The sequence below is a fragment of the Alligator mississippiensis genome, chromosome 12 (genome assembly GCF_030867095.1).
Source record: "Alligator mississippiensis isolate rAllMis1 chromosome 12, rAllMis1, whole genome shotgun sequence".
In the NCBI taxonomy this organism is placed as follows: Eukaryota; Metazoa; Chordata; order Crocodylia; family Alligatoridae; genus Alligator; species Alligator mississippiensis.
Window position 1 is genome coordinate 58528117 of NC_081835.1, and position 235497 is coordinate 58763613.

The 235497-nt window shown below is 48.9% G+C and overlaps 10 protein-coding genes across 24 annotated transcripts; 5 read left to right on the top strand and 5 right to left on the bottom strand.

The window, feature by feature from the left end:
• The first annotated feature begins 4042 nt into the window (after positions 1-4042).
• On the top strand, positions 4043-22338 carry NTMT1 (N-terminal Xaa-Pro-Lys N-methyltransferase 1). 10 transcript variants are annotated; one of them, XM_006272291.4, is made up of 5 exons: positions 4043-4124; positions 19566-19629; positions 20494-20710; positions 21379-21631; positions 21833-22338. In XM_006272291.4, the coding sequence occupies exons 3-5, from the start codon at positions 20549-20551 to the stop codon at positions 22087-22089; spliced, it is 672 nt and encodes a 223-aa protein (XP_006272353.1). In that variant the 5' UTR covers positions 4043-4124; positions 19566-19629; positions 20494-20548; the 3' UTR covers positions 22090-22338. The 10 variants fall into 10 exon arrangements, with proteins under 10 accessions (XP_006272353.1, XP_019331152.1, XP_006272352.1 ...); XM_019475607.2 differs by having other exon boundaries at positions 20500-20710; XM_006272290.4 differs by having other exon boundaries at positions 4044-4124; positions 20548-20710.
• A 1402-nt stretch (positions 22339-23740) lies between these two features.
• ASB6 (ankyrin repeat and SOCS box containing 6) lies at positions 23741-56519 on the bottom strand. 2 transcript variants are annotated; one of them, XM_019475606.2, is made up of 6 exons: positions 56420-56519; positions 30203-30384; positions 28866-28972; positions 28241-28349; positions 26985-27071; positions 23741-26141 (listed from the first exon to the last, which is right to left on the bottom strand). In XM_019475606.2, exons 1-6 carry the CDS (start codon positions 56500-56502, stop codon positions 25465-25467), a joined length of 1245 nt encoding a protein of 414 aa, XP_019331151.1. In that variant the 5' UTR covers positions 56503-56519; the 3' UTR covers positions 23741-25464. The 2 variants fall into 2 exon arrangements, with proteins under 2 accessions (XP_019331151.1, XP_006272351.1); XM_006272289.4 differs by lacking the exon at positions 56420-56519 and adding an exon at positions 31367-31512.
• On the top strand, positions 47156-106111 carry PRRX2 (paired related homeobox 2). Its single transcript, XM_006272305.4, has 4 exons — positions 47156-47785; positions 99544-99728; positions 100132-100310; positions 102038-106111. Exons 1-4 carry the CDS (start codon positions 47542-47544, stop codon positions 102171-102173), a joined length of 744 nt encoding a protein of 247 aa, XP_006272367.1. The 5' UTR covers positions 47156-47541; the 3' UTR covers positions 102174-106111.
• An 11887-nt stretch (positions 106112-117998) lies between these two features.
• Positions 117999-169137, bottom strand: PTGES (prostaglandin E synthase). Of its 2 annotated transcripts, none has more exons than XM_006272287.4 (3): positions 168541-169137; positions 127864-127946; positions 117999-121922 (listed from the first exon to the last, which is right to left on the bottom strand). In XM_006272287.4, the coding sequence occupies exons 1-3, from the start codon at positions 168586-168588 to the stop codon at positions 121673-121675; spliced, it is 381 nt and encodes a 126-aa protein (XP_006272349.1). In that variant the 5' UTR covers positions 168589-169137; the 3' UTR covers positions 117999-121672. The 2 variants fall into 2 exon arrangements, with proteins under 2 accessions (XP_006272349.1, XP_006272348.1); XM_006272286.4 differs by lacking the exon at positions 168541-169137 and adding an exon at positions 130610-131034.
• LOC102572497 (torsin-1A) lies at positions 160031-166651 on the top strand. Its single transcript, XM_006272288.4, has 5 exons — positions 160031-162169; positions 164184-164452; positions 165014-165189; positions 165771-165898; positions 166191-166651. Exons 1-5 carry the CDS (start codon positions 161980-161982, stop codon positions 166433-166435), a joined length of 1008 nt encoding a protein of 335 aa, XP_006272350.2. The 5' UTR covers positions 160031-161979; the 3' UTR covers positions 166436-166651.
• Positions 169138-169307: 170 nt separating the features above from the next.
• TOR1B (torsin family 1 member B) lies at positions 169308-174995 on the top strand. Its single transcript, XM_014610546.3, has 5 exons — positions 169308-169534; positions 169904-170169; positions 171181-171356; positions 171965-172092; positions 172826-174995. The coding sequence occupies exons 1-5, from the start codon at positions 169348-169350 to the stop codon at positions 173065-173067; spliced, it is 999 nt and encodes a 332-aa protein (XP_014466032.1). The 5' UTR covers positions 169308-169347; the 3' UTR covers positions 173068-174995.
• A 1294-nt stretch (positions 174996-176289) lies between these two features.
• On the bottom strand, positions 176290-181642 carry LOC102571893 (torsin-1A). The gene is made up of 5 exons (XM_019500954.2): positions 181413-181642; positions 180865-181130; positions 178722-178897; positions 178504-178631; positions 176290-178079 (listed from the first exon to the last, which is right to left on the bottom strand). Exons 1-5 carry the CDS (start codon positions 181618-181620, stop codon positions 177829-177831), a joined length of 1029 nt encoding a protein of 342 aa, XP_019356499.2. The 5' UTR covers positions 181621-181642; the 3' UTR covers positions 176290-177828.
• A 748-nt stretch (positions 181643-182390) lies between these two features.
• Positions 182391-193627, bottom strand: LOC106737507 (torsin-1A). The gene is made up of 5 exons (XM_014610594.3): positions 193257-193627; positions 190747-191012; positions 188312-188487; positions 188094-188221; positions 182391-184133 (listed from the first exon to the last, which is right to left on the bottom strand). The coding sequence occupies exons 1-5, from the start codon at positions 193450-193452 to the stop codon at positions 183895-183897; spliced, it is 1005 nt and encodes a 334-aa protein (XP_014466080.2). The 5' UTR covers positions 193453-193627; the 3' UTR covers positions 182391-183894.
• Positions 193628-195032: 1405 nt separating this feature from the next.
• C12H9orf78 (chromosome 12 C9orf78 homolog) lies at positions 195033-200746 on the bottom strand. Its single transcript, XM_006272284.4, has 9 exons — positions 200606-200746; positions 199531-199590; positions 198405-198456; positions 198068-198138; positions 197794-197871; positions 197121-197318; positions 196633-196769; positions 195927-196025; positions 195033-195369 (listed from the first exon to the last, which is right to left on the bottom strand). The coding sequence occupies exons 1-9, from the start codon at positions 200683-200685 to the stop codon at positions 195278-195280; spliced, it is 867 nt and encodes a 288-aa protein (XP_006272346.1). The 5' UTR covers positions 200686-200746; the 3' UTR covers positions 195033-195277.
• A 3337-nt stretch (positions 200747-204083) lies between these two features.
• USP20 (ubiquitin specific peptidase 20) lies at positions 204084-230770 on the top strand. 4 transcript variants are annotated; one of them, XM_014610591.3, is made up of 27 exons: positions 204084-204176; positions 205525-205647; positions 208480-208583; positions 209145-209241; positions 209540-209593; positions 212526-212588; positions 212775-212906; positions 213531-213627; positions 213843-213912; positions 214477-214590; positions 215368-215446; positions 216430-216865; positions 217651-217788; positions 219794-219906; positions 220537-220709; positions 221440-221534; positions 221847-221880; positions 222359-222404; positions 222690-222870; positions 223209-223335; positions 223444-223613; positions 224157-224238; positions 224777-224885; positions 225272-225374; positions 226984-227055; positions 228377-228561; positions 228964-230770. In XM_014610591.3, exons 4-26 carry the CDS (start codon positions 209161-209163, stop codon positions 228535-228537), a joined length of 2730 nt encoding a protein of 909 aa, XP_014466077.2. In that variant the 5' UTR covers positions 204084-204176; positions 205525-205647; positions 208480-208583; positions 209145-209160; the 3' UTR covers positions 228538-228561; positions 228964-230770. The 4 variants fall into 4 exon arrangements, with proteins under 4 accessions (XP_014466077.2, XP_014466079.2, XP_019356536.2 ...); XM_014610593.3 differs by having other exon boundaries at positions 229060-230770; XM_019500991.2 differs by having other exon boundaries at positions 204128-204176; positions 205528-205647.
• Positions 230771-235497: the final 4727 nt, after the last annotated feature.

A 235497-nucleotide genomic window follows, 5' to 3' on the forward strand; every position in this document is an offset into this window, starting at 1 on the left:
CAGGCCACCAGCATTTTGGACCAAATCAGTTTTATTCCCCTTAACAGTGATCTACAGTGCGTAGACCAAATCCCTGCCTTGAGAGCACTAGTGATGGACGTGCTTTTTCAGCATGCCGGGGGTTACTACCTCTTGGCACCGAGATCTTACAGGATCCCTTTGTCTGCACATGGAGCCAGGTTTTCAAGTGATCAGCATCCAAATGTGGGCCCAGATATTTCTAAAGAGCTCAGCAGCAATGCAGGCACCCAGCAATGGGCCAGATCCTCGGCAGAGCTCTGCATGCCGGATGCCTACTGAGCGATGAGCAGCTTAACAAACCTGCCTTTCCTGCGGGCACCACACAGGTCCTGTCTGCGCTTCCTGTTCTTTGTCTTTTAGGGCTCCACCAGTCCCTTAGGTCACTGTGTACCATACTAGTTTTGTACACATGACCACGGGAGAGCTGATGCCCTCGGGCCTGCTTACATATACAAGCCAAAGGGGTTCTTCTGTACATGTGGAAGAGGCCTGTGGATTGGGAGCTGACAGATGGGCGTTCTTGGCTTGGCTCTTCCTGGGTCTGTGGTTTCTTTAATACGATCAGTTCTCTGGACACGTGTGAAGGCGATCTCTTCTCCAGGGATCAGTGGCATGGCAGCCCTCCCTATTTCCTATGGCACTCAGTGAAGCTGCAGTCCCATCCTTGAGCCCGCACCACCACTCTCATTTTAAGCAAGGGGTTGGTTGAGGGCACCTCCAGTTCAGCTCCTCCTCTCTTCTAATGCTGTTTGTATCCCCCCACATGCATTTTCCCCACCCATTTTATTTCTTTCTGAAGCCCTTTCCAGCACCTAGTCCTGTGTCTCCCTCCCACACCTTTCTGAACTGGGTGGTGGGAGTGGCAGGGGGATGAAGAAGGCACCGCTGGGAATCAGAGACCAGCACAGGTGCTGCAAAACTGATCCCTAACTGATGTACCAAGCAAAACAAGACTGTCCCAGCTCTCTGGATCCAGCTGCTGAGAGGCGGGTGCAGGCCCTCAGAGTATGCTTATCCTTTAATGTTTGGCTCATTGTCTCTTTGGTTCCTTTGGAGTGGGGAAGAGCAGCCTTTCTCTCCTTTAACATCAAAGGGCTGGATGCCTTGAGTGAGATCCGGTTGCTGCAAGGGGGAGGTGATGTGAGCTGCGAGGGGAGACAAGTTGCAGCAGATTCCCTTTTATCCTGCGACTCTTTGACATGTCAAATACCTCTAGAGGCCCTGGCAAGTTCAAGCACATTGGCCACTAAGCTTAGAAGTAATAACCGTATGCTGCGTGCTCCAGCATGGCTTGCTAGCAGCTCCAAGCGTGTCCAGAAAAGTAGAGGTGGGAGACTGTGGAAGTGGTGCTCTAAGTACCCAGGTCCGTTCTGTGTAGTGCAGTGCTGGGCCCTCCTACTGGTCCCTCGCACTATCACTGAAATAGGTTGGACCTCGGTCCAAGTATTTATGGATGTGTGGGTGCTCAGATCTGAAACTAGCCTAGCTCTTTGTCCTGGTCCTGTTTCAGTCATAGGCTGGGCCAAACAGTCAGTACAAGGCCCATCTCTGCACAGGTCCGTTGCTCCTATGCATCAGCTGTGCCCTAGAGAGCCAGTGGCCAAGGCTGGGCTCCTGACTTACTGCGTCTCCCCAGGACTGCTGTGATGACCCCATAGTGAAAGCTACCAAAGAGCACAGGCACTCATGCCATCCAGGAGGGATGCTACAGAGGATACCCCAGTGCTGGAGCATGGCCCTCCCACCTCTCGGGGATGTTCCTGTGACCAAAAGTAAAGCACTAGTCTCCACTGCCCAGCATGGACTTTACATCAGCCATTGAATGATGAGGGCTAGAGAGCTCACATTGCCCAACTAGCAATGTCTGAAGGACCCCACAAAGAAAGATCACAATGGAGAGGGTTAAGCAGAACAGGACGGAGAAGGCTAGCACCAGATTTGGCTCTAGGCAGGGTTGCCTTCCCTTCCATTTCGAACGCATCAGATTCACTCTGCAACATGAGAGGAAGGTACCATGATATGTTTTTGCTTGTTCAGTTGAAAGTTTTGAATCTCCTGGTCCAACAAGAGCTGGCTGCTTCTTGGTGGAGCTGGGGTGATCCGGGAATTGGTATCAAGATGCAGGGTCTTCCACTCATTAAAATCCAGTTGTGGTCAGTAGCGGCCACATGTTCTTCACTTGCCCATGTGAATGAGCTGGCAGCCTTACTGCAGATCTTAGATGTCAGCTGGCCATTCAGAAAAACCTGCCATTGCCTTTGAGACCAATTAGCTCACTGTTAGACTGGGATAAGCTGGACCATAAGGAGTCACTTGGTCATTGATGCCCAGAGGAGGAGCCCCGCTCAGAGCATGTTGAGGGCCCAGGGCATAACACTTTATATTTTGCAATAAGCTGGACCTAAACTGCCAATCAAGGGCTCCTGGTGTCTCCAGCAAGCTGGGGATTCTGTGACAGCTTCAGGCCATCTTTTAAAGCCAAAGGTATCGCTCAATTAAATAAGTGAGTAAATAGGGCAGCCCTTGGGTTATTCATACTGGGTTATCTGTGTTGGGATCTCTGTCCCTGGACTGTTACTTTTCCACATGCTGTGGAGCTGCACTGTAGGGCTAGCAACAGAAATTACATATAAACCGGTGTAAGTTATTGGAAATTGGTTCAAATCTGTAGTACACCAGAAGTTCAATGCGCATACACCACTTTCAGAGAGGCCAAAACTGGTTTAAGATAAACCCAGATGGATGTAGTATCAGACTTAACTGATTTAGGTTAAATCGGTTTATTGAACTTTTATCCTAGATCCCCTCCATATTCAGGTTAACTCACAGTCCCCCAGATGCTTTGCAGGGTAGGCGGGCTAGCCTTGGCCCAAGCTGGCGGCTCCAGCTGAGCAGAGAGGTGTGCTCTAGCACCCCCCGGCTTCTGGCCTGACCCACTGCAGGCACGTGGCTGCATTTCCGGAATCAAAAGTGAACGTCTGTTCACTTGCTTATCAGTTCAATCTGTGCAGTTTAGACTAACTTGCAAAGATTTAATTGATTCAGCCTTGAGCTTTTTGACTGTCTATACTTAGCTTAGGAGCCTCCAGGGACAAGCTGGAGCACTGAGAGAGCAGCGTGTGAGCCAGATGTTTTTGTCAAAAATACCAGGAGCAAAGCAGTTAATTGGGCTGGCATTTACATGGTGGTGAGTACTCATCAGAGGCCACACCTCCAGCCGGTGAATGCAGCAGGTCAGACTGCTCCCACAGCTATTGCTTCAGGCTGTCTTCAAACTAAGGCAGGCATCATTGCCCAGGTATATGCTCTGTTCCCCTTGGGAAGGGTTTTTTTTTGTGTGACCGAGAACACATGATTATTTTTTTCATCAAAATTAAAATTTTGGAGTCAAAACACTGGATTCTGCAGTAGGTTTTGTAGTCACAGATGCACAGAACCCTGCCCACAGGTGAGGTACATTGGGGTTGGGGGAAGAGGGCACTCCCTGCTTGTGCTGCACCGGGCACTGGCCGTGTGTCCAGTTCACCTGACTCTACAATGGCTACCAACCCTGTCTTGTTTAGACATGTGCTGGAAAAGGCAGCTGACCTGCAAGTGCTGGGGCAGCACGTATCCTGATGGGAATCTGTATGTGTTTTTAAGGACAGACACAGCGAGTGAGGTGTCTCGATCCTAGCTAAGTCATGGACAACATGGGAAGTTTCAGAATATGAACTTTTTTTTTTTAGTTTTAAACCATGCTCTGTTGAGTTAATAATACGAGATGAAAAGGGAAATTTTGCACGTTAGATTTACCCTTGAGTCAATTAACATCACTGAAGTCTGCAATGAAGTAAGGTGGAGGGGCCTACTTAGAACCAAAGACCCAAAGAAAGGTGCCATCTCTGTAATGCTTCCCCTACCTTTTCTGGGGGGTCTGAGGATGCTCGAGCCGGTCAGGGTCCCATTGATCCAAACACAGCAGGACAAGGTACAGTTGGAGCTGTCTTCAGACACATCTAATGTCCTTTGTTTCTACAGGAAATCCATTGAAGAGCCTTCCACCAAGAGTAAGAAAATCCTCTGGACTGTCAAAGGCATGATCCTGCCCAGCTGCAGAGCAGGTAGGAGAAGCATCTACAGCAGAACGTGCTTTTCCCCATGCCCCCTGCAGCCCTGCTGAGGGTCTCGGACTTCTAAGAATTGATCTAACTCTGTTGCCATCAAAGTCAGCAGACCTGTTCCCATCAGGGCACATCAAAATATTTGTGTTGAGGCTTTTTTTTAATGAATTTTAGCAAAAATATTAGTGTTTGGGTTTCTGGAGCCTGGGGATGGTGTTCACAAAAAGTCTTTTTGAAAGCTCAGCAGGTTTTTATTTTTAGTTTTTTTACTGAAAAACAAAGAAGTAAATTATTTCTTGGGGAAATGTAGAGAAACAAAGAGAAAGAGAGAAGAAAATGTGTCGAACATACTTGCAAAACCTGATTGGCCGTTTCTAGCTGGCAATGATGTCAATGGGAAACAGGCCAAAGACTAATAAGCCCATCTGAAAATCCCACCATTACTCCAGGAACAGAGCGACATCCAGCAATGGGGGCATGAAGTGAACTGAGTGAGATCAGGATGCTCCATGCTGGCGCTGCCCCAATAATTCGTGCCCCACCCCGTGGCCCTGACAGCCTCCTCTGCAGCAGGAGCTATTCATGTGTAATGTGCCACCTCGGATGAAAGACGCATGGTGAAGCAATTACTAGGAGCCTCCCTTTTTCAACCTTCTCCTGGACAGTGGCTGTTTCAAGCCAATGGGTGCAACTTCGACCTGAGATCGAGGACCTCTACCAAGGAGAGATTGCATGCACGGAATAGTGAAGAAATTGCCCCACTCCTTCCTGGTGGGGATTTGCTTCCCCACCTGTAAGATAGGGGTAATGTTACTTACCCTTCACAAAGTGCTTTGAGAAGTAAGGAGGAAAAACCTGGAGGAGCTCAGTAGTGTTACTGGGCAGTTTTATCTGCTCCCCGTCATTGTTTCACAGCTAGTGACCTGATTACAGTACACTTAGGCACTTGACTGGGATGGTTTAGTCAGGGATGATCCTGCCTTGAGCAGGGCGCTAGGCTAGATGACCTCAGGAGGTCCCTTCCAGCCCTGCTTTCCTATGAGCCTATGATCCTACCCCATACCTCAGTTTCCTCCCCAGGTCCAGCAGGGCTGCTAACACTAAATTATGTCACAGGGATGTGCTAATGATTCCTTTGTGGCTGTGAAATGCTGCAAGGCAACAGAAAAAAAAAGTACTAGATAAATGCAACATTTTCTGTTTGTAGCAGTGAGAGTTTTGCTCAAATAAGGACTGGAGGGATTGAGCCCCATCGATCTTTTTCTTTGGATGTAGGTCTAACCCAGTCTGTAATATATACATAATTAGGAGAGCTGAGCCTGGGCTGAGAGGTTGGATCTGGCTTTGAGGGGGTGAAGTGACATGTGCTTCTTACCAGGTGTTCTGGGTTTGGTCCCTTTGCATCTCTGTGACTCAGCCTGTGATCTTTTTCAACTGCCTTTGAAACCAGAGAACGTTAGGGGAGATTTTCAAAGGCACAGTTGGGAGCTAAGTGGCCAGATCCCATTGTCTTTTGAGTCTTTGCGGATCTCCCCTGTAATTACACACAAAGCTTGGGTGCTTTGCCAAAGAGGAATATGGCCCCCTTCCCAACCACTCTGAATCCAGGGGCTCCAGTAACAGGTTAGGAGCTGCCCGCTGGAAGCCATTTGCAGTGCAGAGCAACAGCTACAACTTTATTGAACCAACCTGCCAGCAGATACCGCTATGTTTTCTTGTTGGGCAGTACGGGATAGCCAGTTTCTACCTGTCTCCATCCAGAGTTGTCTGACAAAGGGCTGTCATCATTACACCAAGATCACCACCATTTCCTTTCCTTTTGGTTCCTAACCAGCTAGATGAGCTTTCGGTGCCAGTCATTCATGAAGGGTTGCATGAGAAGTCATTCCTTCAGACTTCCCCAGCAGTGACTTTTGCTCTTGATAGCCCATCCCTGGCCGCTGCTGGAAGTGTGGGGGAGCTGAGATACGGTGGAAGAGAAGGGAATGAGTGCTGTATGTGGTTGATAGACGTTCAGGCATAGGAGGCAGGATTTGGGCATCATGGCAAGGGCCAGGAGGGAACGCGACATCCTTGGATATTCTCTTGCCCCTCTGCAGGAGCTGGTTGTATCACTGCAAGGAGCCTGGAAATCTCACCCCTTCATTTGGGACGGATCCAGGATTTCCCAAAGGGGAGTGCAGGAGCAACAACCTGCACTGCCAGGGAGGGGCAGGGGGCTGGAACTGCAGTGCCTGCTCCCAGCCTCCTCTGCTCCATCTGCGGGGGCAGACTTTTTAAAGTTTTACTTCCTAAAGCACGTGAAAATCCCCCTTCCTTCCCCGCGCTGCTCAGAGGCAGCTCCCCCCACACACTTCTCTTCTCCCCCCTACTCCCCTGCCTGACACTGCTGCTTTCTCCTCTGCTCTTGGGTGGGGAAGGTCCAGAGTCAGGCTGGGCTCACTGGGGAGGGGAGAGTGGTGACTGGGAGAGGAGCTCCCCCCACCCTGCCCAGGGCAGGAATGAGCAGTGGGCAGGAACGGCCTTGATGCTTCCTCACTCCTGGGACAGCAGGGGAAGTCAGGCAGGGGAGCGGGGGGAAAGGGGCAGAGAGGGGATGTGCTTTTGAACAGGAAGGGAAAGGGAGAGGGGATTTTCACATGCTTTAGGGACTTTAAAAAGTCCCTGGAGGTTCCCACAGTGCAGTGCAGTCCAAAAGGGGGGGGTGCATCCACACCAGTGCCCCCGCTCTGGAACCACCCCTGCCTTCATTCACCAAGGTCAGCAGGGAAGGGAGGCTGGCGGGGGGAGACAGGGTTAGACAACACGTTTTCCTACCAAATCCTGATCTTGTTTTTTAAATCTAAACCTGGGAGAAATGTGCTTTCTTTTCTGAAAGATTTCTCTGCAGCCAAACAGGCAGACGATTAAACGTGTTGGAAGGACATTTTTAAATTAAAAAAATCACTCTCTGGCTTAGAACCTGAATGCAAAATCGCAGCCAACGGCAATGGAGGCAGATGATTTATAAACCTCTTAGCCTGCAACTATTCTGCACTGGCACTCACATGATTGCTGATGTAATCCACTGGTTCAGGGCATGTTAGCTACCCAGCTACAGTGGTTGGTCTACATAAAAGGATAGGAGACGACAACTGCTACCAGCTACAGAAGTCACTCTTTTAGGTCAAGTGGTAGAGGCCTGGGCTTTGAGATTTCCAAAGCTGCCAGTGGGATTTTGGCAATTAATTGGAGTCAGTTGTCCAAGTCCATTGGGTCACATTGAGAACCTCTGCCTTGGTGTGTGCAGTCCATGGCTCAATCAACACTGCTGACCCATGGAAGTGGTGGATTGTTTCCAGGCCAAGAGTAGGATATTTCCCTACAGCTGATGCGGTTGAATGGAGAGGCAATGGCCAGGCCAGGGTGTGAGGCCTAGCTCTTGGGGTCCCCAGCTCCACTTGGTCAAAGGTAGACTTGCCCTGCTAGGCTTGGCTTGGAGTCTTGTGCTTGTTTTCAAGCGGGTTGAGCTCGCTGTGTGGTTGCATTCAGAATGTAATTGTCCACGGGGTGATTTGCTACCCATCCGCCTCCTTTGGGACAGCTGCTTTGGTGTGCAAGTCTGCTTACTGCTTCCTACGTTGGACGTGGAGCCAATCCTGTGTCCTGTGCATTTGAATGCCAGGCTGCAAAGCCACCCATTGCATTTTTTAATCCAGGGCCACATACCATGTATTTTTAATGGAAAATTTCACTTGTGACATGGCAGCTAAAAGGATCTCTGAGGCATTAGCAAATGTGCAGGGCCTGAACTGCTGCATAACTAGCAGGTGCCTTCTCATATGTGCCTGAAAGAGCAAGTGGGTTTGGGGTCCCACCATGGCACTGATTGCACAGTGGCTACCAGAGGGATGGGCAGTGAGGGGCAGGATCCCAGCTGGGCGAGCAGGGTGCTGACTCCATCGCCTGCCCTTAGATTGGCCACAGACAGAGCTCTTGCTCCAAATGTCCCCTGACGACTACATTGCGTCTAGTCTGTGCCTGTGCCAGAGGTCACAGGAGAGGGCATCCTGGTTTCTACGCCAGACCCCACTTGTCGGAGAGAGTCCCACCCCGTTCCATCCATTCCTCCTCCGTGAATCCAGATCTTCGTCTTGGGATGGGTCCTGTGTGGATGCCAAGCAGACCTTCCTTGTTCTCTGCTCAAAGCCACCGCCTTTGTCTTGGCTCAAAGCTCATATTGAGTCCCCAAGGCACTCCCTGCCTGACAGTCCAGGCCCTTCAAATTCTTGCTGCCCTGGAGGAGGGCGTCCTCACTGGCACTTAGCATATGAGGCAGCAAATACCCTGCAGGGGAAGCAGAACTTCAAAGGTCCAGGATATTATTGAGGCGGAGACCACTAAAATGCAGCCCCTGCTGAGGGGGGTGGCAGCAGGCAGACAGTGCACAGAGCTCTGGGTAACAGTGTTGGAAGGGTTGGATGGACTTTCTGTTATATCCAGGACAGAGCAGGTGCTCAGCTCTTAAGAGCATGCCCAGACCTCTTCTCCCAGGCACAAAATAAATTCCAGGGGGCTCATGCATGAAAGGGATGGATCAACTTCATGTGTTTGCAGCAAGCCTGGTCCCAGCCTGATGCTTATAGCACAGAGCCATCCCCTCCAGACATGGTAGCATAAGAGCTCAGGTGCGAGGGCAGGGCTCCTCCTTATCCCCCGTGACTAGAGCATCCCCCCCAGAGCTAGGGCAGCAGAGCAGAAGGGTGGAGGACGGCAGTGCTCAGAAGCTTGGCTTGACCTTCCTGCCTACACCCCTCCCAGGCAGGAAGGCACTGGCTGGAGCGGGCAGGGGATGCCCCGATGGGTTTCCGTATGCCCCAGAGCTCTGGCTGTCTGCAGCATTGCCTGCAAGCTGCTTGTAGCACATCCAAGCACAGCCAGCACTCACATCACATTTTCCCATGAAGCCCTCTGAAAGGAGCTTGGCTCCCATCCAGCCATTAGAAATGGAAATGTACCATCTCCCGGAAAGCGCCGACCAGCCTAGCCCGGCTTTTATGTTTCTCCCTCCCCCGCCGTCAGGGGACTCACTCCAGCATTCGACAGCAGGGCTTCCAGCGAGGCAGAAAACCAGCCTCGTGGACACCTCGCCCAGAGGTTCCCGGGGCCTGGAGTCCATGGTCGCATCCCCAGTGAGTTGGTTTGGATGCGGCCATGATCTCCAAGCTTCTGCTCAGCTTTCAGCCCCCAAAGCCTCTTGAAAAAGGAGGTCCGGATGACCAACCTCTGCCTCTTTTGCAGTCAGGAAGTCTGGTCTGTACGAGCACACGGAGGTGGTAGGGTGGGAAGGTGCGAGTGTGCAATGGTTGTACCCCATGGAGGACTCCTGCTCTTCACCTGTCTCATCCAACTGTAGCAAAGGCAAGGTGGATGTGATTAGAGATAGAGGGACTCAAGGTGTTGGGAGTCTCACGCTGTGAAATCCCACAGTCCCTGAGCTAGCGGTTCCTTTGGGGGGTGTTTGTACAGTGCCCAGTGCAGGAGGGCCCTGGTTTGTGTCTGGGGCCTCTAGCTGAGACCACAATACGGGTTATTGAAGATCCTGGTCACGCTAGCCAAGCCCTCCCAGCTTGGAGCGCTGAGTTTCCGTTCCCGTTGGGCCTGCCATTCGGATCAATCCCAGATCCCTCCAGAGCGGTGTGGACACTGGACCCTGTGCTCTGGGGTTGACCTCATCTCTCACTGCAGCCCTTTGCTTTTTGAGGGTGATTCCAGGTTTCCAAACCAAGGCGCTTTTCTGAGTCAAGGGCAAGCGTGGTCTGAGGAAGGACTGCAGATATCTTCCCTCAGGGCAAAGTGTGGCAAGCATTGCAGGGGGAGCGGGTTTCTGGTAGAGACAATTTCTCCTCCTTCCCTCCACAATCTCATATCTTCCCTGCCGCTCATGCCCTGGCATCCCCCCCACCACCCCGAGCTACTCCTTGCCTTCACTCCTCCTCTCTCTCCCCTTCCACACTCCCTTATTCACCTCTCCTCTCCGGAGCAAATGCATTCAGTGGTACGGGGATTTATCTCAAATTTGTGAGTCTGCAGCGTGTGAGGGGCTTGGAGACTGGGCAGAGCAAATCCCCCTCCTCAAGGTAACCAGAGCTTTCTGAGGGAGGTGGGGACCCTTGTAGCCCAAATAGAAAGGGCAGCTCTCAGGGAGGAAAAGCAGCACCCCCCAAACCTGCCCCACAGCAGGGCTCAGCAGCAAAGGCGAGGGCAAGGTCCTGGGAGCAGAGGATGGACAGAGGAGGTGAGACGGTCCTGGCCTATGCGGTGAGACAAGAAGAGGCTGCCAGCTTGATCCCAACTGCCCCGACCCCCGTGCGAGTGCTGGGCTGGCTGAGATGGAGCACAAGCTCTGTGCGGGGCTCAGGGGCAGTGCTGGGGCCCTGCAGTGTTTTTGCTTTGCTGCATGCACCAGAGCGGGGAGCAAAGTTTCCCTAGTCACCAAGACTGGGGAGGGAAGGAGCACATCTGACCCCCAGAAAGCCCCGGAGCCCAGCAGCTGCAGAGGATTCAGCCTCGCTGGCGCTCATTCCCCTTTCAGTGAACATGAGCCTAGGCCTGGGCGCCATTCTGGCCTCTGGGGCTGCAGCACCAGGGTAGCCTGCGGCTGCGTGGCCATGCTATGAGCGCGCCGGTTCTCAGCTGCTCCGCTCTAACGCAGCACAAGCCTGGCATGGCTCCCTGCCAGAGCTCTGGGAAGGTCCAGGAGCCAGCCAGCCACACCGAGACTGACTCACCTCTCACCGGAGGAAGAGACTGAGCTCACCTGGGACCAGCGGGCCTGGCTGCACCCTGCCTGACCTGAGGAAGAGAACGTGTGTGTGTGTACAAGCCTCCAGATCTGTCCCTTCAGCATCTAGGGCAGGTTCTCCCTCCTGCCGAGGGCTGGCCAGGCACCCAAACGTCCTGGTGATGGCAACCCGGGAAGTCAGGATTAGCCTCTGCTCAAGGAGTGTGCAGCCATCCTTTGGGCCAAGGCGCTGCAGCCTGCCAAAGGGGGCAGCTTGGAGGGTTAGAGACAGAGAAAGAAGGAGGTAGAAAGTGGGGAAGGCAAGAGGGACAGGGACATGGGGCTGCCTTGGCCCCTCCACACGGGTCCTGCAAAGTTCGTTCTTGCCCAGCGCTGCAGAAGGCCTGGCGGGATCCTGCATGTGCCTCTCCCCTTGCCACGGAGGGAACTTTTACACACCTGGGAAAGGAGGCAGGAACCGGGCGCAGGGGAGGCGCAGTGGCCAACTGGCGGGTGAAGGACCAGCTCCTGCTTGGCACTATCAGGAGGGAGAAAGGCAACGGGGTGGTGAGAAAGGAGTGCGAGGTTTGGGGATGGGGTGGGGGGAGTTTCCAATCCATTAGCAAGAAGGAGGGAAGTTTAGCTGAGCTGGAGGGAGGTGGGGGGAGAGAGAGACAATAATCACAGGCAAGCCAACAGTGCCCCCGTGTGCCAGTGCCGGGGTGGTACAGGAGTGAGCCCCTGCTCCAGCTCCGGGAAGCTGGGCATCCGGAGGAGAGAGGGCTGCGCTGGGGCCCGGTCGTCCCCTTCAGGGCAGCGTGGGAGGATGGCTGCTCCGGAGATGCAGCTGCTCAGGGCATTTCCTATGGGAATGAGGAAGGGAAAGGAGGAAAAGGAGTGAGAAGAAGGAAGGCAGTAGGTTAAAGGAAGGGGAAGTCATGCCTGGCACACTGGGCACTAGTGTGCCAGTCTTTCCCTTCAGGGACCCCTGCTCTCAGATCCTGCCTCCGGGCTCAGGCTTGGCACTGCAGCTTCCTCTCAGTTCCCATCTGTACATGTCCCTGAAGCCCCAAGCCATGCTCTCCTCCCAGGCCAAGCTCAGCTGCATTGGCAGCATTGATAGGACTCGGCCATGCCAGCCCCTCTGGTGATAATGCTCCAGTCGCATGGTGGGAAGATGTGGGGGGAGTCTGGGGCAAGCGCAGCCGTGGGGTGCAAGCTGCAGCGGAGGGCGAGTCCAGCTGGTGCTGCTGCCCTAGCCCATTCCTTTCCTGGGCAGTCTCCTCCTCTACCCGCTCTCACACCATGGCATCTAGGGTGCATGGTTCCTGTGGCATTTTCCGCAGGGAAGCAGGCATGGGGCTCAGCTCTTGGCAGACTGAAATGGGCACAAGCGTGCTGGCACAGGGGGAGTTGCCTTTTCCTGTCCATGGGGCCTTTGGCCATCTGTGTCCCCTCTGTACTCTGAAGCAGATGGTGAGAGCTGGGCACTCTCCGGACATTTTCCCTCCCCCTTCCTGCCAGCAGAGCCAGAAGGACAGCAAGCCAGGCCTCTCTGCCTCCCCAGCCTGTCACCCAGACCAGCAGGGACTGTTGCAGGGGCCACCTGGTGGGAATGCCAGGCTCCATGCCCTGCGTTCTGGCCGAGGGAGTGATGGCAAGGGAGGGGGAGCAGAGATGGCTTTGACCACCTGCACCAGGGCCAGTCCCAGTGCATACCAGCTCCTTCACCAACAGGCCTCGCTCACTGTACACTAGCACTCTGTCACCTGTCATCTCTGCTGCTGTCGCATGCCAACCCCGCTACCCCTATATAGAAGGCTGCAGTGCCCACCTGCCAGCACCCCCCTAATACCAAACACAGCACCTACCAGCTCCTTGCACAGCCACTGCAGCAGCAGTATGCCAGCCCCTTCCCCCCATGGTATATACTATCCCTGGAAGACAACACCAGCTCCTTTATGCCAGATGTGGCAGCTACCTGCCATCCCTGGGTATGGCACGGTGCTCTCTCCACGTGCCAGCCCCTCCCCACATATCAGCTGCAGTAGTTACAGGCCAGGCATCCACATCCTAACCAGGGGTTAAACAGCAGCACGGCAGGTGTGGCAGCTGTCTGTCACCCGCCTGTGTACCCAGCTGTAGTGACCCCATACTGGATGCACCAATGAGCCAGGAAAGAGGGCACCGCAAGGGTCCTCAGTCAGTCCAGGAATACAGTTGGACTTAGCTAAGATCACAAACACTAACGAAATGGCCACTGATGGTAGCATTTGTTTCTATAGCGCATCCGTCAGAAGCCTAGAGGGAACACACGGTTCATCCAGATGCACATACACACTCGCACAGTTCATCTGGAGGCACACACGCTCGCTGTCCGTCAAGATGCATGCATAGACACGCACACCATTCAGATAGGTGTACATATACACACACACCCCTTTCTCTCTCTTGCACACGCACCCTCCATCCATCCATCTGGACACATGCATGTGCATACACTCAGGGGTGCACAGTACATTCACACAAATCCGTGCCCAAATTTGGGGGGGAAGAGCAAGGTGCCCCATCCCCTGCTCAGAAACACACGCAGGTCAAGAGCAGCAGCAGAGTCTCAGAGCTGTTAACCCCTTTGGGAGGGCGTCCTCGATCAAGTGCACATCTTGCCCAGCCCACGCCGTCCTCGTGGCCGGAGCGGCTCTGAAGTGCACACGAGAGCTCCGCGCGGTGGAACTGCTCCAGCCGGCCCTTTGTTTCCAGAGATGAGTGTTGCGATGACTGTGATGCAGGGAGCGTGGCAGGTAGCTGACAGTCACACGGCGCTGTCCTGCAAGGCGCAGGGGCAGGGCTGGGGAGGGGGAGCTCTGCACAACTTTTCCCAGCTGTGCCCTTCACCCCGCTTGCACAGCTGTGCTCCGCTTGGGTTGCCTGGTAACCGGAGGCTGCCTCCGTAACTGTGGTTTGGGCGGCACAGGCACGTTGTATTTGAGCAGCTGTGCAGCGCTCGTGCTGCGGAGCCCGGAGGCACGGACCCCGGCCTCTCCCGTCTCGGCAGACAGGGGAAAGCTGAAGGGCAGCGGGGCTGCCCACCTTTGGGGCCAAACCCAGGCCCCAGCCATTTCCAGCTCTGGCGGATGCCAGGAGCGACTGTAGGGTTGTAGATGCCAGGAGCGACTGTAGGACTGTGCGCCCTTCTGGATCTCAGCACCACAGGCCTTCATCTCGTCCCACTGAAGCCAGCGGGTCGCCTGCTGTTGACTTCAGGGGGAGCCTCGGTTGGCCGATGTATCCCCTTCCCCCCCAGAGGAACCTGAAACGTCTGTCACTTAAACCCGAGGGCCTGATCTTGCTATCACAAAGCAGGAGTGGGCCCCCTCTTAAATCAGTGAGGAGAGACTCTGGCGGAGGTGGCTGAGCCCCACTGTCCCTATGTCCCATCGCACCGGCTGCTCCACCGTCCCACTCGCTCTGCCTTGACACGCGGTTCCTGGGAAGCTTGTCATGCTCTTCAGCCTCTTTAATTTCACCCTTGCATTTTTACATCCCCTCGCAGCACCTTAAGCAAGACCCTCCCCGCCCTTTCCCCCCTCCAGACAGCAGCCAGCATTGCTCAGGTCTTGCTGCAGCCAGCCCACGTCCAGCCCCGCGCCGCATGTCTCAGTCCTTTGATCTTTCCCTCGCCGATCTGCATTGCTGTTCTGCAAACTCCTTTTCAAGAGTGCGAGGGCCAGCCTTACCCAAGCTTAGCAAAGCGGGACGTGCCCTCGGTGCGCTACAAGCGGTCTCTCAGCCCACAACAGCAGCAGCTTGGCACATCCATGGCACACCTAGAGCTAGCACGTCCATGGCAGGAACACCTAGGAGCCCCCGGCCTGGACCAGGACTCTCCTTTGCTGGGAGTTGCAGAACCACTAGACAAAAAGCTGAACCCGACCGCAGGGACTGAGCGTCTTACAGCAAGACCTTGGGCGGATGGATGCAGGAGCTCTGGCATGGCAGCCAACGGTCTTGCCACACCAGCTGCCGGCCCTTTATGGAGGACCGCACTGCAGCAAAGGAGAGTCGGAGGGAGGGACTGGAAGGAGCACTGAGGTAGCTCTGCGGTATTTGTGGGGAACCTCTTCTCCCAGCGGTGCTTGTCCCAGCATGGAAGGAGTGGGAGGGGAAGGCTGGTATCACTGGCAGTGTGAGGGCAGGAGCTGATGATCAGTGGGGGAAGTGCATCCATCCACCCTTACAGCTTTCTCTCAAATGCCAGTCATTCCAAGATCTTTCCAACTGGTCTCCAACCTCTCGGGGACCCCTCTGCAGGATATCTGTCCTTCCCCGCTCCCCGTCCTTCTCCAGTTTGACCTCCTTTCCCAGTTCAGTGACTGCACTGTTGACCCTCGTTCTTCCAAAGCACCAACCAAAAGGTTGAATAAGACCAGCCCAACCAGGGCACCATTTCATGCCTCCCCACCCCCAATGTGTTGCCATTTATCATCCCCCCCCTTTTGTTTACAGCCTTTCAGGCCACTTTCAGTCCATGTGACAATATTTGTGTAAAAGCTCATTTGAATTAATTTTTTCCCAGTAAGATTTAGTGAGACACTGTGTCAAATTCCTTGCTCAAATCCAGATATATTATATCCACCGCTTTGCCTTCAGTTGCTAATTTTGTAATTCAATCAGTGAAAATGACCACGTTCCCTTGTGTGATTTGTTTGTTGCAAACCTGTGATTCATGCTGCAGCCAGCTCCATTTCATTAACTCTGGAGGGGCTGCTAGTTTAGGGGGGGTTTCTCTCACGTTTACTCCAGGAGGGTTTGAAATGCAACTTAACCGCTGGTAATTGCCAGGGCCATTTTTGGTTTTTGGGGCTGAAGCTCAGGATAACATGTGTTTCTCCAATGCCGTCCGGTGCCTCCTTCGTTCCCTCTGCCAGAACTCATTGAATCAGAGCAGAGGAAGTGTCGGGGATGAGACCCACTGTACATCCAGACCCCAGTCATGGCCTGGATCAGGTGCTTCACAAAGGCGAGGAACCCAAAGGTGGGAGTTCTGGATTAACTGTCCCTAAAGAGGCTTTGTTTTTAGAGGTTCATATTTGTATTGAAGCATGGGGGGTTGATGGGCCCAGTGAGCCTGGGGGAAGGCCGCAGCAATGTGGGAGTCTGTTGCTAGCTGTGCACGGCCCCGTGCCAGGCGTTCGTGGGACACCTGTGACCTTAAGAAGCAGAAACCACGCTTCTTTGGGGATCCCCTTCCTGTCCTTCACCTCTGCCTCCCTCGGCAGGGGAGAGCGCTCACAAACCGAGCACGGACACAGCAGCTCAGGCCCCCTGGCATCCTCCGCCCAGCCAGTCCTTCTCCACGTGTCACGTCCCCGGGTGTCGTTGCGAGGCACGCGGACCGTTTTCTCGGGTGGGATCTGGTGGCTGTCGCTTTGGACATACAGGCTGCTGGAGCCCGTCTGTTCTGCAAGGCCGACACTAGCAACCCGTTTTCCGGACGCAGGGAACACAACTCGGATACGCGTTCGGTAGCGAAAGCTCGGAAAGGTTTACTGGGCTGAACAGTCAGTCCAACTTAGCAAAGCTTGCCCTTGACAGGCAGAGACACTGTACGTTATTCATGCTTGCCTCGTCTCCGCGAGGGACAGGTCTCCAAGCCCCTGCATTATATTTGTGCCTGCCCCCCGCCTCGCGCCAACTCCTCTCTCTCTGTTGAGACGCTCATCTCGACTGGTTTGGTTTGCCAAGTTTATGCACCTGCTCTCGTGATCTCTGTCTCGCTGGTTCTAACTTTTACATCTGTCCTCGGGTTTTTCAGCTGCTGTTTCCCTGCCTCCCTTCAGTGTCTTTTTGAGCATTTGTGCATTTTGATTATTGTTGTTCTTTCTTACTGGGTCATCCAGCGGTCCGGAGGCACCTTTCTCCCATGCTGCTTTTCAGCACCGTAGCCCAGCACAACTACGGCCTAGCACGCCTGCAAGTCCTCCAGGAGGTAACGCGACAGGCGCAGCTTTGGCTCCCTGGGAAATCAGGGATCTCCTTACCCCTTTCATGGCTCTCCGGGAGGGCAGATGGAGAGGACGAGTCAGCCCTGGGAAGAAGGTGGATGGGCTGAATGGGGAGGACAGGACTTTACGGGGTCAAGCAACAGCAGTTCCCCGTGCCACACGCCGCCGTGGCTTCTGGCCTGCAGCCCAGCTCCTCGCACAGGAGCGTTTGCGCCGGGACACCCGGCTCGGGTCTGCGTGGCCTGTGGGAGCAACGGCAGCACGCGGCCTGTGTGCGGGAGTGTGAAGCTGCACGGGGCCTTGGCACAGGAGCGCGGAGATGTGCCCGGACACCTCCGCGCTGGGGTGGGGGGACGATTGTGCCTTGGGTGGGCGAGCAGTCGCCGCTCGGCTCCGGGATAGGAGAGCAGTCGTGGCTCTGCCTTGGGATGGGGGAAAGGTTGTGGCTCTGACCGGGACAGGGAGCGGTGGGGGCCGTGCTGCGGGAGGGGACGGGGCTGGGGAGCGGTGGCGGCCGTGCTGCGGGAGGGGACGGGGCCGGGGAGCGGTGGCGGCCGTGCTGCGGCCCGGGGCGGGTCAGGCCGGAGCAGGCTGGCGCTGCCGCCGCTTCCCCGCCCCGCGGAGGGGGCTGCCCGGCCCGGCCCGGCCCGGCCCGGCCCGGCGCGGCGCATCGCCCCGCAGGGAGGAGCCGCGGGCGCTGCCGCGGGCCGTGCTGCAGCCGAGTCCCCGCCCCGGGGCTTTCCCGGGGGCCGGGCCGGCCGGGTCACGCGGCGGCGGCGGGCGGAGGCGGAGGCGGCGGCGCGGCCCAGCAGGAGCGGGCGGCGGGCCCGGCCCGGCCGGTGAGTGCGGCCCCGGCCCGGCCCGGCCCGGCCCGGCCCCGCGCGCGGCACGTGGCTCGGGCTCGGGCTGGGGCTGGCGGGGAGCAGGCGCGGGCCGAGGCCGGTGGGAAGGCGGGGGTCGCCAGGCCTCGCATCGCCTGGGGCCGGCAGGTGGGAGCCGGGCGCGGAGCCTGCCGCAACGTGGGTCTGCCCCGGGCCGAGGGCGAGGAGGCTGGCGGGTGCCTGCCTGCCTGCCCTCGAGCTGGGCCCGGCGCGGTGCAGCCCGGGGGCCGGTTGCCCGTCTCTGATCGCGGCTCCTCGAAGGCCGCCCCGCGGCGGCAGATGTGCGGGGAGCAGCGGTCGCAGGGGCTGCTCGGCCCCGCCGTCCCTGGGCTCCGGGCTGCTGCCTCCAGGGGGTTTGGGGCGAAGAGCTGGGCCTCGCCGCCAGCGCAGCTACCGAACCAGAAGCTGGAGCTTCTTCCCCCGGCCGCTGCAGTCGCCTTGGCTTCATCGAGCTGGGCATCACGTTAGGATGGACCGGGATTGACAGGAGGGAAGATGCGGTGCCAGCTCCTGCGAGCTGGGCGGTGGCACCGCCAGGGCACGGGAGGCGCTCGGCGCTCTCCTGGGCGCACGCTGGTCCGGCTGGGGACGTGGAGCCGCGCCGGCACACGAGGTTGCAGATGTATATTTAGCTCCGACTCTGCCCCCTTCGCTCTCCCAAGCGCTCACGTGACCCAGGCGCCGGCTGCTCGGGCCGACGGCAGCACCAGCCGTTTTCTGCATTCTTTGGCGTGACAGCCGGAGAGAGGGGCCAGGCCGCGGGGCACGTCCCCTGGCTTCGAGCGGCCGGTTTCACATGACGGGACTGGACGAGGCCTTCGGAGGAGGCTGCGAGAGGCAGCAGTCGCTCGGTAGCACCGTGCACGCCCCACGGGAGGGATCGCGCGCCGCGTGCCACAGGTGCTGCACGAAGAGTGGGACTTGTCCCGGGAGAGGAGCTGCTGCTGCGTGAGGGGCAGGGCGGCAGTGCCTTGGCATTGTCCTTGTTCTCCTGGAAGCCAGCAGCCTGAGCCCCCAAGCCCTCTCCCCACCAGCCAGAGTCAAGGGGCTAGGGGAACATCCCCCAGATAGAGCATAAAATGTCCTGCAGCTTCTCAACGCCACACGTCTTGATTTGTGCTTCAAGTGCCCAACTTTGTACCCCTGACTTCAGAGTTGGAATTAGGCCCTAAGGCCCGGAGGGCAGAAGGCACTTGCTGTGCCACCTCTGTGACATTTGTCTGGGCTTAATGCATTCTCCTTGGGGACTTGGAGCTGTGACTGCTCTTCCCTTCCCCCCACCCTCTCCAGGCAGCTGGATGTACCCAGCTGGGTCGTACAGGAGGGTGGAAGTCGTGGCATTGAGACCAGGACTCCTTACTTTCCTCCCCCCCTTCCTACCGCAGCTAAGGAACAAGGGGATGTGGTGTGTTTTGGAGGTTTCATTATTGGACCTTGGTGTTGGTAAAAGGTGTGTGGCCAGCAGCGCCCCCACCCCTCCGCAGGCTCCTATATCTCCTGCGTCACCCAGGTGTGCAGCAAGTGCTGTGACCCGCACCTTCCCTGGTCACTGCCGCCCAGTGGGATCCCCGCAGTCAGGTTAGAACAGGCATTGCTGCCACAAACTTCTCCATCAAGATGCCTTATCATATGCCGGGGTCTCCCGAGGGGCATCCAGTCTCTGGTCATTCAGTAGCTGACTTCTCTGGTGATGTGGTAGCTAATCGTTACACTGACCATGTATGCATCTTAGGACTGACCATGTATGCAGTCGGGATGCTGGACTGAGCCCTGCCTCTCTCTTTCCACACAGGCCACAGAACAGGGAATTATCGATCGCTTTGACCCCAAGCTGGATTTGAACCTGGGATCTAAAGGTGAGTCACACCAGAGCTCCCTGCCCCTGAGCTATTTGAGTCTCATCTTTTCTTGTTCCCCTGCTGCAATTTAAAATCAAGCAAGGGCATTGAAACTGTTTAAGCTGTCTTAGAAAAGGCTTTATACTTAATAGAGTATTCCCTGGGAGAGTCAGTCCCCCAAAGACCATATATTTATTTGCAAAGGTGTTTGAGGTCCTTGAATTTACCCTATGGCCACCTTAAATCTAGTTTCTAATCCCCAGCGCAGTTAATCAAATCCTTGGCGGTTTGAATTACGAGCCGTCTCTGGGGGATTTATGGCTTGTATTGCTGATTATACCTTGACTTTATTATATTGCAAAATATCCAACTTATGGTCGCAGCTGAAATTTACAGTTGTCAGGTAGGTGCTTATAATAACTTGTAGCTACTCGGGATGTAATTGGAAGTAATTGATGGGGTTGTCAACATGGATAAACATGTAATCTATAAAATGGTAATACTCAAGGTGCTAAGGCAGGGCTAGGCAGAGAGCAAAGAGTGGAAGTGGAGGCTCTGTCTCAAAATCCTGGAGCAGGCCTAGGTTTGTCTGCACCTGAGGTATTGCGCCCAGCTTGGGGCATGAGGTGCAGTGGGTTAGATCTCAGCCCCACTCCTCGTTTTCTGCACAATAAAAGGCCGAGCGGTGGTAAAAAGGCCCTGCTTAGAACAGGTCTGGATGACTGGGGGTATGTTCTCCAAAAGAGCATAGCGTGGATGCAAGCGCTGCTCAGACGGGGCGGAGGGTGCACCACAGTGCTTGGTTTCTGGGAGAAGAATTGCTCCATGGGCAGAGTTGCTTTATGCTTGTGCCAGGCTTATCTATCTATTCTCCTCTTTGAGGAGCAGGCAAAGCTCCGATCCGGTTCCCAGCGCAGGTGTGTTTCTGCTTGGCAGCATGACCAGTGAGGTGGTGGAGGACGAGATGGAGTTTTATTCCAAGGCTCAGAAGTACTGGAAGGACATACCCCCTACCGTGGACGGCATGCTGGGCGGGTATGGCCACATCTCCAGCATTGACATCGATAGCTCCAAGAAGTTCCTGCTAAAGTTTCTTCGGGTAAGCAACTTGGATCTGATGGGAGAGGGTTATGCAGGGGGCGGGGGGGAAGTGTCAGACAGACCCCAGGTTCTCACAGCCTCCAGCTGCTGTGTGGCTTTCCCCTGCCACCGCCCTCCATAGCACTTCCTTTAGAGCCAGACCCTTTCTGCACAAGGAGGAATGAGGTTTGTTATTTCTTTCCTTCGATCCCTGGTATGCGTTGGCCAGCTTTGCCCCAAGTTCTATCCTCTATGAAGTCACCATCAAGGTTATTAGATGGCCACTTACCCCTTCTCCACAGCATGTGAATCATGCTGATGTCTGACATGTTGCTGCACCTGCAGCCAGCCCCCAGCCTCATCCGCTGGAAAGCCATCTCAGTGCAGTCCCTAACCAGGCAGAACAAGTCGCACAAGGAGGGTGGTAGCAGAGAAACCGAGGACTGTGTGTGACCGAACCACTCGCCTGTTCTTGGAGAGGGCTCTTCTTGTCGATGGCCCAGCAGGGCAACTTGAGGGAAGCTTGCAATGTTGCTGGCCCCCACTGGTCTACAGCTAAGCAGGGCTTTAGGTCCTGCCAGCATTGCCACAATCCAGGTCCCTTTACCACACCTTTACTGCAACTCATGGGTGTGGAGGTCACTCTCTGTGGCCTTCACGCTCTCCTGCCCATTTTTACTGTTTCAGGACGGCCCCAACAAGACAGGGGCCCACTGTGCCCTGGACTGTGGGGCTGGGATTGGCAGGATCACCAAGAGGCTGCTCCTGCCCCTTTTCAAAACTGTGGACATGGTGGACGTGACACAAGACTTCCTGACCAAGGCGAGGACCTACCTGGGGGAGGAGGGGAGGCGTGTGAGGAACTACTTCTGCTGCGGCCTGCAGGACTTCAGCCCCGAGCCTAACACCTACGATGTCATCTGGATTCAGTGGGTGATAGGTGAGCCTCCCTTCCCCTGCCAGCCTTCAAGGGTGCGGGGTACCTTGCACTGATGTCCATTAGCTAGTGTGCAAACTACCTGGGGCTCCACTTCCCTTCCACTCTCCTCCCTTCCTTCAGAAGGGATCCTCCCTGCCCTGTGTCCAGGGTTAGTTGTTCTGCTCAGTCCCAACTAACCCCTACTGCTCTGCCCCATGCCAGGACATCTGACCGACAACCACCTATCTGACTTCCTGAAGCGATGCAAGGCCGGCCTGCGTCCCAATGGCATCATCGTCATCAAGGACAACATGGCCCAGGAAGGAGTCATCATGGATGATGTGGACAGCAGCGTGTGCCGGGACCTGGACGTGGTCCGCAAGATCATCCGGCGTGCGGGGCTTAATCTCCTGGCCGAAGAACGACAGGAGAACTTCCCGGATGAAATCTACCACGTTTATACTCTTGCCATGCGATGAACCCCGGCTGGAGGAGGTGGTTTGCCAAGAGGTACCCTGTGCCAGCTTGGAGCATGGGACCAGCACAGAAGGTTCCTCCTGGGGGTAGGGGTGAAGTTGCCACCAGTAATAGGGTCTGGAAGCTTCACGTTGGGCACCTGGGGGTGTCCCGAGTACCCTGCTGGGGCTGGTTAAGAGGACGGGGCTCGTCTTCCACATGACTGCTGTTTGTGAAGAGATGTCTGCCAAATACACTCTTGCTTTATTGCACCTCTTGGCATGTAGACTGTGCTTGAAAACCCGGCATACTTGTAGCACAGAGGTCGCTTACAAGTGCGTAAGCAGGAGGGGTGTGGATATCACAGCTGGTGTGTGTGGGGGGAGAGGGCCAGGTGTGAGGGCCTGGCAGCTGCCTACCCCCAGAAAATACTGCATATGCCTCCCTAAGCTTACCTGCCTGCCAGGCAGCAGATGCAGACTAGAACCCTTAGCTGGCATGTGCTGCCTTCCCCTTCCCTCTGGCGGGTTTGGCATCTGGCTGCCTTTGAGAAACTTGAGCATAGGCAGGGAGCCGTGGAGATCCCGCGAGATGCAGTCTGTTGGAGCCCCCAGTTGAGGCTGAAATGCAGGCTCTGACAGGGTGAGGCCAAGAGCAAGGACTTCCCTCTAGGATCTTTGCTGTTTCCTCCTCATGGCCCATGCCTGTGTGCTGGAGCGTCTGAGACCCTGCTACGTAAAACAGTGGCCGAGCCTTAGCTGACTTCATGGCATTGTTGGCTTCTCTCTCTCTTGCCAGGCAAATACTCTTAAAAATCATAAACAACTGTGTTAATACTGCTGCAGTGATGCAGGTCTTGGTGTATCCTGCATGTGCTTTCTCTCAGTAACAAAGCTCTGAGAGACTTTAGCATGAAAGGCTCCAGGTAAAGAGAGAAGCCAACACCATTTAAGTGAACGTTAGGAAAGGAAAGAGCAACAGCTCTTAATTCAGAGATCAGTGTGGTTACACTGGCTGCGGGCAATGCTGTACCACTGGAGAAGATGTCTACAGAAGCTGACTGGGATGCTTCACAGCGTCTTACAGAACTGTAGCATTCTTCAGGCTGGGCCCACAAACCGTGAGCCTCACCGGAGCCCTTAGGCGGTAAGCTGCTAACATCACGTGGGCATGCGACTAGATGAGTGCCCATGACAGAGCCAGGGGTAAGCCTGGAGTCCTGTCTTCCTGGGCCCTGCCTTGGCAAGCAAGGTTTTACTTTTCGCCAAGGCTCTGGATAACTTGGAGGCTTTATGCTGTCCTCATTAAGCACAAAACCAGCCAAGCCAGATTCTTCCTTGGGAATTTGCTCTCAGCCTAGGGTAACCTGCTATAACTGCCACTGTGAAGCCAGAGGAGTTTCACTGTAGCCTGACGGGTTTTGCTAGACTTATGCTGGCTTAGAACACAGCAAGGAGCTAGTCTGCTGCACAGCCCGACACGAACCAGCGTAGTTGGCTGTTATTTCATTGGAAAGACGGCTGTTAAGGTGCCTGGTCCATCAGCAAGGCTTGGCTGACCAGACGTTCTCTGATCTTTTAAAGGGTGCCTTCTTCGAGGCCCCCATCTCACCAAAGGCCAGATCTAGCCCCAGCTGCTCAGTGCCCTGGGCCATCTGTGAGAGGAAACAGACACTTCTGTTACAAAAGGTCTCACTTTAATTGCTTGATCTGATTCAAGACACCAGTGTTGTTTAATTGTACATCAGTTCATCAATATGACCCTTACTTGCTTGCAGGGGAGGGGGAGAAGCCATGAGTGGACAGACGTGGGCAGCCTGGTAAGTTTTACACGTGTGTCCTGCAGCGCAAGGCAAATGTGAGGCAGCGACCCTGCTTTTGGATTCAGCCACTCCAGCCCTGGGTGACTGAAGTCTTTAAGTGCCCTGCTTGTATCTCACAGCCGATCAGAGCAGGTTTTCTAGCCAGATTCCCCAGTGGTAAGAAACAGTTTGGCAGCTGCTTGGCTTTGGCACTTGGGCACAGTAACATGATGCAGCTGTGCTGAGGCAGTGGTACTGTGACTCTGGTGATGTAGGTTTTAGAGCAAGTTAGCAGTAGCAAAACATGCTGCGGTACTAGAACACAGGAGGAAGAAAACCAGGGTCGTCCCTGTCTCGCTCACTGGGTCACAGGGCCTTGAGTTGCTTAAGTTTTGCGCAGTCTGGGCAAAGAAGCACCGTTGGGACCTCTGCAGGGATCTCTTCCGTGTGGGTGGAGGACGTCCTGTGGCCTTCAGAGCAAAGGGGAGGGTGGTAGACCCTGGGACGGAAGCCAGTTTAATGGAGATAAGGATCTGTTAGATTTGTCCATCACACCAAAGGCACAGTGCAACAGGGGCGGTACACAGGCAGGCTCCACCTCCCCATGTGACAGCACCAGATAAGAGCCACAGAGGCTGCAAGAGAATCTGCTGCCAGGCCACAGGAGCATCGTTGCTGTGTGTCATTCAAGTGCTGTGTGGTGTGCTGGCTTCTTAGCACTGTGCGTTACATCCCACTTCCTCTACAAACCACAGAGGCAGCCGACTCTTCCCCAAGGGCTGTCAAGCTGCACGGAGAAGATGAGCTGCTCTCTGGCCCTTCTCACAGGTTACAGAGAGGGTTAAGTATGTGGCTGGTGTCAGTTCTGTCCTTTGCAAAGTGGGCTGCTCTTCCAAAGGGTGTAGTATACAGGGGTCTGGAAACAGGCCATCAGCCCCCTCTGATAAGACCAGCTGTTCTTAGGCCTGGCCTGGGCGATACACCCCTTCCCACTGCCACACACTCTCTGCCCACCCCTGAGCAGTGCTGGACTGTGCTCCGACACCCTACCTAAGGCACTGCTCCCCCCAGGTCCCAACTCTGGGGAGCAGCAGGAACTACTTGTGGCCCATGGGATGAGAGGGGGCAAGGTTATCCTGCCTTATCTGAGCACTCCAGCATGTTTGGTTACTGCATTGTCAGGGTCCTGTGGTTCTCAATGCTGCCTTACTTGCTTCTGAGGCCATGCTCATAATCCCAAATCCAAGCAGGCCTTTCTTTTAAATCCACTGCACCAGACTAGCCTGGCCCTTCCTTCTTAAAGGCACAGAGTCCAGCTCACTACCAAAATCCAGCTCCCTTCCCACCCCAAACAGGCCAAAGTGGATTGAGGTAACATGGTGTCGGGCATTCCTTTCCGGAGAAGCAAGGCCAACACAGTGCATGTAGCAGCATACACATGCAAAGCTGACGGACTTGGTGAACAGTGGTATCTGAGCAGCATGATCAAACAAAGCGCTGGTTTGCAGTGGAGAAAGTCAGTCTAGGGCATGAGGAAGTATTTGCTCTTCGGGACAGGAAACAGACTCAAGAGTGGTTGTGGACAAAGCAGCCTGGCTCAGATGCCCTCACTACAGGCGTGGGTGTGATCTATGAGGAGATACCACTTCAGCCTGTCTGGAAGAGGTAGGGCCTTTACTTTCATATCTACTGGCCAAGGTTTAAGGTGCTGCCGGATGTAAACCCTGCAGAGGTGCTTCAGGGCCTGAGGCGAGCGCTCCAGCTGCTTTAGGGAATGGAAAAGGGCCTTGATCTTCTCCCCCTGGAACCTGCAGCTGCTAAAGTTGACCTCAAAGTTGCTGGGCAGCTTCACAGTCTGAGCACTGGCCACCATGAGCTCCAGCACAGTCTCTGCTTTCTGCAGCAAGTCTGCTGAGAAGCTGTCATCCTCAGAGCTGCTGAGGTGGGAGCACAGTCGCTCAAAGATGATGTGGAAGCCCGACCAGCAGGAGGGTCCATGGAGGGAGCAGTTGTAGGAAGCCCCCGATTCCAGCAGAAAGCGCAGGAGTGAGAAGTGGAGCTTGAAGCTCTTGAGGCAGATGTGGGTAAGGGACTCTTGGGCTGGACACTCGCTGGGGTCGGCTCCATGGGCCATAAGTAGTTGTGTGACTCGGAAGCAGAAGTGGTGGATCATCTGCACCTCCTCTGGATCTCCTCCCACTGTCTCCCCAAGTAGGAAGATGATGCAGGTGAAGACAGTGTCACCATCTTTTGTGGTGGCCTTCACATCTGCACCTGAAGCAAGGAACAATGAAGGAGGGAGGGAGCTGCTGTCAAACAGACTTGAAGACATGGACTTGCTGGAGCAGGGGTTGTAACAGCAAAAGCTGGGTGCCTGCACCTCTCTGTGCCCTTTCTTATATGGCAGGAGTGTAGGTTTTCTGCCTTTCTTATATGGGGCATTTTCCCTAAGCTGACACCAGTTTTTCCTAGAGACTGCTGAGACTACAGGAACTTTTCTATTTTCTTAGTGCCCCTATTTCAGCTAGATCCTCCTTTTTAAAAGAGGAATGAGCAGTTTTCCAGGCAAGGCAATGCCATGGATTTGTACAAGGGCTCTCTGAACCGACCCAGCTTTCTTACCCTACCTTATGCACTGCCAGCAGTGTTGGTCTTCTTGATCCCTGCTGCGCACAGCAGAATTTCTTCACCGCCCAGCCTGCCTGGCACAGAGTGCAAGAGGCTCTGGGCACAGAGGAACACCCACAAGCTGTCCTATATGGATGGCTGGCATCTTACTGACCCAGCTTCTGCCACCAGGTCAGAGAATCCCAGCAAAAGTTTAGCAGTACAAAGCTTTTACCTGCACAGAAAAACTAATGGTGGTGTTAAAGGGAGCAGTTGGGGGCTACTCGGCTTAGGAGCTGCTTTGAGTCAGTCAGCAGAGACGTAGCTCCAGTCTGGCCAACACAAGGGAGGAAGGGCTAGGACCAAGCATCACATGGTCAGCCTTCCTACTTGATGCATAGGAGCCACAGGCATGGGCCAGGGCCTCCCTGCTGGGCTGACACAGAAGATAGATGGTCCCTGTCCCAAAGAGCTTCCATTATTAACCCTGAGGAACAAAGCTGCCCCTACCTCCTTCTAGCAGGAGACGGATGTTCTCAGTGTTGTGGATCTGGACTCCATCACTGCTGGCCAAGGCATGCAGCAAGGCAGTCTTGCCTGGAGAGGGAAATGTGGAGCACAGTGAGCAACAGCCACACTAAGGCGATGATTGAAGAGGTAGTATTTTGTGCTCTCATGCTTTCTGGGCCCTTCTGGTGCACTGGAGAGCACTACAGGCTTCCAGCAGACCTACTTGTACAGGCAACAATGCAGCCTGTTCACACGCTGCTTCACCATGCAAAGAACAGGCAACCAGCATGCTGGTATGATCCCAGCACATCCCTTTACCGCACAGTACGTAGTGATGCAGACGCTGCTGGAAGTTAGAGCAGGAGTGCATGTAGCCTTGGGAACAGTGCTGGGTGATGCAATGCTGCTGCAGCATCACGAGAGGGAGCACTAAACACTAGCATGTGAGCACATGAAAATAAACTTTCACAGACCTCTGGCACATGTTTATTTAAAGGTGCCGTGACATCTATTCCCGATCCCAACAATCACACCTTCCCCATGCCATGTCTTGATCCCAGGCTGCCCCTTCACTGCCAAGTTGAAAGGCAGCTGCCTGCAGGGCTGTGACCAGGGCTGACAATCAATTCAGTGTAAGGTGCTGTATGAACCAGCCATAGATGTGCTCTGCATTATATGGAGAACACTTTTATGGCTGGTTTGCCATTTTATGGTGCCTTAAATTGGGTGCATATATAAGCACCCTTGTCATTTATGCTGCAATTTACATGTTAGTTGTGGCATAAATGTAACATGTAGAAGGGGATCATACAGTCTGCAAATGTTGCACCATGACTGCTGCTAGTATAGCCCTGACCGATGCAGCCAGAACACCCCAGGCAATGCTGCAGTGCTTAAAGCACAGCTGGGAACCAGGCCCCTTCTACAGTTCAGTCTTGCCTGCCTCATTTTTCCTAAAGCAAGCAGGAGCCCTAGTGCAAGCACTACTGACTGCAGGGAAGGGTTGCAGATCACAGCTGGCCAGATGAATTTTCAAATTGGTCCTAAAATGGTCTGACCACACAGGAGATTCAATTTCCAGACTCAGCTGCTTTGGCAAGAAGAACCGAAGTCCTTCTGTCCTGCTCTGACTAGACCACGCTACTTTTTGTCTTCTCCATGTGCTGCTGCTTATTTTCTACCTGGGAGTCAAGTGCCCCAGGCGGAGGGCAAGGAGGTCAGTTAACTCTGCATGTATGGGGCAAAGGGGCACAAACCATTTTTGTCGGCCGCGTTGACGTCTGCGCCGAGTTCGAGGAGACGCTGCAAACACGGCAGCCGTTCGGGCTCTTCACTAGCGAGATCCAGGGGGCTGCTCTCATGAATCTGTGCAGAAGGGAGGAGGGAAGGATGGTGAGTGACCCTCTCATCGCCATCTGCTAGAGAGGCCTCATGCTGACTGCTCAAGGCACCAAGAACATTCCACATTCACAAGGAGCCAGTGATACCAGGAGAAGGTACTATCACCTCTCCTTTGAAGTCCCCATGCTCTTTGCATCAGGAGCATTGCTACAGAGGCAGGGCCTGTAAGATCTGCTCGACCAGTGGGCTACAAAAGGTGCTTGGCACGTCAAAGGGCCACATGTAGTTTACCAAACAGAGTGATGGCTGCCCTTACCACAGACTTGCAGCCGGTGCAAGCTGCCCCCCCAGGAGGCAACGCTCCACTGGGCCCAACCAGCATGAGACCTTAGCAATAAGGGGATGCCCCCCCACATACACACACAATGAAACCACAGCAAGCCCCTGGCTCCTAGTAGGAGTTACCAGTCTCAGAGAGGTAGAGGAGACCAGAGGGCTGGACTGGGCTCATCCCTGTCCGGAAGTGGGTACGCTCCCTACCCGGTCCCTTCGGTTGATGTCTGCCCCACGCTGCACCAGGAGCTCCACCATGTCAGGTTGGTTTCGGAGAACAGCAATGTGCAGAGCAGTGTAATAGGTGACAGGATCTAAGGCAAGAGAAGCAGCAGGTCAGGGAGTCCAGGGGAGGCAAGGTATCTACTCGACCCCCCAGCTACAGATGGAGCCTGGTATCCAAGAGGCTGAAAGGGCCGAGTGGACTAAAACCCAGGCCCCTGAACTTAAAACAAGCAGACTGACAAGCTGAGTCTTCAGTCCAACCTGCAGGCCCTTGCCAGACAATAGGACATCCCAGGTACCTGGCCCCGGTCCACTGAAGACAGCCCCCAAAAGTGATGATGCAGCGCAGCCCTGGGGAGGTGGCACATCAGTAAAGCTACCAAGGGTGAAAGGACAGTGCATTCTTTGGTCCTCAGCCCTGCAGGCTGCTGGCCACAGGGGCAGCAGAAAACAAGGCCTGAGAGTCCTTGGGCATCCTTGGGACACAAAGGGAAAGAAGGCCTAGACCCCCAGCCCTGCCTGGGGCCAAAACCCCACTGGACAAGATGCCATCGCCAACCAGCATGGAGCAAATTTCCCTGGGGGAGCTCTGCCATGAGCAAGCTGGTTCCCAGCCACTAGCAGCACAGAAAGAGCTCAACCCAGAGCCCACATCACCCCTGCAGCTGACAGGCCCATGCTTTCCACCTCCGTGGAAACAAGATGGATGCAAGAGAGACTCACCATTGAATGCTGCTACGTCACAGTGGCAGGGGCAGCAAGGGATGCAGCTCATGGTCCGCTCCTCCCAGCTCCCCAGCCCCTACCAGTAGGTGGAGCCCCCCAGGCGGTGGGACCAGCCCTGTTTGGAAGCAGCCGTGCCACAGGAAGGCAGCCAGCGTTCCACGCGTGATGTCACAGAAACCCGGCGCCAACAGAGCAGAGCGGCTTGGGTTCCTGTGGCGCCCTGACCCACGCACCACCAGGGAGTGTCAGGCTGATGTAACACACCTTTGCCATCTCATGGGGACAAGGTGTTGCTCTGCACCACCCTGGTGACGGAAGGTTTCTAGGTACCTGCAGGATGGCACTGCCCCAGAGAAAGCAGTACCTCCCGCAGCTCCACTGGCGCCCTCCTCCCAGAGCCCTGCAAGGGAGTTCCCTACACCATGAGGAAGGGCAGGAGCTTGGCCCCACAAATGCAGGCCCAGAAAGCTGTGTTGCTGCTTGGGAATTCAGCATTGAAAGAGGCCTCGTAGGCCATCGTGTCCAGGACCCACCCACCAGCACTAGCCCTCCCCTCCTCCACCCATCCCCTGCGATACCACCCATGGATTTACCTTCAAAGATGAGGTCGGCCCCATACTGCAGGAGGATTTCGGCCACGCGCACCAGCCCAAGCTCAGCGACCTTCAGCAAGGAATAGCTCACTCCTTCCTGGTAGAAAGGGGACTGGGTCTCTCTCTCCAGAAGCTCGCTGAGGACCGGGAACCTGCTGCTATCTTCAGCCAGGCAGCTGGGGCTTGGGGCACAGGGAAGTCGCTGATTAGGCTTTAGAGCTACGCATGTTTCTGCTCCTAGACAGCCCGAGTCAAAGCCAGTAAAGCCAGTGGGAAGACCCTGGCTCATGCTGATGGGTTAGTAACACCTCGCTGCAGGAGCTCCGAGGACGCTGCTACAGCAGAAAAGTGCCCTGAACAAGGGAGGCAAGAACTGAAGCCTAGCAAACGCAGGTGGCACCCCTGGACCGCAGCTGGGACAATGCAGCCAGTCCCGTCCGCCAGCCCAGCCTTTCGCCCACTACGCTCCACTTCCTTCAGCCCCTTGCGCCAAGGCGCCCACATCGCCGGCTCTCTGCGCAAAGCGGGCACCCGGTTCCCTTCGGAGAGTCCCGGCCCAGCGCCCAGGTGCCCAACGTCAGCACATCAGCAGCGCGCGATGCCAGCCGGCGGCGGGTCCCGCGGCAGATGGCGGCCTGCCTTCGCTGCCCCGCACGGATGTCTGACCTGCTCTGATTCAAGCTTCAGCAGCCGGGCGAGAGGCCGCTGAGCTCTCATGACTCCCGACCCACGCGCGCCCACAGGGCCGGGCTCGCCAGGGGCCGAACAGCGGTTTCAAGGAGCAGGTGACGCTCTCCTCTCCGCTTACACGCGCTCGCCTGCCTCCCCAGAGCCGCCCCGCGGCGAGGGAGCCGGACGGGCGCTGCGCAGCACGCCTGCACCCCCAGGACGCTCCCCTTCGGGGCGTCTTCTCAGCAGGCGAGAGGGACCCTGCACGCGGTGCGGTGCGGCGCGGCTGAGAGAGGATGGAGCCGGGCTGTCCTCAGCGGGGGCAGGTGACAGCACACGGAGCAATGGGCTCAGGCTGCAGCAAGGAAAGTTGAGGCTGGATATTGGGGGAGGAGGGGGTGGGGGGCGCACGGGACCGGGTCGCCCAGGGGCGCTGCAGCGAGGTCTGGTCTCCGCGCTTGGAGGTGTTTTGAGAGCCCGGCCGCCGCCGCCTACCTCTCAGGGGTCTCCTGCCCCTCCGGGTCCGGGATCCCCAGCGCCCCCAGGATCTCGTCCACCAGCGGCTGGTACTCGAAGATGATCCGGCGGAAGCCGTGCAGGAAAGGCATCGCCCCGGCCCCGGCCCCGGCCCCGGCCCCGGCCCGCAACACGCCCGGCCCCGGCCCCGGCGCCCGCCCAGGAAGCGGAAGCGCGAGCGTGGCGGGGCCGGGCAGGGTAGGGCAGGGCACGCCGCCCCGCCCCGCCCCGCCCGGCCCGGCCCTCGGCAGGGGGCAGCAGCCGCCCGGGGAAGCGGCGCTGGCCGCGGCCCGTGGAGGGCGGCGCGAGTCTCTCCAGGGGGCCCTTGTGTCTCTCCAGGGGGCCTGAGTCTCTCCAGGGCACCCTTGTGTCCCTCCAGGAGGGTCCTGGGTCTCTCCAAGGGGACCTTGAGTTTCTCGTGGGGGTCCTGGGTGTCTCTAGCGGGTCCTGAGTCCCTCCAGGGCACCCTTGTGTCTCTCCAGTGGGGTGTCTCTCTCTCCAGGGCACCTTCTATCTCTCCAGGGGGTCCTGAGCTCTCCAAGGGGCCCTTGAGTCTATCTAGGGGGGCTGTGTGTCTCTTCATGGGGTCCTGAGTCTCTCCAGAGCGCCCTTGTGTCTTTCCAGGGGGGTCCTGGGTCTAGGGGGTCCTGAGTCTCTCCAGGGCACCCTTGTGTCCCTCCAGGAGGGTCCTGGATCTCTCCAGGGGGTCCCAAGTCTCTCCAAGGGGACCTTGAGTCTATCCAGGGGGTCCTGAGTCTCTCCAGTGGGGTGCGAGTCTATCCAGGGCACCTTCTATCTCTCCAGGGGGTCCTGAGCTCTCCAAGGGGCCCTTGTATCTCTTCATGGCGTCCCGAGTCCAGGACACCCTTGTGTCTCTAGGGAGTCCTGGGTCTATCCAGGGGTGTCTTGAATCTCTCCAGGGTGCCCTTATGTCTATCCAGGGGGTCCTGAGTCCATCCAGGAGTGTCTTGAATCTATCCAGGGGAGTTTCACATCTATCTAGGGGTGCCTCCAGTCTATCCAGGGAAGCCATAAGTCTACCCAGGTGGAGCCTTGGGTCTGTAAAGGTTGAGAACTGCTGCTCCAGAGAACATGCACTGGGACATGGTTCAAAAGGCAGTGCCACATGCAGTGTCTTCAGAAAGTAACCAGTGCTCTTGGCGCTCTTCGCTCCAGGTGACTAGAACAAGCAACCGCTGCCACTAACAGAGCGAAGCTGGAGTCAGCACCTTTTTATTTTATTTTTTTTAAGGGTCAGACTTTATCTGGTGCTTGATGTCTCCTTGTATGTCCATGTAGGGTGCAATCCGTCCAGGCATTTGGCACCAGCAGGCACACGCGGGCTCAGATACTGCAGGATGCACGCATCGCTTTGTACGAGCTGTGTTCGCTCCGGTATTCCTGATAATAACATCACGGCTGTCTGGATTTGCAAAATCCCACTGGAAACCAGTCTGTCACAAGCAGTTTTTCAGCGGGCATCCCCAGCCCCACGTGCAACACCCCTGTGAAAAGAGGTTTTGCAAAGGCCCTTCATTTCTACAGTGAGGCCAAGCGGGACTCCCTGGTGTTAATGGGAGCTTCGCCACTGACTTCAGTGGAGCTGGGGTGTTCTTCCCCCAGTCCAACCCCTTGTCCTTGGTCATCCTGCCACCCTCTGCCTGGTGTCAGGGCTATAAGCAGCACTGTACAGATGGTACAGGACTTGCCATGCCAGGGACAAAAGCAAGCAAAGGTGCTAAGGGCTTACCAGGGCTGTGCTCAGCACCAGAGTCACACACTGGTGGAGCAAAGCATGGTCTAACTAGAAAGGACAAAGCCTGCTCCTTGAGGCCAAGAGACGTATGGTCTCTGCCTAAGGCCTGCCCCACTGGCAAAACTGCCCAAGGCAGTAGGCCTTCACCTTTAATAACCACTGATCAAACGTGCTCCATACCCACTGGGGGTAGGGTTTCAGGATCCTATCTTTAGAAATTAATCTGCCCTTTGACATTTCCTGTAATAAATAAAAGGCCTCGTTTACTATCCAGCTCCATCTGTCTCTAATTAATGCTCCATCTCACCGAACCCCGGCTTGCTTAGCTAATATGCATCTCTCCCCGCCCACCGCACATTTTCCTTTCCCTGGGCATGGCTTCCCCGTGCTCTGCTCTTGATACACGTGGCTGTCTGCTTTGGAAGCTGTGTTTCCCTGGGCTGTGGGAGCAATTGGGAACCTGTATAAGAGGCATGGAGGAGCTGCAGTCTTATTTATGACCCTGGGAAGATGGTGAGGGGAAGGGGAGCTTTGTGTTTTCCGCTAGGCCTACAGTGCCTCGGGGCCATGAATCTAACCTGCAATTGGCCCATGCATGCCTGGCTCCCAGATTTCAATCCAGCCTGCACAACTCTGCAAAGCACAGGGTGGGGTGGCCATGCCCTGATAGAAGGGGAAGGACCCAGGTTGTGGGACAGAGCAGAGCAGGCCCTAGGGAGTGTCAGAGGCAGGCTGGCACAGGGCAGCAGGTCTGGCAGGAGGAAGAGTGAGGGGGAACAAGGTTGCAGGGAGGGTCTTTAAGTGGGGCTTTCAGAAAGGCACAGCCACTCTTCTGAGATACGACAAGGACAGCTCCTCAAGCTACCTGCCTCTAGGTCTGCTGGTACCCTGCTGTCACAGGCCTATGAGCTGCTTGGAGGGGAGAGGCCTGGGGATCCCCAACGTGAAGACACTGAGCCACCACCTGGCTCCTAGATACTCCGCTAAGTAAATCAGGAGTAACTCCAGAGCAAGCAGAGAAGTTAGACCAACTTGAAACATGTACCAGGGACCGTGGAACAATGCTCCAGGGTCAGCTGCCATGCAGAGGATGCCCCTGCTCTGTCCGCACACCTGTCCACTGCCTGGGACTCGGGGTTTGCCAGCACTCCCCGCAGCTGCTTACTTCAGGGGGAACAGTGCTGGGCGGCTCCAGCACTGCACAAAACCCAAGGCAAATAGGAGCCCTGCAAGGCGCTGAGCCCAAGCTCTGCCCAGCCTGCCTGCCCCATCCCTGAGAGCCCAATGGGGGTTAAAAAGGTTACTCAAGCCTGGGTGAGGACATCACAGCAGGGTATTGGCCCCACCACTGCCAGGACCTGGGGTGAGAAATGCCGCACCTAGCTGGGTCAGGCGGCTGCAGCCGGAAGGCCATGCCGGCAAGCCAGCAATTCACAGGCTGCCTGCCTCTTTCACCAATTAATCATCAGTTTGTAATTTGGGAAAGGGGCATGATCCCCTGCCACCCTCCCTGCCCTGGAATGGGTGTGAAAAGCACTAAATCTTTCAGCAGCGTTCGCCTGGGAAAGCGCTCCAGGCTCCGAGACAGACGGACCTGTCAGACCTGAGAACAAGCACCTGGTGCCTGGAGCCGTGAGCAAGGGGAAGCGTCAGCCAGACGGGTCAGGGACAGCTCAGTTGCCAAATGAGCCCTTCACACACACGCACACATGCACACACATCCACACACCCCCTTCCACCTCCCCAATTCCTCCCCACCCCACACTGCTGGACTGAGGCAGCTTCAGGCTGTTTCCCCTCTCCCCCTGCTTTCTTTAGCATGCAGCGGGACATGACTGCTCTAAGTCCTCCTTATACCAAAGTCGTCCAAGGACAGCTTTGTTCCAAGCCAACTTGCATTCACTTGCCTTCCCCCTGTGGCCCTAAGGCTGATCACTGTCTGACAGGTTCAAACCAAGGAAGCCAAATCCAGCTTGGAGACACTGGAATGCCCAACACCTGAGGGTGCTCAGAAAAGCCTCTTAGCAAATCTCCATGTCACCAACAGCCTGGGCTCTCCGCATCCATCCCCTTGGCATGGCTGCACATGGCTGTGGAAGATGCAGGACACCAGGGACTGTGCTGCAGCCTGTAGAAAGCTTTCATCATGCTGGAGTGCAAAGGTGCTACTCTCCTGCCCGCATGCCCGCTTCAGCATGAAGCCAAGCTGGCGCCCTTGCCAGACCCAGATGAACAGCACTTGCAGTCGGAAGAGCTCAGCCGTGTGCACCTATAATGAGCCTTCTCCATCTGCAGCAGAGCCTGGTCTGCCCCCTCCAGCACTGCAGTCCCTGGAGGTGCCTGAGCCCAAGCTCTCCAGCAAAGGAATCTAGCGAAGCCCAGGGTCTTAAAGCAGGACTGCAAGGGTGGGCGGAGAAAAGCTTATCCCAGGATTTTTTATTATTAGCCTTTTATTGGAATTTCCAGACATTGGGATGCTTGGAAAGGGAACAATGAGCAGAGCCGGCCTGTGCTGGGGTTTTTTTAATGGACGGAATCCAAATTTCGACACAGAGCCGCACCCAGGGGGTGGAATTTGGGCGCACGGGCCGACCATTTGGCATTTTTCTGACATGCAGTCACAAAATGCTCCCTCCACCTCCCACCCCTTCCTCTCTGTTGGCGGCCGAGCAGTGGGGTGGCGGGCACAGGCCTGGCCTTCTTGTGGTAAAAAGGGGGCCCAACAGCTTGAGCTCATCTCTTTTTCCCTAGACCACGGCATGTGACAAACAGCCTCCTGCCCGAGCGACATGAAGCTTGCAAACTAAAACATGGGCCTCTACCCTTGGAGCTGAAGAAGCTGCTCCCTCCCTGGTATGAGTTAGAAGCCTCTTATCCATTACCCAAGACCCCCCATCCCCAACTTCTTTAGTGTGCCTTGGCTTTAAACTACCCACTCGCATGGGGAAAAGGGCACTGTTTCCATGTTTTATTTAATGCTTGGCTTCCCTGATAATGCCACATAGAGAGGGCAGATTCTGCTGGCCGTGGCAACAGTGACTGTAAAGCAGACATCCCGCCTGCAAGCCAACACTGATGCTCTGAACCTCCCTTCCTGCAGGTTTTGAGATGGTGATGGCCTCTCAACACTGCTGACCTGGATCTGGGGACCTACAGGCAAGTGGCAAATAGCCCCTGGGACCCGTCCAGGCAGCCCAGTACCCTGGAGCAGGGGCACAGCTCTAGAGATAGGCTTTGACCGTCAATGCTGCAGAAGGACGAAGGACGAAGGTCCCCATGGAAGCACCCGCAGCACTGACACCATGTTCTAATAACCAGCTACAAGTCTTGCCCATGCTACGGCACGGGGGCAGCTCTCACCTGGGGTGTCTCTGAGCATCTGGACAGTGAGCACAAGCCTGTGATGAGGAAAGAAAACTGGGTGGAGAATTAAATCTCCAGCATGCCTCTTCCTAAGCCCCACTGCCACCAGTACATAGCTTTCCAGTCTGCAATCCAGTTGCCCCAGCTCCCTCATCCAGAGAGAAAGTGTTCCCCTGTCCTTTGGTAGCACACTTGGACCTTTTGGGGCTGATTCTAGCAAAAGAAATTGTGCGCGAACAAAGGGTTTGATGGTAAAACGACCATAGACTGCAGTGGGCTTTGCAATAGGCCTCAGAAACCCTAGAAATCACAGACAAGTGGGTCATCCAGTCCAACCCCCTGCAGGATCATCCCTTTCCAACCATCCTATACAAAGCCATAATCTAAGCTCTTAGTAAAACTATCGTCAACCTTGACACAACACAAGACATCACACCTGAACCTGCTACAGGTAAAGCTGGGGGATCTCAGCACCACCACCCCACTTCTGTAAAAGGTTGTTAATATATGCTCAGGAGATCCAGGAAGAGGCTACACCCTGTGCTACAGAGGAAGGCAGAAACCCCCACAGTCCAGACCTGGGGGAAAATTCCTTCCTGACCCCAAATAAAGCTACTGGTGTACCCCTGAGCAGAAGGACAAGACCCTCTAGCCAGGAACCTCCAGATTTAAGTCCCAGCAGCAACACTGGCACACCCCAATCAAAATCCCCAGCTTTGGCTGCAGCATATAGCCTGCCCTTCGTGCCTGAGCCGCTCAGAGAGGGGATGCCATGCCAGACTGGAACTATTCAGCTGTCTTGGGAGCGGGGAGCAGGCTGTCAGGGGTTCCATCTGCTGGAGCAGGCCCCACCGGCCTGCGGTGCCAGCGGGGCTTGGTTTTGCGGCTGCACATAGACAAACAACAGCAGCGTTTCACCCCTCAGTAGCTCTTTCCACGTCTGGGTCTCAAGGCACTTTGCAAATGCGGGTGAGTTGAGCAGGCCGCTGCCTGCTGTACGTTATCGCCGCGTTCTGTTTTCTTGCAAACTCCTCTGGAGGAGGGAGAGGAACTCACTTTACGTGTCTTCTAGCCCCCCGTGCAAAGAAAACTGAAAAATCTCCCCTCCCCGCCCCTTGCAGAGATGTTCAGTGCTTGGGTGGAATTTTCCTCTTTGCCAAAGACATTTCATTCACATACAAGCCGCCTTTAGAGGATCACAGCGTGAACATATGGGTGTGTGAGAATAACATACAGCATGTGAGTATCACTGGTCCCTTCTATGCCAGAGCTCCTGCCTCCCTGACTGCCGGCCCCGGTCAGACCCCACTGCCATGAAAGAGTCCAGCTGGGCGAGGGGGCACTGATTCTGCACCATTGAAACCAATGGAAGTTTTACCACTGACCTGAGTGGCAGCAAGTCCAGGCCCTTGATGCCTCTGGCTACAGCAGTGTGGGCTCGAATTCAGGACTCTGGGTCCCGTAACAAGGTTTGTTGCTAAATTCACTGGGTGTGTCAACACCATGCCCCTGGCATGTCCAGGGTGGGGAAGAGCCAAGCACACTCCCCACCCAGGACCCAGCGTGGTGAAGCTGTTCTGCAGTGGGCTTGTGGCTGCTCTCAAGCACGCGGAGATCTCAAGAGGGCCTGTGGGTGGACGCCCCAGAAGTGGCTTGGCCTGTGTGCGCTCAGGAGCAAGCTGTAACCAAACCCACTGTGTCTTCATTTAACTCACTGTCCCCCCGCTTATGTGGCTGCTTCCTCATCGGAACAACATGAATGTTCACTCAGCTGAAAGGGGCTGTTTCAGTACAAGGGGGGGCTCTACCCCACCATCAGCCGGACCTGGCTCTACAAGCTCCTCTGTCACCCTTTCATTAGGCTGCACAGTGACCTGGGCAACTGTACCCACAGACCTATCAGCCCAGGAACGTTTCTCATTAGCCATGTTTCAGAGGTGCAACCTTTGCCCCCTCACAGCCATTTATACCCCTGAAGCCTACAATATAGCAGCACATTTCTGCTTGGGCAGGCACCTCCATTAGAATAAGCCCTGCAGGGTAGGAAGGAGGCTTAAGGGGTCCATCCTGCAATCCCAGTTTGAAACCCAGCCCTGGAATGGATAAAACCTACAGGGACCAAAGCGGTCAAGCTCTTCCCTCCTCATGAATATTCAGGACCCCCTAGCAGTGGGTGAGAGCCACCCTCACATCTCTCTTACTAAAAAGAAGCCCTTCCTTGCATTTGAAGCCTGAGCTCCTGTCCACATAGTTCCCTCTCCAGGTATCCCTCTTTGAGCCCTGCACACTGAGCCCTGGGAGGGGTAAGGGGCAGCAGGGGCTCCAGATTCCAAAGCTGGAAGAAGTGCATTTTTGTGTGAAACGATCAGCAATTGCCTTTTGAATAAAAATGATGCTGGCATTGTCAGCCACAAGCATTCAGTGCCCTGCTAGAATAACAGAGGAGGGAGCTGCCCCCTTTTTCCAGATCTCTTTGGCCAGGCTGATTGCAGGAAGAATGCAGTTGGCTATCCATCAGGGAGACAGAGCAGGGGAGAGCGAGCGAGAGAGGGGGCATTTTAGGAGGAGAGCCAGGGAAATTTGATCATTAAGAAACCCTCCTGGCTGTCTGGGGGAATTTAATTAAATTGCTGGAGAGAGCTGTATACAAGCGAGCACATCTGGATCCAATATGTGCAGCTTTGATTTTTTTCTTTCTTTCTTTCTTTCTTTCTTTCTTTCTTTTTTTTTTTCAGTTCACTCTTTTCCCATCTCGCTGTTGAAGGAGGGAGGAGGGGGGGAAAGGGAAATAGCAGAGCCACGGAGTATTGGTTCATCTGGGACCAGAATTCCTGGCAGAGAAAGAAAGAGAGAGAGTGAGAGAAAGACAGAGAGAAAAAGAAAGAAAGAAAGAAATAGAGGGAACAAGAAATCTGGGAGTAAAGCTTTAACAAGAGCCTGGAGTAGGGCACTTGGTAAGAATGCGGCCTATTAAGACAACTAGTTAAGTCAAACTAATAAGGTGTGGGTGTTTGTTGGAGGAGATATTCTAAGAGATATAAGGAGAGAGCTGAAATTGGGAATGAGCTGCACCTTCTGCAAGTGAAAAGAGAGACAGAAATGAGCCAGGGCATAAAGAAACCCTATCCCTAACTAGGGAGAGACCCTGGTGAGAAAGGACAAAAACCCTGTAGATTCCTAACAGCAATCACGTATGAGTATGTAAGCGAGGTAGATAAGGAGCCACCTCCTCCGCTAACCTTCACGTCCTTCCTCCCCATGACAGCTTTCCCCAAATCCCTGCCGTGCTGCCGCCAACCCCACTGCCAAGCCCCCCACACCCTCCTCCAGCGTGGAGCATCGCCCAGCTGGATTTCTGCTAAGCCTCCCATGCCCAACAGTGTTCCCTCGTACAGGCCAGGAGGGCAGCACAGCAACACAGGCGCACACACACTCCTGTTTTACACTACATGAGAGGAGGAGCAAGCAGAGCCTTTCAAACCAGGTTGGGGGGGTGGGGGTGGGAAGCCACTTGCCAAAACTCAGCACTTGCCTTTGATGTCCAGCTACCGCAAGCTTGCTGGGCTCCAACATGCTGTGTCAGCAGAATCCAGCTGCCACAGGCAAGACATGGGAAAGAGAGCACTTCTTGTGCAGGGAGGAAGCGATCACCTCTGCTGCGTGCAGGGTGTGCTGCTGGGGAACCTCTCGCCTGCTTGGTCCCTTGTTGGAAGGCGGCTGCTACTGTTCAGCCTTAGACTCCAATCAAAATGCCCAGTGGGCAGCACAGCCTGGGGCCTAAGCTCCTCTCAGCACCCCAAGCCCAACACTGGAAGTTGTGGGCAGCCAGGTGGACTTCCCTGGTGTGCAAAGCAAGTCCCAAACAGATCCACAGTGGCCAGAAGGGCTAGAGACAGTGCCTGGTCTGAAGCCGGTATGACCAGGAAGATGGGACCTCCTCATTTAATGGTTTGCCTCTTCATTTCCTGTGCCACAACCAGAGCCCTGACCAGTGGATTTGGAAAGGGCGGCCCTGACAGGGACAGGGTATAATAATTACCCCACATGCAGGTGCACATATTATGTCCATGGGCACATCATTCCCATGCAGGGGCCCAGAGTTCTGTATAAGCCCAGGAAGCAAACCACATCTCCTTTGTGAAGCAGCCTGACCCTCTGGCCAGTGCCCTTGAAGCAAACCCTGAAACAGCTCCTGCTTCTTCCTTTTAACACCCTGCTTTGTCCTCCCAGCACTTTGCAAGCTGGGGTTCTGCCCATTCAAGAACCCAGACTGGCCATCAGGCTTCTGTGGCCGATTGACGCTGGTCATTCATTTCTAACATTTCTGTCAGCTGCAAGGACCCAGAGTATTGAAAGCTGCACAGCCCATATACAGCCTGCAGGCTGACCATCACCTCCACCTTGCTGCCCCATGGGAAACGCTCCTTTCCTGCTAGGTCAGCCTGGAGGTGGCAAATTCCAGTCAAAAGCTGGTGAGGTGTAGCTGTTGCACATGGCTGATCTCCAGGTTTTCTTGCCAGGAAAGCCCCTTGTTTACTTTGGGAGCACACCTGAGTACAAGCTTCCTAAGCAAAGCCAAGGACGGGGCAGAGGTGGTGTTTAGCAAATGCAGTTTTCTGGCAGTTCCTCCCACTCCATTTCCTTCTTCTGGTGGAAACGCATGGAATCTGATTTCCTCCCAACTGCTGTGATCTGAAAAGAAACCTTTCAGTGCTGCAGGGCTGGCTTTAGCTTCCAGGGTCCCATGGAAAGGTTCAGCTCCAGCTCCATTATGCTTCCTGTTCTGATGCCGTTTGCACTGCCCATATGCCTGGCTTTGGTGCTGGAAAGATTCACCCGTCCAAGAATACAAACATTCTGCACCATCCGGGAGCGCGTAGAGCAGGAATACAACATGGCCCACAGAATAATCACACCAAGCTCAAGACTTGTTGATCACACCCCATCAGCAGCTCTTCTGCTTTGCATGATGTGCTTCACATGCACAGCTGGACCTTGCTGGTCCTTCATACTGTGGCAATGAGGATTTTGCTTGGTGATCACATACTATGACTATGAGCTTGACATGAAGGCTTAGGCAGAGACTCTGAATCCTGGAATTTGCCAGCCTTACTTGGGCCAGAAGACTTTGCTCACAGACAGTGGGAGCTGTGTCAGAACAGAGGCTACAAAGAAGGCAAGAACATCAGCTCTAATCCAGAAGAGAATTTAAGTACCATGGACTTCAACTGGGGTCTCTGAATCAATTCATCTCGTGCTATCCTGCCCTGCCATCTGCCTGGTTTCCCCTGCCATCTGCCTGGTTTCAGACTAACCCAGCTATCTACCTCTCTAGACTTCAAGTGAAGGACATGCCCAAGTACTGTGCCAAGCAACACACTCATAGAGTATATCTGTATTCTGTAAGAGGTGAAACTAGATAAAATCCTCATTGTGATTCCCTCTCAGGAGCTGTGAGTTTGGTGCCTGCTGTTTTGAAAGCAGTTGCGAGTCAGGAGACACACGTGTTGTAAACGGCTTCCTATCACATAGGGTAAATAAGGAGAATTTATTGGTTTGACCTTTTGGGTAGTCTCCTGTACAAGTGTACAGAGAGAGCCCAGCAAATGGAATAGAAAGGTCAAAAGTGTACGTGTCTGAGAATTATCACGGCATGAAGACAACTGCAAAGTCAGGCTCCGGGGCCTGGGGGGAAAAAGCCAGGACTTGCAAGAAACCTATGAAGGAAGTACAGGAAGCTTTCGAGAAAGATGCCGAGGCAAATGGCGGAGAAACTCTACTGGGATATTGTAGATATTGGTCTTCAGTTCAAGATGGAAGCAGCACTAGGAACCAGAACAGTAAAAACCTGCCACTCCCACTGGACACCGAATGCAGGCTGCTGTATTGCAGCTCACTGCTCTAATATTTCCCTGCAGGTTCAATGGGAAAATATGGGCCATGTCCTCCAGTGCTGGAAATTTGCCTGTTCCATTGAAAGCAAAAGCAATAATAATTCGCTCTCAGTGGGGATCTGGCCTTACAGTCTCTTCATATCTACTGAGATGCCTAATGTCCAGTTTATCTCTGCAGTATCTGAAAGCCAGACCTTCCAAAGGGAGCTAGATGCTAATTTCTATGGAAATCAATGAGATGTAGGCAGCCAAACACCTTTAAGGACTCAGCCCTGAATGCCTTTGAAAAGCACCCAACAAGCATGGTCTGGCATGAGCTAACTGGAAGTGCTCGGTAGTGTTGACTCGCGGCTGTAAGACACAGACAGGTGTCACGTTCTACCCCAGAACAGGCTGCATCTTGTGATGGAGAAGAGAATTTGTGTTTCTCAAGCATACTGGGACCCTCATCATAGCAGTGTGGGATAAACTTATGGAAGATAGCCCAAGGGGGCACAACAAGAGATTAACACAAAAAAGTATGTCTTTAAAAAAGTGAAGCAAACAAGACAGAGCAATGGAAAGACCATCCTGAGGATTTCAAACAGCACCTCTAGCGAACCCGACCTTGCACTCAGGGGCAAATCCCTAGCTGCCATGGCCTGATGTTGCTTTATTGAAATCACTGGGGTTGCATTTACAATAGGCTATCCATTCTGCAACACATTTAAGCACATACTTAAATCCAACCCTATACAGCAAAGCACATATGCTTATCCTTAAGAGTGTGCGACAGCCCCATCAAACGTGGGCTTACGGGCTTTGCTGAAGAGATGGGGAATGGCTGGCTAACCCAGGGTCTGGTCAAGGTCCGATTTTGATAATTTAAAACAAATGAATGTTAAAAATAAAATGAAGGTCCTGCCTGAAGGAGCTAGCAAAGTGAGGAGCTAGGGGTATTAAATACATGGATCTAGCTTGAGATGTGTTGTCTGGCTGGAAGGGTAAGAAAAAAAATGTTTTAAAAAAAAATCAAATGCTACAGCTAAAAAGGAAATTGCATTAATACAGATTGTTTTATTTAAAAAAAGCAAACCCTGACCTCTACTTCAAAAAAGTCATTAGACATTCCCCTTCTGAAAGGCCGACAGGGGATATTATTGAAAGGCCAGTTAATTTCTCAATGACTTACTGTTCTTGCTCTGCTCATGGAAATGTGTTAAGAGTTGGAGGGTAATTTAAGGCACCCCGCAGAAAGGTGTGTAAATCTTTGCATGTCTAAAGAAACTTTACCAGACCGCTAGGATTGGGAAAAAGAAAACTCTTGGCCTTTTTTTCTTTCCGTTGGAACTCTGATCCCCTTTGATCATAAAAAGGTCATATTTCACCCAAAAAAAATCAGCAATCACAAGGGCTGAGGAAGTGCGAGCCCAAGGGGGCTTCACTGACGATTATACCCTCCGTTTAATTATTTAACACCCTGAATGGAGCAAAAGTCTCCTCTGAAAAAACCCCAGACTGGTTGGGGTGCAAGAAGAGGTCCTAATAAGCCTCAGAGATGAGGCTGGTGATGATTATAGCTATCGACTGAGCAAGGCGAGAGCGGGGCAAGGCCAAAGCATTCGGCTGGCCTCCCTCCCCCATGGACTGAAAATGAATAGCCTTCCAGATCACCAGTGCCCCACAAAATAATCACAGCAAGATGTTCCCCAGCGAAGAGAAGGCCTCTGGGCTTGAACAATTAAAAAGCTTGTGGGAAGGGCAGAGGCCGACCACTAGCCTTCAGGCCCTACCCTCTAGCTACCCTCAGCCCCTAACCAATGGATGCCAAGCCTTAGCTGCCAGCACTTGAACCCTTGTACCTGGTGTCAAGCAAGTTTGCCAACCCCTAAACCCCCTGTTGCAAGAGATGCCCGGCAGGCGGCTTATCCCTCATTTCAGGTGGCTTGGTGGGGCACAGAACTGCACCCACCAAAGAAGATGTACAGAGACGGACGACTCCATTAGTCTTCCCTTGTTCATGACTTGGTATGAGACTCGCAGAACTCCACTGTAAATTACTGTACCCATGGAGCAGAACTGAATCATATCTGTCTGACAGAGTTTATGGCCTCCCTAGCGTCCAATAATGGACAGAGATAGCAGATTCCTGGGTAAACCTAATCTTCTTTTAAAGATACGTTTCTATCCACAGCTGCCAAAATATTTGCCATGCTGTTCCCTGATCTACTTTTAAGAGGAAAACAGAGTCTGATGCCTGTCAGTTTTAATCCCAATAATTTCATGCCTGATCGCTCCAAAGGAAGAGTTTACCCAAAGCCAGGAATGGAAGAGGTGGAGCAGAGTGGGGCAAAGCTCTGGTAACAAAACCTAAAGCAAGCAATCCTAGGGTTGCCAAATATCAGGTTAGCCAACAGGCAGCATCCCTTAACATGCAGAACTTGGGGCTATGAGCCAAAGGCCTGCATTTCTATCCTGGCTGCTCCATAGCAGGATGGGTCACTTCTGATGGCCCTTGGCATTCACTCCTTCATATACTGAAGACAACGGGAGGACAGTACCTCAGTTTGCCCAGCTGTAAAATAGAGCTCATGATATTCCTCTCTCTCCCCGCTCAGGAGATGTCAGGATCAGAGCTGGTTGAAGTTCTGATCACTTTTTTCTACTTTGAAACTATAAAAAAAAAATTCCCTGGGGAAAATTCTGATGTTTCTTTTTTTTGCAATTTTTCCCCTCCGTTTTCATCTGGTGTTAGACTGGGTCAACATATACTACATTTTAAACTGCTGGATTTCACAAAAAAAGAATAAAAATCAGAAAAAAATGGAAAAAAGATTCCACTTGTTCTTTTTTTCCTTTTTAAGCCTGCCTTCTTGGTGATAGTGGGCCCATCAATGCTGTAGAGCGCTTTGAACATGTAAATGGGTGCCTCGGTAGTTAACATACCTGAAAGGTTTGCTGATGAGACAGCCTGGGCTTGGTTCCTGGGACCTATTTGTGTTCTGCCTGGTTTCCACCTGGCATCTTAACAGGAAAAGACAGGAGCTGGTCAGTCCTGAAGTAACTTTCTCCTCTATGGGGCTGACACCAAGCCCTTCTCTGCACAATCCACCCCAGCACAGGTGCAAGGTCAAAACCCCTGAGGATGTCTTAATCCAAATGCAACCTGGATGCTTTCATGGGGATAGGGAAGCCAAAGGCTGACTCCTCCAGCAAGCCTCTGAGAAAACATTTGGGACAGAGGAATCATTTTCTTCCGAGCTGGGATGGTCTAGTACAGAGGACTGCATATGTTCGTGTGTTAAGTTGTAAGCTCCCATGGAGGGAGGAGACCGGTTTGGCGCAAGGGCTCGGAGCATGAAAGTGCCGGACTCTCACCAGCCGTTCCCCAGAGCCTTTATGAGCCCCGGGACTGGAACAGAGGCCTCTCTTCAGTTTGGTGTGGAACGGGGACCCAAGCCAGGAGATGAGACTCTGACCTGTCATGAAAGGGAGGTCTGATTCAAGGCAGTCATCTCTCCTCCAGCTTCCCCTCTCAATCTCCATTCACTCTTTAGTACCATGCAGACATTTATGTGACAGCAAGACCCTTACTCCTCCAGACTTCATCCGCTCTTGCTCATTACCTAGCTGTGGACGCAACCTGCCCTTCGTGACAGGCACACTGCAGCAAGGATGATCAGATCACAGCGAATGTCAAATGAGCTAAACGTTTTGGGAAAGTCAAAAAGAGCGGGCTATGGAGACCAAGCTCACCTCTTTCTCCAGACAAATGAACCCTCCGAATTAACCCAAGGGCTCAATGATGTGGCACCATGACTGGAAATGTACCCTGCTTCTTCTGCCTGTCGTTCAACTGTTCTTTAGATCAAAACTCCAGGACCGACAGCCCATTCGCAAATTCACACCAAATAATATTTTGGAAAATATGGGAAAAGAAAATAAAGGGTTTGGAGTGGCTTGTTTAATAACCCAGATTGCCTTGCAAGGACCCAAATGCTGATTTCAATGACACCCATCTAAACCTGGCATAGCCACATGCAAGTAGGTGGAGCTCCTCTGGGTTTATGTGCCAGGGTTAGGGGGGCCGAGAGGCTGAAAGATTCAATTTGAAACCCAGGCACTTGCGCTCTATTTGCAAAATAGTCATGTTTGAGAGAAAACAAAAGGAAAGGGGGGGAAAAAACCACCAAAAAAACCCAAGAAACAAAACGAAACAAAGAAAAAAGCCCCTCTTTATATATTCAAAAACAATCCTGCAAGTGGGCTAGAGAGACGTGCTAGGCCGTGCTTAAGTTGAGAAGTGGATTTCTCCGAGCTGGGAGTTTGAACGGGACGCAACCAGACTGGAAGATTTGAGTCACATCGCTGTGTACACACAAACAGAGGCATATGCAGACACACGCAGAGCCAGGGAGGGAGCCTCTCACTAGGTATTACAGTTAAGTCGAAAGGAAGAAATAACAGTTCGTCTCTTCAGGTCTTATTGCCCCGAGTTCAGCTCCTGGCCGGACACCGACAAGCCCAATCCTCAGTTTTCAAAGCTCCTGTTATGTCTTTACGTTTAAAGAGGAAAAACTCTTCCCCCCTGCCCCGCTCTCTGGGGCTGCTTTGCATTAGGGAGGCTCCTGGGTGATCCCGGGGGAACCAGCCTAGGAGTTTGCAAACTGTGGTGCTGGGGCATAATGATCTCATTAAGGAAGGAGAGCAGGGCTTTTCCCAAGAAAAGTGACCTCCGTCCCAGGCTGGAGGAGGCAGAGGGAGGGGGCACAGGCGCATGGATGCCAGCGCACAGCGCCGGTGAGGACCCCTTGGGTCCCCCCTGTCTCCAGATGGGAAAGGAGCCCTTTTCCCCTCCCAAATCTCTGAGCGCAGCCCCTGACACTTGTTGACAGAAGCACTTAACTTCCTCGGGAAGGGCAGGGGGACAGAGGAGCTCTCCCTCTCCCTCCCTCGGTGGTTTTCTGGCGACTCCCCGCCCTTCTCCCCCCGGGCATTTGGGAAGAGGGGAAGGAGGGGAGCTGGCGGCGGCAGGTCGGAGGGAGGAAAGCTCGGTGTCCCCCCGACGTCAGCGCGAGGCGGACCCGAGCCGGGCAGGGCGCTCGCTGCGAGCCGGGCTGGGGGGGCAGCGTGGCGGCAGCGCAGGGGCAGCCGGCGGAGCCATGGACGGGGCGGCAGCCTTCGGCATGGACAAGCCCTTCGGGCCCGGCCCCGCGCGGGTGCTGGAGCTGCCGGACACCCCGCAGGGCAGGAAGAACTTCAGTGTCAGCCGCCTGCTGGACCTGGAGGAGGTGGCGGCCGGCATGAACGGGGCCAAGGAGCCCGGCGCCGAGCCGCGGGACGGCGCCAAGGGCGCGCAGGACCCGTCCGGGGGCAGCAGCGGCAGCGAGGCGGCGCCGCAGGACAGTGAGTACCGCCGCGCCGCGCCGCCCTCCAGCCAGGCGCGCGGGCATCCCCGCAGCCGCCGCCGGCCCTAATCCGGCCGGGCACAGTGGGGGGGGGTTGCTTTGTGCAAGCCCGGAGCCCCTGCCCCGACAGGGAGAGCCAGCTTGCATGCCGGCGGGGTTTTCCAGGGGGTTTCCGGGGGGTCAACGGGGTGCTGCACTTGGCGGCAGCCCGGGCCCAAGCCAAGGTCAAAGCGGCAGAGGCTGCTTCGAATGGCAGAAACCCGCAGTGTGGCAGGGGGGTCTCCGGCTGGGGCAGGGGGAGTCCGAGAGGGTCAGGGATTTGATCGCTGGCTTTGGAAAATTCACAATACGCCGCTGAGTTTCTAGACTAACGGTAATATCGCCAGGGATAGCGGCAGCAAGTCTTGTCCTTCTCTGAGAACAAAATCGCTTGGCTCGGGTTTTCGCATTCGACGCCCAGCGGCCCCGGTTTCCTCTCTGCGAAGGCGAGCGGAGCGGAGACCCCGCATCCCCACTCCTTGTGAACTCGTAAAGAAAATGAAAAAGAGCCCCCTTGAAGAAGTGGAGCAGAGCACTTGTAAACACCCCTAAGGAACACGCTCCAAAGAGCTGCTGCGCGCTAACTCTGGCAGAACGGTCCTCTCTCCGGTCGTTAGTCGGGGAGAGGTGCCTTGTCCAGTGACTAACACCCGTCTGGATGCAGCAAGAAGCCGCTAAGCCCATTCCCTATCATTAGTGTCTGCGTGCACAGTCTCTAGTTCACAGCATCATTCTTGCCAGGAAATTAGGGGAACTCTTCCAGCTGTAAAAGGACGGAAACTTTTGCCAGTCGACGCAAAAGACACCCCATGGTCTCCCTCTCGCTCCGCCAGTCTAGAAAGATTCTTGGGGTTTTGCAAGGTATCGATTTTCCCCTCATAGAAAAGAAATAGTAGCTAAGACTGTAAAGCTTTTTCCTCCTGATTCGTAGCAGATATCTTAGAATCTGGAAAGCAAATCGGCTACTTTTCCGCGCTGATCTTTCTGAAATCAGACAGATTGCCGACGAGCTTTGCCTGTTCTCTTTCCCGCTACGTTATGTGTGTGCATTTTATTCGTTCAGGTCAATGAATCAGAGATGAGAAAATCTCTCGGCCTCCTGCACACCTCATCTACAATAGTGACATAAAAACAATGCCACCGCCTTAATTCACAAGCCACGGCACGCTTTAGTTACAGATTTTGATGCTCATTTGGTAGCGTGCTTGAGAGATCAAGGTGATCCATGCCTTAGATGCAGAAGGAAGGGATGTCGAAGGAAAGGAAATATAATGGATAGATGGACCAAAAGAAAGGAAAGGGACTAGTAAAAAGCAAACCACAGACCTTTCTTTGCTTTGAAACACATAAAGCAAAACTTTTCCATAGCACGTTTCTCCTCATGGGCAGAGATTAAAATTCTGTGAGTGCTCCTTATAGTAAAACTTTATCTGCTTTTTAGTAAAATGGTGACAATCGCAATGTTTGTAAAGTGATATAGCGCACAGATTGCCTTCTGGTTACAGTGAACCTTTGTCAAAAAAAATACTATCAGATGATCTCCCACAAGCTTACATTGCAGGAAAAAAATCATGATTAGATCACAATTCCGTTTCTCCCCTTCCCAAATGACTTGTCAATGCCATTCTACTGTTTCACTGTAAAATAATTTGTTACACAAGAAAAACAGATGCAGGAAAAATTAATACAATTTAAAAAAGGGAAGAGTGGTAAGCTATAAGCAGCTCCCACGTGTGGGTTCTGTATATACCCTACCGCAGGTAAAATAGTAGTCTTTTACACTGATCCTGTCCAAACTCAGCAACAGGCAAGAGACGGAAGCGTAACATTTGAGCTAGATCCCGAAAATTGCTACGTGACTAACCATTACTTATGTAAATATACCCAGTGCACTCCAATAGGACAGGTCTTTGAATAACGGTTTGTAGGAGGGAGTCCTTTACTATTATAATTTTAAATGTTAATTGCTTGACAAGAAGGTAAAATGCTCTCCGTGAATTACAGAACAAAAAGGAAAGAGCCATAGAGGAGGGGGGAGTCTATAAACAAACTTTGCAACAGATCTGAAGGCAACTTCTGCGAGATGGATGGTTTTGCTCACTGTACGAGGGTCTCACAGGGTGCTAAGGCATGTATTCTAGGATTCAGCATATACCCGGGGTGCACGTATGTACTGTGACAGACACACATCCCTGAATATGTATTTGAGTGGCAGTTCAGGGAAATGTCAGCTTTGCAAGAATTAATTGCTGTTTAGGCTCTCCAGCCAGACAGGGTATTTTAGATAAGACTTTGTTTTTGTCCAGTGGGACTGAGGGCAACGTTTTCAAAAGCACCCACTGGATTTTCATTCAGTCGGCGATTTTACAATTGAGGGCCAATGCTCCGAAGTCACTAACTCTCTTTTACCGGGAAAGATCAAGCTGCCTTGCTGCATATGTTGTGACTGGGAAGCACAGGCAGTTTTATCAGTCATGTTTCTGGCCTTGTAATTGCGTTATCTAAAGCGTGCTAATTAAACCTTTCCACCCTGGCGCACTGATCTCAGCAGAAGGAGAGTCGGATCTAAGCACTGTACAGGTTTTTATGTTTTCAAAAAAACTATTATTACTTCCTCTTACTTTTTTTGATCGGGTTTTTTGATTTATAAACATGTTCACAGCGACTATATTGCTGTCAGCACATTTCTCTGGAGGGTCCTATAGTCAGTAATGCATCGGCAACCATCAGGTCTCACGGCTGATGTAACGGATTGCTGGAAAAAACAGAGGGCCCTTAAAATTTTTAAAGTCACTGCACATAGGGAGGAGCATTACTGCAAAGTGTTGGCCTCAAAGGAGCACTGCTACATTAGAGTAAATGTAGTTAGAGCTGCCACAAGATTGAGCTGTCCCATGCACTAGATGGGGAGACCCAGTACCTCCACTTTCACTCTAGCCTGTAGTTGTCTCCATCAGTGCCACACTGGTTTAAATCAATAGCCTCTCTACAGAGCAGTGTACCTGGAAAGTAAGATACTGCCTATGTGCCACCAGCCCACCCCCAAACATGTCTGTTAATTGGGACTCATTAAAGAGCACACTGCTCATTTGATCTCTGTCCCCAGAAGTTCCTCCTTGTCCATTCCTCCTCCAACGCAGGAATGCAGCTTTCCAAAAAACCAGGGCCCGATCCTGCAGCCCGTTCTCTGCCCAGTCACAAGTCAATTCTTCCACCATTGTACACTTCCATTTGGGGAAGGGAAGCAGGGGCAAACCTTTTGTGGGCAGGAACACTTGTATACATGTTACAGACATTATTAATGCCTCTCATTGCCAGCGTCCTCCTCAGCTGGTTTCTGCCTGGCATGTCGCTCATTTTGGGTCTGCCCCCACGTTAGAGACCTTGGGAAGCCAAGAGCGATAGCCTCAGAAGTGGCCTGATTCTTGGCACCACTTTACAGGTCCTCAGGTCCAGAGACTTTCAAAGTGCAACCCTCCTCCTCGGACACCTGGATACCTTTGCTAGAACCACTGCAGCAATACTCTAGAGCTTGCCATAAGCAAGGTGGACCCACATAGCCCTGCATCCCACATCAGGAAAAATAAAGAGCAGCAGATGGGAACAGTGGGAAAGGAGAGGTGACAAGGAGCAAGCTGAAGCTTCCTAGAATTGCACCAAGCCGTCTTTTCTTAGCTGCCATAAATCCAGGTAACTCCACTGAGGTCAGCCGAGTAATGTTAATTTACACCACAGTAGAATTTGTCCCAGATGCACCATTTATGGACAAGGGGCTATTTCCTGGGGTCCTTATTTGGTTTTTACTCTGTCCTTATGTTGGTAAACTGAAGTCAATAGGAGCTGGAGTCTGCTTGAGTAAGGAGCCAGGAAGCTGGCCCTTTGCAACATTATTTCATGCTATTTATTACAAGTACATTAATTAGCAATTCGTTTCTAATATTTCTTATTAAAAAATTATTTGCAGACACACAAAGGTTGTGCCGTGGCCAGCACTACGTTTCCCCAAAGTCACAACTCGCTGAGTTAGAGGTCCAAAGCTATAACACGCATATACAGAAATGAAACAGCTTGGACCAGATACTTAGCTGGTGAAACTCAGTCTTAGTGGAGGTAGACTGATTTATACCAGCTAAGGACCCTTCACTATTAATCCACAGTGAATTACAGAAAAACAGTCATATGAATGCTGCTATTTTCCTGTGCTTGGGTAAGGAGGGAGCTGACAGATGAAAGGAACCACCACAGGAAAGAAAAGAGTTAAGCTTCCAGCTATGAAGAATTACTTTATCCCTTCCAAGATAATGTTTTCTGCATGCTCCAAACAGAAAAGAAAAAAGAAAAGTCCCAAATCCAAATTTTGCTTCTTAAACGAGCATAAGACAAATTCAAATAAATAAATAAATAAATAAATAAAATAAATTAATTTCCCCCTTGAACACAGAACATGTAATTCTTCTCTTGATGTGATTAAAAGAAACGGACAGGGAGGGATTGATTTCAGCAGCTATAAATCAGACTCAGGCTCTTGTAGATTGAGCACACCACAGAAGGTTTTATTCGGATCCTGTCAGTGGCTGCTGATTAGTTCCCAGCCCAACTCCAGCCCCGTCATCCCACGCGCCTGGTGTACGATCTGTGTGAGGGGCGTGGGGGGAGATAATGGGAAATCGCAAAGGGAAATATAGAAATAAACCAGGATTTTTCAAGGGGCTCAGCAGGGATCAGGGCAACACGGGGCTATCCCTGCTCAAAAGAAAGCCCCGTTGCTCCTGGGCAGAAGGGCATCTGTGATCAATTAGTGCCATGGGGGAGCGAGCTGGATTTTCAGGATTAATTTGACCCGTTTCTGTTACTTGCTTGGACATTCTGCTGATAGGGAGGCTGTGTAACGTTACATTTCCTGCGTGCTCATGTCAGAGGGCTAAAGAGGGAGAGCAAGAGACAGACAGAACAGCTCTTTTATCAACTGGCCTGTGCCCGACAAAAAACAAAAGTAATTTTTCCAGCGTTAAGACAAATGCTGCAGTTTCTTGCGACTACAACCTCCCCGTTCAGTCTGCCAGGACTCTGACCTGCTCAAGTTTAAGTAAAATTTAAGCTAGGGAAAACTCTTCCCCACCCATGACTGGGTAAGCCTACAGGGCACCATAGGATGTTCATTTAGTCCTGATCAGTGACTGTACATGATCAAGAGACTTGTCAGCAGAAGGGCATAAAGCGTTAGTTGTTAAATTTTATTTTACGAGTCCCTAACCCTCCCCGTCCCTTTTCAGCGAGGAGCTGCGAGTGACACAGCAAAGCTGCAGAGACTTAGATTTGCAAAGGAGAAGTCTTGAAAAACCAGGGCGAGGCGCAACTCACTGCCAACTGCGAGGGTCTACTCGGCTCCAGGCAGGAAGGGTTTGCCGACAACATAGAATGAGGCAGTGAAAATGCAATGGGAAGGAAGGGAGGCAAGAGGGAGAGGCAGGCTTCTTTGAAAATGTCAGGCACGCTCTTAGTCGGGGAGCGCCTCGGCGGGTTAATGCAAGCCTGGTGGAGACGTGCATCTGGCTCTCTGCTGGGCTAGGAGCAAAAGAGCTTCCCTGCCGCACTTATTAAACAGAGGGCTGGTTTCTGTTGTTGTTTTTAATGGGTCACAGCTCACAAGCGGGATCTGGTGTTGAGCAAGGCCATGTTCCCTGCTCTCCTACCTCATGTAACCATGGACAAGGAGGGCAATGGCTCAGCCATGACTCAAACCCAGGGCAACCCTGACGTCCAACCCTTTGCTTTCAGCACTAAGCCATGCAGCTTTCTGTCCTCACCATGGGCTAACTCCTAACACCACAAGCCGCTCGGTAGGGTTTTGCTGGCAGCCTGCATCTGGTAGCAGCGGCTGGTTCTGCAGGGTTTGGTTGCAGTCTGCTTGCCAGAAACAGGATGGGCCTCTTGTTGGGAAGTTTCTCCAACCACTGCTGGTTGGCCCAAAAGGGATATTTCTGAGAAGGGGGAATAGGGATGTTCTAAGGGAAGCGTCCCCTAAGGTCCTGGGGGAAAGCAGGAGACAGCAGACTCCTGACAGGACTCTTTGGCACATGGCACTGCCTTCCAAAGGAAAAGCAGAAATGCAGGTGCGTGGGACTTACCAGACCATGTCAACCCAGTGGCCCATCTACCCTAGCATCCTGCCTCCACCGGTGGTCATTACTAGGTACTTAGGGGTTGCAAGAGACCCTGAAGAAAGCAATTACATTTCTTCCTAATCCCACTAGCCATCAACTACTGATTGGCTCCTGCCCCTCAGGTCCCTAGGACTCTTCCAGTGTCCAGATACACGCAAGCCCTTTTTTTCAGATTTCCAAGCTCTCACTATCTCACGACGATGCGTTCCACGGGCTAATTGCCTAAAAATGTATTTGTATTTCTTCATATTGGGTTTCCGTGTGCTGCCAGACACTGTCCCGGCCTGTTTCCTGGCTCTTGTAGGATAAAGCAGATGAACAGGAGCTCCTGGTTTAGTTTCTCAAGCAGCATTCATGGCTCTGAGCACCACCTGCACATCCCCTCTAAGCAGCCTCACCCCCTGGCTGTCCTTTCCAGGCCTCCAAACATTTTCTTCATCCTTGTCTGAGCTCCCTTGATTTCTTCTTGAGCTCAGGTGACCAGAACTGAACACACCTCCCAGATGGAGCTTCCTTATCGATTTATGCAAAGGTGTCACAGTGCCGTCAGCATTCATTCCCATCCTGTTCCTGACGGGACTTCACACTCTGTTTGCTTTTTGCACAGTGAGCAGAGGCATCCACAACATAGCTTATAGGTCTGTCTTTCGAAGCCCCAGTCCTTCCTCTCCTCCTAAGGCATTGCATTACCAACATCAGCAGCAGATATCCAGGCTGTTACAAAACAGGTGGCCAAAAAAACCCCATTGACCTCAGCAGAGGTTGGATATCAATGGGACTGTTCACTGGAGTAAAAGACATGGGATCACAGGGCCCAATTCTGCACTCCTTGTACACATAAAGCTTCCATTGGATTCAATAACCCACAATTTTATCACAGGCAAAACTACTGTTTTAAATGGCTGACCTTTCATCATTGAGGTTAAAAAGATTCTTGCCACTGATTTCCTCAAGAGCAAGGTTGGGGTCTTTAATTCCTTAAATGATCTCAGTATGTAAATTCCTGTCACACATTTCATATGTACTTCCCTGTTATTTCCATTCACATGCCTGTCTTACCTTAAGACTTGTTGACTTAAGTTAGACTAACCCACATGTTTGAAGTGAAGCATCTGCTTAAGCACCTTGGTCATTCAGGGCTATGAAGAGGCAGCTAGCCCCAACTGGGAACTAGTGATCAGTGGACCACGTGCAGGAGGATGGATGCAAATAGCCAGCTCACTCGCCAAGCCCATCCACGAGCATGCATCTCAGTCTTTGGAAATGAGCCTGTGTCAGACAGGAGCTGCAAAGCAGGGATTTCTCTCTTTCCAGCCCTTGGGAAGGACAGCCACATGGGTCTGATCAGTCAGAGGGACTGATTCGGATCCCAGTGACACGGGTGTGAATCTGGAGTGACATTGTTGACTGCAGTGGGGTGACCTTGGCTTTGTTCCTGTTTCATTGACAGCAGTATTAGGGCCTTAATCCCCTGACCTGATATTACTGTCATGTAGGGAGTTCTCAAGAGAATTTCTATGCCAGTTGCTTTATTAACACCAATCAAACTAAGGGACTGATCCTACAAAGACTATAAAGCCTGTTACTACACAGTGAGTCCTACTGAAGTCTAGGAGGCTCCATGAAGGAGTCAGCATTGTGACCTCATAGTACCTGGGAACAGGATCAGGCCTTTGTATTTTCTAGTGATCCAACCACAGGCCAAGCGATCAAATCTGCTGGTATCTATTCCTGCTTCTCCTCCTGATTCACTGTGGGGCCTTCATCTCCTCATTCCTCAGTCTCCTCATTTATAAAATGGGGATACTTCTATTCATTTACCTTGATATGGGGAGGGGGATATGTGAGAACCATCATCTGAGAACCTCCAATGAATGGCACCATGGAAGTGCAGGTTTTTCTAATTCCTATCAACCCCACCCAAGTGCCTAGATAATCAGATGGAAGAATCTGGAGCTAAAAATGACTGAGAGCAAGAGCTGCATAAGAAGGGAGGGAAAAAAACCACAAGAACAACCATGTACCAATCCAGATCTGTCTTCCCCCAACACAATAAGCCATGTGGTCTCTAGCCTAGGCACTGTCTTCTTTGGCCATGTCTGAACTCTAGAGGGACAGAACCAAAGTACAATGCAGGCAAACCTGTTGTGTCCCCACTCTGGAAACAGCCTGGCCCTGGCTGCACATCTGGGATACTTTCTTCTTGGCAGAGGACACAAAGTGATGACAGGAGAGGGCCCACATGGAACTTTTATGGATAGTGTTACCTTTTATTGTCATCCTAAAGCGAAACAGGCACTCAACATTTTATTCTTTTTTTTTTTTTATGGCCATCACTTCTACTCCCAGCTGCAGTTTTGATGTCTGAGCCTCACAGTCTGTGGCAATGAGCTTATTATTCACATTAAAAGGAAAATAAATCCAGTTACCTGAGCACTTTCAGAAAAGGTCTGGCTCTCAGCGTCCCATACCATAGCTGCCCTTGTGGGTTGGAATCTCCCTGGAACAGCATCGTTCCTCTGGCCCCATGGATGGAAACACCATTATCTTGATATTTCCTATAATAAATCAGAGCAAGGACATATTAGATTAGAAGAACAGCACTGTATATTCGTATGAAGTCTGTATTACACCCTGTTGAATGTACAGAGATGTCCTAGCCAGGGGGAATCTAGGAAGCCTGACACCCCAAGGAGATGACAGCTTCCAGGATTCTGCTTTCTGGACCCTGGCAATATCTAATGAGCTTCATTTAAGAAGTCAGCAGGGTCTGAACCCTAGAGCACTTGCATTAAAGACCTGGGTATCACATTCCTGAATTACAGCAATAAACTACCAGTGATGATCTCTCTCTCCGGTTCTTTCTTCCTACCCATTTTCTCCTTCTACCTTTCTTTTTCTCTCTTCTCCTCTCCTCCCCACCCCCATCCCCGTGGCTCTCCCAGTTGCAAGGTTGTATACCACAAGACAGATATCTGTTGGTATCACTGCTAAGCCTCCACAGACTCCAGCCCCCAACTGAAGGTAGGTTTCTTAGCCTTGTAGCACAGAAAAGAAAAGGGATAAAAAGAGGAAGTGCAAGGGCACTTACTAGAAAATGGCAGGAATGCAACAAAGAGCAGTAATGCGAAGGGGTTTTATTAAAGAAAGAGTAATAGTTCCTTTAACTATCTGGTTCCCAAATCCCAGCCTCAAGTCAGAAGGGAGACAGGCAGGCTGAGGACAGGGGAAAAGGAATTGACTCAAATCCGTAAGAGGTAGCACTGCCACAGGTACTCCTAGTTACTCCTCTTCCATTCACAAACCTCAACATTATTCTTTGCACATTATCCTCTGTTCCCCCCATTAGGTCCCATTTCGAAGCCAGCTGACATTAAATCTCTACTTAAGCCACTGGGAGCCTGGCATGTAGAGCGCAAGCTAAAGCATCTAATGTTTAGCTATGAGGACAGAACCCGGGCTTGCCTTGGGGCTGAGCGCTCCACTTTGCTGATGGGAAGTAGGTTATGGCACAAGAGAGGAGAGCAGGGTGAGATCTGCCTTCAACAGGGTCAGCATTTGACCCCCATGGTCCATTCCTGGTTTCTGCTACTGCTTTCTCTCTGACCTTGGGCAAGTCACTTCATCTCTGCTGAGGAGGCAAAAGCAAGGTCTACAAAGTGAAGGTAGAAGCAATTCCTTACTATAGGACAGCTGCTGTGCAAGTTAGTTCTTTAGCACTTGGAAAGCACTTTGAGATCCTCAGATAGAAGCAAGGTGGATTATTCCACCAGAAAACCCAACACGTGGGTTGCCTTTTTCTTTTGTTCTTGAAATAGTGGGATTTTATATTCCCTGGCCAGCGTGCCTGTGGACACTCAAGCAGATTAATGGAGCAAACTCACCTTTACCCGTGAATATACAAATGCCCTCTGTTCTCCACCAGTGGCATCGAAAAGCCAAAAGCACAGCCATCTGGTGAGATTGTCACATCGAGGTGACTACTGGCAAAAAAACAAGCAGCACCTTCTTTCCCTCCTCATTTGTACAGTCACCCCCTGATCTCCACTTCACATTCAGCATTTGCCACAGGAGCGCCCTCTTTTTTTCCTTGCTGGAACACAGGTACACTTGGCCTGTTTGAAGCCTCCAACTGCTACCAAAGCATCCTTCTATTTGGTGACGTTCTGCTGTGCTGTGCACTTGAACATCCATTGCACGGTACTTATTAAATGTGACATTTAACTTGATGAAAAATTACTATGCAAAATGATTGCAAACAACAAAATCAAAGAAAGGAATGCCAAGTGCAGTTGGCAAGGAGCTCTTTTTCTACCAGAGCAATGCAATAACCTCACATATAAAACCTTCTGCAGAACTTTTGAGGTCTTGAAAGCTTGTTCACCTCCTTTCATTACACTAACAAATAATGTCTAACACAAAACATCTGTTAACAACAGCCCTTAATGTTCTCAAGATGATAAAGCAGAAGAGTAATTTTAGCCAGCAGGTCTTGACTGATGCCTTTTCAAACAATGCAGTTAGGGTTGGTGTTTCCTGGGGATGGGAGGGAAGTTATGAACCTCTCTGTTGTCTCGGTTGGTTTCTTCATAGTGGGCTGAAAACACAAACCTCTAGGAGCTACCTGTTTTGTTAAGGCTGCTTGGTACCGCTCTGTAACTTGAGTCCTGCCACAGAGTCTTCAGAAGAGCCCATCTCCCAGACGGTAGAAAAAAGGAGAACTTCCTTAGAGCATGGCTGAAGAAGGCCTTTTCAGATAGGATCAGACCATGGGTGACACCAAGCCCATGACAGATTAACGGTGCACTGAGAATAGATCCCCTGCACAGTCCTGGACACCGGAAGGAGAGGCTGGCAGGCTCCCATGGCAGTTGCATTCAGGGATCGGGTTATTGTTGGGTTTTTTTGTCAAATCCTTCTGGGGCTGCCATTTCCCACAGATTTTCAGGGCTTATCCCAGAAAATTACATCATACATTTTTGTCCTTGTGCCCTTTATTGAGTCTTGGCAGCAGTCTGGCAGCACTGAACACTGCCACTGAAGTGGCTGTCACGTGCTTTGGCAAGTCATCTGTTCACGAGATAGCACAGGATCCAGGCATGCTTGATGTCCTGAGCACCGTTGCTTGGAAAACTGCTTGACATGAGGACAGGGAGTGTGGCACAGCAGCGAGTGAGTGGTTTTGATGACACAAATCAGACAGTTCTGCTGCTCACGCATCTTCGGATGCCGGTGAAAATGCTGGTCTTGCTTGGAGCGTTCTTGATTGTTGGCTCCCGAGGTGGTGGAACAATGTGTCTCTGTTTCCGGGGACATTTATGGTCCTTGAGGCTACGCATTATCACTAAACTGGACGATCCAGTTGCCTGATGTACGCTGAGGGGAAGACAGAAGGTGCATTTTTTATTTAGCGCTCTTAAAAGTCTTCATAGGTCTGCCTTGGTTAGTGTAACCTGAGTTTTCAGTGGTGAGTTATGGATTTTGTTAAAGGGATTGACTTCATCTTTGATCACAGATGCAGACGTGTTGATGGCATGTAAAACAAGCCAGCTGGGAGGAGCAATGAGAGAGCTTAGCACCCAAAATCGCTTCTGACTCCTCAACAGCCAAGACGCTGTTATTTTACAGTGACAAAAATCAGAGTCATCAGAACCTCTATTGCTCCCCCAGAAACAGACAGGGGAGAAATACTATCCCAAGCCCGAGCAAGAGCTCAGCAGCCACATCTGGGACTGAATTTGCATAAGAATTTAGCTCCTGCTTAGACAGCCACGTTAGCACTGGATTTTTGAAGAAGGCCAGCACCCACCTGAGTGGGACTTTGGAAAATCTGCTCTTTAAGCTGTAGACTTTGTAGAGCCCAGCTACCAAGACAAACACCACTCAAGCTTTTCCTAGCAACATCCAACCTCCCTCCTTCCCCCAAAGTCCAGATCCTATGTTATTTGCCCCAGCACTTCTGATAGTGGCTCTAGTGGAGTAAGAACAGAGGGCTGGATCCGTGGTTATACAATCAAGAGCCAGCGAAGCTCTGGTTCTCTATTGCACAAAGTGCCGCACACTACAACTTCCCTCGGCAATCCCCGCTGCAATCTCGGTGAACTCTGTAGAAACAACAAACAAGCCATTTAGTGGAAGGCTATTACATCTGATGTGTGCATCATCACTAGCTATTAAAACCCTCCTTTCCAAATGGTACTAAAGCTTGTAGAGTTTTCACTGTCCTGGCAAAGTGCCTGGATTCTGGGTTTTCCAGTTTCACCAGAAGCCCTGCATATGTTTTCATCAGCTGGTGTTAGCCAAAGTGCATTTCGGAAGAGGGTTTCAGGAGACATAACGTTGTCATTCCAAGCCACAGAGATGCAGAAAGCGTCTATCCCTCAGTCCATCCATCTGTGTATGTCTAGCATCTACCTCATCTTCAGTAAACGCGTTAACTGGGAAATCACCATCTTTAAACAATGCAGAAGGGCAAGGAGTGAATCTGGCCCACAGCGCTCAGCTCCTGAAAGGGAAGAGAAGCCAAGCTGTGCGCAGTGGAGGAAGCTGAGGAACTGGAGAGGACACCTTTAAAACCTGACTACAGGTATTCATAGGACATTTGTCGGGTGCTGAGAAGCTGTCTCAGTGACCGAAGGCTGGTAAATTTGATTCCTTCATTCCCTGCCCCTTCACACCCTGCCTTGGAGGTTAGAAGGAAAAGAGCATGGCCCTAGGTCAGACTGATCCTTTGTATTTGTCTTTCTCAGGATCACTTCTGGTCCCCAGCAATCTCTCGCTCTCTTTCTCTGCTATCAGCCCCTTCTCTTGGTAGCTGCTTCACTCAGTGCAAGGCAGAGTGGATGGTGCTGGTTTCATTTGCTGTCCTCAGCTCCGTTTCCAGGCTCCGGCTCTCTCTCCCAGGCTTGTACAAGTACCATGACACCAGCAGTTGCACCCAGCAGGAGATTATTATGCTGAGGAAGGGCTATACTGTGCACAGCTTTGAACGGCCTCATCTGAATCTTAGTCCACAGTCAACTCATAGCTGGAGCCAAGATGGGAGAGACAGGACAACTGGGCTCTGTTCCCAGCTCAACGATGGATTATTCATGATGGGTTTCCTCTAAAGCTCAACAGAAAGGTGCCCACAGCATGCTCTGGTTCTGACCCCATGACACTGTGCAAGTGGCGTTCCCTGTAGGTGCAGCTCTGCTTCCCTATCCGCAAGGTGAGAGTAAGCATGTTGAGGGCTTTTGTCTCGGGGAGTGATATGAACCTTAATACCTGTAAAGCACTTGGAGCTTCTCAGGTGCACGATATTCTAGAAAGGCAAGATTGCAATCCTGCGTCCCCTTATCTGCTTGTTTCAGTCAGTCACATCAGCACAGCCCGGACAATGTCCCTTTGGGCTCTTTACCAGACGCCCGCCCTTGAAACCACAATTCAGTTCAAGTCTCTTTCAGCGATCCTTTCATGTTCGGCAGTGTGCGCTGCATCCTGGTAGCTACCATGCAATTACGTGTCAAACGCAGGCTAAAGGGAATGGAGCATTTTTATAGCTTTGGGGGGTTACTATATTTGACGTTAACAAGGAGACCACTTCATTGCTGTGCCACTTGCAGTGCTCGGGTCCCAGGGGGGAAGGTGCCGTGTTTAGAGGAACAGAGTAATTAGAGGTTTACCCTGGTGCTAGCCCAGGCAGGGGTTATAAGACAAAGCTCAGTGATGCAGCTGCTTGTGGTCCCTTGACTCTAGTGATACCAGCTAGGTGCTAAGCTAATCACTTACATGCTGCCATGTAGACACTGCCAAGATCGTCTATTTGGTCCTTGCAAGCCAAAGGCTAGGACCTGCCCTAGAGCAGACAACCGTTTTGTAGCCATAAGCAGAATCTGTTCTGTAACATGGTATAGAAGAGAGGGATGACAGTTACAAAAGCAAAGGGAAATGGGCTCTAGGTGGAGAATCTGGCAGAAACAAGGCAGTGCTTAATGATGTGCCTGGACGCTGGATGCTACAGGCTCAGGAGTTAGACACAGTTACAGCTTCTGCCCTCAGTGCATGGGGCAAACACACTCCAGTTCAAAAGGAAAAGACTCCAACCCAATAATGAGCAGTGACTGCAGTGGACAGCACTTGTGTTGCACTATTCACAAGCACGGGAGGGACTTTCCCAATACCTGTGTTAAAGAGAAAAAACAAAAAGGATGGCAGGTGACAAGGTGAAGAGGCCCTCGGGGCTCAAGAGACCCAAACCAAGTATGGCAAGCAGTCTAGGCTGGGACACGGGTGCCCCAATTGTGCTACAGACACCACTGTGGGACTCTTGCAAATACTTTGAGTCCCTTAAGAAATGCCTCTGTACCCCTGTCTGTCCTTGGACAGCCCCAATCTCTGTGCCTGCAGCACTCCCAGAGGGAGGGAGGAAAGTGAAGGTGGACCAGTGGATCATAGAGCAGACTGACTGGTTTGCTGATGGCTGCAGCTGAGGCAGGATTCAGTTCAGGACTCGATTCTCAGTCCTGCACTATGTCCATCAGGCCAGGCTTTCAACCTCAGTCCCCTGCCTGTAAAGTGGGCATAATACTACATCCATTCTCTCACCAGCTATTTCTCCTGGACTCAAAATCCAGTGGTTCTCAAACTAGGGATTGTAGCCCACAATGAGACAGGTATGAGCCCCCCAGAAATTCAGTCATAGTAATATCCTCATCCCAGAAGTGGGGTCACCGTGGAAGAAGACTGCTCTAATCTCTCTAGGCAAGGGACTGTGTTTTATAGGCTCACACAACACGCAGCACAGTAGGGCTGTTAGGCACTACTGTACCATGCATCATTGAGAAGCTGTGCTCAAAGGCTGTCAGGCACAGTGCTACGCTCATCTGTTATCTCAGGGGAAGGCTATGTTATAGACAGGCCTAGTTCAGCTGCAGGACTTGCGGTCTGGGAGGAAATGCCCAGCAGTGGCCAGGCTGGACTGTGACCACTCAAACTCCAGCCCCAGGGGGTGAGAGTAAATGCATGGATCCGTGTAGTACAGACAGCCTCCCTGCCTTGGACCAGAGGGCCGATGGAGCTGGGACGTCTGCACAAGCTTGCGTCTGCTGCCTGGCCACCATGCAAGACTTCCCAACCCTGACAGCCGTCAGAGCAAGGCCAGGAATCTGCTCCCAACCTGGCTGGCTGGGTCTGCCAGCAGGGACCCTGGAGACTCAAAATCCTCATCTAGTGACAACACTTCCAAGTCATTAGCCTGTTATTACAACCTTCCGTGTTGATACTGAGAGGAGACAAGTAACCAGGCACATGCCACCATCTAGCCCTGTGGCAGAGATGCTGTGTAAGCAGCTGACAGATGGCTGCAGCTAGCAGGGCAGGCAGGATCCTGGGGAGCCAGCAGCTGTAGAGGGCCCTATTGCAGCTGTGAGACAGTACATGGCAATGCATGCAGCTGGCTGCTGCTGACATGGGACCCAAAGTAAAAGAGATGTGCCTAGAGTGCCTCTTAATGCAACTCTCATCTGTGGCATGTGCTACCCAGTGTGTACGTGTGTGTGTGTGCCCCCGCTCTGTAACCCCATCCATCTCAGCCCCTCCACAGGCCCTGGGCTCTCTAGCTCCTTCTCTGCCCTGCTCTGGCCTTACTGCCAGGCCTGTCTGTCCTTCCTCTGCCCTGCTCCTGGGCTCTAGCCCTATTCCCAGGCCTCTGGCTCTGCTCTTGGGCCTGTTGGGACCTTCACCTCCCCTTAGCCTGCCTTAAACCACCAGTGTTACCTTAGCTCCCAAGTTATATACCCACAGCCATTCTTGGTATCCATAAGGGTAGCCTGCTTAGGAGCCCCTCTTACATTACTGCAGAGCCAGATTGCCTGCCTACCTCCAGTCCTGGGCTCATATATACCTCCAGCCCACCCTTGTCTTCCCATCAGCAGTCTCCCCTGATTGCTGATTGAGCCCTCTCTGCAGCTGTTCTTGCTTTTAAAGTAACAGGGACGCTAAGTGACCTGTTACAATAGGCATGTGGAGCTCCCTGAAAGATCAGGTTATCAAGGGAAGTAAGATTGGTGTCTTGTAGAGCTTAGAGCCTAAACAGACAGTGAGGAGATGGGCCAGGAGCTGCAGTGGAAGCCAGGGAGCGAGCAGTGATGTGCAAGCAGGAAGCTGACCAAGCGCTGGCTGTATTTTTTTTGCGGCGCATATCTTGGAGAGGAATGAGGGTTTATGGGCCTGGTGGAAGAAGCGTGTTTTCAGGGATCGACGAGTTATTTTTAAGCACCATAAAAATACACTCTTGAGAAATTACCTTAGAAAAATAAGCAGCGGATACTTCCATTCCATCCGCAAGGCAAGCACTTGCAGGGGATTTTGTATGTAACTTTAGCAAGGCTGATTTATTTGTACAAGTGAGCTATGGCCTTCCTAACATCAGGAGCACTGCGGCACAACGCGGGTCATACTCCAGAATAAACAGACCATACACAGTCCCTCAGGTCTGCTGATAAAGACAACATCCTCATCTGGAAGAACTGAAATGGCTGTTCCCACCCATCCCACCTCCTCTTTTCCCTAATGCATGCAAACATCACCTCAGACCTCAGCCCCAATTAGAGCAACAATTTGAGTTGGGGCAGAGCAGCCCCCGGCCGGCTGGGCTGGCCAGGCACAATGTATGCCCGCGGTCAGCATCTACACGTGCATTTCAGCGCAGTAAAGTACTCTGCTGTAAGACAGTACCGTTCCCGACAGTACTATCCTGTGGTGGAGTTAATTAGTTTACTGCACCCTAATACCAGTGCACGTGTAGACTGTGACACTTTACTGCGGAGCTAATTAGTCTACTCCACAGCAAAGCGCACGTGTAAATGTACCGCTGAGGACTTCTCCATGCTGCATATTTTTGCTCCTAGTGAATTCACCAACATAAACCCATAAGGAAGATGTGTTACATCACTGTGGCTCACACCTTCAGCTGGGTTGAGCCAGGCTAGGGCAAGTGATGACTCTTCCCACTGTAGCGCATCCACGGTAGAAGTTTGCAATTGTGCATCTTCATCAGAATAACTAGATAACTACAAAAACCCTAGATAAGGCTAATGTTGCTTCCTTGTGACTCCTGCAGGACTCAACAACAGGCAATGACGTTCCTATGCATTTGCCCTGTAACCAAGCACAAGGGAAAAGGGCTTTATGATGGAACAACCTCCAATATAATGCATTGACTTGAATCACACAGGTACACAGTGGGTTGGTATAGAATGGTTTGGATAGGGCTAATCCTGCCTCAGGCAGGGGGTTGGACTAGATGACCTCCAAAGATCCCTCCAGTCCAGTTTCTCTATGATTCTGTGATACACACACCAAATCCCTGCATGTACTGAGAGGATAACTGAGATATGATATTGAGGGAACCTGCAATGTAATTAATAATCAGTGTGACCCATTGTTATATAGCAAGAAGCTGCAGATCACAGAAGCCAGAATTTGTTATCCGTTTCTCTGTGGCATCAGTTGGTGGTGCACGGCACGGGATCTCGTGGCTGAACTGTTTCCATCTAAAACTTTTCTAGCTGCCAAGTGTCAGATGAACCTTTCAGATCTTTCTCATACTTTCAGGCCTGACTCCCTTTTGTTTTGCATAGAGAGAAACAAAGCAAACACCTGGACAGGCAGCACGGTGGTAGCAGGGATCTCCTCCTTGGCCCTTGAGAAATGAGTACCTGGAGGTTTGTTCTCTCAGTCTGGTTTGGTTCAGTCCTGGCCTGGCTGCTGCCACTGGCTCCTGTGGTTAAAAATGAAGTGAGGCTCCAAAACAGCAAAAACTAGAGACAAAAAGCGCTGGGAACATGGCACCTGAGCCACGTTGGATACGAGCATTGGGAAGTGGTGGAGGAAATAAAACCAAGCACAGAGTTGAATGCCATGCTGAAATACAGCTGTGACATGATATTCTGTCTCTCATGCCTGTCACAAGCCCTGTATCTATGCTGTCCCAACTGGGTAGAGATGGCTCCATGAGCCCTTGCCAAGGGAAGTGTATTGCCATCCATCTGCAACTCACTGCTGGTAATGTTCAGTTCTTTTTACCTTTCGTTCACCATTTTAGCTGGATACTGTGCATAATCTTTAAAAACCATGGTGCTTTTCCAATGATTTATGTTTTCAAGGCACTGGTCGAACATTAATCAATTAGTATTTGCTAATCTCCGATAAATCAAGCTTGTCTTTTTCCCTTGTATGCCCTTCCCCCTCCCCCCCTTCCAAACCGCTCCACATTTGTTTGCATTTAGTGGAAGCTGGAGACATCTGAGAACGGGTCGGTTCAACTGACGTGTCATGGTGTCTCCGAGCCAGTTCTCTGCAGCGGGTTAAGATCCAACTGTATCAGAGTCAAAAGACTATAGCGAAAGCCCCACCCTAAGTGCCTTCCACTCTTTGCATTATGCTCAACCCGCGGTCCATCTGCACAGAGCTGCTTCCAAAATCTGAGCTGGCATTGCACCCCAGGAAGTGGGCAAAGCCCACTATGAGCACACACAGACAGATTGCTAGAGCATTGTGTTGTCCTTGCCCCGGGCCATGCATGGCAGGGGTTCAGAAGAGCCAAAATCACATTATGAAAGCAGCCTAAAGAGGCCTAACTACCCGTCAACATTTCCTGGGCCAATACGGACCCATTCCTGCCTTTGGCTACACCCAAGTAATCACTGAATTTGCAGCATTTTTTTCCTTTAAATGGGCCAGACGCACATATGAAATAATAAAAGGCAATGTTCTATTAAAAATTATCCACTTTCAAAATTCAGAGGGAGGGAGAACCGCTTTTGCATGGGCGGTTGTTACCCACAAGACCCCTGCAGAGAGATGGCGGTCCATTGTAAGGCATACAGAACAGGCAAGGCCAACCCTGTCTCGTCAAAAAGACCCCTATGCCATAGATTGCATGGTCCATAATTTAGTTTAGCAGGATGGAGGGCTGAGTCAGCCCCGCAGGGATGCAGTTCATAGCTCTCAGGAATCCAAGATGTTCTCAGCCTTAGGCAGCATAAACCACTATGTGAGACAAAGAGGCCTGATGATTAGGACACAAGTCTAAGAGACAGGAAAGGAAAAGCCTTGTCCCCTCTCACATGGGAAAATCGCTCTGGATTTCTCCACACAAAGAAGTTGCATCCCATTAACTTAAGCGGGTTTAACTTAAAACCATCAAAATGGCACAAATCCTTGTGGGGAAAGAACAAATTCAGCCTAGTTCTATCCGAGTGCTTCTTGCCTGTAGATTTCCTGGCACAAGCCAAAGCAATGTAAACCACATTAAAATCAATTTTAAGAAGTGTCTACGTATAGAACTGCATTGTTTTAATTATAGGTGGGTTTAAAATCACAACTCTGGTTAAACTGGCACAACTCTGTGCACATGCCAGGCCTTTGTGCCGATTCTAAAACTTACCCAAGTCAATGGCAAAACTGACTTGGTCACTTGAACTTCAATCTCTCTCCTGTCCCACCTTCACACAGCATATTATGATGCTTGGGTGAAGGTGCTATAATAATCAAAAGGGTTATTAAATGGTCCACAGCCACAAGTGATGGATAGGATGGTGCATAATTTAAGGAAAGTGTTTCAAGAGGTCCTAGTGCTCCATCGGGCATTTATGCCTTCCTCCCCTCTCCCTCAGCATTTTCAGGCCAAGCCAACCAATGTCACCAACAGATCCATGCCGGGGTTCTTTCCTTCCTTCAGATGCTCTCATCCTGCAGTCCTGGAGGGCACCTTCACCTCTCTCCTTGCTGTAGAAACTATGAAGTGTGTAGCTAAATATGATCTGGCCCCTGCCTGCAAGCTAGAACTTAAGATTCTTCCTAAACCCCCTGCAACCTGGCAGCTAAAGAGCAGGACAATCACCTTTAACCCAGGACCCAGGGAGAATAGCACAAAACATAATAAAAAGGCATGTTCAGAGGTTTCTTGTTTGGAAACTGTCTCCAGGTCTTCTGAATCGGAGCCTGATCTGAAGTCTGCTGAAGTGGGTAGAAAGACTGACTAAAGTAGCTTTGCACTGTGCTGTGTTCTGCACTTGGGGTCAATACAGGACCAGATCTCTTTTCCTCTCTCCTGTGTAATATGACTATAAAGCACACAGAGGGGATGATCAAAAACAGATTTCCAGTGCATTAAGTTACGATCATGAGCTGGTGCTATTTTATTTGTCAAGAGAAAAGAGCGTTGAGTCAGGGCTCCAGACAGAGCAAAAAGCAGGAGAAAGGGAGCAGGAGATACTCAGTTCCTCCGGCTCATTCTCTTCTTGCTCTTTGGAGGTCAAGAGGGGATAAGGGTGATTTCTGTTTTACAAACTTCCTGGAAAAATAACTGGGAATTTTTTCCATGTTTTGTTTTTGTTTTTACATTGTGCAGAGGGCAACATCTCTGTTTATTCTCTGCCACTTCTTCTCCTTCCTTTTCATGGATTATGGTTTCATGGCTATTTTGACCCTTTAGGGTCCAGCTATGCTGTTGACATATTTTGCAGACAAGCTAAATATAACCTTATTAAACTCACAACTTCAGATGTATATTTTTGCTGTGGGTGTCTTGGCTTTGCCTTTCTCCCGCACCAGACACTGACACAGCTGGGACAGAAGTTGTGTGTTTGTGTATCAGCGAATACACGAATACACATACTGATGGAAAAAAAGATTTATGCACGTGCGTCTGGGTGTGACACAATAAACAGGAGGTGAAATCCTTTTAAAACCAGAAATAACATAAGGAATATCCAAAACAAGAGAAATGCATCAGAACTGCAATTGCTACTATAGCTTTTTCACCTGTCTTAATAAATTCCCATTCTGCAAATCTCTGGAGCCAAAATGTTTTCAGCATAAACAGATCTGGCTCCAATAAAAAGAATAAACAAATACAATCTGTCATGTTTTTCAGCTGTATTTGCCCAGACGTTGGTTTTAAGTAAATGCTAGCTGGACCCATATATCTTTTATCTGTCTAGATCTAAACGGAATTTGCTGTGATCGGGGTATTTAGAGAGATTTAGTCTAGGAAATATGAACTGGCTTGCCTATAAACACACATACACAGTGATATCTGGAAGAAATAGACACACTTGTTCCTCGTGATTATTTTTAAACCCTCTTGGAAGAGGGAAGGAGGCCAGATGTCTTGTAATAAATACCGTGTCATGTGGAAGGAGGTGTCCACAAGAAAAGTCAGCTATGGGTTCAGCATCCCCCATGCCTTTGAGGGATTCCCGGGGGCTGAAGCTGGGATAAGATCCTCTAAAATCTCCTCCCACTGTGGGGAGGGAGTCAGAGGACACATTGAAGAAAGTCATTTTCCAACATCATCAGTTTGGTTTGTTTTCCCACCAAACAATCCAGAGTGTCATTTTGCTTGGGGGTTTCGCTGATCCAGTTATGTTTGCTGGAAAAGTCCAGCTCCTTGGGTAAGAACATAACAATTGCCATTTACTGGGTTTAGACCATAGGGTCATCTTGCCCAGTCTCGGGTGTCACACAAGGGCAGAGAATGGATGCTGGAAGGGAGAGTGAACTGGGTATGACCAGAATTTGTTCCCACTGTTCCTCTCTCACTTGCGGCCTCCAGCATCCAAGGTCCAGGAAGTTCAAGGTCAGAGGCTGTATCCCTCACTCCCAGGCTCAATCACTACTGATGCCCCTTTCCTCCAAGAATGTGTCCAATCCCTGGTTTTGGAATCAAACTAAAACTGTCATCATCCATTCTGTCAGGTGTCACCTGAGAGACGCGTCTACACAAGACACTTATTGCCCATTGGACTAATCCTACTGCGCATTAGCACAGCTGGCAAAAACCACATGAATGCGCACAGTAGATTAGTTCAGTGAGCATTAAGTGTCACAGAAGACATGTTCGTTTGCACTAATACGGGGTAGCACCGATTACAGCACATTAAGTTAGTACCAGTTATTTCAGATGCTAAACTGAATGTGCTGTAATTATGGCGCAATAAGGAGTGTGTAGGTGCACCCAGTGTTAGTTTGAAGGCAAGTAGAAGGCACCTTATAGGCTACATAGATAGATAGACAGACAGACAGATGAAAGAGATACAGAGATGAGAGATACAGAGATAGATAATAATAGGGATAGATAGACAAACAGACAGATGAAAGAGAAAGAGAGGTGAGAGATACAGCGATAGATAGATGATATAGAGATAGACAGAGGGATAGATGATAGAGAGGGATGAGAGATACAGAGATAGATAGATAGATGATATAGAGATAGACAGACAGATGATAGAGATATAGAGAGATGAGAGATACAAAAACAGATGATATAGAGATAGACAGACAGAGGGATAAATGATAGAGAGAGAGATACAGAGATAGATAATAATAGGGATAGACAGACAGAGAGATAGATGATAGAGATAGAGAGGGATGAGAGGTACAGAGACAGATAGATGACACAGAGATAGATAGACAGAGGGATAGATGAGGGAGAGAGAGAGAGAGGAGGGATACAGAGATAGATAAATAGACAGACAGACAGACAGACAGAGAGATGATAAAGACAGAGAGAGATAGAGATGAGAGATACAGAGACAGATAGAGGATATAGAGGTAGCACACGCTCTCCTGAGCTGAAGCTCACTTCCTGGGGTGCTGTGAAAGCAGGGGCAGAAAACGGAGCACAAGGAGAGAGCAAGGAGAATACAAGAGCCAAGGGAGGGGAGAGGTGTCAGCTGGGCAGGGGCTGGCCTCGGAGCAGAAAGCCCAGGCTGAGAAGTATCTTCCAGGTCCAGCAGACGAAGCCCAGCCAGGTCTGACCGGACTCGGGCTCCAGGAGCCTGGGCAGCAGCAAAAGGCGGGGAGCAAACGTGGTGGAGTTTGCAGCAGCCACGCGCTGGCCTGCAGCGCCTCCACCTTCATTAGTGCTAATTAGCGGGACACTTCCACCTCCCCCTGCTTCTGCCCTAAGCCCGGCCAGCGCTGCAGCCTCAGATGATTTCCATGTCATTTTTTATGGGAAGGGGACACCTCTCCCCCAGCCTCGCCATGCCCCAGGGAGCTCGGGGCAGGTGCGGCCCCGGGGACATGGGGCATCGCTGGAGGCGGCGGCCCGGGGACAAGCTCGGGAAGGGGCTGGCGGGGAGAGAGGCCCCGTTGATCTCCTTCCATGAGGTTCACAGTGGAGGGGCACGGAGCAAGTGCTGTGCAGGAAGGAGGAAAATGTTCCTAGAAGTACAGTCCAAAAAGGGATCTGATCTCCCACCTAATCCCATCCGCCTGCTTCAGGAGCAAAGCCTGGCTCCTGGAAAGCTTTTAATGCAGTTATTCTATCCCTCTGCCTCTCCACAAAGGGCTCGTTAGGAAGACGCCTTTATAGCCCCTGTCCTGTGATCTCACAGACCCACATGTATTTATTCTGCGCTAGGCACATTCGCACCTTGGCCTGTAGACGATTTACACGCGGCTATAGGACGGCTTTGATCTCAAGAGGAATGGCATGTCGGTATGGATGGGGTTGGGGTTGTGTCTGTCTGCATGTCCAAGCACAGCAGAAACACACCTGCCCATGTGCGCTACATATTGAAGGATATATTACATGAATGTGTATTCACCCTGTGAATAGTCACTATGTGGATTCACATATTCACTGTGCAGATTCACCCTATTTTTTTTAATCTGCATGTCTTTTCACTAAACTTTAGGACACTTTGGTGGATAGACCCAATTTGGATATTCATCATTTGTTATTTATATATAAACAAGCTTTATGCAATAGCTTTCCATACATTGCTTCTAGCTTTGAAGATCTGGCTTTCCCTGCTGAGGACAGCATCTAGCTGCTGAAATTTGAAGCCATGTCCTTATAGGTTTTAATGACAGATATTAGAGGGGTGAAGTGCTACAGCTAATTAAATCTAAAAAGTCATTTAACTCCTGGAGACTGACTAGACTTTGAGTTGAGGTCGCACGTGAATGATGTCAGCTGCTCTTAGGGTAGTCATTGGATAGGAGTTGATGGACAGAGATTGCCCTGGTATTTAATATGATCCACAATATCTTTAGCTGGGAAGGGGAGGGAGGGTTAGGAAGCCAAAGGGCCTGCAGAGTGCCCCATCCCACTATTTCTCTTGATGACGCCACTATAAATCCACAGTAACAATACAGATGTGAGTGGCTTTACTTCTGAATCAGACTGGTGTCAAAGCTAAAATCAAGACTCTGGCCCATTGTTTTGAAGCAACAATATTATTGCCTGTGGCATGGATCAAAATGGCTTCCAGTAAAAAGCAGTCCCTTGGGACTTAAAATCCTTCTAGGCAACATTTCCTACTGTTGTCCTGAACTCCAGCCAGTGGTTTATGCATATATGCTATATACACACTACTTGAGATCCTTAAATTCTGTGTACTGTAGTAGCCCTTCATCAGCCCTGAAAGCTGTAAATAATTGAGTTGAAAGGCCTGGGTTTGAAGTGGAACTGGGTTTAGTTAACTTCCTGTGGTTAAGCCCCCAGACTGGTTTACACAGGCAATGTTTGGACTTCCAAAGGTTGGCACGCCCCCCTCCCCTGCAGAGTTTAACAGCCTGCAGCATAAACTGCAATAATGCAGCCCACAGATGGAACAAGTTAATCACCAAGGAGAAATGAGGCATAGGACCGTACCATTTAAGGCAGGACAGAAATGAAGGCTCAAGGCATCCCCAACCACAGTGCAAAAGAGGAGAGGGGAGGAAGCGGTCAGTAAGTGGGCAATAAGACAAGTCAAGTATTCTGCAGATGGGACCAGTTCTCTTGCTGGAAAGAGAGGAAAACAAGAGCTTTTCCATTCTCCCAAATATTTACAGATCTTAAGCATCCACAAACTATGGTGTGCCTCTTTGTGCCATTTTGCAGCACAGAGACGTACCCTTTTTGCTGTTCTTTTGGCCCAGTTCTCTACTTTGAATCCCAAAACATTTTCCTTGCTAAAATACGGCAGGATAAAAATGAAACTGGAGATAATTTATTTCTTTTTCTGGGCTCTGTAATGATCAGGAGTCACAGTTATACCTCCCAAAGTATTTAAAATTAGGCTACTTTAAAGGGATGTTATAATGCAAGAAAATGCTCACAGGAAAAAACTTATACTAAAGACTTACTTTGTCTGAAAATCAGTTGGGCAAACTAAAACACTTTTTTACAACAGTGTATTATTAGGAGGGTAAATCAAAAGCTTTTTCGTTACATGAATTAGATTTAGGTTTTCCTAAGTAACTAATGATTTTTAAAACCTTCATCTTAAAACATCCTACAGGCACCTAATTACGAGAAAAAAATCAGAGACCTTAAGTTATTTCAAGTTGGGTGCGCAAAAAAATTCACTAGTTGTTTTGGAAAATCTTAGCCTTAAACTGCTGCAGAGTCCGCATTAGTAGCAGAACACGTAGTTCAGTGCATCTGTCATCGTCCGGGGGGCGTTCTTCCACTAGTTGGCTGTACTTTATTATACAAGATAAGGTGATCTTGCAATTAAGAAAACAGTTTGCATAAGGGTGTTTACTGTTCTCCAGTCAGGGTGCACTTTCACATTAAATTCGTGGTTAGTTGAAGTATTTGAATAACATAATCATCCAATGCTCCTTCATGCAAGGCATTTGCTACCAGTGCAACAATTAGAAAACACACGTTAGAGAGGAGCAATGAGAGGAACTGTTCTGTGTTCTTCATCCCTTTTGCGGCTCAGCAGGGCATCTATCTCTTGGGTGCCATGACTAACAAATCCAGTTCACTTGTGTCCCTCACACTGACAGCAAACCTAATCCAGCACAGCGAGTGTGGAAGTAATTTACTTTATAAGGACTTCCCAGGGTACCTGTTCGAGTAAGGCCCTTCAGATACATCCAGCTTGCAGAAAACAGGGTTTAAACTCTGTGTGGGTTGACATCTACAGGCAGCTGATTTGATTTCTTTGTGAAGAGGAAAAAGACAGGAAAAATATTTCTGAGGACTTGGAAGCTAGTCAGATGCAATAAAAGAATGAGACAAATGGAAATATATTCTATGGAGTTTGGGGATAGTCCCATTGTTTCAATAATCCAAGTTATTTTGGTGCCATGATCAGCCATATTTTACAGGGGCATGGGGACTGCCTCAGAAAGTTGGGAACATTAGTTTATATGTAAACAACAGGCAGCTTCCCTTTCCCAGTTCCCTCCTCTTTGCTTGTTATACGGCTGGCACCTTCCTTTCACCACCCTTTCCGCTCCTCGTAGTGGTGGACTGTGGCGTACAGTATGAATTCACCTATTAAGTCTCTCTCTATATGCATTATGTTTTTACTGCCACTACCACCTCCTATGCATTGCCTGCAGAGTGGAATATATTTGTAGACTTGAAAACTACAAATACACTTTTTAGTTTGGGGGCAAAAAACATCATCAGCTCTGTTTTTATTTATCCCTCAAGACTGGAACTCAGGATCTCTTTTCTCTTATGGCGATACAGACAGGCAACACATCCCCCAAACTCCTATAAGCATCACAAGTATGGAAAACATCAAATCCTGAACCCCATGCTGTGAGCAGATCAGCGAAGACGCGGTGGCTGTGCTGATTTCCGAACACTTTGCTCTTACAGGCGTGCTTGCAGCTTTGATGTCTTACTATACACTGGGAGTCATCTGGGACCTTACGTTCCTTTTAAAGAAACACCGTTATATGCCAAAATTTAGGAAGATCCTACAGTCCCTCTCACGCCATGAGGAAAGCTGGGACTCCGAACCCTGGATTTACCTGGGTGGCTGAACTCCATACCCATTAGAAAAAAGGCCAGACCAAACCCCTGAATTCAACCCCTTCCCGTCCAAACTGCAGTTCACGCTGGCCCTGCCACGGTCAGGCACCAACCCCACAGCCGAGCACTGCTACGCGCTGGATTTCACCGTGCAGGCTCGCTCCTCAGAGCAGGCTCAGGACAGACACAGGGCCTGCATCCCTCTCCTTCGAAAGGAGAACGAGGTGGGCATGCCGTTCCCAGCAGCTCTGAGAGCAGCTGTCACGTTTCCCCAAGGCTCAAAGCTGCTGGGACACCAGCGACCATCCACACACACGTGGACCAACAGGCCTCACTCAGCAGGGCCCTGGCTAGTACACGGGGATGCTGCAGCGACGGTGGGCAAGCCACACATCCCTCTACGGAGGGGTTATCGCTGTCCAGGTCCTCACCCAGCGCCTCCCAAGCCTGCACAACAGGAACAGCCGCGGTCACTGTGCAGGGCTCCTGACACCCCGCCACCTCCAGCGGAGACCGGGCATTAACAGCCTGGGCTGCGGGGAGGAGGGTGCTATTAACACCAGGGCTGGATCTGGGACAGCGGCTCCTAAAGAGCCCTGGGGGGAAGCAGGGGAGGGTGTAAAGAGCCACTCTGTCGGGCAGGGCACCAGGCTCAGGTGTTAGTGCAGCAGGAAAGCCAATTAATTCTTGGAGGCGCCTGGCTGGGGGGGGGGTGACGTCATCAAGCCATGCCTCTATGTCAGGAGTGGCCCCCAGTGAGGTCATCCCCGGGGAAGGGCTCTTCTCCCCGCCAGGAGCCCCCCCCACCCCCCCCGCGCTCCCCGCCGCTTTGGGGCGCGTCTAAGAAAGCCGCTTTTCAGCCGCGGCTGCAGCGATAGATCAGGACGACTCGCAGGAGTCTATAAAAAAGTCAGTGTGTCTGAATGAAGTCTGTGGCTAAGCCAGGCGCCAGGCTCTCGCATTGAACCAGATGTGGAGAGGCGCCATCGCTTCCAGCCACCGAATCCGAGCGGCTGCAGCTCTCACACGCGAGCGAACTGGAGCGCACATGGCAGCGCGGGCGCGGGCGCGGGCGCGGGCACGGCGCTGGAGCCGGCCACGGCCCCGCCGGCTCCGCTCTCCCGGGGACGGGACGGGACGGGACGGGACGGGGCAGCCCAAACTGAACGCACCCCCCCGCGAGAGGCGATGGGGGCTCGGAGCACTTGCAACAGGGACCCCAAAGCAGAGCGCCGGGGCTAGTGCTCATCCCCGCGCAGGACCCGTGCATCCGTGGTTGGGGCACCAAGACGCTGGCATGAGATGCTGGTGCATCTGTGGTTGGGGCAGCGAGACGCTGGCGCATCTGCAGTGGGGGCACTGAGACGCTGGCGCATCTGTGGTTGGGGCACCGAGATGCTGGCGCATCCGTGGTTGGGGCACCGAGATGCTGGCGCATCCGTGGTTGGGGCACCGAGATGCTGGCGCATCCGTGGTTAGGGCACCGAGATGCTGGCGCATCCGTGGTTGGGGCACCGAGATGCTGGCGCATCCGTGGTTGGGGCACCGAGATGCTGGCGCATCTGTGGTTGGGGCACCGAGATGCTGGCGCATCCATGGTTGGGGCACCGAGATGCTGGCGCATCCGTGGTTGGGGCACCGAGATGCTGGCACATCCGTGGTTAAGGCACTGAGACGCTGGCGCATCTGTGGTTGGGGCACTGAGACAATGGTATATCCATGGTTGGGGCACCAAGACACTGGCGCATCTATGGTTGGGGCACTGAGACAATGGCATATCCATGGTTGGGGCACCGAGACACTGGCGCATCCGTGGTTGGGGCACCAAGATGCTGGCGCATCTGTGGTTGGGACATTGAGATGCTGGCGCATCTGTGGTTGGGGCACTGAGATGCTGGCGCATCCGTGGTTAGGGCACTGAGACGCTGGCGCATCTATGGTTGGGGCACTGAGACAATGGCATACCCATGGTTGGGGCACAGAGACACTGGCGCATCTGTGGTTGGGGCACCGAGATGCTGGCGCATCTATGGTTGGGGGCACCAAGATGCTGGCGGATTTGTGGTCGGGGACAGTGAGACGCTAGCGCATTTGTGGTTGGGGCACTGAGACGCTGGCGCAGCCATGGTCGGGGGCTGCTGGTGAGGAGAGGCTGGGGGAACTGGGCTGATTTAGTCTGGAGAAGAGGAGGGGGGATTTGACAGCAGCCTTCAACGCCCTGCAGGGGGGTTGTGAAGAGGATGGAGCTGGACTGTTCTCAGTGGCAGATAGCAGGACAAGGAGCAATAGGCTCAAGTTTAGGTTGGATATTAGGACAACCTTTCTCATTAGGAGGGGGGTGAAGCACTGGAACAGGCTCCCCAGAGAGGTGGTGGGGTCTCTGTCCTTGGAGGTTTTTAAGACCCCGGTAGACAAAGTCTTGGCTGAGATGATGGCGTTGGGGCTGGTCCTGCTTTGAGCAGGGGGCTTGTGACCTTCTCAGGTCCCTTTCAAACCCTAATTTTCAGCCCCTGAGTTTATATCTGAGTGGAGTGATATCTGGCATGTGGGGAGGGAGGGGAGATTTTACTTATCCCTAAATGCCCATGGGGGCTGAGATGTGCCACAGGGTTTGCTCTGAAAGGGGGCAGGTGGGCAAAGGGACTGGGTGGGGTGAGGTGGGGTTTTGGGGTGTCTTTGGGGGACTTGACTCTTGTTGTATGTCAGCTGCTCTGAGCTTTTCTGGATCTACATTTCATTTCAAGGGATCATTTTAATGTATTTACCATGTATGATCATGTCACCTTGATGGGTTGCAAGTAGAATGGATGATGATGCTGTCATAATGATTGGCGATCGTAGTGGATGATGGTGGTGGTGGTGCTTGGAGGAGGGCAGGCGGGCAGTTAGAAGCAATGAACTTGATCCCAGATTGGCTCTTTATTGAGAGGGCTGCAAGCTAAGGAACTTTGCACCCTTCTGAAACAACTCGGAAGGGGTGTCCTAGAAAGCAGGATTGCCCACCCGCTGATCTAGGCAGAAGGAGCCCTGCAGATTGCTTCCATGTTGCCTTGGTTTTCCACTTTACCTAATAAGCAAGAGCGCTGCGCAAAGCCACGGCAAACTTTTTAAGATGCCAAATAGCTGTACTGGGTATCAAATGTGCCAAAAGCTGGAAAAATGTATCTTCTCGTGACTTTCTTTTGTAGTTCCCTCTGTTTAAAAAATATACAGCGCTCTACAGGACAGGTCTAAAAACATCTACAGCTCGCAATTAAAAAGAAAAACCTATCTTTGGGATCATAACTGTAGAATGATGTATTAATGGCTGGGATTTTCAAAGCACCCTAATGGATTTTAACCCCCTAATTTTCCATAAGATGGAAGCATTATGTGTTATTAAAGAAAAAGCTTAAAATTACTGGAACACTGATTTTTAAAATGGCACATAAGTCCACCCACCAGTTTTCTGTAGAGGTGTTATAACCCTCACATGATTAAATGCCCAGAATTAGAGAATTTATTCTTTGCCATTTTTGTTCTTTCTTTGCATTGCTGCTAAGCAGTTTTAAGGAGTTCCTTTCACTCCAGTTTCTAGCCATTTTCACTTCCTTCTTCTCGGCGACCAGCACATGTCTGCAATTTTGGGGTTGTAAATACCGCAGGGGGAATTTTTAAATTAAAAAATAACTGTTTTCATTTAAATTAAAAGACACTGAAACATTTATATTAGTATTAGGAGGTTATAAAACTCAAAGCAAATGTTGAAACCAAACTACCAGGCAGTGTCCCTCTCCCAGTGCCATTTGCATGTTTGTTTAAATGTGATCCACTTAGTGATCATTTTTGTTTACTTTCAGCTATTGTACGAAGACTTTCTTTTCGGAAAAGCCATTCATTTGCGAATCTCAAGTCCCTTACTGCAAATTCCTTACTCATCCAAGTTGCCTTGACAAACACAAATAAACAGTTGAAATCAATGGGACTAAACACACAAACAAGTTTTCTTTTTCTTTTTTTTTCGCAGACTCAAGCCCATCACTTTGTGATCACCAGGTTTAGGATAGAGCTTAATTCTGCACAGAGTTGAAAGGCACCCACAGCCAAATTTGTAAAGGTTTATCAGAGCCTATTGGCATCGCTACGTGCCTAAATATCTTTGAAAATCTGGCACTCTACTCCCTTGCCCCAAAATCTCTTGTGGATCTTGGTGAGGGATAGATGTGCTCTGCACCTCCCAGGACCAAGGCCTGGGCGAGCAGCCACAGTATGTGGGATGCTCCGGCCAACTTCAGTATTGGGTGAGGGAGGAAACAACAAGGGAAGGAATGTTTATCTAAATACCGTTATCTCCTACAATTAGCAAAGCTAGCTCAGGAAACCCTGTGTGTGCAAGCAGGTTCTTCGTTGTATTCAGCCCTCTTTAAGCAGTTTTACCTAAGGGCTAAATTCCTCCTCAACTTAAAAAAACCTATATCAGGTAAGGCCCATTCCCCAGCCCCCCTTCCTCCTCTCCAGCCTCTTCCTGTGGGGATGCATGCAAAGAGTTTGGCTCCCTCCCAGTGGTGCTCTGACAGTTTGAATGGACACGAAAGAAAATTGATACTCCGATAAATGTTTTCATATGGGGCACATCAGAGGAAGCGGGTCACCTCGTGTTTACTTTGTCAGTGGTTTTTCTCCTGCAAGGTTTGGTACTTTGGCCTCTTACATTTTTCCCTTGTGAGAGGGGAAGGAAGGGGTAGAAGAGAAAAAAAAAGAGAGAAAAGAAAAATGTAATAATTATCCCACTTTAATATTAAAGACCTCTCTTCCATGTGCTAGTTATAGATACTGACGTGTAATATTGCCTCCACAATGATGCTGCATGGCTTTTTTCCTGGGAGTCAAGCTGTGTTTTTAAGGGGGGATATTTCTGGTGAGGGCATATGGCAAAAATCTATGCATTTGAATTAGCAAGCAGTCACACACAGGTTTTGGAAATAAAACATCCAAACCTTTGTGACTTTGGTAGCAGAGCGTGGCATGGGATGGAAATGTTCCTTCAGCTCTTTCCCCTGCCCCCAGGTTCAGAGGTGGATTGTTACCCAAGCACACATGAAATACCTTTGGGGAACTTTAAGGGAAGTTGGGCTTCATCTGCATCCCATCCTTTGTGCCAAGAAACCCAGCGGGCACTAAAAGCAGAACCAGTCAATGGTGAGATGAGGCGGCTGAGCAAGGAACATGACAGACTGCTAATTCCCAGCGTGGGTGTGAAGGCCTCCTTTGCAGAATGTGGCTCTTAAACTTGGTGACCTAAAGTTTCCTTCTAAACTGGGAATCTAGGAAGTCCAAGTGAACAGGAAAAGCTCTGAGGGGGGCCAGGTCTGACACAGCAGAGGAAGTTACAGCTCAGGTCTGAGGCCTGTTGACAACCCAAGGCTAAGCTAAGTTTGCATGAGTCTAACATGCCTACTCTATGCTTAGGTAGATGAGGGGAGCCATCCAACCCAAAGGAGCAAAAGCTTTGAATCTCGTCCAGTAGCTACTTCTCCCAGTGTGCTTCCCAGTTAACTTGGGGCTGGGAGGACAGAAACAACCAGAGCCATGGGTGGGACCGTCTAGTCCTCTGCTTGGGTTCAGCTGCTTTCTTTTTCCATGCCCACGAATTGCTCTGCACTGCAGCTGCTTCCCAATTGCTTCCCTGTCTGACACTCCCGCCACCATCACCTTATCTCTGGCGCTCTTTGGGTTTCCACATGGCTGGCGGAGGCCATATAGGGGGCACAGACTGAGATCACTTGCCTAGCCGGCTGCCTCTGACCAGATGAGCCAGACCCCCTGAAGGATAGCAACTCAATTGCTCTTTCATCTTCCCCCAGCTGCCACTCAGCAGGGCTCACAAGAGTAGCCCTACAGGAAAACACACTAGCTCCTGCCCCTGCCATCATCAACATCTTACATCCCTCCCTGACCTTGCCCCATGGCTCTCTGCTGACAGCTTTTGGAAGATCTCTCATCATCATGCTAGTACCCATGCAACGGATAGAGACCAGCCGTTTTCACCACTATGTCACCTAGACCTGCTCTGGACTTCAAAGAGCTGCCCGAGATTGCAGAGAGAGTCCATGTTAGTTCCTAGGATCTTGTCCTGCACTCGTACCTCTAGACAATCCCTCTCTGAGCTCTGTGTATGCTAATTCTTTCAAATTCTGGTCCCCTTCAAGAGAACAGCGATGCTCTCATTGACTTTAGAGACGCCAGGACTTCCCCATCTGCATGGAAGAGAGTATGATTTCAGGAAGAACAAGGCAGGGAAATCCTGCAGGGTGGAATGGCTCAGAAAAGTAATCTGGGGAACATTTTCTTTTGATCCCCCACTGATATAACCTGATTCTCTTTCAGTGAGCAGCAGTAGGCCGGATGGCTGCTTTCCGAACACCTGCCCATTAAAGCGCTGTTTTTCTTTGCAAGCTGTATCTGCCTTTTGTGGATTCCTTATCATAAGCTAAACAAGTCTTGGTTAAACCTAGAAACAGTTAAATGGTCTTTTGAGGGGGGGCGGGGGGGAGGCGGGGTTTGAGATACAAGCCACTTATTAAAATGAATGGTTTACAATAAATTTGGCAAGAGGCCACCACAACCTCAAATTAAAAACAGATTGAAGGACAGCAACTCCATGTGCAGGGTTAAGGTTTCTGGAGAGTGTGTGTGTACACGCACTCAGAGAGTCCTTCTGATAGCATATGTGGGCAGGAGGCTTCCCGTCCATGAAAATACACTGCGCCTTCTCCCATGATCTTAGCTAAGCTGGTTCGTCTAAAATTCTTAGAAGCCATCAGATTGTCACCATTTTGGTGTGTTTCACTTGAGGTACTGTTAGGGGAGAGGTTTGGTTTTCAGCACTGGGGGGCTTGGCACTTTCTGAGGTCTCAGGCTGAGCACCCAAAATTACCACTTGCTACAGAAAATCTCTGCCTTTGACGGCAAGAACAAAATTGCAGAGCAGTGAGGCTCAGGTTAGACAGGCAGCAGCAAGGGACCGTGGGGAACGATCCTAAAAAAAACAGGGGGTGAACTACAAGCTTTAGTCAGTGCCTGCATGGCAATTTGTACAGTTACCCACAATGTTCTGCATGTATTACTGCTTTGGTCTTGGCAGTAAACCTAATGCAATTAGGTCTCTGCTTTAACCTGAAGGGGTAGTGTTAGATTTCAGTGCCAGATGGCATTCTGGATTGGTTTGCTGTGGGCTTCTCCTTATTAAATTTCAAGAAATCACTTTTTTGGGGGAAGAGTGGGGGTGTAGTGCCAGGGGTCCCTGGACAGAAGCCAGTGCCTTGCATAGCAGGAATGCTATGCAATGCATACTGATTTCTTTTTCTTTTTACTATGCAAAATCTCAGCAAACTATTGACAACTGACTGGTCTGAGGGGTTCACCAAGCTTAGGGTAGTCAGTAGGAGCGGGGTCTCGCAGGGGTACATTTTAGTGCTTTTCTATTCATGCTTAAAATAAAAATTACTAAACCCATATTGAAACATACTTCTATTAATATACACTACAATAGAGGTGGTGGTGTTAGTGAATAGAGCGCTGCACAAGGACTCTGTGGGCCTGATATTTTATTCCCAGCTTCTCCCACGGCTCAGTTCCCCTTTCTGTAGCCTGGCAATGTTGCAGCTTCCCTCCATTACAAAGTGCTTTGAGGTTTGCAGGTGAAGAGTGCTCAGTAGGAGCCAGTACCTTCATTTCATCCTTAACCTTGCTCTGTTGGGCCTGGAGCGCAGGAGAAGCCTTTGGAGAAATGGGCCTGGAAGGCAGAATAAATGGGCTCTGTTCTCAGTCCTGCCCGTGATTCACAGCATGATGTTGAGCATGGTGTTTCTGTCCACGCCACCACGCCAGTTAGGGCCCTAGGTCTCCAGTTAGATCTCAGAGCCACAGCATCCCACGTATGAGCAGACCTATGCAACCACATGGTGCCCCATCAAATTAATCATGGTGGGCTCAGGGGTTTCATGAACACAGAGCTCATGGCACGAAGGGGGGGGACGTTAAATGGCCAACAGTTCAATGATTTCAAGGGTTCTAGGTTCTTTACAACTCTGACTGCTTATTGTAGAGCCTACATTTAGACACCCAAGTTTGAAAGTGTTGTCCTTGACCTCCCTGTGTTTCTCTCTCCCCAGCCATGCAGAGGGAATAACTATATTTCTTATCCACTTAGGCAAAACAGCTTTTTGGTTAGACATGAGAGAGTTTTCAATGGAGCATATCCGCAAACCAGCAAAGGGTCACATTTTCAATGATTCGGCCACGTGAATCTGATTAACATTAATTAATTACACGGCTCTTATCCCACTGGAAAAACGTGTCACCTGTTATGTCAAGAGCATTCGCCAGGAAGATCTTAGTGCCTCGGAGGGTTTGGAAAAACACTTGTATGGTCACAGTCCTGTGTACTGAAAGATGCTCTAAAGCATCCAAGCCAATGCTAGGAGGACAAGGGCAGAACTCAGGCATTATTGTGCCAGCGTGTGGATTTTGTATGTGGAGAGATCACTGTGAATTAGAGTAGATCTAGGAGTTAGCACAGGCAGGTTCTAGTTTTGCCGTTCCCATCACCTTAGTGCGTATTAGGCAAGTCACTGCACGCAGTGGCGGCTTTAGGGAAGGGCAAACCAGGCAACCACTCAGGGCCCCACACTTTAGGGGGACCCAAAATTTTGCAACAAATGTCTGACTTGCTTATAGGTCATCAAAATTAAGCCTCTAAGGGGCCCCAAATGACTCTCTTGCCCAGGGCCCCAACAGCCCTAAGGCCACCACTGCTGCACTTCTCTGCACTTCACTACCTCCGTCTGTAAAATGGGGATGATAAGGTTTACCGTGCAGTGCTATGGGGAAAGACAATACAGAGATGTTAAAAGATGTCATTGTTTGGAGAACCTGGGTGGTCACTCCACAGACTCCTGCTGCACTACTGTTATCTGTACACGTGTACAGAGTTGTCATAAATGGTATGGGCTACAGGACAGGACTGCAGCAAAGCTGCCTTCATCAGGGTCTGAATTGATTGTACTTCCCCACAGCAGAAGCCCTTAGCACATCTGTTAACTATCACCCATGTTGTCACTCTCTCTCTCTCTCAGCTATATTTTTCCCTTACTAATTTTAAAACTTAAAAAGCAAAACATAATGCACTGCATAAAATGTGTTAGCAAAACAAGGAGATGAAATGAGTCCCATGTGGGGGAGCATGGGCCTGTTTCCAGAGGCCCAGTTGTAGCTGCAGTGCAACCCTTTAACCAGCAGAGCAAGGAGGATACACAAGACAATTGTTGCACAAGACAACCAAAAATTGTTTCTCTTCTGCCATGAGATGGTTTCCCAGACTTTAAGTGCTGGCTTTGGGACAGGGAGACTATTGTAGTGGTCCAGGACAACTCCTTGCAGGAGCTCGCAATTACTTTAGAGAAGAAAATAAAAAGTTCTTGGTCCCCTCCACCAGCAACATGTCATTCTGTGCTTGGGCTGATTCGGTCCCTTCCCACTGGCTCTCCTGGTTCTGGCAAGGCCAACACAGCCTTCCAGGAACAGACCCCGCTTTGGGAGGGACTTGCTCACATCAGCTGTGCCAAGAGCTGGAGTGATTTAGTCATTAATCTTTCATCTCCAGCATACAAGAGCAAAAGGAAGCACACTAGTATGGTGTGAAGATCAGGAATCAGGAGATCAGGATTGTGTTTCAGGCTTTGCCCCTGACTTTGCCCATCACCTGGTGCAAATCACTTCCCTCTGCAATGGCCCATCCCTCCATTTACTAAAATTAAGGACATAATGCCTGCTTTTCAGAGTTTCTCATAGGAAAGGCAGCGTAAAAGTCTGTCTAATAATAACATGCTGAAAGGCCATGGCTGCAGCAATGCAGGTCATGATACGACCCGTCCACCCCATTGCCTACCATAACTTAAGCAAATCAGTTTCTTTGATCCATTCTGTAACAGGGGAAACATGAGAACAGAGCATTACAACCAACTCCAAAAGACTGTAGTCAGTCTGTCCAGAAGAAACCTCTGACTAACTGACAGAGATAATAAATAGACTCATGCCATGCTCCATAGGGATATAACCTGGTCTTCAGTTATATTTTAGGCTCTGATTTTTGGTTCTGAGTTTTGTTTTGGGGACGTGAGGTGGGAGGAGGTTGAAACACCAGCTGAGTTTTGCCTGAGAAAACGATTCCATGATTGGATCCATTATAAATAAGGACAAAAGGAAAGCAGAAGTAATAATATTGATATTATGTAAATGCTTACAAGACTGAAAGGCCCTGAACTACACAGGCAAAAATCCAATCAGACTTTCAGGAGTATTTGGAGACGGGTTTGTGGTCAAAGCCACTTCTACATAGAAGCCTCATCTCCGCTGTATGGTAGATCTTTCTGTCTCCTGGGGTGGTTCCTCCCTCTAAGATATCTGTACTCTCCGTCTCTCTCTCTAGCTTTTTTACCCATGGCTTCACCAACATCCTGAAAGCAGTGTCAGTGATTCTCCTTTTAGGTTTAATGAGAACCATGTGGATAAGTCTCCTAAACTACTCTGAACACTCTCACTCACTGCCTCTGGAGTGAATTTGCATCTGGTGAAATGAACTGATCTGCTAGAGACCTGTCTCCTTTGCCAAGGCTACCAAAATCAAATAAAGGCAGAGGAGAAGACCAAATGAGAAAATAAGGATAAGAATGAAGGTCATAGGTGCAAACTGAGAGACCTTGAATGATTCCCACTCCTCTGCAGCTCAGTCCCCAGTGAACCTAGCTCGGCTCTGACGCCTTCTGTTTATTCACAGATGAAGTAGTAACAGGGCAAGACTCCCTCACCATTCTGCCCCTGTGCTCGCCAGGGTCTTTCTCTGCTGCTGTCAATCTCCATAGCCCATTCAGCCCTTAGCTTTTCTCTTGAGCCTGCCAACAAGGGGCCAATTAATGCCCACTGCATTAATTGGTGTGTGACAGACTAGGGTGAGATCACGTAGAAAGGCTTTCAAATAGGCCTTTGGACTGCTGTCAGCCAGCACCGGATTTGAGCAGGCGACCTAGGAATGCAAGGCCTTAACCTCTTTAAATCTTACTTTTCCCCTTTGCAAAATGGGGATATTATCTTGCAGGCTTAATTAGGTAACTTTGGTAAAGTGCTCCGAGGACGAAGAGAGCTTTAAAATTGCTAACTACTGCTGGCACATACTGGGATAGGAACAGCAATGGCACTGTGTAAATAGGCATATATTATTATATTTCTCTGAAAGTAGTGTCCGGGGGAATTCAGCTCGGACCCGTGCCCCTTTGTTCTGGGCAATGCAGACATAGAACATGAGATGGTCTTTGCTTCCAGGAGTTTAGTCTCTAAATACAATAACATGACCCCCACTCCTCCTGTGAGGAGCCGAGGCACAGGGAGAGTTAGGGCTAGATCCTCAAAGGGATGCAGGCACCTAAATCCTTTGGGGGATCTGGACCCATGAGACTTGTCACCGTTACCCCCAGACAGCGTGGCAGAGGCAGGAATTTTACCATATCTCCCAATTCTTAGTCCACGACCCTCACCACAAACTCATGAACTCAGCCCCTAAAAAAGAAAGCAGTCAAACCACACCAATAACCACCCTGCATGGCAGTGGATGGATGAAGCACACTCCAGCCAGGGGAACCCAAGAGAAGGTCACACACACAAGTAGGGAGACCATCCCTTCATGTCACTCAATTAGTTCACAACACTTTAAAGAAGAAATGAATTCACCCAAGCAAACAACAGACAGCTTGAATTTTAACCTTCCCTTTTTTGCGTGGGTTAAAGCCAGGCCCTCGGTGCAACCCGAACTCCATTTCTTTTGTGATTTAATTTCCACTGCAGTTCCATCTGTCATAGAACTGCAGGAGATTTGACACAATAGACCAAAGAGGCTACTTTGGAGCCATTACAGTGTATTGTGCAAGGCAGTAATTACAGCCTTTTTAGAATGCATGTAATTCACTTGGCAGCTCTTGAAAGCTCAGCTCTGGGTTGTAGTGACCTGCAGTGGTGCACAGAGGTGGCCTCAGGAGGGAATTTTTGGTATACAAATCACTGACCCAAGAGAGCAGCACAGCTCGCTCACAGCCATTCTGGATTCCCCAATAAATGCCAGCCTTAACCATGTGCAGACAATAATCCCAAACACTGGGAGCCCTGAGCCATTGCTCTGGTTACAGATCTCAGCCCTTATGTGCTCTGGCCTGTTGATATAAATGCAGCAACTAGCATTCTGTTTGTGATGGGAAATTGCTCTGATTCCAGTCAGGCACCACTGCAAAAAGGACAGACATGGTAAAAACTGCTGCATCCCCTGGCTTGCACATGGCACATAGCCACGGTTGGCCTGGGAAAGACACGGCCCACCTAGGCCATGCCAGCTCTGAGCCCATTTTCAATCATTTGCAACACCAACAATTTGCTGCGATGACAGGCCTTCGGTCATGGTCATCCATGAACAGCTTGGGCCTTCCCTAATTTCCATCCTGAACTACACCATGGATTTGTACTTGTGTTTTTTACCTGTGTTCTGCTGCTACAGGTAACACCTTTGGGGTGTACATTAAGGGGCAGCTATACCAGTGTCTTAAGGTGGATGGCTGTAGCAGAGACAGAAGTCTGCATGAAATGTGCTGGGCTCAGCCTAGAACCCAGTGGACAAGTTTCTCCACATGAGCACACAAAGGACTGAATCGCTCCAGGACAGCAGTTTCACCCCAGAGGTCTGTGGCCGTGAAGATGGAGCTCTCCTGAGAAAACGCCTGCCCTGTGCAGTGCCTGTGCTGCTGAAGGCTTCTTGGCCCATAGCTGTCAGTCCAGTAGCTTCAACTTCCAAACGCTACCAGACAAAAATTCACTCTGTCTGCATATGGACACACACTTGGCAGTGGAGGAAGTTTGGAGGAAGGATGGCTACACCTTGCCACCCTCCAGGATGTAGCCATCAGACTGCAAAAAGAAGAGACAGAGACCTAGACAAGACTCATGTCGGAGAAGCCCAAACCAAAACCCCAGGCTCAAACACCCCCATCCCTGGCTGTGGGATGGAGGTGTGACCTTCACTTGTGTCAACAGTCCTCCCTCCTTAATCCTTCTGCTACCCATTGAGGCCCTTCAGTCACCCAAGTGGAGGATTGCTCTCTGGCGATTACTGTTGATGACTTGTATTGCAGTGGCACTTGAAAGCCCGGTCATGAACTAAGACACCACTGTGCTTAGCAGTGTACTAGGTACTGGACAAACTTACTCGTGTCCTAAAGCACCAAGCAACCCTTTTGATTCAACCTCTTATTTGGTGATGGGGTTTGTCCCTGGACAACGCAGAGCATTGTCTCTCCAGCTCTAAGGGTGCCGAGTACAGTAGCAATTTGCAGACGTGCTCCATTGAAAATAACTTAGGAATAACTGTAATTGAAAACAACTCCACTGAAAATAGCTGTAGCAGCAAAATATCAATAACCAATTAATGCAGTGGGACTTAGGATCCTAAGTTCTGTTTTGAAAGGGACTCAGGCCAAATTGTTAATGGTAGTTAGGTGCCTAACTGCAGCTGAATACAGTAATACTTAGGATCCTGAGTCTTGTAGGAACTTATGAACTTTTTTGCCTGAGATGCACCACCTTTTCCAGCTCCTCCAGCCCCTAATAGCTCTGGAAAGCAGATGGTTTTAACCCTTTGGAGCACTAATGCTGCGATTCCATGGCCAGCCCTTGGTATTTATTTATGATACTCGCTCTTGTTTACAGAGCCGTCCTAGAAACTGGACCATGAAAACACCATTCCCTATTGATTCACCCCCTTCCCCCCAGCTGGGCAAATGCACTGCATTTAGTCATTAATGACTTCCACGTACATAAGTATCTCTGTGCCAGAACAGCTTTGCTTGTGCCCTGGACTTGCCCATATACACGCAACTCTTGAGGATATGCTTTGCTAAAGACCTTTGGCAGAAGTACAGTTCTGTAGGCCCCACTGGAAGAAATGCCTAGAGTTCATTTGCAAATACGTGTTGGTAGTCTCAGGATTTCATCAGCACGAATGTAGTGATTGCATGGGCACTAGATCCATGTCTGGTGTAAATAAATGGAGCTGCACTGACTTTGGTGGACCTCTGTGGCATCACACTGGCCAAGGGTCAGGCTCTCGGCATCTGTCATCGTTTATTAGTTGTAGTGAAGTAGTAGCTGGGAACACGAACACATGCCAGGTGCTGAGTAAGCACAAAACATATAGGCAGTCTCTGTCCCAGAGACTTTACAATCGGAGATCATTCTGCTCTCAGGACCCAATCCAGCAGCCAAGTAGCCTTACTGAGGTTCCTGGGTTTATTCCCATGGGGAAGGATTCCTATGGGTAAAGGTGGCAGTGAAGTTTGTGGCAGAGAAAGGCTGGTCCGGGTGGTTTCTGGCTGGTGCAGCCTGCAGCTCCATAACTATAAAATAGTCTGCTGCTGCCTGTCAGTGAGTGGAAGGGAAAGACCCTCACGGGAGAGCTTTGGCCTCCTTCTCAGTCGGGGCTTTCGCTGCTCCTTTTAAACAGAGACACTTTTCCCCAGCAAAACTGGCAGCCTGTAAAAACGTGTCAGCGTTTCAGCTTTTTCACAATTAATGAGGTGAAACATCCTCGGAAACATTTTGCTGTAATGTTTCTACAGTAGCCGAGACTTGCCCCCCTCTTAAATTTTTCATGTCCTTCACTTGCGCCGGGAAAGTTTCCTTAGGATTCAGCAGTTTTCTGGACTCTCCCTCCCCCCGCACACACATTCCTCTTGGCCCCGTCCCGAGCTCGGTTCCTTCCACAATGAGCTCGTTCGTTGCTTTTTGTTCGAAAACTCACCGCAGAGTGGAAAAAGCCGTGGTGGTGGGAGGGCTGGGTACTGCTCCCAGAGCCAAGTCTCAGGGCTTCTTGCATATTTCCTCCTGTCGGGTGGTTTTGCTCCAGTTCTTAGCAGCACGGCATGCCCTCAACCTGACGCCGCCGCTGAGCGCCAAACTTTCTCTCCACTAGGTGTTGATCATCAGGGCCAGCTATGCATGATCCAGAAAGACAGCTTCCCCCATCTCCATATTCGAGCAAGGAAAATGACCTATTGCTTCCAGCCAGTTAACTCCAAGTCGGTGCTTTGCAGCTTGGGCTCTCAGTGGACACTTGATCCTTCAGGGATCCAATCAGACTGAACATACAGCATGTGATTTATGCAAATAGCACAGTAATCACTGCCATAAAAGCTCTCCGCTTAGTCCTCAAGTGTTTTTCTGGCAACAGAATAGCCCATGAGGGACTGGCTTGATCAGGGATTGGCTTTTAATAGGAGAGGTGGAGAGAAGGTAAGGATAAGCATTATAGCTAAGCTTGGCTTGCTTGGGGAAGAAGGTAAAGATAAGCCCTATAGCTAAGCTTGGCTTGCTTGGGGAAGAAGGTAAAGATAAGCCCTATAGCTAAGCTTGGCTTGCTTGGGGAAAAGGTCTGAATCCAGGTCTCTGCATTGGAAAGACAATTTCAGCTCACTCTCACGGGGTGGTGCCATCTGCCGTGGCTTGGTTATCTCAGCACAAATGAGAACTTGCTGTCTGCCATGATCCAAGACATGGGTAATGCTCCTTCCTGCTGTCAAAGGCACCAGAGGGAAGGCAGGACAATTTACTGAGTTTGCTTCATCAAAATGGAGCCCACTGCTGCAGCCATGTGATCTGCATTACACGTTCGCAAAGGTTCCCAGGGGCTTCACTGTTGGCAGAGAGCTCAATGGGGAGCCTGTAAAGCTGCATGCAAATCCCTGACACACTCCAAAAACCTAACCATGGCTGATACAGAGGGCCCCTGAAGCAGGGCAAGTGGGTAACTGCTTCCAGGTGCAGCTCAAGCAGTTAGTGGTCCTCCACCCCAGCCCTGATGACTTGGGACCAGGCTCCACTGCTCTCTTGGGCTGGCCCAGCCACTACTGCAGGGAGTCCCCAGTCTAAGTGGGGACTGGGGAGGGTGCCAGGAGGGTGGGCTCTGGCTTTTGATGGTAGCCCAGCACAGACCATCTTCCTTAGTCATCAGACTATGGTGCCTGGCCTGTTTGGTAGATGGGTCTGAATGGACATGTGAATCCCTTTGCTCAGTGGACCTAAACTGTTTCGTTTCCTTTTTTTTTTCTTTTTTTTTTGCCTGTTTTTTTTCCAGGTGGGTAGGTGCTTCATGGAAGAGTCTGGTGTCACCAAGTCAGGGCTCTCTAGCCTATTGCATAAATGTTGGTCTAGCCAGGGAATTGCCAACTGAGGGCAAACCCCTGCACCAGGAAGTTAATTAGAGCTTTGCCACTGGGCTCCAGTGGGCACAAGATCCAGCTCTTAGTACATGCAATGTCAAGGGTGCAGCTCCTCGAGCTCCTGGAGGACAGTGGCTGCTTCTCTGCCCTTGCTTGAAAGCTTGGCCCATCTCCTCTTGGTATAATGCACCATGTTCTCAAAGCCAGCAGTTCTCAGTGAAGGCTGTGTGGTTCATCTCATTTCATGCTGGCAAGGCCTTTTCTGAGAAGTAGCAGAAAAGGAACCTTAAAGTCAAAACCAAAGTACAAATTGGTAGCCTCATTATCTTGAAAAGGTAGTTTTAGACTTGCTCTCAAGTGGGGCGTGGGGAGGCAGGCTGGTTATATGGCTTGTCTATGATTCTCAGGAGATTTGAGTAATTTTCCCAGCTTTGCCTGCCAGATACTAGATGGGACTGGAACTTCCAAAACACAGTTTCCCTCGGTTTCCTGTCTGTCCTGTCTAATTGAGGTGATAAACTCTGTTGGGTGGTGACTGTCTCTCACAAGGTGTCTGTGCAGCGCCTGTCACCACTAAGCCTTGACCTCACTTGGGGGCTACAGCGATACCACCATTAACAACAATAAATCTCTGCCACAGAGCCTGGAGCAAACACAAGTACTATTGCTGACCTGGCTGGAAGCAGGTTTGGCCTTGTAGGGCCCAATTCTCCATGGTGCTGAGAGCAATCAGTGGGAGCTGTGTGTACGGAGAACCTCACCGGAAGCTCTCCTCATCCTGCAGGGTCAGACCCACTGGGAGCATCTACACATGTGCTTTAATGTTCATTAGCCTATTTGAATGCGTATTAAAGCGTCACAAAAAAAATCTGCTTTCGCTAATGAGCATTAAAATAGGCTAATGCACCTTTTTCTAGTACCTCACAATGGAGGTACTAAATTTAATGCACATTAGCAAAGGTGCATTAATGAACGTGTAGACGCTCCCACTGTCAATGACCCACTGAAACTTAACTGCTTCCCACACACGTAAGGCAGCGGAATCCTTCCATGGCAAACAGCTGTGCAACCACAGGGTGGAAGAAAAAAGCTTGTACCCCAGGAAGCGATGTATCGAATTGTATTTCTTAGCCTGAGAGATGAAAAGCAGGTCCCAGAGCAAGCCTCAGCTTGGTTACACAAATTGAGCTGGCTTTCCAAGTGAGAGCAAACAGTTCAAAGCCTGGACACTGGCAAGCTCCAGGGAGGCTGTGCCCGAGTGTAGGCCTGTATATACTTCTGCAGTCTCTATTTGTGCTGTGCTGCGCAGGCCAAATCCAATAGACGGAGTCCTTAAAAACAACGTGGCGGGGGCAAGCAAATGTTTGCAAAAGTCCAGGAACTTCATTACTGCTCAGGCACAACAGACCTCATGACATAATTTCTGCAGATTAAATATTTATGGTAGAGTTTTTGGTTCCCATCACATCTATAACTGTCAAATTGGAAATTCAGTGTAGTCAAGTGGTAAGAGGAGGGAAATGAGCTCTCCAGACAACTCAGGACCTGATCTTTGCTTTCCTCCTCTGTGAGACTCCTGGATCAGGAAAGCGATCCATTCCTGTTCAAGTCTGTACCAAAAGTTTAGTGGGTTTGAAGCTAGGCACGTGGTCCCCTGCTGTCTGCAGTAAGAGTGCTTTCCCAAGTCAGGATCCAGAAAGGGAATGAGAATATTTAGGATGCTTGGTGAGGTTTAGGAGTTAGAGCGGGTGACTAGGAGTCAGAACTCCTGGGTTCTCTTTTCAGCCAACTTGAAATATGGCTTTCAGCAAATCACTTTACCTCCTTGTGCTCAGGTTCCCCATGCATCTCCCTCCTGGGAAGAATGTATGAAGCTGAATTAATTAAGATCTGTAAAGAGCTTTGAGTTCCTCAGATGAAAGGTACTAGCAAAAGGGCAAATTATTTTTGTTCAAGGGAAGAAAAAGAAAAAAATCTAGAGAAAAAAAAAATCTACTCTGCAGGCCTGTATCATTTACTTGGCAGATTAATCCGAAGGGAGACATTTAATATTGATTCCATGATTTAAGGAATGAGTTAAACAATTGCACATGAAGCCTACGTGGACATCGTTACGATAGCTCCTTTGGTTTCCCTGGAGTATATAAAGGGAGTCCACATGTTTACCGAGAAAGACCATGGGAGAAACGAAAGACATTGTTTTTCCAAAGGATTTCTTGGCTGTAAAAGGCTCCACCACCCTGCGGCTTCCCTGATTAAGGCCCAGCGTTAATTTGTTAAATCCACATCAAGTGCCCAGAGAACCAGTTGTTTATTTTTGCTAATTCAGCCGTCCGAGATCAAATTGGGGTTTTATTTGTTAAGGATAAACGTTAATTAATAAAAGCTATTTATTTGGTTAGAGCCGGCCGCAGCCTCAGGGTCATATATGCCGTGATCATTATTTCAAGGAAAACAAACGCAAAATGTCTCTCAACAGTCTGAAAAAGGCAGAAACTTAGAGGGCTGAATTTATTTGTCTTAGGAAGAATTTACAGCTAATTCCCTTTAGGCTAGTTCAACCCTTAAATTATACTGAAAAAGAGAAGAAAAAAAGGAATTGCTGGGATGGGAGAGGGGAAGGTAGGGAAGAGAGAGGAAGTAACTGCAAAGAAGATTTGATCCTTTGGCTGGGGGGAAAGAAGTACAGCTGAAAAGGCCTTTGGCAAACTGCTCGCTAATAAATGGATTGTGTGAAATAATGCAAGAGATTGTGCACTGCCCAGGTTCTTTTCTTCCTTGCAACGTAATGAGGCGAGATTTAACGTCAGCATTCATGGGCACGGATCCGCACCCACCCCTCCGGCCCCTGACTGCAGCATCAGAGGGGTAGAAAATTGTGTATTCGTTGTCCCAATCGTAATGGCTTATGAGTAAAGTGGGCTGCACGTTAGCAAGGGTGGCTGAAAGCTGTGGGAACAAGCAGCTCTCCCTGCACCAGCCAGTGCAGAGAAGGAGCTTGCCCAATCCAGGGGGAAGGCAGGACATTTATCCTCTGCTCTCTTCCTTGCCTCATTTTAACCCCTAGACTTATCTCCATCCCTTCTTCACAGCAGCAGAGCCATTTAACAGTGAGTACCGTAGCACCAGGACTGTTGCACCAGCCAACCCATACTGGGGGAACCACGAGAACTTTGTACAACCTTCCCTAGGCAGCAGGCCACCACAGGCTTTCAAGGAGCTAAGCTTGGCAGCACAGAGTGATCAGATCCCTGCTGCCCCTGCACTCAGAGCCTTCTTGGAGCCGCAGGATTAGGCCCTAAATAAACAACGGATGGCTTGAATTTCAGAGGCACAGCTCTCACTGGCTTCGGGCAGCTCCAACTGGCTTCAGAACTTAGGCCAATGCTCCTTTAAATTCAGTTTGAAACCAAAGCCAGGAGAGACAGCGTTCCCATCTGGAAGATGCAGACAGGCCTCAAGGACTGAATTCCAGCACAAAAGAGAAAAGATCCCTCAAAGCATGGCCACGACAGGAACAAGACACTGGCCTGCACAATGCAATACCGTTACCGCAGCCCCTGGGAGCAAGCTCTTTTGCTAGGTAATGGGAAATTCGATGGAGATAAGTTAAGGTGAAGGAATCAAGAAACTCCACTCCTTGAGTTCCACCCTGTAGGTCTGAAGTGCAGCTGGTTTTCTGATGTCTCCGCTCAGCACAGGATTCCTAAAGAAAACCGATGAAAGCCAAGAAGGAACGTGCAAAATCAGAAGAATGGACCTGGTCTGCACAGAACATGAATAGCACAGGACAGGCTCTGGCACCAGATCCCGCTGTCCAAGGCCTCAGCAGGCACCTCACCTGCAATGCAGGGTCAGATCTTTATTTTGAGAGAGCAGTTTTCCTCCAACCTGCAGGCCCAAGCCTGCTCTCGTTGAAGCCAATGACAAAACCCACATCAACATCTTTGGGAGAAGGCTCAGACCACCTTCACTGCTTTACTGAGTTGTCTGATGGAATTACAGTGTCACACGAATCATGGCAAGGAAGAGGAGAAATGTAGAGAAGTAGGCAATGGAGGAACGTGATGCTCAGAAGAAGAGAAATCTAAGGGCTGTTTGTTTCAAAGGAACCTGACAGCATTTAGCCCCCAGGCTAAAATGTTCAGAAGTACCCAAGAGGTTTTACAATTTTCAAATTTGGGGGCATTGACATTTTCAGAAGTAACTTCAGTTCCTAAGTCCCGCTGACTTCCAGTGATGGAGGTACATTGGAGCCCTGTCTCACGTTTGCAAAACAGTAAAAAGACTCTTAAGTCACTTTTGCATGATTGCAGACATCATCTCCCCTTTCTCCTCCCCCCTATTGAAAGTCATGGGGAGCTGGACATCCAACACACTTGAGTATCCCAGACAAATTCCTTTGGAAGGCTTAGATCTTGGACTGGATTTTCAAAGCCCGCTAGCCGATAACAGCTGTGTCTAACCACTAAACGTACTGTTCCCAGGAGTGGCATGCTAAGCATTCTGTGCTGCCTTGTGTGAGCTGCCTCCGAAACCAGAAAGTGTAGCTAATTAGCAGGACAGGCTAATTACTTTGGGGGTAGGCTAACTGACACTGTCACTAAGCTGCACAAATTAGCCCGCCCAAAGATACCTTGCTTCCAGTTTAGAAAGCTTCCTGTCTGGAGCAGCTTGAGGGCCCTGCCGGCAAGGATGGTAAGTTTACTGTGTAGGCAGAAGTGGAGAGACACGAGTTCCACTGCAAGCTCAGAGGGCTTTTCCTCCTGCGTCTCTTAGGGGACTTTTGACAATCCCAGCCTTCATGACCGAACTGCTCAGACTCCAGCGATGCACGGGACAGATGTGACGTTAAAGAGGCAGCGAGAATCTGCTTTGTGCTTTGTCTGAGCTGCACGCAAACCTGGTATGAAACTACAGCTTCCCTCCATGCCGCTGCGTTCCACTTCACTCCGATTACCCCTGGCAACTCTGTTTTTCTTCTCCGAGTTCCCGAGCAGCCTCTCTCCATTTTTTCCTTTGCAATGTCATCTTTCATTATTCAGTAACGCTATCCCTTTCCCTCCCTACCCCCTCTTTATTTTTTTCCCCTCAGAGGAAATTGTAATCAGCGGAAGATAAATACACCATAAAAAGGCGGCTGGGGGGAATGTTTCAAAAGTCCCCTCTGACCTCCAGGTTGGACAATCAAGTCAGTGTCTCCAAATGGAGCCACAAATTAACAAAACTATGGCAAAGGCAAACTTGCAAACTCCCTCTGTGGCTACAGCCCCTCCCTTGAGGAAGGTCTGCAAAAGCCCTTCGGGGAGGGGAGCGGGAAGAAAGGAATATGGTGCCGAGCTATTTCTGAGTTTCCATAATTAACAAGTCTTATTCTTGGAAAAGCATCAGTACGGGAAAACACTTTCTAATTCCTGGTTGAAAATCCCAGAGAAGCCAGTTAAGCAAGGCTTCCTCCTGTGAGTCCAGAAGTCAAGCGTTAATGAGGTTATCTGATGGCATGGAAGCCTTTGGCATGAAAAAGCAGTGGCTGGGCAGCAGAGTTAGCTTTGGATTTGGGGCCAGATGTGCGACTGTACAAGGCAGAGGTGGGGGTGGGGACTGGACTTCATTCAGTTCAGTCCCCCTCATTCCCTGAAGGCATGAAAATGGGACATTTGCTTATATTTGTTCCTGAAGGCTGATTCCAGCTTCATAAGGCATCTTTTTCTAGAACGGGAGATCGCTCCCAACCCCGTGTGCTGTAAACCTGTCAGATGCATGCCACTGGCAATTAGAGTGGCATTTATCTGGTCCTGTCATCCTGCGCATGGGAAGCGCTCCAAAGCGTGAGCTAAGTGAGAAAAGATGTTGCTTCATTATGGGGCAGGAGAACCCTGTCCAAAGCTAATTAGAGGAGCCAGACAGGTACGCCCAGGCGCGGAGCCTCCTATGTGCAATCAACAGTGCAGTTGGGAGGGAGGGAAGGGGAAAGGGGGAGGAAAAAAAAAAATCACATGAAGAAAAATTCTTCTGGCAGCAAAAGGCTTGTGCACAGGGCTTTGGGAACAAAGGTACGCTGTGCGCCGGGCCGGGATGCAGCTATCTTTCAAGTGAACATTTGAGTAGGTGGGAAAGGCTTTCGCCAGCTCACAATAGCATTTAAGAGCGTCCCTGGAATGTCCTGTGTGGTTTTTGCGGTTCAGGAGAAGATCTCTCTCGTACGTGCTTTAGGGGCTCTTTGAAACTAGCAGTGGGGCCTGAACAAAAATCCTGGATCTCCGTGTCCTTAGACTTTGCAAAGCTCAGACAAAAATATGATCCGCCCTGCTCTGCACATGGAATCATGCAGCGCCGGCTCGTTTCAGATGCCAGCCCTGCACGGAAATCATCTGGCACCGCTGGTCTGTGATCGAGCTGGGACCTGCTCCCATTAAATTCCATGTGAGTTTTTCTATCGACTTCAGGGATCAGCTCTTTTAAAAAGCCCTGCTTGGCCAGGGTGCAAAGGAGGCAGACAGACTGGACGGGTTCTTGTGACAGCATATTCTCCTCAAATTGCTTCAACTGGGAAATCTAGATGTCTTTTAGCCGACCAAATTTGGGCAGGGAGAGAAGCAAGTCAGTCTCTTGACCAGGGGTGCTCAATCCCAACCCTAGCCCGTGGAGCCATGGCATGCATCCTAGAGGGCTCCCCATGGGTTGAGAAATTTGGTGATGGAGGAGCAGTGGCAATTAATACTGTCAAACTCTCAAGTCCTCCCTCCCATGTGGCCGGGTCAGGGCTGGGCCATGCCCTTTCCCTACATATGGCTGGATTGAGGCCAGATTGCCCTCCTGCCCCCCTCCACACAGTCGGATCAGGCCCAGCTGCACCTGTCCAGTATACCAAAAGGGCCTACCAGCTGGGTCTGGCCTATGGACAGACCGAAAATTGTCCATCTGGCCCACAGGGAAAAAAAGTTGAGCACCACTGCTATAGACATATTTTAACAGGCACGAAACCACGTGGGCTGTCTAGAAATGTAACTGCGTTCTATATAACCGCAATTAAAAAGCTATAGGCTGGAAGGAGGAGGAAGGTCCTCTTTCTATAGAACTTAGCAACCTCCATGCTGTAATTTTCCCGTTCAACCCAAGAGCACGATTCACAAAGGCCGCGGGAAGGGCTCATTACAGGCTGCAGGCCCCATCCATCAGAGATGGCTCACCAGCGCCGGCTGGGTTTGGTCCCAGGTTCCGCGAAGGGGCTGGGAGAGTAGAGACGTGAATTATTTTTTTAAATTCAGAGGCTCATTCACTCTCTGAAGAAAAACAAAACCAAAAAAGGAGTTTCGCTAAAAGGGGCAACTGTAAAATAGAGGCTGGCAGCACATTTGAGGCTCTCTGCACGATCACCGGGGGAGGGAATTCTCGGAATTTTATTTGCGAGCCTTCAAATGGGAAGCGCAGCGGAGCCCAGACGGCCGTCTTCCGGGTAGGGAGAAGCACGTCCTCCTCGCTCCTTCGGCTCCTGGATGCACCTCGCCTTTATTTCATGTCGAACCCAAAACACGGCACCTCTCAAAACATCCTTCCCCCGTATCGGGTGTTTGCTGGTGTTTGGCCTTTTCTGGCTCCGGGGACTTACACGGAATATAAAACTACGTGTATGAAAATGATCAGAAAGTGACTGCCAGAAGGTTGTCCCTCCTCCAAGTGCCTGAGGCCTTGGGCAGGTCATCATATACCTCGGTGTAATTTATGCTGGTTTTTGTACGTAGTAACATCTTTCGATGCCGGCATATGGTTCTGTGACCAGCACTACCATAGCCCGCTTACCAAGGAATCGTTCAGTACAGCCAGGGAGGTAGTAATGTGCCACCTCATAACCTCGGATTTTGACATATAGTGCACAAACCCAACGTAACCCTGCTATAAATCAATGGGATGTCATAAAACTATTAACATTTCAAACAATTCAAAAATGCTTTCCCGCCATTAGGTACAAATTGAAGCCAGATGCTTCAGTCACGGAAAGAATAATTAAGCACGATTTCCAGAAAGAATTAAAAAACCCCCCCCCAACAACATGTTCTGCCTTCTAGGCCTCCATAAACAACTGCCAGGACAGGTCTGCATGCACTACCCCCATCTGATGATGTTAGAGACAACGTGAGAGTGAATGTTACCCCAACTGAAGCCCACAATTTGCTATATTCAGGTCTGGATCTGTGCCCAAAACCTTTTGCTAGAGAGATGGACCAGTGACAGACCTAGGTTCAATATTTCATGAGTGAACAGAGATAGAAAAAAAAGATTACATGTGAACAGCAAACTCAAGGTCTTGGTAGTATTCATTCCCAGCACTGGTTGGCCAGGAGATCATTGACCTTAAAACCTGGATCATCCCCATTCCCGCTGAGTATAAATGCCCGCCCCTCAGAGCATGTTTGTGTTAACAGGGCAGAGAGGGAGCAGCTGGTTTTCTGGAAGTCATTTGTACCCAACCTCTCTGCCGTGGTCTCTTTTGAACTTCCCGCAGATGAGAGTCTGAGTCCAAACTGTGGTGCTACCAAGAGGAAGAAGAAGCAGAGGAGGAACCGCACCACATTCAACAGCAGCCAGCTCCAGGCTCTGGAGAGAGTCTTTGAGAGGACACATTACCCAGATGCGTTTGTGCGAGAGGAGCTAGCACGGAGGGTGAACCTCAGTGAGGCCCGAGTCCAGGTGAGCAGAGGTTGCAGGGGGTGGAGAAAGCAGGCCTCCACCTCCTGGCGCAGCCCAGCATTCAGGTCTCACCCTTCCCTGGGGCCATCTGGAGCCTGAGTCTCACTAAAGCCCTGGAGGGGAACAACTTCCACGGGCATGACTGCCCACTCTTACAAACTGTGCCATGGCAGGCAGATGCATTAGTCTCTGATGAAACAGCCTGCATCAGACTTATTCCCAGAGACACGGCAGAGTTGAAGTTGGTTAGGTAATAACCTGGTCCCATGCTCTAAGCAGTCAGACTGGTACATGCACTACTGCACTACTGCTATTTGGAAAGACTGGGCAGATCCCCCTCCTCACTCACACCTCCATGCCTTCAGTCGGGCTTGGGTTAACAGCGCTGCCTCTCTGCCCCCAGGTGTGGTTTCAGAACAGACGGGCCAAGTTCCGCCGCAATGAGAGGGCTATGTTAGCCAACCGGTCCGCCTCTCTCCTCAAGTCCTACAGCCAAGAAGCAGCCATTGAACAGCCCATGGCGCCCAGGCCAACTTCCTTGAGCCCAGACTATCTCTCCTGGACCACCACCTCCCCCTACAGGTAAGTCCAGACAGCCTTAGCACTGCCTCTCCGTCAGCTCCCAAAGCAACGTACTCCAAACCTGTTTAGAAAGGAGGTGGGGACCCAGTCAAGTGCGAACTCTAATGCCTTTCACCAACATGTAGGAAAGATTGTGGCATGGTCTTAAGCAGATTACTCATCTCTCAAGGGGTGAATTAAACATGCACAGGAAACAGAGAGGGAAGCAAGCTCCCAGGCAGCTCCCAATAAAGACAAAGGGATTCTTTCCATGGAGAATAGTGGGCGTTTCAATGGCCCCTAAGAGACCAAGACAGAACGGAAAGCACTTCAGGATTGCCAAGAAGAGCTCCTGCAAATACAGCCGGCACCCAAGGTGGGGGTTCACGACATGGGACGACTACTGAGCTTTGAATATTTATATGCACACAAGAGTGGAAGCCGTAGTTAGAAAAGGAAATGTTCCAAATGTCAGAGCCATGTAGGACTCCCTTGAACCATGGCAGCCTGAGCAGAGATGGGAGCACCAAAGGGGGAAAAAGGAAGTTCAGACAGCTTTGCAAGAGATTGTTTCTCCATTAGCCTAGAAACCCTCTATGCCAGGGGCAGCAGGGAAACTCAACCGGGTGAAATTCCTTTTAGGAGGCATTCCGGCAAAATCAATGGAATTGCACCAAGATTGAGTTTAGCCTATTTTCAATAAGCCTGAACATGTGGATGTTGTGGATTTGAAAGGCAAGTTTGAATCTTATCATTTGATTGTTCTGATTGGGAGAGACTTCAAGGTGAGGAGGTTTATGGGAAGGAGAGGAGTGGGGAGAGGGGAAGAAATTCTGATGAATAAATAAATACCAGCCTCTGATGACTACAAGGATAGAGACATTCAAAGCACCTTGGGTTGTGACAAGGGTTGTTCTACCTTGAATGCACTGCTCTGGCTTTACTTTTGCTAAGGAAAGTTTATTTTATAAAAGGAAATTTATTTATTTTAAATCACCAGGCTTCTCGCTCTTGGGTTCTCTGTTAGACTCGAGGATGATCTAAAAACCATCGGAAACATTTGCCATAACAAGTGTCCTTTCCTTTCCCGTATGTGCTTTGAGATGGTTGAGTGAAGGTCTTTGCAAAGCACCTCATCATCCCACATGGTATGAGTGCAGAATACTAGCATGGAGACGGTCATTTTTTTTAGAGCTGATTTGCTTTTGTGTCTGGCACCTATTTGACTCTTGTGCCATCAGCCGCTGCAGGACAAGTATCACCCTCCGACTGCCATTCAGTGCTTAACTGACGGTGGGTTTCCCTGAGCTGCAAGATTTGAACTTCCAGGCATGTCCTTGTTGGGTTCTTGTACTGACGTCCATCCTAAATTCTAGGGGTGAGGTCTCCTGCATGAACCTATCTCAGACTTACTCTCAAAGCTCCAGGGCAGGAAATTTAATCTCATTTAAAACTGATTTCCACAAGTTGATTGCTTTAATTTAGCAGCATAAAAATGCCAAGATGCTGCTACTGTTGTGGGAACTGTTTACGATTAGGAAGAGCTAGTTGGTTCTGAGATGCTGGTGGGAAGAAGCCAAGTGCCTGACAACTGAAAATTAAATTAATCAAAGAGCGGGATGCTGTTCCAGCTTTGCTCACACCGCCATGGCTGAGGGTTTCCTGTAGCTCATCAGAATCTCATGACTGGTTTTGTTTAATTTGCTCCTCTCTTCTCCTTCTCCTGTTCCCACCCACTATCCTTGCAGCCCAGTGCCATCCTACAGCTCCAGTGCGCCGACCACACCTGTCCAGGGGGTGAACATGGCCAACAGCATTGCCAGCCTGCGCCTCAAAGCCAAAGAGTTCAGCCTGCATCAGAACCAGGTGCCCACTGTGAACTGACTGCACAGCCCCAAAAACTGGGACAAAAATGCCAACGTGCCTTCCCTAGCAGGGAGAGCTCCTTCCCAATCCTGCAATGCCAGTTTGGATGGCCTGTGCCAATCTAGACCAGAACACTAGTGCCGCTCAACTAAAACCGATTCCACTACCAGCATCTGCAGATGCCACTCCCATGCCCTCTTTTCTCTGTGCCTTTTGAAGGCAGAGCAAGTTGCAATCTGGCTTTGGTAAGTGGTGTGCAACTGTAGACACATATGGAGTAAATTTGCTTCCCCCCATAATAAAGGATACACACACCCATACACCCTCACACTTCAAGAATATAAAGACTTGCCAAGTTTACATGAGTTTGCTTCCAAACAGGGAAGGATCTTGGACCACTGGATTTGACCAATTTGAGTATCTTGCCTGGACAGTCAAAGAGAAGTTGAGTATCTTCCTACTCCAGGGTCATGGCATTTTGCAAAGGATCACTCAAATGCATAATGTCCATTACATAGTCCCTTTTTCTTCAGTGGTCACTAAGCCATGATTGTTCAGCAGTCGCATATGTAGCCAATTCACATTAGACACCAGCACGCCCAAGGCTGATGTATCTTCTCACCTCTTTTTACATCACCAGACTGCAATGCTTGCAAGAGAGAGAAACTTTGGCAGATGGAACTGTGCACACCTGCTGTATATATTCATTATCTTGACCCTGCATTGTGCTTTGTACATTTAGGAATAGCCAGCTGCCCATATCAACGCGAGATACATACCACCAGCCTTAACTAGTAACCAAAGGGAACGAGGATGGCTTGAGTATCCAGAAGGACTCAATCCATCAGCTACCTAAAAATCTCATTAGTTGGGGTCTTGCAGTTTTCTGAAAGTCAGCATTTGCTCTGTACTGTTTGGTTAAGTCCGTGAACTCACAAAAAACCCTAAAGGGCTTCAGGTGCTTGAACTCTCCCAAGGAAAAAGAAAATAAAATCTGTGAACTTTAGCTGAATACCCAGTTGTCAAATCTCTATGCAAACAGTACTAAAGCCAGCCTCCTTCAGAGACACAGCTTCCCTTACAGAACTGCATTCCCTGGATGCAGTCAGTGGCCCAAGCTTGTAAATTAAATTCCTTCAGCAGAAAGTGGTTGGGTTTCCCCTTTTCTCCACCTCTTTTTTTCACAAGGGGGCCTTTCAACCCGGTATCATCTCCCCAAACTGTTCAGTCCCTCCTCCCCTTATCCCCGTTGTGAATTTAGACTTATTGTTAAGTCTATCCGTCTATTTAAGACCAAATATGGCAACTTCTGAGGCACCTTCGTGAGACTCTGCTCTATTGTAAGTGCAGGCATTTTGTCTTAGCTCATTCTGTAGAGTCCAAATGTCCGGGTACCTCACACTGAGGCATAAAACCCAACATTGGCAGTAGTTACAGATGAGAAAAAGTGCCAGTAGAACAGCACATGTGCACAGGAAGAGAGATCACCCATAAAGATAATCTTACTTCTCCCTTGCCTCCCCCGCTCATTGCTTCTCTGTGAGCATCCTCTTATTTAATGAGTCTTTGGCTGGAGCCCAGTACACTAACTAACAACAGGAATAATCTCAGAACCAACTGTTTCTCCTCCACAAATACAGGTGCTTGAGCTAAATGAGAGTCCCTCATAACCTGTAGCATTGCAAGGGTTTGCATCTGGTTTAGCTACAGTAGGACCATGCTCTCATAAGCAGTCCTGAGCTTCCGTCCAGGGCAGGAGAGAGAAAAACTCTAGCTCCTCTGTAACACCTTGCTGTGAGGTCTGCAAAGGCCTAGATCTTCTGGTTGAAGCAGCAGGGACATACTGGATTGGAGGTTCCTTGTCAGACTGCCCCAACACAGGGAAGAGGTTTCCAAAATTAAGATGGCAACCCATCAGGAGGATTAGCTTTAATTGAACTAAAGGACCTGAATTTCCTGTTGTCATAGTGCTGTCAACAGCACCAACCCTGCTCAAACAATGAGGCAGCTCTGGATGTTCACCAAACAAATCATAGGTCCATGGAGAGCCTTCCTTATGCTGCTGCCAAAACCACTCGAGGCTGCGCATCCCCTGTAATGACACTTTATTCAATTCCAGCAGTTGTTTACACACTTATTAAGCAGCCATTGTGTTCGGGGGATGCTGAATTACTCCCAGAATTAAAAGGTGAACATAAGTGACCTAGAAGTATGTATTCCTTCGGCTTTCAACAGGACTCGTGCACCAGCAACACTTTAGCAATTTTGAAATCCTCTTGCACTAGGTCCTTAACAAAGCTAAAGGGTGCCATAGGCATGAAAGGCCAGATTTCAAACAAGCCCTGCTCCTGCCTGGACATCAAAAATAATCAAGATTATTTCTATGGCTCCAATTTTTGTTGCACTTGAGCTTTACAGAAGCTGTTATGCTTTGATCCTCACAGTACACCTGCAAGACAGGGTTATTATCCCCAATTTGCAGATAGGAAAGGAGGCACAGAGCAGTGAGAAGGTATCATTTTAATAGCCTAGCTAACACAATGCAGGGTATGTGCACACTGAAGCCCAAGCCCTGCACTATTCCCCTGGTCCCTGATATTTCTCTTTCAAAATGCAATTCCAGGTTTTCCAAAATCACCACAGTGAGGCATTCACAGGATATGGCTAAAACACTGAATAGCAGGTAGGAAAAATTTGGTGTTGAGCTCTTAGAAATCTCTATCTCCATGAAACCAAGTAAGCTCCTTAGATTTCTCAGTGCAATCCCCTGTAGATAGGATTGTCTCATGCACATTCCCGTGACTGTTGCATACCTTGTTCTATGACTTAAGGCTGCATCTTGGGCAATTATTACACCCCTGGTTGTTTCAGCCATGTCTCAAAGACCAAATAACTACAGCAGAAAGGGCACGGTTTCAAGGGGCAATTATTTAGCTAGTGGGAAAAAGATCTTTTCCAAGCACTTAGGAAATAGCTGTGATGCTTTGTGCTAACCTACGAGTGAATGCCAGCGAAACAGGGGTCAGGTCCATTGGCACAAGCCAAGAGCTCAGGAGTAGAAAACTATTAAAGGGCAAACAGAGCAAGAATGATCCAAAGTATATGTGGATGCAGGGCCATTGCTTTGGGTGAAGCTCCCACTGCATTCGTTCCAGGTTAATGCTAGAAGCCACTGCAATAGTGCAGGACAAACAAGCCTGTGATTGAAATTCCACTTTACCCCCAAGGAAAAGAAGTTCTTAACCAGGGAGCACCATATTCCCAGCACCAGAGCATTCACCAGTGAGTGAGCCAGCCCTTCACTGAATAACGGTAAAGGGAAGATCGTATTAAGACCTCACGGGCAAGTGAAGACATGGATTCATTGTAGATAAAAAGCCCACCATGAGAAACTTCGCTTGAGGGCTGGAGGAAGGGAAATTATGAAGCTTTCATTCCCATGGCAAGCACAGGGCTCTTTGTCAGTTATACAAGATAAAACCACAGGGATATAAATGTCACTCCCTCTTTGCGAACATTAATGAAAATAAACCCGGTTAATAGTTTGCAGATGCTGTTTCTGTAAACCTAAAAAAAGAAGGGAATAAATATTTCTTTGCAAAATAGATATATGTATATATATTAGAAAACATTTGCTCTTAATCTTACAGTCCCTTCACTTGCTGCGCGATCTTGGCAGCTTATCTAAGATTGTCAGTCGCTGTTAAAGCATTACGGAGACAAGATACAAATTGCTTCGGTGCAGCAATACCAGAAACTAGGGATCATCGTAATCTAAGCTTGCTCTCTCCCTTTCTATTTGTACATTTCAATTACTTGTAATAGGATCTATGGTGGATTTTTTTTATTTTTATTTTTTGCATGTCTGCGTTGGGGTTTTGGTTTTTTTTTTTTTTGTATGTTTTTGTAAAAACAACTCTTGTGAAATAATTGAGAAATAAATATTTTACTGAGTAGTTCAGTGTCTGGATACGCAAAGGTGGAGCCAGTTTTTCCAAGGGTTGGCTCTGCTGATGCTGGTGTGATGCCCACAGCTGAGCTGGGGGAAGGTGGGAGAAAGAACTTTAGTTTCTTGGGCATGGACCAGTATTAGGAGGGGAAATCACAAATAGGAGCCTTTAGTAGCATGAGATAGCTGCTTCCATCCTCTCCTCGGCACTCATCTGTTCAAGCACCATCAAGGGTTAATTCAACCACTGTGTCATTGCCATTATTACAGAGTGCTCTACGAGCTCCTTCCCTTGGAGGCTACATAGGCAGTGCTGGGGAGGGGGATTTTACCATCTGCTTTGCAAAGCCTGGCTCAACACGGCAAGTCAAACACAGGAAGCAGATAGCCCAAGTCCTGTTCGAACCACCAGAAGAGTTGACAATTGACCCTGCCTTCTCTTAGAAAGTCGACCCCTCCCTCAAGCATGTGGCTGGTTCCATGCTAATGGTTCCCTTTAGGTCAGGTACCAAGATAACTCTAGTGATGGGAAGTTGAGCCTGGTTTCCAGTCTCTAGCCCTTAACACTGATGGTTTGGAGCCATGCACTCCAGCACAGACCTGGAGCAGCTTGGTAGGCCAGGCCTCGTGGTGCTAAAGCAATGCGCAGGACCCTCCTCGGGCACACTGCAAGCCTTGTTCAGGAGGAATGAAAGCACACGGTGGAGACAGAGCTGCCCAAGGTCTCCCCTGACCCACCATGGTCTTGGCTACAGTTGAGTGGGAGCGTGGGGAACTGCAACCTTGCTGCCAATGCATTTACTGGAATTCCTCAAGCTAAGAGGCTTTCAAGCCTCTGCATAGTTTTTGTCCAGAGGGAATAGAAACTTGCACCCAGAGACGCAGAAAGCTGCTTTTATGAAGGCTCCTGCACTGCAGTTACTTTCTGGGCCCTGCCAAAGCCTGATTATTTCATTACGTCTCACAGCGCAGTAAGTGCTGGTTGGGTTTTTTTTCCTAATAAAAATACCCCTAGCGTCTGAAGGGACTGACTATTGTCAGAGTCAATAGTATTTGCTCTAGGCAGGCAAAGCCCCATGCCTTAATTCTATGTGAAGGGGAAAAGACCCACGATTGCCCCCCGGTATGATTACTACTCCTCTCCCATTACAAGGACAACAACGCCTTGCCACAGCCCTCGCCCTGCCTCAGCGGCTCCTTCCTAGGAGGTTGCCCCAGTGTTATGTTAACATGGTCCTTACACCCTAGGAGCACCTGGCAGCAAGGAGCCCAGGAGAGCACAGAGCTGACGCTCACTATCAAGTCACCTTCCTTTCCTGTTTGCCGAGCACTGCCCATGAGCAGAGAAGGACTCGAGCGGTCGCATGGAGGCCTGCATTCTGGATATCACGGAGCTGGGGGCAGTTTGGGTGCAAGGGGTTTGGGCCAAGGAGGAAACCAGTTTAAAATCTTCTACCTCACACCTGACCGTAAAACACTTCCACTGCACGAAGAGCTTGGGGGAGGCAGGTTTAGTAACAGACTATGAATAAAGCCCTTTTCTGCCAAATCACCAGTTCAACTTTAGCCTGGCGCAGCTGTAACCAGGGATTAAACCTGTTAACAAGTGATTGGTGCTTGGGCCCAGCAGATGCATGTTCTTGTTACAGTCCTCCCCTCCTCTCCTTCCCCCGTTGCCTCTCACTGGCAATCACAGCACAGAGGCCCCCACAGATTCACTAGGTAATAACAGCTCCTGCTTAAAACATCAGGTAGGTTAGTGGGACAGCACCTGGGGCTGTGCTTTCCTGCTTGGAGGAGAAACATTCACTCTAGAAATGAAGTTGGGCACTCTCTGGTGTCACGTGGGTGCACAAACGCAGTGCTGGGCTCACAGAAGCCGCCTGCCTTTCAAATGCATCCAGGTGGGTACTGGCAGCATCAGCTGGAGGGCTTCCGGGTCCATCGATTCAGCAATGAGTGTGAAGGCATGCTCCCCGAAGGATGGATTGGATCAGCCTTGGTTCAGCTCTGTTCTGAAGGAGGCTGTGCAGCCTTTCAATCAGGGAGCACAAGGCCAAGGCGCTACTACCTCTGAATGGCCAGGCTGAGGGGAAAAGAGAAACCACCCACAAGGGGTGTGGGAAGAATGGGGGAGCTCTCCACACTGAATTTCCATATTCACTCCAGATTCCTATTAGTCCAAGTTATTCAGTTACCCAAACTAAAGCATGGCCATGGTCCTCTTGCTTAGGGTGACGTACCAAAGGACAACACCACCCTACCAGCTCAACGTGGGATGAGTTATCCAAAGCAGACCATGCCTCATACTCAGCTTTGCTCTTACCAAGGTCCACTAAGGGGGGCTTTGCAAGTTTACAGATTCATCTCCTTCATTTCCCAGCCAAGAACATAGAGAGAAGCACCATCCATCTCAACTCCAGTTACCCAAGACATTTGCTGCATGAGATGACTCCCCACTTCTCAGACAGCTTGAAAAGTCCACAGCTAGTTCTGATAAGAGGCCCTTTCCAAGCGTTCTTCCCGTGTCCCTAGGACAACAGTCCATCTTCTCCATTTACCCAGAGGAGCTTAGTTCTGATACAGCACATGGAACCCAATTTCTCCTTTGGTTAGCTCAGTGCAAGCCCATGGGATTCAACCAGGCCTTCCATATCTTGGGTGTCTCATCAGATTCATAATATTATGGAGGCAACAGGGCTAAAGGGTTACAGCTGGGGTAGGAGTTATGCAGAGACATTTCTAGGAAGCCACAATTTTTCTTGGAGAAGCTGAGAAAGATGCAAGACGATCACAGGATTTTCTTTCTAAAGGCAGAGAGCCATGGGGAACCCACAGCCTTCCTGGCTTTCTAGCATAAGACGACACAAACTCCTTTCAGAGACAACTGCAACAAACCTGTGAGTGGCAAAGACTTTGTGGCTGCTGTATGGCCCACACACACAATCATTACAGTAACTTTAGATTAGCCATCTAGATTTTATTCCTTTGTTAGCTTGGGTCATGGAATTGATCCGATGGCCCTGCTGTGAACGTGCCATTATGAGCTCTCTACAGAAGGACACCTTGAAGTCAGCATCTGCTAAACAGAGAGCTATTTGCTGACTTCTGCTAAATAGAGTGCTATTATATGAATGGGGCCTTTGATTAATCAGAGGGTCTAATACCTTTGGTACCTTCATGCTTCCTACCAGTCTGTCCTCCTGACCTCTTCAATCTTTTGAGAAGAGGAGCAGGGAAGGAAAAGGCGGGAGGGGGAGAATGCATTGTAAAAACTTCTTCTCAAGGGGGAACCCTCTGCATTTCCCCCCCATAGCTGTTCGGATGTTTATAGGTGTGACAGATCAGACCAGCAGCACTTCAAGGCAGTTTGCCACTACAAAGAATTTCCAGCCAAAAGAATAAAAGTAAGAGACCTTTTTGTTATATCCCTTCCAGAACAGCAAAGCCACAACGCATGTCCTGAATGTACGGCAATGCATGCGTGTTGGCAGCAGAGTCATATGGGTAGATGGCAACTTCCACTTCCCTTCATTTCTTCACATTACAGAATCCTTCTCACATCCACCCAGTTGCTGCTGTACTTTTAAAAAAGTTGTGTTAGAAAAGCATATCACTGCAGCATTGGCCAGCATTTCACCACCAACTGCACGTGTATTGTGGTAGTACACAAGGGTCCCAGCCGCGGGTGGACAAAAAGATGCTCCTGGCTCAGAGAGCTTCCAGTCTATAAGACAAGCCAACAGGTGGGTACCAACAAGGAAGTCAGGAGGCAATAATGGTCAGCACGATAGACAGTGGTCAGAGTACTTCAGCTGCCTCACCATTGTCAAGTTTTTCACGCCACTTAGCTACTGCTTTGTAACCACTGAGCTGCTAATTAATAGATTTAAGGCCCATTATGGTCATCCCCTCTGACCTCATGCCTAACACCAAACAGAGTTTCACCCAGTAATTTCTTGCATTTAGATCCAATAACTTGTGGTTGAACTAGAACATCTCTTTTAGAAAGATATCAATCTTTCCTTAAAGACTCAAAGTGGGAAAACCCACCGCATCTACTAGTGATTGTGCCAATACTGGGTTATATTCTTTACATTAAAATAGGTACCTTATTTCCGAGGTGAATTTTTCTAGTTTCAGCTTTTGGCTGTTTCATCTTGCCATGCCTTAGCTACGTAGCATCTAGCTGATAATTGCTTCAGCAACATTTTTTTATTTGGGGAAGATGTCAAAAACAGCCAGTGACCCACCATGCCAACTGAACGGTCTCTGTTCAGGAACTCCTCCCGTAGAAAACTGGAATCCTGACAGAGCAGAACTGTGCCCAGAAGGGGTTTGCCTTCCTCTAAAAGGGCTTATTTTTAAATTTTTTCCATCAGCAAACTGAAAATGCCAAAACAAAACAATTTTAAGCTGAAAACTGACTTTTTTTCTTTGTTTGGGGCTAAAAACTGAATTTTGGGGAGGTTTTTAGGTGATGGGAGAAGTAAACGTTTTCCAATCAAATTTTTCTTAAAAGTTGTTTTCATCAAAAATTTCTACTGTCACATTTGTCCATTGGCATGGTACAGCAGGCCTGCTAACCTGGTTTTAGTTCCCAAACATGAACTCTGTGGCCATCTCGTGGCAAAACAATTCTCAGTTCATGCCTCTGTCTGCTGGATACTTCTCCCTCTTGTGGCAAAAGAAAGGCCTGCAAAAATTGCAAAATCCGTCCTGATACCTCCTTTTCTGATGATCCAGAAGCAGGAGCACACACGTGAGCAGGTGTGCCTCCCCAGCTCTGCAAACCTACAGGCTCCCGTCTCTATTTATGCTGCTGACTGCCCTGCCCCTGATACTCGGCCAGTAACCGCTCACTTTTCAGCAGCTGAAAACTGAAACAAACTCCTCAGGAAAAAAAGACAAAGGGCTGATCTGCTATCATGAAGCTCTCAGGCAAATTGCAATATCCATTTTGGGGGGTGAGGAGGTAGTCAGGGGCCGGACATAGAGCCATACTAAGCTATCAAAATCCCATACGCTGTACCTACCGGCGGGACATCCTCACCTTCCTATACACCTTCAGGAAGTCTAATTTAATCCACATAAAAAGCGGAGTCACTTAGGGTGAAATGTTTACTGCAGAGTAGATTAATTAAATGTTGCATGTCTACACATGCACCCCTATTAGGCTGGAGTAAACTAATTAACGCCGCAGCAGGATAGTACTTGTATTTACAAGTGCTATCCTTCTATTGAGTTTTGTTTTTTTTACTCCAAAAGCAGCACATGTGAAGACACTGCCCTGCCTTGCTGGGGCATGAGGGTGCTTCAGTGCAAGGCATCCTTGTGCCCCAGCAAGCCCCTCCACAGCACACTTAGCTGGGGAAAAGCAGCCCCAGGTTGGCAGGCTGACCCCCAGGGCCGCCTGTAAGGCTGTGCGAAGCTTTGAGTGGCAATTCGATTTAGAGGAGATTCAGCCTGATTTGGTGGCTGAATCAGGATCAAATCAGGGGACCAATTTAAAAGGTCCCAATTGATTCAAAGCTCTCTGAATCCTCAGAAGATTTGGAGAGCTTTGATGATTCGGGCAGTATGAACGGTGCGTGCTCCCAGCGGCTAGGGGGGGCATGGCGGCAAGCAGGAGAACTCCTGCAGCCACTGCCATCAGCATTGGGGCGGGAAGGGCTGACTAAGGGTTGGCGACCACCCGCAGACACTGCTGGCAGTGGCAGGGTGGCGAGCGGGTGGTTGCAGGGGGTTAACATGCACTCCCCACATGTCACCCCTGCGGGCAGTCCCCGGTGGCTGCAGCACAGAGCTGCAGCTGACTCCAAGCTGGTAACTACTAGGGGTGGGGGAGGCGGAGGAGACCATGGGGGGGCCCCTGCCAGCCCCCCCCAATCTCCCCCACTCCCCCAGCCCCACCATGGCTGTCCCCCCCTCCCCAGTTCCCAGTGGTTTAAAGAAAAGCCCTGGTGCTCACCAGGTGCTGCCAGACATGGGCGCAATCCCTGCTGCCCCCCCACTGCATGGGGGGGGCTCTACCACAAGGCCCCCAAACTCCCCCTCGCTCCCCCATTGCCACCACAGCTGCCCTGCCTGTGCCAGCTTCAGCCCTTTAAGAAAAAAGAGCCCCAGGCTTACTGCTCCTGCAGCAGTCTCGAGGGGGCTCGTGCAGAGCCCCACCCCTCCGTGGCGCAGGGCAGTGGGGAATTGCCCCCACCGGTAGAAACGGTGAGCTCATGCAGTCCCCCATGCAGCATGGGGCAGTGGGGGGCAGCGGGGGTCGCCCTCCCACCCAGCAGCAGCTGAATCTCTGAATCAGAATTGGCCGAAGTAATTCGGGACAGTGATTCGAATCACCGAATTGCATCACTGTCCCCCGAATCCAAATCCAAAGTGAATACTAGCTGCTTCGCACAGGCCTGGCCTCCTGCCAACCCAGCTCAATGTGCTGGTATCATGGGTGCACCTGGGAGCAATAAGCTCTGGGCAATAATGCAAAGCAATAAACTCAGGAGTTTAATTGCACATGTAGATACACCCAAAGATGCCCTTTAACCCAAAGGCACCATCTTATAATACCATCAAGACTGAATCCAAACTACGCTGCTGACCATTAATACTCATGATTGAGTAGAAATAAAATCTAGTAGAAATGTTTCCCACCCCATTTATTATTATTCAAGGCAGAAAGTACAGGCTTTCATGTCAAATATAGCACCCATAACTGTATATTAGCTCCTCTTCCAGCTTTTCCCATATGCCTGGCTTTCTCTCACAAATCAGTCACCTTCACTGGCTAGGTATGCAGTTCCTCAACTCCAGAGGACCTGTAGCTACCTGCATGGGATTTTCATCCTTGAAGAGCTGGGTTCAGGTCCTGTTGGGATTCAGTAAGCTAGAGGCTTGTTGCCATCTCAATTTTATTGGATCTTCTCTTTCACTATCACTAAACCACCTTCTTGTTTGCACACTGGTCAGGAGTGTCCCAGAGCTAGCACTCCAACGCAGAACTAAGGTGGTTGGAAAGAACTCAGTGAGGGAAGCTGAAGGCTGGAAGAGCAGGTGGTGATACCAGGCACAAGGGGTGCATGAATAAAGCTAGAGAAAGCATCTCCTCTGCAGACTGCCACCTTGATGGGGTAAAGGGGCTTGCATGTACCAATGACCCTAAGAGCAACACCTTCAAGAGTCTTGTACTCCTGGTAGGGTAACCCCTGGTGATGCTCATCCATGACCATTGGCCACATGGCATCGGTCTTTTCAATCTCCCCCAACCTGTGCCAAAACCAGAGTTACTTTGGCCTCAGTTGTGGAACTTCAGTGTGCTGATAGCATGCACAACAGCAGCATAAATCGAGGAAGACCTACGAACAGCAGACCTTAACTGCTTCTCTCAAGCATACCAGTACCTGGGACTGACCCTCAACATTGGAAAAACAAAAGGTGCTTCACCAGCCTGCTCCAAGCCGATCAATTCCCCTAGCAAAGATCCTCATCGACAGACAGGAGCTGGTGAATGTCGAATACTGCATACCTCGGGAGCCATCTCTCAAAGAAGGCCAACATAGACAAGGAGATTCAGCACAGGATCCAATGTGCCAGCTCTGCCTTTGGAAGACTGAATCATTGGTGTTCAATGATCATCAGGACTTGACCAAAGCTCCTACTGTCCAAGGCTGAGGTGATCCCAACTCTTCTCTATGGTTGCGAAGCTTGGGTGACCTAAAGCGATCACCTGAAAAGCCTGGAATGCCATTCACCAGCACTACCTCTGGAAGATCCTTGGCATAAAGTGGGAGGACTGTCACACAAATACCAATGCCTTCACTGATGCCAACAACACCAGTATGGAAGCATTGATCATTAAACACCAGCTGTGACAGACATCACCCCATGTGCACATGTCTGATGTTCGTATGACAAAACAACCGCTACGCTCCCAGCTCAGCCAAGAACAAAGGACAAAGAACATGCAGGGGCCAGAAGAAACACTTCAAGGACATCCTCAAGGCAAACATTAAGAAGTGTGTCATTGACACCACAAATTGGGAAGAACTAGCCCAGGACAGGACGACATGGTGATGCCTTGTGAGAAGGCTCATCTTACTTTGAGGAAAACTGCCTTGCCCTAGAGGCAAAAAACCAACCCTCCAACAGAAACAGAAGGAAAGGAAACAAGACCGAGAAGTCTGCGGTCCAACCCTCCTTTTACCCACCACCTGTGGCATTTGCCAGAGTCTGTGACTCTACGATCAGCCTTTTTGGCCATCGACAGACTCATCTACAACCCTTTACTTAACCTGTGGGAGCAATCATCCTAGACCATGAGGGAGCGCTGATGACAGGAGAGCAAGTGTGAGTGGGCAGAGGCAGTAGCGTGACACTAAACCATGCAGACCCTCATACAACTAGGTGAAGTCTCCATTCACTGCTCTCTAGCCATTGCTGAACTTTCAAAGAATCATTAGCCATGGCATACCACCGCATGCAAGCCAACCTGAAAGCATGTTGGTAACCTCAAAGCTCAGTTGGTGAATAAAGGTGGCTGAGCCCATTCCAACAGAGGATGCATTTGTCTACCAGACGAGGGTGCTATAACATTGCACACCTCTAGCTGCTAACTCAGAAGGCTGAGAGGCACCTCAGTGGGTTTTGCAAGAACTTGTCCCATCGCTGCACTTCACCTAGAAAAATAAAGTGAATATTACGTGACCAGCACTATGAAGGCAACAAGCTCTCTGCTACCACTGGTATCTAGTGACTCCAGTCCAATACTTCATCTTCCACTGAGAAATATTTCCCTTAAAATCTACAGCCAACTAAATATGGACTTGTGTCTAGTGCAGCATTTCACAGCTTTTTCTAGCTGATGAAGGAAAAACCTTCACAACTCCCTTGCATTTACTATAAAAAGCAGGAAAAAATAGGGGTAGCAGCAATAATGATATAAAGTTGGTGGTATAGAAGAGGTTTATGGAGACCATTTGTTCTCGGAAGGCAAAAATATTACTTATATCAACACAGTGCCCAAGAAATCACCGGCACAGACCAGATCCCCCTTGTCTACCCATTAAATATCCACTGCTTTGTTTACAGGCAGCAGAGGGGAAATGTGTTACAAGTCATCAAGAAAATGCATGGGAAGGTGTAAACGAGCCTCCAGCCAGCCCAGGGACTTCCGAGTTTTGCACGGGAAGTGCCAGCTTCTGTGCAAGGTACAGAACGCTCCTTCGCATCACCCGAAGAGAAAATCTTTGCCTATTGCCACCTAGTTTATATCCTTGATACTGCAGCAGGCTCCACCTGGTTTTCCACACACAATCTTAGAAGCATATATGGGAAAAGACTGCTTTCACAGCAGGATGAAGCCTCTAGTATTTGAAGGTGGTGGCTTTCAGTTTGCACCAGGCACCTGCTTATGGAGAGGGTGTTACATGATCTTTTCTTTTCAGCCTATACCCAGATGGTAACCTAGATGTTTGTTAAAAAAAAACCTTTTGAAAAGGAACCATTACACCTTCTGGTAAGCTGAAGCTGAACCCAGGAAGATATGTGCATTTCAGAGAGACGACCCCTACCCATAACCAACACAGGGGCAGGGAGTTGCCCATGACAAGAGGAAGTTGGGGTGTACCAAAGTGACCAACTCCGTAGGTAGCCACAGATAGGCAGGGCATCGCATCACTGGACTCTGCTCCTCTTCCACGTTTATTTGTGGGTTTTCCTATATTGCAAAACCACTGCAGGTGTTGGGTGAGAGAAGATTATTCCAGGGGTCAACAATGTAGTTGCACATTTTCAGAGCTAAAAAAAGCTCTAGTCACTGCTCTCATTTTAACCTTCATAGTTCAAAGCCTTATTCCTCCTGGGTATAGATGCTAATGCTTAGTGTGGGAATAGTGTTGACAAAAAAAAGACCCTACAAAGGACTAAAGCGGGTGGGGGCTTATTTCAGCAAAATATTTCCAGAAAGAAAGGAATGCACCACCCAAAAGGAACTGCCAGTGGTCATAAAATCTGTGACCCATTTCCGTCCATGTTTGCCTCATGGTCACAACAGACCCCGCATCTCTGCAGCAGCTCTTTAGATTCAGTGATCCTGATGGGCAACTTGCCAGGAAGCTTAAAAAAATGGCAGTGCTGCGATTTCCCAGGCAATCACACACACACTTGGGCATGAGCACTTGGCTGTCTGCACAAGGCAGCAGCATCTATGGCAGCAGCAAACCTCCCTGAATTCTGCACTGGATTTGGGGTCCTTGGGTGAGGTTCACATGAACCAAAGGGCAGACTGACTCAGAAGTGTTTGGGCAAGTTGGTAAGATTCCAGGGATCCAAAAGACCCATAAGAGAAATAGCCAAAACAGCTCCCAGATGACTTCTTCTCTTCCCACCTGGAAGAAGTTGGGGGCCACTATCTTAAGGCTTCACTGAGATGAATCAAGCTAAGGCACCCAACTCCATCCCACTTCCAACTGAAATAACCTTCAAGGCCTGAATTCCAGCAAGCCACTCAGGATCTAGGGCTCTGCTCCACATTCCTTTCCTACTGGGATAATCCTAGGACTTCCAGCAGAGACCACTTTCTCGTAGTCTCTACCACAGCCAAATGCAGGACCACAATCTACTAAGGGATGGGAGAGACTAGAACAGAACAGGAGAAAAAAAAAAAAAAAGAGAAAGGTCCATGTTGAGTGGATGAACATGCCTTGATATTTGAGCAGTATAGTTCAACAGGTCGCATCTTGGGACAGGTCAGATAGACCAGCTCACCATCATGAAGCCCAGCTGTTAGAAGCCTGCCTCCTCCCCTCCCAACACAACAAACATAACATTTGAAAATTTGCCTTGTGGCTTGGGTGTGGGGGTTTTGAGCCTTTAGGGTTCATAGTTCTATGCTCTTTTCTGCAGCCAGTCTAGCAGGAAATTTACTTTTTAAAAGAGCTGATTTGCATGTTATCACATGGCCCCAGCAACAAGACTTGAACAAACACCATATGTCTGCTACAAGTCAAGAACACTGACAAATTGACACAGTGCATTTGTACATATTCCAGCTACTACCTCTCTCCCCAGACAATCCTGGTAGCATCCTTATGAACCAAATGGCCCAAGATCTCTGTTTTAGCTAACACTTCCGGCTGCCAAAGTCGCACGTGTTTTTGTAAAGCTGGGTCAGGACTGAAAACAGAAATCAGCTAAAATAGATTGCTTGCCCATCCCTGAAACAGATAAGTTAAAGCAAAGAGAAAGGTGGTGGTGGTGGTGATAGTAGTAGAGAAAAAGGAAAAATGCTTCTTCCTTGAATTCATTTCTAATAGGAGACAGACAGAGATCAGAGCTCCCAGTCCAGCTAGAAGAAACTATTACCCCCTACTTGAACCCTCCTGTCTTCCAGACTGCCTATACTCCATCTCCAGCTCTGATGATGGCAGCAGCTGGTGGAGAAGAGTTAAAGCCAGCTCCTGCCTGCCCCTGGTTTGCCATGGGAAGAGAGAAATGACTTACATTTCCTAGGCCCAAATCCTTACACCTGAAGAACACCCCATCCTAACAGGATAAAGGAATCTCACCCAATTATAAAGAAAGATGCAACAGTCAGTAGCAATTTTGTGCCAAAAGTGGCCACGTTAGGGCTATGGCTCTCCCAGAAAAACAGGAACGGTATCGGGAAGCATAAAGGGAAGAGAACTCCTTTAAGAGGCCACCATTGCACTGAAGCTGGCAGGAGCCACACTTCAGTGACCACCTGGCCTTTACATGTGTCAGCACAGTCTGCTTTCCTCCAAGTGTGTCAGATTACCTTGCAAAGTGCAAGCCTTCCCAGAAGAGCACTGTAGGCATTCATGTGATTCATAGAAACTTATATCAAAGCAGAAGAACAGTACAAAAAAGGAGAGAACAGGTAGGATTAGTTTTTATTAGGAATATAGACTACTTACCTATGTTGCATATGCAAGGAGGGAGATAAATGTACATAGGTTGCAGGCCCTTCATTGGGCCACACATACCATACAAAGTTGAGACACAAGAATGCCCAGGTAAGTTTATTAAATGACAAAGGCGCAGGTTACAGGCCCACATGTGCACAGTGAGCAAGACTTTCAATGCCTTTAGTTTCGGTGCTGGACAGACCTTTGAGGTGGCATCAGGAACGCAAGGTTGGCTGGACCTTTCTGCACCAAGGAATGGAACCTTGCCACGGATCTGACCTTCAGACGGGAAGAGTTGATCTACTCAAACCCGGAGATGCGATCAACATACCTGGAAGACCTTTTCTCTCTTGAGCTCAAGTACCAATGACAGCACAATCGATTTAAAAAAAACTCTCCAAGCTGCCTGCTGGAAAAAAAAGAGGTGGCATTTGCTTATTATGTTGCTTCAAGTCTAATACTTTCCGGAGCTGCTTCTACCACCTGCTTTCACCACCTGGCTAACTCATAGCTGATGAGACTGCTTGCTGTTATGGAGAGCTTCTCAACAGAAGAAACCAGGTGAAATGGTGTGGCTTGTGCTGTTCTGTTCCCAGTTAGAAGATGTTCATATTGTCTCCTATTAAAATATATCTATCTTTCTCCTGCACTGTCAGGGAAGTTCTCATAGCTGCTCCTGGCCCAGCAGTTTGATGAGCATTCCCTTCCTCCTTCCCACACACTTATTTTCAGTGATGTCTGGAAACACCAACTGATCCTCCTGCCATTAACACGTCATTTAGCATTTGCTCCATTTTGGAGGAATGAGGGAATGGATAAGAACCAAGTCGCAATGAATTTCCTGACTAGTAGTATGCTGTTCAGCCTAGAGAAACACACAGGGAAAGAGGAACTCAGACAGGGCTCTCTCCTTCTGTAGAGATGCTTTCTGACCTTACAAATAGGGCTTCCATGGCTAAACAGGTCTTCACTAACATCCTAGGAGACCAGCTTGATGTTCCTAGGAGGTTCATTTATTCACCCTTATCAGGCAACTGATGTCTATGGTTTTCTTTAGGTGGATTACACTGTTGCACAGAGATGTCAGCAAGACGCTGTTGGGGCCCAGGGCCTTTCAGACCTGGGTTTGACCTTTGGGCTTAGCTCAAGCTGCGTGCTTAGCTTGAATTGTGGTTGAGACTTGCACCCAGTGAAAAAGGAGCAGATGAAGAAATACTGCCCCTGACTTCAAATAAATCGGGAAGTTGGCTAACTAAATTGAATAGTCTGGGCAAAAGAGGACCAGTCAGAGCGAAGCCTACACCCACTTAAGAATGAGAAGATTACCTCAGAAGAGAAAATTCCAGTTAAAGGTAACCGTATTTAGCAAACAGAAGCAAGATTATTAATATGCATTAGAAGGAAAGCTTAAGCTACTTTTATGTATTAAAAAGTGTAAGCTACATGGTATACAATAGGCCTGTGTGAAGTGGCTAGTATTCGCTTTGGATTTGGCTGATTCAGGGGGACAGCGATTCAAATAACTGTCCTAAACTGATTTGGCCAAATCCGATTCGGAGATTTGGCTGCTGTCGAATCTCTGAATCACCCAGGCCCTGGGGATGGGCCTGGATGCGCCTGCTCTCCCAGCCCCGCCTGGCCCAGTTCCTGGCACTTTGAAAAAAAGCCCCTACTCACTGGGTGCTGCTGGGGCCATCCCTGCTGCCCTCCACTGCATGGGGGGCTCTGCCACAGGCCCCTAGAAGCCCCAAGGCCACTGCAGGAGCTGGTGAGGCCGGGGGTTTCTCCCCCATTTTTTTTCCTTAAAGGGCCAGAACTGGGGTGGGCAGGGCAGCCCTGGAGGTGGCTGGGAGAGCCCCCCATGCAGCATGGGGCAGTGGGGAGCAGCAGGGATCACCCCCCCACACCCAGCAGCACCCAGTGAGTAGGGGCTTTTAAGCACCAGGGCCAGGTGGGGCAGCCATGGTAGGGTGGGGGAAGGGGCCTGGAAGGGGTCCCCCCATGGTCCCCTCCCCCACCTCCCCTGCTTGCCAGTTCCAAGTCTGCGTCCAGCTCTTTGCTGCAGCCACCAGGAACTGCCTGAATCGAAGCTCTCTGAAGAGCTTCTACTTTTCTGAAGATCCAGAGAGCTTTGAAATCAGTTCGGACCTTTTTATTGGTCCCCCAATTCAATTTGGATTTGGAGATTCAGCCACTGAACTGAGCCAAATCTCCTCCAAATTGAAATCACAACCCAAAGCTTTGCACAGCCCTAGTATACAAGGAGAGGCAAGAGAGCATACCCCTTAGAACCCAGTCCTGAAAGATACGGTCACAGGTCCAAGATTAGCTCAGATGAAGGAACTGGGAACCCCGGACAAGACCTCACGGACTGGCCATCCAGCGACACCGCGTTCATTAAATCTGGGGGTGGTAAGCATTTGCTTTGACTAGCTACAATTCTAAATTTTAAACTACGGAAAATGCTTCAGTTTATCTGATAGGGTTCGATAATCTTGCTTTTAGTTTCGGATACCTGTGTCTTAGTCTCCTTGCCTGGTATAAGACCCATTATAGCATCACTGGTTGTAACTAAAGGCCATCTCTTTTTCCTGCCTCTTAAGATAGCAACCTGTTTTTCTTAAGAGGAGGAGCTAGAGCCAAGCCAATTGATTTTTGAGTAACTGCTGATTGCACAGATCCCTCTGCTCTTAGGTCAAGGGAGCTGCAGAACCTGTATGCTGCTCCCTTGGTACCTCAGCTAAGGTGCAGGTGCAAGGCTACATTAAAAAACTTAGCTAATTTTTCCTAGCACAAACAGGAAGCAGTGCACTTCAGGCGAAGACGTAGAAGAGAGAGCAACAGGTTGCTGGGGGTGATTGACTTTGGCTCTGCTATGCTGCCACGATTTTAGTAAAATGAAAGGCTTGTAATTTTACTTCCCAGAGACGCTCTGCTGTTTAGCTGGGGAAAATAGGTACAAGACTGCAAACCTTGTGTGCGTCTTAATCTAAGATGGAGATGCTGAGGGAAGTGTGTTTTAGAGAAAGCCCCAGCTGATTCTCAACTTTGCTTTCACTTCTAAGAAAGTGTACAGAAAAGGAGGCATGGTTTGCCCCACTGATTTGGTGACTCAGTCTGTAAGATTTTTCCCTCTCCATCTCCAGGAGATGAGTCCAGGCTGCTTATTCACCCTTGCTGGTTCAGTTTCACGTTCTGTCTCTAGGCCTTGCACAGTCTTCTTCTACACTCCCTGGTGCAACTGAGAAAGCTTCTTCTAGGATGCTCTTCTCCAGGTGAAGAAACAGAACTTGTCCCATCTCCAATTTTTACTCGCATATCACCAATGAGAAGGCATAAAAAAACCCCACAAAAACAAAAAAAAACAACCCAAAATGATATCAGTTTCATCTCAGCTTTGCATAATTTGACTGGATGCAGAGCACCCACCTTTGGGTAGTCCACCCTTTTCACTTATGCAGCCTGATCCATACACACGCAAGCACAGCGAGGCTGCAAATAACTGGTGTGATCTGTTCATCTGGGAGACCTCTCCGCAGCAAAGCGACAGCAGAGAGAAGGACAAATTAGTCCATGCCTTGAGAAAGCCCCAGTCATATCTTTCTAAGCCAAGTTAGAGCATCATCCGATTATGTTTGATGTTACCAGCGCATTACAATTGTAAAGAGGATCTGCAGTGCCATGGAGAAGCAGGGCATCTGGGCCACACTATATGCCACTGAGCGTGTGGGGGCCTTCAGCTTCAGGAGGTAGGCCACTGTATGAACAATCCGCCCCACAAGGAAGATCAGGAAGTGGATCCTGGCCACAGTAGGATTGGGGTCCAGCATGGAGTAAATGGCCCCAAGGAAGAGGAAGGGGAAGATGTTCTCCATGTCGTTGCGATGAGCCCTGAAAAACAGAGGTAGGACAATTCAAGCTTATGGGACTGCCTTGGAGTCCACCCTGCCTGACTAACTCTCCCGTTTCTTCTTCCCACCCCTCCGTACCAGACAGCGCATATTTCAGTCCCTACCTTTCTATACAGGATGTCTGGGTAGGACTCCCTCATTGAAACCTGCCAGCATAGGTCTTGAAGTGGATAGATGCCTTGGTGTTAAGCAGAATGCCACTAACTACCGGTTCAGAATAAGCGAGCAAATCGAGAAAGAATAGCCAGGATTTTTAGAGGCAGTTAGGTGCCCAGCTCCACTGGATTCCAATGGAAGTTCAGCACCTGATTTTTGCATCTAGCGTCATTTTGGTGCTGAAAAAGTAAGGGTTGGGGGAGAGTGAAGCCCCCCGCACACACACACTAATATGAAGTGCAACTGATTTTAGAGCTTGCGTTGAGACCCACACTTCCAAGAAAGCTCTCCCTCCATCATGGAGGGGCTGTTACCAAGCACAGCAGTGCTTCCCAGAGCCGGGGAAAAACAGCGTCTTTGATGAAATCTATTCTCACCATCAACAGATACCCGTTATGGTAGCAAGACTGACTCCTGCTGGGTTATTTTCAAGTGTCCCGTGAAGTGTTAGAGGAAAACAAACCAGCTATAAACTACACAACAGGCCACACAATTTTCACTAAATTCTGTTTTCAACTCTTCAAACCCACACCTTTCCTTGGTTCCAGGCCCCCCACCCCCACATCCCCCAGCTCTCCTCTTTCACATTGAGAGGATGTTTATAATATGAACTATCAGTCAGTTCTCTACACAGGCAGTGCTTCCAGTTCTGCATAATTACACAAAGTTAGATTTAAGGTACTGGGCAAGATTGTGACCCTTTGTACTTTTGGCACAATTGAGGTCTCATAACCACTGGCGGGGGGCCTCTGTACCACAATCCTGTCAGGTGGTGAGCACCATCAACTCTCATTGCAGTTCATGGAGAAAACAACACCTGGTTGTGTTAGGCCTCTGCATCCCCAAACAATTAAGTTCAGCACAGGCTCCCTTACTAGACTGCAGGCTAGAGTTCATGTGGGGCAATAGAGGTCTCTCCCCTTCTCCCTAAAGATCCATGTGTGGGATGTGCCTGTTCACCTCTACTCTATTTTACTCGGCAGAAGAGCCTGGGACCAGCTTTCCCCACAGTCTTTCCCTTTTGTGTCTTTGTCCCTGGGCACACGATACATTCCACTCTTCTTTCTAAAGAGTCCCAGCATGTTTGCCATGTAATGCTAATCAAATACAGCTTTTGTTTAAGCTCAGACTGGAGGTATGTAGAGGGACAGAGCTAGAAGAGAGACAGAAATATGCAGTTTGCTGCTCCATGCAGACTCAGAATTCAAAGCAGCTTCGGTTTTATACTTTTATCTTTAAATATTCTATGAGAATGTGACACCGCTCATCCTCTAGAAACACTTGCCTCTTCCAGGGCTCACCACCCATCATTGACCAAACCCAATCGAAGCCTCCTCACTCACGTCAGGGATGCTGGAAACCCAAAAGATTCAGGCCCATTTTCCTTTTAGAAAGTCTGTTAGTTTGTGCTGTTTGGCTTCTTTATGATCTATAGACAAGTCCATAGATAATTTGGTTTACGGAAGAATGTAGGCAAGACCCAAGTTCTAATGCTAAAGAGAAAATGTCTTTCCCTAACTCCCCTCAAGAAAGAGTGAAAGTGGACATAAAACTTATTCTTTGACTCATGAGTCTGCAGGTCACTGTTAAAAATACTCCTCCTCCTATACCCCATGAATGATGGGCATAGTATCAGAACTTGTGGTAGAGGTGATATCTTTTTAGACCAACTAGATTTTTTAATTCTTTATTTGCAAGCTTCCAGGCAAAAGCACCCTTCTTCAGGCATTGGAGAAAAGACTGTAAAAGGTTCTCCTAGGTAGAAATGAAAGTTCATATTTCCACCATGAGTTCCGATTCCTTTTGCTTCTAAACCAGGGGTTGTCAACTGGGGGTACACGAAGAAGGCCCTAGGGGGTATGCATGGGCAGGAAGGGACAGAGCACCACCATGCACCATCCTGCACTGCTGCAGAAGCTACTTGCCCAGACACGGGACGATCACACGCTGCTTTCCACTTGGCTGCACGTGCCACCTCCTTTCCCCTCCACATTTGGCCACATGCGCCACCTCCCTGCTCCACGTTTGGCCACCAGAGGTACACCGATCCAAAAAAGGTTGAAAACTCCTGCTCTAGACCAATACAGCTACAACCTGGATAGTAGCCTACAAGACTTTTCCTAGACTGTAAAGTCTCAGGGGCACGGACTATTCCTTTGTTCTGTGTGGTCTGGTGCCCATCTCAATGGGGTTTTGAGCCATACTGGAGCTATAGATACAAATAAGTATTGGTTGGAAAAACCCACATTTTTACAAGATAGGAGGTGTTCCAAGCTTAAAGGCAAAATGTTTGGCCAGTTTCCCATGAAACCTTTGATAAATGACATAGGTCTGTCGGGGGGGAAGGTGACGGGCGCATCTTGTATTCCCTAAAATGGGTCCCATCAGAAAGTTTTCAACCAGTTTCTAAGATAACTTGGAAGTTAGAAAAAGACTTAATTATAATGGTTTCTTTCAAACTTGGCTCAATTGTGCCTGGCTTCTCCCCCAGCCTGGACACTCAATGCAGGAAAACGCAATCCTGATCCGCAGGGCTGCGATGTGGAAGCCGAGTGCGGCCTCCAGCGCTCGGCAGCTGGTTCCAATCAATGTACCCCATTAGCAAGTTCAGTACACGATCTGTTTAAGTTTCCACAGCAACCAGTCATTTCCCGTCTCCCTCCATGTGCCAGACCCGTAAACTAAGTAGTATATAAACAGAGCAACCACAGCCCGTGGCCAAACACTTCACCTAAGCCATTTCCTGCAGAAAAAGGCAGTCCCCTGAGCCTGTTTGTTTTTAAATCGCAATCTGATCATCTAAAAGTCATGTCTTCTCCCCCCACCCACCTACGTGACTCAGTATTAAAATGCTCACTTCCTATGTCCCTTATCCACTGCATCATTTCCATGGTGCCTGCCCAGTTGGCTCAGCCCAGAGACTAAATTCCTTCCCAACGTAAATCCAGAGCAACCTGCTTCGCACGCCAGCACAATCAGACCACACCACATGCTGGGAGCTGTAGCCCAGTAGCAACACTATTTAAGTATGGCAGGAGAGCAGAAATCTGCTGTAGCTGCACCATATCAGGGTGTTCCTCATCCTCCCTATGGACCGATTGTAGGGGGTCTGTCCCAAAACGCTGGGTGAAGGGAGCACATACTCGCCTGCTCTGTACTTTCACTGCAACAGGCATGAAAGTCAAACCCTAGGTTCTCTGCTCACATTCCAGAGTCAGCTTTGCCTTTTGCAGTAAAAAAGGGCACAGCCAAGACATTTCACCGCTTTGTCATGAACATGGTTTCCTTCTGACCTAATCCTCTGATGCGCTGGACGGCACCGAAGGAGAAAGAGGGACTGCTCGGTGCCTTGTAGCTCTCAGCCAGTCAGCAACCGGTTTCTTTAAAAAAAATAAACACCCAGAGCTACGCTAGCAGAGATTCCTTGGAGAAACTTCAGCAACGCAAAAAGAAAAAGACCCCCAAAACCAGAAAAAAAAAAAAAGAAAAAAAAAAACTTTAAAGTTCAAGACTAATACACAGCTGGACACCTTCTTGTAAGGCTCTGTTCCATGACACTTTTATAGCCCTTTTTTTCTGAATCTGTACAAGTTGTGCTTTTTAGTCTTACCCCACATTTTCCCTCCTCATTGTTTTGAGGAAAGTAGTCCTGCTTTGCCTTCATTGGATTAGACAGAAACAAGATAAGACACTTGTTTTAAAACGGTTATTCCAAACCTTAGGATCCCTGTGGGATCTGACCACCTAAATACAGGCTCGCACCAACATCTGCTTGTTTTTGTTGCTAAAGTGGGGAGTTTGAGCAAAGGAGAGTTTGCTTGCAGTAGGTCTCTTTGTAAAAACCCCAGTGGAGAGAAGGGAAGGTAGCTTTATTCATGTCAACCTTACACCACCACCCACCCTTGAGCTTGCCTAGCAGCTAGCTCAACATAAAAGCTACTGACCCTTATCTCCACAGCTGAGCTTGCCCAGCTATTACACTATAAAGGCTAATGAACCTTATCTACATTAGCATTTTACTGAAAGACTAGAATTAAAAGGAGCACTATCTAGCCTGGCAATGAAAACACTGCATGTTTTGCCCTTGAGGACATACCCTAGAGTTGTAACACCTGATTATCATCAGGATGCTTTTAACTCCTGTGGACCCACAGCCTCTAGCCTTCTATATTTGCAGGTCACCTATGCAAAAGTGCAAGTCAAGTGAACTCAGGCAAGAGGTTCAGTTTAGTTCACGCCTATGGAGAGCAACAGACATTCAAGGCATGTCTCCACCATGTCCAGACAGTGCTAGGCACTGCCCAGTGAAGAACAGTATGCTAGCTCCTTGCACAATGCCCTGAAGCAGATGCGAGGTAGCCTTGGGTGAGCACCAAAAATTCCATCTTACTGGCACGCAGCCAGAGGTGCCCTGGAGGTGGCTACACTACATCCAATTTTGAGGCACAAGGAGCAGGTGGGATAGGTTGTACTGAAGCAGTCCCTAGCTCTGTCTGGGGGAGCTGCAGAGACACCTGTCAGTAACACTCGGGCTGTTTCTTCCCAGGCCCGATTCCATCCTGGTCATCGCCTCACTGCCAAAGTTTCAGCGCAAACAACACTAGAGCAGACGCAAGCTGTTTGTTCATGACAGATGTCCGGGGTTGGAGACAGGGTTCTGTTACAGCCGAGTGTGGGGAGCTCTGGTTAGGGTGGCCCCCTGTCCCTAACTGTGTGGGACAGTCCCAAAATGGGAACTTCAAGTTCCAGTCCTGTGCAGCATGACTCCAGAAGAGCACTTCTCTCAGATTCGCAGTATGCTGTAGGGATCTGGATCTGGGAAGCAGTGGGTTCCCCCTCACAAGCTGCTTGGAGCCGGATGCAGGAGATGCCACATGCACATGGCTGGGAATACAGCCAGGCAGTGTGGAAAGCAGCTTCCTGCAGATAAGGCTATGGGGGGGGGGGGAGGGGGGTAGATTGAGCTCCCCACAGGGAGGGAGAGAGTGGGGCAGGGGCTGGGGGAGCTGCCCAGACAAAGCAGGGAGCAGGATGGAATCACAGGCAGCTCCTTGCCACTGTGGGCACCCAGGAGGGGCATGGGGGAAGACATGTACCCACCGAATTCGTGCATGGGGGGGTGGATGTGGGCTGCCCACTGAGGGCTCAGGGCTCCCACCCTGCTGCCCTCCCCCCAACAGCTTCATACCACTGTGGCAAGGCACCCCCTGCCTGCTCAGCAGCAGTGGGGCCAGTGGCATGCAGTTGTGGCCCCCACTGCTGCTGGGTAGGCAGTGGGTACACAGCAGGGAGTCCAGAGTTCACAATGGGCAGCTCACATCTGCCCCTGCTCTGCTGCAGCCATGTCCCTGCTGGGGGGAGGGGGGAAGGAGGCAGGGAGGAGAGGCAGGCACTTGTCCCAACTTCCCATTTTGAAGAGGTGGTCACCCTAGCTCTGGCATTTCTATAGGAATCCAGGAGACCATGAAACCTGGTTCTTAGGACCCGAGTTATAATAGGATGCTTTGGGCTAATGGACTTGAATTCCAAGCATGAACCTTGTGGTTTCAGGCAGCACAGGACAGACCCTATTTAACATCATGTCCTTGACAGGATTCTGCCTTCAGGCTCTAGTCAGTAGTCAGTCAATCCCTGCAGATAATTGCTGAATTAAAAGGGGCCCAATATTTGCATTTGTTTACCGAGCAGCTGCCTGGGCTGTCTGGCTGCACAGGCAGAATTCCAGTCATGCTCTCAGCAGGGGAATTCACCGGTACAGTACTTGCCTGCGGCACCGCTCCACATCCGGATCGTCTCGGTAGTACTGCAACCCTCCATTCCTCAGGGCATCCTCTGGGTTGGCAAAAGCCTGCAAGACAAAATTCCCGGATCAGAGGCATGAGGCGGCACGTTCCATCGGGGAAGGAAGGAAGCAACGACAGTGACGTTTCTGCAACACTTTAAAGGAGGGGCAGGCAAAGTCCAGATGGCAGGTTGGATCAGGCCCACGGCAGACTCCATTTCCCAGCAACCCCTGCCCATGTGCTGCAGCCGGTTTCCATGGAGACCCTAGCAGCAGCAGAGCTGTAACAGCACAGGGCTAGGCTTTCCATGGAGCCGGCCCCAGCCATACCAGCAGGGCATGCAGATGGGCAGGGAGCTGCTCCGGGGCCAGGATCTTGTGGCGGTGACAGCGCGGTTGAGCTGGGGCAGAGTTGCAATCAACTGCCCGCATGCCCTGAGTAGAGGCATGCAGGCAGTGGATCAATGGACTTTCAAAGCTGAATAGGGATTTAAATGCTCTTCCCATTAATGTAACTGGGATAATAGTCTTACAGTATTCTCTAGAACTCGATGGGCTGAATTCTTAGCCCCATTAAAGCAAATGAGAGTTTTGCCATGGGCTTTAACGGGGTGCCAGCATTTTGCTTTTTGGGACATTGAAGGGAAACATACCTGAAAGAGGCTAAACCATGTGTGTGAGCAGGTAGCAACCTTCACACAGTGTCAGCCCACAGAGATAAAAGCCCCTGGTACTCCCACCAGCTAAGGGAAATATCTTTGGAGATTCAGCGCTGCCTTTCAATGCCATGTCTTGCTGCAGCAGGTGCATTAGAAAAAAGTCACATTTTCACCCATGTGGCCCAGCCTAAACCCACAGGGCACCAACAATGAAGCATTTTCAGTCTTCTGCAGGACAGAAAAGCACTGAAATGGATGCTTTTGCAGGTTCTCCCTAGCCACCCAATTATTTGGGGGCTACTACAGAAGACTTATTAATCCTTTCAATTATCTACATGCAGTACTGAAGGGAAAAGCAATCCACGCTCATATAAAAAGGGTGCTGCTACTTGGTTGAGAGGACGCCTCCATTTGGAATAGGTTGGCAATGTCTGCATCATCTTACTGGCAGTGATTCCCAGAGGTAAAGAAACAAAGCACTTGCCCCAATCTATAGAAGAGTTGTTACATCAGGACTTCTTCAAAAAAATGGGGCAGGATATTTGTTACATGTAATGGAAAAGCATATGCTGCTAGTGCTGTATCACTATATCCAGAGGGATTTTTGAAAGACTTTCCAGAAGAACCGTCTTCAAAACAGAGCCTGTGTAAGGGAGTACAACACAGCTCCAAGTAGCTATTATTGGAATCAAGAACATAATTTACCATCATGCAATCTATGTGACCACCACACAAGTCATTTTGCCAAGGGTTAAAATGCAGCCCCATCTGCCAGGGAATAAGAGAGCCATTTAACAGCATGATCCAGTGGTAAAGACAATTACTAGAAGTGGCAAAGAATACTTCGCCTACTGTAAGTTAGGCAGTATTTTAAAACATTTAGATACAATAGTTTCCTGACAAAAAAAGTAAAAACAAAAAACCAAATAACATTAAAAAAGAAGAAAAACTTCCAAAACTTTGGCCAAATTACTGAGTGAACTCAATCAGTAGAGTACAAGGGAAGAGAGTCAGATCCAGAGATCGATGAATAACAGCCTCCACAAAACAAAACACAACCCAAAAACCCCACATTTTTAATATCAGCCTTGACCCATGTTCTAGGAATTAATTGCTAGGGTTCACAACAGCAACAGTTTGATCTTATAACTAGCCTGGATTTCAGCAGAGCTTCATACAGGGCAGAAATAGTTTGAGGTTCACAGTACCATGGGGGTGGGGAGGGGACCCCAACACATTAGCTATACTGAGACACAAGCTTGAGCACACCTATTTCTGACAATAACACATTGTCAAAGGCAGGCCTTGTGTACAACCTGCACCACCCTTTGAGTGGTTTCCAATATTTTTTTTTTTTTTTAACAAATATTAACTGGTTTATAGCAGAGGTTTTGTTTTTTTTTTCTTTCCAGCATGTTGAGTCTGGATTATTTGTTCAAGAAGAAACATGAGCTTAAGCTCAAACCAAGTTCAGTCAGTGTGTCAGGCTAAATGTTCTCCCCTTGTACTGGGAAAATATTTCCTTTTTATCCCCGTATCCCAAAATAGTTTTCTTGACACCAATTTTATTACTCTGAGAATTTAAAGGTCTCTTGACGCATGCGCATGCGTGCAGACACACACATCTCCCTCCCTCCCCTCCCACAGGGGCACACGGCAAAGTCAGTCTTAAAAAAGGCTAAGAATAGGCTCCTAGTTAATTTATATGTATTTCTATCTCTGACTTTAGAAATAAGACTGCTCTATTTGATGCTCCAAGAAGTGAAGAGCCTCTCTCTGGAAAGAGCTCACCTGCCTGGCATTTTAGCTCTGCAAGTTTCCGTTTTGAATAGGATTCTGCAAGATAAACATTAAATGGAAAGAGGCAAACAAAGCCGGAGAGACCACAAAATGCATTTTGCTTTCAACTCACTTTGTAGCCTCAGTAAAAGCACAAGTCAGTTTACAGGGTTGAGCCTGATCCTTTAACAGAGTTGAAGACAGACAAGACAAGAAAGGAAAGAAACAAGAAACTTAAGGAAGCCCGGGCAGTTTGCGTGTGCTGGTTACAAAAATAAAGCCGTCTCTTACCTTCTTTCTGAGCCTCACTTGTCCTGTAATGATGGCAACGACATACATTTTTAAAATTAAGATTGTGCTATAGAAAGCAAAGGACGCGAACACCTCATTTTTCATCATTTTTCTGGAAATGTGGGAGCAGATCTGTGTCCTAGTATACCAGCTGCAACCACTGGAGACTTACTTCAGCTGAGAGGCTGTTTCTGTAAGAGTGGGATGGCTATATAATTGCATAAAGCACCTCTTGTATTCCAGTCACAGCCCACAGTAAGCTAAGAGGCACTGGACAACTGAAAAAAAACAAACCAAAAAAAAAAAACAACACACACAACTCAAAAAACTCTCTATTAGCTTAATTGCTTTCTCTATCTGCCACCTCAGCAATCTTAAAACTTTCACCCAACAAGGACACTACTCCAGAGAGAGAGAGAGATCGCACATTTGAAAGAGCCACCCGGATACCACGTGAAGAATTGCTGCAGTACAGAGCCCCCCCCGCCCCCCTGAATCACACACCGCTGGTTATGACATATCACCCCTCCCTCAGACTCGTACAGAAAGTCCTCAGCAAGTGCAACCCATGCTACAAAGAGACCCTATGTTTAAAGAGATCGTCCCAGAACCACCCATCCTAGCCTTCAAGCAAGCACTGAACCTCGTTACCCTCAACACCAGAAGCAAACTTCCTCAGGCCCAGAACACACCGAATGGATCCAGACCGTGCCATGACAAGAAATGCAAAACCTGCCAACACACTTCCACCCCACCCCCCACACACAATTACTACACCCCACAAGAGAGCTATCAGCATTCCCAGATCTTACAGCTGCACCTCCAGAAAGGTAATCTCTCTTATCCAATGCACCAAATGCCCTGATGGAAAATACATGGGAGAGACCAAACAACAACTGTGCACCAGGATGAATGCACACCGGAAATTTTTCGAAGACAAGAATACCCAATTCCCCGTGGGAGCATATTTCTCACGGGAAAACCACTCTCTCTCTCTCTCCAGTCTCTCATTTCTAATCCTCAAAGGGAATTTACAAAACACTTCCCAGAGACGAGCCTATGAACTCCTCTTCATCAACCTCCTGGATACTAAAAATCATGGACTAAATGTAGACATTGGATTTATGACACACAACCTGCCCGACATCCGACTCCCCAAATACCTCTCCACTATTCCTCCCCCTTCTTTCCCTCCCCCACCCAGCCTGTCTCACCCATTGACTCCTCAATCTACATCTTCACTGACTGCCTATCTTGTATGCATACCAGCCCAGCCTCCGGCTTCTTTACTTTTCATTCCATCCAGGAAGAGCACACACCAACTGCAGAGACTTCCTCAGCCTGACAAAGGATTTTTAAACCTGAAAGCTTGCTTAAAATTTTTTTCCAACTATTTAAGTTGGTCTAATAAAAGATATCAGATTCACCCAAAGAACCTTGTCTGCCTTAACCATTAGTTAGCTTTCAAACATACACAGGACTGCAAGGGGCTTCTTGGACCACTGAGTCCAGTCCCTGGCATTCAGAGGCAAATGCTTCCCAGAAAAGCACTAAAATAGACACTTCAAACCCTCACCCATGACAAGGCAGGAACACCATAAGACACTCTACCATGCAAAAGGTAAAAACGGGAGAGGAGGGAGTTGCCAGTGCCTTGCTACTACAGTGACATGGAAGTGGTTGGTTAGTGTGTGCTAAGCATCTCCCAGGAAGAAAACTGTGCCCCACATGACAGGGGGGCTAAATACAGATAAGGCCAAAACCGAATCATTTCAATCTTCATGGGTTAGTCCAAGCTGCATAGATTGAACCAATAAGCAAGGGAACAAACATTCAGTTTTGACTCTGGAAATCAGAACTGCAGTTTTGCACTTGTGGCCTGGGCCAGAAGCTGAGGGAGATGGGAGGGGGTGGCCTCTACAGCCCACCTCTCTGCTCTGCTGTAGCAGACAGCTGGGCTAGGGACAGAAGTTACATATAAACCAGTTTAAGTGATCAGAAACTGGTTTAAACCTGTAACAGAACAGAAGTTCAGTGCGCATAACCCAGTTTCAAAGTGGCTGAAACTGGTTTAAGATAAACCTGACTGAATGTAGTATCAGACTTAACTGATTTGGGTCGAACCAGTTTATGGAACTTCTGTCCCAGACCCCTTCCTGGTTTAAGTTAAATCAGAGTCCCCCAGCATCCCAGATGCTTTGCAGCCCTGGACTGGGCAGTCTGCTCCAGCACAGAAGGGAGAAAGGGAGGAGGGAGGCAAGCAGGGACTGCCCCCCCGCCCAGGCAAACCGCAGCTGGGGCCAAAGAGGATGGTTAAAAAAAAACTTTCCTCCCACCCCATTCAGTACAGAGCTGCCCTGCCCTGCTAGAAGTTTACTGTGGGCTGTGACTGGACTACAAATCCCAAAGGCACCTGGAAACAGGGAGAGAAAGTGATGAGCAACCCTGCAGAGTCCTGTTGCTGTGATTGTGGACTGCAAATCCAAGAGACTTCGGGAACAGAAAGAAGAGGATGTGAACACACAGCTCATGCTGGCTATGTGCCAGAGAGCTGTGCTCTAGCACCCCCCAGCTTCCAGTATGAGCCACTGCACACAGGTGGCTGCACTTCCACCTGGAATCAAAAGTGAATGTCTGTTTAGTTGTTTCTCAGTTTAATCTCTGCATCTTAGAGCATTAGGACTAACCTGCAAAGACTGAATTGATTCAGCCTCAGGTTTTTTGACTGTCTGTATTTAGCCCTTGAATCTGGAGAGGATCTGGGATAGAAGTTCAGTAAACTAATTTAACTTAAATTAGTAAAGTCTGATACTATATCCCTCCAGGTTTATCTTAAACTGGATGGAGCACATTTCATAGTAGCTAGGGTCAGGAGGGACCTGATCAGATCATCTAGCCTGACCCCCTGCCACAGGCAGGAATGAATTCTGGTTTCACAAGACCCCAGACAGGAGATCGTCCAACCTCCTCTTGAATTTGCCCAAGGCAGGGGTGAGGACCACTTCCCTGGGAAGTTGGTTCCAGATTTTGGCCACCCTAACTGTAAAATATTGCCTTCTGATCTCTAACCTAAACCTATTCTCCATCAGCTTATTACCATAAGGGAGGTCCTCCTTCCTCCCTTTCTTCAAAATTGGGACCACATTAGCCAGTCTCCAATCCCCCGGCACCTGGCCAGATGACCACAAATGCTCATACAGCCAGGCCAAGGGCTCCGCGATGACCCCTGCCAGCTCCCTCAACACCCTTGGGTGGAGGGCATCTGGACCTGAAGATTTAAAAATGTCTAGCCCTTCCAGAAGATACCCAACTACATCTGCGCTGACTGAAGGCCTGATAGAGCTGCTTTCTTGTCTGGCGTAGCCACAAGATTACCGTTTGCATTTTGCAGGGGTCTTACATTGCCTGGTACCCTCTTCTTGCTCCCAATGTACTTGAAAAAGGACTTTTTGTTGTCCTTAAGGATGCTAACCCGAGTTCCATCTCTGTCTTGGCCTTTCTAATAGCCCTCCTACATTCACGGGCCAAGTACTCCTCCTCCTTGGTGATAGCTCCTCCCTTCCACTGATTGTACGTCCCCATTTTAGTCCTGAGGCATTCCTGAATGCCTTTGCTGATTGATTTCTGTTGTTTGAAGAACTACCTGAAGTTGGTGTAATGAGTCAGGGCATTGGACATGGTCTTCTAAACTGTCCTAGGATCTTGACTATCATGGAGTGTAGTATAGCTCCTATGAATTCAACATATTGCATCAGCATTAAAAAGAATTTTCCTCATGTTGACTTGTAGGTCCAGACATCTGTACAGTTGGAGAACAGTCTGCATTAAATGCAGAAGTTCCTGAGGGATCTTTCCCTGACATGCAAATCTCCATATAGGTATGTTGATAATTATTTTCCTTATAAACGTAGCTGCTAGTGCTTGGCCCAGGATAATTCCTAACCTGTGGTTTGGTGGTTAGAACATTCTGCTTGGAAATCAGAGAGATTCTGCTCAACCCCTCTGCAAGAGAGGGACATAGAACTCATGTCTGTCACTTCCGGGGCAACCTCAGCTGCTCATTTATTGGGGCCAAAACACAAGAATGGCTCCCCCTTCATTTTTCCCAAGACTTATGCCAGTTTAAATGCATGCATAGTCAAGTAGCCATGAACAAGTATATAGCCTACTGCACATGCTCAGTTTAAGTGCTTACATTTACACATCTATACTGCAGGATAATAGAATTGCAAATTGTGTATGAGTACCAAAAACATCATTAATGCAGCTGAGTAAGTGTAATTTAGGCGCACACAGTATAATGGAATTCTACCCTTGGAGTTTTGTCTTAACTTAGTTTCACGTTTAGTATGATTTTATTTATTTATTTATTTTACAATTCTACATGCACCCAAAAAACAAAGTAGAGGTTACAGGCTGGGGCTCTCAAACAGAAGATTAAAACACGTTTAAAAGATCCTTTAGGCATCAAGAGGCAGAATAAGATATGAGACCAAGAAAACCCAGCCGATTTTCAAGCCAGTGATGAAATTCCAATTCTGCCAAGTGTGGAGGATCAGGTGCTATATGCTCTGCATTTATTAGCAATAAAAAGTGATTTAACTGCCAAGAAACAAAAAGGTTTTGGTTCAAATGGAAAGTAAAAATTTTTCAGCAAGTTGAAACAGCTAACATGACTCATCTCTAAGCAAAGTTTTACAAGTGTAATTTTTTTTTTTTATTTTAATTTTGAAAGTGGTAAAATATGAAAATACTTTCACCCAGGACTATAGAGGCATTTTCAAAAGTGCTAAAACAACCATCTTTCCATTTACAATAAAAGTTAGCAAAATTTCCAGGAATTCACAAGGATGCTTCCATGGCCCCAGACCTGCATATTTTTGCAAGAACAATTTTTATTTAAATAAATAAGTGGTGCAACTAGTGAAAAATACTTTGAAGTAGGGCAACAGGGTTCCTATACCCCCTTGTATAGTAACCCAAAGGATTTTACATTTTGTAACACAGTTCATTTTTCCAGGGAGCAAATATCACTCTAGCAAGGAATTGATCTCTAATAGAATGTGGAACAAGGGTGGGCAATTATTTCAGCTGGAGGGCCACTTAATGAGTTTTGGTGAGCTGTCAAGGGTAGTCCCACCCCCTGATCATCATTTTGGGACTGGAAGTCCCACTCCCTAATCCCTGACCTTTGCCACCGGAAGTCCCTACACCCTTACTCCCAGAAGGAAAAAAAAACCAAAACAAACCAAAACCAAATCTTATACTAAAAATCAAACATGTACTATAACATATTTTAATTTTATTTCAAAAAATATTTTTGTCCTGATTTACATTTGTGTAGCATGCAACTTGCAGGGCTTTAAATATCTTCTGTACACTGGTCAAATATCTGAGCAGTGGATAAGCCCCAAGAGGCTGCAGATTGCCACCCCCCGCTGCAGTTCTGTTATGTTTAAGAACACTAACTTCATAGCTCTATAAAAAGTGCTCTTAATTACAGCACTGTAAAATGTATATGAAGCACTTCTGTACACATCCCAAGCCTTCCAGTTCTAGGGCACTGGCATGAATTTGAGCAGCACTATACTTTTCAGAGCAGACTGCAGCAACTACTGTGTGTGCAAGAAAAAAAAAAAAAGTCAATTATCTGCAACGCACGGATCAAGTCATTCAAGAGGTTTGGAACGCTGGTCCCAACCAGAGGTGGCAAGTTGAGTGAGAGCTTCTCTGCCCCATGGCTCATATAAAGCTTCCCTGCTACAGCTGAGAAGTGACCCTGAGATCCAAGGCCATCTCCAGGGCAGGAACAGGCAAAGTTAAAGGAAAGGGGCAGGTAAAAAGCATGATTTCTTGTTCCCCTTCTCCAGGGAGCCTCTGCATCCCGAGTCTGACCGAGATAGGGACATTGCCACATTTACTCTACTTTAGCTTACTGAGAAGTGCGACCTTTTGAAACAATGAGCCTGTGAATGTCTTCCGGCTAGGCTGAGGAAAGTGGATGCTTTCTCTGCCAGCAATGTCCATCAGTTTGTGGCTCACATAGAAGTCTGGTGCTCCATACACTCAAGAGGGTGGGAAGACAGGGAAGGAGACCCTTTACCTACAGCTCTCTCAAAGACTCCCCCCCAACCCCATGATGAAGAGGGAGATTACAGGTCAGGTCAGGACAAGACAAGACAAGACTGTGCCCGGACTGGTTGACTCCCCCCACCTCACCCCTGCACAATTATATTTACCCATGCAATCCTCCCACAATTGCTACGTGCAGCAGCCAGACATATAAAACCTACCAACAGGCAAATCAGGCCTACGCAATTACCCTTGCAGCTCAAATACTGCTATTACAGCAGCTGGGAGATCAACAGCTACTCCTTAGAGTTAAACATTAATTTTTAGGAGCATCCAAAGTCTTTATTGTTTTTTTAAAACGGTGCCCAAACTATGTGTCTACACGCACGCATGCACGCACACACTTATGGGCCAGGAATAAAGGTAATCTCTGGCAAGTATCATTTAAGAAGATGGGTAACATGGGAAAAATCTAACCCCCCCACCCTCCACTAGTTTGCAGAGACAGATATTTCAGAAAAGCTCAGGGCTGTTTTCAAGTATTCAACATCTCTCATTGGGATACCTGCAGCCAAGTTCTTACCAGAGCTCAGCACCCAACATGCAACAAATCAAGGAAGCTACTTTGAAAGCCCATTCTATCCAGTTCTGCTTGGGGAAGGGAAGCCACTTGATGCTGGTCACAAACCAGGGGTGGATCCTGGTGATGAGTAAGCTCCAACACAAGCTGCTTCTTAAGGAGCCAGGGGACATCACGAGCCCAGCTGGACTATTGCAAGGTGTCTCCCAACCCCATGAGCAGGCAGCAGTCCATCAGCTCCCACCCTGACATAAACTCATTTCCTGCAGTCACCAGGGAGATCTCCCCCAGCCTCAGGTCAGGTGCTGGGGCTTGTGCAAAGTGGAGAAGCAGTTCAGGCTTACAGCCACAAAGCAAACACATCATCACCTTGCTTTCAGGTTGTTTAGGAAACTTCAGGAATGTGCCAGCCACAGGTAAACTCCTTTTGGGATTGTATAGTCCATGCAACATGGGATTTTAGAGCTAGACCTATGCAGAGGAATATCACCACTGCACTTCACCAACTTACCCCAGGGAAGGATCTAGCTCAGAGATCTTTAGAAACAGCTCCTTGCTAGTCCACAGCTCTTTTTCTGCTCTGCTGCTCCCTTCCCTCTCCAGGTGACCAATACCCTCATAAAGCATCAGCAACACCTGGAAACTCAGCATTACCAGCCTGCAGACAAGCTGGGACACATCCCTCAGGGGCTTGGTGCAGCAAGGGTGTGGAGGGAAGCAACCTCTGCCTCATCTTTATTAAAGGATCACTGGGAGGCCGCAGGTGTTTTGAAGTCAAATACCAGTTAGCACAGGGAATTAACATAAGCCACTTGAATGCATTTCAATCCAGCCATCTATGCAACCTTCCAAGTCTATCTATGTACATAGGTATATATAAGTTTGCCTTAAAGGTGTTCATAATATAGTTAAAGGAACCACCAGGTGTGACGTACAATCTTAGCCAATCACATCACTGTATTTCACTAGCCCCTCCTATTTTTTACTAGTAATTGCTTCCCACTAGAAACAACCCATCTTCAGGTCTGTTCTAGTGGTAAAGGAGCACTGGTAAACCCTGGCTGCTTTGGCTTTATTAGCACAGATAATGAGGCAGGCCAGAGAAGAGCTCAGTGGTGACCAGACCAAAGCTCCACCTTGGAATAGCTCCCAGGAAAGATGTTCTCTTCCCAAGTGAAAGTGCCTTTATGTTTAGATAACTGTTTGGTTTTGGGTGCCAGCTAATTACCATGAAATAAAATCACACTTAATCCAGAGTAATCAAGTAACAGTTGGATTAGTATCCCACGGTAGCTATGCTGGAGACTTCCCCTGTGTAGAAAAAGCCTAAAAGAGAGGCCTGGTTAGAAAGTGGATGTCCAGGAGTAAAAAGGGGGTACACATTCCAGCCCCCTGCTACAGTCAGCCATCTAAGAACTGCTGCATGGAAAAGCCTGCAAGAGAGCTGAGCTTTAATAACCTTGCATCCACCTCCTTAACCCAGCTGTTATTCCCTTTGACCCAAGCAGTGAAGGATCTCCTGGATTATTTTGGGCAGGCGGAAAGATTGGCTGAGAGTCTAGCATTCCTGATACATTCCAATTTATTTAAAAAGTCTTGTTTCCCAGGATGGAGAAAGCCTCACAGGCAGAAAAAAAGTCTTTCTCTCACAGCCCCAAGCCCCTCTTCTAGCAGTGCTCAGGCATGTTCCCACATTCTCTTGACAGTGCCATAGGGGTTTCTTCTGCTTCCCTCAAAGCCACAGACTCGTACAGCTCCACCAAGCAATGCCCAACCTGGCGTGCTGCCTACCAGTCCCAGGGCAGCCCCTTGGTCCCATGAAGTAGTTTCGGCTCGGTCTATTCACATAGGTCTCTGGAGCGTGGCCTCTCTTCTTTCTGCTATTACTAAACACTAGGCCTGTGCAAAGCGGCTAGCATTCACTTTGGATTCAGATTCGGACAATTCGGGGGGCAGGGACTTGATTCGGTGATTCAAATCACTGTCCCAATTCAATTCAACTGAACCTGATTCAGAGATTCGGCTGCTGCCGAATCTCTGAATCAGGCAGGCCTATCCCCTGCTCCTCTCCCAGCCGGGCAACGGCTGTCCCGGCTCCCAGCACTTGGAAAAAAAAAAGTGCCAGTGCTCACCAGGTGCTACCGGGCAGGGGGCGATCCCTGCTGCCCCTGCTGCATGGGGGGTTCTGCACAAGCCCCCCCTCCCCTGTTTTCCCAGCCCCCCCACAGGTGCCCTGCCCAGGCCAGCTCTAGCCCTTTAAGAAAAAGAAAAACCCCCAGACTCACTGCTCCTGCTGGTGGGGGACGATCCCTGCTGCCCCCCACTGCCCCGCGCCATGTGGGGGTTTTTTTGCACAAGCCCCCCAAAACCCTAAGGCTACTGCACGAGCCTTTTTTTGTTTGTTTGTTTTTTCTTAAAGGGACAGAGCTGGCCTAGGCGGGACACCCATGGGGGAGCTGGGGGGAGCGAGCGGGAGGTTGGGGGCTCATGCAGTGCAGGGCAGTGGGGGGCAGCAGGGATTGCCCCCCAGCCGGCAGCACCCAGTGAGCACCAGGACTTTTCTTTAAAGTACTGGGAGCTGGGGCAGGTGAGGGCAGCCATGGGGGGCGGGACTGGGGGAGCAGGCAGGGGTCCCCCCCTGGTCCCCTCCCCTGCCCCTAGTACTTACTAGCTCAGAGTCAGCTGCAGCTCCCTGCTGCAGCCACTGGGGACTGCCCGAATCATCAAAGCTCTCCGAATCTTTTCTGAAGATTCGGAGAGCTTTGAATCGATTCGGACCTTTAAATTGGTCCCCTGATTTGAGTCGGATTCGGAGATTCAGCCACCAAATCGAGCAGAATCTCTTCCGAATCAAATCACCACCCAAAGCTTCACACAGCCCTACTAAACACAGAGGTACTTGCCTACCCCCTCCTCTCACTAGAACAGAAACTTGAAGCAATAGAGCTTAATCCAACTGTTTCCAAAACCTTTGAGCTGTGGCTGTTTCAGGCTAGTGAAGCCAGTGGTCTCCACCCACAACAGGCATGTGTTGGAAATGGCTTCTCTGAACTGCTACATTTTTACTGTGCCCTGACCTAACGCTGGGAAATGTCAGTGAAAGTGGTCATCACTCATCAGACACCACTTCTGTCCTTGTGCTTTGGGCTGCAGTGAAATAGTCAACAATCTTCGCATTGAACACAGTGTCAGCAGCCTTTGAGGGTTTGTCTCTGCCACATCAGCAGTGCTTCCTGGGGAGCACAGGGCTCAGCGAGCTCTGCCCACCTGGGTCTGCTGCTGTGCTCTGGAGCTGGCCCTTCCCTACTGAAGGTGCTCTAGGATCATCCACCACACCTGCTGTCCAGGCCTCAGTCTCCAGGGACAGCCAGAGAGCAGGCACTGGGGGTGAGCCTCACAGAAATGTGTTGGTGGACTGGGGTGGCCAGGGTCCCTCAGACGTGCCCCAATGCGATGCAGACAAGCCCTGACTCCACAGGGTGGATGTCCAGGCTTCACACATGTATTGCTTCAGGCTCTCTGCAGACTCAGGCAGAGGCCATGTTTTGAGCGCTTTCTCTGCAACCAGAACAGCCCGGGACGTGGCTCTGAAAAATAAAAGCAGATTCTGGAGAATAATGGAGAGGCCAATCCCTGAATCCTGATGAATATTTTGTGCCCCTGGGAGAGGGCTGCTCCAAGCTTTGGAAACTACTGCCTTAAACAACTCTAAAAAGGAAGAACCATGTTGCACTCGAACCACTCCTTCTCCCTCTCCCAGATTAGTGAGGCTGGCAGAAGGACTGTGTTTGAGGAGAGGGAGTGTGGTGGGAGCTGTGAACACTCTTGTTATGAGCTTCATGTGGACTCGCTCCACAGTCTGTTTGTCAGAGTAAAAGAATTTCTTGGCTAAATCGCATCTATGTGTTTTGGGACAGAGAACAGCTGGGAACGGCCTGACTGACAGCCCTGAACTCTCCCTTGTTTGAGCCATTTCCAATAGACAGCACTGTGTCTTAAAACCTGGATCTAAGAGAAAAGCATCACCTGTGATTCTTGGGGAGATGCACAGAAGGGGAGAGAAACCAGGAGACAGCTAGGAGCCAACATCCCCTCTTCAACTCTCACTAGGATGAAAATGTGGTGACCTGCCATATGTTTCTATTCCAGAGAATTAAATCACATCAGGAAATCATTTTAAAACCAAATGCAGAACAAATATCATCTCTTTCCCTCAGAATGGAGAAGAGAACATTTTAGCCAAGTGTCAGAAGATACATGCACGCACACACATACATACTCTAACTCCAACTAGCAATCATCCCAAATCCCTGAAATCTGTGAGCATCTTTTCTCTTTGAACTGCCTGATAGACCCTCCTTGCCTTTGTGCCTATGCCCCTGTGATCAAGGCACCTATTGCAAGGTGCCTTCCTTTTTCCATTCCAGATGTCCAAACTCAAACTGCCTGGACAGGTTTAATACATGTCCCCTTGAGCAACCCAGTCAACATGGGAGTGCACCTAAAAAGCCTTTCCCTTCCTCACTCCACACATGTGCATAGCACCCTGGTTGGGTTGCAAGTGTTTGGTGCATTCCTAGCTGGAGAGTTCAAACCTTAAAAATCTTATCTGTAATTTTGCTTCCCAAAAGGGGCAGAGGATGCTGGGCACTGAATTCCAAAGATGTTGAACAGTTGACAATATTCTGGACACAGGCAGAGCTGTGCTTAGACTGCAAGGTCTGCAAAGAAAAAAGGGAGAGCAGAATAAATCCAATGGCCCCAAATTTGGCACAGTAACCCTTCAGGACAACCTGTGTGGGCATGCGGACTATAGAGATATAGGGCTGGTCCAACCCTCTGCTCTGAGGCAGGACAATCTTAACTAGATCACGTCTGACACAGGTTGGTGTAATGTGTCTGTAGTCTCCCATGCCGTTCACCCATGCGCCGTGTCTGTAGGGCCTTTTCTGCTTTTGCCATTGCTTAAGGAAGAGACAGGCTTGTTATTGGGCTAGATCTTGGGAGGTCCCCCAGGGGGCCTCGCCTGCCACATCTTGCTGGAAATCATTTTGATTGGGAGGAAGATAGTTTGTCCCACACTTCCTGATACCTTCCTTCAATCTTCCCAATTGTTCTTCCTGCTTGGTGCACCGCCTCCCCTACACCCTACCTAATGCCAGCCAAAGATGTCATCTCTGGATCACTAGAGTTGGTATAGTATGAACTCCAGTGTTTCGGCCTTCTGAATTTATGATGGTCGGATCAGGATGTTATCTCATCCAAGTTTTCTCGACTGTACTTTGTCCTGCCTACGCATCTTCCAGACCACGGGTTACCTTGCTTCCCAGCATCTCTCTCTTTCTCCCAGCTCTATACTTGCCACAGCTCAGATGTCCGTCTCTTCTTGTCCCTTCAGGTCCTGCCTGGATCCAGTCTGGGTTGGAGACATCTGACATCCACTGTGCTCCTTTGGGTAAGTTACTGAGCCTTGTCTGGCTCTGCTTATCTGAAAAGCCCCTTCTTGGGGCAGCCACCACAGCCCTGCAGTGGGACTCTGCTCTGCTTCTGGCCACTCTGGGCTCGTCGGCGACCTCGCTTCTGGTCCTCCCAGCTGTTCTTCCACCAGGCTTTTTATCCCAGCCTCAGGGGGCCAGCCAGCAAATCAGCCCTGGCACACTGCCATAAAGCATGCCCACGCTGATGCAGGAGCCAGCCCTGGCTCCTCCCAGCTCCAACTGTTTTTTCTTTTACTGTGGCATCTTTGCCTACCACGGTTTCACTTTTGCCACATTCTAGTTCTGGCAGGCAAGGTGTCCCACTGGCTTCGCTCCTCACCCAGTTGAGGTAAGTCTTTCCTTTCACAGTGTTTTTAAAAATCTCCGAGGTTAGAGATTCCACACCTTTCCCAGGTAGCCTGCTCCAGTCCTTCACTAGCCTTATATACTTTTTACAAATATCTAATTACCTAATATCGTCTTTAATGCAAATTGAACTGACGTTTTTCCATGTCCTGTCCACAGTAGACACAGAGACTGATGGATTGCCATACTTTATAACTTTTCCATATTGGCATACTAACATGCCTCCCCTTAAACTTTCCTCCTCCAGACTAAACAAATCCCAGCTCCTCCCATTTTGAAATCATGACCTGCAAGGAAAATCTCTTATCACTTCCACTGTTGTCTTCTGGACTCTCTCCAATTTATCTGCATCCTGCTTGAAGTATGTTGCCCTTTTTTCACTTCAGTTCACTGTAGGAGAGCTGGTAAGTCACTAAATAGGACCTGATTCATACAGAAGTCAGTGATTTTACAGTCGTCTGTCTGACTGCCATCAGAGATGTTGGGCAGACTTTCTTTTTCCTCCCCTTCTAGCCCACAATGAGTAAGGAAACTGTTGTTTGGCTTAAGCCAGTAAATAGGACCTGACTCATACAGAAGTCAGTGATTTTACAGTCGTCTCTCACCATTAGAGATGTTGGGAAGACTTTCTTTTTCCTCCCCTTCTAGCCCACAACGAGTAAGGAAAGTGTAATTTGGTTTTCTGGTTCATCTACTAATGACGTAGCTGTGGTTGCAAGTCCATGGGGATGGACTTCAAATTCACATTTGTCATTACAGGCAGTTCTCAACTTACAAAGTCTTGAGTTACAACGTTTCGCACTTACAACATTTATAAATTAACACCCTGTTTCAACTTTACAACACTGGTTTCAACTTACAACGCTTGATCCGATGCAATGCCATGCCAGCGAACAAGTTTGCTACATCGCTCATCTCCCTGGAGAACATCTGTCTAAACTTCCTTGGACACTTTCTTTAAGAAAGCAGAAAAGACTCCAGAAAAACCTGCAGCCAAGACTCCTGAGAAGACTCCAGCCAAGAAACCTTCAAAAAGTCCAAGCAACAGCCCTTCAAAAAGTCCAGCAAAGTCACCTCAAAGAAGTCCTTCCAAATCAATATGATTGCTATTTACAATATAAATACATGAATGTAGCTATATTACTCATCTATAATTGATCGAGTACAAAATTCTGGGGTATTTTTGGTGAAAACAGGGGATCTGGTCTTGGTTCAGGAACCAATCCCCCATTTATAACATTGTTTCTTATGAGAAAATTGGTTCCAAGTTAGAAAGTTTTGACTTAAGATGTTTTCAGGAACCAATTGTGTCTTAAGTCCAAGGACTGTCTGTACTGCATTAGCTTGCTACCTGCAGACATAAAAAGATAGTTCCTCTTACTGAGTATAACAGTCTTGTTCTCTGCAGTCAGTGTTCACAATATTGTCATGTTCCCCTAACAGCAAACCAGCCTGATTCTCTGATTCCTTCTGTTATAAAATGGGGAGAATTTTAGAAGTACTGCTCATGGTGCCACTCACTGGAAGACCTTTATACTTTCACTTCAAGCCATCTGCCTCAGACAGAAGGAAATGAAGATGCGTCTTCTAAAAGCTCCAAGGGTTTTATGGGTTCAGCCTCTTTGAAATCATTCTGTGTTCTCTGGAAGCAACAAGACATGCTTGGCTACTATTTCCTCCTGAAAGTCTACATCCTCCTCAAAGGCACAGATTATCATAGAATCATAGAAGTAGGGTGGGAAGGGACCTTGTAGATCTTCAAGTCCGACCCCCTGCCTGGGCAGGAGGAAAACTGGGCTCAAATGACCCCAGCCAGGTAGGCATCAAACCTCTTCTTAAAGACCCCCAGGGTAGGAGCCAGCACGACTTCCCTTGGAAGTTGGTTCCAGACCCTAGCTGCTCTAAATGTGAAGTAGTTCTTATGGATGTCTAACCTAAACCTACTCTCCAACAACTTGTGGCCGTTATTGTTATCCCAGTGGGCGCTAGGGGAAACAAGGTCCCCCCCTAGTGAGTTTATAGACGGTCACCAGGTCCCCCCTCAGTCTTCTCTTGTGAAGGCTGAACAGGTTCAGGTCCAGTAGCCTCTCATTGTAGGGTCTGCCCTGGTGTCCCCAGATCGTGCAGGTGGCCCTCCTCTGGACCCTCTCAATGTTGTCCACATCCCTCTTGAAGTGGGGTGCCCAGAACTGGACACAGTACTCCAGCTGTGGCCTGACCAGCGTTGCATAGAGGGGGAGGATCACCTCCTTCGCCCTACTTGAGATGCACCTGTGGATGCACAATAAGGTCCAGTTAGCCTTGCTGACCGTGACCTCGCATTGTGTGCCCATGTTCATCTTGGAGTCAATGATGAACCTGCCTCCGTGCATTCAAGAAGGGAGTTTCCCATCTTATAAGTGTGCTGCTGGTTACTACTGCCCAAGTGCGGCACCCTGCACTTGTCCGTATTGAAACGCATCCTGTTTTTGTTAGCCCACCCCTGCAACCTATCCAGGTCTTGCTGCAGTCTTTCCCTCCCTACCAGCGTGCCCACCTCGCCCCAAATTTTGGTATCATCAGCAAATTTAAACAGGTTGCTTTTCACCCCGTCGTTAGTTCTGGTGTAAACTGCAGTACCGGGATAGAACCACTGGTAGGGTTACAAAGGGCATAATTCTGATCTCAGTTACAATGGTTTACATTAGTATCCCATATGAGTTACATAGCCATTTAGCTATCGTGGACAAGATCAGCTCAGGACTGAAGCCAGCAAAACAGAAGACAAAGTGAGAAAGAAAGAGCATCAAAAGCTCATGTTCCCTTGTGCCCTCTCCTTTCCTCCCAAAAAACAGAGGTATTATGATAGGGACCTTCTTTGGGTCCAGCACTGAGCACATGGCCTGCAATTAAATAATATTTAACTAATATGTTTTCAAAATCCCTGGGCAAAGGAGACACGTCACCAAAGTACCCCTTGGGATAACTCCAGTAGTTTCAGTGGGACAGGAGTTGGGCCTACATGACTTGGGGGTTCCCCTGTGGAGTGGAGAAAGCTCAGGTTGACATATACCCTCAGTGATAAATCACTGGACCAGCCCCTCCTCTCCTCATCCCTAACTATTTTCTATACAATGGTGCCTGGAGAAGAGATCATTTGCAGTGTCCCTTACATATATAGAAATATATTAAAAAAAAAAAAAAGTATCTGCAGGGTAAATGCGCTTGGATTACTGTCTGGTGCTAGAGGGCATGTTCCTGCACCCATGGGTTGTGCTTAAACACTGAATGTTTACGGAAATGGGGAGATTGCACCAGGTGCTTCTCCATGATGAATGCAATCATAAAATAAATGCTTACACGATGGCAGATTACACTGCATGATACATGAGTGTTTATTAACAGAAGCTAAAAGGAAAATACTGTCATGCTGATAAGAATAGGTGAACTGAGATATAAATGGGAAGGAAGCATTGGCTAATGGTTAGGGTTAGGACTCCTGGGTTCTGTTACCAGCTCTACAGTTCACCTGCTGTGTGAGTTTGGGCAATAGAAGCAAATTTCTTCATTTCTATTATCTATGAAGAAGTCGCCATTGCTAGGAGAAGGTATCTAATGTTACTAACCTCCCCTTAGAGCAATCTTGAATTCCTCCATCTCTAAGTTATTTGGCAGGTTTGCCCAGCACTATGTTCTCAGCTTTCTAGCCCTTCATTGAAAAAAGTGACTGGAAATTGGAACCCAGAGCACAGCAATCTCTTATGCAGGCATAGGAAGACCGCTTCTGCCCAGGGAGATCATTTGATACCAATGTGATAGCATCTAATACTGAGATCAGGGACTGACAGACAGGACTCCTAGGCTCTGTTCGTGACTCTTCCTGGTGATTTGATTTTGGCTATCCATCTGTAAAATAAGCTATCCTACCTCAGGGAAATGATGTGAAGCACCATTAGCAGACACTTGTAGTGTATTTTGAAACACTCAAGTAAAAGAAAAGCAATGCTGAAGTGGAAGGTATTAAGTATGATTAATTCCTGTTATTCATTTACATACGCAGTGAAACAGCTAAACTAACAGAGGAAACCATATTTCAAATACCATAAATCAGAAAGTACACCTCTCCTCTGTCACTCTGTCCCTGAACTAACAAGCAGGGTTGTGCGAAGCTTTGGGTGCTGATTCGATTCGGAGGAGATTTGGCCTGATTCGGAGGCCAAATCTCCAAATCCAAATTGAATCAACGGACTAATTAAAAGGTCCAAATCATTTTGGAAAAGATTTGGAGAGCTTCGGCGATTCGGGCAGTCCCTGCCCGCTGCAGCAGGGAATTGGACCCAGACTCAGAGCTGGTAAGTAGGGGGTGGGGGAGGGGGCTGCAGGAGGGGGGAAGGGACCATGGGGGGGACCCCTGCCAGGACCTATCCTGTGCCTGCTCCCCCAGCCCCCCATGGCTGCCCTGCCTGCCCCAGCTCCCGGTGCTTTAAAAAAAAAACCCCTACTCACCAGCTGCTGCCTGGTGGGGGGACAATCCCTGCTGCCCCCCACTGCCCCATGCTGCATGGGGGACTCTGCCACAAGCCTCCTGACCCTCCCCACTCCCCCAGCCCTCCTATGGCTGCCCCACATGCTCCAGCTCCAGCCCTTTAAGAAAAAACAACAACAAAAAACCTCCAAGCTCACCAGCTCCTGCAGCGGCCTCAGGGCTTCTGGGGGCTCGTGCAGAGCCCCCCACACAATGTGGGGTAGTGGGGATTGCCCCTTGCCAGGCAGGAGCCAGTAAGTCAGGGCTTTTTGTGGAGTTTTTTTCTGAAAGGGCCAGAGCTGGGGCAGGCCTGGCAGCCATGAGGGGGACTAGGACAGCGGGAAGGGGAGTGGGGCTCATGGCAGAGCCCTCCCATGCAGCATGGGACAATGGGGGGCAGTAGGAAATCGCCCCCCTGCCAGGCAGTAGCCAATGAGTGGGGGCTTTTTTTTTTTTTCTCAACGTGCCAGGAGCTGGGGCAGGTGGGGCAGCCACTGCTGGGGCTGGAAGAGCAAGCAGGGGATGGAGCCTGCGTGATTTGGAGATTCAGTTGATTCAACAGCAGCCAAATCTCCAAATCAGATTCAGCCTAATGGATTCAGGACAGTGATTCAAATCATTTAATCGAATCACTGTCCACCAAATGAGCCAAATCTGAATCCAAAGCAAACACTAGCCACTTCGCACAGGCCTACTAACAAGTACATGTCACTTGTGTCTGTGGAAGTACTACTCTCAACATCACTCCTTTGACATGCAGAAGCAGTCAGAGTGCAAAGGAAATAATTGGCTGAACCTGGCAGTTGACTGATCCAACAAAGGGGAACTTGGAAAGCTTCACAATGTTCTTTAATGCTGTTCCTGAGCTCAGGCTGGATAAAAAAGAAAAACCAGTGGATGGGACATCTGCAAGAGACTGAGCAGGTCTCCAAAAGGAGAAGTAAACATCTGGCCTGAGGAATCACTTAACCAGCCAATGAATGTAATCTCTTCTGTTGTGTTGCATTGCACCCTTTCTAGCTGGGAGATGACTCCAGACTTCTTGTACAGTTGAACTTAATTCTTAATACAAGCACCTGCTGTTTCTCTTAAATAAGCAATTCAGGGCCTGATTCTGTTCTCATTTAAATCTGGGTGAATCAGGGTAAATTCAGTAAAGTCCATGGATTACAGCAGTGTAATGCTGGGGGAAATCAAAATCAGGCCCTTCCTCTGGGTCTGAATTTCCTTTGCTCTGGTAATGTTTGTAGGCTCACTCTGCACTGATGCGAACGGTGATGCGTGATGTGAGGCAGTGAAGTATCAGGCCCGCAGTGGTAAAAAGTCTTTGTGACTTGGTTCCATAGGAATGGCTGTGAATAGCGCACATCCCCCAAGTCATTACAAGCCACACATGCCCCAACTTCCAGCCCAACACAACAGCTACGATGTTATTTTTATAGACAGCTATCTTGGGGCTTCACTCTGTGTCAGCACCATTGTCCCAAGACAGATGAGCCATGGGGGCTTCTTCAGAGCAGTCCTCTGCATCGGAGAAGGAAGCAACAGAGCAGAGGCCAGAGGTGGGCTGGAAACCCTCAGATCGAGCCTTGGGAAAGACAGAAAGCTCCATGTAGCTGGTGCCAGGCTGCTTGGTTGTCACATCCCAGATTTCTACCAGTGGGGAGCAGATTGCACAACCCATGGTCAACTGCAAGGAAGCAGACAAGCCTGGGTGGTTTCAAACCAAAGCCCAACTCTCCAGGCTACATGGGAGTAGACAGGCAGGTGGGGGCGTTTGCCTTCAGTGCAGAGAAGAATTCCTACTGGGATTGCTGGAAGGGGCTGAAATTAGAGCCCTGGCTTCATTTCTGCCAGGAAGCCGCAGGATTTGCCAAGCCCAAAGTTCACGGCAGCGGCATCCTTGCTGATCCCCAGGTTTTCCAGGTATTCAAAACCAGCAGACTCGGTTTACCGACCTTTCCAGAAGGTTCAATAACAAAGGCAGCCCCTAGGAGCCCTTCAAGGTGAGGTTGTGCCGTCCGGGCTTTGTTCTGTGGGGGAAGCAGAGCAATGCCCTTTGCTGGTCCCTTTTCCTCCCAGGCTCACAACCCAGGGAGCTCAGCTCCATGCAACCTCCGTCACATTCTGAGGGGAACCAGATATGACCTGTCAGAACAAATCAGGGTAACAATTACGAGAGGAACGCATGGCAGCAAGCGGTTACTTTCTCCTGAAACCCAACCAGTGCTGCTGATTAAAGCCACTCTGTAGTGTCTCTTTGGCCAAGAGGTACAGCTGGAACAGTGGAAATGACATAGAGGCATCTATTTGGCTGGGGGTACAGTCCGAAGAGCAGCTCTGCGATACTTAGGTCTTACTGACCTACAATTACTTTTCCTTCACAACCAGATATGGGCCAAAGATGCTGCAGTGAAACTTTGCAGAAGCCCCGAGCCGGGGACAGCTCCAAGGTAGGGTCCCCGTTCTCAGACCCAAGGTTCTGGTTCTCACCCGACTCAAAGATAGCGGCACCTGTCAAACAGTTCTCATGCCAAGATCCCCAAGCACTTTACAAACACGGATCCAATTAATATGGCTAAGTTAAATCTCAAGGGTTAAATATTGGCTCCACTGAAATCAATGGCAAAATTCTCAGTGACTTCCCAAAGGGCAGGATTTTGTCCCTAGTCCTTTCACAGTTACCGTTGCCTCATCTCTCCCTCCCTGTATTATTACCAAGATAACAGAGGTACAGTCAGCCCTCCCCAAACCACCACAACTTTCAACAAAGTTTGGGATTTCACTGAAACCTCATTCATGCTGGCTTCATTTGCACCCCCAAATTATTGCTTTTCAAGGGAAATTTAACTGAAAAAATCATGGGCAAAATCCTAGCCCCACTGAAGTCATTGGCAAACTTGCAGTGACTTCAAGATTTCATCCAATGCCTCTCTCTGTCTCCAGTAAAAGCCCCTGATATGCAAAAAGCAAGGACTGCCTAAAAATGATTGTCCTCCTGCTGCTTCTAGGATGACTGGGGAAACATAACAGGAAGCTGTGGCTCCAGACCCAAGGTCTGTGACCGCCATATGCAAACCGACTCTTAAGGTTGGGATTCTGGACTAAACCTAGAAGCCACAATTTACAGGCATGAACTACATCTGTAGCAACTAAACCTAGTTCTTAGCTCCATATTACAGACAAAGAAGCAAAAGCCCAGAGGACCTGACTTACCCAAGAGCGATGGACCCTTGAAGGAGATCCCAGGAGCTCTGACTCCTAGTCCCCTTGTCTAACCACTAAACCACAAATGACTTCCATACCACAGATACTTGGTTTACAAGTTAAAATGGAATTTTCAGCATCACAAGTGTAACCTGATAGTTCGTCCTCTGGCTGTATTGATTCAGCTTGGTACATTATTCATCTTGCACAACACAGACCCTGAAATCAGACTCCCACTGGTAATTGTTGCTGATGATTATGTATGAGGAAGCAGCAATGCCAGGCAGGCTCTGCTGTAGCCGGGGTAAGAGGCCAGGCTGTTAATACGCCATGCACCTTACCACCCCGCCCTGCTGTGGGGTCACGGTCTTGTTTCAGTTACTGCAGCAGTTGGTCCACTTCTCTAGGACTCCAGCCAGCTCAAATTTGCATGGCCCGCAGGTGGCTCTATTATTTATTTGCATCTGGGTCTTGGGTGACACCATTAGACACCTGAGGCTCCCTATCAGCTTTCCCAGCAACATAAAACACCCGTGTTGGCACAAAACAGTTTCCACCTGAATTAATCAGTGAGTTCTGCACAGGCCTCTGACATGCCGGGGCTCCAAATCAGTTCAAGAGAAAGGGAATAAAGCAACTCTGCAGCTGGGAATGGATTCACACAGCCTGGCCACCCTCCCATGTCCTTCCCACTCCCCCACTAAAATGCATGGGAACCGGAAAGCCAGCTCCTCCCAAGTGACAAAAAATCTCAGCTCATCTCTATAGTTTGGGGTTGTGCTGACAGCGCTTTGTTCAGCCAGGGTTGTAGTGGTGATATATGGAGGCAGGTGATCCAATGTACTCTGCTGTGGCAACGCATCATGGTGGCTGGAGCCAGGGGATCTGGGAGTCTGGACAACTGGGCTCTTCCGCTGGCTATGTCACTGACCTGCTGCAAGGCCTCTTCATCTCTTCATGCCATGGTTTCCCAGCCTGCAAGAGGGAGGTCATAATTGCCTGCCTCTGAGGGCACTGAGAAAGTGTTTGTAAAGCCACTTGAGATCCTCCAGAGAAAGATGCTTCAGGAAGGCCATGTATTATTATGGAGCTCCACTCACCAAGGAGCTGACTTGTGGCTTTAGGAAGTTTCCCAAGCCAGTTGGCACTTAGTCATTAGGGGCAATGCCATGGTGTAGCCCAGTGGGGGGCCAACCTTTTTGGCATTGAGCTACATGCCACAAATTAGTGTTTCACCCTCCTTGAGTGCCACTCCCATCCCCTGCCCAATCTGCTGCTCTAGTTTCTTCTTGCCCTGTGCTCCCTGCCTGCTCTGCTTTCTGCTTCCTGCCCTATCTGCCATTGTGCTGCCTGTCCCCTCCCTGACCTGCCGTATGCCACAACACAGAGGCTACCCATGCCACTTGTGGCACTCATGTCACACGTTGTCCACCCCTGATGTAGCATATGTGGTACTATCAAGGGAAAGCATCTGCACTCATGATCTCTAGTGTCAGGAAAGCTTCATGTCGGTGATGTGTCCACACAGCTCTGTTCATGTCTAGGAGATCTCTCTATGTTCTTATTTGCAGTTTGATCTGCCCCACTCTCCTCCGCTGATCCATTCCCACTAACATCGTGGAATCAAAAAGTTGCCAAGCAACAAGGCCCATAGACTTGCCTACAGTGTGTATTGATGTCAACAAGTTAGTTGAGGCAGCTAGTGCCTAAAGCCCTTATCTCAGCTTTTGTAGACCACAGTTCAGTCCAGGCTTCCCTGATTCAGCCTTGCAATCAGAAAGCAGAGTCGAATCAGGAGTGCCTCTGGCTTGCAAGCATTTGCTGATATATCGCTTTGCTTTTATCATGAGTAGCCAGTGGATGGGAAGGAGAGAAAAACAGCCTAAAAATCAATTTCAGGAAAAGTCTCAGCAGATGTGATACTATCAAATGGGCCAAGCATGACAGCGACATTGAGCCTAGTGCTGATCAACCCCCAGGTCTAACCAGGTACAAGTCCACTGCCTTCAGCGGAGTTCAGGAGAGACTGGGGGCAGCAAAATCAGGCTCTCAGCCATGCGAGCACTATGAAAAGAGCCTGTCCTGCTCCTACTCCAGAAGTGAGGCAGGTGAAAGAAGAGAGGAAAAGAAAGAGGAAGAAGACGACTCGCTTATCCATGGTCCAATTACTAGAGGACCTGGGCACCCACAAACCTCACTAGCACGAATGGGGGGCTTCATGTTCGCACCACCTCTGTGAACCAAATGTTATTTCTTTAATCTGGAGCCAGTTCCTGCCTCACCTTATCCAAGTGCAACATCAATGGAGCAAAAGAAAAGCACAGGCTGGATTTTTAACACCTAAAAAAGTTTCTGCATGCTGCAAAACCAGGATATTTGAGCTGTGGGGTCCCTCAGCCTGAGAACACAAAAAAACCACAGAACAGGGAAATCCACCACACTTGTGTTGATATAGAGTGTACTACAGTTTACACAGGTGACGATCTGATCTGGGGAAAAACAGGAGAAAAGCATGATGGAACAGTCCAAGTAGCTTGGAAAGAACCAGAGCCGATGGGCCCAGGCAAAAAACCAAAAACGTAAATCCCCTACCACAGAAATAACCTACCTGGGAAATAAATTAGTACAAGGTGCATAGGGAAGTCATAAATGACTGAAGCCATTGGCACTTTGCCCCCATGCTCTCATGCACAGTAGTTTGGTGGCCCCCCTCTCTTCAGCTAGAGCCGTAACTTGTAGCCCTCTTCCAGGCAAATCTTGCCCAGAGTTTTTGCCTCAGAAAACACTGTGGGATTTGGCCTTCATTGCAAAGACACAGAATGGAGCTGCTGTCTCTTAGAGATGAAAACTGGAGTAAGGATCGTAGGTGACTGACTTCCTTTCTCTAGGCTTTAGTTTCCCCATCTGCTGAATGGAGACACTGACTCTCTCCTACCTCACTGGGGCATTGTAAAGATTAAGAAATGTTCGCACAATGCTGAATTATGTTTGATGTCTAGTGTAACTGCTACCCTCAAATTAAGGAAAGGACCTTCAACACTTTCCGGTGAGTCACTGCCCTCCCGGCAGTTCCTGGTGCTGTCTGTGAAGTGCAGCCTGGCCCTGTGTTTGGATAAAGCCCACCACAAACACACTCTTTAAAAAGCCTGAAGTGCGTCAGAGAGAGCCTCTCCCTGCAGCTGCTGCTTTGTGTTTAAAATGGGCAATGACCTGATCTCCTCTTACAAAATGCTGCTGGGGGGGAAAAAAAAAACAGGCAGCAGCAAGCCATGAGCAGAAAGGCAAGAAGGTGCAGGTTTGTGCAGAGAAGTCTATGTGAGAAGCAGGGATCCGGGTTTTCCGTTTGCTGTGGAAAAACATGGATTTTCTTCTTTAAAAGAGAAAACTGCAGGTTTCCCGTTGCAGGCTGGTAGCTGCCTGGAGCTGGAGGGAGTTGGGGGAGGGCAATGGGAGGCAGGGGGCACCATGTGCATGTGTGCCACAGCTCCATCCCACACCCCACCCCGGCTGGGCAGTGCCTGCCCCAGCCCCAGCCCCAGCCCCACTCCATGCCTCACCCCAGGGGCCTTGATCATGTGACATGGCAGGAGGCATGACTGTGTGAATCATGCATTAGATCCAAAGTCGACTCCAAGCCAAAACCAAGACCACCCCAAACTCAATCACTGAGCTCCAGTATACTGATGCTGATGCTGTAGTGTGTGCTCATGCAGAAGCGGACCTCTGGGCAATCATCGACATCTTTACGAAGGCATATAAGAAAATGGGACTAACGCTTAACATTCAGAAGACTAAGGTCCTCCATCAACAAATTCTTAATGAGCAGCCCCCAGCTCCAGTAATTCAGGTTCAGGGTGAGATTGGAGAATGTTGAGCATCTTCCTTACTTCAGAAGGCTAACACTGATGAAGTCCAGCATTGCCTCAAATGTGCAAGTGCAGCCTTCAGACACCTGAGGAAATGGGTGTTTGAAGATCATGACATCAGATTCAAATCCAAGCTCATGGTTTATAAAGCAGTCGTGAGCCTCACCTTACCATATGGAGCTGAGACATGGGCAATGTACAGGAGACACCTTGAGTTGCTGGAGATGTACCATCAATGCTGCCTGCAAAAGATCCTTTGAATTCAGTAGGAAGATAGATGCACCACCTTTAATGCCCTCTTGCGAACGAACACCACGAGCATCAAGGCAATGATCATCCAACATCAGCTTCACTGGGCCAGCCATGTCACCTGGATGTCCAACTCAAGACTTCCAAAGCAAGTTTTATTCTCTCAGCTCAGTCAGGGCATACACTCAAGAGGAGGGTGGAGAAAGCACTTCAAGGATGTCCTCAAGGCCAACTTAAAAAAATACAACAACCACATCAATTCGTGGGAGACTATCGCCCAGGACTGCCACAAATGGAGGAACAGTCTGTTGTAAGCATCTCAGTACTTTGAAACCTTACAATGACAACAGGAGACGGAAAAGTAAGAGCAGCAGAAACAGCACGTTGCGGACCAAATCAAGCCCTATTCACATTGGGATGATGAGTCTGAATAAAAAGAAGGGCATGTGGTGACAGGCTCTGCAGCCTCTGTGGATTGTACCTATGTGTTAAAGAGGGAAAGAGGCCAGAGCTCACAGGCTTATGCTGACATTTGCCCACCTGCCCTGCATGGAAACACATGCCTGAGTTGTAATACAGCCTGTTGATCCCAGACTGGCCTCATCAGCCACCCACAGACCCAGAGATAAGGCAATCATGGAAAACAATCATTCTCAACTGAGAGATTGCTGATGCTGATGCTGATATCCCATCACGCCTTTACCTGCACGCATACTGGCCAAGGTCTCAGCACTCCTGCTGACCAGGCAGTTTGGAATCGCACTGTAACACAAACCATCAGCGCTGCTCACAGGAGTCCTGGGCTCCCTTCTCTTTTTCTTTCCCTTCTTACATTGTTTCCAACCAGGGCAGTAAATTCTTTGCAAAGATTTTTCCCTTGCTTTGCCTCCTCAGCTGAGCTCTAAAACCTTGAACAACATGCCCCCTAGCGTTCATCAGAGCTAAATGAAGAGAAGCAGAAGCTTGACCACTTGACCACAAAATTGAACTAGCTGGAAAAATTCCAACAAATTATTTAAAAAAAAAATCTGGATTCCCCGATTTCCCAAAATTTAACCCTTTGGTGGCAGTGGTCTGATTTCCAGGTTCTGGCAGAGCCCAAGCAGGTTAAAAAATGTTCCTGGTTTCCCTCCCAGCTTCTCAGCCAGCTCCCCGTCACTCACCAGGTAGGCTCATAGGAAGCCAGAAGTTCCTAGCTCCCACAGGGTCATATCTCTTGGCGGCCCAGGTTCTTAGGGCTTTTGGGGTCCTTGGCTTTGGGACAGCCTACCAGACAGACTGCCTCAGAGTCAGAACACTAGGGCTTCCAGGGTCCATGGCCCCAGTGCAGCCTGCTACATGGATATGGACTGCCTGGAAGTCAGGGACCCAGGGTATGCAGCTCCAGCCCAGCCCAGCACAAGGACTGTCATGATCCAGGCACAGTCCATGCTACCCACACCCTAGATCAGTCCCCCACTGCAGACTGATCCTATTCTGGGGCTCCTGCCTCCTTTACAGAGAATTTAAAACTTTGGGTTTTCATTCCAAATCACAAGGACACCACATGTTAAAAAAAAATTATCAAAACCCTCCATTAAATAGCTCTGCCCAGCTCTACTAGGACATACACGGCTAGCTTAGAGCACTCACTGAGGCCTGATTGACTTGCCATTTTTGTATTACTGTTCTGTATTGCACTTAGGGGCATGATTTTTTTTAACCTAAATAGTGATATCAGTAAAACCCAGATGTACTGGTAGAAAAACATGTTCACCAGTGTAGTAAGTTCCATTCCCATAAAGGAATAGCTAGACTAGTATAAGAACTGGTTATAATGCTATTATGCCTTGCAATTGTTATATACTAGCAGGGGCAGATCCAGGAGGGTAAAGTGGTACAGTTGCAATCCCCTTTGATTCCTGCTGGCTGTGGCAACAGAATTTTTATTCAGGCAGCAGTGAGAGGTTCAACTGACATTGTGGCTCGTTATAATCTACCGAATTCTTTCTAAATAATTCCTTCGACAGGTATTAACAACATGCTTTCTTTTTTAACGGTCTTGATATTCCACTAATCAAGCTATCCTTTCTGTTGCAATACTGCTGTCTCTAAGCTGCACCTGATAATGTCACTCCTAACAATATTACAGACTGTTGTTAACTCTAGCTAAAAATATTTACTCAGATGAATGCTAATTCAGATGTGGAAATAACTTTCAGCGAAGCACTGGATGCCCTACCAAAATGCTTAAGAAGGCTACATTTTGTTTTATGGATCTGAAAGAGATGTCCATTTAACTCCAATTACTATACTGTTAATGATACAGCATCTTTTGATTCTTTTTGCTTAGTTTTTTATACATATTATAGCAAACTAATGCATATTCCAATAAAGTTATATCTGCTTTTGCCTTTATTTTAAACAGAATAATATAGCCCTCCTTCTTCAGCAATCTTTCACAGTCAAGGATGATTGTCTTCCATGATTATCTTATCTGTGGCCCAAAGATGGCTGATGAGGCTGATCCAGGACTAACAGACTCTGCTGCGACTTGGGCATGTGTTTCTGAATGGGGTGGGTGGTTCCAGATTCTTGATTCGGTCCATAAAACACTGTTTTTGCTGCTCCCACTTTTCCATTTCCTGTTGTTATCATAAGGTTTCAAAGTACTGAGATTCTTGCAACAGACTGTTCCTCCATTTGGGGTGGCCCTAGGTGATAGTCTCCCATGAATTGATGTGGTTCTTCCAATTTTTTAAGTTGGCCTTGAGGATGCCCTTGAAGCACTTTCTCTGCCCTCCTCTTGAGTGTACACCCTTACTGAGCTGAGAGAATAAAACTTGCTTTGGAAGTTTTGAGTTGGACATCTGGATGACATGGCTGACCCAGTGAAGTTGATGTTGGATGATCATTGCCTCAATACTCGTGGAGTTCGCTTGCGAGAAGATGCTAAGTCGGTGCATCTATCTTCCCACTGGATTCAGAAGATCTCCTGCAGGCAGTGTTGCTGGTACTTCTCCAGTGACTTGAGGTGTCTCCTGTATGCTGTCCACATCTTAGCTCCATATGGTAAGGTGGGGAGCATGATTGCTTGATAAGCTATGAGCTTGGTTTTGAATCTGGTGTCATGATCTTCTAATACCCATTTCATCAGACATCCAAAGGCTGCATTTGCACATTTGAGGAAATGTTGGATTTCTTCATCAACGTCAGCCTTCTGAGAGATGGCTTCAAAGGGAAGGGAAGGTAGGGAATATAGCCCTACATCCCTAGCATATTCATAAAGCATCTCATTTCCTTTAAATTAGAGAAAAATGTATTGTGTTATGTGGGATGATGCACCAAATAGTCTGCAACCCCTTTTAAAAATCCTAGATCCACCCATGTATACTAACATATACTTTAATTTTTTTCTGTGGAGGCAAGACCTGAGATGGGCTTGACTTCTGAGAGTCTAAGTCTCCACTGCCTTGTAGTGAACGTGGTCACTGACTTACCCTGTTCAAAGGGAATATAAAACATGGCCAACCTGGTTTGAAAGCATTTATCACCTACTTTGCACTCACTTTGCACAGGTAAATGACAACACAGGACCCAGGTAGCAGGGAAGGACGCTTTGGGTGTGAAAAAGAAGCAAGAACAGAAGGATTTCCTCCTCTCACCTACTGCACTATACTAGATGGGGAATTCCTTTTTGTAGCAGCAATACTAATTTTCCACTTCCATATCTTAACATTGCTGAGGGTTCTTTGGTATAACAATAACTGTGAGAATCAGCAACCAGGACTTCTATTTCCTCATCCTCAACTTATAGCTAACAATACTTATCTGCCTTAGAGAGGAGCTGTGAGGATGCAGTTGAGCAGTGTGTGACTAAAACTTGATAGACAAGAAACTGTGAATTTAATTTCCTTCCTCTTTTGTTCCCTCTCTATTTATCTGGCAGCCAATCTGCTTAAATAAGCAAAATAATCATAAGAGGATAAGTAAAAGAAAAGTAACATAACTTATAGGTTTTTTGGGACAGAAACTATATCTGATTAGGTATCTGTACTTGCTTAGCACAACAGAGACCTCATCTTGTTTGGGGATTTTGAATAAAATGGCAATATAACAAAAATATTTGCCTCTTGCCCTTGCCCTCTCTCTCCAGATATCTTTAAGACCAGCACTGCCACAATCCAGCCTTCTAAACTGCAGTGCATGTTAACCTCTCCTCCTTCTGTTAAGCCAGTGGAATTGAATAGCACATGTGGAATTATATCAGTCAAATTCCTATTCTGTGTACTATGTCCATTATAGTGGTAATGACATTTCCAGCTTCATAAACTGTACTCCATTGAGGAGGCTGTGGGGATGCTTTAGAGAGGAGGGCTCTGAATCTTCATTGCTCAGCACTCTCTTTATTCATGTTCACCAATGCAAAGCAAGTGTATAATGCTATTGAGTCAGAACAGCAGCCTGTGCACCCACTTCGCACAGGTATAACTGACTCCACAAAAGTGTATGGTAATAGAGAATCAGACCAACCTAAGCCATGCATTGATGGATCTTAAGTAACTACTTTGTATCTTTGTTAGGACAACTGGACAAAGGTGTATTTCTGAGGGAGGTGGGCATGGAAGAGAGGTGTCCTTATCAAGCATGCATGTTTGGTGCTCACTGTGCCTTGGAAGAGTGGACACCCCTTTAAACTGTGAAGGACACAAACGGAGAGAAGAAACTTGCAGCTGTCTGAGCTGTTTGCCTGTGGGCTTCATGTTGCGGAAGGATTCCTTGCTATGGAGAAAGGTATGCCTTGTTAGGGCCAGATCCTGAACTCTTCTTTCAAGAGTGTTAATTGGAAACACAGATGTGAGAAGACATGAGAGCTGTCCGGGGTGCTGAACGAAAATCAAAATCAACGTCACCATCACAGGTGCTGAAAGGTGGCCTTGGCCAAAGGAATAGGCAGTAAAGGTCAGTGGAGGCATGGCTAGACCAGGGAGTTTGGGACCCTAGGGCTGTTATACACTACTTACTCAAGGTACAAAGCGTACAGGGATTGCGAATGTTGAGATCAGTGCAGGTAATCTACCATCCTTCGTTAGAGAATATTACAAGTACCTAAGGTCTGATCTGAAGCCTGCTGAAATCCAGGCTAATCCTCCTGTTGACTCCGATAGGTTTTGGATCTGACTCACAGGAGAAAAAAACTTAATCCTGAGGTTTGATTATCCTTTTCATGATCTGAAGTATTTTGGTTCTATTTCCCTTGCAGCCAGTCATGTGCCCACCAAGAACTTTTTGACCAGACAACACACCTGTATACCTCCTCTCTGTACACTTTGGTACACTTGTACCAAAATCTCTGCAACTTCTCTTTTCAATAGCAATAACAATTCATATCTCTCTCTGTCTTCATATCCCTCTCATATCCATCCCCATGGATGCCAATCCATGGGTCTCAAAGCACTTTACACAGAACATTATTATCTCATTATCCCTATTTTAAAGGCAGGGCACTGAGCCAGAGAGAGAAGAAATACCTTGCTCAAGTTCCCATAACAGGCCTATAGCAGAGGCAGAAATAAAATCCATGTCCCCTGAACCCCAGTTCAGTGCTCCATCCCCCATCCTGCTCTGTTGTATTCTCCCCAATATAGCAACAAACAGTACGACTCAACACACTGTCATGCTGTCCAGCACAGAACATATTGTGGAAATAAAGTAAAACTAGAAATTATTTACAAGCAGAAGATTCAGCAACAAAAAGTTCAACCTGAAATTCTCATAAGCTCATTCAAGTATCTCAAAACGTCCAGTGGGATTTTCTGCCTCTCTCTCTCGCTTTCTTGTTAGACCACCTAGCGACAGGCTAGGAAATGAATGGGCATGCTCCAATCACCTCTTCCTACTAGGTCCTGGTCTCCTTTTTGTATTTCTTCTTCATTCTGCTTCCCTACCCTGTTTCACACACTCTCCTTCTGTCTCCTCACTCTTCCTGCTGCTCTTATCTCCCTTCTCCTCTTCTTTCCTACTGATCTCCTCTCCGTTCAGTGCCTATCCTCTTTCCCCCTCCACCTTCACCTCAGGAGAGTGAAAGAGCTCTCGCTCCGGGTCTGCTGTAGCTGATAGTGAAATCACTTAGTGTTGCACCGGAAACACTGAATCTTGAGCTCAAGTTATGACTAATATATAAAGCTGCTCACAATTCTTCTGATGGAAAGATCTTCAGTTGAAAAAAGATTTAGTCAAAATCTTTTTTTTTAATGGAAACTTAATTTTTTGATTAAAAAAATATCTAGGCTTTTCCCCATTTTATTTTGAAGAAAGTCCAGCCTGGTTATGTAGGACAAACAAATGGCTGCCCATTCTTACTGACATATTACAGAGGAAATTGTTTCAGATGTTCTCCCTTGAGATGAATTTGTTTCTTGTGTTTAAACCATAGCCATGTCTTGCTATTGAGCTGGAATATTACATTTTCTTTCCCTATTCTCCCAAACCATGTGGGGCCTGGAGAGTGGAGCTCTGCAGCATCCCTGAAACACCTTGCCTGGGCAGAGCAGTCAACGGAACTGCTTTGCTGAGGACTTTAAAAAGGAGCAGCACTCTTCCACCCTTCTCTGTGCCAGCTAGAGAAAGGTTTGATCTAGGAGATGCTGAGCACACTCCACTCCTGCACAACTCATCGGGGACTGAGCTCCTCCTGAAATTGAGCTGAGGGGGCTGAGGATTAGCTCTGCCCAGAGGTGAAGACCCCTGCCACAGCAGCACATGCATTAGGCTGGAATCTTACTTAGAGGCTGAAAAGGAGCAGAAAAGAGTAGACCAAAGAAATACTCTCCACGCCCACACGTCCAAAACCAGCTCAGCAGTGTTCTGCCCTCGAGCTAATCCCCAGATATGAAAGCATGATAACAACCCAGATCTTGGCACAGTATGAATGACACACCAGTTCTGAAACAGAAAGGCACCCCATGCTTTCAACATTATGAAACCACACGGATGTACCAGGAAGTCCCGTTCTTCTATCTGTTTTGCTTTTTCCTCTAGCTGAGCCGAGCCATCATTCAGCCCCTGCCATGAAGCTTGTGAATGCAGCCGGGTTCTTTGCCCTGGTGCCCACAGTGGTGTTAGCACTGGAGCCCATCACTACCTCTCTTGCCATTGGAGGGGGGGCAATTGCCACGTGGCAGCTCCTCTCCCAGAACTCCTGGCTCAAGTGTCGCTTCTGGAAGTGTTGCAATGTGAAGGACAGTCTGGATATCCCAGGTAACGGCAACGGCAAGCTATGAGGTGGGCTGAGTCAGTGGGCCCTGCTGAGTGCAGAGATGGGGGGGCACAAGAGAGGTGCACCAGGGTACTTTTTCATGGCCACTGACCCTCTGATGGGAGAGATCAGCATCACTGCTCGCAGGCTTGCAAACTGGCAGAGACTGGTTTGGTTTAGTTTCATGATGTACTCTTGTTTGAGCTGTAGTTTCTGATGCTGCTCTCATTACTGTAGTATATGAGCTCTTTCTCAGGATTCATCAAGCAATGACTGACACTGGTCATGTGTTTCCTCTCTCTCCTCTCCCAGGGTAGAAGCAAAGGGAAGGGAGTGGTTTTTTATCTGTTTTATTTTATCCATAACGCCATCTACCCATGCACCTTCATCACACACACACATGAACGTTACTGTATGTTTATACTGGAAAAGGGAAGGTCAAAGAAATGAAGAAGGTGAGGAGGTGTCTGAGGCCTTCGTTACTTGGGGAGCTCATTCCACAGTCTCAAATTAGCCCCTGAGATGAGCTTTAACCTCATTCTGCCACAAGTAGCATGGGCAGCCTCTGAGTGTGGCATGTGGCAGATCAGGGACAGAGCAGGGAAAACAGTGGCAGGCAGTGCAGGGAGCAGGAAGCAGAGCAGCAGATTGGGGAGAAAGCACAGGGCAGGGACAGACAGCAGTGCAGCAGACTGGGCAAGGAAAGAAATCAGAGTGGCATTGGGGGAGGGCATATGGTTTAGCTTATGACACACCCGCCACCAAGGCTGGGCCCCATCAAGTTGTAGAAAGTTCTCTGGTGCCAAAAGAGCAAAGCTACATGGTCTATACCTCAGGGCTTTAGCAAATCTTATAGATACCCTCAGACTACACATGAAGCCCCTGGACAGTAAGGACTGAAAGCTTAATGAGACAATGGGTCACATTGGTGCATCTGTCTCTCAGCTGCTGCAGCCACATGCCTTCCTCCATTCTGCTGGCTCACACCAGCAGAGAAGAGAATATAACTGCTTCATGTCATGACAAGTTCCCCGTAAGGGACTTTGCCTTGTTAACAGTGACCTGGTTGATTCTGGCAGAAGCTCTTATGAAGAAGGAGTGAATTGAAGGTTGTGAGTGTGTTGCTCATCACTGCGCACTTTCTTTCAGCCGGGCACCCAAACACTGCAGCACCCCAAATCTGAACTGGTCACTTGCAACAATGCAGCTGCATAATATTTGGTGCTGGAGCTGGGATCACTGCTCAGGAATTCCAGGCTTGTTATCTCATGTATTCCCCACTGGCTCATCCTGCCTCCGAGCTCTTCCCTTTCTCAGATCGGGCTGTTTCATTTCTCTGAAGGAAGCTGTGTGGCTTTGCTGGACCCTCCCTAGAGAAAGAGGAAGTTGAGGAGCAGATCGTAGCTTGAAATGATTTGGAAACTGAGTTAGCTGATATATGGCTGGCTGTTGCAATCTTCCTGCAAATAAATGGCCTCACCCCCTGGAAATTCCCTTGCTGCCTGTGTCATTTGGCCTGAAATTACATGTCTCTAGAAACAGAGCCTCAGCCACTGAAAACTACTGTAGCTCTATTTATTTCCATGTACAACATTGCATGTGTGCTGTGGTCTGGGCTCTCATTTGCAAAGTATTTCATATTTTGCAACTAAAACTTTAGTCATGGCACCTCTCTGAAGAAGCAAAAACGGAAGTACAAGTTGCCACAGCTGCAAGTTAAGTTAGATGCCAACAAGATGGCCTAAGATGACTCAGGAAGTGAAACAAAAATGGCCTCACAAAAATCACAGGTTCACATCCCAAGCCCACATAGGAGGCAGCAGCTAGAGTGCAGTTACAGTGGGGATCTCCATGTACCTCATGCATAAGCTTGACTTCTATGAGCAGCCATCAAGGGCCTGATTCAGGGAGGGCATGGTCAATGTGAATTTCCTCCCCATTGATCATTCAGCAATAGCACAGGAAGGAAGGGACAAAGATGTGCTTACTGACAATAATCCCCCCTTGCTTCCCCAGCTTTGAAAATGGTTCTGAAACAGGAAGTCTTTGGGCAGCACCTTGCCACCCATGTGGTTCTGAAAGCATTGAGTGTGAATGCCAAAGTCAAACGGCCAACAAAACCCCTGGTGATGTCTTTTCATGGCTGGACTGGCACTGGCAAATCTTTTATCAGCAAGATCATAGCGAAGAACCTGTACCCACTGGAAGAAATCAGGAGGAGGTTTGTCCACCAGTTTGATGCAGTTCTTCATTTTCCACATGCTGAACATGTCAATCGGTACAAGGTATGTCCACTGTGACTCTGCTCTTTTAATGAGGAGGATGTGTCTCTGTGAATCTCACATACACAGCTAATCTATATTAGAGGATTTCTATATCCATCACTGGTTGTAAATCACCTGATTTAGAAAATGAATCGCATCTGGAACTAATTTGGACTACATAATTTGATTATATCCTTTTAGCAACCTGCGGTTCAAGGAATCTCTAGGCCACATTTTTAGGGACAGAACTTATTGTATTATGTCATAACATTGGTCTGTTTAGTTTAGTATTCCCTTTTGCAAACCTATTCAAGCTAACTCCCAATGAATAAGAAGGGTTAGTGCTTAACATCTCATGGAATCTAAATCCACCCAAGTGTTTCCCACATGGATGTGCCACACGGTCCGACCTTGCTTCCACTGAAACCAGTGGAAAGTCCTAACGTATGAGTTTAGGCTCCTATAGCGCTGCCATGACATTAACAGCCCCTCCAAATTCAAGCACTAATGAAATCCCTTGTGGAAATAGCTCTAGCTCCCAGGTCGGTATCCACTCACAGGTGATACCATCCATCCCCACAGGAGCAGCTGCAGAACTGGATTCGAGGCAATGTCAGTGCCTGCCCAAGATCACTCTTCATTTTCTCTGAAATGGAGCAGATGCCACATGGGCTGATTGACTCCATCCTACCATACCTCAGTCACCGTGGGGAGATTGATGGTGTCTACTATGGCAAGGCCATATTCCTCTTCCTGAAGTAAGGAAATCCAGTGGACACCAAATAATTGCAGTCCTTCAGAATCAGCCGAGGAAAAGGGAAGAGCTTGTACTAGTATGCCTTCAGTACAATGCAGTTTGCTTGTACAGGTTCAAATACCTTAATATCCATGTTCTCTTTGGACACCATGAAGGGACTACCCAGTATGTGGTAAATGAGCCTGTCTAGTCATCATATCACTCAGAGCACTTGAGATCAACCATAGCATAAGCAGAAAAAGGACAACTAAACTTATCTTGTGGCTGAAGTGGCTCTCTTCTCTCAGCCAAAGCAATGAACAGTCAGATGTAGAAGTTGGCTCCCAAGCCCAATGGACACATCAACTTAAGCACTGTTCAGTGAATCTATTTCTCCAGCTCCATTCATTAAATTAGCTGTCTGCAGAGGGGACTCTGTGCAAAAGTGAGGGTGGTTTTGGTGGGGATATCACGGATACCCATATACTGAAGGTCCCCTTCATGCACAGATCAAGGGAGCAGTATCTAGCTCATTGTGCTCTTCCTGGAGAAGGGCTCTGCTGGGGGTCATTCTAATGCTTGAGGGAATTTCTCTTCTGGCAGCAATGCAGGAGGGGATATGATAACAGAGGTGGCTCTGGACTACTGGAGGCAGCAGAAAGGAAGAGAAGAAATTCCCCTGAAGGACCTGCAGTCTCGGCTTTCCCAGGAGATTTTCAGTAACAGGAATAGTGAGTATTTTCAGAGCTGCATGGGACCCTGTGGGCATTGGTCTCTGTAAAATGCGGGGTGCAAAGAACTAAGGTGGACCCAAAACTAAGGTGGCCCTGCAAAGAACTAAGGTGAACCCAGCTACATACTCCTACAGCAGGGTTTTCATTGTTGTTTTAGAGCACTCCATGGGAAATCTTCTGAGATGGATAAACCAGCAGCTGGTCAGGGCCTTCACATCCTTAGATGGCAGTCAGTGCAGGAAAGTAAAGCACTTGCCCAGATCTCTCTTCCTCTCTCTCCCCCTCCCAGGTGGCTTTTGGCAGAGCAAGCTGATCCAAAGGAACATGGTGGACTATTTTATTCCTTTCCTTCCTCTGGAATATACACACGTGCGGGAGTGCGTCCGGGTAGAGCTGCGCTTCCAGGGCCACCATGAAGATGAGGACCTCATCACAGACATTGCCTTAGCGATGGCCGACTATCCCAGCAATGAGAGACTCTATTCCAGCAAAGGCTGCAAGACGGTGGCCTCAAAGGTGAACCTGAGCATCTAGAAGGTCTGAGTGCACACAAAAAAAGAGGAAACAACAGCCGGGTCCTTTCTCCTTCCCTAAGCAACTTCTCAAACTAAATTCTTTGGGGCAGGGAAATATTCCTTAACATATAGAGAGCCCCAAGTGAACTTCTTTTTTGTAGATCAAGAAATCCCTTTCCTACGTTAGTACATGCTGCTGTATGTGAATGAAAATAAAGGTGGTCTATATTTTTAATTCTCTCTTTCATTTTTTGGCAAGCTGCTTCTTAGCTAATACCTTCCTCTATAGAGAGCAGCAGGAGCTGGCACAGGACAGGCAGGGGAGCTCACGGGCGAATCTAGAACTCTGAAAAGGTGGGTGTAGATAGTGAGGTGCATCATCCCCTAGAAAAACTACATACTTTTTTCTCTATTTAAAAATAAAGAAGTTTTACTCATATGATAGGGGCCCGTGACAGGGGCTGTATTATTCCATTTGAAACCGAAGTAAAAACAAGTACGAGTTGGAATGAGTTACAATCTGAAGAGCTGAAAATAGGAGCATTTTTACCAGGAGCAGCTCACAGACAACAGCATTGCAGAACAAAGACTAGCCTGCTTGGTGGACCATCACGACTATCATTAATAGCTGGGGAATAAAATATTTAGAAGGGATATGGTAGATTACAATGAGCCATTAAGTCAATGGACTCCCTCAGCACTGCCTGACTAGAAATGTTGCTGCTGCCAGGCAGTTGATTTTAAACTTTGGGTGAAGCAAACTCACAGAGGGGTGCAACTGCACCATTGCCCCCCCCCTGCATCCACTGGGGACAGGGGGGGAGATCAGCCTAACATGTTTTGGAGGGTTATGATTGAAGCAAAAGGAAGAACGATCCATTAAACAGAACTGCTGAGTCTGGTATGCTTGCCCATCTTTTCCCTCACCACTAAGTGACAATTGTGTGCACTTGAGTTCAAAACCTACAATATGGAAAAAAGATTTTCTAGAGAACAAGACAGAAGAGAGAAAGCCTAGTATGGTGCTCTGAAAAGCTAGGAACCCCGATAGATTGAAACCACAGCAAGAATTAGTTGGAACAGATTCCTCACAAAAGAGCTCCTAATGCTTCTCTTTAAAAATACCAGCTATGTTCTGGTATATCCATTACTGACCACAGCCTCACACACCTAATAGTGACAAATGATCTACTCCACAAAAAGAGGTATCGGAAGGCATTACACAAGCACATGCACCTCCCACCCCCAAAGTGAACTCTTTCTAACATTTTATAAAAGTCCTTTTGAGGATACAATGAAGAGCACTGTTGGGGTGGGCAGGAAGGTGGATAAAAAGCAGACTCTTGATACCTTCTAGAACCCAGGTTCTCATACCCTGCAAGGCACTGGTTGCCAGTACAACTGGACGATGTTTAACTGCAAATAAAAATACTTTTTACATGAGTTAAATCACACAGAGATTTCTGTCAGCATCTAGTTTTTCAGAAACCATGACATCAAGAGGACTGGGAAGAAGAGGGGGAAACAAGTTATGTAGTGACTAGTTAAACTAAGGGAAACGTACAGTCACTTGAAAAATGCAGAAGCAATGCCATGTGCTGCACTCGGCGCCAGTTAAAACTTGCAAAAAAGAAAGCTAAGGAAGCAAAACTACAAAGTAAAACTCTCCTAGTAAAGGAAACAAATAAAAGGGCTGATTTTCCTCTCTTTCACACTGCTTTGATGCTGGTGCCAGTCTACTGATTTCAGTGAACTTCCCTCTGAATTGCACCAAGGCAAGATTTTAGTTAACTGAAACAGAGGCTTCGAGCCGAACGCAAAGGCTTGCATGTGGCTACATGAGATGAGAATGAGCCCCGGCGCTCTTAAACAAGCGGTGGGGGAACGGGGTGTAATGCAAGATTATCTCGACTCCACTTCTGAAGTCCTCATCCAGACTTCCCTGCTCGCTCAGCCGTGCTTATTACAGCTCCCTTTCCTCTGGTCTTCCAGCAGCACCGACCTGTTTACCTGCACGGAGCATTACAACACAACGCGGTCATCCTTACACAGCTACGCTTGGGAGGGATGAAATGTTCCCATAAAACCTCCCGTCGGGTTGTTTTTAGTGTAGTATTTCCCTACCTGGTTGTAGAATTTAAGGCCGTTGAGCAGACGTGCGTATTGACCCATGGGTTTCTCAGTGTTTACTCTGATGCAATGGCCCGTAAAGCTTCACCTCTGACCGGCGGGGCCGTTGACGTGTCCTTTCCAGGTGTTCCCCTAAGCAAAGGGCGAAGCAGCGTTCAGCCTGCTTCAAAGTCAGGAATGGCATCAGCGCTGAGATTTGAGTGCTTCGGCCTCCTCGCAGCTAAAGACGCGCCGTGCCGCTGCCAGCCCGTGACCCCGCCGCCCGGGGACAAAGGGAATGACACGTCCGGCTCATCGCAGGGGAGACCGGACCTTGGGATGCTTCCCACCGCCACGGTCTTCCCGCCTTGTATTGGTGTATTGCATCATAACGTGATGACCTCATTCCGCAATGTCCTCCATCGCATCACGAGGCAATGACACCACATCCACGTGCAACTGAGGCGTGGTTGCACCGTGAGCGGGGCGTCGCGATGTACCCCCGAAACTATGAGGGAAAGGGGTTGTGACAGGCGGGAAAGAGGGGCTGTTGGACGGGGACACACAGGCGAGGGCCTGGGTACAGCACAAGGCCTGCGTGCCCCTCACCAAGATGGCCGGACAAGGCCTGCGTGCCCCTCACCAAGATGGCAGGTGCGGGGCGCGAGCGGGTGTCGCGAGACTTCCCCTGCCCTTGCTATGGGAATCTAACCCCTCCCCCCCTACGCGTACACGCACACAAGATGGCAGCGGACGGAAGTGCCCGCCCCGGGGGCTGCTGGGAGTTGTAGTTCGCGGCGGGCAGTCGGGGCGCGGGCAGTCATGCCGCCGCGGCGGGAGCTGCTGGTGCTGGTGCTGGTGCTGCAGGGCGCGGCCGCGCTGGAGCCCGTCAGCCTGGGCATCGCCATCGGGGCCGCCTCGGCGCTCACGGGCTACCTCTCCTACCCCCGCTTCTACTGCGGCTTCGTGGAGTGCTGCCCCCGCGACGGGGACCGGCCCAACGCCACCGGTACCGGGGCCGGGCAGCCCGGGGGTGGGGGCGCTGCTTGGGACCTTCCGAGGGGAGAAGGCAGGTGGTGAGAGCAGCGGGCGGGGGGTTGACTGGGGGGTCCTGTTCCCAGTTGGCAGCTGCTGTTTGGAAAGCACCGAGCTCCCCATCTCTACAATGGGGAGAGGGGCTCGCTTCACCAGCCGGGTCGGTGTTCATAAAGAGCCTCCTGGATGTAAGTGTGAAGGTATTGCTATGACTGGGATCTTTCTTGGAGCCGTTCCCAAGCCCCCTGCAACGTTTCCTCGTGCGTTAAAGATACAAGGCGGAGAGACGAGGACTGATGCTCCGTTCGCAAACCGTTTTCTGACGTCCTTGTTCTCCTCTCAGCCCTGAAGGAGGTTCTGGATACGAAACTCTTCGGCCAACACCTTGCCAAAGAAGTGATCCTGAAGGCAGTGGTCGGGTTCAAGAACAACGCCAATCCCAAGAAGCCGCTTGCTCTCTCCCTGCACGGCTGGGCAGGCACGGGGAAGAACTATGTCAGCCAGATTATTGCCGAGAACATCCACAAACAAGGACTGAAGAGCAAGTTTGTGCATCTCTTTGTATCCACACTACACTTCCCGCATGACCGGAACATTACACAGTATAAGGTAAAAGCAAATTCCCCTTGGTCATGGCAGTACAACTAAAACTTTGGACCATGGGATTACTCGGGTGTCTCAAGAACTGAAATAACGCGCTCTTGTCAGTAGCCAGTGTCTCTGGGCGACATTAGACATTCAGGCTGGTGGACGTAAAGCAGAGGTGGGCAAAATGCAGCCTGGGGGCCGGATGCGGCCCCCCCAGGCCGTTCTATCCAGCCCACAGGGCCCCTAAAAAATTTAGAAAATTAATATTTATCTGTCCTGGGCTGCCTGTCATGCAGCCCGCAATGGCTTGCCAAAACTCAGTAGCAGCACTCCACCCAAAATAATTGCCCGCCCCTGAGGCAGAGGCTAAACGTGCCGCCTCTTGTGTTCCTAGAGCTGAATGAAAACCAAAAGGCACTGCCTTAAGTTCCAAGAAAAGGAAGTGAAAGGAACACTTTGTTAATGACCTGTAATAAGAGCTGAAATTACTTCCTCCTACTATTTGTCTCCTGCCTTCACTCTGCTGCCCCACCTCCATTTTTATAGTATTTGCTGTTATGAAATAAATTGCCCTAGTTAATGCTAAACAAGCCAAAGGCCAGGGGTGGTCGTGTTCGGATTTATAAAATAATTCTCTTCCCAGCAAGTTTTCATGAGAACAATCACAGATTTAAGGAACAAACGTAGGCCCATCAACTTTAACAATTAAAAATGTAATTTCCCGCAGACTGGTTCTCTTTTTCTTTTAAACAAGAAGAAATATTTTCTCGTCCCATGCTTGGGTTCTTCTCCCAACCTTTCCATTGGAGTGCTGATATTCAAGTTTTGACCATTTAACAGAAAGAAAATGCTGTATGGTGAACATCATCAAATAATAGGGGTGAGATTCACATTCTGGCTTCTGGATACTTGCTAAATATAGCTCAGGTGATGCTTCCTTCCTTACTGATCTTCATATATGCACATGTGTAACTTGTATACCCTCCAACCGCAAGACCTGATTTTCCACTGTACCCTTCTTTTGTGCTCCAGGACCAATTACATAAGTGGATTCGAGGCAATGTGAGTGCCTGTGCCAGCTCTGTTTTCATATTTGATGAAATGGATAAATTGCACCCTGGCCTCATTGATGCCATCAAGCCTTTCTTAGACTACTATGACCAGATTGATGGCGTGTCTTACCGGAAGGCCATCTTCATCTTCCTTAGGTTTGTAGCCCTTTTTCAGTAACTCTAAGGTACTGCAGGAAATACATGCTCTCCTGTGAACTTTGCTGTCATGCTGAGGTGTGTCTTGGTCAGTCAGAATTACCAGCTTCGAGAGAGCGAGAGAGAGCACGCCCAGGTCTTCCTGGTCCAAGAGCCCAAATCCTTCCTCCTAAACTACAAAAGCATGTCCATAAGTTGTTTGTATCAGGCCCTGCAGTTCACAGCACTTACTACCTTAAAGTGAGCCATGGTGGTAGTCCAGTGACAACAGACACCCTGTTATATGGAGGATCAGAACTCAGACCCTGAGTTCAGTCCCTTATTTCCTATGCTGGGAGTGTTGTTATTGGTATTGAGCTTTACTACCAGAGAGTGAAGAGACCGTTTCACTACCCTTGGATGGTTCAAGATGATTTTGTTACGACTTGGGTGCAACCAGCCTAAGTTGAAAGAATGGGAAGTCCCTAAAAGCTTCTGCATTGGTTGAAGGCTTTTTGTTGTGACAACGTGGAAATTCTTATGCAGATAAAGGTAATTCTGCTAGAGAGGGAATGTTGGTTTCCTCCAGGCTTGATCTGTTGTAAACTGTTTGTTCCTTTTATGAACAGCAACGCAGGTGGTGACCTCATTACCAAGGTGGCTTTAGACTTCTGGAGAAACGGAAAAGACAGGGAGCAGATACTCCTGAAAGACCTGGAACAAGTATTGTCTCTGGGAGTCTTCAATAATAAGAATAGTGAGTTACTTTCCCTTGAAGGGTATGGTTTTTGCCTTTGTAAACGTAGGCAGTCATTGTTCCACATGAGGTTTTTAATGTCTGCTGCTCCAGCTTGCCTCTAAAGGTTGCTGGATCCCGTGATACAAGCGCTCTCATCTGGCTCCGACTCAGGGAGCAGGCTTTGCCCAGCACCTGATTCCTGCACATGCTTACTGTTTAGCATTTCCTAGGGTCAGGCCCTTACAAAGCGAAGTGGCTGTTTCTTCCCTAGACACAAGCTTTAAGTTTCTGGGCCCTGGGAAACATTCACAATCCATTCACCTTTTTAGACTGATCTCTTTATAACCTGGCCTAGGTTCCAAGCAGAAAGCATGTAGTCAGTTCCTGCCATTGCCTTAGTTGCCCACCTAACCACTTAATAGTTCAGTAAAATTGAAGATGTCCAGCTGGGCTAGAAAGTACTGCAAGTCAGGCTTGAAGTGCACTGGCAGACTGCCCAAGATTCAAACTGTTCCTGCTCTATCCTTGGTACTAGCTAGTGCCATTATAGAGGACAGGTTTGAATCAATGTGCCTACTGGTATAGACAGATATGTAAGCTCAGTGTGTCTGGAAGCAGTAGGGGGATGTGGCCCATGAACTGGATTCACATTTCAATTCCTTAAACTCTTCCTGCCCAGAAAACAGTGACAGAGACACTGCTGTATAGGGCACAAAGGAGCTTCACTTCTCCCCTGCCTGCTGTTTCCTAGGTGGCTTGTGGCACAGCAGCCTGATCGACAAAAATCTCATTGATTACTTTGTCCCGTTCCTGCCTTTGGAGTACAAACATGTGAAGATGTGCATCAGGGCAGAAATCCAGTCCCGTGGCAATGGAATTGATGAGGAAGTTGTTAAGAAAGTGGCTGATGAGATGACCTTCTTCCCGAAAGGAGAGAAAATCTACTCCGATAAAGGCTGTAAGACAGTGCAGGCCAAACTGGATTTTTACTGAAACATCAAACAAAGGGGACCAATGAACTTGATGCCCCTTTGCCTCTCCAAAGCACTTTTTAGAGGTTTTTTGCAATTTTGTGTTTTTGCACTAAACACTTTTTAATAATTGGAGGCATGTGGGAGGACTTCTAGATGATAACCATGCAGATCTCTTTATTTAACGCTGCAGTGCTCCTGCCTACACTGACAGGTATTTGGGAGTTGCCTTTCTGATATGCTCAAAGATTTGTAGAGACTAGCATACGTTGTTGCATCTGACCTTCCCTGCATTATATTTCAAGAGATTAAATTCTTCCCTCCTCATCTCTTCCCCCAACTCTAATGTAGAATGAAGTCCTTCCAGGTACCTTATAATCTTTGCCTAGTCTGTGAAGTGCTTGGTTCCTAGTGAAATCAAAAAAAACATTTTAGCCCTAGCCTCAGCAGGAGTCGAAGTGCCTGTAGCCCATGCCAGGGTAAATTCCTTGATACTTTCCTAGTCCAAAGGCTGCTCTGCTAGAAGGGCTCCTTGCACTATGCAAGGGGCTGGTCATTTTGTGCTGCATGGGGAGGTCATTTGCTCTCCAGAATTTCTGACTCATCTGTTGTCTCTTGCTATGGCAATGTTGGAGTCACGGTTGGCTCAGGGAGATCTGTTACTGGGTGGTGGGAAAGGGAAGAAATTAGTCACTTGTCTGTCTCTATCCAAAAAAATTCCCTTCATATTTAGTCTTAATGTAAAGAAACCTAGAATTTTTCCTTGGTGGCCAACGGGGGATTGAGTTTTTCAATAGGGGGAACTGTTCCAAAGGATTTGACTGTTACAGCATTTCAGGCCAGTAACTCTTTTTTGGTAGGAAAACTCATAAACACTTGACTGTTACAACCTGTCAGGTCAGATTCTGTTCATGTAAACCACAAAGCCGTAGCCATTGTCTGAATTAAACCCACATGATGCAGCTATGGGAAGACAACCCCTCTTCCCCCCTGCTTGAAGGTTACTTCATAGTAGAAATTATTTTTAAGAGCGTATTTTTATACTGTTTTGTACTTTGTACTTCTAGTGCTTACACTTCAGTAATAAAGTTTATTTCTATAGAATCATGGGGGAAGAGAGGATGGGACATATGGTCAAAGAGCAATCTTCCCACATGGTGGTGTATTTTTTTTAAGTAGATTTTTTTTACATTACCATTAATTTTCAAAGCAAGAGGCTGTATGCTGTGGTCAGCTCGAAACATCTTGTCTGCAGAGGCAAGGTGAAATGGAAAGCTGAAGGTAAGCTGGAAGATTACCTTTCAGCTACTAGTAAGGGTGGCATTTAAGTCCTTGTTAAGTTAGATGTGATAGTAAACTTCTTTCTTCTCCCCCACCACGCACACAGACCAGTGCTGTGAGGCGAGATGGAAGTGCCTCTGTGTCAATGGCCAGGACATACTTGCCATTGGGAGAACTCTTTGAGATGGGTAGCTTGGTTACAATACAATGGAGACTTATGTGAGGGAGTGGATTATTATATAGCTGCTGAATTAACTTCCTCCTCATATACTGGATCCACACTTTTAAGAACAAGCATGTACAATATCTTAATGTCTCAGTACTGGCTGCCTTTAATGCAAAATAACCAGCCAAAGAGCTTAAATGTCCAGGTTAACCTCTTGACACTGAATTACGCTTTATGCCATTTGTTATGATAGGACACTGTTTATTCTGATGCAACCAGCTAAAACGAACCGTAGCTATTAACCTTGGGACATTGGACTGTTGTTTTTGATGTGTAATGTTTTGCCTGCAGCAGTAACTGTTTGTTATTTGGCTGTTCCTGAATAATGTTCCAGATGAAGCAGCTCCAGCAGATGTCTTTGAATGTAAAAGTACTTGTGCAAGTCTACAAATGCCAGTGTCATCAGAACATCATAGATATAATAAATCTTTTATCCCTCTTTAGTTGGCATTGATTTTTTAAATGGTACTTCCAAGCAACTGAAAGTTATTTTACAGCCACTTATAAGTATATCTTCTGTTCTGTCTCCTTGTTCTGCTGAACTGCCATTTTTATTAGAAAGTATGATGAAGCTGCTCATTCTTGATATAATGTGTCCAAGAGGGGCAGACTTTCAAACAGCACTTCAGTGAACATGTTCTCAGATAGAACAAGTTGTAGGAACAAACACCTGTGACACTGATTGGGTTTCTTCCCATGCTGCCTCCTGAGAAGTCCCTAGCACGGGGAGAGAAAATCCTGACATAACCTCTTTCACCAGGTTTGATGACAGATATCCAAGATGGCTCCATTGATTATGCTGAAGAACTGTTGCCATGTTGGGCTTTGCCAAGTTAAATGCACAACAGTTTCTATGCAGTAATACAAGGTGTTACCCTCCTCTGTGCATATGGAGCAGTTGCATATTGCTTTGGTGGGGTGGATGGTTACATGTGAAGAGGTGAGAACAGACTGAAGGACTTCCAGAACAGCAGCACCAGTCTGTGATGCACCAGCAGCGATTTGCAGTTTGTCCATAAACAGGACATAGTTAGCTGCCTCTATACTGAAAAGGTTGCAGGGGGGAAATGGAGTGTCTCCTAGCAGCTGGCATGAGCATCATAAACCTGTTCATGCTGCCTCCCCCTTTGTCCTACTACTTCTTCCTGACATTGTTGAAAGGAAGGCAAAGTAACAGGCCTTTGTGTTACAGCCTCACTTAACACCACAAAAAATTAAGCAATGGTAGTGAGGGAAGTACACCTCCAAGCTGTAGCCCTCTGCACACATGCATTTGGACACAGCCAAGACCTAGTGTTTAAAATGGCATCTCGTGTCCACAATGGGACTTGTCCACACTAGTGCAAATATAGCTACAGGCTGCTATAGATTGAGCACTTTACAATACAAGTGTCTCTGTACATGAAAAGCACTGCTCTTTCAAATATATCCTAAATTCAGAGTGCTTTCACACACACAAAACCTGTATAGGAAGCCAGGCAGGAGCCAATCAAGGTCATCTCAAGGGAGCACATCAGAAATTAGTCTGCTAGTTTAGATGGTTCTCCCCATCAGTCCAAGCAAACAAATGCAGGGTGCAAAGATGATTCACCATAGTTTGTTACAGCCACAGAGAAGTTGTGTTCTGGACAGTTCCTATAGTTCATTCTAGCCAGCCTGAGCTAGCATTTCAGAAATTCTGCATTATACAAAATATGCCAGGGTAAGAGGAAAATGATCTGAGAATGAACTAACAGGTTGAAGTTAGCGAGTTATTCAACTTTAATAGGAACAAACACGAAAGGCACAAGTCTTGCTGCTCAGTTTTTCTTCCCCCAAAATACAGCGAGACAATTCTGCAAAACTAAGTTTGTTCCAGTTTTAAAAACCCTTGCAGTTTTAGGCGTCCAAAAGTCATTTTCAGTAATGAGAAAAAGCATAGTCCGTCTCCAGCACCAACCCCCTAAGTATCCAAAAAAACAGATATTTGGATCCAAGCACAACTACATGTCAAGCAGAAAGCAGCAATTGTAAGCTTTCTTTATTAGGCAAGAAATTTGCCCGGAGTTAAGTCCATTACACATATTTACCTATACTGGAAGAGTAGCCAATAAGCATTTTCTGGTGAGAGAAGTTTTATTGACCAATTACAAGTCTTATTTAAAAATCAGAGTGAAAAAGGTCAGTAGTACTGATGTTTATAAATAGGGCTGGCAGATGTTTTATAGGGCCTTTATTTGAATCCTTATAGTAATGAAACATGTTCCCAAGAGGTTCTGAAGCTGCCTTCATCTGTTCCTTAATAGTAGTGCCTTATTATGCTTGGGGGAAAAGCAAGGAAAGAGCAGAAACATACTAAGCAGGTTTGATTTCCATTTCTAGTGGTTGTGACTATGAAACCAACAATCCAAACAAGAAGCTTCATTGGATTTTAGCCAACAACACTTTAACATTGTTCCAAGAAAAATGAAAAAGCACCAGCATGAGAGCAAATTATGAGTACCCAAATTTACACGTCAAAACAGCTAAAAATAGACATTACCTCCATTACAGAGACATTGTCATGGATTTTGCTTTAGTTTTGTTTTTTAACTCAGTGGTGTTTAAAAAATATTCCCCTACCAGGTTGGACTTCCCACACTGCTAACGCTGTTTGGCACCAAAGGAGATGTTCATAATGGCACTGCATAAAATCAAAGTATAAGGACATCTTATAAAAGGTTCTGTCACCTATTGCTTCCAACAGAGCTGAATGCACCAAAGGTGTTTTTGATTAAGGACAAATAACTACATACCCACCTTTCAAAGCAGGTCTGGGAACATGTCCAACCAGAACTCTGAGGAAGGGTCCTCCGAGGAAGACACGAGAGCTCTGTTTAAAAATTGCTGTACAATCTCGAGATCATTTCCACATCGAATTATAACTTGGTGAAAATAGGCCTGGTGCATGTGTCAGTGTTCTACTGCACAACTAACACTCAATACCTGATTTGAGAAAAATCATAAGCATTTTTAAACAATGATCCATAAGGGACAGGCAACCTCTCCATAGACAATTCTTTCTGAACTGACCAGCATAGGCCTGAAGTCTTTTGGAGCTGTGGCTACTGAAAGCTTCCCCCAGAATAAAAATGCAAGTCCATTGCCACTTATGTACCTCAGACAGACAATTAAAAAATGGTAACGTATCCTTAAAAAAAAAAAAAAGGCTTGAAAAAAAAAAAAAAAAGTTTTGGTTTTTCTACAGCTTCTGATCAAGTTCATTTGTTCCTTTGCAGATTGCAGCATCATAAAACACTACAAATCATAGTAATAATCCAACTTTGTGTATACAGTTTTGCATCCTTTGTGACAATAAATTTTTTCCTCCTTGGGGAAGTAAGTCATTTCATCAGCTACTTCGCTTACAATGTTTTCATCCACAACGTAGCCACGTGATTCAAGTTCCACCCTGACACACATTTTCACATGTTTATACTCCAGAGGTAGGAAAGGGACGAAGAAGTCAATGAGATTTCTGTCTATCAGGCTGCTGTGCCAAAAGCCACCTGCAAAGAAAATAGAAGAAAGAAGGTATTTTTTTAGGCAGTGACTTATAAAAAGCATTCGCTTAAGTTGCTGAGGCATCCAACTCATTTGTAAAGAGGAGGCAGGCTGGGGCATGACATTTCACTAAACAGAGCTGCTCATCATGTGAAGGCGCACAGCAACCTCTCTCAAAGACAGCAGCTCAGCGCTATGGGCAGCACGCGCATTGGAGAGCTTTCTGCTAAAAGGATTCAAGTACGTGAAACAGTGAAGTTTCACGGGAATCCTATAAATCCCACTGGAGACCGCTCCAACAGAAGCGTTTGATTCTTAAGTATATTCCAGAGAGGAAACACAGAAAATCAGTGTGATACTAGACAGGGATGCAGAACCACCAATCCAAACACAAGGATTTACAAACCCATAGTTAACAATATTACTCACTATTCTTATTATTGAAAACAGACAGAGAGACCACATCATTCAGTTCTTTGAGACTTATGTCTTCCCTTTTCTTTCCATTTCTCCAGTAATCCAGTGCCACTTCTGTTATCTTTTCTGCCCCTGCATTGCTATGTTAAGGAGAAAAAGTTTATGAGCTGGATGCTATTTCATAGGGCCCTCAGTCTTAGCACTGTAAGCAATTCAAGGCCATTCCTTACCTGAGAAAGATGAAGATGGCTTGCCGATAAGACACCCCATCAAGTTGCTCGTAATAATCTAAGAATGGTTTAATGGAGTCTATGAGTCCTGCGTGCATTTTATCCATTTCATCAAATATAAAAATTGACCTGGCGCAGTCACTCACATTCCCCCGAATCCAGGACTGCAGGTCATCCTATGGTACACAAAGATACAAGGATGTAAGCTCCATGTGCACAAGATCATACTGAACACACAGAGCACGCGATGACTTTAGATCCCTGTCTTTTGTATAAAAGATCTAACATAAAATTGTCATCCAACATAGCTTGGACTTCTTCACTGAAATCTGCATCAGAGCAATAAATAATGATGAAATAATACCGCAAGAGATTTACCTAAGGGTTCTTCAAATAACCTTAAGAACTCAAAAAATGAGATGCCAGAAATAATCTGCTCTTAGGAAAAGACTTTGTGCAAGCATCAGCAGAGGACAGAACTGTACTTTAGCCAAAACAATGACAATGAATAAGAAACAGAGATCTAACAGGACCAAGTGATGCCGTATATGGCATGCTACTTTCTTTGGATGATGCTTTGCATTTACATAGCACACTTCATCCTTTGACCTCAAAGTACCATACATCCACTTACTAGCTCAAATGCAGTCAACAAGAAGCTCTGTTCCTAGCTGTGCCGGTGACTGACTGTACAGCCTTAGATGGGAACAAAATCTAGAATTCATGATGTCTGGTTTTATCCTTTAACCACTAGCACATAATCTAATTGGAGGGAATTTAAAACATTTGAAAATGTGTGATTTTGTTCAGAAAAGTGGATAACCTTACTCAAGTGTTTTCTTACATCATATAAGAACACTTATGTTGTCTCACCACCTTCCACCCAGTCAAACACCTGCAGGTGGCTGCTCATTGCACCAGGTGGGCGGAGCGCATGAAAGGTAGCTGGAAGCTGGAGCCCCAAGCACTAGGGCAGAGCCACCTGGCTGCAGCTTCCCCCACCAACCCCCTGCCTGGCTGGGCACATGGTGCCAGGCTCACGTCCTCACAGCTGTCATCACTGCCCTGCACTACCTGCTGCCCAGAGTGGCACAGCCAGGGAAGCAGGAGGACGACGTGCTGAGCAGTACCCAGGCAGCTGCAGCAGCAGCAGTCCCTCCAGGAAGCTGTGCATGCTGGACAGGGCTGGGACTGTCAGCAGGTGCAGGCAGGACTCAGATCCCAAGCAGAGCAATGCAGAGACAGCCACAGGCCATATACAGTCAATTGGTAGGGGCCCACCTCTGGGCTAGATCCAAACAGCTGATGGGCCAAATCTGGCTCACAGATCCATATTTTGGCTCACAGGCCATATTTTGCCCACCCCGTGTCTATGTGTTCAGGACATAATATAAATATTCGCCAACTACTGAACAGGTGGAAAAGCATCAACCACAATTCACAGGAAGAAAGGAGGGTGAATTGTCCAAAACAGTCAGTGGCAAAGTCAGAACAAGAACTCAGAGAAATGCCATTTCTTGCGCACAGTCTCCGTCTCAGGTAGTTTTATGACCCTATTACTAGTTCATCTGAGCATTTCATGATCTTTGTATAACTGGGCCTCAACACTCCTTGTGAGGTACTACCACTACTTTACAGTTGGGAATTAAACCCGTCTCCCAACTTCCTGGCTTTGGTCACCACAGCTGTTTCAATCTATCTTAAGGTTTTCTATAGCACCCATCAGCATTATATCCAAGTGTGATACCCAATTGTATCCAGAATCCCTGTTATCATCAAGTCAACCAGACTGTTGGACCAAAATATACAACAAGGAAAATGAAAGGTCTCATACTCTCCCCCTCAAGAGGGATGTAAAAAGGTGCATAAACACCGTCTTCTACACCAGCGGTTCCCAAACTCTGAGAGATCGCACACCACCGATTTAAAACAATACAACCTTAAGTACCACCAGCAAATTTGTCGTATAAAGTAACTATAACAAAGCTGTTAGCACGTACCACTGACAGGTGGTCTGTGTGCCACTGGTGATACACGTACCACGGATTGGGAATTGCTGGTTCGACACGCTTCAGAAAGCGACAGAAGGGCTGTCCCTCACAATCGACCCTCAAGCGTGACCAGCTCCACAACGTGCCCTTACCGTATATTGCCTGATAAGACTCGCGTGTGGAAAATGCAGAGTGGACACAAACTGATGGACGTATTTGCTGTTCAAGCCCGACTTGTAAATGTTCTCGACAATGATTTTACTGGCGTAGTTCTTGCCTGTGCCCGTCCAGCCATGCAACGAGAGGGCGAGAGGCTTTTTGGGGTTCGCATTGCTCAGGAAGCCGGCGATGGCTTTGACAATCACCTTCTGCGCGAGGTGCTGGCCGAACAGCCTCTTCTCCAAATCCTGCTGCAGGGCTGCGGCGAACGCGCCAGCCGCGGCACGCAAAAAAGGGAGACGGCAGGTTTAAAGTCAGAACTTGGGAAGCGAGAGAGGACACCCGCTTCTTCACCCCTTCGAGGCGAGGGCTGGGCTGGGCCGGAAGAGAAGCGACTGCCCTCCCTAATGCAGGCCCCAGCTCCCCTCAGGGGCGCCCCAACCCCTCTCACAGGGCAGCCCCCCCAGAACAGGACACCTTCCCACCACAGCCCAGCCCGTCACGGGGCAGCCCCCTCCCTTCACAGGGCAGGGCCCCTCACCTGGCCCGAAGTGCCGGCCCAGGCGCGGCCCGCAGCACTCGGCGAAGAGGCAGTAGAGGGGCCGGTAGGAGATGTAGCCCGTGATCGCCGAGGCGGCCCCGGCCAGCGCTAGCCCCAGGCTGACGGGCTCCACGGCGCGCGCGGGGCTCAGCAGCAGCAGCAGCACCAGGCCCAGGGCGGCGCCCGCCGCGCCCCGCAGCCGCCTCATCCCCGGGCTCGCCGGGCCCCGGCCCCGAGCCCCTCACCGGCGCTTCCGCTTCCGCCGCTTCCGGCGCCGCCATTTTGGTTTGGGGCAGGGCGCGCGCGCGGCCATTTTGGAACGGGCGGGGCGGTCACGTGACCCCCGCACCCTCCTGCACGTGCAGTCGTTGTGCCTGCACACACACCACCCCTGCACAGGGAGCCAGGCACGACCCAACCCGTGTTATCTCAAGGCAGCGCACCAGAAATAAGGCCAGTAGTTGGGAATACCCCCCCCACCCCCCGCAATAAGTCCAAGCAAACAAAATGCAGGGTGCAGAGGTGACTCCCCGCAGCCACAGAGAAGCGGCAGCCAGCACAGCCGCGTTGTGGCCGGTCCCGTCGTTCGTTCGAGCCGGCTCCGAGAACAACCGGATCGAAGCTCGCGAGTTACCCGCCTCCAACGAGAACACACTGGAAAAGCACAAGTCTCGCTGCTCCGTTTTCTTCCTCCAAAATACACTTCTTCTGCAAAACTAATTTGGGTCCAATTTAAAAATCCGTGCAGTCTTAGGCTCTCAACAGTTATTTTCAGCGATGAGAAAAAAGCGGGGTCCATCTCCAGCACCAACCCCCTGAGTATCCCTGAAACCAGAGATTCGTATCCAGGCACAATTATGTTTCGAGCAGAAAGCAGCAAAAGTAAGCTGTCCTTATTAGGCAGGAAACTTGCCTAGAATGAAGCATTAAGTCAGTCCACGATGCATATCCACACATACTGGAAAGGTAGCCGATAAGCATTTTTTGATTAAAAACTTTTATTGACAAAATACAAATCTTATTTAGAAATCAGAGTAAAAAATGTCAGTAGTGTTTCGACGTATAAATATGACTGGCACATATAATAACTTTAGCTGAATCCTTACAGTACATAATTCTTTTTCAAGGTAGTGTTTTATCTTCATCTGTTCCTTAATAGCTCTGCCTCATGTTTGGGGGGAAAAGCAAGGATAGATCACAAACATACTAAACAGGATCGATTTATAAAAGTTGGTGAGTAAAGCAAACTGTCCCTTATGCCAACCACACAATAAAGAAGACTTAAGATGTGCGGTCAGTTCCCAGTGCCTGTGACTGAAACCAACTATCTGAACAAGAAGCCTCAATGGATTTTACCCAACAACCTTTTACATTGATCCCACAAGGCAGGAGAAACACCAGCATGAGAACAAACTGCGTATCCAACTTCACATATCAAAAAGCTAAAAGTACAGGCTACCTCCTCCATTGCAGGGACACTGTCACGGATTTTGCTTTAGGGTATGGTTTTTTTCTCAGCATTGTTGAAAAATACTCCCCTAGCAAGCTGGATGCCTCACACTGCTAACGCTGTTTGGCACCAAAGGATTTGCTCATAATGGCACTGCATAAAACCAGGTGATAAGGACCGGACGTCTTATACCAGGTTCTCTCACCTATTGGTTCCAACAGAGCTGAATGCACCAAAAATGTTTGTAGTCTAAGGAAACTGCCCCCCCCCTCCCCCCCCAATGTATTCACCATTCAAAGCAGGTCTGATGATATTCCCAACTACAACACCGAGGAAGGGTCCTGAAGACATAAGAGTTCTGTTTAAAAAGTGCCATACAATACCGAGATCATTTCCACATCAAATAACAACGTGGTGAAAACTGGCATAGCACGTGTACCAGGGTTCTACTGCACAACTAACAATCAACACCCGGTCTGAGAATAATCACGTTAAACAATGATCCATAAGGGGCAACTTCTCCATAGACACGTCTTTCCTAACTGAACAGCACAGGCCTGAAGTCTAAGGCTCTGCAGTCACTCAGTGGCACAGAGCCAGGAACAGAGCTTATTGTTGACTACATTTGAGCTAATAAATGAATGTATGGCAAACTGAAGACAAAGGAAGAAGTGTGCTCCCTAAATGCAAGGTGTTACCCAAAGGAAGTAATGTATAGTATAAGGCATTACATGGTCGTAATAGAGCTCTGTTTCTTATTAATTCTTATTTAAAGTACAATTCTTCCCTCTTTGTGGATTCTTGCACAAAGTCTTTTTAGGAGCTGTAGCTACTGAAAGTTTCCCCTGGATAAAAATGAAAGTGATTGCCACTTATTTAAATCAGACAGACAATTAAAAATGGTATTGCTCTCTTTTCTAAAAAAAAAAAAGAAAAAGTGCTTGAAAAATAATAAAAAGTTTTGGTTTTCCCCGAGCTTCTTAAGTTCATTTGCTGCTTTGCAGATTGCAGCATCATAAAACATTACTATTCCTAATCAAAATCAGCGTTGGGTATAGTTTTGCATCCTTTTCGAGAATACAATTTTTCCTCCTCGGGGAAGTAGGTCATTTCATCAGCTACTCTGCTTACAATGTCTTCATCCACAGGGTAACCACGTGTTTCCATTTCCACCCTGACACACATTTTCACATGTTCATACTCCAGAGGTAGGAAGGGGACAAAGAAATCAATGAGGTTTCTGTCTATCAGGCTGCTGTGCCAAAAGCCACCTGCAAAAAAAATAGAAGAAAGCACAAGCTTAGATACCTGAGGCATCTACCTCATTTGTAAAGAGGAAGAAAGCTGGGACATAACATTTCACTAAGCAGAGCTAGTCATCATGTTGTGAAGGTGCAGAGCAAATGTTACTGAGGGTGCAGGAACAAACCATCCCAATGCGCAGGAAGACTAGCAAGAATGGCAGAACAGCTTGGCTTAGCAGGGAATTCCAGTGAGCTAAAACACAAAAAGAAAGCTTACAAAAAGTGGAAACTTGGACAAATAACTATGGAGGAGCATAAAAGCATTGCTCAGGCATGCAGGGATGAAATCAGGAAGGCCAAAGCACAACTGGAGTTGCATCTAGCAAGGGACGTGAAGGATAAAAAGAAGGGGTTTGACAAGTATGTCAGCAACAAGAGGAAGATCAGGGAAAGTATGGGTTCATTACTAAATGGGGGAGGCAACTTAATGACAGAGGGTGTAGAAATGGCTGGAGCGCTCAATCCTTTTTCACCTTAGTCTTCACAGGCAGGTTCAGCTCCCAGACTACTGTACCTGGCAGCACAGTTTGAGGAGAAGATGAGCAGCCAACAATGGCAAAAGAACAGGTTAGGGACTATTTAGAAAAGCTGGATGTGTACAAGTCCATGGGGCTACACAGGGCACACCCAATGGTCCTGAGGAAGGGTGATTGCAGGGTCACTGGCCATTATCTTTGAAAACTCCTGTTGATTGGGGAAGGTCCCAGACAATTGGAAAAGAGCAAATATAGTGCCCATCTTTAAGAAAAGGAAGAAGGAAGATCCAGGGAAGTAGAGACCCATCTGTCTCACCTCAATCCCTAGAAAAATCATGGAGCAGATCTGCAAGTAATCCATTTCTAAGCACTTGGAAGAGAAGGTGATTAGGAACAGTCAGCATGGATTTACGAAGGGCAAGTCATGCCTGACCAACCTGATTGCCGTCTATAATGAGATGACTAGCTCTATGGATGCAGGGAGAGCAGTGGGCACGATATACCTTGACTTTAGCAAGGCATTTGATACGGTCTCCCACAATATTCTCTCAAGCAAATTAAGAAAGCACAGGTTGGATGAATGGACTGTAAGGCAGATAGAAAATTGGCTGGATTATTGAGCTCAGAGGGTAGCAATCAATAGCTCAAAGTTTAGTTGACAGCCGACATCAAGTGGAGTGCCCCAGGGGTCGGTCCTGGGGCCAGTTTTGTTCAATATCTGCATCAGTGACCTGGAAGATGGGATGGAGTGCACCCTCAGCAAGTTCATGGATGACACCAAGCTGGGGGGAGTAGTAGATACACTGGAAGGTAGGGCTAAGATTCAGAGACACCTCAACAAATTGGAGGTTTGGACCAAACGAAATCTCTTGAGATTCAATAAGGACAAGGATTGTTCCTGCACCCATAATGGAACAATCCCATGCACCAGTATGGGCTGGGACTGATTGGCTAAGCAGCAGCTCTGCAGAAAAGGACCTGGGGGTTACAGTGGATGTGGCAGAGCACCAGTGGGGTGCTCGCCACTTTAGGGCTGTCACAGGCTCTGGGGGAGCCTGTTTTGGGGAGCAGCAGGGAAAAGCCTTCCCTGTTAAACATTGTAAGGGCTCTGCCACCTTAAGACCTGGATCAGACAGCAGGCAGGTGCAGCCCAGCCCTGATGAGCAGCCTTTTAAGTACCACGCCAGCAGGGCTGGGGGCAGTACTCTGCTGTCAGATATGGAGGAAGTGATGTCTCCTGGAAGAGCTGCTGCTCTGAGAACAGCTTGGAGGTAAGGGTGAGGCTATGGGGAAGAAGGAGGCCTTAGTGGTCCTGGGCATGACCTAAAACCGCACCCTCCTGAGCTAGGGAGGCTTGGTGGTCCTGCCTGTGGCAGGGCAGGGCCAGCAAATTCCAGGATCAAGGACCTCCCTGGTGTATGGTGGGTTGGGGCACCTAAAGCCCTGCCCCTCCACCACTCGGTGGATCACAGTGATAACATCAGAGAGTAGTGGGGCCAGGGACATCCATAGGGGACACCTGTGCTCATTGGGATGCAAGATCCTGAAGGGGAGTAGTGGAGGCCAGGTTTGCTTTGAGAAGCACCTGAGCCTGAAGGGATGGAAGACCCTGTAAGAAGAGCAGTTCAGTCCCTGAGAGAGGGGGCAAGCTGTGGGCCAGGCACATCGATGAGTGGCACCTGAGTCCACGGGGGGTGTTCGACCCCAGGGCACAGGGCAGAGTAGATGCCTCAGTGGAGGTGCTGTTGCAGAAGGGCACCTGAAGGGCTGCACGGGGGTGGCAGCTGTGAAGCCCTGTGAGTGAGGGGCATGAGTTGGGGCCTGTGAGCGGGGGCTTGAGCGGAGGCCCTGCTAGCATGGGGGGGCCTGAGTTAGGTCCAGGTAAGCCTTTGGGGGCCAGAGGCCAGTTGGAGGGTGGCAGAGGAGCTGCGAGGAAAATGGGCAAGCCACCAGCCCCTTGGCGGAGAGGCCCTTGATGGGGGAGTTACCCAGAAATGTGATGGGGCAGAGCTGGCACAGCACGTGGTAAACTGCCCGGCGCTTGCTCACATGAGGATAGTGGGAGATGCCCGAAAGGCTGTGCGCTTGCTGGTCAGGGAGTGAAGAGTAGCAAGTCTGAGGACCCTCTGGGTGAGGACAGAGTGGCTGTGATCCCTGCGAGAGAAGGGGTGGTACAAGTGAGGCCCAGGAAGAGCAGAATGAAAGATGCCGGGTGAGAGCCAGTGGAGAGTGAAAGGCCTCTGAGAGGGAGGTGGTATAAGTGTGGCCCTAGCAGGGCAGAGTGACTGAGAATCAATGCTGTGACGAGTTGGGCCCGGCCTCAGGCTGGAGCTTAGCACAGCTGCTGGCAACACCTGCGAGGCATGGGACACATAGGGGTGGTCTGAGTGCGTACGTTTGGCCCTTGTCAACAGGGCAATCAAGGGTAGCCTCCTGCCTAATTAACAACTCAATTATTTACAACCAAGGCATGGCAGGCAGGCATCGTTGCCCAAAGCCAGGTGGGTGGCCAGTACTCTGGTCGGGGAGTTCTCACTTGTCACAGGGGACAGTAAGCTGGATATAAGCCAATTGTGTGCCCTTCTTGTGAAGAAGGATAACAGCATACTGGGCTGCATTAGTAGAGGTGTTGCCTGCAGATTGAAGAGGGGAAGAATCACTTCCTATTCAGCACTGGTGAGGCCACATCTGGAGTACTGTGTCCAGTTTTGGGCCCCCCACTATAGAAAGGGTGTGGACAAGTTGGATAGAGTCCAGTGTAAAGCAACGGAAATGGTTAGGGGACTGGGGTACATGACTTCGGAGAAGAGGCTGAGGGAACTGGGTTTATTTAGTTTGCAGAAGAGAAGACAGAGGGGATTTGATAGCAGCCTTCAACTCCTTGAAGTGGGGTTCAAAAGAGGATGGAGCCGGGCTGTTCTCAGTGGTGGCAGAAAAAGGAGCAATGGGCTCAAGTTGCAGCAAGGGAAGTTGAGGTTGCATATTGGGAACAGCCTCAGTAGGATAGCAATAAAGGACTGGAACGGGTTACCCAGAGAGGCGGTGGAATCTCCATCCTCGGAGGTTTTTAAGGCCTGGGTAGACAAAGCCCTGGCTGGGATGATCTAGTTGGGGACAGTCCTGCTTGGAGCAGAGGGTTGGACTAAATGACGTCCTGAGGTCCCTACTCTAATTTTCTACGACAACAGCTCGATGCTATGGGCAGCACATGCACTGGAGAGCATTCTGCCAAAAAGACGCAAGTAATTTCCTGAAGATTCAAAGCACGTGAAACAACGAAGCTTCATGGGGAAACCTACAAATCCCACTGAGGACCACCCCAAGAGAAGTATTTGATTCACAAGTATTCTCCAAAGCAGAAAGACAGAAAACCAATGCAATACCAGACAGAGATGCAGAACCACCAATCCAAAGAGGGATTTACAAACCCACGGTCATCAATTGCACTCACTATTCTTATTATTGAAAACAGACTGAGACACCACATCATTCAGTTCTTTGAGGCTTATGTCTTCCCTTTTCTTTCCACTTTTCCAGTAATCCAGTGCCACTTCTGTTATCTTTTCTGCCCCTGCATTGCTGTGTAAAGGAGAAAAAGGTCATGAGCTGGATGCTGCTTCACAGGGCCCTCAGGCTTAGCACTGTAACCAATTCAAGGCCATTCCTTACCTGAGAAAGATGAAGATGGCTTCTTGATAAGACACGCCATCAAGCTTCTCGTAATAATCTAAGAATGGTTGAATGGAATCTATGAGTCCTGGAGGCATTTTATCCACTTCATCAAATATGAACATTGACTGGGCACATTCACTCACATTTCCCTGAATCCAGGTCTGCAGGTCCTCCTAAGGTGCACAAAAGTACATGGAGCTTACATCCTTGTATACAAGATGATGCTGAAGATGCAGAAAGTGCAAGGACTTTAGATCCTTTATTTTCTATAAAAGATCATAAAATTGGCACCTAGCAAAGCATGGATTTCTTCACTGAAATCTGCTTCAGAGCAACAAATAATGATGAAATAAAACCACAACAGATTTGCCTAAGAGTTCTTAAAATTAACCTTGAGACCTTAGAAAGTGAGTCGGCAGAAATAATCTGCTCTTAGGAAAAGACATTGTGCAAGCATCAGAAAAAAGGATATGTAATAGGGCCAGGCCGTTCCTACAGGTGTGGAGGAGCCTGAACACCCCCACACCCTGAAAGCATTCCCCCACACCCACCCCAGACCTGGAGGGACTCGCCAGAGGCTGAGGACCCAGTAAGCCTCCCAAGCAAGAGAGCTAACCCAGGTGTGAAGAATGAGGGGGAGCCAGCCACATGAACCAGCAGGAGAGAAAATAAAAGATGCTGAAAGCAGCCTCTGGTAGAGCAAGGCTGCCTGGAGCCTGGGGTTAGCTGAGGTCTAGCAGCCATAGAGAGGTTCTCTTCCTTGTTTGTGTGTCTATTTGTTTGCACAAGCCCTGCAGGCCTGCAAAGCCCCTGAAATATAAGAGGCTGTAGGGCAACTGAAACCTGAGAGTAGCCTAGCAAGCCGGAGGCATGAAACCAGCAAAAAGCTAGTAGCAGCTATTTAACTCTCTTTCTTTTGCACCTCTTGCAAGCCCAGGGTGGTGATGCTATGGACTTAACTCAGCTGCTGCAGAGGTGAGGACCCTGAACAGTGGGTCCTTAGCTAAACCCAGCAGCAAAAGTAAAAGTGGTCAGCTCAGGGTGCCTGACGAAACATGCCTAGATCCACTCCGCGCAAAAGCTACCCATAACGGCGTACAAAACAGTATCTGAGCCAAAAAATGAGAATTAATAAGAACTGGAGATCTAATAAGACCATGTAACGCCCTACACAGTACACTACTTCCTTTGGGTGGCACCTGGCATTTAGGCAGCACACTCCTTCCTTTGTACTCAGAGTACCGGACATCCGCTTATTAGCTCAAATGTAGTCAACAAGAAGCTCTATTCTTAGCTATGCTAGTCTTAGATAGGACTCTACCTTCCTATACAGCCTCAGATAGGAACAAAATCTAGAATTCATGATTTCTGGTCCTATCTTTTAACCACTAACACGAGTGAATTGGAGGGAATTTAAAACATTTGAAAACGTGGTTTTGTTCAGGAAAGTGGCTAACCTTATTCAAGTGTTTTCTTTTATCGTATAAGGATCTACCACTATTAAATGCATTTTTTGCTTTCACTGCTTAAAGACAGGCTGATTTAATAGCCAGGTAAGGGGCTCAAAAAACGTAGTGGCTCATAATTTGGAGGTCTGCTATTCACTTCGTCCGAGCATGTAGGTGAGGCAATGCCAAGAGCCTGCCCGGTTGTTGCCACGGTTAAAATGAGCTTCAGTTTCTAGCACTGGCCATGGTGATATATTTCACGAGAGGTTTGTTGACTTAAAAGCCAAAGAAGCATATTGGAAGGGCTGCCAGGGCGAACAAGCCTTACAAGACAACATGTCCGAGGCAAGTAGACTTCTAGCTCTGTAAATGGCCTGCCAGCCCATCTGTGCCTCTGAGACTTCAAAATAAATATGCTTTTTGAGATCATAACACTTTGAAATATTTTCAGTGAGTGTCTAGGCATTCAGAATATAATATAAATATTTAATCAAATAACTCACAGATGGGAAAGCATCATCCAGAGTTCACAGAAAGAGAGGAGGGTGACTTGTCCAAAAAAAGGTCAATGCCAAAGTCAGGACAAGAACTCAAAGACCTGCCATTTTTGTGACCCTTGCACACGAACTGTCCCTCTCAGGTAGTTTTATGACCCCATTACTGGATCCCCTGAGCACTTCATGATCTTGTACATCTAGCCCCAACATTCCTTGTGAGATGCTACCCCTATCTTACAGTTGAGAAATAAATCCCAGTCTCCACTTCCAAGCTTTGGTCATGCCCTGTAGCTGTTATTTGTGCATGTTTTCTGCTATCTCCAACAGAGTTTCAATCTATCTTCTTATACAACAGTGAAAATGAAAGGTCTCGCACTTTCGGGCATGTAAAAATACAAAGTTGTCTTCTAAACCCTTCAGAAAAGACAAAAGGGCTATCCCTCACAATCAATCCTTAAGTGTGACTCACTCCACAACGTGCCCTTACCATATATTGCTCAATTTTACTGTTGTGTGGAAAATGCAAAGTGGACACAAACAGATGGACGTATTTGCTGTTCAAGCCTGCCTTGTAAATGTTCTCTGCTATGATTTTACTGACGTAGTTCTTGCCTGTGCCTGTGCAGCCATGCAACGAGAGGGTGAGAGGCTTTTTGGGGTTTGCATTGTTCAGGAAGCTGGTCACTGCTTTCACAACCACCTTCTGCACGAGGTGCTGGCCGAACAGCCTCTTCTGGAAATCCTTCTGCAGGGCTGTGATGAAAACATCAGCCAGGGAACACAAAAAAAGGAGACAGCAGGTTTAAAGTCAGAACTTGGGAAGAGAAAGCCCTTTCCTAAAGCAGACCTGAGGACACCTGGCTTTACCCCTTCAAGGCAAGGGGTCAAAGGGCTGGGCTGGCTGGAACAGAAGCAACTTTCCTCCCTAACGCAGAGATGTGGCCTGGGGAGACTAAACCTGCATGTGGGATGGGCTGATTCTAGGGGTGGCACTGCCCAGAAAGCAACGAAACCTACACCCCCTCCCCGCTTTACTAAAGCCTACGGCTTGGGACTGATACACACACTGCCTTTGGCAACGGTGGGATAGCGGGGTGCCAGAGTCCATACCAGGAATGGGCAATTCATAGGTTCAATTATTTCACCTAGTGGGCCACTTCATGAGTTTCGGTGAGCTGTCAAGGACTGCACATACAAAATCTTTCAGAAGATACCACTTTAACAAATGACTGAGAAAAACAAATACAGTAAAAGTTCTGTTATCCAGCATTCTCCGGGATGGGGGATGCTGGTTAATCAAATGTGCACCATCTGGTACACTCCCCGGTGTCAGTGGGCCAGGGAGGAGGGCCCCGCGCAGGCTGCTTTGCCCTGGGCCATGGGCCAAAGAAGAGGCAAAGAAAAACTTGGCTCGCAGCAATGAAACGGGAAGGCCCCCGGAAGTGGTACTTCCGGTTTTGCTTTTGCCATGTCCTTCGGATGCCAGTTAATAGAGTTTTCCGGCTAATAAAGTGCCGGTTAACACAGCTTTTGCTGTAATATGCTAAAAAAAAAAATCAAACAACTAATGTAGCATATTTTAAATTTAATTTAAAAAAAATATTGTCCTGATTTGTTTTTGCATAGTGTATAAAGTGACTGCATAACAGCTCAAAATAATCTTACTCTTGTATATTGCGGGGGTGGGGTGCAGCAAGCTACCCATGGGCTAGGTCCTGGGAGACAGCTGGGGTGGGGGGAGAAAGGAAGAGGGGGGCAAGGCAGGGGGGTGTATGCAACAGCCTCGCAGGGCAGGGCAGGGCAGGGCAGGTGTGCTCCTCCCAAGGCTTCCCCCTCCCCACACCCCCCATAACTGCCCTCAAGATGCTCAGCATGGGGTTGAGCCCTGGTTGCTGCCACCTACACCCACTAACTACATTGCTGGGGCCTTGGCCCTAGCTAGTGCACACAGCTTCCCAGTGGGGCTGCCTTCCTTCCATTCAGCCTCCCACTAGTGCTTACTCATCATGTTGGGTGGCCAAGTGGCTGGAAAGCAGCCAGAAGATGAAGCCCCGCACACTGGGGGAGGCGCCAGGCTGCAGCTCTAGCTCCCCATGCATCTGGCTGGGCACGTGGTGCTCAGCACATGTCCCCACAACCACTGCTGTACCATGTGCAACCTGCTGCCCAGAGCAGCGCAGCAGGGGAAGGAGGAGAAAGAGGTTGGCGCTTTGAGATGAGCAGCGCCCTGCTCAGGCTTATTCAGAAGCATCACATGGTTGGGATGAACCAAAAAGGATTTTGCCCATAATCCCAGCCTAATCTCAGGTCTTTCTTCAGGGCTATGCACTTGATATGTAATATTATTTTACATTTTATTGGTAAGCGTACACTTTTGATGGCATCCTAACTCTTTACCTTGTGTAAGTTGTTACTAATAGGGGTGCAGCACCAGCCACGTTGTCCGACAGTCCTTTTACAGGACCGACAGCTTGGACAGCAGAGTCCAGCCAGTAAAACTGTGGGGGTGGCAGAGGGAGGCCCCCGTGGTGAGGGAGGGAGTGGGACAGGGGCTGCCCAACCAAGGCAGCAGATGCGACCCCAGGGCTGGAAGTGGGATGGAGCCACAGGCGAATCGTCCAGGGGGCGCGGGGCGGTGGGCAGCTCCCTGCCGTGCATGCACCCCTGGGGGCGGCACACGCCTCCCACACTTGTGCACAGGTGGGCTGAAGACCAGGGGCTGGGCCAGGGCTGTGCTTGGGGCAGGTGGCAGCACGGGGAGGGGGGCTGCGGGGAATTTTGGGGAGGCTGCAGCCCACCACTGCTTGGGAGTCTTGCTGTGGTGCAGGCGGGGGGCGTGCAGCCAGCACAGGGCTGGAGCGAAAGGCGGCAGAGCACAGCGTCCCAAGCAGGGGCGACGCGAGGGGAGGCTGGGGGGGCTCCAGCCACCCTCAAATCCCCCCGGCTCCAGCCTCGCTCTACAGAGCCCGGCGCCTCTCCCAGGGCCGCCCCGCGCACCTGTCTCAACGTCCCCGCCCGGGCGCCGCCCGCAGCACTCGCCGAAGCGGCAGTGGAGGGGCCGGTAAAAGACGTAGCCCGCGATTGCCGCGGTCCCGGCCAGCGCCAGCCCCATGCTGACGGGCTCCAGGGCGCGCACGGGGCTCAGCAGCAGCGCCAGGCCCAGGGCGGCCCCCGCCGCGCTCCGCAGCTTCATGCCCGCAACCGCGCCGCGGACTCTGGCCGCCGCGTCCCCGCTTTCGCTTCCGCACCGGCCACTTCCGGCACCCCCACCGCACTTCGGAGCAGGCGGCCGCCATCTTGGAATGGGGGGTCACATGACCAATGCGCGCCTGCGTGGTGCTAGGGGCGTCACGTGGGCCTTAGTGCCACGTGGGAAGTGCGATGAGCTGCACCTGAGGGCGCGCTGCCTGGCGGCTCTGCCCCCTCTCTAGGCCAGCTGAAGTAGCACTGGCTGTATAGAATAGCATCCTCCACATTTTGAAGGGAGCAGGAGTGGCCCACTCCACTGCCAAATCATAGTGCCTGGTGCAGGCACAAAACACTTGCGCGCATCCAGGCGCTAGGCTGCAGCTGCTCCGCTAGCATCAGGCAGGGCGGATAGCCTGGCCCAGAGAGCCCGTGGCGACAGAGAGTTTCATTTGCTGGAAAGAAATGGTCGTGCGCTACGCGGTAGCCTGCCACACACGCGAGCCCCAGGCTCTGACTTTCACTGCTTTATATTTGGGTCCAGAAATCTGACTTCACGGAGTACAGGGAATTCAGTGGGTTGCAGTGCTCGCAGCAGCCCGACAGGAAAATGGGATGGATGTAAACTGTGAGAAGTGCACTGCGAGCACCTGTATCCGAGCCAAGGCAGGGGGTGGGAACTGTTTGGTCTCAGAGGCGCTCCCACAGCAGCGCTGCCGCTCCTGTGTAAACAGAACAGGCTCTGCCGCCTCCGCCATTCCTTCCACCTGCACTCCTTACATTATTTTCAGCTTGCTTTACATACAGGACTTCACCACAAGCAGCACCAAGCAAAGACTTCTACATACTAGAAATAAAAAAAGGTGATGTCACTAATGACAAGTTAAAATACATTCGGGTTTTTTAGGTTCAAATTCTTTTCCCTCAAATGTTACAGCAGCAAACAGAGCCTGCTCTTTGCTTACTTTTTGTTGTTTTAATCTGTAATTCTGGATTCTGACTATCCCAGGAGACTTCTAGTGTTAAAGAGATTACCCCCCTCCCCCAACAAAGCAAACAAAACACAAACCCAGTTATAATCTGATCATTTTTTCTCTTTGTTAGCAACCAGAGAGATTCCTAGCTATAGAAATGAATGCAGAGAGAGTAGACACACACACACACACACCCCCATAGGCACCATTTAAAGATTCAAATATTCACTGCTCAGGTACTACTATATTTTCCTGCAGAAGAGATAAGGGACCTGACCATGCCGCAACTGCTGCTCAGAGACAAATGTTGAGATTATATGTGGCACCTACTCCCAAGAGGGAGGGAAAACAAACACCCCTGTCATACTGAACAAATTCCTGCGTTATCGTCTCAGATTTACGCATGCTCTATATGTTTTATAGCCACAGGAACTAACAAGAGGTCTCTATTTATGTAGTTACTTTGTGACATCACTTGGGCAAACCAGCCTTAGACCTTCCCTATATGTTTATGAGTTGAGAGCACTCTTGCCTTTATAAGTTCTTTTATAAGAAGTAAGATCCATAGACAAACTTGATTTCATATTTTAAAAATGCCAACAGGAAGCTAATGTATTTACAAAGGAAGTTTTATAACTGAAAATACATTTTATACAAGTTACCACTGACAGGAGAGTTCACAAAGACCGTGCAGATTAATTCACTACAAGCGCACTACAAGAGAAGTCTTGTAGCATATATCAGATCTGTAGGAAATGCCCCCTTCCGCTTCAGAAGTTATTTACACAATATCTTGTCCTTACAAAAAATAAAAGCTCCACCCAAAGGTTCTGTCCCCAGTACCCTGCAGAGCAGGTCTTAATATCGCCTGTTCATCTTCTTGAATTTCTCATAGTGATAATCATCTGTTGCTTTTTCGTTGGGTGGACGCTTGCGATTTGGAGGAGAACCTTTGAAGGAGAGGGAAAAACTTTTCAATTAATAAAGGGGAGTGCAGGGAAGTATATTCTCCCTTCACCTTTCACACTGCCTTTTTAAAATATTATGACCAAACAGCATATAGCACCTTTGCTATTCATGGCTTTCCTGCAAGAAAATATGGTCCTTAGACCTGACCAATACCTCCTAATATTCCAACTGCCAATGCACGTGAATCACAACTTCCAACATCCCTTGTTACTTCAGCTTTAGAAATCTGCCAGGCACAGATTCTTAGTATTTGTATAGCCAGCCACAATATGTGGGAGCTATTGTGTGAATGTGACATTTTCTACATCCCTTCATCTACAAGGGGACACCACAGGAGAGATGTCTTTCCTCATGGAGGCATTACGCTCCTCGGGGAGATCAAGTACAAATCGCTCTATGCTATGCAACTTCCCCACCAGCTCAGGACACCACGCCCCAAAACTGAGGGCTAGAGGAAAAAGATCATTTTTCTATCCAAAACCCATAAACAAACTGGGCAGCTGCAGTAAATTGGCCAAGCTTTCTATTTGGCACTTACGCTCAGGTTCTGGCCTCTCTGTATCGCCCACTCTCAGTGGCCGTGGTTTTGGTTCCTCTTTATTCCTTCTCACAGGTGCATTTAGCTCCTCATGATAAACTAAACGAAAGGAGACAACAAATGGAGAATATTAATTACTGTATACATGGAGTAGTATTATTCAGACAGATGCCCATCTTTTCTCTTATGAATAACCTTCAGCAGAAACACAGCAGAAAGCAGGAATGGTTATCCTGTTCAGTGCTATCACTTCTTGCTGTGGATGCTGGCTGAACGCATCATGACCAGATGCCGCAGCTTTTACTAGCTTGAGATTTTTTCTGGTTCTTCTCCAAAGAAATCAGCCGCCTGGATATGGTTAAATACAACAGGAGTTCACATTTCTTTTAGTACCAGTTGGTCGTGGTATAAGAGCAACTAAGAAATTAATTCTCTTCTCCTGGGTGGCTTCCATCTCACCAATCTGTCAGCTTAGTGACCTACAGCAGGTCTCTATAGACTATAAGCCACCCTTTGCTGCCACAGTAAGATCAGGAATTTTTTTTCATAGATTCAATATGTCACTTAACAGGGGAAATCTAGCAAGCAATAAATAGAGCCCAGTCAACTGGGAGCATGGGTGTAGAAAGTTAAGCCACGAGTAATAGGTTCTACTCGTTTTTACTGATGGTTGGGAAATATCAAGCCGGAGCGATACAACACTCACATCTGTTGTGCTGGACATAGTTCACAGCCATATTTGTAGGAACAAAGGAGGTTTCACTGTCTTTCTTCTTGTTTTGCTGCTCTGCCAACAGCCTCGCCTTGGCCTCCTCAGTCGAGATGATGTTTTTTATTTTTGCGCTGCAGAGAAAAAGCAGTGGAGACTTGATTTTTTTCAGAAGAGGACCATTCTATCCACCTGTCATAGTGCTGGGCACAAATTAATCTTATGGGAAGGTGCTCTATGACGTACCCAGAAACCAAAGTCTCTGATCATCAGTAGCTGTGTTATGGTACTGCCTAGGAGGTCTAGTCATAGCTCAGGACTCCACTGTGCCAGGCAGGGTACAAAAAAGAACGAAGTGGATATCCTTGCCCAAAGAGCACACGCTGACGTTCTGCATGCATCCTCCCACAGGGCCCTAACCAACCAATGTGCACCAATCACCCGGGAAATTCAGGCTGTCAGTAATAGAAGTATGAACTACATACTCGATGCCCAGATCCACTTCAGGAATGCCACTCAGCATTTGATTGGACAGCATCTCTTCAGTCTTCTTGGCTGAGGAAACGCGGATGTTCTCAGGCAGCTCGTACAGGGAGTCCTCGGCATTCTTCAGCTTCACTTTCTGCTCCTCGCTTTCCACAATTCCCTTCCGCTTCTTCAGCTCAGTCTCAATGTACTTCATCCTGTGCCACAGCAATCAGAGAGACAGCTGCAACTTACATTTATTACTCATGCTCCTGTCCATTACCTCTGGCCACAGCTGTGTCACTATGTCACTGGCTGGGAAGAAGATGCAGATAAATCCTCCTCAGCCAGAAGGAGGTACTGGAAATCAGAACAGTTACTTTGTTCAAAAGATAATCAGTTTCTTCCTACAATGTCAAGGCTGTTTCCCCCCAATTGATAGGGATGGTTCCTCCTAGTACATAATGTACACACTGCCAGTGGACCACATGGTTGGCCAGCAAGTGTTGACTTTAATTACAAGTTAATTCCTCCTCAGGCTGGTTTCCCCAGGGTGGGGAAAAAACCCAAGAAGAAACTTCATGGTAAATCGGGAAAATATTCTACAAACACTTAGTTCCTGGGAAAAAAATAGCCTTAAGGCACTTCATTCCTCATGGTGAATCACTACATATAAACACAGCAAATGCCTACATGTCAGCATCTTCGTCCCTCCTGTTGGTTTCTGCTGAGAAAGAGGTTCCCAGGTTGAGATCTTCCTCTTCATTAATCCTAAATATTAACAAGAATATTACGTTACTAAATAATTCACTGACTATAAGCAACCCGACAAACGACTTCATTTAAATTCTTCAAAGCACAATGCTTGAAGCACTTCACCTTCCTTCTTCAATACTGAAAGAGTCCTGCGTGCTGCCAACTCTCTAGCATTAAAGGAAGAGTCATTTCAGACTTCTCAGACACTCACCTGTCTTTCCCTCGTTCTTTCAGCTTTTTCATGTCCACCATCCCACCTGTCTTTATCTTAAAAGGGTCATCCTACAAAAAGCAGAAACAATTCAAAGGCATGAAATATGTCCCTTAATCTATACCAGCCCCAAAGTTACTTTCTGGAAAACCCTCTTCTCTGAGCATCTGGTAAAAATGCCTAAAATTCCCTCCATTAGGCTGCTATATCCTACTAGCCTTTTATGATGGCCAGTTGCTACCCAAAACTAAGTTTTCCAAACGATCTATTGTACAAAGTAGATGCTTTCCCACAGGTATTTATCAGCAGTAAGGTAACAGAAATATTCACAACTTACCACCAATGTTGTCTCTTCTTGCATTTTCTCCCCTACAAGCAAGGCCACAGCACTAGCAAAGCACACAAAAAAGAAAACTAAGATTCACTGAGTGAAAAAACCCTGCTCTTGCATTATCATTCATTATAAATACCACATTAATTTTTTTTAGTATTTTCCAACATCTACTTGAAGGTCTCAAACTGTTTTGCTGATATTCAATATTTAAAACATATATCATCCATCCAATTTAGGGAGCTCTGAGCCCCATTTTCCACACAGAAAAACTGAGGCAAAGCATGATTAACTGACATAAAAGGTCACAAAGCGAGTCAGCGTGAGGAACAGAATTCAACACAGAGCAAACCTTGATTCTCAGTACCCTGGCATAACCTAACAAGCCTCCTTCCTTAGATCACATGGATGATAGCAAGTGAGACTCATTTTAAAGACTAGTTTTCCAATTCCCTGTTTATAATCTATTACACGTGTTACAAAGTGATGTTTAAGACATGAGAAACTGATCCACACATCATAACATATGGTGATATGACACAACTCTGAGAGAGAAATCTGACCAGAAGAATCATGGGGGAGGGCAAATCCACACATTCATTAACACACCATAATTACGGTGCATTAAGTTTAGTACCTCTAATGACAGGTACTAACTTAATGCACCATTTTCAGCTCTACTGTGCATTAGCCCAGATGAACATTTTTTGTGATGTTAATGTGCATTAAACTAAATCTACTCTGCATTAGCACACTTTTTCCATGATGCGATAATGCGCAGTAGAATTAGTCCAATGCGCATTAAGCATCTCAAGTAGATGCACCCATCGTTAACTAACTTTAAGGTCTTTCAGTTTTAAAGTAGGCCCAAACTCTTCATGGTTTTGGGCTGCAGCTCTACAGGGAACCAGTATTCATGAACATGGTTTACATACGACTGCAGCTGTGCCCAGTACCAACTTTTACAGGTCTTTGGACCGTCAAGAGGCCTTCTCCTCTCCCAGGCCCAGTTCTTGGGGCCACAGCGACGTCCTTCAGCGCCGGGGAGTACGGACGACAGGGAGGCCAACTCACAGCCACAAGGAAGTCTCTGACCCAACATGAGCTGGCGTGTGTTTGCTGAGACACTCACCTCACCCCATTGGGCCGCCTCCTCAGGCTCTGCACTTCCTTCGCTTCCTCGAGCTTCAGCCTGAAGGAAAAACGTTACCTTTGTGAGCTGGTTGGGGCTCCTCTGCGCCCACTCCCCAGCGCACAGACCACTCTCACGTCAAGCATTGGAAAAGGGGGGGTTATTGCCCTGTGTAGCCCTCACACTCCTCTGTCGTGTGCCATACTACAAGTTGTATTTATTTTGATACTAAAGTTTCTAGGATTGTGATGGGGGCTTTACAGGATACGGGAGGGAGGGACAGACTGAAAGTCCTTGTTCCTTTTGGAGAAACATCATTTCCTGTAACTCCACGGAACTCTCCCTGACCCCCGCGCGGCCCCTCATCGCTTCTACCCTCAGCTTTTTCTCTGTAAAACAATTGCAGCTGTGCACCATTGACTCTTTTCCAGAGGAAAAATGGAAAATAGCTCACGCTGTTGGGATACAGCTCAGCCCGTGGCACAGTGGGTGCACAGAGGTGCACGTGCACCCCTGACAGGCCGCGCTCCCCGCTTCGGTGACAGGCGGGGAGGCAGGTGCGAGCGCCGGGCGGGCAGCGGGAGCGCTGGATGAAGTGCCGCGGCCACCTCCCGGTCGGTGCAATCAGCGAGATTGGCTGCGGAGGACCCCCGCCCTTGGTCAGCGAGATCGGACACGGGGAATCGGCAGCAGGGGGGACCCCAGTCGCTAACTAGTCGCTGGGGGGGCACGTGCCCCCCCAACTACGGTGGCACCAGCCGCCCGTGCCGTGGCGCACACACAGGGGGGCTCTGCGTGTGCGCCAGCACGTACACAGGCGGCTCCAGCGTTGCCAAATCTGAAACGATCACATTGGGAGCACACGCCGGGAAAGCACGCGAGTCAATCGTCCTGTTCACTTATCCGGGTCACTGCGAGTCCCAGCGAGCGAGGCCGACGCGGAGGCAAGCAGCTCTAGGCCGGCGCTGGCGGCAAACCCCCAGCTCGGCTGAACGCGGGTCTGGCGCCCGCACCCCCGCAAGGACAGTGCCACAGTCCGCTCACACGGCCCCTCCTCCTCTCGCCCCGCACCCACCGGACCTCCTCGGTGACATGCTGGTCCTCCTCGTCCTCCTCGGAGTCCGCGCGCCGCCGGAACACCCGCCCCGCCGGCATCGCGGCCCGGGCCTGCGGCTCGGCTCCCCGGGTGCCCTGCGCTTCCGGCGCGCTGCGATGACGCAGTGGGCGCGATGACTACGCGGTGCGTGCCGAAGCCGCGGGCGTGCCCTTCGTGGCGCGCTGCGCCACTCCGCCCAGGTCTGACTCGCTGTTTCTCGGCTCCTGTCCGGCGCGTCTGCAAGGGCTGCGCAGTCTGCTCCGGCAGCGTCTCCCCTGGCCCGGGCCGAGTCCGTGTGGACGCTGCCCCTTGCTGGGGGTCCACGTGTGGTCCCTCGCAACCGATTGTCCCCTAGGAAAAGATGCTGTCCACGGGGGGTGGCTCCCAAAGGTAGCCACAAGTCACCCCGCATTGGTGCTAGATGAGTAATGCAGCTGCATTCATTGGTGACGTGGCGGGGGGGCACGTGCCCCCCCGAGCGTGGCAGTGCACCCTTGCACGTGCCCGTCGTGTCCCCCAGCCTCCGGCGCACGCGGCATTTGTGCATTTATATTGTAAATAGCAATCATATTGATTGGGAAGCACTTCTTTGGGGTGACTTTGGACGTTTGGAAGGGCTCTGGGTTGGGCTTGTTGTTGGCTGGAGTCTCGGCCGCTTTCTTAAAGAAAGTGTCCGAGGCGGTTGGGGCAGGCGTTGTGCAGGGAGACGGGCGACGCAGCCACTGTGTTCGTGGCGTGGCGTCGGATCGAGTCGAAACAGGTCAGGAAGTCGAAACGGGCGTCAATTTATAAACCTTGTAAATGCCGCCGGGTCGTTGGAGCTCGACACGTCTTAAGTCGAGGACGGCCTGCAATGAAACGCTACATCAGTTACCCTTTACGAAACGTAATAAAAAAACCATAACAATACAATTGTCCGAAAAAGTGAAAGGATTTAGAAGAGTTGAAGCAGAGGCTCGGGGACCTGCTGCCTTGCCCTAGGAGCCCCGTTGCTCCAGGCGTTTAAACTGGATTGGACCCAATAGCAAACATGCTGCAGGGAGCAATCCAGCACCCGCGAGCACAGATCTTTTGTTTGCTCGCGTGATTCTGCGAGTCGGCTTTTCTTTTAAAATTACTCGCGGATTCTCTTAATAAGCGTTTCCAAATTGCATTTTAATGCCGACAAACCAAATTCATCTCTTAAATGAATAAGCGTTTCCAAATCACATTTTGTTAATGCCGACAAACCAAATTCTGCACCCCCATTTATCACGTGACTTCAAACCCACCGTGGATGCCCTGCAGAGAAGCTGCTGCCGTGTTTGGTGTGTTTGTGTGCAACACCCTGGGTTGTTTGCCGGGTGGAAGAATATTTTCCAAGGGATGCGGTGTAGCAATTATGCCGCGTCTGTTAGCCTCTCTCTGACTCGGTTTCGGCATCTGTAGATCAGGGATAATTCCTATCGCACGCAGGAGTTACTGTCAGTAAAAAAAAAATTGTGAGCCTTATGGGAAGGATGCAGTAGCAGCACAGAGCATTAGGTTGTTACCAAATCACCCCATTTTCAAGATTTTATTTTCTCAGCCCAAATGTCCTATATTCAATAAGGAGCAACTTCTGACTTGACTGAGGCCAAAAAGAGCTCTGCTATTGACTCTGATGGAACCTGCATTTGTCCCCAAGTGCTCTGAGGCTGTGAAGTTGGTGGTGTTTATTTGTACATCACAAGTTATTTGTGTCGGCAATCTTGCATTACAGCTAATGGGGGGAAAAGTGTGCATTATGCTGCTGGCTTCTTATGAGCACTTCAACAAGAAGCAAGGAGCAGGTGTTTACAAATATTCCTCACTGAGAACTTCCTGTATAATCTGCAAAGGACGAGTGGCTTGCATTGCTGGACAGATTCTTTTCCCTTCCGGCTTGTATAACAACCTCCTGGCATCAGATGTGATTTTGCAGGGCCAGTAAATGTTGCAGGATGCAGATTTAGCCACTGGATGGGGGACTTTGCTAATTAGTCATCTTGGCTACCAATTGGCTGAGATCCCAATATAGATGTATAGAAACTCCCCCAGTACAGCTTTGGTGCATGGGTGCCGTTATGCCCTGGTTCGTGTAAGTAGATTCTTGAAAACACGTGAAGGATCCGGGCCTGTGCAATGACATTGCAACATGAGATGTCTCCAGATGGGTGCCCACGGGCCTTTATGGTTCGCTCTGCGGATGAGAAATACTAGGTATGATTAATTATTATGTTATCAACATTTTAAGCAACTATCAACCAAGAGCTTGGGAAACAGATTTGGGTTGGGGTTTTTTGGGATGGTCTAGTGCATAACAAAGATCAATAGCCTTCCCCCTGTGCCTGCCCTTTTACACCTTGGAGAGAGCATAGCTTTTAGCACAGAACAGCGACAACAGCCCAGAGGGAGGAAGAGTAAAGCTGAGGTCTGTGTAAGGACAAAGAATAGTTGCTAAAAGGGCTGCCAAGCCGTGGAAATCTCTGCAGCCCTGTCAAAGGCTGGAGCCAGGCTGCAAAACTGCTGCACTTGCATTCTGTACCCGGGCACTAGTATGCGGCATATATTCTCCAGCCTTTGGAAGAAGCAAGGAGCTATATTTCTCCTCCTGTTATTATTTGCATTACAGTGGTAGCTGGAGGCACCAGTCAGGAAGTTGGGATGCGCTGTGCTAGCTCTAGACCACAGGCGTACAGGATGGCCTGAGCATCTTTGCTTTGCAGTAAAGGAGTAACTAGACTGAGCTGTCACGTGGGTGCTGAACGTGCCCTTGGTTCCTGCGTGGTCTGCGCCTCATCCCCTAGACTGGAGTTCGCTAGTTTGAGGATCGTTTCTTCTGGTAAAACAATATGCTGTCAACTCCATCTGTAGTGTTCCCCGTGACTTACTACAGCCGTGTTAACCTCCCTTCACGGTCCGTCCCCATCCTTTCTTAATCAGCCCAGAGCCAGTATGTCAGGTGCTTGCCTTGCCAACGCTCTCCGCTGTCGGGTCGATGCCAGCAGGCTCTGCGGCGCTCTGCGCCCAGCTCCTCGCTGCGTGCAGTGCTGCCCTGCGCGTAGCCATGCCCTGTCCTACCCAGCCTGCTCCTGGGCTCCATTTGGGGGGGACATCTGAGCGGTGGGGACCAAGGTGTGAATGCCCCATGTGGGGTCCAGCTCCGATGCGTGCGGTGACCATCCTCTCTGCAGCCAGCGCTGGTCTGGGGCTCCTGTCTGGACCGCCCCACCCAGCCTGGGCCGCTCTGCTGCGCCTTTCCGTGTCTCCTGGCAGTCCACGCAGGGGTATGGAAACCTCGTGGCCAGGGAGCTGGCCAGCTCCCTTCAGCCCAGCATGCACCATGGGAGCTGCCCCAGGGGACCGCCTGTGCAGCTCGCTGCCAGGGGCGTGGAGGGCCCCCATCCTTTGCCTCTGCATGCCCACTGCCTCCTTCCCCCTCCAGGCCTGGCTCGTCCTTCTCTCCCCTCCCTGGCCCAGCCCCTGGCTCCTCCCATGCCGCCAAGCTGCAGCTCCTAGGCGCTGGCTTCCCTCCTCCCTCCGGCAGCAGGTAACTGGCCTCCCTCCCTGCCCCTCCATGCTGCTTCTGGGGCTGAGCCCCTTCCCTGGCCGCGGTGCTGGCCTCCCCATCCCCTTCCCCAGGCGGAGCAGGCACGCTGGGGCCTAGCCAAGGGACCGAAGCCCCGGCCTTTCGTAGCCGGCCACCCAGGGAGCTGGTGGGGGGCATCCCTCCTTCCAGGGCCAGCCGCCCTGTGGCTCCAGGGAGCAGCCAGGCAGCCAAGCCTGGGGGTCGGCTTCAGAGGGGCTGGGGAGGGAGCTGCTCTCGGTGCCCGCCGTGCTCCTCCAGGCACCCCGCAATTAAGCACAGGGTGTCGGTGACTTGTCAAAGCCACGTCCCTGCCTGGCGCAGGGGGAGAGGCGGTGGGGAGACGCCCCCTGCCTGGGATGGGGAGGCCGGGGTCTCTGGAGCGGCTGCGTGACTCCAGACAGGACTGACCTCGCTGGGGTAGGGGGCCCAGAGGCTTGCTCTGGTTGTTTGGGGGGGGTCCGCATGCTGCAGGGGGTAGGGTCTCCAGGGTGTGCAGCCCACGGGGCCCCCTGTGTGACGGCGCCGCGTTCCCTGAAGGGGGGAGGCAGGAGAGGCATCACGGCGGGGTTGCAGAGGTTTGGGGGCTTGCTACTACTTGGGGATGAGGCACAAGGGTGGGGTCAGGATGTCGTCTCCGCTGGAGGTGCAGATCGGGGGAGTTTGATGACAAGGGGTTGCTTTTGCATTCTCCACTGTCCCGTGGGAAGGGTGTGTCCGTGTCATCGGGTGCGAAGGGTCTTGGGGTGACAAAGCAGTTACCCCCACTCTGAAAACCAGCCTGGGAGCCCTGCGCGGTCGCTACCTTGGCACAGGTATGATGCAGCCCCGGTTTCCTCAATTCTTGAGATTCCAGAGCTGCCAGAAGAAAGCCCCGGGACCCGAGCATTTCCAGCACATGTAGGATTCCCCCCCAAAACCCTGGTGCCTCCAGCAGTTAATTGTGTTGTTGATCTTTCCAATCTTGGCGCTTAGCACTGTGATCTTTGCTCTGAGCTGAGTCCCTTGGCAAGATAATAGGCTTTTATCTTAAAAGGTATATTAAGAACCACATTCATTAAATATTGCTGATCAGTAAGTGGGAAACAAGAACACAGAAGCAGCCAGCTTGAAAGCTCAGCCTGTGAAGCAGGGGGTGGGGGGATGATGCAGCACCAGCTGTTGGGAAAATGATGAGTAATGCTTGCTGCTTCCACCAGGAAAGGCAACCGATTGCTTGGCTGGAACCACGCTGCCTGGGGTTTGCTACCGCTGGTATTTCGGTGCTTGGTGGTCCTTACATGCTGATGAACTCCTTCTCTGTCTTATTTAGCAGAAATCCAGGAACTTGCATCCTCTCCTAAGCAACGATGAGCACCTGTGTCTAAGTGATGTCCTTTGATAATTATTATGGCATAATTGTTGAAGAAAGAACTGCGCTGGCCTCAAAGTACAGGTATCAGAGTTTGTTCGGGGGGGGGGGGTGTTTCCTGCATGTGTTGTATCTACTGATTCAGCCTCTCTTCCAGTTGTGCACAGGATCACAAGCTAACCTTTCTCATGGCTAAAATTCTAGCTTATTTTTTAAGGCTATATAACCAGGAGATGAGAGTAGCTTTTCTGGGCCTATTATATGGAAAGAGTTGCATTTCTGGGGAGCAGATTAAATGCCTAACGCCCCTGCAAGCCTGAGAGCTAAATGTGTGCCATTTCCAGTGACTTCAAAAAATAAATCCGTGCTAAAAATGCTGCTTCCTTTATTTGTCCAGTTTGAGCTGTTCTCTGGCCATAGGACTGGAAGCTAAAGAACAGCTGGGTTCTGATTTTGTTTCATCTCGGAAATTGATTTTTTTTAACGTTGCCGTGAGAATTTCACTGAATATTTCTGGTGTCTATTTCCCCATCTATAAAATGCAGATGGGTACATCTCCGCAGTATTATCATCTTGTGGGTAACGTGAGGATTAACTAGTTAGTTCTTGTAACTTGTTTTCCAGATGAAACAGGCCAAGTTTTTTTTTCACAGATTTTTTTTTCCCAGGCAGACGCTTGTTGCATAAGACATACTAGGTTAATTTGTGCAAAAGTGTTTGCAATCTGAGCCTGGTTTTGGCATAGATGCTATCAGCACATTGTTGGTTTTTAGCAAGAGGACAGAAATATGTTGTTGGGTGGGATCAACCACCGGTTTTGGCAGCAATTCCAGTCTTTCAGTAGGTCAGAGTAGGATTGGTTATTGTGATATGTCCGTGTACTGCTCTTCTGCAGGGCTTGCTGGGAAAGAGCCCGGCTGGGGAAGACTTATTTTAAGGTAACTTAATTTCCCTTCATGCACCTTGTTTTAAACTTTGATAAGCAACAGAGAAGGTTTTGGCAAGGTTTTAATTAAGAAATTCATATTTTCTTAAGCAATGCCTGACTCAGAACCTGTATGTTCCAGTTAAAGCCCTTGAGGCAGTCTCTCAGAGGGGAAAAAAACAAGACCTTTTCTTTATTTAATAACGGTTGCTAAACTCAGTTACAGTTTAACCATGTCCTGACTTGCTCGGTAGGCAGAACTGACCCCTTTCCCCAGCTGTATTAAAAAGCAAAGCATTAGAAACAAGTGGGAAGATCAAATTCCAAATTCTGCCGAAGATTTAATGCGTGTGTATACCTGCAAGTACACGAGTAGTCACATGGAGTTCAACGGGAATATTCACATGTACGAAGTTAAGCACACGTAGTGTAATCGGAGCGTAAGACTAGACTTAATTCCATTTGTTTTAAAAATAGTTACCATTTAAGCTGGCAAAGATTAAGAGCATGAAGCTGCTTTTAAAGCAATACCAGATTTAGTAAGGGTGCTTTTTTTTTCCAGGGGATAGAGGAAGGAAAATTAAGTACGGAAAAATAACAAAGATCATAGAGAGATGATGGTATTTGGCATAGGTGTGTTCTGGGGACTAAAAATATGAAGCTGGACACTTGCAACTGAATAACTGATGCACAGATGTCCAAGTCGGATCCTGAAATTACTAGACTCTGGCTGCGATCGCTGTACATTTCTCTCTTATTTGCAACAGCGTTTTACCCCTCCAGTTTTGCTGTGTTCCTCCAATATCTTAAGTTGCAAAGTTTGTTGGTAAAGGGTTTTTTGTTTTTTTTTACAAGATACCCCTTTATTTCTTTCTGCTGCTAGTGCAGGTTGTTAGGGATGCTGAGATCATTCTTTGCTGAAGTGGCGTAGCCCTTCATCTTCTCTTTCTTTTAAAAAGGCTTCAGAGCGGGTAACATTGGCAATGATATCTGAAGTCCCTGTGGATGTTAGAAACAGCAGGAAGCAATGAATGACCGCAGCAAATTATTAAGCTTTGATGAGCTTGGACTTGCACTTTTTTACAGTGTGGGCCTTTTACAGCTGGTTGGTCTCTAGCTAGTAATATATTTTGGAGTCGGGTTCTGTACGGGTTGAATTACTCAACAGAGCTTCTTTTTAGAGCCCTGAATGATGTTTCCTTAAATTATTGCTTAGTGATCACCTCACTTTATCTTCCTGTGTTGCACTGTGCACTTGAGCTACATCTGAGGGTTTCCATGTGTCTGTGATTTCAAATATGAATCGCCCCGAAAAATGGGTGAGTTTGCCCATAAATCGTACAGCTGTGAAACACTAAAAATGATCCTTTGTGTTCACCGTGCCTAATTTTATTGTCCCTGATGGAACGCAACTTGTCCCGTGCTGTACAGTCTTTGAGAGGTGTGCACATTATATTCTTAGGCATGCGTGTAACAGTAAATTCCTCACAGGTGCTGGTGGCTTCTGTTCTTTTGAAGGTGTATTACTGACATTTGTAGTTAACTGGAAGGTAGTGAACAGCTAATAACCAGATTATCTTCAGCTAGGCAGAGTGCAGGTACTGTGCCAGCTTTTAGCCATGGTTATATCATTGCACCTCAGTCCCGAGCTACGGTGTCCTTTCCATTTTAATTCTAGTCAAAGCCTCCTGCAAAGAGATGAGACTTTCTCCTCTGCTTTCTTGGTGCTTTTGTTCCTTTGACAACAGGTAACAGCTTAAAGATCTCCAGGCTTGTTTTTGCTTGTGACTTGCTGAGCCAGGATGCGAAACCTCACCTCTGAGGGAAGAAGTGGGGTCTAGTCCACCAACCCACTCTTAAGTAAAGGCAATGCATTTCTTACATGCATCTTGCCATGTGATGTTTTCTAGTTGTATCATGCAGATTTGGAAGAGCCTCAGTGAGAGTCTGTGTGTAGAATATGCAGTAATGTGGGGATTTTACTTCTTTAGGATTCTGCGTCAGCCAGCTATGCTGCGTGATCCAGACCAGCTGGGATTTTGAACCTTAAGACGAGACTGCTCAGGGGCTCATTGCATTACTGTTTTCCTTTGAGGTATGAACCAGATGGGTTTCAGCCAATTTTATTCTGGGGAGATGTTGTAGAAGAAAAAGTACAGTCCTTGTGTGCATTTATATCTGGCTATATATTCCAAATAATTATTAACTTTCTTTATATACTTCTTGCTCCCTCCCATTGCATCATTCACTTATCTCTGATATCATAATGCTACTGCTCAACAATGAGCTGTTCTGTGTTAGCCTGACTGCAGCACTGAACTGTTACCTGACATCAAGATTGTAGTGGGAGCTGACACTTGGAGGTTTAGTTTCATCCCCAGGATACATTCGCGTAGTCCCCTCCTTGTACTGGAGCATGTGAATAGTTTGGGATCCTTTTTACCCTATGTCGGGGGGGAGGGGGGGTGTATAAATGCCTGCGTAGATGTTAAGACTGCTGCCACATACTTTTGAGTCTCAAAGATGGATTTTAATAATCTCTAATATCTTAACATTGAAGTAGGTCATTTTGCTTTCTTGTCATCTTTACCATCAAGTCTGACATGTAACCAACCTGAGTCATCCTCCCAACTTCTCCAATCTGTCTCCTCTGTAGCTGAGTCGTGGCAAGGATGGGGGATGCAAGGGATATCTGTCCTCACCTGGATTCGATAGGTGAGGTCACCAGGGATGACCTCCTGCTCAAATCCAAGGTAAAGACTGCTTTGCTTGCAGTGCCTTTTCCATTTAGGTATCCACTGATGTGATGCAGAAAGGCTGCTTCCACCACGAGTATCTCTTGTGTATGCCTCCTAAAGAAGCCATCTATACTCCATCACTGTAACGCTTAAGTCACGTTCATGGGATAGATGGAGGAGGCTGGTGGAATCTGACATTGCTGCCGTTTGGCAGCGCTCGAAGCCATCTCTGCTGGTGCGTTTCTGAATGCCTGTACGTCACTTAGCATCAGGCTCCTTAAATTAACTGTTGGTTTTTTTTGTATAAACACAGGGAACTTGCCAGTCTTGTGGAGCTGGGGGACCAAATCTCTGGGCTTGTCTCCAGGTAAAAAGGGCCTGCGTATCTTGTATGGTGTGGGATGGGCCTTCTCATTTCTTTATATTTACTCTTTCCTAACAACATACTGTATTTATTGATACCTCTTGGATGTGAAATTGGGTCTGAGATCACAGTATCCTATATATAAAAAAAAAAAAGTATAGATATGAGAGGAAAAGCAGCACTGTCAAGATATCTGTCAGCTTTTGGTTACATCCCAGCAAATCAGAGTCCACTGATCAAAATCTTGTCTGCTGCTCATCTTGGCTTGCTTTTTTACATCCCAATGGGAATGAACACTGAAGAGTGATTCATAGATTCATAGATTCATAGATGTTAGGGTCAGAAGGGACCTTAATAGATCATCGAGTCCGACCCCCTGCATAAGCAGGAAAGAGTGCTGGGTCTAGATGACCCCAGCTAGATACTCGTCTAACCTCCTCTTGAAGACCCCCAGGGTAGGGGAGAGCACCACCTCCCTTGGGAGCCCGTTCCAGACCTTGGCCACTCGAACTGTGAAGAAGTTCCTCTAATGTCCAATCTAAATCTGCTCTCTGCTAGCTTGTGGCCATTGTTTCTTGTAACCCCCAGGGGTGACTTGGTGAATAAATCCTCACCAATTCCCTTCTGTGCCCCCGTGATGAACTTATAGGCAGCCACAGGGTCGCCTCTCAACCTTCTCTTGCGGAGGCTGAAAAGGTCCAGTTTCTCTAGTCTCTCCTCGTAGGGCTTGGTCTGCAGGCCCTTGACCATACGAGTTGCCCTTCGCTGTACCCTCTCCAGGTTATCCGCATCCTTCTTGAAGTGTGGCGCCCAGAATTGCACGCAGTACTCCAACTGCGGTCTGACCAACGCCCTATAGAGGGGAAGTATCACCTCCCTGGACCTATTTGTCATGCATCTGCTGATGCATGATAAAGTGCCATTGGCTTTTCTGATGGCTTCATCACACTGCCGGCTCATGTTCGTCTTGGAGTCCACTAGGACTCCAGCAGGTCATTCCCTAGGCTGTAGGTGTGCTGGACATTTTTCCTCCCTAGGTGCAGCACTTTGCATTTCTCCTTGTTGAACTGCATCCTGTTGTTTTCTGCCCACTTGTCCAGCCTATCCAGGTCTGCCTGCAGCTGTTCCCTGCCCTCCGGCGTGTCCTCTTCTCCCCACAGCTTTGTGTCATCTGCAAACTTGGACAGAGTACATTTCACTCCCACGTCCAAGTCGCTGATGAAGACATTAAAGAGTATCGGTCCAAGGACCGAACCCTGCGGGACCCCACTGCCCACACCCTTCCAGGTCGAGACCGACCCATCTACCACCATCTGTAACCACCATCTGTTTTTAAGCACCTAATGATTAACTGGATCGTGCTCTTGTTGGCAGCCAGGAAAGAGATTTCCAAATGTGTGGAACCAGAAAAAATCAGTGCTATTGTTGAAGGAGAGGAGCGAAGCAGAGGGGAATGGAAAAGAGCTTTCAGATAAGAGTGGGACTGTCATGTTGGACCAGGCTTGGTGCATCATCAAATTTACAGCCTGGTCTGGTCTGGTCCAAGCGGGCATAACTTAACCATCACTTCAAAATGTTCTTTGCAGTCATAGTCCCAGCTGTTTATAATGGAGCTTCACCCTCTTGCAGGAGCTCAGATGTCGATCCTTGTCACTTGAAATAGTCAATGCTAGCTGTGGAGCCATATTCTCAGTGGTTTGTTACCCCTGGAGTGTGGAAGTGGGTCACAGGAAGTAATCAAGGGGGTCACAAGTTATTATGATTAACTCAAGCAAGACAATCTTGCATTCCCATTCCCTGATGGCACCTTCACAGCCAGATGCTGCATCAGCCCCTGAGAACACACAAGGAAATCACAGCGATTCTTGTTGAGTGAGAATAAAAATGGTGGGGAAATGGATCGTGATGTTTTTGAACGGGGGTCATTGTCAAGAGGTTGAGAAACAAGCTCGAGCACACGTCTCGCGGATCGTGGACCAGACTTGATCAGGAATAATTCGTGTGCTGTCACAAGCGCGCCTGGCACATTTTGAACATAGAAGATGAGTTCCCTGCATACAAAAGCTTCTGATCCTTGTTGCCGGTGTCAGTGTATTGATGCGCAGGTGCCAGTGCAGCCTTTACTGTTGTTGTGCAAGGGGCAGGAAGAGCAAAACATCTCTCCTTTCCCATCCACAAACACGCTAGAGGATTGCCCTGCATCCCTGTCTCGCCGGTAAACAACCGCTTCCAGCATTTTTACGATTCCAATTAATTTGCTTCATGGTAACACCAAGACCCTGTTCTGCTGAGTCCTGGGTAGTTGCTGAGTAACAGACAGTCCCTGACCTGAACAACTCTTAACAGGATCAGTAGAACAAAGCTGGCAGACGCTGTGCCAGGCTTTTCACTGCCATTCAGGAAGATCTAGCGTTCCTTGAAGCGTGAGGACTGATCAACTTTGCAGCTAGGAAGCTGTAGGGGTTAGTTATACATATAATATATATTATGCCTATACGTTTTGCAGTCTTTTTAAGCTGAAAAATGAAAACAAGGAGTTTGAATTGGGCAAACCATTGAAGAAGGAAATAATGAGATGAAGGCAGGGCTGGCTGGCATCATTGGAGTCATGGATGTGGGCTTCATGGTACACCAAATAGTTTATTTTTACAACAGATTTTTAATGATGAATCCATAGATGTTTGGGCTCCCATCAGAGAGCAGCTCAAGGAAAATTAATCCCAGTTGCTTAGACAGGAGGTTTCAGTCATGAACAAAGCTAGTTTTCCAACTAGTTCAGTTTCCTCTAATTTAATTTAGCAGGTCTGCACAGGGTCAGTACAGATACAGATCTGCTGCCTGGGGAAGGGGCCAGTGAACACCTCTTCATTTTGTGATGGATTTATCTTGCCACCCCCAGCTCATTCTCCCTCTTTTCTCTCCTCTCTCTCCCTAGGTTGGGTGTCCTTATGTTGGCTGTGGGGAGTCCTTTGCTGATCACAGCACCCTTCATGCACAGGTGAGCCAGTCTCTATAATCCCCCCTCAATCTTGTTTGGAGTTCTCAGTAATTAAACTCTAATTCCCGGTCATCCTCAAAGCTCAGACAACATTTCAGATAGTTACTGTGGTGCTTAGTTTCCAAATTTCATGGCAATTACAAGTAAGTTTATGATTCTCGTTTTTCTCTCCATTTTGGCGTTTAGGCCAAAAAACACAACCTGACGGTGAACCTGACCACATTCCGGGTGTGGTGTTATGCCTGTGAAAGAGAGGTATTCTTGGACCAGAGGCTGGCAACAAATGCTTCCTCCCCACCATCGAAGTTCAGTGAACAGGTGAGTCTTTGAGACCTTAAGTTGGGAGAGGGCTGATCAGTGGGATGGAGCACTTAGCAAGGGGCTTGTTCACTTCTGCAGATGGCTAGTCGAGACGTTTCCATCATGTCCAAGCCTAATTGCTGTATGAGCTCTTGTGCTGAAGGTAGCCACTTCCACTCAAAATGAAGAATCATCTTACATTTACACTGTGCTTTCAATCCAGGGGATTCCAGAGTGCTTGTGAATCTGTTTATACATCTAATTGGTCTGGCTTTGGCCACTTCTGAAGGGAAATTACATCTGGAGTGAACTGCAAGAGTTGATGCACCTTTACTCTTATCATATCTCTCATCAAAGCTTTAAATACCATACTAGAAGCATGGGTGTAAGCATACTGACTACAAACATTACTGACCATCACAGAGGCCACTCGTGACATCTCTTGAAAGCAGTAAGGGTTCTTCTTACCCTGCTTAACTATATTGTTGCAGGAAAACAGAGGGATGCGACTGTGATGTATTATCAGTTCCTTGGTTACTGGTGCCCTCTCCAAGGAGCTGGCTGAGTGGAAGTACAGAGACAGTGTGTCATCTTGTAAAGCAGACCTGCCATTAATGCTTCTTTTTTCTGTCTTTCATCCAGGATTCTCCATTGCCTGCTCACCCTCTGAAGGCTGTTCCAATTGCAGTAGCTGACGAAGGAGAATCTGAATCGGAGGATGATGATCTGAAACCAAGAGGTAAATCATGCTGATGTGTGCAGTCAGTTACAGGTGCATCTCTGGAGTCTTTCTGACCCATATCTGGAGCACTTTGGTGGGCTCAGGAGGACTGGGATGCTTTGCTTATCTCTGAGGGACAGGCTGGGTGCCCGTGCATTTTCTAAATGCAGAATGTGATGCTTTTAAAAAGCAGTGCTCCTTTCTGAGTGGTGTCTGTCTTGCATGTTCTTTAGGCCTTACGGGAATGAAGAACCTGGGGAACTCCTGCTACATGAATGCAGCACTTCAGGCCCTCTCTAACTGGTAGGCAACAGGACCAATCTGCAGTGATCCTTCCTTGAATACTCACTAAAAACAGTGGCAATTTCCACTGGAGACTTCCTTCAGGAATGATGTGTGTAGCTCAGATGCAGATTAGAGAAGCAGAGAGGGAGAGAATTACGGTATGGTTAAGGCGTAAAAACCTATAGAGTAGACAGCTAGGTCAGTCAGTGGACTTGCTGTGGGCATATTTTGTTAGACAAGTGTTGGAAATAAGTCTTTGGTTTTACTGTGCTATTTAAAAAACACGAATGCACATATACAGAGGCATTTATATTTTTCCTCCCAAGTAAGTGACCTTGACAACCAAGGAGGTGTTAGCTAGGTTAGTCTGATGTCAGGTGCAAGGTAGGACAGGGTGCTACCTTACAGATTAACCAGCTAGTCACTAAGGTGACTAACCAGTTAGTCTGGAATGGATTTATTACCTGAGATTAGCTAGTTAATTTTTAAAGGTGCCACCCTGCCCTACCTTCTTACCTTCATCCAAAGTGATCTTCAGCATCCAATTTCCATTGACTTAGTTCATTCTCTTTCATCCTGTAGCCCTCCTCTCACGCAGTTTTTTCTGGAGTGTGGTGGGCTGGTACGCACAGACAAGAAACCAGCACTATGCAAAAGCTACCAGAAATTGGTCTCTGAAGTGTGGCACAAGAAGCGGTGAGTGATGCCTCCCCAGTCCGAGGGGAAGGTGTAGAGGCATTCGTATTTCAGTTATGAAGATAGTACCAATAACTCAAGAAAACAATCAGGCTTTGCTGATAACTTGAGAAGGTGACGTGTAAGCCTGTTACAGTTATGTGTGTGATAGCTCTTGTCCCTTGCCTTGCCCTGCATATAATGATCAGTAAGTTTTATGTTGAGGAGCAGGATCCAGAAACCTCTGAAATTCATTATGCTGACATCAACCAAAGAGTGCACATATCTAATTGGTGTTGAGTACTTAAAGATCGCTTGCTAATAAGCAAAAAGGAAGGTATTGGGGCAGGGGGAGACACTGGCTTTAAGAATTGAGTTGTGGAGTTATGGAAATGTTTTTTAGTAGTGTCCTGCATTTTCATTGTAATTCTTTTTACCATCTCGTCTTGTGGCACCCCAAGGTGGAAACAGCCATGCTGCTTGACGTGGATAGGTCTGCCCAGGGAAGCCCTTGTCACTTAAGAGACTTTTCAAAGTCACTGTAACATGAGTGACTACTGTAGGGGGCTGTGTCCACAGGTAGGGGGCTAGGCTGTTAGTACTTACTGTCTCTTAAATTCTTATGGCTTAGCTAACAGATAAACAACATAACTTCAGGTTTTGCAGCTACGGAGTTGTACTTCTGTCTGCTTTACCTGCTTACCACTCTGCATTTTGTTGCTTATCCACTGTCTGTTGCAAAATTCAGCTTTAGATCTGATGGGTGAACTAATACCTTGTTGGTTACATTTGAAACAGCCCAAGCTACGTGGTGCCAAGCAGCCTGTCTCACGGAATTAAACTGGTCAACCCCATGTTCCGCGGCTATGCTCAGCAGGTGGGTCATCCAGCGTGCGTTTTAGTTGGTCAACTTGGATATTTGAATAGAACTCAGCTGTACCCAAAGTTACCTGCTTACGTGTCTTTTTAAAGACTTTTGATGTGTGATTGATTAGAAAATGTACAACCAGAGGTGGCAGCAGATAATAGAGTTAAGATGCGATTCTGATGGCAAGTCAAAATATAGATTACAAAAATACTGATTGCAGAAAGGGCTCTTATTTTTATCCTTGATGCAAAGTGGGATTGCAGATTCATAGCTGCAAAGAAATAAAATTGAAGGAGTGAAATGGGAGCACATTATGATTTTATAAACTGATTCCTCCACAATATAATATGCAGGACTTCATAATTAGCTGTCAGGGCATCAGGTGGCTTTTTGGCAGGTGCCTTTGAAACCCATATATCAGCAAGTCTCCTTTTGCCTCCTTGCTTGTGCGTAGGAGTCCTGTACATTGGCAGATTTGTCCACATTTTCTGGTTCTTATCTCTGGTAATAATACTGGATTTTAATGTTGTGTTTAAGGGATTATTGTGAGATTAGCAATTGTGAAAATTACTTTCTCGGCATAGAGTTTGCTTTTCTTTGCAGTCCACAGTCTTAATTATCTTTCTCCTGCATTTTCACCTCCTGTCAGTGCTAATATCCCAACAGCCAAGGTAGTGGTCTAAATTCCATAGCAGCTGTCCACTTTGGCTACTGAGTCCTCCAGAAGCTCTTGGGACAAGCAAAAGTTGAAACAATTCAGCTGCAAATTGGGACTCTAATCCTGAGGAATTAGAGCAGCCTGCTGTACAGGCAGGATCCTTCTGCATATCTCCAAAGTGCCATCTGCTCAGCATAGTCAGGCCCCCTCATATTCTCCCTGTGGCTAAATTTTATGGGCAGTGGTAAACTAAATGAACCCTGTAGTTGTTCCTTTCTCTTTTTTTCCTCCTTGGATGAGCAGTAGATAAAGTGGAATTGCTCCTGGTTTTCAGGATACCCAGGAATTCCTACGCTGCCTGATGGACCAGCTTCATGAAGAGCTAAAGGAACCAATAGTTGCTGAGACAAGAGACTTGGACACAAACGACATGGATGACAAACGGGAGGGTGACCGCAGCCCTTCAGAGGATGAGTTCCTCTCCTGTGACTCCAGCAGTGACAGGGGTGAGGGAGATGGGCAAGGCAGGATGGGGGGCATGAACAGCTCCCTGGCAGAGACAGAACTGCTGATCCAGGACGAGGCTGGCAGAGGGATCTCTGAGAAAGAGAGGATGAAGGACAGGAAGTTCTCTTGTGGGCATCGGCGGAACAACTCGGAACAAGTGGATGAGGATGCAGATGTTGATACTACCATGATGCCAGTTGATGACAGAGCTTCCCCTGAGACACTCCCCCCGCCCCGTCCTGCCAGCCCGTGTAGGACACCAGGTATGAATATAGCTTCTCTACTGCACCATGTAAGAAAACAGTGCCATCTTTCTATTCTGGGCCATGCTTACTGTGGGAATGCCGAACAGGCATGTTATGTACCATTTCTGTTCCTGGCTTCAAAGGTCTCAGCTGCTAGGATAGGTGAATTGCCTCCATCCCATCTTGCACCACTTCTATCATTGTGACTCATTTCTAGCACAGCAGGGCAACTGAGGTCAAATGGGGATGCCTACGGCCAGTTCATATAGTTGCACATTCTGTCTCAGACAGTCCCCTGGAGTAACGCGCTGTGCTAAGACTGAAGGGATGGCAGCTGCTTTTGCAGCACAGCTGGAATTTAAGGGGCTGTGTTCCAAGGTACAGTTAAGTTCTTCTTGCTCTCCTACACAGCTATGACTCCTCCTGAGGATGAGATAACCAACAGCCCTGTGAGGACCCTCACTGGGCCAGACTAAGAAATGCCTGTAGACACTTGTGGGATTATTTGTTTGATCCATCCAGATGAAACCAGTATGTTTGCAAGGTGGTTGGGTGACTTAAACCTGCATTTCAGGCCTTGATATTGGAAGCCTTTATCCATATCTGCTAACTGCAAGTAACTTCTTGTTTGGGAACAGAACTAGATGCAACTTATATCCCCTTTCTGTCTGACAGCTTGATTGTGAAAGACTTCATGCTAACATTCAGATATGGATGTTAGGTCAGGACTGATCTGGGACTAGTTGGGTATGTGCCACACTGAGTCTCCCTGCTGTGAACTCTTCCTTTCTTTCCCCTTGCAGAGCCAGACAATGATGCCTATGTGCGCTGCTCCTCTCGCCCCTGCAGTCCAGTTCACCAGGAGATGCACTCCAAACTGTCCAGCAGCCCCCCTCGCTCTAGTCCTGCAAGACTTGGACCCTCCTATGTGCTTAAGAAAGGTAGAGTGTGTGGGAAGTCATGCGTGGAGGCAGAGGGCGAAGTATGAAGGATGTGTGGAGAGTGAGGTGCAGAAGCCATCATGTTCTCTAGTACCCACAACAAGAAATGTAAGACTTTGTGTTGGTGCATTCAAAAATAGCACTAAGAAATGAGTGGTGCAAGTCTTATCACAACTGAGGATATAGGGCAGAATCCAGTCCAGTCCAATCCACTTCTCTCACCACCAGTTGTACAAGGCAGAGGTCAGTTTTCACCAATTAGCCCTGGTGAGTTCTGTCTCCTGCTCAGGCTGTAAGGGCGCTGCCTTAGTCTTCTAGGTCCTTTCACCTGGTGGTTGCCAGAACAAGACCTGTTTGGGGAGCTTATTTGACACTCAGAACATGGCTAAGGCAAGTCCTCTGCTCCTCTGCTGGTTGGGTGTTCATGGGTAATTTTGCCTGCTCCAAGATGCTGATGATCTTTATCTTTCTGACCTGTCCGCTCTGTCTGGCGCAGGCATGCACACTGGAAGCTATTTAACTTCCCATGGAGAGATAAGTTGCACTTTCATGATTCTGTTCCATACTTAGTACACTGCTACTAAAAAAATCACATGGTGTCCAATTTTCATAGTGGAACAAGCTTCCAAAAAGCAGTTTTTGACTTGCATTGCTCTATCATAAATGCAGGCACTGGAGTTATGGAAGAGGCAGCCTAGGTAAGTAAACTCATCAGCAACAATCACTGCTGGTCCTTCTGGAGCAATGGAATTATCCAAGGTCAGATTGCCTTTCCTGACCTTTGCTTTTGATTTGTAAAGCTTAGAACAATACTTTTTTAGCTGTTCCAGGTAGGCCATCAGTCCTTCGCTGCACTTTAATACCTTCAGGAGACAGATAGCATTAGCAAAGTCCAGATCTCCAAACACCCTCTGCTTGCAGTTTCTATGTCTATATTAGGACACAATAGCACTTATAATATATGCACCCATCAGAGTTAAGATGTAAATCGCTTATGTATGGGTCTTCATGTCCCCTATTCTTTCTAGCAAAATGCTAAATGACTCATCAGAGTAAGGAACAGTATTCACATCTCTTCATGGGAAAGTGGAGACCTGTAAGCACTTGGCCTTTAGTCTCGTTCTCCTTTTTAACCACAGAGGTGCGGCAAGGGACTGCAGAGCTGCATTACCATGGACGACTTCCTGATTGTTAACTGGGTGTCATCCAAACATATTGTGGGGTTAAATATCAGTCTGGTGGTGGGAGCATTGGGAGGCTGCAAAATGGAGCCCCAGTACCTGCTGTTAAACCTGCCTCTTCATTCCAAGGAAGTCACAAAAACAGATCTGTTGTCCTTTGCGCAGTCCATGAATACAATGGCTTGTGCTTGCACCACCAGCCCTGCAGCTGTTCAATAATCTAATTCTTGCCAAGCTGCACTGACCTCAGCTGAGGGGCCAGTGCACGGGTGCAGATGTCTGAGCCCAATGAAAGCACTCTGTATAAATCAAGAGGGGTTGTTTTAAACAAAATGACTGTGTTCAGCCAGACCTTAGCTTCTGGGATTCAGACCCTAGTGGGTAATGCATGGGGAAGGATTGGATGTTTGCCAGAGGGAAAAGGACAAAATCAGCCATGGAAGGAAAAAACAAACTGAAAAGCTTTGAAGCAACTCTTATGGAGCTTGAAGAAGTGTTGGAACGACTAGTTAGTGTCCTCCTGAAGGAGGATGGGGAACGGAAGACACCACCACCACCACCAGCAGCACAATTCCCTCTGGGAGCCTGCTAATGTTTGAATGGGCTCAGATGGTTACGTTCCACCGCCTGGTACAGTCTGAAGCTGGGTTATTCTTAGTGTCAGCTTAAGATTGGCACCACTGATCTAGCCATGCAGGCTGCCTGTAAACCTGTACAAATACGCGTTTGTCTTGTGAAAGACTTGCCCCTCACTTGATTGCATAGCTTTGTTGAGACTGTGCAAGAGAGCTGCCAGGTGATGAGGCTTTTGTGTGTCTTTTCAGCCCAGATGCAGGCTTCTGGGAAAAAGAAGAAAGAGCTTCGTTATCGTAGTGTTATTTCTGATATCTTTGATGGCTCCATTCTCAGCCTGGTGCAATGCCTCACCTGTGACAGAGTGAGTCTCTTGGCTGCCATTAATCAAATAATGAAACAGCAGGGTCTGTTTTCTTCAAATGCTGTACTTGGGGAAACAGAGATGTTCTTCCCAAATGCTCTGAAGTTGCTATGACTCAATTGATTATGAAACGTGCATAGAAATATTCTGGTTCTCTATTGGTTTACATGCCATACAGTGTCTTGGTCCAATGTAAATAGGTCTCTTAGCAACATTACATGTTTCCAGCAATGGAGCTGGCCATAGCCAGATGTGAACAAGGTAGGGGATCAACAAAGGGCAGGATTAAAGGTAGAGCTTGGGGTCTTTCCTGTGCAAAACTCGATTCCACAGCTGCAGGGAACATCAAGAGGGCAGGAGGTCACTTGCCAGTGGCCAAACCTCTGTTGCCCAGTTTCTGAATGTGGGCCAGTCCTAGCATACACTGGACAAAATCAATTTTGGTGTGGCTGCTGGAAACCTGATGAGGGCTTCCTGTTAATGATGATCAAAATTGATTTTATGGAAACAACCTCTTCTCAGCCACAATTTAGTTTCCTAGCTGAGACAGGGCAGTGCTAAAAGTTCAGGGCTATACATTTTCATTCAATGCACCAAAACCCTGATTTTCCCCCTTTTGTGGGTCTTCAGGTGTCCACGACAGTGGAGACGTTCCAGGACCTGTCACTCCCGATTCCTGGGAAGGAAGACTTAGCTAAACTGCACTCTGCCATTTACCAGAACGTGCCAGCAAAGACAGGGGCATGCGGCGACAATTATGCCTCACAAGGCTGGATTGCCTTCATCATGGAGTACATCAGGAGGTGTGTTTCCCTGGGCTCACCCTGCATTGTCCCTCTTTCCTCAGTTTGCTCCCAGGGTTATTAGAAGAATAATCTCATTGAGTCTGGAGACAACCAGGGATACCAGAGGTAACCATGCACAGATTTACAGTTCAGGCACTGCACATACATAAGATGGGTAAAACACTACAGATCATGGGCCATAAACCTTATTGTTGTCCTAAACTCCCTCCTTACTTAGTGCACCAAAACATACTTTACTTTCTTTTGCTTTCAAAAATAAACTGGGATCAATGTTAATTGTAAAGTGTCCTGTGACCCTGGGTTGAAGGACTTGGAGCTCTCACTTTTCTTGCTATTAATTCTTCCTTGCAAGTCTGTTCTGGTAGGCCTTTAAATAATGATACAGCATGATCATAACCTTCCCAGTAGACGCTTCTATCCAGAACCTGTTAGTACTGCTCCTTTCTTTACCCAGGAAGTCTCTTGTATAGTCAGCTTCTGCCCCCATTTGGTCCCTGCCTTGCTCTGACACCCTAATCAAGGCTGAAATAATCCCAGCCATTCCAGTCCTGGGAGATATCAGTACCAGTTCTAAGAAGCCATGTTTTCCCACAGTGCCCTACTTATTTCCTAAGCTGGCTTTCTAGCCTTCAGTTATGTAAAAGAGTAAACCATTTGGGGATTTTAAAAGCTGGGGCATCTGCCACGTCCTCAATAATGTCCCGATTCTCTTCTTATGTGCCTGCAGGTTTGTGGTATCCTGTATCCCCAGTTGGTTCTGGGGTCCTGTTGTCACACTGGAGGACTGTCTTGCTGCTTTTTTTGCTGCAGATGAGTTGAAGGGTAAGTTTGGGGGAGGGCTGGTGTGAGAGGTCTTCTCTCTGAGCTCCTGCTGAGACTAAAGATGGGAAAAACTGTGCCAAGACTTCTCAAGGAGCGTCTAGCTGGGTGTTTCACTCTTGAATTAGCAACACTGGGACTCCTCAAGTCAGCTTTCCTCTTCCATGTTTGCACTTGTGAAGGCTGGTGCAGGACTTTCCCTTGTGCCTGTTATTGTCGCTAGGCTAAGGCTTCACCTGGCTTCTCCAGACATGGTGAGAATGTCTCCTTATTCCTGCTCTTGGTAATCTTGCGGTGCTTCTGTCTCCTTTACAGGGGACAACATGTACAGCTGTGAACGGTGTAAAAAGTAAGTTTGTCATCCATGTTGTTCTGTCTTTCCACTGACCTCATTTCTGCACCATTGTTCTCCACACCTGCTGTTTGAATACTCCCCTTTAATCTCAACCTCTTAAGCTTTGAACTGTCCTTTGCTGGAATTCTAGGAAAGAGACCGGGAGAGCCCTGATTAGGGGCCACTGAAGACCCTGAACTTAGTGGGAGGAAAAGTGGTGGCTGTGGTAAGAGGTGAAGGAAGGGGAGAGACCTAGTGGATAAGCAGGAGAAGTGTAGTAAAAAGGAAGTGGTCCATCTTGTAGCAAAGGTTTCTCTTGTAACTCATGCTCTCGTTCATGGGGGAAGCTGGTACAGAGAGCTCGAGCCAGCTCCCACTGATGCCTCTTCCAGTTTTGCCTATGGTATGACCTATAGTTGCCCTGCTTAGGATAGGGGCCCTGCTCCTTTGCCTTCCAGCGGTCTCATGGATGAATTGTCTCCTCCTTCCTCAGGCTGCGGAACGGAGTGAAGTACTGCAAAGTTCTCCGGCTGCCTGAGGTGAGTAGAAGTCACTTGTTTCCCTGGTCTTCACTGGCTACCATCCTTTTTAAAGCTGGAACTGGAAACTGTTTGTTTTTTGGCCATAACGGAAGACATACAAACACACCAGAAAAGGCCTGGTGAGTCCAGACTGTAACCACCTCTTTCCATCTGATAGTGTGGTCTCAATCCCTGTAAACGTCAGGGAACACAGAGATGGGGGTTAAGTATGTAAGAATTGTATCCCACATGGACACTCATAGAGATGTTGTGCTTCTGTCTCTTCCCCCTCCTGTCCCTTAGATCCTGTGCATCCACCTGAAACGCTTCCGGCACGAGGTCATGTATTCCTTTAAAATCAACAGTCACGTCTCCTTCCCATTGGAAGGGCTGGACCTTCGACCCTTCCTGGCCAAGGAGTGCATCTCCCAGATCACCACCTACGACCTCCTCTCAGTTATCTGCCATCATGGCACAGCCGGCAGTAAGTCCTTGTCTCCTGTGCATCTATGCCTGAACTGACTGGGAACAAGATAGGTCTGAGCCTGGAGCACTGAGCCCAAGGAAATGTGCCACATCCTGCTGGTCGGCACTTGGTCAGCTGGAGGGCATTCGGTTTTCTCAGAGCCCTGCTCTCCGGACACCACAGGCAACCTGCCCTCCTCGTGTTTTGTGTTGGTTCCGGTGATCGCTGGTCTGCCTACTCCTAAAGGGAGCTCAGTGTATTTTAGGATTCTTGTGTTATCCCTGTTCAAGTTTCGTATCCAAACTCTGGTTCTTCTCTGTGTACTTTGAACCCCAAATACGTTCCCTCTGTTACAGGTGGACACTACATAGCATACTGCCAGAATGTGATCAATGGCCAGTGGTATGAATTCGATGACCAGTATGTCACTGAAGTCCATGAGACAGTGGTGCAGAATGCAGAGGCCTATGTCCTCTTCTACAGGTGGGTGTCTGGGCTGGAGCAGCCCACTTTGGCTGTGGCATCCTAGGATAGGTCTGGAGGGCTGTTGAGGATTGCTTCATTTTCTCCCCCCGGCTTTTCTTCCTTTAGGAAGAGCAGCGAAGAGGCTGTGCGGGAACGTCAGAAGGTGGTTTCCCTCGCCAACATGAAGGAACCCAGCCTGCTCCAGTTCTACATCTCTCGAGAGTGGCTCAATAAATTCAACACGTTTGCAGAGCCTGGTCCCATCACCAACCACACGTTCCTGTGCTCTCATGGAGGTAAGGAGGAAGAGGGCTAATGCATTTGAAAGCATTGCTAGGCTGTCTGCATTGGGAGCCACAGCTGCTGCTCAGCAGGAAGTTTCTAGCTGCCCCTTTTGCTGGCTGACGCACCCAAACGAAAAGCCCCATTGGTATTGCTAACAGAATGTATATGGCAGCAGAATCCACTTCATCGGCAGAGACTCCAGTGCACCTGGAGGCATGACCGTTAGACTGTTGTGCTGCTGATCTGAGGCCCAGGGCGATACGTTTTATAGTATCTCGCATAGGCTGGCAAAGTCTCTGTTCTTGTGGGAACATTCAGATGTATTTATACATCTTCCCTGGAATGAAGAAATCCGTAAAAGCCCAGTAAAATTGGCTCTGGGCAACAGAGGTATTCTGGAGCTGAGTCCCCTACCCAGGAAGTCCTGCCACCTCCTCTTCCTTGTCTTCTCTCTCTTACTAGTGGCAAGATGAGTGATGGCAATTGTTGCTTCTCCTGATCTGTTGTTTGTTGCGTAGGATCCGATTAACTCTTCCTCTCCCCACAATTTGCAGGCATCCCTCCCAATAAATACCATTACATTGATGACCTGGTTGTGATTCTGCCCCAGAACGTGTGGGAGTATCTCTATAACAGGTGAGGAAGGCTGCTTCTCTCCTCACCCCACAGTGCTTTGGCCTGGTCCAAGTTTTGTCCTGTTTGACATTTTCATAGTCATCCCAAACCTAAGTCTGGGATCTCCTGCTCCTGTCATTGGCCAAGTTGTGATGCCTTCCTCTAATTCACCCAAACAGTTGTGCAATACTGGGTCTAGAGTAGTCGGACTCTCATTAATATCCATGGTGATCCACTTGCATCACAAATCCTGAGATATGATTGCCCTTGGTTCTGTAGTATGTAATGCGAGAGCCTCATAATCTAGAAGGCAAGTGAGCTCTGTTATGCTCTCTCAAGGGGCAGAAATGAGGGAATGTTCTTCTGATCCTCACCGTGTTAGACAGAGGGCAGACTGACAATTAAAATAGCCAGCTACAGCCACTCCCATTTCACTGGGTATAAAGAACAGTGACAGTATCTGACCCAGTCTCATCTAGCATTGGTTTGTAGGGTTCAAGGCCAGTAAGCTCCTCCATGGTGACACTCAGTGCCTCTTTCTTTCTCATCCTGTGCTCAGGTTTGGGGGTGGTCCTGCTGTCAATCATCTGTATGTCTGCTCCATATGCCAGGTGGAGATTGAAGCTCTGGCCAAACGCAGAAGGATTGAGATTGATACCTTCATTAAGGTGTGTGTGGAACAGAGCTAGGGGCAGCGACCAAGGGTTGGCTAGACCTGTTCTCCGTTAAGATTTTTTTAATGCTACTTCACAGTAGGAGAAATGATACTGTCACCCGGTCCCCAGAAAGATGTCTGCATCGTGGCATGGAGATTCACGTCAAAGTTGCTCTGTGCTAACAGTACATGGAGCATTTGGGCCAGAACATAACATTCTGCGTAGTTGCATAGGGGCCTGAAGCTGGGGAGCAATCCTAGGCCTTCTGCTTGTTTAAAACAGGTTGTGAAGGCAGGTGGGGGCATCCTGAAGACTAGTGGGGTTTTCCTACTAATTGAAAAGTGTCCCCACAAGCCTCAACAATGATTAATTCCTCTGTCCCTGCTCCTTCTCCCCAGCTGAACAAGGCATTCCAGGCAGAGGAGTCTCCTAGTGTCATCTACTGCATCAGCATGCAATGGTTCCGGGAGTGGGAAGCCTTCGTCAAGGGGAAGGACAATGGTAAGAGCCTGGGGCTTCTGGTGCCTGATGAAGATGGGGCAGTGCACGTGGCTAAACTTGTCTGATCACGTTTCCTTTTCTTCTGTAAGCAACATACTTCGCTTTTGTCAATTTTTGGCTGGACAAAGTTCGGTCGGCAAAGAATGGCAGTTTCATCTTCCCCCAGCTATATTCAGGCCAGTCCCTAAAGAACGCAAGGACAGAGCTGATTATAAGAGGAGTGTTTCTAGCTAGGGGAACGGGTTAAATCTGGCTGAAAAAAAAACCAGTGCCTGAGCTATGGGGATAGGGCAAAGCACACTGAAATGATGCTTCTGCACCACAGACCATGGGATTCAAGTTGTTTATGGTTTCTTCATCTGACAAAGCCAAGGAGAAAGCGTAGAGAGGATCTTGTTTCCTGTGATTATTAGCATGCACCACTTCTTATAAAGGTTGCAGCTATAATTTGGAGCAGCCCGCACTTGTGTCCTACTACTAAATTGCACTGTTTTAGGGATTATTGAGGATTGCATCCTGTGTGGTGAATCCACAGGCTAGAACTCCACGGGTGATAACACGTGAGTCACTCTGCATTTATGATGCTCTTCATTAGAAGATTAGAAAGAAGAAGAACGCTTCAGTTTTGCAGCTAGGGAGGGAGAAGCACAGAGAGGCTTGAACTGCCCGAGGCCAAGAATCTGCTGGGACAAGACGATTCATTGCTTCTGATCCAATTTCCCCTGCTTTGACTGCTAGACTATGTTGCTTTCTGCCCACCATCCTACGTACTCTCATCTAGTATGTATTGGTTTCCTGTAGCCCTCCAAGCGAGACAGAATCGGAGGTGCCAGGCAGCCAGAGGCCCCTGCTGAAGGCAACTGTGCTGACTTTGCACTGCTCACCTATAAGTGTAGGGGTGAGATGAGGGCTGGGGTGGAGCCTAAGTTGCGTGTAGCGCACTGAGTATATGGTCATCAGATCTCCCTCACTTCACAGCTTTCTATGGCAAAAATGGTGCCATTTCTGTCCAGGTTGGGAGTAGCCACACTTCACCAGCCCTTGTTGCACTGCTTCCTCACCTGGTAGAGTGGAGCATCTCTCTGCCTTTGGAGTGTCTGGACTGTAGCAGTCCAGACAGAGTCCCCTGGTGCGGCTGCTCCCCTATGGGTTTTTTCCTCTTCCCTACAACCCTACATTCCCCTGCTCATTTATGAAGTTCAGGGTCTTGTTGCTGACTGAGACTGCTGCCCTAGCTGCAGTGTTTCTGATCTGTGTTTGCTTTCTCTTTTAATACTTTCCTCTACAATTGGTGCCTTTTCCATCTGATAGCATGGTCTTAATGCCACACGGTGTTCGTGTTACGTGTCCTACTTTATCTCAGGAGCTCTCATGCGATCACTCCCCTAGACATCAGGTGGTGTCAGCCACTTGACAAAACACCTTTGAATGTGATAACCATCTCATGTGAGCAAAGGCTCTTTGCTTGTTAGCCCAGACGCTGGTGTGATTTTTCAGAGGAAAAGGTCCTCTTCTACTTGCCTGACCCCAGCTCTGCTTCCAGCTGCTTAGGGCAGCAGCTGAGGCAGGTAGAGCACAGCTCTCTGATCCATGTCTCTCTTTCTTACAGAGCCTCCCGGACCAATTGACAACACCAAGATTGCTCTCACGAAAGCAGGTGGCCATGTGCAGGTGAAGCAGGGTAAGGCACGTGCTCAAGCCCCCTCCACCCTGGCCCTCCCTTACTGCTGCTGCATGGGCTGCTGGCATACATGCCTTTCCTTGGTAGCACTGGTCCTGGTAGTTAATGGAGAACATCCTCTATCCATTTCTGTTATTGCCTCTCTGTCTCTGCTTATTGCAAAGCAAGATGGATCATCCCTGTGGCAACCCCCCATACTAACTTCTCTCCCTCACCCTTTAGTCCTGCTCTTTACCATCTCCCTATGAATGTATCACTGGCATCTCTGACTCCATCTGAGGCCTACAGATCCCCTCATTCCTCTCGCTGACTCCATTTCCACACCCAGCTCCGCTGTCCTTTATCTCTACCCAGGTGTGCAACTTCTGTCTGGTCTTGCTTGTCATTTCCCTTTACGCAATATCCCGGCTGTGGTCCAGCCTCACGCAGAATCCTATTGCTTGCTCTTCTCCATTGCAGCTGCTAAAAGCTTCATCCATCCCTGGATTGTTTTCCACTTCAGCTACTGCTGCCACATCTGTCTGCAAGTTGTCGAGCCTGCCTCCCTCATGCAGGAAATACTGACACAAAAACCTCCTTGCTCTCTTGCTGCTCTGATCATTTCACCTGCCCCTCTGCATCCTCGCGCTGCTTCCCCTCATCTTCTGCATCAAATCCGAACTCTTCTCCCCAGCTTCACAACCCTGCATATCTGTTCCCTTCCCCCGCCTGTGAACTACACACCTCTCCTGAATCTCCTAGATAAATCTCTGCTGCCTCCATCTCTGTCCATGCTGGATGGAAAACAGTCCTTTTTGGTTAAGGCTCTAGATGTGATGTGTGCCCTGTCACATGTGGGGAGCATAGCACTTCAGGGGGAAATACTGATGTTTGTCCTCTACAGCTGCTCCTTGTCTGTGGGCAGCAAGAAAGGTTGCAGCTTTTGTTGGGATCAAGCAGAGTTGTTGGCTCATTTGCCAGCAAAACAATGCACATGACTGCTTAGTGGGAAGAGAAGGGTATGAGGCAGTCAGCTGACATTTAGGTTTTCCTGCTTAGCAATGTGCTCACTGCACAACCACTTGGTGACTGGCTTATGCATTGAACTGGGGTAGCGTATTTGCAGGTATTATACTTCATGTCCTGCTGAAGGAGCTGAATGTCACATTTTCATCAGCTTCAGCAGTCCCAGTGACTTGCCCAAGTAGGGAGAAAATCCCCTTTAAGCCCCAAGTGCCAGCCTCCAAACAGCAACACCACTTCCCACCCTCTAGCACTCGCTCTGCATAGACATAAACCAAGATCTTGTCATATTTTGTGGTTTTGCCACTGTATTTTCCAGGAGCAGATTACGGGCAAATTTCGGAGGAGACATGGATTTATTTAAGCACAGTGTATGGCGGGGGCCCTGAGATTGCCATCCGACAGAACATAGCACAGGTCCAGGAGCCAGAGAGCCTGCACGGGGAGCAGAAGATTGAGGCAGAGACTCGGGCCGGATGAGTTGCACTGGACTGTGGGGCAAAGGTATGTCATGAGTCTGTGATGATGGCACTGTGTGTATGGAAAGCAGATCCCTGGCTCAGCCCTTGCAATAAGAGTAGACCTCTCTCCAGCTGTTGGTTACTCTGGAGTGTGCAGACCCCCTTTGATTCCCATGAGGACAGGCTTTCTCCATTATCTTCACACACCACAGCGTAAGGCCTCTTGCAGGTTATGCATGGGCTCGACTACGTAGGGATGTGTCTGGGCAGCAAAGCCTTGCCATCATTCAGCTCCTGTCTAGCACCAGTGGATAAACTGAGGAGGGAAGGTTGTATCTGTAGAGCTTGGGTAGGGAGAAGTTGGACCTGCACTCTCCTCCCCCTTTGGCTCCTCATAAGAGACCTGTAGCTTTGGTCAGTGAGTTGAATCTCTGCTTCTTTTCAGGCAGCACTTGGCTCCCCTGCTTTTCTCCTTAGGAGCTATTCTGAGCACTTTTTGGAACTCGGATGTATAAAGAGGAACCTTGTTTCTATTCACCAGAGTGATGTTACAACTTGAGAACTGACTGGCTGGGAACTGCTGAAAGCCACGAGGGCTCTGGGACGTTGCCGTTTCAGCGGTGCACAGGTGACACATGTGGCCTTCCTATTTTGTTCTTGCATCTCCAATCACAGCTGAGAAACCTACTTGAGAGGGGCTGGTTTCTCTTAGTCAGCCATGTGGTCATGGTTCATTACAATTTCTGAGCTGCCTACATCTGAGCTTATCTGTGCTCAGCGCGTTCTTGGAGAGCAAAGCTGGAAGACCAGTAGCACCTTCCCATTGTGCCACTTGCTCTAAACTTCCCAACAGCCTTGTAGATGTGGACCCGGCTCTCCAAGTTCCAAGCGCACAGGACTGCGTTATGTGAATGGCTTCAAACCCAAGGTATGAAATGGTCAGGCTCCACTAGAGCTGCTGAGGTTGGATGCCAGGCAGGCCCCAAGGCTCCTCATTTGGCCTATATGAGTTTTCCTCCCCAGCCTCTACTTCTCCCGACAGCATTCTCAGAAGGACCCTGCTGCGCAGCCTTACCCTGGCTCCCCGTTCATAAGCTGAAAGGCCCACAGAGGTGGGGAAGAAGCTCCGAGCCAATCCTGCGCACAGAGCCAAGTGTCAAAAGGTGGCATGTGGAAATGTCCTTCTGTGTGTTGGACCACGGTGACTCCCGTCCCACTGGAGAGGCGCCTGGCTGAGCAGTCCTCAGGCTGCTGGAGCGGCCTCTATAAAACAAGCTGCCTTTGGCACAAAAGCACCCACACTCAAATTAGCAATTTAGCACTCACACTGCAGCACTGAGTTTGTTCTTGCTTTTTAATGCAGGTCTTGTTCACGTAGAGGCTCATTTGACAGACAGAAATACCTCACCCTCTAATCTGCTGCTGGGAATACAGCCAGGCACTGGTGGGCCTTAGTGAGCAGAGGGCAGGGAGGGGGATGAGCAGATGGGCAAACACAGCTTTCCTTGACTAAGCTTCCCTTGAGAATTACCTGTTTGTGGAGGCCCCTCTAAGCTAGTAAGGGGGCTGCAGAAACCAGAGTGACTTTGGGAAGGGCTTTGCAAGGCTTGGCTGAGACCGAGCAACTAAGGCACAGTGAAGCTGCCAAGGCTGATGTAGACCACTCTGCCTTGTGCCTGGACAGTCTCCTGGGATGTCTCGTTGGAGAACTAAGCTGCATGCTCACAGGGATGGGGAAACTCAACCAATTCACTGCATCAGTCTGGGCATGTTGCAGCCTGGCTCTGGCGCAGGGTTGCGACTGCCTGGACACACTTAGGAAACTGGGGTGGTAGGGGCTGCTCCTTGTCTCCTTGTAGGGAAAGGGAGGGTGGAGAGGAGGCCAGGGGAGGTGTTTCTGAAATGAAAATGTGGCCTTCAAACTTTTGTAAACTAAACGCTTCAGGTTCTTAAAGACAACTCTGTAAATGGTTCAAGATGTTTCTTTTATTGTCCGTCTCATTTATCCGGATCCTTGTACATATCCAGCCAGGCAGCAGGAGGAGACTGGGTCGGAGAATGAGCCACTGTTGGGATTTCCCAGTGTTTTAAGCTGTCTTTGTTAGTTGCTACGGAGCCTCTAGGGCTGCATGTTGCTGTGTTGTGTCTGTGTCGTCTGGAGGATGCTGTACAGATTCTAACAACACTCCTGTGCTCAAGTATTTTACTCTGTGCCGAGACTGTGTTACAATAAATGCACTTGCATTCAAAAAGTTGCAGGACTGCTGGTTGAGGTGGGAGGGGAGCAAGGCCTGGGGTTTGTGCAGCTGCATGCAGCTGAAGGTGATGGGGAGAGGCCAGGAGCCCTGCCACTGCTCCCTGCTTCTAAACAGCAGCAGGCAATGGCATTCCCAATGCGGCCCATGAGTCACAACAGCATTTGGAGCCTGTTGTCTACAGTGCTGATGCTCTTTCATGGTGCTAGTCAAGCAGACACTTGTGCCTTTTCACACTAACTTGGAACCGCTTCCTAGAAAAGCCCTTCAGATTAATGATCACATGCATTCGCTAAAATAGACTGGGAGCACATCAGCTGATGTCTGCTTTCACAGACCCTCTTATCAGCTGGAAATCTGCTTGCTCATTGGCAAGGCCAGGACAGCATGCTGTTTACATCCAAGTGCTTGAACTCAGGAAGTGCTTGCAGGTCCTAAAGGTAGAGGAGAACCCTACTGACTTGTGGGATGACCGGAGAAGCTGCTCAAGGCAGCCTGAATGGGAAAGGTTGTTTACACCTGCTTGCGTTTGTAAATGCCTGTCCGAGCCAGGCAGAACCATAGGGAGTCTGCTGAGCTTAAGGTCTTGGACTCTGCCACTCTCTCTGTAAAGGTAATACATACACTACGGAGAGGGGATGGTGGCAGGATTCCGGCCTGGAAAAACTCCACCTCTCTCCCCATTTTATAGATGGGGAACTACAGGACTGCTAAGCTGTCTGTACAGTGCTTCTCAGCCCCACCTACCAACCCAGAGTCAAGTGCAAGGTGTTCCAAACTGTTCCAGGCAGTGGTGCTAGAGTGAGAATTTGCTGAACATCTGAGCGTCTCCAAAGCAAGTGCTTTCAGAACTGCCCGACAGCTCCCACGTCACACCTTTTGGGCCTTACAAACAGACCAAGGTAGCAAGATTTGGCCAAAATAATAATTCCACCCATATGCTACATCCTGTGCAGAGGTTTGTCTTGCTGATCATTACAGCAGAAATGTGTGATCCATTTCAGGACAAGTGCCAGTTCATGAGACAAATGCCATTGCAGTAGACATCTTTTGGAACGCACCCACTTGGCATTAGGAGGAGGTAGTCCCTGCAACTGGTGATGGAAGCCCTGTGACTGCATACCTTAAAGCAACCTTGCCAGGGTGAAAAGACAGGCACCGTTACAAACAGGGAAAGCCAGACAGCATCCTGCAAGAAGGCAGTGTCCGACTGCGGTACTGCTAATCATGCAAAGACCATTGTGAGACTGCTCAGCAAGAGGAGCCCCAAAGCTGGCAGTCGCTGCTTTCCTGTTAACACATGTAGGAGACGGCTTCTTCAGCTGAACTCGGCAAAACCAGTGGTTGAAACCATAAATTGAGTCCAGTCAGTTGGGCCAGTCCTACAAGTGAAGTATTGAGCTGTAAATATGTCACTCGGATAAATGCTGCAGGAGCTAGTGCTGGCAGGTTTTAAGGTGAAGGACACACGAGAACTGCTGAGCAGCATGGCTCAGAGCTGGACAGCGTGTTCAGAGCCTGAGCTGTCCACTCTTTCCAAGGGCACAGAAATGCCTCTGTACTTGGCAGCAGGGCACACGGTGCTGTGCAAAGCTGACCGCGTAAACGTGCTGCTTTAAAAGCAGGGACCCGTCTCCTGGGAGCATCTGAAGACGCTTCAAAATTGATCTGATATTCCCTAGCTGTCAGCAGCTCCAAGGAGCTGATCCCCAGCCACATAACCGGGGAAACTCTAAGCCATCTCCTTATACAGACCCACATGGGGACTGTATAGTTGCTCACCTGGCTCACTGTAACCAGCTGATCTCATAGTCTTGTGCTTGTGAGCAGGGTTCAAGACAACCCAGGATCTGGCCTTCAGTGAGATTGCAGGAAGCCCTGTGCTGAGGCCAGGCTGTTGCAAACTTAAGCTGAAACTTTAAACTGACTCAGAACAGTCCAGCTGCTGCACTGGCTTGAGGAAAATTGTGTTTCCCAATAATGACGTGTGAGGGTTGGGGTGGGTATGTCCTGCTTTCAGGTAGCATGCACATACAGCTCTTGTTCCTGTCATTGTAAGCCATCCTCAAACCCCCAGCTAGAAAAACTCTAGGGACCACAGCAACTGCAGAAGAGCTCGTACCGTTGCAGAAGACAAGCAAGCACGTCTGTCCCGTCACCTCCCCCCACCCAGAACCACAAATGTCCTTTTAAGAGATTTACATATTGTCTAGACAAAAAGCTCTGCTGCAGTGTCAAAACCTTAATTGTAGCAGACACCTTTGGCCCTTCCACCGTCTGTTTACAACCCCAAAGCCCTGCTGCACTTCCAGACCTGACCTTACAGCTGGTATTGCTCAAATCATCTGCATTTGGTAGCCCATCATTTTCTGGTGCCTGCTTAGATCATCCCAGCCAGCTCTAGAGCAGCTGGCTGCACAACACCTTATTTATCTATTTATTCCTTGCTACATCTCATCTCTGGTCTCTTCATGTTCATTTTTTTTTTGCTGGTCCCCCTCTATCCTTTTTTCCTACCCATTATAGCCAAACCTTTCTTTAAAAGCTCAGTCTGTTAAGACATGATCTTTCTCCCCTTGGATCCGAGGCAGGCATTACACACTTTAACAAACGAGCTCAATTTACAGGCCCTCTGCTGACAGCTACTGAGACCATGGACACTGCATATCTTCTTCCCCGTTTGGATGACAAGTACAAATTCTCACCAACATTCGGTGCCCTGTCTGGTGACTTGCATGCTGTGAATAAGAGATAAGCCTTAAATACAAGCAACTCTCACTTACTGCTCTACCTGCTGCTTAGCTTTGGCTCGGTGCCTTTTAGCAGAGGCTCCATTTCTATTCTGAAGCTGGCACAGATGATTAAAGGAGTCTCCAGGTGGAGCTATGACCACCCACCCTTTCCTGGTGTTATCCATGTACTGGACTTGGAGGACAGAAACCACATGCACCTGATCCTTGCATTTTTTTTTCCTATCCTAACCTCTCTCTTCCTCTACTGGCTGATAATTCATTGTTCAAGGGCTGCATCATAAATAATGCTGCTCTGCTCTGGTTGCCCTTGGTGCCTTGCTGCGACTGAACTGTTGCACCTCTAAAAAATGACACTGGATTTTAGAAAACTGCTTTGTGCAGTTGCTCTACTCTCCCCTCCTCCACGGATGAACCAGACACCACTTGGTGTCCATCTGATTTGAGCCGGTCCTAACTGCAAAATCTCTTGGCTCCCAGAATAGCCTGTTTTCAACGTACAGGGCATACAGGTGATTGACTTGCGAAGTCATCCAGAAGCTAGTCATGTCCTCGGTGCAGGATGGTGCGTTCACCTTGAGAGGAGCAGCTGATTGAATTTATGAAGAGGGGGATAAGGAACAAAAAAAAGGTTTCAGGCTGGTGCCTTCCAGCCAAAATAGTCACTTTTACAGTAGACAGTTGATCGGGATTAGCACTGAAAGGTCAGCAGGGTGAGTCCAGAAGTTTATCAAGCTAGGACATGTCCCTTTCATTAGCCAGCAGATGGCAGCACTCACATCATCCAGAAACAGGCACCGCCATGTCTCTCTAACCAGCAGGTACAACTATTTATTGGCCGCTTCAACTCCATGATTAGGGAAGATTTTTTCACCTCAGGCTGCCTGCTAATCCTCCCTACTTCTGACTATCCAGACAGGGCCACAGATTATGCTACTGTCTGGTTAAAATCTTTTTAAAGGTTTCAAGACTGCGGCTCTGAAGCACAGGAAGAGAGAGTTTCTTGATGGAGAAACTCCTAAGGGAAACCAGCAACCCAGTAGCTAAAAGACACTTTCCCAGTTGGCAGTAGCTGATCTTGTCTTTGAAAATAAACTGAGAGGAAGGTGCACTCTACACACACAAACACACTTCCATTTTCAATAGGTAAGGCCCTACAAAAGGACTCCAGGAAAGCTGAGCTGGCAGATTCAAGAGATGCTTGCAGCATACACATACTGAACGCTGCTCCTTCTGCACACACATGGCAGTAGTCCTCACGTGACCGCTCCCTGCCGTTCTGCACACGTCTGCCTTTCTTAGTTGGCAGGAGAGATGGATGTGCTTTGACAGCAGCATTTTTTTTTCAGTTACACAGAAGGGGCTTCCACTTTTACCCTCCACTTGCATCTCATTCCTTACATACCATCCAGATTCAGAAGACAGTGAGGATCAGTTCTATCAGCCGTCTAACCTGCACATGGCTGGCGTGAAAGAAATCTGCTGCGATTCATATGCACAAGGTGGCAGAGTGGAAAATGCTCTGACAACCCTGGCCTGTACAGATGTTTGAGAGACTCATCTGGCAGTCTTAAGTCTTAATGGGTCTGGGATTGCACTTCCAAAGATTTTTAGGAAAAAGATGCCTTAAACTGCAGAAGAGAGGGCAGGGTGGCACCTTAGAGATTAACTGATTATTCAAACTAACATGGCTAATCGCCTCCATTCTGCAAACCACAGTGTTTGCTCCTACACTGTGCATGCGTGCTGATGTGAGTTTCCTTCGGAGCCCTTTTACTTGAGCATCCTTCCAGGTCCCATTCCACAAGCCCCTTGCGTATGAAAACTTACCATATTTTTTTTGCGTACAACATGCACTTTTCTCCCCAAAACCAGTTGCTGGAAGTTTAAGTATGCATTACATACAGCTCCTGCCAGATACAGGCAATAAGTAGGCTCTACCCCCTCGCTGCTGCTACTACTGTTACTTACTAC

Coding starts and splice junctions, on each gene's coding strand:
- NTMT1 (XM_006272291.4), top strand. CDS start 20,549: ATGACCAGTGAGGTGGTGGAGGACGAGATGGAGTTTTATTCCAAGGCT. Junction 20,711..21,378: donor TCCTGCTAAAGTTTCTTCGG/GTAAGCAACTTG, acceptor TTACTGTTTCAG/GACGGCCCCAACAAGACAGG. Junction 21,632..21,832: donor CTGGATTCAGTGGGTGATAG/GTGAGCCTCCCT, acceptor GCCCCATGCCAG/GACATCTGACCGACAACCAC.
- ASB6 (XM_006272289.4), bottom strand. CDS start 31,479: ATGCCTTTCCTGCACGGCTTCCGCCGGATCATCTTCGAGTACCAGCCG. Junction 28,350..28,865: donor ACATCAACCGAAGGGACCGG/GTAGGGAGCGTA, acceptor CCTTCTGCACAG/ATTCATGAGAGCAGCCCCCT. Junction 26,142..26,984: donor CCGTCTCCTGCTAGAAGGAG/GTAGGGGCAGCT, acceptor TCCTTGCTTCAG/GTGCAGATGTGAAGGCCACC.
- PRRX2 (XM_006272305.4), top strand. CDS start 47,542: ATGGACGGGGCGGCAGCCTTCGGCATGGACAAGCCCTTCGGGCCCGGC. Junction 47,786..99,543: donor CGAGGCGGCGCCGCAGGACA/GTGAGTACCGCC, acceptor AACTTCCCGCAG/ATGAGAGTCTGAGTCCAAAC. Junction 100,311..102,037: donor ACCACCACCTCCCCCTACAG/GTAAGTCCAGAC, acceptor CTATCCTTGCAG/CCCAGTGCCATCCTACAGCT.
- PTGES (XM_006272286.4), bottom strand. CDS start 130,717: ATGATGAAAAATGAGGTGTTCGCGTCCTTTGCTTTCTATAGCACAATC. Junction 127,947..130,609: donor AAGTGAGGCTCAGAAAGAAG/GTAAGAGACGGC, acceptor TTTGTCTTGCAG/GCTTTTGCCAACCCAGAGGA. Junction 121,923..127,863: donor GATGTGGAGCGGTGCCGCAG/GCAAGTACTGTA, acceptor TCTGTTTTTCAG/GGCTCATCGCAACGACATGG.
- LOC102572497 (XM_006272288.4), top strand. CDS start 161,980: ATGAAGCTTGTGAATGCAGCCGGGTTCTTTGCCCTGGTGCCCACAGTG. Junction 162,170..164,183: donor GGACAGTCTGGATATCCCAG/GTAACGGCAACG, acceptor TTGCTTCCCCAG/CTTTGAAAATGGTTCTGAAA. Junction 165,190..165,770: donor GCCATATTCCTCTTCCTGAA/GTAAGGAAATCC, acceptor CTCTTCTGGCAG/CAATGCAGGAGGGGATATGA.
- TOR1B (XM_014610546.3), top strand. CDS start 169,348: ATGCCGCCGCGGCGGGAGCTGCTGGTGCTGGTGCTGGTGCTGCAGGGC. Junction 169,535..169,903: donor GGACCGGCCCAACGCCACCG/GTACCGGGGCCG, acceptor TTCTCCTCTCAG/CCCTGAAGGAGGTTCTGGAT. Junction 171,357..171,964: donor GCCATCTTCATCTTCCTTAG/GTTTGTAGCCCT, acceptor TTTTATGAACAG/CAACGCAGGTGGTGACCTCA.
- LOC102571893 (XM_019500954.2), bottom strand. CDS start 181,620: ATGAGGCGGCTGCGGGGCGCGGCGGGCGCCGCCCTGGGCCTGGTGCTG. Junction 178,898..180,864: donor GTCTTATCAGGCAATATACG/GTAAGGGCACGT, acceptor TGTGTACCATAG/GATGACCTGCAGTCCTGGAT. Junction 178,080..178,503: donor TGTTTTCAATAATAAGAATA/GTGAGTAATATT, acceptor TTTTCTTTGCAG/GTGGCTTTTGGCACAGCAGC.
- LOC106737507 (XM_014610594.3), bottom strand. CDS start 193,452: ATGAAGCTGCGGAGCGCGGCGGGGGCCGCCCTGGGCCTGGCGCTGCTG. Junction 191,013..193,256: donor GGGCGGGGACGTTGAGACAG/GTGCGCGGGGCG, acceptor TTTTCATCACAG/CCCTGCAGAAGGATTTCCAG. Junction 188,222..188,311: donor GCCATCTTCATCTTTCTCAG/GTAAGGAATGGC, acceptor TCCTTTACACAG/CAATGCAGGGGCAGAAAAGA.
- C12H9orf78 (XM_006272284.4), bottom strand. CDS start 200,685: ATGCCGGCGGGGCGGGTGTTCCGGCGGCGCGCGGACTCCGAGGAGGAC. Junction 198,457..199,530: donor AGGCGGCCCAATGGGGTGAG/GTGAGTGTCTCA, acceptor GTGCTTTGCTAG/TGCTGTGGCCTTGCTTGTAG. Junction 196,770..197,120: donor GAAGTGGATCTGGGCATCGA/GTATGTAGTTCA, acceptor TTTTCTCTGCAG/CGCAAAAATAAAAAACATCA.
- USP20 (XM_014610591.3), top strand. CDS start 209,161: ATGGGGGATGCAAGGGATATCTGTCCTCACCTGGATTCGATAGGTGAG. Junction 212,907..213,530: donor CATCGAAGTTCAGTGAACAG/GTGAGTCTTTGA, acceptor TCTTTCATCCAG/GATTCTCCATTGCCTGCTCA. Junction 217,789..219,793: donor CTCCTATGTGCTTAAGAAAG/GTAGAGTGTGTG, acceptor GTGTCTTTTCAG/CCCAGATGCAGGCTTCTGGG.